Source organism: Podarcis muralis, chromosome 3 (assembly GCF_964188315.1).
Source record: "Podarcis muralis chromosome 3, rPodMur119.hap1.1, whole genome shotgun sequence".
Classification (NCBI taxonomy): domain Eukaryota; kingdom Metazoa; phylum Chordata; class Lepidosauria; order Squamata; family Lacertidae; genus Podarcis; species Podarcis muralis.
The window spans coordinates 1,400,143-1,634,150 of record NC_135657.1 but is presented as its reverse complement, the minus strand read 5'-3'; the positions used below and the strand labels follow the sequence as shown (position 1 = coordinate 1,634,150).

General features: G+C 50.5%; 6 protein-coding genes across 9 annotated transcripts; 3 read left to right on the top strand and 3 right to left on the bottom strand.

Annotated features, from left to right (window-relative positions):
* The first annotated feature begins 238 nt into the window (after positions 1 to 238).
* Positions 239 to 20,474, top strand: ADGRF3 (adhesion G protein-coupled receptor F3). 2 transcript variants are annotated; one of them, XM_077926699.1, is made up of 13 exons: positions 240 to 700; positions 3,575 to 3,793; positions 5,319 to 5,528; positions 7,461 to 7,604; positions 7,727 to 7,923; positions 10,852 to 11,043; positions 12,637 to 13,401; positions 14,122 to 14,748; positions 16,349 to 16,390; positions 16,873 to 16,957; positions 17,070 to 17,117; positions 19,271 to 19,328; positions 19,912 to 20,474. In XM_077926699.1, exons 1-13 carry the CDS (start codon positions 502 to 504, stop codon positions 20,192 to 20,194), a joined length of 3,069 nt encoding a protein of 1,022 aa, XP_077782825.1. In that variant the 5' UTR covers positions 240 to 501; the 3' UTR covers positions 20,195 to 20,474. The 2 variants fall into 2 exon arrangements, with proteins under 2 accessions (XP_077782826.1, XP_077782825.1); XM_077926700.1 differs by lacking the exon at positions 16,873 to 16,957 and having other exon boundaries at positions 239 to 700; positions 19,912 to 19,998.
* Positions 20,475 to 20,828: 354 nt separating this feature from the next.
* Positions 20,829 to 45,872, bottom strand: HADHB (hydroxyacyl-CoA dehydrogenase trifunctional multienzyme complex subunit beta). Its single transcript, XM_077926709.1, is given in 19 exon segments — positions 20,829 to 21,340; positions 21,575 to 21,739; positions 23,113 to 23,187; positions 24,070 to 24,157; positions 26,422 to 26,469; positions 26,591 to 26,670; positions 28,484 to 28,605; positions 31,626 to 31,806; positions 32,244 to 32,431; positions 34,408 to 34,495; positions 38,160 to 38,259; positions 39,097 to 39,141; positions 39,956 to 40,052; positions 41,720 to 41,761; positions 42,298 to 42,372; positions 45,694 to 45,709; positions 45,711 to 45,751; positions 45,754 to 45,818; positions 45,820 to 45,872. Coding segments are annotated over 19 exon segments (1,590 nt in total). The 5' UTR covers positions 45,858 to 45,872; the 3' UTR covers positions 20,829 to 21,304.
* A 33-nt stretch (positions 45,873 to 45,905) lies between these two features.
* On the top strand, positions 45,906 to 82,791 carry HADHA (hydroxyacyl-CoA dehydrogenase trifunctional multienzyme complex subunit alpha). The gene is made up of 20 exons (XM_077926705.1): positions 45,906 to 46,188; positions 52,540 to 52,581; positions 54,404 to 54,474; positions 54,772 to 54,905; positions 56,816 to 56,954; positions 57,708 to 57,827; positions 57,927 to 58,029; positions 58,490 to 58,612; positions 58,723 to 58,841; positions 60,720 to 60,776; positions 64,916 to 65,025; positions 65,164 to 65,298; positions 66,749 to 66,920; positions 69,233 to 69,319; positions 72,087 to 72,227; positions 73,688 to 73,756; positions 75,289 to 75,484; positions 76,862 to 76,976; positions 79,315 to 79,460; positions 82,291 to 82,791. The coding sequence occupies exons 1-20, from the start codon at positions 45,921 to 45,923 to the stop codon at positions 82,434 to 82,436; spliced, it is 2,493 nt and encodes an 830-aa protein (XP_077782831.1). The 5' UTR covers positions 45,906 to 45,920; the 3' UTR covers positions 82,437 to 82,791.
* Positions 82,792 to 84,436: 1,645 nt separating this feature from the next.
* Positions 84,437 to 118,909, bottom strand: GAREM2 (GRB2 associated regulator of MAPK1 subtype 2). Of its 2 annotated transcripts, none has more exons than XM_028725300.2 (6): positions 118,646 to 118,909; positions 108,184 to 108,324; positions 93,673 to 93,803; positions 91,171 to 92,382; positions 89,288 to 89,451; positions 84,437 to 88,090 (listed from the first exon to the last, which is right to left on the bottom strand). In XM_028725300.2, exons 1-6 carry the CDS (start codon positions 118,758 to 118,760, stop codon positions 87,229 to 87,231), a joined length of 2,625 nt encoding a protein of 874 aa, XP_028581133.2. In that variant the 5' UTR covers positions 118,761 to 118,909; the 3' UTR covers positions 84,437 to 87,228. The 2 variants fall into 2 exon arrangements, with proteins under 2 accessions (XP_028581133.2, XP_028581134.2); XM_028725301.2 differs by lacking the exon at positions 118,646 to 118,909 and adding an exon at positions 109,177 to 109,800.
* A 5,619-nt stretch (positions 118,910 to 124,528) lies between these two features.
* On the bottom strand, positions 124,529 to 153,395 carry RAB10 (RAB10, member RAS oncogene family). The gene is made up of 6 exons (XM_028725303.2): positions 152,887 to 153,395; positions 133,288 to 133,348; positions 131,389 to 131,527; positions 129,304 to 129,393; positions 127,882 to 127,983; positions 124,529 to 127,032 (listed from the first exon to the last, which is right to left on the bottom strand). The coding sequence occupies exons 1-6, from the start codon at positions 153,011 to 153,013 to the stop codon at positions 126,949 to 126,951; spliced, it is 603 nt and encodes a 200-aa protein (XP_028581136.1). The 5' UTR covers positions 153,014 to 153,395; the 3' UTR covers positions 124,529 to 126,948.
* Positions 153,396 to 181,270: 27,875 nt separating this feature from the next.
* KIF3C (kinesin family member 3C) lies at positions 181,271 to 225,378 on the top strand. 2 transcript variants are annotated; one of them, XM_028725306.2, is made up of 8 exons: positions 181,271 to 183,246; positions 209,121 to 209,222; positions 210,758 to 210,880; positions 212,653 to 212,771; positions 215,515 to 215,634; positions 216,648 to 216,789; positions 218,491 to 218,666; positions 220,130 to 225,378. In XM_028725306.2, exons 1-8 carry the CDS (start codon positions 181,837 to 181,839, stop codon positions 220,221 to 220,223), a joined length of 2,286 nt encoding a protein of 761 aa, XP_028581139.2. In that variant the 5' UTR covers positions 181,271 to 181,836; the 3' UTR covers positions 220,224 to 225,378. The 2 variants fall into 2 exon arrangements, with proteins under 2 accessions (XP_028581139.2, XP_028581138.2); XM_028725305.2 differs by having other exon boundaries at positions 181,272 to 183,246; positions 216,645 to 216,789.
* The last annotated feature ends 8,630 nt before the right edge of the window (positions 225,379 to 234,008 follow it).

Here is a 234,008-nt window from a genome sequence, read left to right as displayed (position 1 = left end):
CAGAAGGCAGCCCTGTTTAGGGAAGCTTTTAATGTTTAATAGGTTATTGTATTTTAGTGTTCTTTGGAAGCCGCATAGAGTGGCTGGGGAAACCCAGCCAGATGGATGGGGTATAAATAATAAATTGTTGTTGTTGTTGTTGTTGTTGTTGTTGTTGTTGTTGTTGTTGTTGTTGTTAACACACACGGAGCACTGCAACATGGCTCCCTCTCTCTCTAGCATCAGCTAGCAAAGAGAAAGAACAAAGGACAATAGTCCCACTTCACGGAACACAGTAACACAAACATCCTGTCTCCATCACTTCCCAAAACATATGCCGTCATGTGATAGACAACAATCCCATGACTGCAATCACGGAGCAGGAATTCTAACATAATCTTGGCTAAAGCGCCCCCGACAGGTGGCCACCCAGCCTCTGTTTAAAGACCTCCAAGAAAGGAGACTCCACCCTTCTCCTTCTCCTTCTCTCTCCCCCCAGAGTGTGACCCCCGGCAGTGGGAGATGATGGCGTTTGGCTACAGCCGGACTTGCCGCTGTCTCCCCGGCTTCCAGTACAGCGACAGAGACTGCTCTCGCTTCCAGGGGTGTGGGGGTTTCTTCCAGGCTGCGGCCTCCCTGGTCTTCACACCCCCTTGCGACTGCCTCCGCTGGACCTCCGAAGACCCTGGCTACTGCCTGCCGCTGCTGGAGGCGGCCACAGGTACACAAAAGCCCACCTGGTGTGGCATCGGTACACTGCAATGTACACTGGGGCAGCCCTCGGGTCTGGCTTGGAAACTCCACCTGGGGCAGAATGCTGTGGCCAGATTGCTGACAGGGACTTCTGACCGGGAACATAGGACCCCATTGGGGTGTGTGTGTGTGTGTGTGTGTGCATTTATTAGTTTTTTAACATACCATTTTCAACAATAAAATTAAACATACTTTTACATCTTATTCAATTTTTTTACTTCCATCAATCCTGTCTGTGAATTTTCCAATCTAATCTCTTAGTATGCATTTCTTACTTCCCCTATTACATTAAAAACTCATAACCAATATCTCTATCTTTTCCTACTTTGTATATTTCTCCTTACAAAACCTCTTGTAGTCCTACTATCGTAATTTGTTGGTTATAATTGCTCTTCAAATAGTTTGTATATTTCTTCCAATCTTCTGTGAATCTCTGGTCACGCAGGTTTCGAATCCTTCCTGCCATTTTGTCCAATTCTGCATAGTCCATTAATTTCGTCTGCCATTCTTCTTTCATCAGAATTTCTTCTTGTTTCCATTTCTGGGCTAACAATACTCTTGCCGCATTGTTAAAACAGCGGCACCAGCTGCCCACTCACTACCTAGCCAGGTTCATGAAACAGACCCTTTGGTGTCAACGGCCCGGTCCGGTGGAACTCCCTGCCACTGAGAATTCAACAGGCACCTTCTGTGCCAGATTTTAAATGCCTGCTGAGAACCTTTCTATTCCACAGGGCCTCTGTGGACAGTACATCCTTCCACAGTGCTTAACCAATGTCCCTTCTTCACTTTTAAATGGTTTTAACTTGTTTTTTTACTTTTGTATGATCCCACTGCCTGTTTTTTTATCATTGTAAACCACTGTGATATATTTCTGTGATACAGTGGTACATAAACATCTTTATAAATAACTAAATAAGTGCCTCGATTACGGTTAGATTTTTTTCTTTGCTTTCGTTGTTAAGGCTGGTTTTAATGTTATGTTTTGTGTTTATTTGTAAGCGGCTTTGAGTTGTTGCGGCAAAAAAAGGGACTAATAAAACGGATAATTAATAATAATGGTAATTTATACACACACACACATTTTTATTGGTTTTTTTACGTATCATTTCCAACAATCATTTAACATACCGTATTTTTCGTTCTATAAGACGTACCAGACCAGAAGACGCACCTACCGTATTTTTCGTCCCATAGGACGCTCCTTCCCATAGGACGCACCTAGTTTTTTGGGGGGGAAATAAAGGAAAAAAATTTTTCCTTTATTTCCCCCCCAAAAGCAGGTTGGGGAAACCGAACCAGGTCGAGGAACAGCGGGATGGCGGCGCTGCGCCTCCCTGCTGTCCCCCGAGCTTGTGGGGCTGGCCGATGTCTGCCCGGTGCAAGGGGTGTTCTGCTTCAGGGTGTTCTGCGCGCCGGGCGGCAGGCTGCTATCCACAATGTGGGGAGCCATGCGGGGAACTCCTGCAGGGCTCCCCACGCTGCGGATGTATGCCTGGCACGAGGGGCGCTCTGCTTGAGGGCGCCCCGCCCGCCGGGCGGCAGGCTGCTATCCGCAGCGTGGGGAGCCTTGCGGGGAACTCCTGCAAGGCTCCCCATGCTGCGGATGTGTTCCCGAAGCGCCGGACTCTCTGCTTTCAGGGCGCCCGACGCTCCGGGAAGCAGGCTGCTATCCGCAGCGTGGGGAGCCCTGTGGGGAATTCCTGCAGGGCTCCGCACGCTGCGGATGTCTGCCCGGCGCGAGGGGCGCTCTGCTTGAGGGCGCCCGCCCGCCGGGCAGCAGGCTGCTATCTGCAGCGTGGGGAGCCTTGCGGGGAACTCCTGCAGGGCTCCCCACGCTGCGGATGTCTGTCTGTCTGGCGGGCGGGGCGCTCTGCTTGAGGGCGCCCCGCCTGCCAGTCGGCAGGCTTCTATCCGCAGCCTAGACAGCCCTGTGGGGAACTCCTGCAGGGCTGCCTAGGCGGCGGATGTCTTCCTGAAGCCTGGAGAGTGAGAGGGGTCGGTGCGCACCGACCCCTCTCGCTCTCCAAGCTTCAGCGAAAGCCTGCATTCTCCCCATAGGACGCACCCAGATTTCCCCTTCCGTTTTGGAGGGGGAAAAGTGCGTCCTATAGGGCGAAAAATACGGTAGTTTTTGGAGGAGGAAAACAAGAAAAAAAATATTCTGAATCTCAGAAGCCAGAACAGCAAGAGGGATTGATGTGCAGTGAAATCAGCAATCCCTCTTGCTGTTCTGGCTTCTGGGATAGCTGCACAGCCTGCATTCGCTCCATAAGACGCACACACATTTCCCCTTACTTTTTAGGAGGGAAAAAGTGAGTCTTATAGAGCAAAAAATACGGTAACTTCTTATCTTATACAATACAGTATTTTAGACTTCCATCAACCACCTCTGATGCTTTTCCGTTCTTTATCACTTATTCTGCATTTCTTAATTTCTCTGTTACTCTTAATTATCACTAACTAATAGTTCTCTTCATAGTCTTTCTTGCAATACTTCAAATAGTCCTCCTTACAGAACTTCTTGCAGTCGCACTAGCGTAATCTGTTCATTACAGTTGCTTTTCAAATAGTTTGTATATTTATTCCAGTCTTCTAAGAATCTCTGGTCCAATAATAATGGTAATTAAAGGGGAGCGGGAAAGGGACAGAATGCTTCTTTCCCTCTCTTAACCTAACCCCCCCCCGACACCTCTGGGAGGTGGGCTAGGCTGAGAGAGGCAGGGACTGGCCCAGTGTCGCCCAATGGAAGCTCCCTGGCTGAGTGGGAGGATTCGAATTCGGGCCTCTCCTAGTCCGACACTCTAACAGCTGCGCCACACTGACATCCCATCCCTTCTAGTTGCAGACAGCCAGCAGCTGCCTCCGGAAGTGGCCTCTGGCGGGGCTGACCAAGACCTGACCCTCTCCTTCAGCCTGAAGGATGGAGCCACGGAGGTGAAGATCTACCTGCTCAGCTCCCAGGGAGCTAAGGAAATCTTCAATGGGACGCAAGTGACTCTGCTGCAGAACGGCTCTGAGGTGGAGCTGAGGCTCTCCTCCGTCTCCCCGGACTGGGCTGGTGCTGTATCGCTCTCCCCTCTCTCTATGGAAAGAATGATTTCGGTCTAAATATGTGTCTGTGCATGGGCGTAGCCGGGGGGGGCAGGGGGGCAGCTCTCCCCCCCCCAATAATCAATAAAAAATCAATACAGTGGTACAGTGGTACCTCTGGTTGCGAACAGGATCCGTTCCGGAGGCCCGTTCGCAAAATGAAAAGAGCACAACCCGCAGCGGCGCGTCTGCGCACGCGCGGGTAGCGATTTGCCGCTTCTGTGCATGCGCGTGACGTCATTTTGCGCTTCTGTACATGCGCGAGCAGCGAAACCCAGAAGTAACCCTTTCTGGTACTTCGGGGTCACCGCGGGACGTAACCTGAAAGAACGTAACATGAAGCAGATGTAACATGAGGTATGACTGTACCTTGGTTCTCAAACATAATCTGTTCCAGAAGTCCGTTCTAAAACCAAAGTGTTCCAAAACCAAGGCACGCTTTCCCATAGAAAGGAATGCAAAATGGATTAATCCATTCCAGACTTTTAAATACAACCCCTAAAGCAGCGATTTAACATGAATTTTACTGTCTAACGAGACCATTGATCCATAAAATGAAAGCAATAAACAGTGTACTTCAGTCACACAGTCAATCAATTGGTAGCTGAACTGGGTTCCACAATGGCACAAAAACAAAACAAAAGAGCCGCAAAAATGAAAACGCAAAATAAATAGCAAAAACAGACAGACCTCAGCGTAACACTCAAAACGGAAGTGTGGCACTCAAATTGGAAGCGTAACACTCAAAACGGAGCACATTTGGCTTCTGAAAAATGTTTGCAATCTGGAACACTTACTTCTGGGTTTGCAGTGTTTGGGTTCCAAGTTGTTTGAGTACCAAGGCGTTTGAGAACCAAGGTGCCACTGTAACAATAACTGAGGTTCTGCCCCCCGCAACATAAATCCTGGCTACGCGCATGTGCCCGTGGTGGGCGGGCAAGGCTCTGGTGTTGAACTGAAACAGAAGGACTGCATCTTATTTATTGTATTGTATTAAAAAGCATAGAACTTTAGGGTGGGAAGGGACCCTGAGAGTCATCTAGTCCAGCCCCCTGCGATGCAGTTATCTCAAATGATGATGATGATGATGATGATGATTTATTATTTATGTCCCACCCATCTGGCTGGGTTTCCCCAGCCACTCTGGGCAGCTTCCAACAAAATATTAAAACACAGTAGTCCATCAAACATTAAAAGCTTCCCTAAACAGGGCTGCCTTCAGATGTCTTCTAAAAGTCTGGTAGTTGTTGTTCTCTTTGACATCTGCTAAGCCGAGGAGTTGGCGTTCCTATGTATGTGCAGGATCTTACCTGGAGGACCCTGCCCACATGCAGGGGTGGCCCGTGATTCCCAGTTCCACACCAGGAGAGAACTTCCAAGAGCTGCGGTTCCTGCACTGCCTGGGGTTGGACTAGATGCCCTTTGGGGAACCCCCCTTCCAACTCTGCAGGTCTCGGATTCTGGCTCCCAGTTCTGACACGTGTCTCCTACAGGAAAATACATCTGCCGCTACTTGTACGAAAACGCCATGCACGAGCTGACCAGGGAGGTGATCGTTCCCCTCGGGGCGGCGGACCTCATCCAGACACGGTCGCAGCTCTCCATGAACTGCAGCTCCCCTGAGGGCCTGACTCTGCAGTGCTGCGTCCGGAACAGAGGAGGAGAGCTGAGAGCATCCTGGAACCCAGGTGCCCCAGACCCAGGTGGGCGAGGGAGGGGAGGGAGCAGCTGGTGAGGCCCGGCAGCCTGGATGGGCATTCTGCACAGCTGTTTTATTTAAAGTGCATTTTAAATTAAGCTGAATTTTAAATTGCATTTTAACCTGTATTTTAAATTGGTTTTTTTCCCCTCCCTCTTCCCCTCCCCTATTATGTTTTTACTGTGATTTTATTTTATTGGTGTTAGCCGCCCTGAGCCCAGCTCTGGCCGGGGAGGGCGGGGTATAAATAAATAAATAAATAAATAAATAAATAAATAAATAAATTAGTAGTAGTAGTAGTAGTAGTAGTAGTAGTAGTAGTATTTCATAAAATTAATGCACGGCTTGATGGTAAACAAACAACAACAATGAAAACTCAAAGTGGTTTCCAAAAGGATAAGACAAGGAAAAAAATGCAATGCTTTTAAATATACAAAAATTAAAAGACTAAAACAGATTAAGATGCACAACTTTCTCAGCGTCTGGGAAGGCTAGTTGAAACAAAGATCTTTTCAGACCCCTGCTTGAACTCTAGAGGCAGGGACTTCCAAAGTGCAGGTGCTGCCACACTAAACCACCAATTTCTTGCGAGTGGGAAACAGGTCTAAGGTGGTCTGGACAATTCTGCTGATCGCAGGGGGTCTTGTGGGTGCATGTGGGGTGATGCAACCTCGCAAGGAGGGTGTTAAGATAGCAGAGGGGGAGCTCCTGGTAGTTCTTCCCCCCTCAGAAGTCCGTGCATTAATGTGTGTGGCCCAGATGAGGGCCTTCTCGGTGGTGGCCCCCAAATTGTGGAACTCCCTCCCCACAGAGTTGCCAGCCGGGTGCCCAGAAACAGGACCTGAGCGCAGCAGAAACTTTCCCCACTTGGGATTGCCAGCATTTGTTGTTGTTTAGTTGTTTAGTCGTGTCCGCCTCTTGGTGACCCCCTGGACCAGAGCATGCCAGGCCCTCCTGTCTTCCACTGCCTCCCACAGTTTGGTCAAACTCATGTTCGTAGCTTCCAGAACACTGTCCCACCACCTCGTCCTCTGTCGTCCCCTTCTCCTTCTGCCCTCCATCTTTCCCAACATCAGGGTCTTTTCCAGGGAGACTTCTCTTCTCATGAGGTGGCCAAGGTCTTGGAGCCTCAGCTTCAGGATCTGTCCTTCCAGTGAGCACTCAGGGCTGATTTCCTTCAGAATGGAGAGGTTGGATCTTCTTGCAGTCCATGGGACTCTCAAGAGTCTCCTCCAGCACCAGAATTCAAAAGCATCCATTCTTCGGCGATCAGCCTTCTTGATGGTCCAGCTCTCACTTCCATACATCCCTACTGGGAAAACCAGAGCTTTAGCTATACGGACCGTTTTGGCAAGGTGATGTCTCTGCTTTTTAAGATTCTTGGACTTAAGTTCTATCTAAAGATTAAACTACATCAGAGTAACCTACTATCTTTATGTACTGAGGACGCCTGATGAAGCAACTGGCCTGTGGATTTGGAATGCTTATACGTTCCTGTCAGCTGTAGAGAAAGCAAATGGCAGAGATCAGTGGCATAGCGTGGGGGGTGCAGGGGGGGCTGGCTGCACCGGGCGCAACATCTGTTGGGGGGGGCATGCTCGCACTCGCAGCTCTCTGCCCCTACCTGGCTCACTCAGGGTTAGGGGGCACAAATTACTTGCCTTGCCCCGGGTGCTGACAACCCACGCTACGCCACTGGCAGAGATGCAGAGGCCTGTGGGATTTGATCAGAAACTATTGACTGAATCAAACCCAGTCAACGCCATGCTTTCATAGTGGACACAATGGCTTGCTCCATATTTCATAATTCCTCATAGCAATCCCACCTGACCCCCACACTCTGGATATCTGCACCCCTACATCCCCCCACCAGATCTTTCCCTTCCTTCTTCCCACCCTCCCTGCCCTGAGCATCTGACCCCTTCTCTCTCCGCAGTTCGCCTGGGGGGCAACGGAGACCCACTCTGCCACTTCCTCGCCCTGAGTTCCTGCCCCAGCGCTGACACCGCCTACCAGTGCACATTTGAAAGCGACCGCCTGGGAACAGTGCAGACCACAGTGTCTGTGGGCCCGATTCAAGGTAACGGGGAGACGGGGGAACTGGTGGACACAGAGTCTGCGCATTTCTGGCACTCCTTTGAGAGCTGGACGTGTTCCATGAAGGCTATTTCTGCCTGTGCATGTGTGTTTCTTGTGCCACAGCTGGAGATCGCTTCTGCCCCGGTGAGAACTCCACAGGCAGGTGGGATGCCACGAAGGCAGGGCAGGTGGCTGAACTCCTGTGTCCCGAGGGGACCGATGGAAAGATGCTGCGGTCCTGCTCTCCTGGAGGGACCTGGGAAAATGTCCAAGACAACTGCACAAATCATCAACTGCTGTCTGGGTTGCACGAGGCCCAGGTAACGGGTGGATTCTTCTGGGCTTCTCTCTCTCTCTCTATATATATATTGTTGGAGGATGGATGGCGGCTAACAGATTGAGGTTGAATCCTGACAAGACAGAAGCACTGTTTTTGGGGGACAGGGGGCGGGCGGGTGTGGGGGATTCCCTGGTCCTGAATGGGGTAACTGTGCCCCTGAAGTATCAGGTGCGCAGCCTGGGAGTCATTTTGGACTCACAGCTGTCCATGGAGGCGCAGGTCAGTTCTGTGTCCAGGGCAGCTGTTTGCCAGCTCCATCTGGTACGCAGGCTAAGACCCTACCTGTCTTGCCAGAGTGGTGCATGCTCTAGTTATCTCCCGCTTGGACTACTGCAATGCGCTCTACGTGGGTTTACCTTTGAAGGTGACCCGGAAACTGCAATTAATCCAGAATGCAGCAGCTAGACTGGTGACTGGGAGTGGCCGCCGGGACCACATAACACCGGTTCTGAGAGATCTGCATTGGCTCCCAGTACGTTTCCGAGCACAATTCAAAGTGTTGGTGCTGACCTTTAAAGCCCTAAATGGCCTCGGTCCAGTATACCTGAAGTCTCCACCCCCATCGTTCAGCCCGGACACTGAGATCCAGCGCCGAGGGCCTTCTGGCAGTTCCCTCATTGCGAGAAGTAAGGTTACAGGGAACCAGACAGAGGGCCTTCTCGGTAGTGGCGCCCGCCCTGTGGAACGCCCTCCCAGCCGATGTCAAAGCAATAAACAACTATTTTACTTTTAAAAGTCATCTGAAGGCAGCCCTCTTTAGGGAGGTTTTTAATGTTTAATGCTGTACTGTTTTTAATATTCAGTTGGAAGCCACCCAGAGTGGCTGGGGAAACCCAGCCAGATGGGCGGGGTATAAATAATAAACTATTATTATTATTATTATTATTATTATTATTATTATTATTATTATATACACACATACCTATATACAGTCTATATACAGTTTATATACAGTCATACCTTGGGTTACAGCCACTTCAGGTTGTGTTTTTTTGGGTTACGGACACCGAAACCCGGAAGTACCAGAACGGGTTACTTCCGGGTTTTGGCGGTTGCGCATGCGCAGAAGCTTTAAATTGCACTTTGTGCATGTGTAGAAGCGCCGAATTGCAACCCGTGCATACACAGACGTGGGTTGCAAACACTGCGGAGCCCCGTTCGCATCTAGAAGCAAACGTAACCTGTGTCTGCGCGTGCGTGGGTCATGTTTTGGCACTTCTGCGCATGCGCATGATGTCACTTTGAGCATCTGCGCATGCGCAAGCAGCTAATCCCGAATAATTCTCATCCCGAAGCACATTCAACCCGAGGTATGACGGTACTTGATCTTCCTGGTTCCTGATCTTTCCCGTCAGTCTTGCCATCTCTGCATATTCCATAAATTTGGTCTGCCATCATTATGGGCCAAATTCTTGTACCTGTTCCCATGTTAGCTCTGCTATCAATGGGAAACGATATCGATACGAAATGATATCTTTATTGTCATTGTCCCCTACAGAACAATGAAATTGAAAAATCTACATAAGACATTCAAAACCCCCTAAAAACTCTGAAACCCCATTTTAAAATACAATATACTCCTATAGAGACTCCTTATACTGCTTCCCAATGTTGAGCCTAAAGGGTTGGTCTTACTTTTTATGGCAACCGTGAGACAAATAGTTGCTTCCAACTGGGGTGGAAACGCCCCCCCCATGGGAACTTGGACCCAAGATATGTGGCATCTAGCACTTAAATGCTTAACTCAAGAATAACAAAGAAAGACATGTTTCACTCTGTACGGTCTTGATCTCTATCGTTCATCCACCCTAATCTCCTCTCTGTCTCAGTCACAACAGCAACTATGAAGAAATAATTTTAACACTGTAGACTGGAGTACACCCTGTGGACGTAAATTTAATTAACAATATTAAGAATGTGAGCTTAATCTGTAATGTAAAAGATTTCCCAAGTCTGTTCTGATGCCATGTGCATGATTAAATTTTTTATGCTTGATGTTTTAATTATATTTTTTAGATATGCTGCAAGCCGCCCAGAGTGGGCGTTGTGTAAATATTATTATTATTATTATTATTATTATTATTATTATTATTATTATTACTGCATACAAGGCTTTAAACATCTGAATATGCATTTGTCCTGTTTGCCAACAGTTTATGGTTGGTAATTATTTTTTACATTTTTCAGTAGAGCTTGTAATGAAACGAAAAAATAAAACCTCAAAGTGATTAACCAGTGATTAACCTCAAAGTGATTAACGGCTAAGGGAGCTGGACATGTTTAGCCTGGAGAAGAGGAGGTTAAGGGGTGATATGATAGCCATGTTCAAATATATAAAAGGATGTCATATAGAGGAGGGAGAAAGGTTGTTTTCTGCTGCTCCAGAGAAGCGGACACGGAGCAATGGATCCAAACTACAAGAAAGAAGATTCCACCTAAACATTAGGAAGAACTTCCTGACAGTAAGAGCTGTTTGACAGTGGAATTTGCTGCCAAGGAGTGTGGTGGAGTCTCCTTCTTTGGAGGTCTTTAAGCAGAGGCTTGACAACCATATGTCAGGAGTGCTCTGATGGTGCTTCCTGCTTGGCAGGGGGTTGGACTCGATGGCCTTTGTGGTCTATTCCAACTCTATGATTCTATGATTCTATGATTTCCATGTGACAGCCCATCAGATATTTAAAGATGGCTCTAATATCTCCTTTCAGCCTCCTCTTCTCCAGGCAAAACATCCACAACTCCTTCAATAAGGCTCGGTTTGCAGAACCTTTACGTTCTCGACCGCCCATCTCTGCACATGTTCCAGCTTGTATTTTTTTAACAGCCAGTGGGTATTGTGGCATCCAGTGGCAATGAGTTCCATAGGAAGCCACCTTTGGTCTAATATTCTCCCTGCTCTGTTTGTGTGCAGCTGCTCCAGGCAGGGCTGGGCAGCCCCCAAACGGAGGTCCCTTGGATGATAGACTGGCTGAAGGCGGAGACCGAGTCCGGGAACATCCAGGGCAAAAACCCCCGAGACCTCCTGGCTGTGCTCGACACGATGGACATCATCTCGGAGGTGGCGCTGGGAGCCCAGATGCGCCTGGAGAGCAGCGTTGTGGCTGTGAGTAGCAGCACCCTGGGAGGGAAGGACTTTGGGGTGGGATTCCTGCAAAGCACTCGGCAGGGGGCTTATCCTTGGGCTTGATCCGGAAGCTGGAATCAGTGCAGGATGCTGCAGCACAATTGCATCACAACCCCTGTCCTCAGGGATCTGTCTCTCCAGAGAGGTGCATGCTCTGGTTATCTCCCGCTTGGACTGCTGCCATGCGCTCTATGTGGGGCTACCTTTGAAGGTGACCCGGAAACTGCAATTAATCCAGAATGCGGCAGCCAGGCTGGTGACTGGGGGCAGCCGCCGAGGCCACATAACACCGGTTCTGAGATATCTGCATTGGCTCCCAGTACGTTTCCGAGCACAATTCAAAGTGTTGGTGCTGACCTTGAAAACCCTAAACGGCCTCAATATACCTGAAGGAGCATCTCCACCCCCATCGTTCTGTCTGGACACTGAGGTCCATCTCTGAGGGCCTTCTGGCGGTTCCCTCCCTGCGAGAAGCCAAGTTACAGGGAACCAGACAGAGGGCCTTCTCGGTAGTGGCACCCGCCCTGTGGAACACCCTCCCACCAGATGTCAAGGAAATAAACAACAATCCTATTTTTAGAAGACATCTGAAGGCAGCCCTGTTTAGGGAAGTTTTTAATATTTCATGCTGTATTGTTTTTAACACTCGATTGGGAGCCGCCCAGAGTGGCTGGGGAAACTCAGCCAGATGGGTGGGGTATAAATAATAAATTATTATTATATTTTTATATCTGCACTGACTGCTGATTGGCTAATCGGCCAAGTTCGATATGTTACTGTGGGGATATAAAGCCCTTAACTTAGTAGTGCATCTTGACACTCACGTTGTAGCCCCACAGAGGAACTTACGGTCTTCAAATAAAAACATCTTGAAGGTCCCAGGCCACAGAGAGGTTAGGCTGGCCTCAACTAGAGCCAGAGCTTTTTCGGCTGCGGCTCCAACCTGGTGGAACGCCCTGTCGCAAGAGACAAGGGCCCTGCAGGACTTGACATCTTTTCGCAGGGCCTGTAAGACAGAGCTGTTCCACCTGGCCTTTGGTCAGGGCGCAGCCTGACTCCCTCCTTTGGCAATCTCTACAAAGCTTTAGTCTATGGTTGCCATCAATTTGTATTTTAATTAATTTTTAGAATGTATTTATAATGTTGTACTGTTTTAGTGTTGTTAGCCGCCCTGAGCCCGGCTTCGGCTGGGGAGGGCGGGATATAAATAAAATTTATTATTTATTATTATTATTATTATTATTATTATTATTATTATTATTATTAGCCCAGGTTTCTGAAAGCAGTCAGCATGTTGTTGACAAGTTCTGCATAGTTTCTGGCCTTATTGTTGCCAAGAAATAGGGAGGGAGGGAGGCTTTCAGTGAGCACCCAGCCTCACCCCAGGAAAGTCCGCTCACTGATTCCTTGACCACCTCTCACTGCAAGACTTGGCCATCGGCCAGTGATTGTTTAGCTGCGACGCCTGCATTTCTGGGGTTGCACTAGATGACCCTTGTGGGTCCCTTCCAGCGCTTCTACAATTCTAACCGTGACCAAGGTGAATGAGGAAATGCCTCCTTCTGCTTTCAGAATTTGCTGGCTGCTGCCAACACGATTCTCGACGTAGACCCGGGGCCGGAGTGGTCTGTGGTGGAAGCCCTGAGCCCGTCAGCCGCTTCCAGGCTCCTGCAGTCCATCGAGAACCTCGCCAGCCTCCTCCTGCCGCCCTCGGGCAGCCCCTACAACTTGACGCTCCCCAACCTTGAGCTCCAAAGCGCCCAGATGGGCCCTGAGTTTGAGGACTTCAACAAGGGCTTCGACACTGACCCCCCTCTCCGCATCCACATTGAGGAGGAGGAGTTGCTGCGCTGCGGGCAGAACGTCACCGTCACCAGCCTGGTGCTGAAGAAGCTGGGCAGAATCATGCCAGGCAGCCGTGGCGCCAAGGCTAGGCTGGGCAGCTTAGTGATGTCCAACTCCGTCACGGCTTCCAACGGGAGCGTCTCGCAGGTGGAGGTGCAGATGACCTTTGGCCACTGGAACGGCACCGGCGAAGGGCAGGAGGAGGAAGACGAGGAGGAGAGGGTGGCACAGTGTGTGTTCTGGGACCACAGCCTGCATGGCAGGGTTGGCGGCTGGTCAGCTGAGGGGTGCCAGACTTCCGGCGCTGAAACCGCCACCAAGTGCACCTGCCGCCACCTGACTTCCTTCTCCATTCTCATGTCTGCCCATCCTGTGCCAGACAGCTTCGCCCTGACCTTCCTGGGCACCTTCGGGGTCTGCGCCTCAATCCTGGCTCTCATTGCCACCCTCGCCATCTACTACCTCGTCTGGACTTCGGTGGTGAAGAACAAGGTGAGAGACAAACAGGCTGTGCCATTCCGAAATTTGGAGTTGGGGGGAAAGGCAGGGCCGGATTTAGGTTTCATGCGGCCCCAAGCTCCTGAAGGTAATGGGGCCCTTTATATGTCCAGCTGTCCTTTGTCAACAACAAATTGTCACTGATTTTTGTGTTGAATAGATGCTATATGGTCATTTATGGACCTAATAGGTATCTCAAGCCATTTGTGCATGTTGCCTTACAACCAGTCCATGCAGAATGTCGGCACCCTATATATAGAAAGGAGCAAACCAGTGATATTTGAGGGAGCAGGTTAGCAGGCGGGGCCCATGACTTGCATCAGGCATAGGCAACCTTCGGCCCTCCAGATGTTTTGGACTACAATTCCCATCATCCCTGACCGCTGGTCTTGTTAGCTACAAAAATCTAAAAACATATCAAAGATAATCATTATAAACTCTAACAGAATTAAAACAATATAAAAAAACACACCTATTAAAATACAGACAATAAAAAACAGCACAGCACTATTAAAGTTTCCTTCATTGGAGGTTTTTAAACTGAGGTTGGAGGGCCACCTATCAGGGATTCTTCAGCTGTGTGGTTCCCGCGTTGTGGGGTTGGGCTACATGACCTTTGGGGTTCCCTCCCAACTTTACAAACCTGTGATTCTAGGGCCCCCTGAGGCCTGCCTGGCCGCCTCTCACCCTGACCAGCCTTCTCCCGTTCCCCAGGTGGCTTACTTCCGCTACACCACGCTAGTCAACATCGCCCTGTCTCTGCTGATGGGCAGCTTCTGGTTCCTGGGCGCCTCTCGCCTGGCGTCCGACCCCGAGAGCAAGCTGTGCGTGGCGGCCGCCTTCTTCACCCACTTCTGCTACCTGGCCATGTTCTTCTGGATGCTGGTCCAGGCCCTGATGCTCTTCCATCAGCTGGTCTTCGTCTTCCACCAGCTGAGCACCCGCTCCGCCCTGCCCGCCATGGTCTCGCTGGGCTACCTGTGCCCCTTCGCCATCGCCGTGGCCACGGTGGCCGCCTTCCTGCCCCGGGGGGGCTACCTCCACCAGGCCGTCTGCTGGCTCTCCTCCCGCAGCAAAGCCATCTACGCCTTTTCCGTGCCCGTCCTGGCCGTCGTGTCGGCCAACGCGCTCATCCTCTTCGTGGTGCTGCTGAAGCTCATGAGGCCCTCGGTGTCCGAGGGGCCGCAGGGAGAGGAGTGGAAGGCTCTGGTCAGCATCTTCAAGGCCCTGCTCATCCTCACGCCCGCCTTCGGGCTGACGTGGGGACTGGGCGTCATCACCATGACCTCGGAGGCCTCGCAATTCACGCATTACATGTTTACCATCCTCAATTCGCTCCAGGTGGGTGTGGAGCAGGGCCAAGGTAATTGTGTGTGTGTGTGTTTGTGTAACTGGGAGTCAGAGTGCTGCCACACAGGTTGGCTCAGAAGCAAGGTAACTGGGAGGTAAAGGTAAAGGGACCCCTGACCGTTAGGTCCAGTCGCAGCCGATTCTGGGGTTGCGGCGCCCAAACTAACAGAATTAATTTTAATAGGGACAAATGCAAGGTTCTGCGATTAGGCAAGAAGAACCAGATGCACAAATATAGGATGGGGAACACCTGGCTTGACAACAGCACATGTGAAAAGAATCTCGGGGTGTTAGTAGACCACAAGCTGAACACAAGCCAACCATGTGATGCAGCAGCAAAAAAGGAGAATGCTATTCTAGGCTACATCGAGTACAGTGTCCAGATCAAGAGAAGTCATAGTCCCACTCTATTCTATCTTGGTCAGACCCCCACCTAGAATACTGTGTCCAGTTCTGGGTGCCACCATTTCAGAAGGATATTGACAAGCTGGAAGGTGGGCAGAGGAGGGAGACCAAGATGATCAAGTCTCTGGAAACCAAGCCTGATGAGCAGTTGAAGGAGCTGGGTAAATTTGGCCTGGGTAAGATGAGACTGAGATGAGATAGGACAGGGGTAGCCAGTTCCCAAGAGACTGCGATCTACTCACAGAGTTAAAAACTGGTTCACGTCAAAGTTTTTTTAGGAATGAGGAAAGACTTGTTTTTGGGTGGGTGAATCTTCAAATATCCCAGAGGGCAGACTCTGAAGTACCATATTTTTCGCTCCATAAGATGCACTTTTTTCTTCCTTAAAAGTAAGGGGAAATGTCTGTGCATCTTAAAGCAGGTCATGCTTTTTTTTTTAAAAAAAGAGGGAAGTGTGTGTTGAAACAAAGCCGCTAATTGGCAAGCGATCGGGGAGCGAGATAAGAGACACTAGCAATAAAGGAGGCTGCCCGAGAGCGGGGAGGTAAAGACAGCAAACTTGCAAGGAGAGGAGACAGGAAGACTAAAGCAATGAGGAGAGAAATTAGAAGAAAAGGAGGAGCAGAAAACTGCTCCAGCTAAGGAAAAGACACAGAGGCAAACAAGAGGGAAGGGGGTGTTGAAAGGAAGCAGCTGATCGGCAAGTGATGGGGAGGGAGATAAGGGATGCTAGAGATAAAGGAGGCTGCCTGAGAGCGGGGAGGTAAAAGCCCATGGATCCTCAGGATTTTTACATTGGGATCCTCAGGATTTTTACATTTTACATTGGGTCACCCCAAATTCACCATCAGATCACATAGCATGTCCATGGCTACAGCCTGCACCAAAAAAAACACACATCCACTGTTTCGTGGGGCCGCAATGGCGCAAAAACGTAGTTACAAAGCACGGATCCACATGGATCCTCAGGATTTTTGCATTGGGCCACCCCAAACTCACCGTCAAATCACATGTCTGTGGCCACAGCATGAACCACAAAAATCATACATCCACTGTTTCATTCAGAATATTTTTTTTCTTGTTTTCCTCCTCTAAAAACTAGGTGCGTCTTATGGAGCGAAAAGAACAGTATTTTGTTTAAGACCGCTGTAGGGTCTTCACTAAGCAACATTCCTCTCTGTTACAGGGGGTCTTCATTCTGATTTTTGGCTGCCTCATGGACAAGAAGGTAAGCAGCACCCCCTCCCCAAATTGGCAGTGTTTTGTTTTTTCCAACCAGGAGGGTCTCAGAGACCTGGAGTGGGCGGTGATGTGGAGGCTGTTCCAAGCACAAAGGTATGAGGGGCTTTTCACTGCATCGCCCACAGGAGAGAAGGATCTTTGCCAGTCACTGAGACCCACAATGGGGGTGGGAGATGCACTTAGGGGGAAAAGCTTCTTCTACATCAGGCATAGGCAAACTCGGCCCTCCAGATGTTTTGGGACTACAACTCCCATCATCCCTAGCTAACAGGACCAGTGGTCAGGGATGATGGGAATTGTAGTCTCAAAACATCTGGAGGGCCGAGTTTGCCTATGCCTCGTCTACATCTCTGGGGCAGGGGCTGTGACCCACAAGTGGTTTCTTCAGGAAGCTTGCTGGCTTTGAACACCACCCAGTTGATTTTGCTCCTTTTTAAAGAACATTGTGGCTGATCATTCACTCCCCAGGTGAGAACTTACAATCACAAAAAAGGTGATGGAAACTGTCGCTTTGGACCGATGAACCCCCAGGACAGGACATGCAAATGGAGAGGTGAAAGGGATGCTGGTTCATACTGCAAAAACACCCTAGCAGAGGGTGTTCATAGCCAGGACTGTCACATGTTACTCCGATGGCCTCAGGTGTCACTGTCTGTTTCTTGCAGGTGAGGGGAGCGCTTTGCAAGCGTCTGTGCAAGTCACCTGCAGCTCAGGTAAGCAAGGTCCCAGCTGTTCCTCCACTTCCCTGCCTTCGCACCACCGGCTTCGCTGGGAATGAACTGCCACCTCCCCTTTCGCCTGGCGTCCAGGCTTGGAGGCCGTAGATCCTTTGCTGAGGCCCTTTGCTTCGGCCTCCTATTTATCCAGAATCTGCTTACCTGCCCCTTGCAGCCGGCTCCCCCTCTGGAGAAGTCTCAAGAGCTTCTTCTTGCCACAACCCTTTCCTACAGCTTTTCCAGAGGCCCAGCTCCATCAATAACCTTAGCAGCAAAGAAAGCGCTTCTTCACGCAGTTAATAAACTATGGAACTCCCTGCCACAGAAGACAGGGACACCCACCAACTTGGATGGCTTGAAAAGAGGATGAGACAAATTCATGGAGGAGGACAGGGCTATCGATGGCTAATAATAATAATAATAATAATAATAATTTATTTATATCCCGCCCTCCCCGGCCAAAGCCGGGCTCAGAGCGGCTAACAACAATAAAAGTAACACAGCATTCTAAAACCAATTCATTCTAAAATCAATTCAGAATCAAATTATTGGCAACCATTGGGTTGGAGTTCTATGAGGATTACAGAAGGAGAGAGGGGGTCAGACTGTGCCTTGGCCAAAGGCCTGGTGGAACAGCTCCATCTTGCAGGCCCTGCGGAAAGATGTCAAGACCCGCAGGGCCCTAGTCTCTTGGGACAGAGCGTTCCACCACATTGGGGCCACAGCCGAAAAAGCCTGGCTCTAGATCAAGGGAAGTAATAGTGCCACTGTATTCTGCTCTGGTCAGACCTCACCTGGAGTACTGTGTCCAGTTCTGGGCACCACAGTTCAAGAAGGACACTGACAAACTGGAACGTGTCCAGAGGAGGGCAACCAAAATGGTCAAAGGCCTGGAAACGATGCCTTATGAGGAACGGCTAAGGGAGCTGGGCATGTTTAGCCTGGAGAAGAGGAGGTTAAGGGGTGATATGATAGCCATGTTCAAATATATAAAAGGATGTCATATAGAGGAGGGAGAAAGGTTGTTTTCTGCTGCTCCAGAGAAGCGGACACGGAGCAATGGATCCAAACTACAAGAAAGAAGATTCCACCTAAACATTAGGAAGAACTTCCTGACAGTAAGAGCTGTTCGACAGTGGAATTTGCTGCCAAGGAGTGTGGTGGAGTCTCCGTCTTTGGAGGTCTTTAAGCAGAGGCTTGACAACCATATGTCAGGAGTGCTCTGATGGTGTTTCCTGCTTGGCAGGGGGTTGGACTCCATGGCCCTTGTGGTCTATTCCAACTCTAGGATTCTATGGTTGAGGCCAGTCTAATCTCCCTGGGGCTTGGGACCTCCAAGATGTTTTTGTTTGAAGACCGTAGGGTCCTCCGTGGGACATACCAGGAGAGGCAGTCTCGTAGGTACGAGGGTCCTAGGCCGTGAAGGGCTTTAAAGGTTAAAACCAGCACCTTAAACCTGATCCTGTACTCCACCGGGAGCCAGTGCAGCTGGTATAGCACCAGGTGAATGTGATCCTGCAGCAAGGACCCCGTAAGGAGTCTTGCCGCAACATTCTGCACCTGCTGGAGTTTCTGGGTCAGTCTCAAGGGCAGCCCCATGTAGAGCGAGTTACAGTAGTCAAGGTGGAGGTGACCGTCGCGTGGATCACAGTGGCCAGATGGCTCTGCTCTGCCTCCATAATCAGAGGCAGCAATGCTTCTGAAACCCAGTTTCTGGAAGCCACAGGAAGGGAGAGCGATGCTCTTGCGCTCAGATCCCGCTTCCCACGGGCATATGGTCAGCCACCAGGATGCTGGACTAGATGGGCCATTGGCCGGATGTAGCATGCTCTTCCAATACTCTTACAGAACCTCCAACTCCAGAAGCAGTCTATCAGTCTTAGTTTTTTTACGGGAATTTGGCTGGACTAGATGGCCCCATGGCCCGAGCCATCAGGTTCTTCTTAGGTCCTTAGGCTATCCTCCTTGCTGCTGAGTGAAGGGGCTTCTCTCTCCCCGGGGCTTTGGGGGGGTGGGTGAGGGAAGGCAGGGGAGCCAGAGCAGGGTCTCCCCACTGCTTCCTGGGATGCTGCCAGGTGGAATCCAGGGGCAACAGTAAAATGGTAGGGCCGGTTTACTCACCCTCCTGTCTCTCCCAATTGGGTCCACAGACCAAGAGCGAAACGCTGGACTCCAAACTCAGCAACTGAGAGGCTGGAAGTCGCACAGGTGAGCAAGCAAGGGGGTGGGGGTCTCCTCTGGCCAACCAAAACGTTAAGGGTGGCCAATTAGGTCCAGTCATGACCGACTCTGGGGTTGTGGCGCTCATCTTGCTTTACTGGCCGAGGGAGCCGGCGTACAGCTTCCGGGTCATGTGGCCAGCAGGACTAAGCCACTTCTGGCGAACCAGAGCAGTGCAAGGAAACGCCGTTTAGCTTCCCGCCAGAGCAGTACCTATTTATCTACTTGCACTTTGACGTGCTTTTGAACTGCTAGGTTGGCAGGAGCAGGGACCCAGCAACGGGAGCTCACCCCGTCGCAGGGATTTGAACCGCCGACCTTCTGATCGGCAAGCCCTAGGCTCTGTGGTTTAACCCACAGCACCACACATAACTTGCAAATCACAAATCTCAATAGTTGTCATCCCTCAAGTTTGGGGGCCCAGTACAAAGCCCCCTTTTTGTATTGTAAACAAGATGCCTGGCTTTGGGTGTAGGGTGGAAAGTTAGAGAGCAAAGCTGGCTTGGAGGACAGAAGAGGGTAGTGTATTGTGTGTTTTTTGAAATTAAGATAAATTCTTGTCCTCTTCCAGCCCCACAGCTTTGGGCAGTAGAAAATGGCTCTCGGCTTGCCACCCTCCTCCTCCCTGCCCAGTCAAAAACATATTGCAGCTTTTGGAAACCAGCAGCAAAAGTTCCTTTTATGAAATGTGGGAAGCCAATTCTGCCACTCGCTTTCGCCTTCAATCAGGACCATGCCAGCAGCAGGACTTCAGAAGGACAACACAGGATCAGGCCTTTTCTGCAGTTTGTGGAACGCTCTGCCCTGGGAGGCTCGCCTGGCCTCTTCATTATACACCTTCAGGTGCCAGCTGAAAATGTTCTCTTTCAACCAAGCCTTTGGCTGACTAACAACCAATATCTTTTTAAATGTGTTTTGTGCGTGGAGGGGGAGTTATCAGGTTTTTTCCTGTTCTTATTTTTCTTATATATTTTGTATTTTTATCTTGCATTTTTATGTTGTTAACCTGAGATCTATGGACGAAGGCAGTGTATAAGTTTAATAACTTTTAAGAGCAAGCTGGTGTTAAATGCAGGTGCTGTATAGTGGTTAGCGTGTTGGACTTGGGCTGTGAAGCTCATGGGGTGACCTTGGGCTGGTTGTGGGGATTAAATTAGGAGGGAGGAACCTGCCATGTGCGCCACCTTCAGCTCCTTGGATTAAAAATAGGGGGATAGAAATGTAATGAATGAATGAAAAATAAAGGAATAACACTGTAAGCGCTTACAAGAATTAAATGATGGTAGAGAACAGCTGAACCCCTGTGGATGGAATGGTGGGGTATAACAATGGCTGAAGGAAACAGATTTCACCCTGCAGGAGCCAAGAGACCTGAGCTCTGAGGAATCCCCATTGTAATGTTGGTAGTGGGGAGTCTGTTGCAGGCTGCCTGCCCCCTCAAGGACTGTGGAAATAACTGGAGAGAATAAGACACACACTCGCCATCCCCACCTTGTATCTCTCATTTATTAAGGCACAGGTGTGGAGACACAAACGCTCCACCTTTGTTAACAGTCCACTTCCTTTGTGCTGAGCCCTCCCCCCTTGGGAAAAATTAAATATCCCAGTTGACTGCAGTTCAGATCGAAAACCCTATTGAAATACGGCAACAGGCTTAACTTTAAAAACCGAACCATTCATTTCTGGACTTCCTCCTGCTTTCGGAAGTCAGAGCACTCCAAATCTTTAAGGTGTTCTCATGCAAGAATACAAGAGGGAGGTGTCCTGTATTTCAGAAGATAAACTGCAGAAGGCCCCTCTATGGACTAGGCAGAACTTCCAAGGGTCCAACTGCTACTAGAAAATATGTACAAAGGCCATTGGGCGTCCTTTCGAGGAAGGACCAGGGAGGGATTCTGGCATTAGCGCATTGAAGCGGGACGGCTGTGTCACGAAGGGCGAGAGGAAGACAGTCCTGGATGGGGTTACTGTGGGTAACGCTCCACGATCATCGCGTGGCCCTGCAGGCAGAAGAGGAACAGGAAAGGGTTTATTCATTAAGGGACCTGCAGGTGGAGGAACAAACCTCTCCCCTCCCACAGAGAGGCAGGAAGGAGGAAGGGGATGGGATTTCTGGGAAAGGAGGACAGCAAAGGCTGCTATTTCGCAAGACCCTACAAGGGCTAAGATGCCAACAGCAAGGCAGGCAGGTGGCAGTCCCACTGGGAGGGCATGGTGGTGCTCCTTCGGCTTACCTGTCCTCCAGCGGCGCATGCGGCCACTAGGCCGTACTGCCCTCCTTCCTTCTTCAGCCTGTGGGCAGCGGTCATGACCAAGCGGCAGCCGGTGGCCCCAAAGGGGTGTCCCAGGGACAGCGACCCGCCCCAGTTGTTAAACTTCTCCAGAGGGGGAGCGCCAACCTGCAAGCAGAAGGCAAGAGAACGTAGGGCCCTGAGTGCGAGTTACCAAACTCACCACCAATGTGTGGAAGAATCAAGGGGGGTCCTTCCAGGTCAGCCACATCAAGACCGCCAAAGGAGCAAACGGTCCCAGATCTGGCAAGCTGTGGGGGCAGTGAGAAGGGAGAGAAAGCCCTGGCCTTGAAAACTGGGACCCCAAACTGTGGTCCTCAGGCCACCAGTGGCCTGCCAGTTTCATTCAGGTGGTGCACAGGTGAAGCACATGTTCAATTTGAATTCCATAGAATTCACTGTGTAATACAATGAAATAAATAAAAAAGCAAAAAAACTACATTAAAAATCACACAGCTTTGAGCACAGTGCATTTTCAAGTGGTCCTTGGGGAAAGATTTGGGAGCCACTGATCCAGCTCCAATCATCGTCTCCTCAATAATAATATTAATAATAATACCGTATTTTTCGCTCCATAGGACGCACTTTCCCCCCCTCCAAAAATTAAGGGGAAATGTGTGTGCGTCCTATGGAGCGAATGCAGGCTCCTTGGCTTCAGCGATAGCAACGTGAAGCCTCCAAAGTGCAGAGGGAGCGCTCCCTCCACGCTCCGGAGGCTTCGGGTTCCTTTTGCTGAAGCCGGGAGAGCAAAACTCTCCTGGCTTCAGCAGAGAGGGAGAGCTGCGCAGCACCCCTTCAGCCAAGCGGGAGGAGAAATGGAAGGGGCTCCGTTTCTCCTGCCGCTTCGCTGAAGGGGCGCTGAGCAGAGAGGGGGAGATTTTTTTTCCTTATTCTCCCCCTCTAAAACACGGTGTGTCCTATGGTCGGGTGCGTCCTATAGAGTGAAAAATACGGTAATTTATTATTTATACCCCACCCATCTGGCTGAGTTTCCCCAGCCACTCTTCAACAATGTTGCCTCTGCCCTAGGCCCTTTCCATTAAGCAGGCAAGGCAAAAAGGTAAAAGGTAAAGGGACCCCTGACCATTAGGTCCAGTTGTGGCCGATTCTGGGGTTGCGGCGCTCATCTCGCTTTATTGGCCGAGGGAGCCGGCGTACAGCTTCCGGGTCATGTGGCCAGCAGGACTAATCCGCTTCTGGCGAACCAGAGCAGCGCACGGAAACGCCGTTTACCTTCCCGCCGGAGTGGTACCTATTTATCTACTTGCACTTTGAGGTGCTTTCGAACTTCTAGGTTGGCAGGAGCAGGGACCGAGCAACAGGGGCTCACCCCGTCGCGGGGATTCGAACCGCCGACCTTCTGATCAGCAAGCCCTAGGCTCTGGGGTTTAACCCACAGCGCCACCCGCAGGCAAGGCAAAGGGGAGGCTATAAAGAAGGAGGACGCACATTCACAGCAACTGCCAACATCGGCCCCTTACCTTTGACTTCCTGCCCATGTAGTTTTGGGCAAACCAATCCGAATCCATCGCTTTCATATTAGCTAGAATCTGCCCCTAGGAGGGAAAAGGGAGAGGTAGGATGATGCTCTGGGGCAGCAACAGCAGATAGAGTCCTAGAACTGTAGAAGCATTAAAATCGAGATGTGGAAAATATGGATACAAGAAGAAGCAGGACTAAGATGTGAAGATATGCTTCAGAGATACAGACCGTGGGGAGCTCCGGAAAATTAATAATTATAATTTGGACTATAATTTGGTATTTTTTTAGTTTTTTATTTTAGTTGGAGTATTATTATTTTTCCTTTTTTTAAATAATATTTATTACTTTTACCACAATTTAAACACTACAAAAAAACCAAAAAAAAACCCCAATACATTACAATACAAAGACACTACATAACACTAAAACATTAAATTAACAAGACAAAACAAAAACAATTTAAAAACACATCCAACAAACAAATAAAAAGAGAAAAAAAATTCAATATCTTATCTTCCTTTCACATATTTCCACGACCTCCTCACACCTCCCTTTTTGTATTCCACTTCTATTAATTATTTCAGCAATTCCTTTCCATCTTCCCCTGTTTTCTCTCTAATTGGAGTATTATGATTGGACATATTAATTGGATGTTTTTTATTGGAAAATCAATAAAAATGATTTTTTTGAAAAATAGAGTCCTAGAACTGTAAGCTCGAAAGGGACCCCCAAGGGCCATCTAGTCCAGCCCCCTGCAAGGCAGGAATCCCTGTCACGCAATCTCTATTTAAAAGCCTCAAAGGAAGGAGGATCCAACATTGGAGACCACTGATCCATTTCCCACCCTTTGAATCTGGAGACGGCAAGCTTGTTCAGTCTTGTACACAGCAGCCCTTCAGATGTTTGAAGATGGCTATCCTATGGCCTCTCAGCCTCCCCTCTCCAGAAATACTTACTGCAAAGGCCTCGTGGAATTCAAACACATCGATGTCTGCCATTGTTAAGCCGGCCCTTTCCAGGACTTTGGGCGTCGCGTAGGTTGGCCTGGGAGGGGAGCAGAACGGAGAGCGGTGTTCAGAGTGGCTGTGTATGCAAAAAGAGCTGCCTGCCTGGGGAGGAGGCTTGCAGGGGCCAGCCCTGGGGGCCGCTGCCTGTCTCACCAGCACCCAGAGAGCCCTTCTGGGTTGAATTTGCACCCCATCCTCTGCTAAGATGCTCAGGGCTATTTTTAGTTCCTTAAGGCCTACAAGACACAATACAGTCATACCTCGGGTTGAAGTAGCTTCAGGTTGAGCGTTTTTGGGTTGCGCTCCATGGAGACCCGGAAGTAACAGAGCGCGTTACTTCCAGGTTTCGCCACTTGAGCATGCACTCAAAATGATGTCGTGCACATGCGCGGAAGCGGCGAATCGCAATCCACGCAAGCGCAGACGCGGGTTGCGTTCGTTTCAGGATGCGAACAGGGCTCTGGAATGGATCCCGTTCGCATCCAGAGGTACCACTGTACTGAGATGGGGGCGGGTGGGCAGGAGGAATTGTGACACCCCAACCAGAACCACTCCAAAGTGCAATAAGGTTTTATGCAGTTCCTCTGAGCTGCCAGGACTCAGGCTTGCCCCCCTCCCTCAAGGCCTCTGCAGGGCTCAGTTCCAAAATCCAGGCACCCAAACTGGGGTGTGGGTGTTGTTGGCAAACTGGTATTTCTTGCCACTTATCAGCATTCACCTGTTCCAACTTGGCCGCCTTCCCTGAACGACTCTGGGATGAGGCTGATGTCAACCACACGGGTCCCACCCCACAGAGAGAGTAGAAGGGGCTGGGCATGCATGCCCAAGAGTCAAAGAGATGGGTGGCCCCTGCCTTACTTGCCTCGGGCCCCGACTGCTTACAGGACCTGAAAACTGCCCAACCCCAATTGCCCCAGGAATATCGGAACTGCCCACTGAGCGCCAGCGTGGCCTAATGGTTAGAGGAGGCACCCCAAACTCAGCCCTCCAGCTGTTTCAGGACTACAACCCCCATCATTCCTAGCTGACAGGACCTGTGGTCAGGGATGTTGGGAATTGTACAGGTGAAACTCGGAAAATTAGAATATTGTGATGACATGGCTCCCCAAATCAACACAGACTGTGGAAACGTCACACTGGACTTCAAGCATCTGGCATTGTGTGCCTCCCCATTCTTCCTCCAGACTCTGGGTCCTTGGTTTCCAAATGAGATGCAAAAGCTGCTCTCATCAGAAACGAGATTTGGGGAGCCACGCCACGCCGCATTGAGGCAGTAACTGATGCAACAGGAGCCCAAACCAAGTACTGAGTACATATGCATGCTTCTATTTCTCAGAGCTCCAATATTGCTCTATTTGCAGTCCTTGTTTTGCTGATTTCATTTAATTTTCATTCTAATTTTCTGAGATTGTTAATTTGGGGTTTTCATCAGCTGTACGCTATAATATCACAATTATAACAGATAAAGGCTTGACATATCTTGCTTTGCATGTCATGAGTCTATCTCATATATTAGTTTCACCTTTTAAGTTGAAGTACTGAAATAAATGAACTTTTCCACAATATTCTAATTTTCACCTGTAGTCCAAAAACAGCTGGAGGGCTGAGTTTGGGGATGCCTGGGTTAGAGTGTTGGACTAGGACCTGGGAGACTGGGGTTCAAATTCGCACTCAGCCATGGAGATCACCCTGGGTCCAGTCGCTGCCTTCTCTCAGCCTAACCTGCCCCTCAGGGCTGTTGTGGTGCATTAAATGAGGAAGGGGAGAACCATGCACATCACCTTTAGCTCCTTGGAGAAAAAAGTTGGAATATAGGTAAAGGTAAAGGGACCCCTGACCGTTAGGTCCAGTCGTGGCCGACTCTGGGGTTGCGGCACTCATCTCGCTTTACTGGCCGAGGGAGCCGGCGTACAGCTTCCGTGTCATGTGGCTGGCATGACTAAGCCGCTTCTGGCGAACCAGAGCAGTGCACGGAAACACCGTTGACCTTCCCGCCGGAGAGGTACCTATTTATCTACTTGCACTTTGACGTGCTTTCGAACTGCTAGGTTGGGAGGAGCAGGGACTGAGCAACGGGAGCTCACCCCATCACGGGGATTCGAACCGCCGACCTTCTGACCGGCAAGTCCTAGGCTCTGTGGTTTAACCCACAGCGCCACCCGCGTCCCATAAACACAACAAATAAACAAACTAGGAAAGGATATAGCCAGGCGGCTTTGGGAGAGGGCAGAACTGGCTGCGTGTGGCTGGAAAGGCGGCCTCAGGTCTTTCAACGGAGAGGAAGAACCATTTGCAACCTACCCAAGCAGCAGCTGGTCCTTTGGGTCCTGGGAGACGTACACAAAATCCCTGGGGGAGAAAAGCAAATAAGTTGGGGGTTCTTGGAGGGAGGAGACAGAGGAGGGAAAGGCCTGCCACAATTTCAAAAGGGATGGTGTGGAAAAGCAGAAGATGGATGCCCGCGTAGTACCTGAGGTAGGCCTTTGGTTTGTACCCCATCGCTAAAGCCTTCTCTTCGGACATCAGCAGCACCGCCGAGGCCCCGTCAGTCTGGGGGAAAGGAGCCAAGAATATTCCGTCAGCAGAGAGCAGGGACCGCCCCCCCCCCAATCTGCTGTCTCTGTATTCAGCTGCACTACAAATGAATTGTAGAGTTGGAAGGGAGCCCTAAGGGTCATCCAGCCCGACCCCCTGCAATGCAGGAATCACAATCGGGAAAAGGACGTTGCATTTGAGTGAGTTTCAATTTCAGGAATTCAAAAGGAAGGCTTAAAATTCACTGTCATTCTATGACATGTCGAGATCAAAGCCTCCTTCTCAAAGAGGCAGCCAGCCTGCATGTGTGGTGCCAGGGAAGGGGAGAGACAGCTGTTTATGGGGGGGGGGGTATTGATACATAGGGCCTAATGCAGGAGGGGTTGGGGGGGGGGGAAGAAAGCTGAGGTGGTCTTCCTGCTGTTGTTCGGCCATAACTCCCATCCCCCTTGACAGTTGGCCATCCCGGCCGGAGCTGATGAGAGATTATGCTCCGTTCATGTTCAATGCCAAACAACGGGCTGGCAGCAGGCAAGTGAGCGCCAGGCACTGGCAGTCTCTCCTCCCATCCCACTGGCCCCCTGGGGACAGGCCTAAAGAGGGACGCTGTATGTCTGTACAGAGCCAATTGCAGTTTGCTGGCAAACCAGAAGTAAGATCTCTCTTTATCTTTGCAAAGTCAAATTTCTTTACCTCTTTTAGCCCTATCTATATATCTATCTAGGGACGCGGGTGGCGCTGTGGGTAAAAGCCTCAGCGCCTAGGGCTTGCCGATCGAAAGGTTGGCGGTTCGAATCCCCGCGGCAGGGTGCGCTCCCGTTGCTCGGTCCCAGCGCCTGCCAACCTAGCAGTTCGAAAGCACCCCCCGGGTGCAAGTAGATAAATAGGGACCGCTTACTGGCGGGAAGGTAAACGGCGTTTTCGTGTGCTGTGCTGGCTCGCCAGATGCAGCTTTGTCACGCTGGCCACGTGACCCGGAAGTGTCTCCGGACAGCGCTGGCCCTCGGCCTCTTGAGTGAGATGGGCGCACAACCCTAGAGTCTGTCAAGACTGGCCCGTATGGGCAGGGGTAGCTTTTACTTACTATCTATCTATCTATCTATCTATCTATCTATATCTAAAAGGGATGCGGGTGGCACTGTGGTCTAAACCACTGAGCCTAGGGCTTGCCGATCAGAAAGTCGGCGGTTCGAATCCCCACGACGGGGTGAGCTCCCGTTGTCTGGTCCCTGCTCCTGCCAACCTAGCAGTTTGAAATCACATCAAAGTGCAAGTAGATAAATAGGTACCGCTCTGGCGGGAAGGTAAACGGCGTTTCCGTGCGCTGCTCTGGTTTGCCAGAAGTGGCTTAGTCATGCTGGCCACATGACCCGGAAGAAGCTATCTGCGGATAAACGCTGGCTCCCTCAGCCTATAGAGCGAGACGAGCGTGCAACCCCAGAGTCGTCCGTGACTGGACCTAATGGTCAGGGGTACCTCTATCTATCTATCTATCTATCTATCTATCTATCTATCTATCTATCTATCTATCTACTGTAAATAATATAAATACAGATCAGCTAAATGTTGGGCCACAGAGCGCTCTAAGGATGCAAGAAGAGCCTTTAGCTGGATCAGGCCCATGGGGCCCCATCCTGCCCAGCAACCTGTTTGCAGAGGAGCTGACCAGATGCCTGTGGGAAACCTGTGGGCAGGATTCAAACACAAGACCGCTCTTGCCTCCTGATGTTTCTGGGTATTCAGAAGCATCGCTGCCTCCAACTCTGGTCGATGATTCCAGTGATTCTAGCACAGCTGAAAATCCCTTGTTCAAATGATGCTGCCTTACCAGGAAAGAAGAGTTGGCGGCTGTGACTGTCCCGTAGGGCTTGACAAAGGCGGCTTTCAGCCTCCCCATCTGCTCCATCGATGACGGGCGGACTCCGTTGTCCCGCACGACCGTGTCCCTGCCTGGCAGAACCAAGAAGAAGAGGAGTTTGGATTTGATATCCTGCTTTATCACTACCCTAAGGAGTCTCAAAGCGGCTCACATTCTCCTTTTCCCTTCCTCTGTGAGGTGAGTGGGGCTGAGAGACTTCAGAGAAGTGTGACTGGCCCAAGGCCACCCAGCAGCTGCAGGTGGAGGAGCGGAGACGCGAACCCGGTTCACCAGATTACGAGTCTACCGCTCTTAACCACTACACCCCACTGGCTCTCAAGGGTTTTTAGAGCCCTGCAGCGTCCCAAGATTTGGCTAGCTATTTTCAAACCAGTATATAAGCTTCAGGCTTCCTCATTTATGCCCAAGGATTCCCCCACCTCAGCAACCTTTCCCATACCTACAGGCCCTCTCTTCCCTATCCCCACCCCACCCAATTTGCTCCTAGAAGCCCTTCCTTTCGCTAGGAATTTCTGCCTTTTCCTGGGGTCACAGCAGCCAAAGTGCTACACCCAGATTCAGGATCAAAGTCTACCAAATGATAGAAGCCCCCCTCCTGTGACAACCAAGCAGCCAAGCCAATCACTCTCAGAGGTGTCAACCCCGTCACTGAAAACCTCTTAAGGTAAAGGTGAAGGGACCCCTGACCATTAGGTCCAGTTGTGGCCGATTCTGGGGTTGCGGCGCTCATCTCGCTTTATTGGCCGAGGGAGCCAGTGTACAGTTTCCGGGTCATGTGGCCAGCAGGACTAAGCCGCTTCTGGCGAACCAGAGTAGAGCACGGAAACGCCGTTTACCTTCCCGCCAGAGCGGTACCTATTTATCTACTTGCACTTTGACGTGCTTTCGAACTGCTAGGTGGGCAGGAGCAGGGACCGAGCAACAGGCACTCACCCCGTTGCGGGGATTCGAACTGCTGACCTTCTGATCGGCAAGTACTAGGCTCTGTGGTTTAGACCACAGCACCACCCACGTCCCTAGAAAACCTCTTAGATCGCTGCTATATGGACATGTGCCCAGATACAAAGGGTAACGCTTTCTTTTAAAGCAAATAAACCCAAATTTCTTTAAGAAGGTGGCAGGCGTGAGAGGAAAACAGGAAGCTTCTGTCCAGGGATGCGGGTATTTGGCTTGTGACACTGAGAAACAAGCTGATGCCCAAAAGTGTTCGCCAAAGGCTGCAGGCTAGTTTGGGGTCTGCTGAACTGACTTGCTACGACCTTCCCAGGAGAAAGCACCCTGTGGGTTTGCTTATATTACCTCATCAGGTTAAAACGCAAAATTTAAAAAGAACTTTTAAACAAAAAGAAAAAGGGGAATCAAGCTACCCATGTGATAGTAGCTTTTGAACAAATTAATGCTAGGCATTGGTGTGCTGCTTGAGGTTCAGCTGTATCGACTTCAAGGCTGCGATTTTATGTTGCAGCAGCTCACAAGTAGATGAACGAAAGCTGCCCGTTGATTCACATCAGGGAATTGGGTGTACTCTGGTGAGAGCTACTGTGGCCTAGTGGTTAAAGTGTAGGACCAGGGCGAGGGAGAACAGGGTTCAAATCCCAACTCAGCCATAAAGCTCCCTGGATGGCCTTGGAAGCCAGTCCCTGCCTCTCTGCCTAACCTACCTCACAGGGTTGCTGTGGGGATGGAATAGGGAGAACTTTGCATGAGCTTCTGGGAGAAAAAGGTGGGATGCACATGGAATAAATGCGATGCCTCGCTCCATCACAACACCCACCACGTCAAAACGTCTGTGGCTCTTTGAGCAGGTTTGGAGGGGGCACGGCTCTTGCTGTGGTCCTTAAACGTCCCTGCCCAGGGCGAGAGAATGGCAAAAGTGCTGCTTCTTCCCATTTGGGGGCAGCTGAGCAAGGGAGAGATATTTAAGATCCAGGTTTTCGGTTGTTGACGGGAAGACGACACGGACCTAGAGAACCAAGGAAGGCTGGAGAGGAAGGGAGGGAAGTCTCCAGCACAGTGGCTCCCATAGTGGGTGGAATAGCGCCCCAGGGCGGGGGTTTCCTAAGGGACACCAAGAGTCAAGGGGTTGGCAGGGGGCAGGAGGTGTAAATGACTCTCAGACTCTGAAAGGCTGGTATCACTAGATCAAGTTGATCAATTTTGTTGAATTAATCAAACTAAATAGTGTTAAGGGCCTTCTCGGTGGTGGCACCCGCCCTGTGGAACGCCCTCCCACCAGATGTCAAAGAGAAAAATAACTACCAAATTTTTAGAAGACATCTGAAGGCAGTCCTGTTTAGGGAAGCTTTTAATGTTTAACAGGTTATTGTATTTTAGTGTTTTGTTGGAAGCCGCCCAGAGTGGCTGGGGAAACCCAGCCAGATAGGCAGGGTATAAATAATAGATTATTATTATTATTACAGTGGTGCCTCGCAAGACGAAAAGAATCCGTTCCGCGATTCTCTTCGTCTAGCGGTTTTTTCGTCTTGCGAAGCAACCCCATTAGCGGCTAAGCGGATTAGCGCTATTAGCGATTTAGCGCTATTAGCGGCTTAGCGGCTAAGGTGTTAAAAGCCTATTAACGGCTTAGCGGCTTTGAAAAAGGGGGGGGGGAGCAAAAAAAAAAATGGCGAGACTGCAAGACGTTTTCGTCTTGCGAAGCAAGCCCATAGGGAAATTCGTCTTGCGAAGCGCCTCCGCGACGGAAAACCCTTTCGTCTTGCGGGTTTTTCGTCTTGCGAGGCATTTGTCATGCGGGGCACCACTGTATTAGGGTTTCAAATAAATGATGCAATTCATTGTTATTGTTTTGAATTTTATTGTGTTATCTTCCTTAGTGGGCCATGCAAACCACGATTCTTACTAATGTTTTTTATAGGGTAGGGGGCACTGGGGATGGGTCTATGGAACCAAGGGGGCAGTGGCCCCCCAAAGTTTGGGAAACGCTACTCTAGCGCCTGGGTGTGGGTGGAAGGGAACTGGGCTTCCCCCTCCTGCAGCAGATAATTCTTCCCCCCTCCCTGTCCACAAGTTCCCAAGCGACGCCCCACGAATTGCCCAGGGGTTCCTCCCAACAGGACCCCCACCGCGGTACCTGGCACTTTGAAGGACACGAGGTCAGTGAGGAGCCCTTCGTCCTGGGCCTTCTTGGCCAGGCTGTGGGAGCGCAGGGCATACTCGTCCTGCTCCAAGCGCGAGATGGCAAAGGCGGCTGCCAGGCGGTCTGCCGAGTGGCCCATCGTCTCGCTGGTGGAGAACTCGGCCACGGCTGGGAGCTGGTGGGAGCCAGAGAGGGCTTGGTGAAAATCAGGAACTGGTATTCAGAAGCATCACTGCCTCTGGTGGTGGACACTGTCAAAAGCCCTCTCCTCTATGAATGTATAACCCTCTTTTAAAGGCAAGTTGGTGGCCAGCACTGCCCCCTGTAGTTCCATGGTTTAACTATACGTGAATAAAGACTTGGTCTGCCCTGAATTCTCCAACACTCAGCTTCTTTCGCAGCTTCTTGGTTTCCTTGAGTGCTGGGAACTGAACACCAGACTAACGGTTGTTTTAGGAGCTGAAGACGTGAAGAACGGAGGACAGAGACACTCAACTGTCCCACCGTACAACCCACCAGCCAGCCTGATGTCACTTGGTTTGTCCTCTTTTTCTCCTCACTGAACAAGCAAGAGGAGAGAGAAATGGGGTTAGCCTTGTTCATTGTTTTTACCTCTGGAGCAAAGTAATCGGGACGGATCCTGGAGATCAGGGACAGCCTCTGGCCCAAGCTTTTTGCCCTCGTGAGTCCAAGCATCGTCTTCCTCATTTTCCGGCTGTGTCTGATGGGGACGTCAGACATCAGCTCAACGCCACCAGCCACCACCACATCCATCTGGCCAGATGCAATGAGACCGACTCCTGCAGAGATTGGGAGGAAGGAGGCGCCCAGGAGTTAAACTTCCCAGGGAAGAAAAGGCAGCATCGCCTCCTGTGTGAGAAATGCCCTCCCTGCCACTGCCCAGGGGGAGCTCCCACTCGCCCTGGAACGGCCAGGCGCTCCCTTTAAGCTCCTGAGTGTCCTTTGCACCCACATCTTTACCTGCCCTATGTAGTATCAGCAGGGCAGCAGGTGGCCGTGGTTTGGGGGAAATGGCCTCTTTACGCAGAATCCAGCCCAATCCGTCTAGAGCAGCCTTTCTCAACCAGTGGGTCCCCAGATGTTGTTGAACTACAACTCCCATCACCCCTAGCTAGCAAGGCCAGAGCTCAGGGATGATGGGCGTTGTAGTCCAACAACATCTGGGGACCCACCGGTTGAGAAAGGCTGGTCTAGAGCATTTATTTACAGAAAGGTTATCAGTCTTCCAGATTCAGAACACCCGAAGCAATGCATTCGCCAATTCTTACTTGAAATCTTTGCTCAACGCCTACCATTTCCATCCATTTTTACTGAGCGCAGTGTCTATTGCAACTGCGAAAATTTCTAGTTGCTCCCATTGTAGGTGGAGGGGGGTGTTTCTATGGGCTGTTTCGAACCTTCTTCCTTCCATGCTCACCCTCCTTGGTCAACCTGCTCCTTTGTCTTGCTTAGATCTCACCCATTTGCTGCCCTAAGTGGGACAGCAGCAAGAACCTGCCAGACACCCCTTCTGCATAGGACCAGGCACAGTGGTCCCCAAACTTTTTCAGACTGCTGCCCCCTTGGTTCCATAAACTCACTCCAGTGCACCTACCCTACCCTATGAAAAGCATAATTCAGAACTCTGCTCTGCACAACCCTCTGATGAAGATGAAAACACAATAAAATTCATAACATTAACCATCCATTGCACAGTTACTCAAAATCCAATGGAAACTATTTAGTTTAATTGATTCAACAAAAGGGAAGACCCCGATCCAGTGAAACCCGCCATTGCCAACAGCTGGCCATCTTGTGGTGACTCAGAATCGTAAATAATAATAATAATAAATTTTATTTATATCCCGCCCTCCCCAGCCAAAGCTGGGCTCAGGGCGGCTAACAACAATCAAAATAGTCCAACATTCTAAAAACATTCATTATAAAATTAATTAAATCAAATTAAAATCAAATTAATGGCAACCATCAAGCAAAATTCTGTACAGATTGCCAGAGGAGGGGGTCAGGCTGCGCCCTGACCAAAGGCCTGGTGGAACAGCTCTGTCTTGCAGGCCCCTAGTCTCTTGGGACAGAGCGTTCCACCAGATTGGAGCCGCGGCCGAGAAAGCCCTGGCTCTAGTTGAGGCCAGCCTAACCTCTCTGTGGCCCGGGACCTCCAAGATGTTTTTATTTGCAGACCGTAAATTTCTCTGTGGTGTATACCAGGAGAGGCGGTCCCGTAGGCACAAACAAACACAAACACAAATACAAACAAACGTGACCAAAGGAAATAAAATTGAAAGCGTTAAGAACGGTAAATCTTAAACTACGAAGCGAGGAAGCTGTTCTGCTCTGGGCTCCAGCCTGGTCAGTTGTAAATAAGAGATCAAGGCGCTAAGAGGGGTCCACTCCACTGCCCCCCTGCCCCCCGCTTGCCTCTTAACCTCCCCCTAGTTAATCCCACTGGCCCCAGGGGGTGGTACCACCCACCTGGGAACCACTGACCAGGCACATGTCCAGTCATCAATCCACAAGAAGGTGTTCATGTGTTCAAACATTTAACAGTGTTTTTTTAAATAAACAACAGGTGCTTTTTGAAAGAGGCGACTGCTGTTTCTGGACAGAGCAGAGAGCAATGAACTCCCACTTAGGAGACCCAGGGCAATGCCTTGCTTCCTGCTGGAGAAGCATCCTACAGGTTCTTTGCAACTCTACAGCCAATGGCTGCATGCCCCCTTGTTCTTCAACTGTGCCCACCCCCAGGCAACGTTGGTACCTGTTGTCATCGCCTGGTTTGAAGAGATGCATGCCATGGTGACCGTGTGGGCAGGTGTCTTGTCAGAGAAGCCAGCTCCCAGGGCAGCCTACAGAGAGGAACACAATGCAGAAAGCTTAGCAAACAGAGTGCTGAGAAAGAGCTTGTCTTTGCAACACTTCCTGCGGTGGGAAGCGGGCTGAGACTTGTGTATCGGCTGACTTTGCAGAAACCTTGTGAGGGGCAGCTGGGTCTTGCCAAAGGCCACTTGACATATTATGTGGCTGAGCAGGGAGGCGAATCTACTCTTTGGGTCCGTACAGACAACCACTTGCTAGCACAAGAAGCCTGCAGAAACTATGGTTCTTTTGCTATTCAAAAGCAGGGTAGCGGTCAATGAAACCATTTGTCCCCTTAGCACACATTCTGGAGTCTCTGCTTGTTCACTGGAAGCACTCACCTAATTGCGCTTTAAGATTTAAGCATTTCAGAAAAGACTACTATTGTTCTGAGGATGAAGACAAAATATCCGCAAAATGTGACAAGTTATGTACGCTGAGAGCCAGTGGTGCAGGACTAGGACCTGGGAGGTAAAGGTAAAGGGACCCCTGACCATTAGGTCCGGTCGTGGCCGACTCTGGGGTTGCGGCGCTCATCTCGCTTTATTGGCCGAGGGAGCCGGCGTACAGCTTCCGGGTCATGTGGCCAGCAGGACTTAGCCGCTTCTGGCGAACCAGAGCAGCGCATGGAAACGCCATTTGCCTTCCCGCCAGAGCTGTACCTATTGATCTCCTTGCACTTTTTCGAGTGCTTTTGAACTGCTAGGTTGGCAGGAGCAGGGACCGAGCAACGGGAGCTCACCCCGTCGCAGGGATTCAAACCGCCGACCTTCTGATCGGCAAGTCCAAGGCTCTGTGGTTTAACCCACGGCGCCACCCGCGTCCCAGGACCTAGGAGACCAGGGTTCAAATCCTTGCTTGGCCATGAAGGTCACTGGGTGACCCTTTGGAGCCAGACACTGCCTCCCAGCCTAACCTACCTCACATGCTTATTGTGGGGATTGAATGAGGAGGGGGAGAACCATGTTTGCCACTTTGAGCTCCTGGGCGTAAAAGGCAGGGTACAAATGCAATAAAATTAATAAGATAACTTGTAATTGCCACCCTGGGATCCTTCGAGAGGAAGGGCAGGGTATAAAGTGAATAAATAAATCCTATTTTTACTCCATACATTTAAATCAAGCTGACAGAAGGGGAAACTCAACATTTGTCAGGAGGAAAATATTAAGATTGACTGCATCAAGTTGATGGACAATGCGGAATTGGCAAAAATGACCGGAAGAATCAGAAATCAAGAAGACCAAAACTTTAATAAGGAATGGGGAAATTTTATACTTTATCTTAAAAACAATTCTAAACAGTTAAAGCCGTTAGGACTGGAATAACACTTTAATGATGAATTATGGACATAGCGGAGAGGTAAAAGATTTGAATTATTATAAAAGATGCAAGAGGAAATGATTAATAATAGGACCCACAAAGGGGAGGAGGGAAGTCCAAGAGATTCCTTGGAATCTTGTTTTTATGTTGCATGTTGGATATGTGACTGTAAAACTCTGATTTGAAAACCAAATAAACAAATTTACAAAAAAAAACCTGTCTGTCAATTTATAGTTTGTCTATTTGATTGTATGTTTGTTTGTTTGTTTGTCTGTTGGTTTGTTTGCTTTCCTGGCATAAATGTATGTATTTTAAAACAATAAAGATATACACATTGTAGCAAAGAAAAGAAAAGAAAAGAAAAGAAAAGAAAAGATTGACTGCATCACCAATGCTTGCATTTCCCTTGAAAAAGAAGTTGCATAAATGGTTAATATGTCACGGTGCTCAGCCTAATGACAACTAAGACCAGGCTTCATAATCTCTGGATAAAGGATAACTTGGGGACGAGTGCTGGGAAAGGCCCATCTCTACCAGAGAGAGGGAGAGGAAGAGGAAGAGGAAGAGGAAGAGGAGGAAGAAGAAGAAGAAGAAGAAGAAGAAGAAGAAGAAGAAGAAGAAGAAAAAGAAAAAGGAGAGTTTGGATTTGATATCCCGCCTTTCACTCCCCTTAAGGAGTCTCAAAGCGGCTCATATTCTCCTTTTCCTTCCTCCCCCACAACAAACACTCTGTGAGGTGAGTGGGGCTGAGAGACTTCAGAGAAGTGTGACTGGCCCAAGGTCACCCAGCAGCTGCATGTGGAGGAGCGGGGAATCGAACCCGGTTCCCCAGATTACGAGTCCACCGCTCTTAACCGCTACACCACACTGGCTGGCGTAGTGCGAAACTGTTGCTAGCCAGGGTCCGCAGAGCCCTAGGCTAGGTGAGCCAATGGCCTGGCTGAAGATTTCCACGGGGCTGGACCCGATGACCCTTTGGCTCCCTTCCAACACTACAATTCTGTGATGCTACGGGATAAGACAGCCCCCGCCACGTGTCCATGAGACAGGAGGAAAACACCTGAGTCACGGAGGCTTGGATACACATTGCCACAGAATGCTGCTCCTGAGACACAGCCAAGTGGGTGAAAGTTCAGGACAGAGCTGGAAGTTAAAATTAAAAACAAGGGCTGGACTGAGCAGCCTGTGAGATGGGAGCCAGCAGGCTGCGGCAAACGAAGCAGAATCCTGGAGAAGCACTGCCAGGCTGGAGCAGGCAGCTCTACACAGCGTCCGATGGCACTGGGCTTTCCCTGCCAGACAGCCGCACAAACGGTTGCTTGGCCTTAAGAGAGCAGGTGCAGGTACTGCAAGACGTTCTGGCCACGGTCAGAAACCAGGGATCATTTGCATGCAAGACAAAAAGTCACTGGTGGAGGATTGCCAAGGGTTGCTGATAAATAAATACTGACGATTCCCAATGTTTGCAATCTACACGTACGCAGGCGGCGCACTGGTAACATCAAATATTTTGTAAAACGAAAGGGGATCTCAGCTGGCAAGTTCAAAGTCTGCTCTCTTTTAAGGGAGGGGTCGTGGCTCAGTGGCAGAGGGTCTGCCTTGCAAGCAGAAGGTCCCAGCCTCTCCAGGTAAGGTGGGGAGAGACTCTTGCCCGAAACCCCGGAGAGCCACTGCTGCCTGCCCGTGTAGACAATACTGAGGCAGATGGACCAAGGACTTGTTATTAGGCAGCTTCCTGGGTTCCTATCAAAGGGAATGAACAGGTTGACACCCAGGTGCCTCCTAGGTGGGTCATAAGGAAAGGGTTAAAATGTGATTTGATTGGCCAATGAGAGTGCAAGGGGGGAGTAAAAGTTAGAGTGGGAAGTTTTGAAAGGCAGTTGAGGTTTGGGAGTTGGAGAAGGAAGAGGGAGGATTAGGTGTGGTTTGGTAGAGTTGTATTGTGAGAGAGTGAGAGGAATCGTTAGGTGGAGTCAGATAGATAGTTGGAATAATCAGTTTTGGAGTTGTTAGGAACTAAGATTAAGAAACCGACAAGAGAAAAATAAACTGATACCATAAGCTTGTTCCTGCATTTAAAAATAAACTTGATTATTTGTTTATGTTATCAACTGTCTGGACTCCGTGTGTCCCCGTGAGAAACGGGGTGGTGGCAGCAAAGAAAGCAGTCGCAGTGGTGGCACAGGGTCAATAGACTGTCAAATGTCTGGGGGCCCTGTGTGATCGCCACACCCACCATGATTTGCCCATTCATAAAACACACAACTGGTATTCAAGCGACAGAGATGTTCTGCTGTGTAGTTGCCTAGTGCTTCTTTCAATAATCTGACATACCTCTCTAGCCACATTGCTGGTTTTCACCTCCTGGATAACGGTGCCAAACACAATGTAGTCCACAACGTCCTTGGGCACATCAGTCCGGTTCAGCAAGCCTCTGCGGGAAGAAGTCAGAGAGGGGAAAAATCAGTGGCAGGCAGGCCAACCCAAGAGCATTTCCCTCTGGGTGGTTATTTCACATTAGCTGGGAAGCAGCTGGGTTTAGAAGATGAACCTGCTTTAGGGTTGCTATAGGTTTGAATTTTCTGGACATATCCAGCATCTGGTCAGAAATCAGTAAAATGTCTGGGGAAATCCAGATGTATGGCTGCCCATGTTGGCAGTGCCGCTTTCCATAAAAATATCTCAAAAACAGCAATTTGCGATTTTGCCGAAAAAGCTCAACAGCTTTGCACTGTTTGAAATATGGACTGCAAGAAGATCAAACCTATCCATTCTGAAGGAAATCAGCCCTGAGTGCTCACTGGAAGGACAGATCCTGAAGCTGAGGCTCCAAGACTTTGGCCATGAGAAGAGAAGACTCCCTGGAAAAGACCCTGATGTTGGGAAAGATGGAGGGCACAAGGAGAAGGGGACGACAGAGGACGAGATGGTGGGACAGTGTTCTCGAAGCCACCAGCATGAGTTTGACCAAACTGCGTGAGGCGGTGGAAGACAGGAGGGCCTGGCGTGCTCTGATCCATGGGGTCACGAAGAGTCAGACACGACTCAACGACTAAACAACAACAACCTGTTTGCTCAGCAACAACACAGCAGCAGAGATCCAGTTGCTGTGTACACCCAGATCCACAGCTTTCATAGCAGCCATGTTACCCCACTAACCTATTTGTTTTGTCACTCCAAGTAAATCTAGAGTGTAACTCCTGCCATTCAGGGGAAAAAACTATCCAATTGTTGTTGCTGTTGTTGTTTTACCCATTAACTCACTACTTACTTCAGTGCAGCTCTGGCCAAGTCATGCGGCATCAAGTCTGCATACCTGACGATTAGAGAGGAAAGGAAAACATTAAGGTCTGAGCAATGCAAGGATTTTTTATTTTTTTTGCTCAGTGCAGGGTGAACAGATCAATCAAATCTTTATTGCGGTCACAGACCAGCATAAGTAGGGTGGGGTACAATAATTTAAAATCTGCAAAACATTCTGGAAAGCTAAAATTATTAAAACAGAAGGTATATATAAAAGACTGTAAGAATCTAAAAGAAGCTAAAAGATTCTAACAGAAGGGTTAGGAACGTTAAACGGATGTGGAAGAGCATGAAAGGTTTGTATATAAAAGGATATGACTATCAATTTACAAAGCACTCTAATATGGGTGTTAATTAAATCTAGTTTGTGGCACAGGTCATGAACAGAGAAAAATGAGGTGACCAGCAACCTTTTAACGTTGACTTTTAATTGACAAAATAATACAACCAACCAATAACTAATTATAAGCAATTCTACATTGCTACGAGTGCTGTTTTGGATCATAAGGCTGGTCCATGAAAATATACTGAATTACTTAATGAAAGAAAAGACCTCTGCAAAAGTGGACATTGCCTGGTAAATCTTGGCAATGCCGCATAACTTTTCAGCCACTCACTGCTCTATGGATTTAAATGGTACAATGGTATCTGCCTCCTCGAGTCTCTTATTTACATGCCAGGATAGTAAGCGCATCATCTTCAGTTAACTTTAATTTTATTAACCATAAGCTGCACAGGCATTTTCTCCGTCAACACCAGGTTTCCCCTGAGACTTTAGAAGTCCTTTACAAGTCCCCAGACTTTACAAGGAAGGATTTAATACTCACGAGGTTCCTGACTGCAGAAATGGAATGCGAACCCCGTCCACCACCACAATATTCTTCACCCCATTTTTAGCCAAGGTTTTTTTAGTCTTGGGCTGAGCTGTGGAAAGAGAATGATAAATGACTACTGAGTGAGACAATGCAGATCAAGAGCAACATTTCTGTTATTAAAAGGCAAGGAAGAGTGCATGGGTTTTTGAGTGAGAGTCCTTTTTGAGTTTAAGCCAGGAAGGGAACTGTGGGCACTTCAGAGACTGCTGGCTTCTAGTTCCCACCATCCCTGACCACTGGCCGTGCCTGCTGGGGCAGATTGAAGCCCAATCCAACAAGACCTGGAGGCCGACTAGTTCTCCATCCCTGATTTCAGTCAAAACCTGAGTTTAATTCCCCATCACAGTCACCATTCAGTCTGAGAAGCATTCAAGAGTGTGTGTTCAGCTATGCCCAATCTGTTGGCAAAACATACTCCTGAAACAACATACACAAAGTTTCATGAACACTGAAAAGTGCTAATCCTTATAACCTACTCCCAAATGCTGAAAAGTTGAAGGAATTGAGTATAAAGAAAGAAATAACTTTTACAGACAAGGTTGCTAACATAACAATAAATGGCCTATTAGATATTGGGGCAATCTTGGATCCCCAAACAGCAAATGCAATTTAAAGCCAGGCAAACAGGGACACCCAGTTTCCATTGCATAAAGAGGGTCTCACTTCGCAAGGTGATGTTCTGTACCAGAACACCAGCTTTTGTGAATTCCGCACAGGTATGATTTGCAGTGAGCACAAAATGTTCGCAGAAACAAGACAAAGTCTAAAGTGCATCTCTGGTGTAGGTAGTGCATGCCTAACCCAATTCAGTGGAAGAAGACACTAAGTAAAGAGACTTGGAGACCTGGTTGTAAAGAGGACCCAAGGTTATCTTATTGAGAGCCTCGAGACTCTCTTCCCAGGAACCTGCAGTCAGTCTCATTAAACTGTTATTCCAGTTTGACCACTCCCTTACAAGATTCCTGTACATCACTGGGAGTGCCGGCCTGAGATCACAGAGAGTTGCAACTAGATCCCTAACAATTTTGTAATAATGTAAAAGGCAAAACAAGAAACTATTGCTGGAGCTAGAAAGGATTTCTCTCTCAGTTTGTTGCTGTTGTTTTAAGAAGAATCAGCTGAGAGCTGCAATGCACTTACAGTCATACCTCGGGTTACAGCCGCTTCAGGTTGCATTTTTTCGGGTTACAGACCGCCGAAACTCGGAAGTACCAGAACGGGTTACTTCCGGGTTTTGGCAGTCACACGTGCACAAAATCGTGCTTCGCGCATGCGCAGAAACGCTGAATCGCAATCTGTGCATGCGCAGATTCACTGACGCGGGCTGCGAACGCTGCGGGTTGCGAACGTGCATCCCGCACGGATCACGTTCACAGCCTGAGCATCCACTGTACTTGAAATCAACCAGTGGAATTTCTTTCCAGGTTTGACAGGGGATCTGTATAATCCTAAACCTCCAACACACTCCCAAGCTAGTTGCAAGACTACACCAGCCCTGAAGTTGATGTACTTTATTCCCCAGACACTGCCTGCCGTCCGTAGGTGGGAATTAAAATACAAACCCCAGACCAAAGCAGGAAAAGAAGAAAATGTCCCTTCTTCCCACCTTCTGCTCTGGCCAGCATGAGCTGGCAGGCCTTACGAAGGACAATTTCAGCAGCTTCTCCACCCCACCTCCACCTTAGGATTGCTCTACTGGTGATGTTATTGGTTTACCTGCTGTCTGTAACTGGGGCGAACAGCTGAGGGATCTTACAGCTGGAAGAAAAGCAGAACAAAATCCAAGTTAGGAACAAAGCAACAGCACCAGAGATTATCTCAATTGCCAAAGATCAAAGAGACTCTAATGTTTAGGATGAACAGCGGCAGGAATACAGCTGCAGCTTTTCTTTGGACTCTATTTGGATGACAGTGCTTTCAAGTTCAGATCACTTCCAAATATGCAACTGGCCTATTGTGCAATTGATTGTCCTGGTTTACAGACAAAGCAATCTGGCACAGATGTTCAGATGATGAGGCATTAAAACAAAAGGAATCATTTAGGCAGGGCAGCTGGCATCCTAGTTTAGTTATAGTGCAAGTTTTCTATGGCAGATCGTGCCCAAAGCAGCTTGAAATAAACACGAAGTATAAAAACAGAGCGACATATTTAGACACAATTACAAGACGCTGCAAAAGCTTCAAATAAGATAAATGATTCATGCTGTCAATGTTACAATTAGTTACAACCCACTATGACTAATCTTTTAATATTTGTACAAATTTGGTGCCTAACCAGAAGCAGCTGAACTTACCTAATCGAGCAGCCCATGGCGAGATAGCAGGAAGCGTTCTGGCAGAGCAGGTCAGCATGGATGTCATTTTGGAATCTGAAATGGGTGGCGAGGAGGGTTAGACAGCCAGTGATTTATCTTGCTTGGCTTGTTAGCAACATTCATGTTGGTCAGCCAATTCAGCTCACATGCCCGGTCCAGGAAAGTCAAGGTCATCACTCCTCCCCCCACCCCACTTGCTTTCCAAAGCCACTGCCAAGTCTTCGGACAGATCACTGGGCAAGCAGAAACCACAACCTGAGACACAATGATGTGGTTCTTTCTCTACAGTGCAAAGATGCAAAACCGATTAAATGACTGCAGATCCCCCCCCCCCCCCCAGTATTTTATGGAAACTTTTTGCAGCAATGTTGCCCAAGGGGCAAAGTAGCCCTATGTCTTTGGTAAAACCAGAGAGTTTGCAACCCCAGTAAACAGAGTTTTCTACTGTTGTGTCTCTGTCTTTATTTGTTTTGAATCTCTGCCTGAACAGGCACTTAGCATGTTTAAGAAATGACAAGGGATAGCTTTACACATCAGGTTAAGACTGTAAAGAGCCTGTGTTGTTTAACACCATGCTCAAAGCATTCTCTCTCCATTCCAAGACAAGAAATTCAGCTTTATTAAAAGTCAAATACCTCAACAAAAAGTCCTTACAAGTGTTCGGCTCATAACCATGTTGCTCAACCCATTCATTTCCCTAATCTTTCATTCCAGGAACCAACCTCCCCAGCTCCATGTTACAAACAAGTTAGCCTTCGGAGGCAGGGGGCAGGTCAGTTTTTTTGGAGACCAGCATGGCTCCTATTTAGGAAGCATATGCTGTACAGTGGTGCCCCGCAAGACGAAAAACTCGCTAGACGAAAGGGTTTTCCGTTTTTTGAGTCATTCCGCAAGACGAATTTCCCTATGGGCTTGCTTCCCAAGACGAAACGTCTTGCGAGTTTGTTTCCTTTTTCTTAAAGCCGCTAAGCCGCTAATAGCCGCTAAGCCGTTAATAGCTGCTAAGCCGCTAATAGCCGTGCTTCGCAAGATGAAAAAACTGCAAGACGAAGAGACTCACGGAACGGATTAATTTCGTCTTGCGAGGCACCACTGTACTGAAGCATTTAGGGGCCTGTTTTCACTAAGGCGAATATTGGTCCACAATACATCCGATATTAAAAGTTTTACAAAGGAACAAGTTCCTCTCAATGCTGCACCAAGCTCCCTCCTTGCAGGTGGGTCCAAACCCTAAAATTGTTCTGGGATCACACCATCCCTCTGAACCAAATCCCACCCCACACTAGGTAATACCTAAACCTAGACTACCTCCATTAAGGTCTTTGGGAAAAGGCTATAGCTTAGTGGTAGAGCATATTCTTTGAATGTGTAAGGGCCCAGCATAATATTAACAAAATGAACAGCTTCTTCTTGGCCTCCAGCATCTGCCATCAGCACAAAGCCCTCCCTTGCTCTCCATAAGAGCCACAGTATCCACCAAGTTTCAAAACTGGAAAATATACTACCTGTAAAGAAAATATGCAACCAAATAACAACAACCACACACAGCACACCACAAGCCCAGGCAGTTTCATAACATGTGGGGCTGGAGCAGTGTAGAGACTGGACTACAAATTACAAAATCCCTGGTCTGAATTTCACGCCGGCCATGGGGCCGTAGTTAAGTAAGCCACTCCATCTCCCAAGAGTGGAACATGGGGAAAACAACAATTGCTACCTCACAAGGCTGTTGTAAGTATCTCCTTGACATCTGGTGGGAGGGTGTTCCACAGGGAGGGTGCCACTACCGAGAAGGCCCTCTGCCTGGTTCCCTGTAACTTGGCTTCTCGCAGGGAAGGAACCACCAGAAGGCCCTTGGCGCTGGACCTCAGTGTCCGGGGAGAACGATGGGGGTGGAGACGCTCCTTCAGGTATACTGAGGCCAAGGCCATTTAGGGCTTTAAAGGTCAGCACCAACACTTTGAATTGTGCTCAGAAACGTACTGGGAGCCAATGCAGGCCTTTCAGGACTGGTGTAGTGGAAGCTTTTAAAGAACCAGGGCAGGGTTTTGTCAATCAGAATATAAATACAGTGGTACCTCTGGTTACGTACTTAATTCGTTCCAGAGGTCTGTTCTTAACCTGAAACTGTTCTTAACCTGAAGCACCACTTCAGCTAATGGGGCCTCCTGCTGCCGCCCCGCCGCCAGAGCACGATTTCTGTTCTCATCCTGATGCAAAGTTCTTAACCCGAGGTACTATTTCTGGGTTAGCGGAGTCTGTAACCTGAAGCGTCTGTAACCCGAGGTACCACTGTACAGTAGTACCTCGGGTTAAGTACTTAATTCGTTCCGGAGGTCCGTTCTTAACCTGAAACTGTTCTTAACCTGAAGTACCACTTTAGCTAATGGGGCCTCCCACTGCTGCCACGCCGCTGGAGCACAATTTCTGTTCTCATCCTGAAGCAAAGTTCTTAACCCGTGGTACTATTTCTGGATTAGCGGAGTTTGTAACCTGAAGCGTCTGTAACCTGAAGCATATGTAACCCGAGGTATCACTGTACTAAAAAAAAATGGAAGTTAAAGGCTATCAAGGCATGCCTCTGGTATCCCCGGTCAGCAGAGGGCTACTGCCCCCAGGCCTTGCTTGTGGGCTTCCCATGAGGGAACCTGGCCGGCCACTGCAAGAACATGAGGCTGGCCTGGATGGGGCCCCCGGTTTGGCCTGATCCAGCTGCAGGGGCTCTTCTTAGGGCCTCAATTCTGACGCCAGGAGTTTTCGTACTGCTCTGACTGAGCTCACTTCCCTTCCATACAAAACCCCCCACCCCACTTTTTTCAGCCCAACAACACAGGGTGTGTGTGTGTGTGTGTGTCAGTCATGTGACTGTCGCCCCTGGTAATCCCTCGAGAGGCATAAATCCTCCCCGATCCCCTTGATCTCATCCCGCCTTTCATTAATAATAATAATAATAATATTTTTTTATTTATACCCCGCCCTCCCCAGCCAAGACCGGGCTCCATTCCCAAGGAGCTCCAGCTCCGAACACGGCTCTCTCCCCCACCCCCAGCCCTGTGAGGTATCCTGGAGCTGTAGAGTGGGAAGGGGAACCCAGGGGTCATCTAGTCCAACCCCCTGCGGTGCAATGCATGGGGCTGAAGCTAAGGGAGGCGGAGGGCGGCTCAATGTCACCCCCCCCCAGAGAGCGGCCTCGAGGCCTGTTCCCCCTTACCCCCCTCCATCCCACCAAGGCCCTCAATCAATGGCTCTAACCATTAGGTCACACAGCCACCGCCCCACCCACCACCCTCCAACCCCTGTCAGGACTCGAACCCGGCGCCCCACGGAGCTCGGAGAGCGAGGGGGACAACCGGCGGCCCTTCTCCTCCTCCTCACCTGACGCGCCCGGCAGCCTCCTTCGCCCCTCCGACTCTCTCCCTCAGGCGTCGCCACGCCCCTCCGAGCGCGCCTCGGCCAGGAAAGCCCCCTCCGGCCTCCGCCGTCGCCGTTGGGGCTGCCCACGCTCCGCCTGACGCCGCGCGACGCTTCCCCCGGCCCATTCCGCGGAGGGAAAAAACCCGCGAGGAAATGGCGAAGCGCACCTTCGCGGGAGGCAAATATCCATGTGGGGAGGGGGGCCGGGGGCGGCCGCGAGGGGGCGTTTTCCAGCAGGCATCGGCAGGGTCACCCTTGACGTAGTCAAGAAGCGCCGGGGCGTCGCGGGAGGCCCCTCCCCGCCCCCCTGGGCTCCCGTCCTCGCGCCCGCCTCGCTCGCTCTCGCTCGACCTCCGCGCTCGGCCAAGATGGCGGCTGCTGTCCGGGCCATCGGGAGCCTCACGCGCTTCACGCCCGCCCTCAAGTACTGCCGGGCCCGGGGCTGCCACCGCTCAGGTGAGGCGGGGGGGGGGGAGGGAGAAGGGGGCGCCCGGGCCTCGTTTCCGGGGGGGGAGGGGAAGGGGACCCCCCCGGGCCTCGCTCCCCCCGCCGGACCCTCCAGACCCCCTCTCTGTCCCCTGCAGCAGCTGAGAGGAAGGGGGTCCCCTGAAGGTCATCTGCACACCCCCCCCAGCCCTTCCCCCTCCTCTTCCCTTCCAGGGCCATAGCTGCCAACTTTCCCCCTTTTTTAAAGGGAAATTCCCTTATTCCGAATAGGATTCCTCGCAAGAAAAGGGGAAAGTAAAGGTATTGCTAGCACAAGTTAGGAAGGATATTAATAAAGAATATATCCTCTCCTGCCACCCTGAACACCCCCACATTGGGGTCTGTCCCCACTCTAGAATCTTATGATGCTGTCCCAGGGCATAGCTGCCAACCTTCCCCCCTTTTTAAGAGGAATTCCCTTATTCCGAATAGGATTCCTCGCAAGAAAACGGAAAGGTTGACAGCTATGATTGTGGCCTCTTTATTCTTTTAAGAGGGATTCAAGGGAACTTACCAGGAACTGTACAATTCAATCTGAGACAGGCTGAATTGTGTAATAGTGAGAGCCTGCAACCAGCTATCTGCTGTGCGTGTAAAAAGAGGAATGTAAACTCTGCTCAGTAAAGGAACTTGCTAATGCAAGTTAGGAAATATATTAATAAAGAATATATCCTCTCCTGCCACCCTGAACATTCCCACATTGGGGGCATAGCTGCCAACATCCCCCCCTTTTTAAGGGAAATTCCCTTATTCGCAAGAAAAGGGAAAAGTTGACAGCTGTGCCTTCCACCCTCTTCCCTCCACACTCCCCCCCCCCCCCCGGGGCTCTGGCTGGGCTCCTCTCTTCCGCAACCACTTGTCCCCCAAAGGTCTCTCTAGCTGCTCCTTCCTTCTCTTTTCCCCTTGCGCCTTCCCCAATGGAATCCTTATATATATATATATATATTGTTGATTTTCAAAAACATGTGCAGTGTCTCTCTCTCCTCTCCCCCCCCCCCCCCCGTAACATTTTTTACAGATCAGTTTCATTTGTTGAGATATTAGGAAGAAAAGGGGGAAAGAGGTGGGGGTGGGTCGGGTGGTGATGTTTCTATTTTACTTACTATATGTAGGGTTTAGTGTCAGTGTTGCTTGTGCAGGTTCTTTGCTGTTCACTTGTGTTCCTTTGGTGGTGAGAGAGGTTGGGGTTGGCCCAGGGTGTGGTTGTTCATTTGTGGTTGGCTGTGGTGGTCTTTGTTTTCATGTGTGAGTGGGGTGGGTGGGTGTTTCGGATCAGGCTGCCATATTGATTTGTATGCCGTTGGTGGATTTTTGTCGTCGTCTTGTTGGGCTGTGTATGTGATAAAGGGGAGCCACACCGGGGTGAAGGCGTCTTCTTCTATTTGTCCCTGTGTCAGTTTCAGTTTATTGGTTAATTTTTCTAGTAGGGCTGTTTTCCATACTACTTGGTACCATTGGTCCATGCTTACTCCCCCCAATGGAATCCTTGAGCGGTAGAGTTAGAAGGGACCCCCCCCTCAAAGGTCATCTGGTCCACCCACCCACCCACCCACCGCGATGGGTCAGTGCACCTGGCTGCTAGCCAAAAGGTTGCTGGTTCTAGCCCACCAGGATGCTTGCCTTGCAGGGGGTTGGACTAGATGACCCTCGAGGTCCCCTTCTAACTCGGCAATTCTGTGAATGCAGGAATCTCAGATAAAGCATCCCTGACAGATGGCCACCCAACCTCTGCTTTAAAACCTCCAAGGAAAGAGAGTCCTCCGCTTTTCAAGGTAGACCATTCCAATGCCAAAACAGCTCTGATTGTCAGAAGGTTCTTCCTAAGGTTTAGTCGGAATCTCCTTTCTTGCAACTGGAATCTGTGGGTTTGAGTCCTACCCTCCGGAGCAGGAGAAAGCAAGCTTGCTCTCATCTTCCATGGAACAGCCCTTGAGATATTTGGAGATGGCTATTCTATATCTCAGTCTCCTCTTTTGTTTGTTTTATAAAAGTTATACACCACTTGATTGTAAAAAACAAAACTCAGGGTGGTTTACAAAAAGATAAAACAGTAAAATCAAGGACAATATTACATCCCAGCTTTAAAAAATATGAGAGCTAGAATACTAAAACAGATTATGATTTCTTGAACTTTCTAAGCATCTGGATAGGCTTGCCAAAAACAGTACAGTGAGGGTGTCTGCTTGATCTCAATAGGCAGGGAGTTCCAAAGTGCAGGCGCTGCCACACTCAACAATCAAGTTCTTCTAGATGTGGAATGGGTAGTATTTGGTGCATGTAGTGATGCCAATTCTGCTGATTGAAGTGGTTGAGTGGGCACGTGTGAGTTAAAGTGATATTGTAGGTAAACTGGTCCCAAGTCAGTGGTTATCAGATGTCCCCCACTGGAGTCCTCCAGAAAAGCTTCAGTGTTTAAACTGATCAGTAGAAAGTGTTTTCCTACAGCGTTCTTCCTTGGCTGGTGCCTCCTAAGAGTGACTGTTCCAAAAGCAGAGGTGGTGAGCCTGTCAGCTGTGGGCAAAACTGGGCACCCAGATGTGGTGCTGAGCTGAGAGATTGAATCCTCTCAGCTCAGCACTGTGATGTGGTGACTGACTTTGCCAGGCCTTGCATATGTGCATGAGAGTGACATTTGGCCATTGGATGATTGGCCAACCCTTAAGTAGTAGTAATAATAGTTATTTATTATTTATACCCCGCCCATCTGGTTTGTCCTGTGGGTCAAAATCCTTAGCTTCTCCCATTCTAAAGAATTCGGGGACTCAGATGGAACGGGGAGACCCTGAATTCATGCTAGCGCTGCAGGATTATGGGACATGTAGAAGTGCCTCACTGTTGTATCAGACTTGAGTGCATTCTGGTCCAGCATCCTGTTTCTAATAACAGCCAGCCAGATACTTTTGGGAAGCCCATAAGCAGGGTTTGAAGGCTGCAGACCTTCCTGGCTGAATATCCCCATAATCCGAAAGGTTTACCTGGTGTTTCTGCTTAGCTGTCACAGCTAATAGCTGTTGGTAGGTCTTTTACCAATAGCTGTTGGTAGGTCTTTTACCAATGGATTTATGTAATCCCCTTTTAAAGCCATTCAAGATACTCTACTATTCTGGGACCGGCAGAAAGAGGAGTCGTGTAGCTTGGTCAGACAAAGCAGGTATATAATCCAGCTTTCCCTACCCAGCTGTGATCAGCCAGATTCTACTGGAGAAAAGCATGAAGACAACAACTCCCTTCTCTGCCAGTCGAGTAGCTGATACTTGGAACTGCACTTTCTCTCGACAAAAAAGATTAAATTCAGTTACAGCAGAGTGTTTCCCTGACAGACATTCCTCACAGCTCTCTGCTCAAAAAAACAAAGTTCACAAGGAAAGACGTTGAGGACTAGTGTAGCCTTGTGTGTTCTTTTGTGTATCAAGTTGTGAGGATTTTTGGGGGGGGGCTGACATACGGGGTGAACTGTTTCGTTCGCACCCTGCTTGTGAACACCCCCATGGCACTTAAGGTGGGTGCATAGTGTGGCTGGGCCAGAGGGAGCTTTTGGCTTGATTCCCAAAAGTGCATGTCTTAGGATTGCTTATTCTGGGAAAATGAAATAGTATTTGCCTTGCATCAGAAAAACAGCATAGTGGGTGCCTGTCTAGGCTTCCTGGGGAGATCATTTCATCACTGAGGCACCTCCATGTGTCCTTCAAAAGTGGTCTTGATTGTATGTGCAGGGTCAGGTTCCAGGCCTTCATTAACTGCAAATCGAAGGACACTTTCTAATCCTGTTAAATGTGTGCAGTCTCCCAGGTTTCCTCTGTACCCAGGCCTGTATTTTATTTTATTTTATTTTTGTAGTTGGATTAAAAGCCATCTCCTCCTAAAGTGCAACTTAAAAAAACACACAAAAACCCCAGCCTTCTGCAGAGTTTCTTCTAAATGGCAGTACAGTCGTACCTTGCCTCTTGAACGACTTGCAAAATGAATGTTTCGGCTGCCGAATGCCGCAAATCCAGAAATGATTGTTCCGGTTTGCAAATGTTCTTTCGAACCCAAACATCCATCATGGTTTCTGATTGGCTGCAGGAGCTTCCTGCAGCCAATAGGAAGCCACACCTTGGTTGCCGAACTGTTTTGGAAGTTGAACGGACTTCCTGAACGGATTCCGTTCAACTTCCAAGGTACCACTGTACAAGAAATATTTGGTGCTGCATGGGGAAGTTCTCCAAGGTTTGTATTTCTGGGAAAGGGAAGTTTCTGGAAAACAAGATGGGGAGAAGGGTTGATGTAGTCATACTGAATGCTGTGTTGCAACATAACATTTGGCGATTGCCATGAAATGGCCTGCAGTCTGGAGCCTCTTAGTTCATTGTCGGGTTGTGGCAAGCTCAGAAGCTGCTCTGGGCTTGAGTTGAATGGCATTTGCTCGTATGAGATGACTGATCCTCTTTCCTGCTATCTCGCATGTTGATAAGCAGCCAGAGAAGCAGTAAGCATTAGGAACCCTAAAAACAGTATAAGACTTCTTCTGTATTGTGTCACAGAAAAGGTCTGATTTTAAAATATTTGCTTTCAAGGTGGCAAGGGGGGCACTTACCATTATTGGTCCTGCCTAAAGGCTCACCCCCACTGTTGCTTGACCTGTATTTTGACCATATTGTGTCCCGAAAAGTTCCCCAGGGTCCGACAGCTTTTCTCAGTGTTGCCCAGCTCTGCCTTACGGAAATCCGAAATTGCTTGCTGAATTGAAGATCTGTTAACCAAAATCTCTCTTTGGATTTTCTGTGTATCTGAGAAGATCCACTTCAGTGGGCAAGACTGGGTTTTCTCCAGGGACAGAACAAAGAGGGAAGTTTTTGGACCCTGGAGGGATAAATCTGTACAGAAAATATGATTAAATATTATTGAAATTTGGGTCGAGCAAAAGTGTGGATGAGGCCTTTGCTTGGTTTTTGTGATGCTAGCTCGAGCGCCTGGGCAAGAAAGCGACAGGTCTTTCACATCCCAATAAACATTTGTGAGCAATGCATTTTCATCTGCACAGAATATGTGAAACATAACTCTGGCAGATAACTCTGGCATCTTTCTGAGCTGGCTCTGCTCTCAAGATAGCAGGAGTCCTCCAGCCTCCCCCCCCCCCCCCCGAAGAGACTCCCTGGCAATTTCATCAGGTGCCGTGTCCAACCTACAAAGTGCCTGCATTTATGGGCATGGCAGGATGTAGGTGAAAGGTCCTTCCCTTTCCACTCTGGAAATGTGGGGCAAAGGACATGGCGCACCTCCAGCTTTGGGGCTGGGTCACGAGACCGGCTTGCGCAAGGCAGCATATTTGGCCTCTGATGTGGTGGCTCCCCCTCCCTTCAGATGGACTTGGGACCCTCTGGAACGGGCTGCTGTGTCTTGTTAACACAATGGATAGATCAGATCAAGTTTCAGAGTTTCACTTAATAATTAGCAATGCTCAGTCTGCCAGGTGTATCTTGGGAAACCATGCTTGGAAAAGGCACATAGCAAACACTCCGAAACGCCAAACGTGCCATGCTGGTTTGTGTAACTATGTGCAAAGTGATGTTAAGTTTTCAAGTCCTTTAAACCAGGTTGGATAAAAATCCATTGGATTTTTTTGATTTAAATCGGATTATTTATTTATTTATTTAAACCAGATTTTTTAAAAAAATCTTTCTAAATAATAGGTTTCTATTTAAGTTACATTATAGTCCAAGGGCTATTCTTCAGGAAATAAGGGTTTGTTTTAAGTTTTTCATGTGTGCTAAAACTCAGTCTAAGTTTTTTAAAAAAAACAACAACAACAAAACCTTTAACTACATCAGTTAACAAACATGGATACATATGCTATAATGTTACTGTTTTAGTTAAATAAATTGTTTAAATTGTTATTAAGGAAATGATTATATTTCTCCTTCCAATAAAGTACAGCAGAAAAGTTGTCCAGATATAAACAATAATTTCATAATTATCTGTCGATATATTTCTAATAGTATAATCAAATCAGTAATTTCTGATATAACTGTAAAAGCTACTCTGAAAATTTATTATTCCAGAAATGAAACCTTCATCTGGTTGTAAATATTAAGATGATACCAGCAAGAATGAGTCTTTCTGTAAGAAAACGATTTAAATCAAGTCTTACTGACCAGTGATTTAAATTGAGTCTTACTGACTAGTGATTTAAATTGATTTGATGTAAATCAAATCCACCCTGCTTTCAACTGAGCCTCATCACTCAGAAAGAGACTTTGCCTGAAGGCACCAGCAGGGATGGGAAATGTTCTGATTTATTTGCTGGTCCAAAGTAACTCCTGAAATCTCTCTTTGTCTCAGGTTATGCCTGCCGAAACCTCAGCACGTCCTCCCCTCTTAAGTGTAAGTCAGTTCTTGGGTCTGGTGGGGGTTGGTGGCAATGACGGGGGTTCTGCCCTGGTTGAAAGAAATCTGGCAGAGAAGGCGAATTTGCTGGGGGGCGGTGTTTCCACCCTGGTACTAAAAACCAAGAGACCCTAGTGACTTCAGTGTAGTGGGGGGGGGGGACCTTTTTGCCTCCAGGATCAACCTTGCAGGCCTAATTTTTTAAAATCATTTATATTGATTTTCCAATAAAAACAGCCAATCAACATATCCACATCATAATCCATTTAAAAATAATAAACTAAAATTTTAAAAACGACCAAATTGTAGTCCAAATTGCAATTATTAATTTTTCTGGGCGCCCCATAGTCCGGACCTCTGAAGCTATCTCCAAATCTTCATTCCTGCCTCTTCTCATTGTTTTCATATTTTCCGCCTTCTGATCTTAACAGTTTAAAGTACTCCATCCCTGGCTATGCGATTCTCAGTCATGTCAAAAATCCTATGTCCTTTCATCCATTGAATACAACATTGCAGGCCTAATTTGACAGGTGGGTGGGGCCACCCACATGTCCTCACACAACGCTGTTGTGATGTCACATGATTGACAGGTGGGTGCAACCCCCCCCCCTCTCAAAATCCCCTCCATGGCCTTGCAAAGCACCCTTTGGAGCAATCGCCACCTCTCCTATTTCAAACAGCGCTTGGCTCTACTTCTCCATTCAGTGGGTTTGTGCCAGCAGTGGCACACCATGATCTTTCCCTCTTCTGCCTCTCTGGGGAGCTGGGTGGTGGCAGCGGCAGTGAGGTCCAAAGGAGGTGATAACGAGAGAGGCTGGCACCCATGGCATCCAGATGTGCCCATGAGCCTAAAATGGTTGGTGGCCCCTGTCCTAAGTTTTGCTGAAGTCCTGCATGGAGAAATAATAAATACAGAATCATAAAATCTTAGAGTAGGAAGGGACCCCGAGGGTCATCTAGTCCAACCCCCTGCAATACAGGAATCTCAGCTAAAGCATCCAAGACAGATGGCCCTCCAACCTCTGCTTAAAAACCTCCAAGGAAGGAGAGTCCATCACCTCCCAAGGGAGTCCGTTCCACTGCCGAACAGCTCTTACAGTCAGAAAGTATTTCCAAAAGTTTAGTCGGAATCTCCTTTCTTGCAACTTGAAGCCATTGTTTCAAGGAGAAAACAAGCATGCTACATCCTCTATGGAACAGTCCTTGAGATATTTGAAGATGGCTCTCATATCTCCTCTCAGTCTCCTCTTTTCCAGGCTAAACATACCCAGCTCCTTCAACCACTCCTCATAAGGCTTGATCACCTTGGTTGCCCTCTTCTGCACACCTTCCAGCTTGTCAACATCTTAAACTGTGGTGCCCAGAATTGGACACAGTATTCCAACTGTGGTCTGACCAAGGCAGAATAGGGTGGGACTATTCCTTCATTTGACCTGGACACTAGACTTCTGTTGATGCAGCCTAGAATAGCACTAGTTCTTTTTGCTGCTGCATCACCCTGTTGACTCATGCTCAGCTTGACCCCTAGATCAGCCTTACTCAACCTGTGGGTCCCCAGAAGTTGTGGAACTACAACTCCCATCACCCCTACCTAGCAAGGCCAGAACTCAGGGATGATGGGAGTTGTAGTCTAACAACATCTGGGGACCCACAGGTTGAGAACCGCTGCCGCAAATCCTTTTCACATGTACCACTAGTAGGCCAGGTTCCCCCCCCCCCATCCTATATTTGTGCACCTGGTTCTCCCTGCCTAAGTGCAGAATCTGACATTTGCCCCTCTTGAAATGTCCCTATAAATCTCTCTTTTCCCCCGCTCCAGCAAGAAGCCATGTTAACTATGACATCAAAGGAGATGTTGCTGTCGTGCGCTTTAACTCTCCAAATTCCAAGGTAGGTGTTCCTGTCTCTTCCCTGTGGGCTCAAGCGGTTTAAACTGTGCAGAGAGGTTTAAAGGGGTGCCTGGGAGTCATGGAGATAGAAAGGAGGGAGACGGTATGCCAGGCCACATAGAAGGGTGTGCTGCCGGCTGCTTACGAGTACATCTCAAAGCTTCAAGATATTTGGCATGCCACCGCCTTCCCAATGCTGTTCCATGTTGGTGAGGACAAGCAAGGGCCGTTCTCCTTCCAGAGTGGGAGCTTTCCCTTTGCCTGCCTCGGCTTCAGTGTGCCTGTTCATTCCCCCCAGGTCAACACCCTCTCCAGGCAGCTGCAAGACGACTTTTCCGCCGTAATGAACGAAATCTGGGCCAACGAGGCCGTCAGTAGCGCCGTCCTGATCTCGTCGAAACCCGGCTGCTTCATTGCTGGCGCAGACATCAAGTAAGTTCCACCGGGGCGGGAAGAGGGGTCCCATTGGGGGGAGAAATGGGCAAACCGGTCGCGTGCTTCAGGGCAGCCTTTGCCCGCTTGGTGCCCTCCAGATGTGCTGGGCTCCCATCAGCCACAGCCTCCCCTAATGGGAGCTGCGGTCCAGAACATCAGGGGTGCACCAAGCAGGCAAATGCTGCTTTGGGGGATGGCTTCCCAATCTTTTCGGGTCTGTGGGCACATTTGCCAGTGGGGCTGGCTGTTGTGGACACCACACACACACACACACACACACACACACACTGCAACCTGTTCTCTTGGCTTTCAAACCTCATTTTGGTGGAGGGGACTCTGTGGGTGTTGAGTTGTGGAAGTCAGTCGGTAGTTCACCTCAACCTGTGTGATGCATCAGCAGAGTAAGCGGAGGCCCAGCAGAGATTTTCTGTTCCCAGCAGCTTCTTCCAGAGTTCCCGGTTAAGGGGAAAGCTCCTCTCCCACACAGTAACACAGTGTTTATTGCTAACACTGTCACCACCCTAGTTGACACCATCAGCCACAGCCCCTTCCCCTGACTCTCACAGATTCAGAGTCAGACCCCCAACAGCAAACAGGACATGCAAGACAAGACAAGCAACAGGACATAATGAAAGCAATGCCCTAGATGGGAGCCTTCTTGGTAGTGGCGCCTGCCCTGTGAAATGCCTTCCCTTCAGATGTGAAGGAAATAAGCAGCTATCTTCTCTTTAAAAGACATCTGAAGGCAGCCCTGTTTAGGGAAGTTTTTAATATTTCATGCTGTATTGTTTTTAACACTCGATTGGGAGCCGCCCAGAGTGTTTGGGGAAACTCAGCCAGATGGGCGGGGTATAAAGAATACATTATTATATTATTATTATCCCAGCCTGCCACCACTTCAGATTGGAGCGGCTGCTGCCCTCACCGTAGTTGGCTGGGGAAGGGTGCCTGTTTTGCAGAGCCTTGGTTACACAGAGGTCTACTTGGGACCCAGAGCAGTAGCACCCGCCTCTCTTCTTGCTTACTAGCTGGTGACAGGTAGTTCTGAGGTAGCTATCTCTTCACAAGTGAGATATTAGGACCCTGTAGGAACGAAAGCCCGACTCTTGGGGAAATACCTCCAGAAAGGAAGTCCCCTGAGAGGTTGGGCCAGTTCACACTGTTAAAGTTTGTGGGTCGTAAATCCTTTGACCCAAGGAGTCTGCTGCAACGGCACTGCAATAAATTAGATTTATTTCCACTCCGACAAATTTCAGTGGTGCCCACACGCTTCCACTCACGTGCTGCCACTCTTCTCAGTTGTCGGACGTTAGCAGAGTTCACACGCAGCGTAAGAGGGCTTTGTCTGTGCGGTGTCTTCAATAACTCAGCTCGACACCAGTGCTTCTAATCTAACACTCTTTATTTAGAAGCATACAAAAACGGAAAAGAAAAACCTACAGAGTCTAGCTGCATGCTTGCAGCTTTCTGCCTCTAACAAAACGAAACTACCTTGCTCACATTCTCAGACAGACTGCTCTCTGCAGCCCCCAGAGAGCATGGATCATAGGAAAATGCCCGGATCATGTGGGCAGTGTACCCAGTTAATAAGAACGCTTCCTGGAGTGTTAACTCTTAACTGTCCAGAACCACAACACACACAAACACTCCGTCACATGCCCCAGGGTTTGGGCCAGCAGATCTGTGTTGCAGCAGAGAGTCTGATAAAGCGAGGAGACGGTTGCGCCCAGTTGCAGCACACACCCGCTTCCCTAGCAGCAGTCACACAGAGTTGGGCGAAGGAGGAGCCCTGTGTCCCTGGGCAGGCATCTTGAATTGCTTCTCTGCAGAGGTAGGATGACTTTGTAAGGTGGGCAGCGGTGCGCCCCGTTCACAGCCACGAAACTCTCTCTTTCTCCTGCCTGTAGCATGATTGAGGCCTGCCAGTCCAGCCAAGAAATAACTCTACTTTCTCAGGAAGGACAGAAGATGCTGGAGAAGCTGGAGAAATCGCCAAAGCCCATCGTTGCTGCTATCAGCGGGTCCTGCCTTGGGGGAGGACTAGAGGTAGGGAGCAGCCGGGAAAGCCTGTGCTCCGTAATGAAAGGGAGAATGGTGTGCGTGTGCTCTGCATTTGCCATAAGGGAAGGATCCTGGCTCGCCTGCAGACCAGCTGCTCTGTGTGCAAAAGGCCCTGGTCTCAGTCCTCAGCATCTCCAGTGTGGGAGAGCCAGTGTGGTGTAGTGGTTAGGAGCGGTGTTACTCGTAATCTGGTGAACCAGGTTCGCTTCCCGTAGCATCACAGAATTGTAGTGTTGGAAGGGAGCCAAAGGGTCATCGGGTCCAGCCCCATGGAAATCCTCAGCCAGGCCATTGGCTCACCTAGCTTAGGGCTCTGCAGACTCTGGCTAGCAACAGTTTCCCACTACAGCCAGCCAGCGTGGTGTAGTGGATAAGAGTGGTAGACTTGTAATCTGGTGAACTGGGTTCACTTCCCCGCTCCTCCACCTGCAGCTGCAGCTGCTGGGTGACCTTGGGCCAGTCACACTTCTCTGAAGTCTCTCAGCCCCACTCACCTCACAGAGTGTTTGTTGTGGGGGAGGAAGGGAAAGGAGATTGTGAGCCGCTTTGAGACTCCTTCGGGTAGTGATAAAGTGGGATGTCAAATCCAAACTCTTCTTCTTCTTCTCCTCTTCTTCCATGGTGGGCTGGGAATGCCCAGTCCTGTCCGAACCTCTGGAGACCCCTTGACCATTCTAAGCCAGATGAACGCAACCGCCTGACTGTGCGTTCAGGAAGCTCCCTGTGTTCCCTTTCCAGGTTGCCATTGCTTGCCAGTACAGAATAGCAACCAAGGACAAGAAGACTGTCCTGGGAACCCCAGAGGTGTTGCTGGGGCTGCTGCCGGGGGCAGGAGGCACCCAGAGGCTGCCCAAGATGGTAAGTGGGTGAACACCCCACCCCAGAGAGGGAGGGAGTCTGCCTTTCCAGCATCCCTGCTCTCCTGGCATGTAAAACTCATTTCCATCCACGTTTCAGGTGGGGCTCCCTGCTGCCTTTGACATGATGCTGACCGGAAGAAACATCCGCGCTGACAGAGCGAAGAAGATGGGGCTGGTGGACCAGCTGGTGGATCCTCTAGGTTAGCTGGAGGCGCTTCTAGGTGCACATACCTGTCCCGTGGCCTTGCACCTGGCTTGGCGTGGTCTGTGACGTTGCAGGCCCCAAGGCAGGGGCGGGGAACCATCGCTGAGCTGCAACTCCCGTCAGTCGCAGCAAATACAGCCAGTGGCCAGGGATGGTGACGGGACTTGTAGGGCAGCAACACCTGCAGGGACAAAAGCCCCTGAGGCTGGAGGGGGGAAGCATATCCTGCAGCCGCTGCCGCAAGCAATCTCACTGCCACATTCTGTCTCTGGGCCAACCATTGCAGTAATTCAGCCATGTGGTCAAGCTGTCGCAGTCTAGGAACATCTGTGGCTGCCTTAACAGTCGACCAAAGGCTACAGTGGGAGAGCTGGATGCAGGATTCTCCCTTAGGAAGTCTGTCTCCTTTGAATGCACCTTCTCTTCCTGCTAAAACATCACCTCTGCCTTCGCAGGGCCAGGGATTAAGAGCCCCGAGGAGCGAACGCTGGAGTACCTGGAGGAAGTGGCCATCACCTTTGCCCGAGGCCTCGCCAAGAAGACGATTTCTCAGAAAAGGAACAAGGGGCTGATGCAGAGTGAGTGGCCTGGCCTGGCACCGGGGGCAAGCTGCCCTGGCCCTTGGCCTCCCTGGAGTCGGCCCCCTGGGGCGTTTCCTTCCTTGAACCTTCTTTGCGTTGCCTTGCAGAGGTGATGGACTATGCCATGAGCATTGGCTTTGTGCGGCAGCAAGTCTACAAAACGGTGGAGGGCAAAGTGCAGAAGCAAACGAAAGGCCTCTACCCGGCTCCCCTTAAGATCATCAAGGTGAGGGCCATCTGTGCGCATGAGGGAGGGCAGAGGGAGTGTTGGGATACTGCCGGGGAGACGGGGGCATTTGGCAGGCCCCCAGCTGGCTCCAGCCACTGGCTGGCAGCTTGGCGATCTCCGGTTCCCGGAACAGCATCAATCAGCGACACGAGCCTCAGATATGTTTAGAAGCTGTGCACGCTCTTATCAGCAAAGTGAATAAATCCTCACAACGGAAGTGGCGGACAGAGACATGTGTAAGCGTATTTACAGCATTTATTCAGCATAGTTTAGGAACAAAGGAAAAAACATGTCTGCTTCCCTTCGTGTCCAGCAAAACAGCAGGAAGGCAAAAGCGATATACAAACGGGAAGTTCCCAGCAAGCCTGTGCTGGAAGTAAACAGGCGTGTGACACACAACAGTCATGCCTGCTCCTTTTAAGGTGGAACGGAACTATATCCTAACAGTGAGCACACTTGGTTTCTGCCCTGCGTGTGGCGAAACACTGGCATCTCTAGTCCTGCCCGTCTTTAGGTGGGGTTGGACGAGTTGACCTTGGACCCACCCAGCTTGGACGGCCAGTAGCCAGGATGGCTGTGCTCTGCCGGCACAGTTGGCAGGGGGTTGGATTAAGATGATCCTTGGGGTCTCTTCCAACTCAGCAGTTCTATGAGGCAGGATACCAGCGGCTGGTGATTGCAGAGTGCTGTGGCGCCCCCACAGACTCCACCACCCCTGCCTCAGAGTTTCCATTTGTCTAATACTATTCCGTTTGATTCCTGTGGCATTTGAGAAGCCTGGCCGTTTAGGCAGCAGGCCCTCCTGCCAGCTTTCATCGTGATTTTTTATCATGATTCCCACCATCCTGAAGCGCAGGCAGGAAGGGATCAGCGAGGGCTGGGCTGCGGGGTCTGTCTTCATCAGCACCAGCTGAAGGGGGAGGCCTGCCAGCGTATGTGGGTGCCTCGTTGGCACTGGCTGGAAGGGTCTCTGGTGTGTTCCTGTCCCCCCCACCCACCCACTCGCCACCCCACATTCCTTGCACTGCCTTTCGCCGTTCCTTTCCTGCTGTTTGTAATCTTCACTTGTAAACCTTCAAGACCGCCTTACCGCATATGCGCCCACTCAAGCCACTCCTACCCTTTGGAACTCCCTGCCTCTTGATACCAGGCAGACGCCTTCACTGTACTCTTTTCGGTGCCTGCTAAAAACAGACTTGTTTAGACAAGCCTACCAAGATATTTAAGGGATGGCGCGGGTGGCGCTGTGGGTAAAACCTCAGTGCCTAGGACTTGCCGATCATATGGTCAGCGGTTCGAATCCCCGCGGCGGGGTGAGCTCCCGTCCTTCGGTCCCTGCTCCTGCCAGCCTAGCAGTTCGAAAGCACCCCTAAGTGCAAGTAGATAAATAGGTACCACTTTATAGCGGGAAGGTAAACGGCGTTTCCGTGTGCTGCGCTGGTGCTGGCTCGCCAGAGCAGCTTCGTCACACTGGCCACATGACCCGGAAGTGTCTCCGGACAGCGCTGGCCCCCGGCCTCTTAAGTGAGATGGGCGCACAACCCTAGAGTCGGACACGACTGGCCCGTACGGGCAGGGGTACCTTTACCTTTACCGAGATATTTAGAAAACTAATGTGAGTTTTTAATCTTCTTTGAGTCTGTTGTTATTTTATCTTTTTGAAAGTTTTAAGTTGTTGTTCTTACTGATAATTTTGTTGTTGTTTTTTTTTGTGGTTTTCTTTTGTAAGTCGCTTTGAGGCTTGTTTGTTTTGCAGTCAAGCAGCGCATACATTGTAGGAAATAAATAAACGTTAAACCACCCTGGGCGTTTCAAACTGAAGGGCGGTATAGAAATGTTTCAAATAACCCAAGATGTTGTTCCTCTTTACTTTAGGTTGTGAAGACAGGCTTGGAACAAGGAAACGAAGCTGGCTACCTTGCAGAATCCCAGGTAAGCCTTTTATCGCCTGTCACTTTGGACATTGAACTTTGTAGTCTGTGCTTAAAGGGAGATGGGCTGACGGACTCCGTTGAGAGACGTAGTGTTAGGTAAGAAGGTCCCCCCACCCTCGCCAGTGAGCTGTACAAAATAATCACCTCCGAATGCCTCAAACAACTCACCGTATTTTTCGCTCCATAAGACGCACCTAGTTTTTAGACGCACCTAGTTTTAATATTCTTTAAAGGGAGTGCTGAGCAGAGCCTGTATGCATCCCAGGCTCTGCTCAGCGCTCCCTTTCACGAGCCACGTGGAGCGTGTGTGTGGCGCTTGCAGGCTTTTCCCCGAGGAGGGAGAAGGGACTGACGGGCTGCCCTTCTCCCTCCTCGGGGGAAAAGCCCCCAAGAGCCGCACACACGCTCCATGTGGCTCTTTAAAGGGAGCGCTGAGCAGAGCCTCCCACCTGCATTCGCTCCATAAGACGCAAACACATTTCCCCTTACTTTTTAGGAGGGGGAAAGTGCTTCTTATGGAGCGAAAAATACGGTAAACCACAAACGACAAACCTTTGCATGAAGTCCTGATCTGCCTGGCTCAGTTTTCTCGTGTTGGGGTGGGGTGGAGGCTGAGAAAAAGACTTGATTCCCCCCTTAGCAACCCTCCCTTAGGACTTCACCAGGGGGAAGCCCACCTCACGGTTGCAAGAGCTTCTCAGCAAGAGGCATCCCGTTCAAATCACAGCAAAGGCCTTAACTGTCCACATGGTGTCTGATCACAAGATCTGGGTGCTCAGAGGCCCTGTTCAGGTTTCCAGTGAGTCCACAGCGTTGTCTTGGTGCCAAATGTCACACCAAAGTCCCATGTTTTTTGCTGGGGGGCTTGTAGAAGAGGGTGGGGAGGAGGACCAGGCGGCCGGGAGAAGGAGGGGGCTTGGGAAGACTGGGAAGGGCAAGAGCAGGCTGGGCATGCAAGGCCACTGTGATGGGCCAAGGAGGGGCAGGGTTTGTAGGAAAAGGAAAGGAAGGGAGCCCAGGAGTGGTCCTGTGGCCTGGGAGTGGGGGAGATGACGGCAGCATCTAGGGCTGCGGTAGCTAAATAACTCACTTAAGCTCTCATTTGGAGTGACTTAAGGGAAGCATGGGATGCGGGTGGCACTGTGGGTTAAAGCACAGAGCCTAGGACTTGCCGATCAGAAGGTCGGCGGGTCGAATCCCTGCGACGGGGTGAGCTCCCGTTGCTCAGTCCCTGCTCCTGCCAACCTAGCAGTTCGAAAGCACGTCAAAGTGCAAGTAGATAAATAGGTACCGCTCCGGCGGGAAGGTAAACGGCATTTCCGTGCACTGCTCTGGTTCACCAGAAGCGGCTTAGTCATGCTGGCCACAAGACCCGGAAGCTGTACGCCAGCTCCCTTGGCCAATAAAGCGAGATGAGCGCTGCAACCCCAGAGTCGGTCACGACTGGACCTAATGGTCAGGGGTCCCTTTACCTTTTAAGGGAAGCAGCTGCTGCTGGAGGGGAGCAGAGAATTGTTACGTTTCCTTACAGTTTATTTATATGCCACCTTTCAGCCGAAAAAGACACCCCAAACAGCACAAATGCAAATGCAAGCAGACCAATGGAAATGCAATACAATAAAAACAAAACCTTAACACTACAAAAGTCCAGGCGACTACCCACTTATGCGGGGGTTAGGTTCCAGGCTCCCACACACATAAGCAGAATTGTGTAAATTGGGGACGCCTTCTAAACTAAGGTTGCCAGATTTTTTCCAATGAATCCGGAGACACTTTTCAACTTCCTACTGAATAGGTGGATTTTGTCAGGGGACTGATTTGTAAATCTGGGGACTGTTCCCGGGAAAAGGGGACGTCTGGTAACCTTATTCTAAAGCCCCTTCAAACGCCCTCTCTGCCATTCTCTCTGCCATCCGTACCAAAAATACCATATCCCATAATATCTGCAACTAGAGTTGAAGCTGGAGGGATGCGTGGAAAAGCTGCTGGTGCCTGCATTGGCTCTTAGGCAGGGAGGCTGAGCAGCCGAAACAAAGCGCTTCTGTGAATCAGGTCTCTTCGAGGTTTCTTCTGCCCTCACTGACACCCTCTTTGGGCTGGGGGGGGGGGGCTCTTCATGAGAGGGTCTCTCTCCCACTATTTCTGTGCTTGAATTGAATTGTTTAATTATTTCCTGCTGCTGCACATATATTCGGTCAGGTGTGAGTAAAAGTAAAGGGACCCTGACCATTAGGTCCAGTCGTGGCCGACTCTGGGGTTGCAGTGCTCATCTCGCTTTATTGGCCGAGGAACCGGCGTACAGCTTCCGGGTCATGTGGCCAGCAGGACTAAGCCGCTTCTGGTGAACCAGAGCAGCGCACGGAAACGCCGTTTACCTTCCCGCCAGAGCGGTACCTATTTATCTACTTGCACTTTGAGGTGCTTTCGAACTGCTAGGTTGGCAGGAGCAGGGACCGAGCAATGGGAGCTCAGCCCTCCGCGGGGATTCGAACTTCCGACCTTCTGATCGGCAAGTCCTAGGCTCTGTGGTTTAGCCCACAGCGCCACCCGCGTCCCAGGTGTGAGTAGAATGCGCTAATATGCATTCATTTTGCTTCCATAAAGGCAGCAGATTGCTCCCCATGAAAACATTAAGGGGAATGCCAGAACCAGTCTTTTAAACGGCACTTCTTCCTTTGAACAGTCCCAGAGAAGAGGTGGGGCAAAGCTGGTGGAATAGCTTTGCCCCCAATGTCTGGCCCCTGTAGCAAATTGTGTCTGACATCCTCAGTGACCCCTTGGCTTGAATGCAGAAGCCGTTGGCCCTGGTCTCTTCACCCCGCACTTTAGTGAGCAGTTCTCACCACTGCTTATAAGCTCCCGGGCTGAAAAGAATAATAACAGTGGGGATTGGGTCCGCCTCTGCCGGTCCAAGTACAGTTTGCCACGGGCAGACATTGGCTGGGCTGGCCGGCTGGCACCCTCTTACACAGACCCATGCAGACTTTGTAGCCTCCTGTTCTTTGGGGGTCCTAATTTGCGGCTGGCTTCTCTTGACCACTTAACTTATGCTGGACAGACGTTCCTTCTGAGCTGCTGGCCTCCAGATACGGAAAGGTAACGTTATGGGGGAAAGGCACCCTGTGCTTTTTCCAGTCTCCCTTCCCATCCACCTTGTCAGTTCTCCATTTCCTCCGCTGTTGTTCTCGTTCTGGGTGGCTGATGTGGGAGGTTTGCAGTCACCTCTTGCCACTTCCTGGCTTCCCCACTGTTCATCCACTTGTCACTTTACTTTCCCCTGTTTCGTTTGTCTTGGGAGACGCAGGGTTGGACCCAGAAAGCCGCCTTTCTTTATTCGTACACCCTGGCTGCTCAGTTCCCTTTTGCGAGGGACCTCAGGGTGCGAAAGCAGCTTATTATAAACTGTGCGTATTGTGTGCACTTGCAAAGTTTGCTGTATCGATGAAGCCTGTGTTCACATCATAATAATAATTTATTATCTATATCCTGCCCATCTGGCTAGGTTTCCCCAGCCACTCTGGGCGGCCTCCAACAGAACACTAAAATACATTAACCTATTAAACATTAAAAGCTTCCCTAAACAGATGTCTTCTAAAAGTTTGGTAGTTATTTTTCTCTTTGACATCTGGTGGGAGGGCATTCCACAGGGCGGCTGCCACTACTGAGAAGGCCCTTGGCGCTGGACCTCTGTGTCTGGGCAGAACGATGGGGGTGGAGACGCTCCTTCAGGTCTACTGGACCGAGGCCATTTAGGGCTTTCAAGGTCAGCACCAACACTTTGAATTGTGCTCGGAAACGTACTGGGAGCCAGTGTAGGTCTTTCAAGACCGGTGTTACATGGTCTGGAAATCTGTGTTTGCAGATTTCCAGATAGCTCGGGGACATACAGAGAGGCATCTTCTTTTGAGCTCCTGCCCTGGGTCTTTAATGTCAACATCCCACTGGAGACAGGATTGTCCTGCATCCCTGGTCCTTCTCTGAGTCCTTGACTTTCCCAGCCATTGTCGCCCTCCGGCCTCCGCTGTCGCCGATGCCTCGGTGGGCCTGTCCGCTTCTCCCTCGTTGCTTTCCCTGGGGCGTGATGCCTCGGTGGGCAGGCCCTCTGACCGCAGCCTTCTCTTCTCCCTTCCCCTGCAGAATTTCGGGGAGCTCGGAATGACTTCTGAGTCCAAGGCGCTGATCGGGCTGTACCACGGTCAGGTGCAGTGCAAGAAGAACAAGTTTGGGCAGCCAAAGGAACCCGTCCAGTAAGTCCAGCCACAGGTGGGGTAGATCTGTGGCAACCCCATTTGCCTCTGCAGGACGGGGGAGAGACTCAGGTTCAGTGGTTAGTTGCTCTTTATCCCCCCCCCCCAAAAAAAAACACCCCTTCCTTCTCTCCGCAGGAACCTTGCAATCCTGGGGGCAGGCCTGATGGGCGCTGGAATCGCCCAGGTCTCCGTGGACAAGGGGATGAAGACCATTCTGAAGGACACGGCCCTGGAGGGCTTGAGCAGAGGACAGCAGCAGGTCTACAAAGGGTAGGCTCATTGGCAGCCCTGTGGTGCCCGTGGATCCAGGAGGGGTTGAAATCTGAGCTTGAGCAGGGACCTAGAAGTGGTGGGGTGCCCCTGAGCATGTGCAGAATGCATCTCCCTTGTTGCTGAGGACAGTTTAGCAGTTCTCCATGTCTAAAATGTGCCACTGTAGGGAGGAGCAGGGGAGTTCCAGGCTAGGCAAAGCTGTGCATTTCTTGATTTGGGCTTTAAGAACTTGGCCTGTGTGTGGCTCCTTCCTTCCTTCCTTCCTTCCTTCCTTCCTTCCTTCCTTCCTTCTTTCTTTCTTTCCTTCCCTCCCTCCCTCCCTCCCAGATTGGGCCCTCCTTGCTCCCCACAAAAGAGGGGGTGGAGCTGTTTTTTTAAAAAAAAAAAATCTTTATTAATTTAAATTACACACTTATACAAAGAATTTACAATCTCATACTACAAAAAGAAAATTAAAGAAAAAACAATTAAGAAAAGAAGAAAATACAAAAAGAAAGAAAGAAGAAGAAGCAAATTTACGTACATAAAAAAATTAATCTTCCTAATTAATACATAATCAAACACTTAAATAAAAAAGACTTCTAACAAAATGAGTCTTCCAATCATTCCCATTGTACGGTTTATACTGTCATTTTTTCCGCAGAGTTTTATATTCTTTAATATTGTTCCTGTCTACTCCACAAACGGTATTTGTTGTGTTTGCCCCCTGCAAAGGGGCTGGTGGGTCAGCTCCGATGCGTGGAGGGTCCTCTCTTCCACTATTCTGGCTTGAGCTTGCAGAGGTCCCAGTGTGCCCTCACAGAGGTCGTTCGCCCACTGACAAAATATCCTGGCAGCTGCACAGCTAAGAAGTGAAACAAGAGGAGGGACCATTAGGATGCCGCTTAGCGTATTGTTTTTCCTTAACACCAGGAGTTCCTCTCTCAGGCGTGGTCCTGCTTTGGCTTGGCTCCCCCTTCTCTCTCCCTCCTTTCTCTCATCCCCCCACTTGGAGGGGACAGGAGTGTGTGGCGCTACACCCACAAACTGACCCCAAGCAGAAAGACTAAAAGCGAAGCTCAAAATCAGAGCCTGGGGAAATGGAAAAGTCTTTGCCTAGAGTTGTGAACACCTGGAAGGAGGGTGGCACCAGGCCAGCCACCTTCATTATAAGAATTACAGAATTCTGGAATTGGAAGGGAACTCTAAGGGTCATCCAGCCCAACCCCCTGCAATGCGGAGGGGTGGCAGCACATGGCCGGCTCCTTCCCCAGCCAGGCCTTTGCTCAAGGCTCCTGTTCAGGGAAGCTTTTAATGTTTGATGCATTACTGCATTTTGATATTTTGTTGGAAGCCGCTCAGAGTGGCTGGGGAAGCCCAGCCAGATGGGCGGGGTATAGATGATGATATTATTATTATTTATTTATTTATTTATTAATTATTATTCCGCCTCCCTCTCCTTTCCCAGCTTGAACGACAAAGTGAAGAAGAAGAGCCTGACGTCGTTTGAGAGGGACATGATCCTCAGCAACCTGACGGGGCAGCTGGATTACAAGAACTTTGGGACGGCGGACATGGTGATCGAGGCCGTCTTTGAGGACATCAGCATCAAACACAAAGTGGTGAAGGAAGTGGAGGCGGTGAGTAGGAGGCTGGGCTGGGGGGCCACTTGCGTGAGAGGCCCGGGGCATCTCCCAGAGGCTGCAGTTAAGCACTCCTGTGCCCCCACTGCCTCCTCACCCGCAGGGGGCGGCCTCCTTCCTTTGCAGGGGCTGGAGGTGCCCTCAGGGTCCTCCTCTGGTTCACCTGGTCCCTGTGCAGTCAGCATGGTGGGTGCTGGGAATTATGGGCTGCCCCAAAGGCTGGGCAGGTAGCCCGGTGGCGGGGGGGAGAGGTGAGCATGTGACTCCTCGCACCTCCTCCCCTGTAGACCTCTGCTCGTGGGCCACCAAAGTCAGGGACAGCATTTCCCAGCTTTGGGGTGTTTCAGTCGTGCTGGTCTTCCAGCATTTTGCAGTAGAGCCCATGGCTGTGTGAAGGTTCTCAGGGGGTGTATGTGTTATTTATTTCCGGTCTTGATAGACCTACACTGGCTGCCAGGACGTTTCTGAGCACAATTCAAAGTGTTGGTGCTGACCTGGAAAGCCCTAAACGGCCTCGGTCCAGTATACCTGAAGGAGCGTCTCCACCTCCATCGTTCTGCCCAGACACTGAGGTCCAGCTCCGAGGGCCTTCTGGTGGTTCCCTCGCTGCGAGAAGTGAGGCTACAGGGAACCAGGCAGAGGGCCTTCTCGGTGGTGGTGCCCGCCCTGTGGAACACCCTCCCACCAGATGTCAAAGAGAAAAATAATTACCAGACTTTTAGAAGACATCTGAAGGCAGCCCTGTTTAGGGAAGCTTTTAATGTTTAATAGGTTATTGTATTTTAGTGTTTTGTTGGAAGCCGCCCAGAGTGGCTGGGGAAACCCAGCCAGATGGGGTATAAATAATAAATTATTATTATTATTATTATTATTATTATTATTATTATTATTATTACTATTACTATTACTATTATTTCATAAAATTCCTTCACTGCTTGATTGCAAAAAAGAAACTCAAAGCAATTTACATGAACGATTAAGAAAGATTTAAGACTTTCAAAAAGCTAAAGTAGCAGCAGGCTAAAAAGAGATTAGAACTCGCATCAGCTTTCTAAACATCTGGGTGATTTTTAGCAGGCGCTGAAAACTGCACAGTGAAGGCGCCTTACTTGATATCAACAGGCAGGGAGTTCCAAAGTGTAGCCACACAAAATAATTGTGTTATTACAGATGCAGAACAGGTTGTTATGTGACACTCACAGCAGTGCCAGTTCTGCCAGTTGAAGCCGCCAGGTGGGCGCATGTGGTGCAAGATGACCTGTGGAATTATCCCAGAGTGGCATGTTCCTCTCTGAAGAAGAGCGGTTATTGTCAAAACGTTGCTAATGGGTGTGAAACAGGAGGTGACGGCTGGAGGGCTGGGGTTTTCCACAAACAGCTGGGTGATCTGGCCATTAATTCCATGTAAAGACTGCAGTTAGACAGAGAGCGCCAGACCTCTTGGATCCCTGTCCTGCCCCATGGCAACGCCCTCCATGTCCCCAGCTGCAGCCTTCATGGGGACCTGTGGATTCAGTGGCCACCAAAAACCCGCTGCCAACACCAGCAAGGAACTGCAGGTATCCGCTGTGTTTCCCCTACGCAGCGGAGATGGCGTGAATTGGCTGCACGTCCTCACAGAGCCTGTATTGACCTTAAGGCCTCTGCTGGTGGCAATCCAAGCTCTTCAGTTGCAGGGGGATCCTCTGCCCCTGCCTCCCTCTCCAGAACTCTCCAGGTTATATTTTCTGAGAATCCTCCGGAAAAACAATCTCTCAAAGGACCTGCTGATGGCATTTTACCATTGTACTGTTGAGAGTGTATTAACTTACGGTCTGAGTGTGTGGTTTGGGAGCTGCACGGCCAGGGGAAAAACAATGCTGTCCAGGGTTATAAAGACTGCAGAGAGAATAATTGGGTGCACTCTTCCCACCTTGGATCAAATCTACGCTTCCAGGTGCCATAAGAAAGCTGCAGAGATAGCGCAGGATAGTGCGCACCCCAGAAATGATCTCTTTCAGCTTCTGCCTTCTCGAAGAAGGTCCAGGGTTATAAAGACTAGGACTAGCCGCCTGAGAAACAGTTTCTATCCAAATGCGATTTTGGTTTTAAACGCAGTGTAAGGTAGTCTCTATGGGAGTATATTGTATTCAATTATGGAGTATCAGAGTTTTTAGGGGGCTAACCAGGTTGGAATAGCTGGGATAGCAGGCGTGTTGGTTTCTGAATGTCTGATGTATATTTTTTCAATTTCGTTGTTCTGTATGAGACAATGACAATAAAGATTATTGTATCGTACTGTAACCTAACCTGTGTGTTATCTCCCCCAGGTGGTCCCCCCTCACTGCATCTTTGCCAGCAACACATCGGCGCTCCCCATCAATCAGATCGCCTCCGCCAGCAAACGGCCAGAAAAGGTGAGTCCTGGATCTGGCTGCCATCTTCTGTCTTCAGTGAGCCAGTGTGGTGTAGTGGTTAAGAGTGATAGACTCGTAATCTGGGTAACCGGGTTCGCTTCCCTTCTCCACATGCAGCTGGGCTATTTGTGGAGGATAGGAATTCGTGAGAGCCAGTGTGGTGGTAGTGGTTAAGAGCGGTGGACTCGTAATCTGGTGAACTGGGTTTGATTCCCCGCTCCTCCACCTGCAGCTGCTGGGTGACCTTGGGCCAGTCCCACTTCTCTGAAGTCTCTTAGCTCCACTCACCTCACAGAGTGTTTGTTGTGGGGGAGGAAGGGAAAGGAGAATGTTAGCCGCTTTGAGACTCCTTAAAAGGGAGTGAAAGGCGGGATATCAAATCCAAACTCTTCTTCTTCATCCATCCATTCATCATATATCAGAAGTCCTCAAACTTTTTCAGGATGGGGCTGGTCCACTGTCCCTCAGACCTTGTCGGGGGCCAGACTATATTTTGCACACACAAAAAAGAACAAGGGACGATGAGCAGCACGTGAAAGGGCTTCTGTGCTGGTCCCGGGGGGAAGGTTACTGTTATCGTAGTCAAAGTTCAGTCCTGAGTCACTAGCCTGGAAATAGTTCACAAGGTGCGAGGCGAGGTCTGAAGCAGGGAGCCGGGCGGGGACAGGAACACTCGGAGATCAGAAGCAGGAAGCCGGGCGGGGAACAGGAACACTGGAGGAACAGGACTGGATGCTAGCTGAAACAGCTCTCCAATGACGACGTTGCTCCTGCAACCTGGGACTGGGCTGACTGGCCTTTATCTTCTCTGAGGCCAGGGGTGGTCCCGGCCCCCAGGAGCCCCGCCTCTCCTGGCCTTAAGGCGAGCACTCCTCCTGGGAGAAACCAGTTCCCTTCGCCTCTCTGCCCTGAGCCTCTGCAGTTCAGGAGAGGCTGAAGGGTTACTGGCCCCAGGGGGAGACTCACCTGTAGGCACTGAGTCCTCAACCACCTCTGGAGCCAGAATGGATTCACCTGGTGCCTGCTCCTGAGGATCCGGCACAGTTGCAGGCGCCTCAGAATCAAGGCCTTGCCCCGGCTCAGCCGGCCCTGGAGGCGGGGACTCATGTGCCGGCTGGAATTCCTCCGGTTCACTCTCTGAATGGGAATCCCAGGCCATCACAGCTCCAGAGAGGGGCTGCTTTAAATGGCAGCCGCTCGAGAAGGGCGCTCAGCCAACCGCGGCTCCTGTGTCTTACGAGTGGCGGTGGTGGGAAGATGAGCAGTGCGCAAAGGACTCCGGAGAGGGGCTGGCACCAACAAAGCCCAGCCCCCTTCCTTCTCTAGGCAGGGCGGGAAGCCAGGAGGAGGGAGGGAGGAGGCGCCGCTGCCGGGAGAGGGAGGGAGAGAGAAAAAACCCCTGCACTGGCGATGCACACGCTGGCAATTCCTGGATCGTTTGTGGGCCGGATTTAGAAGGCAATTGGGCCTGATCCGGCCCGCGGCTCTTAGTTTGCCGACCCACGCCATACATCACCCATCCATCCATTGCATTTCTATCCCACCTTTTGTCCAAGGAGCTCAGGTGGTGTACTTATGTCTCCTCCCCAATTTATTCTCACGACAACCCTGTGAGGTAGGCTAGGCTGTGAGAGAGTGATCGTCCCAAGGTCACGCCCAGTGAGCCTCATGGCTGAGTAGGAGGATCTGAACCCTGCTCCCTCCCAGCTCCTAGCCCAGCTCTCCAACACGGCCTAGGACCCTCGTACCTATGGAACCATCTCTCCTGGTATGCCCCGCGGAGGACCTTAAGGTCCATAAATAGCAACACCCTTGTGGTCCTGGGCCCTAAGGAAGTCAGATTAGCCTCAACCAGAGCCAGAGCCTTTTCAACACTGGCCCCGGCCTGGTGGAACACTCTGTCTCATGAGACCAGGGCCCTGAAGGATCTGATTTCTTTCCGCAGGGCCTGTAAGACAGAGTTGTTCCGCCTGGCCTTTGGCTTGGAAGCAATTTGATCCCCTCTCCCTTTTTCTCCTCCTGTGATGGAACTCCCATTTGGGGACCTGCCTGCCTTTTTTCTGGCCCACGTAGGACCGGTTTGGATAGTTGGCCTTGGTGAAGATTTGACGTTTTCATCCCCAAAAAAGTTTATGATTTGAGTTCCTACTGAAATGAGGCTGCATTTTAATGTTGTATTTTAATCTTGTTTTTAAGTTGTATTTTAATCAATTGTTTTTATACCTGGCGTTAGCCGCCCTGAGCCTGGTCTTGGCTGGGGAGGGAGGGGTATAAATAAAATTTATTAAAGGCTGATCGCCGAAGAATTGATGCTTTTGAATTATGGTGCTGGAGAAGACTCTTGAGAGTCCCATGGACTGCAAGAAGATCAAACACATCCATTCTGAAGGAAATCAGCCCCGAGTGCTCACTGGAAGGACAGATCGTGAAGCTGAGGCTCCAGTACTTTGGCCACCTCAGGAGAAGAGAAGACTCCCTGGAGAAGACACTGATGCTGGGAAAGATGGAGGGCACAAGGAGAAGGGGGCGACAGAGGACGAGATGGTTGGATAGTGTTTTCGAGGTTACCAGCATGAGTTTGACCAAACTGTGGGAGGTAGTGGAGGACAGAGGTGCCTGGCGTGCTCTGGTCCATGGGGTCACGAAGAGTCGGACACGACTAAACGACTAAACAACAACAACAACAACATTATTATTATTATTATTATTATTACTACACCACACTGGCTTGCATCCCGCCCTGACCTTACCTGTCCTGGTCCTCCAGGTGATTGGGATGCACTACTTTTCCCCCGTCGACAAGATGCAGCTCCTTGAGATCATCACCACAGACAAAACATCCCCGGACACGGCAGCCGCTGCAGTCGCCGTGGGCCTCAAGCAAGGGAAGGTCATCATTGTCGTGAAGGTGAGCTCTGTTTTGGTTTCCAGGGAACAATTTCCAGGTGGGTCAAGAAGGGCAGAGGCTAGACCAGCGATTCCAGAAGGGGGTGGCAGTGTCTCCTTCCAATTCCGAGGGGGCTTGCTAAGAGGCAGGGGGTTGGCAGGGGGAACTTGAGGTGTAAAGGATCTCCAGGCTTTGAAAAGCTGGCATTGCCAGATCTCGTTCGTCCATTTTGTGAAATTACCCGGGAAGGCAGCTCATCTAGGAAAAGGAAGACTCAGACCCTAAACCTCCGCTGCCTTGCAAGAAGAAAAGGCCGCTAGAATACTGGTGGCCAAAAATTGGAAGAGTCAGGAGACTCCTTCAATCTCAGAGTGGCAAATCAAATTTTGCGAATATATTGAACTAGCCAAGATGACAGTATCAATCAGATTGCAATCAAAACAAAAATTAAGAAAGGAATGGAAATGTGTTGAAGAATATATTGTACACCAACCTTCTGATCAGCAAGTCCTAGCCTCTGTGGTTTAACCCACAGCGCCACCCGTGTCCCTATAATCCCCATGTTACACCCCCCCCCCAAACTACACCACTCGTATGTCACGGTTACATCATGAAAGGGGAGGTCTGGTGGCAGGAATCTGAGCATTCTGGACCCTGCCCCATGGTTCCCCTTGCCCTCCACAAAACACCCATCCAGTGGAACAAAAGAGATATTTACATTTCCCTGTTTCCCAGCCAAGTTCATCCCACCCCTTTGTCTTCACCTGGGTTTGTTCTTTCTGGAATGGCTACCTGTCTGGCACTCAGGTGTCAGGATGCCAGGGATTATCCCTCAGGCAGAGGGGCTGTTGAGTAGCTGAGCTCACAGGTCTATAGGAATTTCTGAAGTTTTCCCAGTGAGCCAGTACAGAGATACATTGATCAGTGAATTCTTACATTTGGTATCGTGCAGCAGAGGCCCTTTGAATAGAAAGGAAGAAACTGTGATGAAGTGTTTTGTGAGGACAAATCACAAAAGTCACAAACGTGATTGTGCTGGTTTTGGTAGTGGGCTGCATGTGCGTGATATCTGCTGGAGGGACAACCCCACCCCCACCCTATACATAAATTCCTGGAACAGAGCTGAATAACAAATGTGTTTAAGATAATTCTTTTATTGTTAATATTGATTGCCGCTGTCAATAGCTGACCGTCACTCCCCCCCCCCAAAATGTGTCGGGAGCAGATGGTTCTGCATCCAGCAAGAATAGTGTCCTGCGGGTGGGCAGAGTCTCTGCTGCCCTGCCCTCCTTGGCAGACTTGGCCATCAGCATTGCTCCATCTAGCTCCATCCATCTACACTGACTGACAGCAGCTATCCGGCGTTTTAGGCGGGGCACCTGGGGATTGGGCCTGGCACTTTCTTCTTGCAAGGCAGACCCCCACCCCCACCCCTGAGCTACAACCCTTCCTGGCTTCATCTTCCTGCTTCCCCCCTACAGGACGGCCCCGGCTTCTACACAACCAGGTGTCTTGCGCCCATGTTGGCCGAAATCGTCCGAGTTCTCCAGGTGGGTGTTGGTTGCCAAGGGTGGGATTTCTGGAGCATCCTCCTAGTGGTGCTCTTGGGGAGAATTGGTGGATGGGGGGAACCTCTGCACTTTGAGACGTGCAAGCAGGTGGGATCAGCACAGGGGCTGGGTCAGGGGCTGTTGCGTTTGGTTTCCTCGGCCCATTCCTCTGCCCCCAGCCTTCACTGCCCTGAGAAGCTCTGAATCCAGGCAGAGGAGGAGGACCCTCCCAGAGAGCCCCCACTTGGCCCTGTGGGCCTGCGAGGTGTCTTTGCTGGATGAAGCAGTTAAACGATGCTAGTTAACCTGTGGAACTCACTTCCACAGGAGGCAGGGACGGCCACCAACTTTGTGGTTGAGAGGGAAGGCAAATGAGAGGTGAAACAATAGGAGTTATTTTATTATTATTTATTAGGTTTACATACCGCCCCTCATCACAAGATCTCAGGGTGGTTCACGAGACAAAATTATGCCTGACATGGAGAAAGTGGATGCAGAAAGGTTTATCTTTCGCTCGGCCCAGACACTGAGGTCCAGCTCCGAGGGCCTTCTGGCGGTTCCCTCCCTGCAAGAAGCCAAGTTACAAGGAACCGGGCAGAGGGCCTTCTTGGTAGTGGCGCCTTCCCTGTGGAACGCCCTCCCACCAGATGTCAAAGAGAACAACAACTACCAGACTTTTAGAAGACATCTGAAGGCCGCCCTGTTTAGGGAAGCTTTTAATGTTTAATAGGTTATTGTATTTTAATATTCTGTTCGAAGCTGCCCAGAGTGGCTGGGGAAACCCAGCCAGATGGGCGGGGTATAAATAATACAGTGGTGCCTCGCAAGACGAAAAGAATCCGTTCCGCGATTCTCTTCGTCTTGCGGTTTTTTCGTCTTGCGAAGCAAGCCCATTAGCGGATTAGCGGATTAGCGCTATTAAAGGCTTAGCGGGCTTAGCGGATCAGCTGATTAGCGGCTTAGCGGATCAGCTGATAAGCGGTTTATCGATCAGCTGTTAAGCGGCTTAGCGGATCAGCTGATTAGCGGCTTAGCGATCAGCTGATAAGCGGCTTAGCGATTAGCTGTTAAGCGGCTTGGGAAAGGGGGGGGGGAGGGAAAAAACCCTACAGGAACCCGCAAGACATTTTCGTCTTGTGATGCAAGCCCATAGGAAATTCGTTTTGCGAAGCAACTCCAAAACGGAAAACCCTTTCGTCTAGCAGGTTTTCCGTCTTGCGAGGCATTCGTCTTTCGGGGCGCCACTGTATCTCCCTCTCTCATAAGACTAGACATCACAGACATCCAATGAAGTTGAAGGTTAAGGGCAGGTTTCCCTCTGGGGCGTCTGGTTGGCCACTGTGGCTCCCGGACTAGATGGGTCCCTGGCCTGATCCAGCTGCAAACTCCTCTTTTGTCCCTATGGGGTGGGCCCGTCCTGGCCCTCCTCTCTCCCTTCCCCGGTCGTTCCCCTACCCCTCCGCCACGGAGGTGCCCCCCCCCAAGTGCCCCCTGCGTTCCACCCGCCGCTGACCCACCTCTCTCCCTCGCAGGAAGGCAATGACGCCAAGAAGGTGGACGCCATGTCCACTGGCTTTGGCTTCCCTGTGGGAGCTGCCACGCTGATCGACGAGGTGGGCGTTGACGTGGCCACGCACGTGGCAGAGGACCTGGGCAAGGCCTTTGGCGAGCGCTTCAAAGGGGGCAACGTGGAGCTGATGAAGGCCATGGTGGACAAGGGCTTTCTGGGTGAGTGTCTGAGCCTCTTTCTGGAAACTTGCGTGTCGACAGCAGGCGAGGAACCAACACACCCTCCTTGCTTCCGTTTGGGGAACAAACCTCTTCCGGGCAAACGGGGCAGAGCAAATCCTTGGCGTCTGGATGCCGTGACCACATTGGTCTCGCCCAGTTGCCACACTGGGCAACGATCGAGCAGCTGTTGGGATACTGCCGGGGAGACGGGAGCATCAGGTAGGCTCCCAGCTGGCTCCAGCCAGCAGCCGGTTTCCCTTGGAACAGCATCAATCAGCGACACGAGCCTCAGATATGTTTAGAGACTCATGCATGCTCTGTCAGCAGAGTGCACAAATCTTCCCACAGCAGAAGAGGCGGACAGAGAAATGTGTAAGCTGTATATTACAGCATTTTATTCAGCATAGTTCAGGAACAGAGGAAAACATGTCTGCTTCCCTTCGTCTCCAGCAAAACAGCAGTAACACAAAAGCTATATACAAATGGAAGTTCCCAGCAAGTGCTGGAAGTAAACAGGCAGGTGACACACAACAGTCATGCCTGTTCCCTTTTAAGGTGGAACGGAACTATATCCTAACAGCGGCAAAGGGCCATTAGGGTGTTGACCTGGGACCTGGGAGAGACCCAGGTTCAAATCTCCACTCGGTGGGTGAGTTTGGGAGCTAGTCACTGCCTCTCTCATTTGTTTTGGTTGTATGCCGCTTTCCCACCAAAAAAAATCATGCTCAAAGTGACTTACAGCAAAGAAACAGAGATGGCATTTCAAACACACAATACGAAAGCTTCTGAACTGGCTCCCAGTCTCTGGGTTCAGTCTTTAATTCTGCAAACAAGCCTGGAATCAATGGCTGGGGGAAGAGGTCCCCAGGCTCTCGCCTCCTCCTTCGTCTGCCACACACTTCTTCATTCATTCATTTATTGAATTGGTATACCGCCCCATACCCAGAGGTCTCGAGGCAGTTCACAATAAAAACCACATATATATAACATCAAAAATAAAAATAATCCAATATACCCCCAAAAGCCACCTTTTAAAGGGTATAGGATGTTGATTAACATTTTTGCCTGGTGCCCAAAGGTGTATAATGAAGGCACCAGGTGAACTTCCCTGGGAAGAGCATTCCATAGACGGGGAGCCACTGCAGAGAAGGCCCTGCTCTCGTGTTGCCACCCTCCGAACCCCTCTAGGAGGAGGCACACGAAGAAGGGCCTCACCTCAGAAGATGACGTCAGGGTCCCGGTAGGTTCATAAGGGGAGAGGAAGTCCTTGAGATTTTGCGGTCCTGAGCCGTTTCACTTCTGTCCCTTCCGGAGCAGAGGGGGCCGCCCAACTGCTCCTCACCCCTTTACACCTCTGCGCAACTTTTTTCGCAGGCCGCAAAGCCGGGAAGGGCTTCTACCTTTACCAGGAAGGTGTAAAGAACCGGAACGTCAACACCGGCATGGACGAAATCTTGGAGAGGTTCAAAGTGGCCGCCAAGCCGGAAGTGTAAGTTCAAAGAAAGGAAGGCCTGAGTGAGTGAGGCAGAGACCAGAGGTCCGGAATGAAGGCCCAGGATGCTGGTCTGCCCTAATTACCCAACTGCAAACCAACAGGCGCAGCTGGCTTAATTCTGAGTTGGGGCAGCGGTCTGTCATGGCTAGTTCTGTCCACTCTGGCTGACAGCAGCTCACCAAACTGTCCGGTCAAGAAGGGACCTCTCCCAGTCCCGCCCTGTCCTATCGGAGGTCTTCCAGACATATATATTTAAAGGTAAAGGGACCCCTGACCATTAGGTCCAGTCGTGGCCGACTCTGGGGTTGCAGCGCTCATCTCGCTTTATTGGCCGAGGGAGCCGGCGTACAGCTTCCGGGTCATGTGGCCAGCATGACTAAGTCGCTCCTGGCGAACCAGAGCAGTGCATGGAAACACCGTTTACCTTCCCGCCGGAGTGGTACCTATTTATCTACTTGCACTTTGACGTGCTTTTGGACTGCTAGGTTGGCAGGAGCAGGGACCGAGCAACGGGAGCTCACCCCGTCGCGGGGATTCGAACCGCCGACCTTCTGATCAGCAAGCCCTAGGCTCTGTGGTGTAACCCACATCGCCAGCCACACATATATATTTACTTGGTGCTAAATCACTTGCAGACTTCTTTCTTAGAAGAAAGCAAGATGGTGCAATCGTATCTTCATGTGTGTTTGACATGTGCGATTTCAGCCATACGCAGTTGAAGGCAGACTGGTTGGGACTGTGCATGTTAAATCCAGGCAAGGTTGTGAGCTTGAGAGCTTTCTTCGCACCAGGTCCCCTCGGGGTTACCTGGTGCAAAAAAGAGCTTTTAAGTTGCCTGCTTTACTTAATGGGCAAGGCTTGAGATCCGGGAGTGCTCTCCACCTCACCCACGAGTCAAAAGGGCAGTTCTGAGCATCCAGTTATGCGCTTTTCCTTGCGACTGAACCGCTGCCTGAGATGCGATTGCACTGCACATGGATGTCACCTAAAACCTTAGCTTCCTAAAATGATTATACCTCCCCATAGTTTGCTAACTGGACCCAGGTGCAAAAGTGGGTAGGATTCAGTATGGGGGTTCAGGACTAGAGTGGCACTGCTCCTGCACTGCCGGGGGTTGGGCTAGATGACCCTCAGCGCCCCTCTTCGAAATCCTGGCTGATCCAGCCACTCTCTGCTCCACGACTTCCCCAGTGGCCTTTCCCCTCCGCTGCTCCCTGAGCTGGAGATGCTGTATATATAGAGTGGTCAATGTTAGGGTTGGGTTGGGTTGGTTGGATGGTAGAAAGCTGGTTGTGTTTGGTGTGTGTAAAAGCTGTCGGTCGTGGTTGGAGAAGAAAACTTTTTAATAATAATAATAGTTTATTCTTCATACCCCGCCCATCTGGCTGGGCTTCCCCAGCCACTCTGGGCGGCTTCCAACAAAATATTAAAATACCGTAATACATCAAACATTAAAAGCTTCCCTAAACAGGGCTGCCTTCAGATGTCTTCTAAAAGTTTGGTAGTTGTTTTTCTCTTTGACATCTGATGGGAGGGCGTTCCACAGGGCAGGCGCCACCACCGAGAAGGCCCTCTGCCTGGTTCCCTGTAACTTGGCTTCTTGTAGCGAGGGAACTGGCAGAAGACCCTTGGCGCTGGACCTCAGCGTCCGGGCAGAACGATGGAGGTGGAGATGCTCCTTCAGGTCTACTGGACCAAGGCTGTTAAGGGCTTCGAATGTCAGCACCAACACTTTGAATTGTGCTCGGAAACCTACTGGGAGCCAGTGTAGGTCTTTCCAGTGGGAGCCAGTGTTATGTGGTCCTGGCGGCCGCTCCCAGTCACCAGTCTAGCTGCCGCATTAGTTGTAGTTTCCGGGTCACCTTCAAAGGTAGCCCTACGTAGAGCACATTGCAGTAGTCCAAGTGGGATATAACCAGAGCATGCACCACTCTGGTGAGACAGTCTGTGGGCAGTAGTTATTTTTCTCTTTGACATCTGGTGGGAGAGTGTTCCACAGGGTGGGCACCACCACCAAGAAGGCCCTCTGCCTGGTTCCCTGTAACTTGGCTTCTCGCAGCGAGGGAACCGCCAGAAGGCCCTCAGAGCTGGACCTCAGTGTCCGGGCAGAACGATGGAGGTGGAGACGCAAGAATAAAAGCAGCAATACTCTGCAAGAATACTCTTTCTCAAAGGCTCTTCTGTGCCAACTAAGGTCTGAGGACCAGGCAGAGGAGTAAAGAGGAGGTCAGAACCTTTTCTTTTTCAAACACTGACATCTGCCTCCTGGGGACCTTCTGCCTGGCTTCTCCCCCGACTGACGGCCGTCTCTGCTCTCCCTCTCTCTCTCCAGCTCCTCGGAGGAAGACATTCAGATGCGCCTGGTGTCCAGGTTTGTGAACGAGGCGGTCCTGACCCTTCAAGAGGGCATCCTCAGCAACCCCGTGGAGGGGGACATCGGGGCTGTGTTTGGGCTGGGCTTCCCCCCCTGCCTGGGAGGTAAGAAGGTCCAGGATCGCCTTCGTGCTTCTGCTAAATGTATATCTTCAGTCATAGCTCCCTCTTCCTCAGCTAGGCTGCCTATAATAATAATCATAATCATAATCAGTGGTACCTCAGGTTAAGAACTTAATTCGTTCTGGAGGTCCGTTCTTAACCTGAAACTGTTCTTAACCTGAAGCACCACTTTAGCTGATGGGGCCTCCTGCTGCCGCCGCGCTGCCAGAGCACGATTTCTGTTCTCATCCTGAAGCAAAGTTCTTAACACGAGGTACTATTTCTGGGTTAGCAGAGTCTGTAACCTGAAGCGTATGTAACCCGAGGTACCACTGTAATAATAATAATAATTTATTATTTATACCCCGCCCATCTGGCTGGGCTTCCCCAGCCACTCTGGGCGACTTCCAACAAAATATTAAAATACAGTAATGCATCAAACATTAAAAGCTTCCCTAAACAGGGCTGCCTTCAAATGTCTTCTAAAAGCCTGGTAGTTGCTGTTCTCTTTGACATCTGGTGGGAGGGCGTTCCACAGGGTGGGTGCCACCACCGAGAAGGCCCTCTGCCTGGTTCCCTGTAACTTGGCCTACCATTCAGAGAAAAACTGGCCGGCTTAAGCAGAGCCTGCTGGGTCAGGGCAACAGCCCATTTGGTCCCTCATCCTGATCTCACAGTGGCTGACCAGGTGCCCATTCTGGGACGCCAGCAAGGAGGATTTAAGTGCAAGAATGCAGCTGGGATTAAGAAGCATTGCTGATTCTCACCATGGAGGCAAAACGGCCTTCCTGGCTAGTGGCCATCGATAGCCCTTTCTTCCTCCTTGAATTTGTCTAGCCTTTTAAAGCCATCCAGGTTGGTGGCTACCAGAGCTTCCTGTGGCAGGGAGTTCCATAGGTTAACTCCACTCTGTGAAAATGAGTCATGTCTTTGACCTGGGCCTGAGAGCAGCAGCCTTGGCGCTAACCGGCTTGCCTTATCTCAGCTGCTAGCTTGGGGTCGGCTGCAGAGGTTGCCTTCTGCCAACTCCCAATAATAGTAATAATAATAATAATTTATTTATAGCCCGCCCATCTGGCTGGGTTTCCCCAGCCACTCTGGGCGCGCTCCCAACAGAATATTGTTGTTATTTAGTCATTTAGTCGTGTCCGCCTCTTCGTGACCCCCTGGACCAGAGCACGCCAGGCACTCTGTCTTCCACTGCCTCCCTCAGTTTGGTCAAACTCATGCTGGTAGCTTCGAGAACACTGTCCCACCACCTCGTCCTCCGCTGTCCCCTTCTCCTTCTGCCCTCCATCTTTCCCAACATCAGGGTCTTTTCCAGGGAGTCTTCTCTTCTCATGAGGTGGCCAAAGTCTTGGAGTCTCAGCTTCAGGATCTGTCCTTCCAGTGAGCACTCAGGGCTGATTTCCTTCAGAATGGAGAGGTTGGATCTTCTTGCAGTCCATGGGACTCTCAAGAGTCTCCTCCAGCACCAGAATTCAAAAAACAGAATATTAAAAAGTCGATAAAAGATCAAACATTAAAAGCTTCCCTAAACGGGTCTCCCAAGAAGGACAGCTGCCTGATAAGTCCTTTTTGCTGGCATGAAGGATTTTTGAAGCAGCCATATGGAAATGCCTCGATCCCTGGGGAGGGGGCCAGGCCGGCGGTCTAGTTGCCCCGTGGTTCCAGTGACCAAGATGGGGAGTCTCTCCTGCCCCCCTTCCCCTGTTCTTTTATGGGAGAGGAGGTCTTGCACCTTGTAGCCGTTGGCTCTGCGAGGACACTTGCAGTTCTGGGGAGAGCCCTCTGTGGGTGGTGGGGGTCCCCACTTGCTCAGGAGACCTTGCTTAACCCCCCCCCCAATCTTTCTTTAATAATAATTTATATTAAGTTTTCCATTTTAACAATCCAATCAAATCACATGGAATATTCCAAATTGTACAAATACATATCATAAAGTCCAAATATTTTGCCAAATTATAATTTTTTTGTTGGGGGTTCCCATGCTTCAAGTTCTGTGGGGTCCAATCATCTCATATTTCTACTGCTTTGAGTGTCCACTAGTCCCTTCTTTAAACCTTCTTGTTATTATCCTTCTTTCATAGCCTCTGAGTTGTTTCCACAGGCGAGCTGAAATGAGCAATAATATGCTTCTGTGTGAACTTTGTATGACTCTCCCTTTTTCTTTCTTCTTTTTTTTTTTTTTCAACTGGTAAGTCTTTTATTTGCCGTCTGTCCTCACACGCTTGTATTTATGCCGAATCCACCCAAAAGTCCTTCTCGGGTGGCAGACGCCATCTTTTCTCAGTTCCGATGAAATAGAATCTAGGCGTTTGCTCATTTATTTTCTCAGACAGGTTGCACCAAACATTAGTCTTTCCAGGGGAGTTTTGCCAAATCGAACTTGAAGTACAGATATAATAACAAAGTAAGAGCTTGTCTCCCCCTATGACTATTAACCCCCCCCCCCAATCTTATGCTTTTGCGTAAATAAATCCTGCGTCCAGACAGGCTTCCCTGTGTGGCTCTGCTAGGGAGCTGACCTGGCAGGAGAGCAGAGTAGCAGCGGTCCTGCGTCCGTGTGAGATGAGGGATAAATCAAGTCCAAAGACAGTTCGGTTCTTATCTCTAGAAGCGTTTATTTACAAAGCAGTAAATCCATCAGAAACTTCCGACATGTCTCTGTGCACACACGCAGCCTTCGAGCTGAGCTGCGTCTCTCAGTCAGAAGTGAAAGCAAGTCTGGAAAGTGACACAGACTGTGACGTGCATCAAGCTCCTCCCAGATGCAGGACACCACGGAGTTTTAACCCTGCCAGTTCCAAACTCCACAAATCTTTCACTGCAGGTCCCTTCCGGTACGCAGACTACTACGGGGCCCAGCGGCTGGTAGACCGCATGAGGAAGTACGAGGACGTCTACGGGAGCCAATTCACGCCCTGCCAATTGCTGCTGGACCACGCCAAGGACTCCGGCAAGAAGTTCCACAAGTGAACGTGCCTCTGGCGCCACCGTCCGTCCGACCCCCGGGAAAGGGGGGGGGAGGCAGGAGGCCTGCAGGAGAGTCTCCCGCCTGTAGCTCAGGGGGTTGTGGGTCTTTCACCCTCCAAGTGCCTTAGCCGCGCAGGCACTGTCTCCCCAACCCTGGCTCCGACCCCCTCGTCAGGCCGAAGGTCAGCCTCCGATTAATCCAGGGTCTTCTCTGCCCTGCCTCATCCTGGCTCCCCGCCAAGCCTGCCACCGGCTTCGGGTCTCGGGCCAACGGCAGCTGATTGGGGGCCCAGGACTGGCCTGCGGTCGTGACCCACACCCAAAGAACCCCTAACAATAAAACCCCAGTGTCTTGTTCTGTGGGTGAGCTCTGGTCATTTATTTGGGCCTGAATTTTCACCTCCGAACGGGAGCTGCAGAGAATTCCCATCAGCATATAGGAGAAACTCGAAAAATTAGAATATCATGGATAAGTTCATTTATTTCAGTAATTCAACTTCAAAGGTGAAACTGATACATGAGATCGACTCGTGACATGCAAAGCGAGATATGCTTCGACTTCTCAGAGGCCCAATCTTGCTCGATTTGCAATCCTTCTTTTGCTGATTTCCATGAATATTCTAATTTTCTGAGATTGTTAATTTGGGGTTTTCATAAACTGTACGGCATGATAATCACAACGATAACAAATCAAGGCTTGACATATCTCGCTTTGCATGTCACTAGTCTATCTCATATATTAGTTTCACCTTTCAAGTTGGATTACTGAAATAAGGGAACTTTTCCACGATAATTCTCATTTTTCAAGTTTCACCTGTAGTCCAGAGTGCTTTGATTTGGTGAGCATCCCTGGAATTGGGGGGGGGGGGGGATGACCCAGAGTGTCATCTAGGCCACCCGCCTGCCCTGCAGGAACACCGTCTTCAGTGGGGAGCGCCAGGGGTTCCCCAAGGGGTCTGCCTAACCCTCCCAGGGGGTCCGTGGCCCCATTCACATAAAAAAACCTGTGATGGATATATCAAGATTTTCAAAAGCAGGGGCTTAGCTTTTGAAAAACAGGAAGTCTGGAGTACCTGGGAACCGGGGGGGGGGGGGGTAGACAAAGCTGATCCGAGTGCGAATTGCGCTGTGCTCTTGTGGGGAGGGGGCAGAGGGCTGCCCTTTCTCCCTCGACCCCCCCCCCCTTGCTTGGCTGCAATACGTTGTAATGGCAATGGGGGGGGGCCTATGGCAAGATGGTTGCCGTGGCTCCTTACCCAGCTCAGGGTTCCTCCCCACCTAGGGTCACCACGCTGGCCAGGCAGCTGCGTCCTGTTTTCCCACCGCTATGGGGCCCCAACCACTTCTGCCAGCCTCCAGCTGTCCCTGGTCTCCTGCAGATCTCCAGCTGCCAAGGCTTAAATGGCCATGGGTGAACTCAGAAGTCTTTGCCATCAGGATATGTGTCTGAGGTGCCGCCTCTATCAACGCTCTCCCCCTGCTCTGTTCAGCTTCGCACTGTGGTCTCCCCCCTTGCAGCAGCAGCTCCCCAGGAGGTCTCTGCCCCCCACATCCGATGCAGATCCTGCCAGCGGGGACCAGTGGTGTAGCGTTGATTGCCAGCACCCCAGGACAGGCAGGGGGATCGCACATGTACCAGGGAGGCTCCAGCCTGGCGCCCACTGCCAATGGTGCCAGAGCGATGCCATTCCCACCAGAACAAGGGGGGGTGACGTGCTGAGCCGCCTGCCCACCTTCACGGGGGAGACTGGCCGCCCGACATGGCCCTTCGTGGGTGGAGAGGAGCCACACTGCCACAGCACCTAGTTTGCACCCCCTCACAAATAGCGCAGCCCCCCTGTCACCCCCCACACTATGCCCCTGGCAGGGACTGTACCTGGGCTGCCCCACTGCCAGTCCCATTTCCCCTTACTTCACAACCCCCACCCTCGCAAATATAGCTGGTCCCGCACCCAGTATTCTAAAGCAACCTGATTAAACAATCACATCCCGGGCACGACATGGTTTTTTAAATAAACTGATTTATTTGACCGGCAGTGGCTAAAGTCGAAACGAAGATGAGCGTTCTGCAGGCCTCCAGGCTGGAACCCCGAAGTCGCCGTCCTCTGCTAAAAAGTTATGGGAATAAGTCGCGGCACTCTTGGGGGAGCGATGCCGAGAGTGTCTGCCGGGAGGCAGCAGAGCTGAACCGCAGGGCTGGATTAGTGAAACATACCAGCTCCCAAGAGGGGCTGGGGATGAAAACAACCCAGCTGCCCACAGGTTGTGCTAAAGTGCCGTTAGTGAGCTGCCCCCTTCCCAGGGAGGGGCGTGCTGGACTCTGGCTGCCTCGTGCCAGGAGCAAATAAATTAACGTTAAATAAGCTGGAGTTCTTGCTATTAAATATACCAAGAAAAAAGCACACCAAGAACTCTGGCCAGTATAAGTGTCAGTAGTGGGAGTGGTCCCAACTCGCAAATCAATAGTCACTTGTAACAAAAACTAATCCGTTCAAAAGTACGTATTCTGACAAGGATTACAAACTCGGAGATTACAAACTCAAACTCACAAGGATATGTATAACACAATAATTCGTTACAGAATTAGAGAGAAGAGTTTATGAGTAGAGATAAGTTCATGTTAGTCCATAGATTCGACGTGAAGGTCTTAGTTTCAGTCATTGAGCAGAAGTCAATTATGGATCAGAAACCAGGACAGGGCCCTGTTTCGATGTATTCACCTTCATCAGCTGGAAGCATCAAACATTACATGAAAATACATTCAAATTCTAAATTATCATAAATTATAAAACAGTCGTAAAACAGTATTATACAACATTTGGTTCCTTACCTAATTTTTAAGGGGTCGTGTAAGTTTGAAAAATTCGTATAAATATATCCTGTTATTTTCCACATTTGATTTGCAAGTAGGGACCACTCCCACTACTGAAACTTATCCTGGCCAGAGTTCTTGGTGTGCTTTTTTCTTGGTATAGGAGAAAATAAATTGACACAGACAGCAAATACCCCCAAACCTCTCTGTGGACAAATGAATGAGTTGCTGAGGAATTCTTGAACTGCGTGCATCTGCAGTCGCACTGCCCAAGCGTATGGTTTGTAGCTGAGAATTTGCCACTCACATTTCCTTTAAGGTTCTAGACCTCATGGCAGTGGAGACATGCTTTTTAAAGGGGGGCAGTGTCTGTGTGGTGAAGGCACGAGAGGGGCAGCTTCGGCGTTCCGTGCAATGCAGCCAAATCCACGAGGGCAGTTTTTGCTGAATCCCCCATCAAACGTCAAGCAAAGGCACCTCTTTCAAGACAGAGGAACTTTCTAAACATGCTGCCCTTCCATAGGCAGCAAGATTCCCCCATACATTGCATTCAGGCAGGTAAGTGCTCACCTTGCCAGCTCTCCAAAATGGAATACTCGGAAAAAGCGACCGCCCTCTGAGGTCCTTCTTTGTGTTCCTCCTCTGCTAGAACTGTCCAGAGGGTGGTAACACAAGAACGGGGCCTTTTCTGCAGTGGCTCCCCATCAGGACTGCTCTCCCCAGGGAAGCTCGCCTGGTGCTTTCACTACAGATCTTTAGGTGCCAGGCAAAAACATTAATCTTCTCCCAGGCTGTTAAATCTATGGCCTTTTCAGTTGTGGGAAGGTATTGCTCTTTTTTTTACTATTACGTATTTAGTGTTCTAGGCTGTATACTGCCCTCTGGTCTCTTGCTGACGGGTGGTGTACTATTTTCAAAAATAATAATGACAGGGGCCCCAGACGAACCACAAGAAGCTCCCACCGCTATACCAGCCGGGGTGGAGAGGCTCTGGCTCTGTGGGGCAGCGGATGCTGGAGGGCAGTCCCCTCGCGCTGTAGACCTAAAGCACTGCCTCCCACACCTCCCTGATCAAGACCCCTCACCCAGGGAGGGGGCCAGCACCACAGTCACCGGCTGCCTCAGTTTCCCGCGCGCAGAAAAGCTCCCTGGCCCCCTTCTGCCTCATCTTTCAAACTGGTGGCCCCACAGCAATGAAAGAAGCCCCTAAGCAGATCTAAGAGGGGCCTGTTTGCTGGAATAAAAATGGGGTCCAAATGAAGATGGAGCTCTGGGTGAGAAATGGGGGTCACATCATAACTCTCCTCCCAGCCCACTTTTGGACTGCTTTCTTTTCCTCCGCACTGGACAACCGGACACCACATGCAGGAATGGCCAATGCGCTAGCGCTGGGCCAGGGCAGGCAGAGTCCCCCAAAACACTCGTAGGTCTCCATCAGACCCTTCCTCATCAACAGAAGAACCTGCCGGATCAGGCCGATGGCCCAGCCAGTCCAGCAACCTGTTCTCCCAGTGGCCAGCCAGATGCCCTCATGGGAGCCCCACACTCAGGATTCGAACACAAGCCCTCTCGCCTCCTGCGGCTCCCAGCAACTCAGAAGCATTGCTGCCTCTTAAGCATGGGGCAAGGCAGGGCCCTCCCATCGATTGCCTTCTCCTCCCTGGATTTGTCTAATCCTCTTTGAAAGCCATCCTGCAGCAGTGAGTTCCACCGTTTAACCTCCTGGCTCCTTCCTTCCTTTTCCACTGGGTTTATGCTTCAGGCTCACCCATCCAGCCCTCCCTCCATTCATGCCCTTGCTACTCTCTGCCCACCAGCGCTCTTGGGGGTGGGGGAGACCTGCTCGCAAAGTGCCCCAGCGCCACTGCCCTCTTGCGACAGATCCAGAGGCCTCTCCCCACATTGCCAGGCAAAGCGACTCCCTTCGCCTGCAGGTCCAGCCCCTGCGGACGTCCCAGGCTCCTCCTCCCACCCCAACCGGTTCTAGATCTTGGGGCGCCAGCCCTTGATGAACTGCATGATCTTCTTGACCTGGAGCTTGGTGAGGCGGAAGTCCTCGCTCAGGATCTCCTCGGTCAGCTGCACGAAGATGCTGCCGTCAATGCGCTCCCGCGCAAAGAAGCTCACCACGTCCTCCGAGAGCCCAATAAAACGCAGGCAGCGGGAGACCTCTTCCAGAGACAGGGCGGACAAGTCGGCCGGAGGCTGCCAGGGAGAGCCGTCCCCGCTGAGCCGGGCGGGGGGCACCTCGATGACCCCCGGGGCCAGGTAGAGGTGGGTGGCGGCGCCCAATTCTGCGCCACGGGTGACGGAGGGCGGCAGGGGCGTCCGGAGGGTGACGTGCTCAGGGGGCTCGAAGGCCTGCTTGGCAGGGCGTGGCGGGGGCACGGGGCTGTAGCGGGGCTCGCCCTCCGGGGAGGAGGAGGAGGAAGCAGCGGTGCCCTCGAAGGGGTCAAAGGTCTCGGGGGAAGAGGTCTTCTGCCACTCGAGGGGCTCCAGCCAGTCAGAGGAGGCCGGGTTTGAAAAAGGGTTGAGCGCCCCAAAGGGGGCAAAGCGTTTCTGGGGCGCCTGGGGAGGCTTCAGGCGAGGGCAGCTGCGGTAGCTCTTGAGGGCGCTGGCATCGCTGCCCGCCAGCAGCGGGGTGGGCCTCCCCGTGGCCACGCTCAGGTCGCTGTACGGCCACGGATCCGACCACGAGGAGCCCTGGGCTTGAGACTGGGCCGGGGGGCTGGCCAGCGGGCGGCCGGAGGACTCCCCCGCTTTGCAGTCTCCCCAGGTGCAGGGGTAGCAGTACAAGGAGTAGGAGTCAGGAGATGGAGAACAGCTGCCACTCTGCGGCCTCGACCTGGGAGAGGAGAGGAGAGGGGAGTGCAGAAGTCAGAGGCAGGGCAAACTCACAGACACCAAGCCTCCGGCGCCAGAACCAGGCAGGGGTCAGGGGGTGCCTGGTTTGCACGCACACACACCCACCCCACGATTTTGCACCTAGAGCTCCCCGGCAACCCCCACGCTATGCCACTGTTCTAGATCGCCTTTACCCACTCACTCCAAAAAGTTAGCCAGTCAGGAGTTCCCTTTGCAGAAGCCACAGGAAGCCACAAGACTTGTTTTTCCCCATAATTGCTTGGAACCTGGAAGCAAATGAACTTTCCGACAGTAAGAGCAGTTGGATAGTGGATCCGTCTCCCTCAGGAGGTTGTGGACTCTCCTTCCTTGGAGGTTTTCAAGCAGAGGTTGGAGGGCCATCTGTCAGGGATGCTTTAGCTGAGATTCCTGAATTTTTGGGGATTGGACTAGATGACCTTTGGGGTACCCTTCCAGTGGTACAATTCTAGGAGTCTATGATTCTATGAACAGGCACCCAGAACTGAGACTCTTAAATCATGCTTCCCTCATCAAGTTGTTGCTGTTTTGTCGTTTAGTCGTGTCCGCCTCTTTGTGACCCCCTGGACCAGAGTACGCCAGGCACTCCTGTCTTTCGCCGCCTTCCGCAGTTTGGTCAAACTCATGCTGGTAGCTTCGAGAACACTGTCCCACCATCTCATCCTCTGTCGCCCCCTTCTCCTTGTGCCCTCCATCTTTCCCAGCATCAGGGTCTTTTCCAGGGAGTCTTCTCTTCTCATGAGTCTTGGAGCCTCAGCTTCAGGATCTGTCCTTCCAGTGAGCACTCAGGGCTGATTACTGAGTACTGGCCATGTCAGCTGGTGCTCATCATAGCTGTCAACTTTTCCTTTTTCTTGCAAAGAATCCTATTTGGAATTAGGGAATTTCCCTTTAAAAAAGGGAAACGTTGACAGCTATGGTGCTCAAGGGCATTGTAGTCCAGAACCTCTGGCAGGTGGCTGGTTCAAGGCCTTGTTGGGTTCATAACCAGGCGTTCCTTTGTGCCAAAAACTTACACGAAGGAAGACGGAGAATGAGAGCACTCTGGAGCATGGAGCTCTCGGTGGCTTCAACTGAGAAGCCCCAGCCTCTGGGAGGGAAGGGAGAAGCCCAGGGTCCTCAGCCCGCCCCCCCCCCACCCCCCTGGGAAGCAACTTACCCATCATGAAGTCCAGGCGAGTAGTAGGAGAGGCTGGAGCTGGGAGAAGCAGCTCCCTGGAGCTTCGGGAAACGCAGGGGCACCGGAGGGCTGGAAGCGGCGGGCGCATGGCCACCCCGGGGTGGCACCGGGGGCGCGACAAGAAGGCGGCACTCCTCTCTCACCTGGAAAAAATGGAGAGAGAGAGATTCACCCGTTTTCTGCAGTGGTGATAGATAGCTGGAAGCCAAGACCATAGCGATTGGAAGGGCAGAACACACACCTCTAAATGGGGGCACAGAAAGAGTCCCAATGGGAGGGGCAACTTTAAGAAAGAGGCATGCCCCCAAAGATGAATGCCAGTGGCGGCTGGGTGGGCAGAAAGGGGCATTTGCAGAAGAGGCTTAGCAGATGGAGTCAGTTCTCCTCTATAAGTCTCCACAGAAACACACCCTCTGGCTGGGTTTACTGTCACTGTCGGAGCTCAGTTGGGGGGGGGACTGATTAAATACACTTCCAGCCATTCACCCCTAAAAGCCCCTCTCTGCATTTGCCTTGGGAGGGAAACTCAGGGGTCACCCACCCCTTCGCCCGATCATATCGTGTCCTGATTACCGTATTTTTCACCTAGTTTTTGGAGAAGGAAAACAAGAAAAAAAATATTCTGAATCTCAGAAGCCAGAACACCAAGAGGGATCGCTGCGCAGTGAAAGCAGCGATCCCTCTTGCTGTTCTGGCTTCTGGGATAGCTGTGCAGCCCGCATTCGCTCCATAAGACGCACACACATTTCCCCTTACTTTTTAGGAGGGAAAAAGTGAGTCTTATAGAGCAAAAAATACGGTAATCCCCCCAAATCCAAGAGGATTTCTGGTTGTTCTGCATCTCTGCCTTGCAAAAACCCAATCTTACGCGCTGAACTGAAGTGCAGGTAAGCAAAATCCCTCTCTGGGTTTTCCGCACAACTGGTAAGATCCTGGACCAGTAGCAGCCAGGGGATGGGAGACAGGGAACCGGCCAGACAGGGGAAGGGGCTGGGCCATTTTCACCGCAGGGAGCCAAATTCTGTGCAATCTGTCATTTCATCCTAAAACTTGACTCTCCAGGTATGGAACCTTCTCTAGCCAAAAACCCCAATGCTAGCCATAAGCAAAGCTCGGCAGGACAGCTGGGGGGGGGGGAGAGACTCCAGAGTTGCCCCAACCCAAAATCTTACAGCCTAACACTTTTGAAGGCAGACCTCAAATCGGTCAATCTCAAAAAGGCGCCGCAACTACACGGAGCAGGAGGCCTGATCTTCTGAACTGCTCCCCTTTCTTGGTTTGTTTAGGGTTGCCATACTTTGAAAAGTGAAAATCCAGACACAAACATCGCTAATAATAATAATAATGATATATTGATGTTTTTGAGCTATTTCTAAGAGAGATCAGCAAAAATAACGCTGCCGACAAGAGTTGCCACACGCCTGGATTTTCCCAGACATTTTGCCGAATTCTGCCTGGACACTCCTTCCGAATGCAGTACAGTCATACCTCGGGTTACAGACGCTTCAGTTTGTGCGTTTTCAGGTTGCACACCGCGCCGAGCCCGGAAGTACCAGAACAGGTTACTCCCGAGTTTTGGCGCTCACGCATATGCAAAGACGCTGAAATCGTGCTTTGCTCATGCGCAGAAGCGCCGAATCGCAACCCGCGTGTGCGTAGACGCGGTACTGCAGGTTGCGAACGCTGCAGGTTGCGAACGTGCATCCTGCACAGATCACGTTCGCTACCCGAGTGTCTACTGTATTCCGGATACGTCCCCGCGGGTCGTGAATACCCCCCTGCGCCTGTGTCCCCAAACCGATCCAATCAAGCTCCTCCACATCCCTGCTCCCCCTTTCCCCGCCGCCTGAGGCGTCCCTCACCGCCTCAGACTTGGGTGGGACCGGAGGCGGGGCATCTCCCGCAGGCTCCTCCCCCAGCAGGCCCTGGTGGCACGGCGGCGGCGACCCCAGGGGCGAGGCGAGTCCGGCGAAAGAGATGAGGTCTCTCTGGCCCGGGTTGGCGCTCTCCAGGCCGGCCGGCTTCCCGCTGGGCTCTGCGTAGCTCCCGCGATTTTGGTTGGTCCACAGCTCCTCGTAGGGCAGTTCCGGAGCCCGGAAGGCCGGCTCGGTCCAGTCGGGCGTCGTGTATTCCCGCTCGGCGTCCGGGGCGTCGGGGAAGAGGGCCTCGTGGTGGGCCTGGCGGGAAGGGAGGAGTGTCCTCTGGCTCCTCCCCCCAGAGTCGGGGTCCTGGCGGGCACCCCCGGAGGTGCTGTAGAGGCAGAGTGAGAGGCGCTGGAAGGAGTGTGCCAGTTCGTCGCGGGCATAGCCCTGGAGGCAGAGGCGGACACGCCGGGGACTGGCGCACTCCTCCGCCAGGTCCGCCTTGGCCTCGCGCACCGCCTTGGAGTATTCGTTGGGGTCGAAGCACTCCTGGCAGAGGGCGGCGCTCTCGCGGAGGAGCTTCTCCAGGCAGGCGTCCCCTCCGCCCCACAGCGCCCCCTCGGGGAGGAGGAAGCGGGGCATGTCCGTCAGCAGGAGGAAGTGGAAGGGCGCCACGGCGTCCCTGCGCAGGATGCAGCAGAGGACCACCGTCTTGGAGATGATGCTGAGCAGCTTGTAGCAGTGGCCCTCACGGATGGCGTGGAGGTCGTAGGGGTTGCGCGGGGGCCGCGTGGGCACCGTCACGTTGACGGGCAGCCGCACCTTCTCGATGATGCTGCGGATGGTGTGCTCGCCCTCCTGCATCTGCAGCTCCAGCGGGGAGCGGGTGCTGAAGCGCCCCTTGCACTGGAAGGGCAAACTGAGGCTCTCGTTGGTGCGGTGGTTCATGCAGATCAGGCAGGGCATCTTGCCCTTCAGTGGGCGGCTGCCCCCGCTGCCGCTGGCACCACCGCTGCCCCCGCCGCCAGCCGCAGTGCCACCACCAGCGACGCCTGCCTTGCCCAGCTTCCGCAGCAATGTGTTAAAGCGCGACTTCTCCTTGGCGGCTTTCGCACACAGGATCTCGGCCTGGCCCATGAGCGTCAGCTCGTCCCCGGCGTGCAGAGTGAAGTTGTACACCTCGCTGTCCTCGCTGAACTCCCCCGAGACCACCTGGGAGGAAAAAGAGGGTCAGCCAGGAGATGGAAGAAGGAGGGGCACAAATATAGAATGGGGAAAAACTTTGCTTGCCAGTAAGGTAAAGGGACCCCTGACCATTAGGTCCAGTTGTGGCCGACTCTGGGGTTGCGGCGCTCATCTCGCTTTACTGGCCGAGGGAGCCGGCGTACAGCTTCCGGGTCATGTGGCCAGCAGGACTAAGCTGCTTCTGGTGAACCAGAGCAGCGCACAGAAATGCCGTTCACCTTCCCACCAGAGCGGTACCTATTTATCTACTTGCATTTTGACGTGCTGTCAAACTGCTAGGTGGGCAGGAGCAGGACTGAGCAACAGGAGCTCACCCCGTCGCGGGGATTCGAACCGCTGACCTTCTGATTGGCAAGTCCTAGGCTCTGTGGTTTAGACCACAGAGCCACCCGCGTCCCTTGTTTGCCAGTAGCACATGTGAAAAGGATCTAGGGGTCTTGGTGGACCACAAGCCTAACCAAAATAACCTGATGCTATTCTAGGCTGCCTTAACAAAAGTCTGGTGTCCAGATCAAGGGAAGGAATAGTCCCACTCTATTCTGCCTTGGTCAGACCACACCTGGAATAATGTGCCCAGTTTTGGGCACCAAAATTTAAGAAGGATGTTGAGAAGCCAGAAGGTGGGCCGAGGAGGGAGACCAAGAGGATCAAGGGTCTGGAAACCAAGCCTGATGAGGAACGGTTGAAGGAACTGAGTATGTTTAGCTTGGAAAAGAGGAGATTGAGATGAGATAGGACAACCATCTTCAAATATCTCAAGGGCTGTCATGTGGAAGAGGGAACAAGCTTGTTTTCTCCTGTTCTGGGGGGTAAGACTCGAACCCATGGCTTCAAGAGAGAAGAAGGGAGATTCCGACTAAACATCAGGAAGAACCTTCTGACATTAAGAGCTGTTAGACATTGGGAAGCAGAGGCTGGATGGTCATCTGTCAAGGATCCTGCAGCTGCAATTGCTGCATTGCAGGGGGTTGGACTAGATGACCCTCAGGGGTCCCTTCCACTTTTACAATCCTGTCATCCAGCAGCTCAGGTTTTGCGGCGCTTTCCCCACCTTATTATGGGGCAGGAAGGATCCCCAACATGGCTCAGCTCTTTGCCAGGTGAGCGGAAGGAAGCCAAGCGAAGAGGCAGGATTTCAAGTTGAGATGGGGAGACCTGACTCCCTCTCAATGTGGAAATGGCTGCCCTTCCATCCCTTTTGCACTTGCACCCTGGGCTGAGATCTCCCCACCTGGGTCCCCTGAAAGCGCCACTGACCTTGACGCTGAAGGTGATGGCCTCCATGACGAAGACCCTGTCCGGGAAGATGCTGGCCACCTCTTCCACGCTGTTGAAGTACTGCACAGGCTCCCGGACATCTCTGTCCTGGTCAAGCAGCTTGAATTTCCCTGCAGGGTGCAAAACACACACCGGATCGGTTAAGGGAGACCTGCTGCTCCAGGGGTCAGGTAAGGGGGTCTGCATCTCCCCCGCTTTCCTGAGCCCGGCCAAACCTAGATTTGCCTAGCCCAGATCGCTGCCTCCAACAGTGGTCATCGCCCAAGGGAGGAGACCCCTCAGCCTGACACAACTGTCACCTGGCCCAATTGTTGATAAGAAGTATCCTGCCCTTGAACTTGGAATAATAATAATAATAATTTATTATTTATACCCCGCTCATCTGGCTGGGTTTCTCCAGCCACTCTGGGTGGCTTCCAACTAAACATTAAAAGACAATAATTCATCAGTTATTAAAACTTTCCCTAAACAGGGCTGCCTTCAGATGTCTTCTAAAAGTCTGGTAGTAGTTGTCCTCTTTGACATTTTGCTGGGAGGGCGTTCCACAGGGCGGGCGCCACCACCGAGAAGGCCCTCTCCCTGGTTCCCTGTAACCTCACTTCTCGCAAGGAGGGAACTGCCAGAAGGCCCTCGGCGCTGGACCTCAATGTCCAGGCTGAATGATGGGGGTGGAGACACTCCTTCAGGTATACTGGGCCTTTGAGGCCGTTTAGGGCTTTCAAGGTCAGCACCAACACTTTGAATTGTGCTCGGAAACATGCTGGGAGCCAGTGTAGATCTTTCTGACCAGTGTTATGTGGTCTTGGCGGCCGCTCCCAGTCACCAGTCTGGCTGCCTCATTCTGGATTAGTTGTAGTTTCCGGGTCACCTTCAAAGGTAGCCCCACGTAAAGCTCATTGCAGTAGTCCAAGTGGAAGATAACCAGAGGATGCACCACTCTGGCCAGACAGTCAGAGGACAGGGAGGGCCTCATCCTGCGTACCAGATGGAGCTGGTAGACAGCTGCCCTGGACACAGAATTGACCTGCGCCTCCATGGACAGCTGTGAGTCCAAAATGACCCCCAGGCTGCGCACCTGGTCCTTCAGGGGCACAGTTACCCCATTCAGGACCAGGGAGTCCTCCATACCTGCCCGCCTCCTGTCCCCCCAAAACAGTACTTCTGTCTTGTCAGGATTCAACCTCAATCCATTAGCCGCCATCCATCCTCCAACTGCCTCCAGACACTCACACAGGACCTTCACTGCCTTCACTGGTTCTGATTTGAAAGAGAGGTAGAGCTCAGCTTCATAGAATTGTAGAAGTTCCAAACAGGGCCGTCTTAAGCATAAGTTATTCTGTGCTGGCACCCCACGTTGGGCAGTGCTGGGGGCGTGTGCCAACAGCGGAAAAAGCAGCAAAGGCGCACACAACCGGATGCGTCACGCAGCACCCACAATGTTACACAGCCCTCTAGGTGCAGTGTGCGCAGCTGAAACAATTAGCCGCCATGCAGCTGCAGCAAGAGCCAACAGCCAAGCGGAGAAGAGCAGTGGCTTGGTATGACTTTGGGGGCCAGTGTTGGTGTCCGGGGAAGAGTCGCCCACAGCGCTCCAACAGGCTCGGCTCGGCTGTCAGCGGCTTTTCCCCGGACTCCAACGCTCGGCCCTGGACTCTCAGCCTGGTGCTCCTGAGAGCCAGGCGCCCGGGTGCCATGCACCCCTAGTTCCAATGGTTAAGACGGCCCAGGTTCCAGCCCCCTGCAATGCAGGAATATGCGGCTGTCTCTTCAAACTATTATGGCTGATAACCATTGAGGGAGAGCTCCTTGTCCAATTCTTTGGGGGGGGGGGGTACGTAAGGGGAGCCCGGCTGGGTCAGACCAAAGATCCCTCTATTCAGCATTCCTGATTCCTACAGTGGTTCCCCCACCCCCTAACAAATGCCAGGAGTGTGTTAGCTCCCGGCAACTCCTCTCCAGAGGGCTTATGCCTCTGACTCGGGCAGGCAGCCTACAGCCACTGCTGTCTATCTATTTATTGTTTATTTGTTTCATACATTTTATAAACAAACGTGTGTGTGTGTGTGTGTGTGTGTTTTTTTTTTTTTTTTTAAAGAACCACAAAGCGGTTTACAGAGAGAACAAAACAATAACATGACAGTGGTACCTTGGTTTTCAAATGTAATCCGTTCCGGAAGACCTTTCGAGTTCCAAAACGTTCGGAAACTGAAAACTCAATACGGAAGCCTCAAAATGGAAAACTCAGTAGGGAAGCCGCGGGGCATGTTTAACTTCTGGAAAGTGTTTGAAAACCGAAGCATTTACTTCCGGGTTTACAGCATTCGGAAACCAAAATGTTTGTCAATGGAGACGTTCAAAAACCAAGGTACCGCTGTATCAGTAAAAAATAATAATCATTGAAACGTTCAAAGAATAAAACCATCATACATCCACATTCTGCATGTCTGAGCAGGCTGTTCTAAACAAAAATCTTTTTTTGCAGGCACTGAAATGAGTACAGTGAAGGCCTGATATCAATAGGCAGGGAGTTCCAAAGGACAAGTGCTGCCGCATTCAACGAACAAGATATTGCAAAGGTGGGGAGGGTCTTAGGTGGTACCTGCAGTGCTGCCAGTGCTGCCGATGGGTGCAGCCAAGTGGGCGCATGTGGGGCAAGCGAATTGCGCAACTAAACTGCTTCCACATTGTACTGATAGTTAGCAGCAACTAGACAAACTGATGGTGGAGAAAGGCTACCAAGGGCTACTAGCCCTGATAATTATGAATAATATTTATTGAGTTTATATAACATCCTATAGCCGGAGGTCTCAGGGCAGTTTACAGAAAATATCAAAACATATAATCAGAATAAAAACAACCACCAATAACATGCCCCCCCTAAAGAGCCACATTTTAAAAGGGTACAGGATGGCGAGTGATGGTGGTCATTTCACATGCATTGAAAGTGGGGCCAAGTCCCTCTGCGCATGCTCTGTAGCCCTCTTGGCGCTGAAGGCAATGCTCTTCTGTGGGGTTATCCCCATGGAACGTGGCCACCACATTGCACCTATTTTGCAGGGAGTCAATATAGTGAATTAAATCAGCCCCCTCCTCCTCCCCCAGCGGTAGCAGAGGCAAACTCAGCTGCATTTATCGGAAGGGCTCCCTTCTGCCCACCCCACCCCACCCCACCCCGCCTCCAGAAGGTTCCCTGAAGACAGAGAGAGAGACACGGACATCCCAGAACAGAGAGGAAGCGAGCAAGAGATGTCCCGATCAATGAGTCAATTGCTTTCCAATCAATCAGAGCCGGCAGCTAAGCTTGCTGACATAGGGCTGTGTCCCCCGCATTGGCAAATGGCCTCCGAAAGCTGGAGCGCTTGGCAGCCACAGGGCCTTGAAATCATCTCGCATGGAAATTCTTTAACTCAAAGACATTGAATGAAGCTGGGAGATTCAGGGCACATCAACTAAACTCTTTCTGCACACAGCACATTGTTAAACTGTGGAACTCCCTGCCACAGGAGGCGGTGATGACCACCAACTTGGATGGCTTTAAGAGAGGATTAGACAAATTTGTGGAGGAGGAGAGGGCTCTCAATGGCTTCCAGCCACAAGAGGCTCAGGGCTGGATTTCGGTTTGATGAGGGCCCTAAGATGCTGAAGGTAATGGGGCCCTTTATATGTCCAGCTGTCCTTTGTCAACAACTAATTGCCGCTGTTTTTTGTGTGTTGCATATATACTGCAGATGGTGACAGCAGTCATGAAATTAAAAGACGCCTGCTTCTTGGGAGAAAAGCAATGACAAACCTAGACAGCATCTTAAAAAGCAGAGACATCACCTTGCCAACAAAGGTCCGTATAGTAAAAGCTATGGTTTTCCCAGTAGTGATGTATGGAAGTGAGAGCTGGACCATAAAGAAGGCTGATCGCCAAAGAATTGATGCTTTTGAATTACAGTGCTGGAGGAGACTCTTGAGAGTCCCCTGGACTGCAAGAAGATCCAACCTCTCCATTCTGAAGGAAATCAGCCCTGAGTGCTCACTGGAAGGACAGATCCTGAAGCTGAGGCTCCAAGATTTTGGCCACCTCATGAGAAGAGAAGAGTCCCTGGAAAAGACCCTGATGTTGGGAAAGATGGAGGGCACAAGGAGAAGGGGACGGCAGAGGGGAGATGGTGGGACAGTGTTCTCAAAGCTACCAGCATGAGTTTGACCAAACTGCGGGAGGCAGTTGAAGACAGGAGTGCCTGGCGTGCTCTGGTCCAGGGGGTCACCAAGAGGCGGACACAACTAAACCACTAAGCAACAATATGCTATACGGACCTCATAGGTATCTCAAGCCATTTGCACATGTTGCCATGCAACCAGTCCATGCAGAATGTCAGCACCTTATATATAGAAAGGAGCAAAGCAGTGATATTTTAGTGAGCAGGCGAGCAGGTGGGGCCCATGACTTACATCCTAGGAGCTTACACAACACAAAACACTGATGCTGTAGGTAGGCTTTATTTTATTTGATTTTTTTCTTATATTTTGGAAATGTACACCCAGAAGAGGAGAGAAAAGGACGCTGTATCAGGAGCAAATTGTGCCCCCCTCCCGTGAGATTCTTGCCTCCTCTGGATTCCTAAAAGTGGGACTCCCTAGGAACAAAGCTCTTTGCCTCAAAGATGTGGGAACTGGCTACGGTTTACTCAGCCGTGCAGGGAAACGGGGGAGAAGCCCCCTTCCCTCCCATCCCTCGCTCATGGCCCTAGGTTGCCTCGACTCCCCGATTCCAAGCACCTCGCACCCACTTCCCAGGGCCAAAAGCCTTCTTTACTTTCACTGCCCCCGCCAAAAAAAGATTGCGCCTTAAGGCAGGCAAAGACCCCCTCCCCTCCGCAAACATGTCTGTCTCCAGAGCCCCCCCTCCTGCAACAGCCCACCCCAACTCCAGCAAACAAGGGGGATGATCGAAGACAGGATACACAGATGGGGAAAAGCTGCTATGAGGATGGGGGGGGGGAGGAAGAAGCAGAGTGAGGCAGAAAAGCCACCCACCCCCCATTCTGGAGACAGCTGTGTCCATCTTCTCCCCAAGGAAGCAAAGATGTGGGAACAGGCTGTAGCAAGGACAAGGCAGGGGGGGCGTCGTGGCACCAGCTGGAAGAGGAGCAAAGGCAGGATGTGGGGGGGGAGACTTGTGACTGTTGCAGGAATTTATGTATAGGTTTGAGGGGGTTGCAGTGGTGTAGCGTGGGTTGTCAGCACCTGGGGCAAGGCAAGTAATTTGCGCCCCCTAACCCGTGGATTTGCGCCCCCAACCTGTGGATTTGCGCCCCTAACCCATGGATTTGCCCTAACCCCAGATGTTGCGCTCGGTGCGCCCGGCCCCCCTTGCACCCGCCACGCTACGCCACTGGGGGGTTGCCCCTCCAGCAGATATCCTGCACATGCAGCCCACTGCCCAAATCAGCACAGTCACTTTTGTGACTTGTCCCCACAAAACACTTCATCAGTTTCTTCCTGTCTATTCAAAGGGCCTTTGCTGCACAATACCAAATGTAAGAATCCACTGATAAATGGATCTCTGTACTGGCTCACTGGGAAAACTTCAGAAATTCATACAGACATGTGAGCTCAGCTCCTCAGCAGCCCCTCTGCCTGAGGGATAATCCCTGGCCTCCTGATACCTGAGTGCCAGACAGGTAGCCAGTCCAGAAATAACAGACCCAGATGAAGACAAAAGGGTGGGATGAACTTGGCTGGGAAACAGGGAAATGTAAAGATCTCTTTTGTTACACTTGATGGGTGTTTGGTGGAGGGCAAGGAGAACCATGGGGCAGGGTCCAGGATGCTCAGATTACTGCCACCAGACCTCCCCTTTCATGATGTAACCGTGATGTAGTTGGGGGGGTGTAACATGGGGATTGTTGTTGTCGTTCATTCCCCCCCCCCCAAATATACTGCGGCCCACCACATGGTGTGACGGATACGGGCTGAAAAAGGTTGCTGACCCAGGAGCACTGCAGAGCTATCCATAGCCCTCTTGTCCTCTTTTAAAGTTGGTGCCATCACCGCCTCCTGTGGCAGAGAGTTCCACAGTCTGCACTGCCCTGAATCTTCCAACATTCAGCTTCATGGGAGAGACAGCCATTTGCACACCTCTGAGTCAAAACTGACTCTGTGTGTGTATGTGTGTGTTTCAGACAGAAACCTCTTCTCTCCCCCCCCCCTTTGCCGCCGCACCATCTGCTCCGATTTTATGAATGGGCCAGCCCAGCAGGTTAACACGCTTCCCTGCTCCGCTCCCCTCCCCTCCTGTCCCATTGCCTTCCCCAAGGAGCAGCGATTAGCTGGGGCTCCCATGATTTATTCATCCTTGCGCATCATTACCAGAGATGGGAAGCACTTAGCGGGCTCATTAAGGGCCGGGGATGATCTCAACCCTGCTAATTCCCAACTCCCACTTGGGTCACTCTCCTCCTCCTCCTCAGTTCAGGGCCTTCCAGACCGGCGCCAGCACTTCCACTCCCCACCTCGCTGACCTGCCACACCAGGCACCTCTTTCCAAGCTCTTGCAAGCCCAGGATTAGGCCTGGCGTGTCCTTAATTCTGCAATCAACCGTGGGTATTATTTTTACACCTGCAGGACCAAGGAGAGGGAGCAAGCTTTGAATGCCAACCTACCCAGAGCCCCCCTGCGTGCAATGCTGCCAATATTATTATTATTATTATTATTATTATTATTATTATTATTATTATTATTATATACCTGGCCCATCTGACTGGGTTACGCCAGCCTTTCTGGGGGGCTTCCAACAAAATACGGAGGTGGGAGAGGGACCTGGAATATTTTGTGGCCAAATTTTGGGCCACCCATACCCAACTGGGTACCTCCAGATAGAATTGCAGAGTTGGAAGGGACCCTAAGGGCTGTCTAGACTGTCAATGCAGGACTCACAGGTGTTTTGAGCCAGAACTCAACTGCTAATACAATTCTAGGCTGCGTCCACAGAGATCTAGTGTCCAGATCAAGCAAAGTCATAGTCCCTCTCTATTCTGCCTTGGTCAGTCCTCAACCTGGAATACTGTGTCCAGTTCTGGGCACCACAATTTAGGAAGGATATTGACAAGCTGGAAGGTGTACAGAAGAAGGCAACCAAGAGGATCAAGGGTCTGGAAACTAAGCCATATGAGGAACGGTTGAAGGAGTTGGGTATGTTCAGCCTGGAAAAGAGGAGACTGAGAGGAGATAGGATGTTGTTGTTGTTTAGTCGTTTAGTCATGTCCGCCTCTTCGTGACCCCCTGGACCAGAGCACGCCAGGCACTCCTGTCTTCCACTGCCTCCCGCAGTTTGGTCAAACTCATGTTTGTAGCTTTGAGAACACTGTCCCACCATCTTGTCCTCTGTCGTCCCCTTCTCCTTGTGCCCTCCATCTTCCCCAACATCAGGGTCTTTTCCAGGGAGTCTTCTCTTCTCATGAGGTGGCCAAAGTCTTGGAGCCTCAGCTTCAGGATCCTTCCAGTGAGCACTCAGGGCTGATTTCCTTCAGAATGGAGAGGTTGGATCTTCTTGCAGTCCATGGGACTCTCAAGAGTCTCCTCCAGCACCAAAATTCAAAAGCATCAATTCTTCGGCGATCAGCCTTCTTGGTGGTCCAGCTCTCACTTCCATACACCACTACTGGGAAAACCATGGCTTTAACTATACGGACCTTTGTTGGCAAGGTGATGTCTCTGTTTTTTAAGATGCTGTCTAGGTTTGTCACTGCTTTTCTCCCAAGAAGCAGGCGTCTTTTAATTTCGTGGCTGCTGTCACCATCTGCAGTGATCATGGAGCCCAAGAAGGTAAAATCTCTCACTGCCTCCATTTCTTCCCCTTCTATTTGCCAGGAGGTGATGGGACCAGTGGCCATGATCTTGGGGTTTTTTGATGCTGAGCTTCAGACTATATTTTGCGCTCTCCTCTTTCACCCTCATTAAGAGGTTCTTTAATTCCTCCTCACTTTCTGACATCAGGAGATAGGATAGTCATCTTCAAATATCTCAAGGGCTGTCACACAATCTTATTTTCTCCTGCTCTGGGGGGCAAGACTTGAACCCATGGCTTCAAATTATAAGAAAGGAGATTCAGACTAAAAACATCAGGAAGAACTTTCTGATGGAAAGAGCTGTTCATCAGTGGAATGGTCTCCCTCAGGAGATGGTGGCCTCTCCTTCCTTGGAGGTTTTTAAGCAGAAGTTGGGTGGCCATCTGTCTCAGATGCTTTAGCTGAGATTCCTGCATTTCTGGGGGTTGGACTAGATGACCCCAAGATCCCTTCCAACTCTACAATTCTAAGATTTTATGATATCCCATCAGTTCAGCTGGCGGAGACTTAATGGCTTATCATTGTGATTCCTGAGGCTGCTGACTAAAAGGTAACTGAAATGATGGATCGCGGAGGAGATGTAGCCGGACCAAATTAAAATATATATAACACTCAGTGATCCGTGGCAACCTTGATATTATCAGCACCATGGTCTAAACAACCAAGCTATTCGGGCTGACAAAGTTGAAAGGTACCCCAGCGGTCATCTAGTCCAACCCCCTGCAATGCAGGAAATCTCAACTCATGGTCTCCCATCCAAGCTGAAACCATAACAGACCCTGCTTAGCTTCACAAATGTGCTAGCAGCTTTACTGCTGCGCCATCGTCCTGCAACTGGTGAATCTGGGGAGGAATGGCTGGGGACACCCAGCCAGATGGGCAGGGTATAAATTATTATTGTTATTGTTATCCCTCATATTTACGGGACCGCCTCTCCTGGTCTGCCCCGCAGAGGACCTTAAGGTCCATGAACAACCATAGTTTAGAGGTCCCGGGCCCTAAGGAAGTCATACAATCCTCCACCAGGGCCAGGGCCTTCTCAGTGGTGGCTCCGAACTGGTGGAACGCTCTGTCCCAGGAGACCAGGGCCCTGCAGGATTTAACCTCCTTCTGCAGGGCCTGTAAGACAGAGCTATTCCGCCTGGCTTTCAATTTGAACTTAGCCTGATCTTTTATTCCCCTTCCCTTCCCTCCCCTGTTAGGATATTTCCGTTCCACCTTAAGAGAGAGCAGGCTTGTGAGTCACAGAGTCTGCGTATTTCCTGTTGAGGATGTTTATGTTTGCTGTTTCCTTTCGATTTCAGTCGGTCGGAGTCACTGACTCAGAACGGTCATGTTTTCTCTTTGTTCTGTTCAACGCTAAATAAAATCTGTAAATTATGCTCTTCTTCGGTGCAAGCTTTCTGGCTGTGTTTTCTGCTGATAAAGAACAGTGTGCACAAGCCTAGAATGTGGCAATCTATTTCTAAGGCTTCGTGTCGCTAACTGCTGGATCTGCCTGGCTACGGGAGATCGATGGAAGTCCGGCAGCCGGCTTGGGGCCATGATGGACTATATCTCCCTGGCAGTTTCCCAACAACAAGGTTTCGGGCCCAGATTCACAGCACCTACAGGAGAGTAAAGCTGCAACAGACTGCGTTTGAGAGGTATGTGAAAAGCGAAAGCAGCGAGAGCGGAGGCTTTTCTGTTTACCTCAACAAGGAGCCTTTGAACTCCGGCAAGGCTTAATTGGCCTGGGAGCCGAGCCAAAAGGCATCGTGATTAATGGCTGCCAAGATAAGGAGTCTCTGCAGTTAAAAACGACTCACGGCTAAAGCAGAAAGCTGGAAATGGAGTTTTTCCAAGCTTCTGAGGCAAATGCTGAATGCCTTAAGTTACATGGGCAGAATTATGAAACCTGGGCAAAATGGTGTGAGAGTTTGCTGCGTCAGTTTAGGGTGTGGCATACCGTGAGTGAGGCCCCCCCAGTTCCTCTGACAGAGAGATGGAAAGCCGATGATTCGAAGGCGATTGACGTAATAGTCTTATCCGTATCTCTTGAGGAAATTAAGACGCTGGCTGGCAACACCACTGCACGTGGAATGTGGTATGCTTTGATGAAAGCTCACAACTCAGTCGTCCCAGCCCAGAGTTTGACTGCATCGGAGGTCCAAGCTGTTTCCCAGAATGCGAGTGTATGCAGGGATGCTGAGGGCACCGGTTGCAAGCTGCAGGGGGAGCAGACTGTGATGTCATCCCAGGCAGCATTCCAGCCTCCAGGGGGAGCCAAGGAGTCGGCAGCTGAGAGCTCTGGTTCTCGTGAGAACCAAGGTCATCGCCTTTGCAGAGGCCGGAAAGGCAAAGGTAAACAGGCGTCTGCAGATGGCCAGGAGCGAAGGGAGGGTGAAGAGCCCGCGCCAGGGAAAAACAAAGCTTTGTTAGCTGGCACTGCTTCACCAAAGGCTAAAGGCACGTCTGCTGACCAGAAGCAGGGGGGCAAGCTGCAAAAGCCCACGCCAGTGGAAGACAAGGTTATGTCTGCTGGCACAGCTTCACCAAAGGCTAAAGGCACGTCTGCTGGCCAGGAGCAGCAGGGGGGCAAGCTGCAAAAGCCCAAGCAAGTGGAAAACAAGGGTTTGCTTGCTGTGAAGGCTGCTCCAACAGCCAAAGGCAGCTTTGTTGTTGATTCGGGCTGTACCCGCCACATCTCAAAGGATCGGCACCTCTTTATCTCCTTCAAGCCTCAGGAAGGTGAGATCCACCTGGCTGATGGAAGGACGTTGCAAATTGCAGGAGAAGGGACTGTGAAACTTGCAAGTTTGCATACAACCATCAGTAATGTTCTGTATGTTCCTGGAGCTGCAAGCAATTTGTTGAGCGTCCCGCAGCTTACTGGACGTGGTTTTCAGATTTCCTTCAAGAGGAGCATCTGTGTCATCAGTAAAGGCAAAGAGGACTATTTGCATGCAAAGTTTATGGATGGTTTGTTCCATATAACTTATGATGACACTGCTGTTGTATCTAATGCTGATTCTTGTTGTGTTGCACAAACTAACAAAGTTCTTCATGCAGGTTGCATTCATGAAGCGCATCGAAGGTTTGGTCACCTCTCTTGGAAGGCACTGGCCAAGATGCCAGAGGTGGTTGAGGGTTTGAAAATCAAACCCTGTAAATATCACATGAAATGTGTATCTTGTGCTGAGAACAAGGTGAAGGTTGCTCCAAAAGGCAAAGAGTCTAGCAGGCAGGCTTCCAAGCCCTACCAGCTAGTGCACGCAGACCTGGTTGGGCCACTTACGCCCTCTTTAGGAGGAGCAAGGTTCTTCATGGTTCTAATTGATTCTTTTTCTAGGTACATTCATGTGTTTATGCTCGAGCAGAAATCGCAAGCGTTTCCTAGGTTCAAAGCATTCTGTGCTTGGCTGGAGAATGCTCACGGTAATCGTATTTCCTGTCTTTTTACCGATCGGGGCGGGGAATTCACTTCTCAGCAGTTTGAAGCTTTCCTGACTGAGAAGGGAATCCAGCATGACATGTCAACCCCCAGATCGCCATGGATGAATGGGCTTGCGGAGAGAGCAAATCAGACATTGCTGCAAGGAATGAAAACCTTGTTGCATGATGCCAATCTCCCTGATAAGTTTTGGGGGGAGGCTTTAGGGAATCTGGTTTACTCCGTTAATCGCAGATTGTCATCACCCATTGGTTGTACCCCCTATGAGAAGATGTTTGGCAAGAAACCCAACACCAAACACATGAGAATTTTTGGTTCTGACATGTGGGTACGCACCCCACAAACCAACAAGCTTGGGAAGCGTGGGGCACATGGTTTGTTCATGGGGTACGAAAAAGGTGCATACAGGGTATGGATGACTGACTCTAAATCCATAAAGTTCACAAGGAGTGTTGAGTACAATCCTAAGTGGGGGGAAAATGTGGGAATTTTCCAGAGTTACCCTGAGGATGATGAGGATGATGATGATGATGATGATGATGATCAGAGTTCGGATTCCAGTTCAGTGGGCGGCGCTGCTGCTGATGTCAGTGAGAGTGATGACACAGCAGACTACAAGAGTGCAAAGGCCTCAGTCAGACCATCTGATGCGTCTGACAATGAACTGGAAGAACCACTGTTCACCATTGGTCATTTTTCTCCTAAGAAAGAGGAGATGAGTCCAGAAGACTTGCGTCTAGTACGTAGGTCTGAAAGGGCGACCAAAGGCAGACCTCCTAAGAGATTTGCTGATGAGTTTGCTAAGACTGCAACTGCTGTTCTTAGTAGCTCAGAGAAGGTGTGGGAACCTTCAAGCTTCAAAGAGGTTCAGGAGTTAACCTCTAAAGATGCTGAGCCTTGGCTTAATGCCATGAAGGCTGAAGTTGATTCCTTGAACAGGAACCAAACTTGGGAGCTGGTACCGGTAGTCCCAGGTATGAGACTGGTTGGCAGCAAATGGGTCTTCAAGGCCAAGACAGACCAGAATGGCAAGGTTGTCAGGCACAAAGCCAGATTGGTTGCCAGAGGTTTTTCACAGGTACCAGGACAGGATTACCACGAGACCTACTCACCCACAGTCAAATATGAGAGCATTCGGCTGATGCTCAAGATTGCTGCGGAGGAGAAACTGCATGTTTCCCACCACGACATTAATACAGCTTTTTTGTACGGGATTTTGAACGAGGAGCTGTTTATGCTTCCACCTGACGGGATGCAGATACAGAAGGGAATGGTCTGTAAATTGCGGAAATCCTTGTATGGTCTCAAACAGAGTGCTAGGTGTTGGAACACAAAACTCACTGAAACATTGCTTTCTCTAGGTTTTCACCAGGGCAAAGCTGATCCATGTGTGTTTGTCAAGGAGGAGGGGCAAAACAAACTGTATTGTTTATGTTTTGTTGATGATCTTCTGATGTTTTGGAAGAATCAGGCTTTCTATCAAAGCACCCTAGCTCAACTGAAGGAGCACTTTGACATGAAGGATCTTGGTGAGGTATCCAACTATCTTTCTCTGCAGGTGGAGAAGGACCAAGCAGGTAATTTTCTGGTACACCAAACACAGAAAATTGCTGATGTATTAACCAGGTTGAATTTGGTTGATGCAAACCCAGCAGACACACCGATGGTGACAGGTTACCAGGTAGACAGTACTGCTGAAGCGTTTTCTGACACAACGCTATACAGATGCGTTCTAGGCAAGCTGAATTTCATTGCCAGATGTTCAAGACCTGACATAGCTGTAAGCTGTAATCTGCTTAGCAGACATGCCAACAATCCTACGGTTCAGGATTGGAAAGCTCTGAAGCGCATAGCCCGCTATTTGAAAGGGACTATGCACTACAGGCTGAGGTTCACCAGTCAGAAGACTGGAGGTCTTGAAATCTTTGCAGATGCAAGTTTTGGAAGTGACACCACAGATGGTACGAGCACTTCTGGAGTATGCTACATGTACAACCACTGCCTGTTTGACTGGTTGTGCAAGAAGCAAACAACAGTGAGCCTAAGTTCCTGTGAAGCAGAACTCAATGCTCTGTCTTTTTCACTCATGGATTGTGAATGGTTGATGCAACTGTTTAAGGACATCGGGGTTTCTGTGAAATGTCCTATACAAGTGTACCAAGACAATAGATCGTGTTTGGCTTTGCTGAACTCCGAGAGTTGCAAGCAAAGAACCAAGTACTTGCAGATTAAGCTACATCGTGCAAGAGAGTGTATTCAGAAAGGACTGATTCAGGTGTCCTACATGCCAGGAAATGAAATTCCTGCTGATCTGTTGTCTAAGGTTGTTAACAGAGAACAACATAAGGTTTACACACAGAGGTTGCAATTGGGTGAACCACAGGTACTACAGGTTACACGGAAAGGGGGAGGATGTTAGGATATTTCCGTTCCACCTTAAGAGAGAGCAGGCTTGTGAGTCACAGAGTCTGCGTATTTCCTGTTGAGGATGTTTATGTTTGCTGTTTCCTTTCGATTTCAGTCGGTCGGAGTCACTGACTCAGAACGGTCATGTTTTCTCTTTGTTCTGTTCAACGCTAAATAAAATCTGTAAATTATGCTCTTCTTCGGTGCAAGCTTTCTGGCTGTGTTTTCTGCTGATAAAGAACAGTGTGCACAAGCCTAGAATGTGGCAATCTATTTCTAAGGCTTCGTGTCGCTAACTGCTGGATCTGCCTGGCTACGGGAGATCGATGGAAGTCCGGCAGCCGGCTTGGGGCCATGATGGACTATATCTCCCTGGCAGTTTCCCAACATCCCCCTCCCCATTTTATGAAGATTACCCGCTCTGGGATCCCACAGCTAATTCTCCCCTGGTCTCCTCGCTGGCCCCAAGAGGACTAATTTAGCCAGCTACCCCTGGGGATCATCTAATGTTTATTGGATGGTTCCCCCCCCCCAAGTTGATTTTTGAATTCTGAATTTATTGTTATTCACGTTTTATACTGTATTTTATGCTGTTGGGTTTTTTTTTGTAATATCAAATATGTGTTTTAAATCTGTTGTTAGCCGCCCTGAGCCCAGTTTCCTGAACCGGGAAAGGTGGGGTATAAATAATAATTATTATTTTTTATTTTTATTGTTATTATTTATGAGGCCTGCCCCACATCCAGGGCCCGTGGGGCTTCCTGGCCCCTCCCCATCTGACACAGGCTGTGCCCCCTCCCCTGCCCCGTTACCTGGATACTGGAGGGGGATGTCAATCTTGGGGCCGATGACGTAGTGTCCCTCCTCCAGGCTGTGGGCTGTCACTGTGGTCCACTGGCGGCAGGAGTGGATGAGGAGCACGTCCTGGTCACTGACCCCTTCCACGTACTCTCCTGCGGCAGGAACAGAGGGAGATGTCAGCACAGGGTCCCAGCGATGGTCCACTCCCCAGGGGTCTCCCTGCCCACCGTCCCCCCCCCCCCGGAGGGGAGTCAGTCTACAAATCTCAGGAAGGCAGAGCTGCAAGGGACCACCAAGGGCCATCTAGTCTGACCCCCCTCTGCAATGCAGGAACCGCAGTGGAATCCTTTTGGGATTCTGGAAGCAGCCTTCCCTGCCTGCGTGGGGGCAGGTCTGGTTTACACAAAAGCTGAGGTTCCCACATTGCGGGGGGTTGGATTTGGTGACCCCTGGCGTCCCTTCCAACTCTATGGCTCTGTGAAAATTAAGGGGAGCCTCCATGAACCCTGCAGGGACAGCCACCCTCTCAAAGAAGGCAGCAACTTCCCTCCCCAGTTGGCTAGCCGTGCAGTATTACAACAACGATGATTAATTAATATAATAAATCATAAAGGTAAAGGTAAAGGGACCCCTGACCATTAGGTCCAGCCATGGCCGACTCTGGGGTTGCGGCGCTCATCTCGCTTTATTGGCCGAGGGAGCCGGCGTACAGCTTCCGGATCATGTGGCCAGCATGACTAAGCCGCTTCTGGCGAACCAGAGCAGCGCACGGAAACGCCGTTTACCTTCCCACCGGAGCAGTACCTATTTATCTACTTGCACTTTGACGTGCTTCCGAACTGCTAGGTTGGCAGGAGCAGGGACCGAGCAACGGGAGCTCACCCCTTCGCGGGGATTCGAACCTCCGACCTTCTGATCGGCAAGTCCTAGGCTCTGTAGTTTAACCCACAGCGCCACCCGCGTCCTTCATAATAATAAATCATATTATTACATTAATATCCCACCTTTCTTCCAAGGAGCTGAAGGCGGCTTACATGTTCTCCTTCTCATTTTATCACAACAGCCCTGTGAGGCAGGCTGGGCTGAGAGGCAGGGATTGGCCCAATGTCACCCAAGGAGCTCCATGGCTGAGTGGGGATTCGAACCCTGGTCTCTCTCCTGTTCTGGGACACCGAGCGCTAGGCAACAGAACCCCTCTGCGCAAGATCAGAAAAGCATCTTAAAGGCCATTTTGGGAACCACCGCTCACTTCACCCGATGCCAAACGCTCTTATAGTATTACCAGCTGCAGGTAAAAAGACGTATTGCCAACTCCACGTTCCTTACTAAGCAAGTTTTACAAGCCCATCTCTCTGAAGCCATTAATAGTAGCACATTAAGGATGCAGTTTTGAATTCTGGTGCTGGAGGAGACTCTTGAGAGTCCCATGGACTGCAAGAAGATCAAACCTCTCCATTCTGAAGGAAATCAGTCCTGAGTGCTCACTGGAAGGACAGATCCTGAAGCTGAGGCTCCAAGACTTTGGCCACCTCCTGAGAAGAGAAGACTCCCTGGAAAAGACCCTGATGTTGGGAAAGATGGAGGACACAAGGAGAAGGGGACGACAGAGGACGAGATGGTTGGACAGTGTTCTCGAAGCTACCAGCATGAGTTTGACCCAACTGCGGGAGGCAGTGGAAGACAGGAGGGCCTGGCGTGGTCTGGTCCAGGGGGTCACCAAGAGGCGGACACGACTAAGCAACTAAACAACAACAAGGATGCAATAAGAGGCAAAGTCCCATCCAGTCCAGTGTCCTATTCTCACAGGGGCCAACCAGATGCCCATTATGGGAAACCCACAAGCCGGAGGTTCTCTTCTCCTGGCATTCAGCAATATTGCTGCCTCCATCTGTGGAGACAGAGCCATCCTGGCCAAGAGCCATTGATAGCCCTCTCCTCCTCCATGAATTTGACTGGTCCTCTTTTAAAGCCACCTCCGTTGGTGGCCTTCACTGCCTCCTGTGGCAAGGAGTTCCACAGTTCAACTCTGCACTGAGTGAACACAAAGATTTGATGGACTATGAAAGAACGCAAGGAAAGGAAGTGACTGAAGAACAGATGTAAAGGTGAACTAGAAACCAAGAGACGTGTGGTGAATACGGTGGAAGTCTTTTAGAATATTTTAACTAGGATTTATATATTGTAATGTTTGAAGAATAAATCTGGTATTATTGATTATGAAAAGTATTTTTTTCTTCCCCCCCCCCCTTTTCTTTTATCTTTTGTCTCTTTTATTTTCTAGTCTGCATATTGGAAAATGTGTTTACAGTGTTATGTATTGATTTTTGTTTCTATTTCTTTTTTCTTTTTATCTTCTTGTAATATTTAATAAAAACTAATTTAAAAAATCCTTACATTGCGATTCCTTTGAAAAATGACACATCTTTGATTTAGGGTTTTTAAAACGCTGTATTGCTTTTGTGTAACAAATAAATAAACATATAAAGTCAAAAACAAAAAAACAAAAAATTCTGCACTGCTTGAATAAGTCTTTTCTTTCCTCTGTCCTGAATCCTCCAACAAGGACTTTCACACTACAACAACCAGCCGATAAAAAGACCTAGCGCTTCCCCACCAAGCCAGTTTTGCAAGCCCTGCTCCCCAAACCATTAAGCAAAGCAGACTGATGCCACACAGAAGATCTATTCCACGCCCAAAGTCTGTGGGGCTGCCTGTTTGCAGGACAGCTGCATGGCTGGCTGAAGGGGGCATTTGCAAGGGACTGCCAGCTATTAAAACTCTGAATGCCACAACCCATATGCATGAGGTCCGGGACATTCGCAGGGAAACCAAAATGCTTGTTTGCAAAGCTATTGTACCACCAACTTTACTGTATGCTTGTGAAATGCGGACCACTTATAAACACCATCTCCAACTCCTCAAAAGATTCAGTGTGTCCGAAAAAAATTACATATCACTTGGGCAGACAGGCGAACTAATGCCAGTGTAGAAGAAAAGATCACCAGTGTTGAAGCAAGGATTCTTCAACATCAACTTCGTTGGGCTGGTCATGTTGTTCGGATGCCTGATGATCGTCTTCCAAAGCAACTCCTCTATTCCAAACTTAAAAATGGAAAGCGTAATGCTGGTGGTCAACAAAAGAGGTTTAAAGACTCTCTCAAGGCAAATCTTTAAAAATGTAGTATAAACACTGACAACTGGGAAACACTGGCCTGCGAGCGCTCTAATTGGAGAACAGCCTATTCCAAAGGTGTCGTGGGCTTTGAAGACACTCGAACTCAGGACGCAAGGGAGAAACGTGCTAAGAGGAAGGCAAATCCACACCGTGATCAACTCCCGTCTGGAAACCAATGTCCCCACTGTGGAAGGACGTGTGGCTCCAGAACTGGCCTCCACAGTCACTTACGGACTCATTGTTAAAACCGTGTTTATGAAAGACAATCTTACTCGGCTACGAGGGATCACAGAAGAAGATTAAAACTCCAAATGCCATAACCCACATGCATGCAAATCCACCAGTCTCCCTGTCTGAGGCCAGCATCCCATTAAAGCACAGGGAGAATTTGCAGGGCAGGAGAGGTAGCCAAGCCAGCAGCCTCTCTGGCCTCCCCTCCGGCCCTCCGAATTGCTTTTCCGACTGCGGGGCTCATCCTCCGCCTCCCCCCCCCCCCCAGCCAAGCCCAAGGGAGCAGGCCTCTGGCTCTGCCTGCCAAGAGAGAGGCAGGTTGCCCTGGAAACATTTTGCTCTTTGTTCGTGCTCAATGGCCAGAGCTCCAGCCCAAAGGCCCGCCTGCAACAGCCGCCTTATTGGCACCGAATCCGGGACGGAGGCCTCTTGGAGAGGAGGCAGAGTGGGCAAACATTTCGGAGGTACCCCCCTCCCACCCTCCAAAGGCCACAGCTGAGGAAACAGAGGCACCACCCTCTCTGCAAGAGCCCTGGGAAGGCAAGGCAAGGCCAGCTTCAGCCGAGAACCATAGAATTGCCGAGTTGGAAGGGACATCTGAGGGTCATCCAGTCCAACCCCCTGAAGCAGAAATCGCAGCTAAAGAATTCCTGCTTTTAGTTTTCCATTTCAGGCCCCAAAACATCTTGGGCCAGTTCAAGGGCCGCAAGTGGCGCCCAGTGCCCTTCATTCGGTTGGTCAAATAACCTTTCGAAGGCTCACAAAACTTAAGGGCATCACCACCACCAGTCGACAAACTGTTTTAGAATGTCTGAGACACGGCTAAGTACAGTGGTGCCTCGCAAGACGAAATTAATTCGTTCCACGAGTTTTTTTGTCTTGCGGATTTTTTCGTCTTGCGAAGCACGGTTTCGGAAAAGTTTTGGAAAAGCTTCAAAAATCACCAAAGTCTTCAAGAACCTCAAAAAAGGCTACCACACCGCGTGCTATGAGTTGCTCCTCAAAGTCAAGTCGCAACTGTATTAACGGTTTTAAGAAAAAGGAAACAAACTTGCAAGACGTTTCCGTCTTGCGAAGCAAGCCCATAGGGAAAATCGTCTTGCGAAGCAACTCAAAAAACCAAAAACCCTTTCGTCTTGCGAGTTTTCCGTCTTGCGAAGCAAGCCCATAGGGAAAATCGTCTTGCGAAGCAACTCAAAAAACAAAAAAACCCTTTCGTCTTGCAAGTTTTCCGTCTTGCGAGGCATTCGTCTTGCGAGGTACCACTGTATTGGAAAGGGAATCAGTTACCCACTAGAGGAGAATGGGTGTGTAAGCTTTCAGAATATTTAGAATTAGCCAAATTGACAGATGTAATAAGACAAAAACCAAAAAGTGAAGTGAAAAAGGAAGGGGTGTGCCTAAACGAATACCTTAAAAGCCAAAGTTCGAGGACAGAAATCTGGCTTGAGTCTGGAATAACCTTGCAAAGTGAAAGGATAAGAAAGAGGGATTTATATCTGGATGCTAGGATAGAGATGATAAGGAAAACACGAAGACACAATGAGAGATAAAGGAGGTGCTGTGGGATTGGTGGAAGTCAATGTTTGTTTTTCTTTTCAGTGTTTATATTATTAACTTGTAAGATATGGATTTGTTTATATTATTAACTTGTAAGATATGGATTTGTATGTGTTTTTTTTAATATTGGTTTTTGTGTTTTTCTTATTGTTATTTTTTGATATTTTTTGTGTTGTTGTGTGGAAAATACTAACAAAATTTATAGTAAATTAAAAAATAAATAAAAATAGAATGTTCAAGACACTTCATTTACAACATCCCTGCAGGGTAGGCCAATAATGCCATCTCTGGATCGCAGTGGGGAGACAAGGTTTGAGAGAGACAGAGAATGGTTTGCTAATAACCACTCCCAGTGACCATAAAAAAAGGTAAAGGTACCCCTGCCCATACGGGCCAGTCTTGACAGACTCTAGGGTTGTGCGCTCATCTCACTCTATAGGCCGGGGGCCAGCGCTGTCCGCAGACACTTCCGGGTCACGTGGCCAGCGTGACATCGCTGCTCTGGCTCACCAGAGCCGCACACGGAAACGCCGTTTACCTTCCCGCTAGTAAGCGGTCCCTATTTATCTACTTGCACCCGGGGGTGCTTTCGAACTGCTAGGTTGGCAGGTGCTGGGACCGAGCAGCGGGAGCGCACCCCGCCGTGGGGATTCGAACCGCCAACCTTTCGATCGGCAAGTCCTAGGCGCTGAGGCTTTAACCCACCATAGGGGCACTTTAAGCTGCTGGTGGTGTGGATTCCTTGTGGCTTTCAGATGCTGGCTCCCTTAGCCACAGAATGGCCCATCCGGGAGGGATCTCAGCCCCGCCTCCCTTGAGCCCCTTTGGGCTGGGATGGATGACCCTTTGGCTCCCTTTCAACCCTATATTCCTTGGCAGCAAATTCCACTGTCGAACAGCTCTTACTGGCCCAGTTCTCTAATCTGTCAAGGTCGTTTTGAAGTGTGATCCTGTCCTCTGGGGTGTTAGCCACCCCTCCCAGTTTGGTGTCATCTGCAAATTTGATCAGGATGCCCTTGAGTCCATCATCCAAGTCGTTGATAAAGATGTTGAATAAGACCGGGCCCAAGACAGAACCCTGTGGCACCCCACTAGTCACTCTTCTCCAGGATGAAGAGGAACCATTGATGAGCACCCTTTGGGTTCAGTCAGTCAGCCAGTTACAAATCCACTGAGTGGTAGCATAGTCAAGTCCGCATTTTACCAGCTTCTTTACATGAATATCATGGGGCACCTTGTCAAATGCCTTGCTGAATAATTCTATGATCCCAGGGCTTTCTCTGTGGGAGAAGTAAGGCGGCCAGTCTCTGGGGGTGGGGGCTGGGCCAAGGGGTGCTGGGAGGCCAGCTGTGGCCTCTGTGCTTCCCCAAATGGACCCCCCCCCCCGGCATGCCAGCCACGGTAACCAGGGAAATCCGCTCCGCTCGAAAGCCTTGGCAGCCCTCACACTGAGGAGAGGATCCCTTTGTAGGGCTGCAGAGGGGTGGAAAGAGGCTGTGCAAAGGCAAAGAGAGAGAAACAAACGCACACTGCTGATTTTGAAAGTTTAAAAAGCCAACGCGCCCCACATTCAGAACAACAGAAGTGCAAAACCCTTCGCTGAGCAAAACCAAAGAAAGCGAATTCCCGGAGGCAGCAGCAACCATGGAGACCTGCACACTCAACACCTCCATCGCAGTTCAAATCTGGGCTAGGATCCCACCATGCTAACCTTTAGCTGAGATTCCTGCACTGCAGGGGGTTGGACTAGAGGACCACAGGAGGTCCCTGAGCACCTGGGATGGGCCCATCTAGTCAGGAACCTTCTGCCCAAGAGTGGCTAGCAAGATGCTTGCAGGGAATGAAGGCATTTGGGGGTAGACTGTCTTGGAACCTGGAGGTTCAATTCAGCAACCATTGGTTTGAAAGGGAAATGACATACATTAAGGGTGAGAGGTCTGGTGTTGACTAAGTCAGTGGTCATCCCTCCGTCATGGGGCGGTGAGTTCCACCAGTTAACCCTGTGCTGTGTGAAGTAGTACCGTATTTTACTTGGTCAGTGTGGCTACCAAGTTGAATGGCTTTGAAAGAGGACAGAACAAATTCTTTTCATTATTCTCTGTGTAGATTAGCTTGTCTTTTATTGCATTGTGAAAAGTGTTAATAAAACTTTATATAAAAAAGGAGCAAGTCAGTGACAAGGAAACTGGAAATCCGGCAGCTGGATGGGAGAAAGGAGCTGGAATGAAATTTCCTCTCCTGCCAACCTGGGAAGTTTTAAATTTTTATATACCCGTATTTTTCGCTCTATAACACACACCCGACCATAACACACACATAGGTTTTTAGAGGAGGAAAACAAGAAAAAAAATATTCTAAACGAAACAGTGGATGTATGATTTTTGTGGTTCATGCTGTGGCCACAGACATGTGATCTGACGGTGAGTTTGGGGTAGCCCAATGCAAAAATCCTGAGGATCCACGTGGATCCATGCTTTGTAACCACGTTTTTGCACCACTGCGGCCCCAGGCAACAGTGGGTGCGTGATTTTTTTGGTGCAAGCTGTAGCCATGGACATGCTATGTGATCTGATGGTGAATTTGGGGTGACCCAGTGCAAAAATCCTGAGGATCCATGTGGATCCGTGCTTTGTAACCATGTTTTAAGTGGGGAGGGAAGGAAAAGCACTCGAGGGACAAGGAACACGCGTGGGGTGGGTGGAGAAGGATGCTGTTAATAATGCAGAAAAGGGGTATAAGAGGAGAAGGCTCCTTCCCGCTTTGCTCCTTTAAAGAAGCAGGACTCTCTGTCCCTCTCTCCTCCCCACTCAGCGGCTCTTCTCCTGCTTTGCTGTTTCAAAGCGAGCCACGGAGGAGGGAAAGAAGCGGAACCATGGATCCTCTGCTCACGACTGCAGCAGATCCCCCTGCCACCCGTAGGCATTCGCTCCATAACACGCACAGACATTTCCCCTTACTTTCTAGGAGGAAAAAAGTGAGTGTTATGGTGCAAAAAATACGGTATTTTTTTAGGGGACATGTTAGAAAGGCCCCTACACCAGTAGTCTCAAGCCTCAAACCTTTGTACACAAAAACATTAACCACAGGATCCGCTGGGTGCATTTCTCCACAGCCTTTGCACGTATGTCATGAAAGAGACACCTATCAATCCTACAGATGGAAAGGAAGCCTGAGGACATCTAGCCCACCCTCCTCCTGCCAGCAGTGGCCTTCCTCACCTAAAACCCCTTTCCCAAGGCAAGGAGGGGAAACCACATGAGCTGGGAACAAGCTCCAGCCATAAGCACCCAATATCTGAGGAGCTGCTACATGGAAGATGGGGCAAGCCTGTTTTCTGCTGCTCCAGAGGGGAGGCCCCAATCCAGCGGATTCAAAGGACAAGGAAATTCCAAGTGAACATCAGGAATAACTCTCCGACAGGGAGAGCAGTTCGACCGTGGAGCAGTCTCTCTCTGGAGGTTGTGGACTCTCCTTGCTTGAAGGTTTTCAAGCAGAGGTTGGAGGTTTCAGGGATGCTTGAGCAGAGATTCCTGCATTGCAGGGGGTTGGAATGGATGACCTTTGGGGTCCCTTCCAGCTCCCCAATCCTATGATCCTTGGATACCTGGGGGGAAGCTCCCTTCCGGCAGAGGTCTCAAGCATCAGAAGCTGCCCGTGAATCACTGAGCAGAGCTTCCCCCTTCCGCTCTCCGCGTCACCAAAGCCCTCCGCTGCCACAGACCCAAGTTGATGATCCAAACTAACCCTGGCAAAACTTTTTTGGCGCCACTGTGCAGATGCGGACTATCCTAATTTGTCTAGTCCTTTTCCAAAGCCATCTGGGTTGCTGGGTGTCACTGAATCATAGAATCATAGAGTTGGAAGAGACCACAAGGGCCATCGAGTCCAACCCCCTGCCAAGCAGGAAACACCATCAGAGCACTCCTGACATATGGTTGTCAAGCCTCTGCTTAAAGACCTCCAAAGAAGGAGACTCCACCACACTCCTTGGCAGCAAATTCCACTGTCGAACAGCTCTTACTGTCAGGAAGTTCTTCCTAATGTTTAGGTGGCCTACTGCGGGAGGGAGTTCCAGAGTTTAACTGTGTGCCAATGGATTTAATAAACTCAGCAGAAACCCACAATGCCAGCTTGGCCGGAAAGAAACAAGAGGTTGGGAATTCTGTGGTCGCAAGAGGACCGCAACTGCAGCTGACCAGGCTGGCAAAGAGGAGAGTCCCTCGCCTCTATCTCCCCCCCCCCAAGCAAACAGGCCTGAAGGCTGGACAGAGGCAGAAAGCGACATCTGTCTGTCTCCCCTGATCTTGGGGGCGGAGGGGGACAGGGCCTAATCCTGCTGCGTCCTTTTTCAGCAATCAGACAGCTTGGGAAAGAAAGGGGTTGGGGGGGGAGGTTGTATCGTCTGCTGCTGTTTTCCCATCCTTCCCCCGCTCCTGAAATTCATTCCCTGGCAAAGGGGGGGGGGCAGAAAAGAGACAAGCCGGTTCCCCCACCGCATTAGTATGCAAGACACCACCGACGGCTCAACTCCCCATTCTTCTCACGGTGTACAAAACCCGAAGCCAGCCGGGCAGCCTGCCACGGAAAGCGCCCCCCCCCCCTTCCCTCTGAAGGGCGGACATCTGCGGGCAAATCCTCCCCAGCAATCACAAGGGAGAGAAAGTGGGGCAGCGGGAGGGAGTAGGGTGACTCTAGGGCGTGGGGAGAGAAAGAGAGTTACCAGGAGACACGACAAAACCATTCACACGTTCCCCCCCGCACCGCACCCAACAGACAAAAACGCACCAGTTTCCAAAGTTCCCCATTGGCACAGGGACCCCCCACAAAAGGGTTAGGAAAAAAGCAGATTACAGAAGCCCCCCACCGGCGAGAAAATGCTTCCCCCAAGAGCGCGGCAGAAGGAACTGACAGGTCGCCTTGTCCCAAAGTAAAATATACGCGGGGACGGGACTCTTTGGCGCCTGGCGCAAAACCAAGAAAGAAAACGAGCGAGAGTAAAGATTGTGATCTTCCAGGTAGGACGACGACCTGGGGGAGACCCGGGTTCAAATCCCCACTCGCGGGGTGACCTTACGGACTCTGCCGCTGCCTCTCCGCCTCACCTACCTCGCAGGGTTGTTTTGCTTGCGGGTATTAAATGAGGAGGGGGAGCGCCTTTCACGCCCCCTCCAGCTCCTTGGAGATAAAGGCGAGATGCGAATGCAATACAATAAATGCATAAGCCGCCCGCCGAGAGCGCGCTGCTACGCTGCTGGTCGGTCCGCGCCCGTCGGAGGCGCCCCGAGGTCCAACGTGCGCCTGGCACGGGTCGGGGACCGCGCGTAACGAAGCAGCCTCGCCGGGAGGGAAAGCGAGGCAGGCGCCTCCGAGCACCGGGTTGGGGGCGGCCCCGAGGGGCTACGCAGGAGAAGGTCCCGGACCAGTCCCCGCAATGCTCCTGAGCTGCAGGGGGAACTCCGTCGAAGCGCCCTCCCCGTGCCAAGCGCGCGCAGCCCGCGGAGACGCACCGGGCCCGGGGCGCACAAGAGCCGGGAGGCGGCACTTGGCCACGATGAGGTCCAGCGGCAGCGGCGGCCCGGAGCTCCACGCCAGGCGGCCCAGCGCCGCCGCCAGTCGCTCCATGCTGCCCTCCGCCGCCGCCGCCGAGGCATCGCCTTCCCTCCGCCGGAGACGCGCCCGAGCAGCCGCCGCCTCGTCCGCCCCGTCGGGGAAGCAGCCGGCGAGCTCCTTTCGCGCTCCGGACGCCGCCGCTGCTGCCGCCGCCGGGCTGGCTGCTCCCCGGGATGGGATGGGCCAGGCACGCCCCCGGGAGGGGCCGCTTCGACGCCGCGGCCGCGCGCGCCGCCCGCCCCTGCCCCTGACTCCAGGGGAGACCTCTTTGCGCCTGCAAAGGAGGTGCCCGCCCCGACGCGCGGGAGGACAAGCCCCCTTTCCCAGCCTGGAAGGGCGCTCAGGGACCGCAGCACTAGCAAGTTTCTCTTGGGATGCCCTGCCTGCGTTGCTTACATCATCATCATCATTAAGCAATCAATTAATTCAAATTACTAGTCGTTTTATTTTGCCCAGGGCAGCTCAAAAAGACTTGCAAACAAAAGCCCACAGAGAGGGAAGGGGGCTGTTGGTTTGTGAGAAGGGGTCGTTCTTGTTTTTATTGTGCGTTTTGTGTTTTTCTCTTGTAAACCGCCCTGAGATCAACAGAGGAAGGGCATTATTCAGATTTAATAATAATAATAATAAAAATAAGCCCAAGCCTGGGTGGGAACTACATCAGAAACATCCCACCCACTTCCAAAGGCCCCCCCCCCATTAAAGGCCACAGACCTGGCAAGAGAGGAAGGTGTTTTTGCTTGTCGTTTGCAGCATTTGTATGGAGATTTTTTTTATTGTTCTAGAGTTTGTGGAATTGATTTCCTTTTTCTCAGAGTTGGTGTTTCCCTGTCTGTTTTATGCCATAAGGTGGTCTATGACCAGTGGCGTAGCGTGGGTTGTCAGCACCCGGGGCAAGGCAAGTAATTTGCGCCCCCTAACCCGTGGATTTGCGCCCCCTAACCCGTGGATTTGCCCTAACCCCAGATGTTGCGCCTGGTGCGGCTGGCCCCCCCCTGCACCCACCACGCTGCGCCACTGTCTATGACTGTGCATTTCCCCTTTATTTCTGCTTCCTGTCTTTAACCAATTCCTGATCTGACCTTTATTTATTCTTGCCTTTGTCTCCCCCCTTTTCCTCAAAGGAGTTTGAGTTGGTGGGCCTGGCTCCCCCCCCTTCAATCCCCACCACAACCCTGTGAGGCGGGTCAGGCTGAGAGGCCACCCAGCAGTGGCGTAGCGTGGGGGGTGCAGGGGGGGCCGGCCGCACCGGGCGCAACATCTGGGGTTAGGGCAAATCCACAGGTTAGGTGGCGCAAATCCACGTGTTAGGGGGCGCAAATTACTTGCCTTGCCCCGGGTGCTGACAACCCACGCTACGCCACTGCCACCCAGTGAGCTCCATGATGGCCGAGTGGCCATTCCAGGTCTCTTCCAACCCTGGTCTCTTCCAGGTCATGTCTGATACTCTCCTTGCTACACTGGAACCTTTCCTTTGAGGCAGAGTTCTGTGCCCTTAAGAAGCTTAAATCCTGTGGCTTCTGCCTCTTAAAACCCACATAAAGTTATCTGATTAATATTTGTTCCAGCTTTATTGTATGATCCTTTTTCTCCCCTCTCAGTTTCTTGCTATCAGAAAACAGGCTTCCGTAGTAACCCTGCCCCAGCAGTGGTATTTTGGGGAGCTGGGATAGTCACCCTCTTCTAGACACAGGCCTAGGGAAACATTTTGCAAGACAGCAGGAGCAGCTTTGCAGAACCTGAAGCATCTGAGGAACACCCCTTCCTCTTGAGCCTGCTCCTTCCAACCTCAGTTTTTTACACAGACCACATGGCAGAACGCCTCCCGTGTCAACCAGCGAAGGAGGAAAGGCTGAGGCAGGAACTTACACAGGAGAAAAGTCACATTAACTCTGCTGTTCTTCATTAGATAGGTCTTCTTTCTGTGTATATTTTGACGTGTTCCCCTCCCCTCCGTTATGTCAAGAAAAGCAATTCTCTGTTGGGAGGATGAATTATTGCATTCTTCAAAGCAAAATTGCAACCAAACAGGTTATAAACAAAGATGTGTCACAGAACTGGGTCACCCTAGAGCAGCGCAAGGGTGCCTCTGAGCATGTACGGTGTGCATTAGCCCATCTGCAGACGTGAGTGGTGGGCTGGTGGCATTTCCAGCAGATAGTTGGTGTGTGGCTGGGCAAGCTGTTTTTTTTGGGGGGGGGGGTTGTAATTAATGCTTTTATTGAACAAGGTCTGAGTGGAGAGGTTTGCTGTGCGCAGATGCCATTTGAGGGGAGAAAAAACACAAAAGAAATGCAGTCCATCCTCCCGCCCCATTTACTCCACAAGTCCCATAGGAATGAAAAAGACTCTGCCTTGCAGAGGCATCAAGAACAAGCCCAGCTGCAATCCTATGGGTGCTTACATGGGAGTCAGCCCCCCCCCCCCCCCAGTAAACATGCATATATGCCTTACCTCTACAAACTTGGGGGAGTCACTTGGGGCTCATTAAATGTGGACTATTGAGGTTGTTAAATGCTTAACCAAGTGCCCCCATCTTGTTTTTTTAACCACCACTTTGGCCCTGCAAAGAGGGAGATGTGATCTCCCACATCAAAACCATGCTGGAGGCAAGTAAAATGTAATCTAAGGTGCGTTTTAAGAATGAAATGCACACATTTCTGCCCTCTTCCAGCTAGATTGAGTGATACTGCTGCTCCCATTCATTCCCTCTCTACTCTTTTAGTGTTTGGGGGAGTGAACGCATGTAGTACTTTTAAGGCCACAGTTAGAACTGCAAGCTGTTCACTTTTCAGCAGAAGCCCATGTAAAGCCGAAGTACTTTTGCAAACATTTGCCTTGTGATTAATGGAAGAGGAGCACCCTCTACTGTCGGACTGAGATTCTGCAGAAAGCAAGGACAATTCTTTATCCCTGTAGCGCTGTTCACAGTGGTCAATCCCAGAGTGAAAAAGCCCATGAGGGCCAGACCATTAGAGGGAGCGGAAGGAATCCAGCAGCACAGCCAAGCTGGGAGTCATGGGGCACAAGGCAGCTTGTTTCAGATTGCTACTGCATTTAAGATTGCTGCAATGCGCTCTATGCAGGGCCTCCCTCGTGCTTGATCCAGAAGCTGCAGGTAGTGCAGAGTGTGGCAGCATTGCTGAGAGGCTGTGTCAGCATAGAACACCTGCACTGGCTGCCAATTTGCAACCGAGCCAGGTTCAAAGTGTTGCTGTTAGCATATAAAGCCCGTAACAACTTAGGACCAGTTTACTTATGAGATCCCCTTATCCCAAATGTGCCCACTCGACCGCTTTGATCAGTGGAATGGGCACAACTACAGGCACCACATAATACTCATCCCACATCTGTAAGCTCAGTAGTTTATTGTGGCAGCACCTACACTTTGGAACTCCCTGCCTGTTAAACCTTCATGGTTTAAACCTCTCATTTGAATCGGAACCAGCGAGGGAGGTGAACGTCCTGTGTGAGTGTCTGGAGATGGAGGATAGATGGCAGTTAATGGATTGAGGTTGAATCCTGATTCCTGACAAGACAGAATAACGGTTTTAGGGAGACAAGGAGCCATCAGGTGTGGGGGACTTCCTGGTCCTGAATGGGGCAACTGTGCCCCCAAAGGACCAAGTGTGCAGCCTGGAAGTCATTTTGGACTCACAGCTGTCCATGGAGGCACAGGTCAGTTCTGTGTCCAGGGCAGCTGTCTCCCAGCTCCATGTGGTACGAAGGATGAGACCCTCCCTGCCCACGGACTGTCTCGCCAGAGTGGTGCATGCTCTGGTTATCTCCCGCTTGGACTACTGCCATGTGCTCTATGTGGGGCTACCTTTGAAAGTGATCCGGAAACTACAATTAATCCAGAATGCCTCAAATAGGTCAAAAACCATTTGCTAACCGGAAGTCTCACGCGGAGGTGCCTCTTCCAACCTTTCCACGGAAACATCAGTAGTGCAGGTATGAACAATGTTGTAAATGCTGTTGCACGGAAGGTGACAGGTGTGGACAGGTGTGTGCTGGATGAGAAAATGGGATCAGGCACAACAGGAAGGTAAATGGATTTTATCTTGCTGGTATTCCCAGCAGGGCTGGAACTGTGCCTGGAGAGAGGCTGCAAAATCCTGAAACATTCCAGCTGCTTCCTTTAGAACTAGAGTTACCGATTTTACATTGAAAACCTCACCCCCAGGTACAAATACCCAGTTAATGACATACCTTCACACTGCGAATGGGAGATGTTGGAAATCAGCCCCTAAAACACTTAACAAGATTGAGTGGGTGACAAAAGTAGGCTGCTCAACTTAATTTATCCAAAGCCTACTGGAAGCTTCAAGGAAGCATATAGAGTAGGGAGACCAGTTATAAAGTCAAAAAGTTTGCTGTGTAGGCCAGGGGTTCTCAAAGTGGGGGCAGTGCTTCGGGGGGGGGGCAGGCAAAGGGATTACCTAGGGGGGCTTTCTAAGAGGAAAGCAGGAGGCAGGGGGTGCTGGAGGTGTCAGTGACTCTTGGATTTTGAAAGGCTGCCATCACTGGAAAAGTCTGTCCATTTGGCTGAATTAAACTAAATAGTTTTAACTGAATTTTGAATAAATGTGCAATCCATTGTTGTTGTAGGGGGCACCGAGGATGAGTTTATGAAACCAAAGGAGCAGCTGCCCAAAGTTTGGAAACCACAGATGTAAGCAATATGATTTTGGTTTTTTTAAACATTTTTCTGTATGCAGTGTCAGCGCATAGCTTATTTGCGCATTTCTCAATGAAAGTAGTCCCAGTAGCTGCGTTCCCCAGCCAAGCAGAGGATTTTGGTGCAGCACTGGGACTACTGGGAGGTCCTGTTGTTTGCCAGATGCAGGAGTGCCAGCTGCCATCTCCTGTTCTTGTCCTGCACGGGGGACTCTGAGGCCGATCTGTAAAAGTGACTAAATAGAAGTGGGCCAGGGGAAGAGGGTCCCATAAGCCAGGGAGGCAAGCCGAGCAAGATGCCAGGAACCAGGAGGAGGAGGGCAGAAGATGCTAGCATGGCCTTGATGGAGCCTCACAGGCCAGTGATGGTGCTGGCCTTGTGGTCCCTGTTCCATCAGCAGACCTGCTGCTCCTGCCCATCAAGCCACAAGAGCTTCACCAGCAGAAGGAGGAAGGGGGAACGACCCACCAGCTGCAAGGCAGAGAGAACAAAGAGTCAGTACACTGTAGTGGTTAGTCTTGGACTGGGGCCTGAGAGGACAGGGTTCAAATATCTGCTCAGCCATGAAGCTCGCTGGGCGACCTTGAGCCAGGCAGCTTGCCAGGCTAACCTGCCCCACAGGGTTGTTGTGAGGATTAAACGGGGAGGAAGAGAACTGCGCAGTGCCACTTTGAGGAAAGGCAAGCGATCCAGCCATCTCCCCGCAAAGCCCAGATTCTGGTGGCTCTGTGGATTGGATTCAGCTTCTGGGACAAAGCTCCATGGATGGAGTGCGACCAGGTGTTGCCATCACTAAGGGGAGTGCTTGGCCGCAGAGAAGACACTGCAAAGCACCACCCTCAGAGCAAACTGCTGGGGGGGGCCCTGGAGGGCGCAAGGTTGGGGAAGGGCTGCTTCACCTGGATCGTGGGAAGAAGCTGCAGCCTTCCAAGGCATGGCTGGGCAGTGAGAGGTGCAGAGGTGCCCCTGGCAAAAGGGGCGGCCAAAAGGGGTTCCACACTCCCAGCCAGGAGGGAGGGGGCCCTTCTGCTGTTACAGGAAATACTCTGAAAACATACAAAACCCACATCACATTTGTCAACATGAATAGAAATAGACCAGCTAGAAATATTTCAGTTTATTTAACTTGTTAAGTAGAATATGAATTTTTAGCTAGTAGTACCAGAGAGTGGACTGTTTTGTTTTTTAACTGCTTGGTGCTTAATGAACACAGCTTTTACAAAGGATCTCAAAGAGACTCATACAGGAGGGCCAGGCCCAGGAAGCAAATAAAAAAAGCGCACGTTTTTAAACAAAGGTTATACAAAAAAGGATTTCGATGCAGACTCCACATTCCCTTTTTTCTCTCTCTTGGTAACGTTAGAAAGTGCAGCTCTGAAAAGGTAGCCAGCCATTTTCTATTTACAACACTAATCAGTAACACCATTACGCAAGGAACAAAAAACGGCACTGGTTTTTTGTTTTTTTTGTCCCCTCAAGTCACCCAGTTATTTTGCCTTTGCTTCAACAGCCACTCAGCTGGGAGAGGTTAACAAGCACGGGAAGAGACAGACTGCTCAACACAGGAGAGAAAGCGAGCGAGAGAGAGAGAATGAGAAAGGACAGTTCCTACGCAGGTGACACCAGAGCAAGGCAAGAGTTCCAAACACTTTTCGTGTGTCTGTGAGTGTGTGGTTTTGATTAAAAATTAAAATCAGCATCACCAGCTGATTTAATTAGTAGAGGAAGTTTCCTAAAAACAAGGGCAACAAGTTCATCCTCAAGCCAACCTCTGGAGCACACCTGGGTTGGGGGGAGAGGGGGGCGCAGGAGAGACTGTGCTGCAAGAGCCCCCTCCTGCGGTGGGTTTGCAGGCAGGCTTGGCGGTGGGGAGAAGGCAGTCCCAGTAAGGCACCCCGCTCAGCACGCACCTCAAGAGAAACCAGCTCTCGTCCCGACCCCGGCTCTGCCCGAAGCAAAGGACACCCCCCCCCTCCACGCTCTCAAGGCGGGCGCCCCGTCGACATCTCTGCAGCAGAGCCGGAGTGAGAGGCAAGGCAGCAAACTGGAAATGCAAGTCCTGCCCCCGAGGGGAACCCAAAAGCAGAGCCTGCGCCCGTTTGCTCGTGCAAAAGGGGAAAAAAGGAAGAGAGGAGGTGCTGCGTTTGCTCGCCGTCCTTCCGCACCCGTTGAAAGAATTTACAATTGCCCAGGGTTGTAAACAAGGGATGTTTTTTATTGTGAAGAACTCAAACACAGAAGGAGAGCATCCTAGGGGTGCGACCATTCGACTCACCTGCCCTCTTTCCCCCACCCCCACCCCCACCCGCCTTAAATATGTACTAGGCTACCGAGTCAGCTGCCTGGAGCAGCAAAGAGAACCAATTCTGTGTCGAGGGCTGTGGATTCGTGAACCGCCTGGCAGAGTCATACATAAAGATCAACAACAGCCACATCATCATCATCACCATCCTCCTTAGGAAACTAGTGCATGCAATTAATTCTTCCATTATTACCATAAACCCCAATAACTACGCAGGAGGGAGGGGGGGGGATAGTAGCGGGCCTGACGTTTGCTAGACAAAGGTTAGTAGATACTTCACGTTTTACCTCAGAAAGCTAGAACCCGTGATCAGTGCTTCGAATTAAATTTGGCAAACGTACTGTGTTGCCGTCTCTTAAACACATCACACCATAAAATAAAAAAAATAAAAATAAAACCGGCATGCAAGCAAAAAAGAGAGAGAAAGGAAACAAGGAGGAAATTGGTAGAGAGAAAGAAAATGGCAGCAGGAACTGGTCAGCATTTAAAGCCCCCCCTTTCCCTCCCCAGGGAAGAAGGAGACCCCAAGCAGACTGGAATCTCTTGCTCTAACCCCCTTGTCCTCAATTCACTACATCAATCACAGTAAAGTCATTGCAGGAGAGTTTGATAGTTTAAACGTGGCGGAGTCAAGTGGGGGGGGGGGCGCAACTCTCCTGTCCCGCTTCCGTCAGAGCAGGAAGAGGGGAAGAAGGAAAAAAGGGGGAGGGGGAGAACCAAAGTTCCTTTCCACATAAGGCACAGGACAAAATAATAAAACCCCATTTACATACTCAAGGCGAATGGATTTCTTTTTTGCCGATGCAAATATGGTGACTTAAGCACAGAATTCATTAACAAAACCCCACTGCTGTACAAAATAAACTGTTAATGCTAAGTTTTATTCTTGTACAATTTGCAGACTGGAGCTGAAATGATTTGCTCTAAGTTTTAATGTTAAGACTGGGCTATAATACAACCAGGATGTGACGCCGAGTTGAGCTGGTACATTAAAAGAAAAGAAGAGTCAGACATGATTTTAATACAGTTTCCAGAAAAATTATCGTCAGCGAGTTCTCCCGAAACAGAAGAACAAAGGAAGAGTGGAGCCATGTTAAGATGAGGAACAAAAAAAAAAATTTTTTTTTAAGGTTAAAAATGGGCAAAGTGGTTTATTCCACAGCAAGAAGAAGAAGAGGAGGAGGAGGAGGAAGATGGCGCTTGGCGAGGAGGGAGCACGTTCAGCAGCACTTGCTCTTCCATCCCGTCACGCCACCTCCACTGCTGATATCTACATTTTCACTGTTGGGCTCTTTTACAGGGGTCTGCAACAAAGCGGCAAGACAGGGGTTAAGTCAGAATTGCAATGCTCCTTCAGCCAGTGAACATCAACAGGACAGCGACCAGGGTTCAAATGAAGGTTTCCCAAACTCTTTCAGACTACAACTTCCATCACCCCTAGCTAGCAAGGCCAGTGGTCAGGGATGATAGGAATTGTAGCCCAAAAGCATCTGGAGACCCCAAGTTTAGGGAAACTCTTAATGGGCAACGAGCTTGTTCTCAGGGCACGTTACGTTATGGGCCTAGGAAGGGTCATGGCTCCCTGGCAGAGCGAAGGTCCCAGGTGCAGCCAGCAGCATCTCCAGGTAAGCCCATCAGAGGCCACACCTGAAACCCTGGAGAGCCACTGCTGCCAGTCAGGGCAGACAGTACTGGTCTCAATGGACCAGGAGCCTGACTTGTAATGAAGCAGCTCTTCCTTGCTTTCCTGCTCCTACATGCATGGTATTCAGCCACACACAGATTTCTATAGCGACTCTGGATTGTGCCCCTCCCCTCCCCTCTCCCAGCAACCCCGCAGGCTATTATACCTGGGGAAAGGAATCACAGAATTGGAAGGGACTCTGAGGATCATCTAGTCCTCCCCACTGCAATGCAGGAATATGTAGCTGTCTCTTACGGGGACTGAACTTGCTATCTGGGCACTACCACACTTGAATCCAATGAGCTATCCAGGCTCAAGATATTGCAGCTCTAGGCAAAAGTTGGGGAGGAGGGAAGGGGAAGCACAAATTGGGGGGCCCATTTGTGCCACTGAGCCTCAATGGCTCTCAGTCCAGTTCCCATTGTCCTGTTCAGCTCCCCTCCCGCCCAGCAACCAAGCCCGCAGTTACCTTTCGAAGAATGTCTTCTGCTAACGTGAGGAATGCCTTCTCAATGTTAATATTTGCTTTTGCGCTAGTTTCAAAAAACCTAATACCGTGCTCCCTTGCAATCTAGGAAAAAAGGAGAAACAAACAAACAAACCTGTGAGGATGGCAAATGCTTCACTGCTGCGTATCAGAAATGGGCGGCTGCCTCTGTCCTGCTGCCCAAACACACCCACAGCAGTGAGAAGAGATCCTTCAACCTCAGCAATAAAAAAATTACAAGGCAGGACAGGAATGTTCCCAAAGAGGTTTACATGCAAGAACATAAAACATTTGATACATATGGCATGTCTGCTAGATGCTCAAGTGAGCTCACTGTGGTGAGCAGAGGCCTGTTCCAGCCTGGGTTGCTCTGCCTGCTAAAATTTAGAAAGACACAAAACTAATCCAGCAAAGGAGCTCCGTCTCTGAGCCAATATCGAACCACCGTGAGGATGTGCGGAGAGGACACTCAGGTGGCCCCTAGGAGAACAGGATGCTCAACTTATAAGACTGGGCTAGTTCACTTAAGGTGACTCACAGCCCTAGCCTGTGGGACAAAATGTAGGTCCGCAGGCAACCCATGACCACTTGGGGTAACCCTGAGCTCCCTCCGGAAGCCGGGGATACTATGCTTTGAAGGGGTGGGGAAGAGGAGACAGACAGGAATGTTCACAAAGCTTTTCAAAGACTGGCCTGTGTGTTTGGGCGTAACGAAAGGACAGCTCAGGGTAACAAATGCTAACGGGTTTTGCAACATAAGGTACCGTATTTTTCGCTTCATAAGACGCACCTGACCATAAGATGCACCTAGTTTTTAGAGGGAGAAAGCAAGAAAAAAATATATTCTGCGCAGAGCATGTAAGCGGCTCTCGCTTTTCTTGCTTTAAACCTTCCGTCCCTCCTCCCGCTTCGCTGAGAAGCCAGCAGAGCAAGAGCGACAGCTGCACAGCGCCTCTTGTTCTGCTGGCTTCCCAGCAAAGTGGGATGAGGGACAAAAGGGAGCCCTTACAAGGGAGTGCTGAGCAGAGCCTGGCAGCGGCTCTTGCTGGCTTTTCCGGGAGGTGGCGGAAGGGACAGAGGGCAGCCCGTCAGTCCCTTCTCCCACCTTGCGGAAAAGCCCCCAAGAGCTGCACACACGCTCCGTGCGGCACTTTAAAGGGAGCACTGAGCAGAGCCTCCCACCTGCATTCGCTCCATAAGGCGCACACACATTTCCCCTTACTTTTTAGGAGGGAAGTGCATCTTATGCAGCAAAAAATAGGGTAGGTGGCCTGGGCCTGTGGAAATCTGTGTCCTGAAGGCAGACCACCTGGTGACAGCTGCCCATAGGTGACTCCAAGCCCAGGGGTCTCCTCTTCGGCCCACTCTTTGCCACCTGCAGAGTCCAGCGGAACTGCCACTCACCTGTTCGCCTTTTGCTTTGGGCACCACCCTCTTGTCATCCATGTCACACTTGTTACCTAGCAGCATCCTCTCCACATCTTCGTTGGCATGCTAGAGGGCGGAACCAGAGAAGAGCACCGTAAGTTCTTCTTCCCTGCATTGCTCCTACTCCCTCCAGAAAGCAAGGCTGACCTAGCTACGCCATCGTGAGTGGCCTGTCACACAGAACAGTACCTGGGAGAACCATGCAATCATAAATGATGGGCTGTTGTGTGATTCGGCTTCCATATTAGATTACTGCATGCGCGCTACGTGGGGCTGCCCTTGAGGACGGATCAGAAACTTCAACGGGTCCGAAGCGCAGTGGTCAAAGCGCTGGCTGGGGTCACCTTTAGAACTCATAGCCTGTTCTAAAACAGCTGGCCCAATTCAAGGTGCTACCATTAGTGTCCAAAGCCCCCGAAGGCTTACGCCCCAAATATCTGGGAGACTGTATCCATTCCCACAGACCCTCTTGGGTGTTAAGGTCAAGCAGTTACCGAACCCTCAGAAGCTGGGTTGGCAAAGTGTCTTCTTTGTGGCATCTCCCTCTTCACAGAGATGCATCTGGCACCTTCCCTGGGGAGATTTTGGCGAATGCTGAAGATGCACCCTCTATCCCCTGGCCCTTGACACCTGAGATGGAGGACCCACCCTACTCCTGTGGACGTCATCTGCTTCAAATGGTTGTAACACAGAATAAAAGAATTGCAGAGCTGTAGTCCAACCCCCTGCAATGCAGCAATAATGGACAGTGACCAATCCATTTATTGGTATGAATAGTAATAAGAATAAATGTACTATTTAAGAAGGCCAATGTCTTGAAAATTGGGAGAGAAAACACTGCTATTTTATGTCCGTTTGCTCCATTTAGTGCTTTGTTTCTAAAATAATTTCCCTGCTACCTTTCTGAGGACAGTCTACTCAAGGTGGTTCACTTTATCAAAACAGCATAAAAAAAGAGTTTATTTGTTACAATGCTAGACAGTAGCCCAGAAGTCCATTTCCCTGACCCCCTCGGCCCTACCTCTCAAGCTCATGCTCTGATGTGCCCAATAAATAATAATAATAATAATAATAATAATAATAATAATAATAATAATAAATTAATTAATTTTATTTATACCCCGTCCTCCCCAGCCAAGACCGGGCTCAGGCTGGCTAACACCAGGTATAAAAACGATTGAAATACAACTTAAAAACAAAATTAAGTACAACATTAAGATGCAGCCTCATTTCAGTAGAAACTCAAATCAAAAACTTTTTGGGGATGAAAACGTCAAATCTTCACCAAGGCCAACTATCCAGACTGGTCCTATGTGGGCCAGAAAAAAAGCCAGGGAAGTCCCCAAATAGGAGTTCCATCACAGAAGGGGAAAGGAAAGAGGGGAAGGGGATTACCGTAAATTGATTCCAAGCCAAAGGCCAGGCGGAACAACTCTGTCTTACAGGCCCTGTGGAAAGAAATCAGATCCCGCAGGACCCTGGTCTCGTGAGACAGAGCGTTCCACCAGGCCGGAGCCAGTGTTGAGAAGGCCCTGGCTCTGGTGGAGGCTAATCTGACTTCCTTAGGGCCCGGGACCTCTAGGGTGTTGCTATTTATGGACCTTGAGGCTCTCCGTGGGGCATACTGGGAGAGGCGGTCCCGTAGGTACGAGGGTCCTAGGCCATGAATCCAATGAAGGGGAAGGAGGCCTTCAGGTGCCAACTCCCAGATCTGAATGGGAGGCTGCTTCCAGAGAGGGGGGCCAAGTGAGGCATCAAATCTTGCCTCACTGGGCTGATTCTGCGTATCAGGAAACAAGCCAGCCCTGTCTGTGCTGAGGGAGGGCTGCATGGTACTTCACAGGAGGATTAGACAATTTCATGGAGGCTATCGGAGGCTACTAGGCAGGAGGGTCGTGCTCCACTTTCAGCAGGCTTTCCTTGCATTCTTAACATAAGCACTTTCTGTTGAGGCAAACCTACCCTGCCCTGCTCTCCCGAGGGCGACTTTTTGCCCCCCACACAAACACACAGAGCTCTCGAAATGGGCAGCATTAAGGTCCCCCCCCCCCCACGACTCACCTCATCAATGTTTCTGAGCCATTTGCTGATGTTTTCAAAGCTTTTGGCATTGGTGATGTCATACACTAGCATGATTCCCATGGCACCTCGGTAGTAGGAGGTGGTGATGGTGTGAAACCGTTCCTGCCCTGCTGTGTCCCTGTGGAGAGAAGCAGAGAAACATGCAGCACTGCCAAGCTTCAAGGGGGAAGCACAGAAGGGGGCCACAAAGGGCCTTCAGCACTCGATGCTCTACTGCCCTTGAAGACCCCCGGTGGCTCCCCTTTGGAGAAGCAATATCAGATTCATGATACCCGTTTCGTGATGTTTCAACTGGCAATATATCACAAATCATGATATGTGTTAGGGCTGGGCGATATATTATTCAAAACCGGTTTCAAGTCCATATTGTGATACTGGTTTCATGATTTTTGACCTGGCAATATATGGTGTGTGTGCACACGCTCTGCAAACACCACAATGTGGGGGAAACCGTGAAACCAGCCAATGCCTTGACATAGCTCCATCCTTTATTTCAGACACTGTGATATACAGTCATACCGCTTGTTACGTCCGCTTCAGGTTGCGCGTTTTCAGGTTGCATCCCGCGGCGCCCCGGAAGTACTGGAAAGGGTTACTTCCAGATTTCGCCGCTCACGCATGCACAGATGCACAAAATGACGTCACATGCATGCACAGAAGCGGCGGATCGCGACCCGCGCAGACGCGGGTTGCGTTCCGTTCAGGTTGCGAGCGGGGCTCCGGAACAGATCCTGTTCGCAACCTGAGGTACCACTGTATCAGTATATTGCGATGTTTAGCTGGTGATATATCGGGATCTCGAAAACCAGCCCTAGCCCTCATTACCATTTGAGTCCACACAGGATACAGTGGTGCCCCGCAAGACGAATGCCTCGCAAGACGGAAAACCCGCTAGACGAAAGGGTTTTTTGTTTTTTGAGCTGCTTCGCAAGACGAAGTTCCCTATGGGCTTGCTTCGCAAGACGAAAACGTCTTGCGAGTCTCACCATTTTTTCCCCGCTCCCCCCCCCCTTTTCAAAGCGGCTGTTAATAGCCTTTTAACAGCTTAGCCGCTAAGCCCGCTAAGCCGCTAATAGCGCTAAATCGCTAATAGCGCTAATCCGCTTAGCCGCCAATGGGGTTGCTTCGCAAGACGAAAAAACCGCTAGAAGAAAAGAATTGCGGAACGGGTTCTTTTCGTCTTGTGAGGCACCACTGTACTTCCCCACCGCCCTCTGCCCAATAGACACCTTCACCAGACGGCATGACAATAAAGGCCCCCACTCACCACGGCAGAATCTCATCACCCAACTGTAATGCTTCGTAGGAAACCTGGCAAGCACAGCCATGGGAATTCCTAACGGCAGGTCCGCTGTGCCCACCTGTGCTGGCTTACCTCTGGGGCCGTCTCTCCTCGAGCAACCCAAGGCATTTCTAGGCCAGGTGTGGAGGGAGAACAGAGTGCTTTAACCTCCGTCCTTCAGACCACTGACTCGCCTATGATGACCAGGCAGGTGCTTATGTATAAACCTGACCGTGGACAGGATGCAAGTAGGCTGCATCAAATGTTTATCTGTTTAGGTCAGAGGCAGACTTTGGGGCTGCAGAAGAATTGCCTGCAAATGCCTTAGTTGCAAGATCACTCAGCTTTCCCCCAGTCCTGTTTGCAGGTCTCTCTCTCCCTGCTGTGGCTGATCTCTTCTCATTGTGTTGTCTTCCTCAATTAGTCACAGGGCACATACTGAATGTTATTTATGTTACATACTGTCTGGCTAATCGACCCTTTTCACTGTAGCCATGAGAGTCAGAGAGCACTTCTTGACATTGCCAAAGCATCTCACCCCCCCTTTTTCGCATCAACATAACCCCCCCCCCCACAAATTCTGATGTGCCACTTACCATATCTGCAGTTTGATCTTCTTTCCTTGCAATTCAACTGTTTTGATCTTGAAATCTATCCCTAAAATATAAAAGAAACAACAGAAGTCATGACATGCCCAGAAAAACTATACTGAAAAGTGCAGTTATGGCAAATCCACCATCAAACCCCCCAACCCCCACCATGGGAAATCTTGACACCTTGCTTCTATACCTGCCACAAATCACCAGTCCATATAGCCTACAAATAGCCTTACATTTTAGCCAATCTCCTGGCCATTCCTGCTAACATGGCATTTGGTGCTTCAAGCTACAAAGCGATTTCACTAGTGCCTGTAGTTTATTCCAAGTTATTACTGAAACTGAGTTGTCTTTTTGCAGATTCCTCCAAGTCATTAAGCTGTGCGTAAGTGCAGTTCAATAACACCTATAGCACACGGCAACTTCCGGATTAAAGAGTAGGTGAGGTCTCTTCACCCAGGCTTTTCATAAGGCATATGAGGAGCTGTGGTCTGTATTCTTTGCTGTGCTGTCAAACAGACAGTTAAGGTGCTCTGTTGCAAATGTTAGTTTATGCGACCTGACAGTTACGTATGCATTTTTTATTTATTATGTGACCCACCCTGGGGCTGGGAAAGGACATAAAGGCTCTCCCTCTGTGAATACTTCTGTAAGACGTGAGTTTCTGAACATGTGTAAACAGGGCCACAGGCAGCCCAGGTAACACCAGGGTCCGAAGCTAAGGCCTATGCACCTGAACTGTAGTCCTTCTGAGGAAGAGCAGAAGGCTCTTCTTTTTAGAGTCTTTGGGGTTCTGATTCATGGCTGACTTTTCCTAATTTTCTGATTATGCTGACTTTCTTCTGTATCGTTTGTTGAGAGTTAATCTGAAAGTTTTCACAGCTTCTGCTCTGTTATTATGTTCATTATAGGTGGGCGTATTTAATTTGCTGTAAGCTGCTTTGCAGGTTCAGAACAAAAGGTTGGAAATGAGAAGAGGAAACAAAAAGTTTGTCCTATTTTAGTATTTTCAATTTGAGGTCAATCTCATTCATCCTGGTCCCCTGCCTCTCTGGGATTATCTTAAAGTTTCATCAATATTAACTTTTTAAAAATGGTAAACAAAGGAAGTCACCAATTTCTCATGCAATTCATATTTCCATTTAAGCGCAGCACTGTAATGTTAACTGACAATCTGTCTGCTGTCCAAATAGACTTGCAAAGCACCCACAAAAAGATTTGTGCATATGCTGTTTGAGAACTTCTATAAAAGGGTGGTTTAATAATGATAACAATCAATAATTATATGTGTTCAAAAGGAACGTATATGTTCCGCTCGCAAGGGTGTGGGATGCAGCAGCTACATCCCAGTCAGGTACCAGGATTAAGGGCCTGGCATTCATCAATCAACATGTGGCATCATGAGAGACGAACCTAAATCAGGAGCGCTATAGTTATGCTTGCTTCAGCTCTCCCACAGTACCCTTCTTACAATCCAGAATTACACAAGATTTTGCAAAAGCTTTCTGTTAGAAAAATGCCCACATTGGTCTTAAACCAAAACTTGAACCTTCTCAAAATCTGAGAGCACTACGAGCAAATGTCAAAGCTACACTCAAATGAGCACAGCAGTTACTGGGAAAAGATAAAATATTGTGAAATCTTAATGAACTGAAACATGATCTTGGAGCAGCAGCAGAAGCAACACCAAGGCGAACAAACTTTCATACTATGGAAAACAAGTCCAGGGCCTTCTCAATATGGGAAGTCCAGCATGTGAAGATACCTTTTACATATAATAATAATAATAATTTATTATTTATGCCCCGCCCAAATGTAAGCTTTTAAGTGGAGACAGTTAACATATCCTCTAGGAAATGTTTCACAACTTCAGACATGTTTGCTGAGGTTAATATGAAATACACGTCATGGAAACAATTTTAAGTTGAATTTGAATTAAGTCTATGTTTCCCATTGATTTCATCCGTGATCTTATCTGGAGGGCTTTCACACAGCCAAGTGTTCCGGAGCCCCAAGTGGCTTACAGAGATGAGTCAAGACAGCCCCTGCCTTCAGCCTTGCAACCTAAAGGGTGTGATGACAAAAGGAACAGGGTGCTGGGAAGGCTGGAGGGAAAGGGCAACTGGGGCACGATGTCCACACAGTCCTTGCAATAACCAGAGGAAGCAAAGCAGAGTTCAAGGAGAGGAGGAGCAGGAGTGGAAAAATATTGAGCTGATGCAGCAACTGAGCGTCCCATCTTCCCTCTGCTGCAACTTGATGAAGCAGCTGTTGTTGCAGCCAAGCAACTGCTGGTGGAAGGAGGAACCAGAGGTGGTTGTTTTTTCTTTCTTTCTTGGAGCAAGAAGGGAGTTCCTCCACCTCTATTGCAAGCAACAAACTGAACACTGGAAGTGAAACAGCATCACTGGGACACAGGTAGGATGGACACCTGTCATGGATGCTTGAGTTGAGATTCCTGGATTGTAGGGGGTTGGACTAAAGGACCCTCAGGCTCCCTTCCAGCTCTAAGATTCTATGACCTAAACCAAGGATGTCCAACAGGTCAATCGTGATCTACTGGTAGATCCCCAGGAGGTTTTGGTAGATAACGGTTGATCGCTGGCTCCCTTTCCTTATCAGGGGCAAAAGAGCATCCTGCCCTGCCCAGTGAAGGCGGTGAAGGTCCTGTGTAAGTGCCTGGAGCCGGTTGGAGGATGGATGGCGGCTAACAGATTGAGGTTGAATCCTGACAAGACAGAAGTACTGTTCTAGGGAGGACAGGAGGTGGGCGTGTGTGGAGGACTCCCTGGTCCTGAATGGGGTAACTGTGTCCCTGAAGGAGCAGGTGCACAGCCTGGGAGTCATTCTGGACTCACAGCTGTCCATGGAGGCGCAGGTTAATTCTGTGTCCAGGGCAGCTGTTTACCAGCTTCACCTGGTACGCAGGATGAGGCCCTCCCTGCCTGCAGACTTTCTCACCAGAGTGGTGCATGCTCTGATTATCTCTTGCTTGGACTACTGCAATGCGCTCTATGTAGGGCTACCTTTGAAGGTGACCCAGAAACTACAACTAATCCAGAATGTGGCAGCTAGACTGGTGATTGGGAGCGGACGCCGAGACCACATAACACTGGTCTTGAAAGCCCTACATTGGCTCCCAGTTCGTTTCCAAGCACAACTCACAGTGTTGGTGCTGACCTTTAAAGCCCTAAACGGCCTCGGTCCAGTATATCTGAAGGAGCGTCTCCACCCCCATCATTCTACCCGGACACTGAAGTCCAGCGCCAAGGGCCTTCTGGTGGTTCCCTCGCTGCGAGAAGCCAAGTTACAGGGAACCAGGCAGAGGGCCTTCTCGGTGGTGGCACCTGCCCTGTGGAACGCCCTCCCACCAGATGTCAAAGAGAACAGCAACTACCAGACTTTTAGACGGCATCTGAAGGCAGCCCAGTTTAGGGAAGCTTTTAATGTTTAATAGGTTATTGTATTTTAGTGTTCTGTTGGAAGCCACCCAGAGTGGCTGGGGAAACCCAGCCAGATGGGCAGGGAATAAATAACAAATTATCATCATCATCATCATCATCATCATGCCCCCTCGCCCCACCCTCCATTCTTGCATGATTTATAGAACAGAAGACGGAGTTTTCTCTCTGAGGCTGATTGTTTGTATTTTGGTGAGCAACTTTCCCTGTTTCTCTCCCCAAAAAGCTCAGCATCTTTGGCCTGAACCCATAAAAAACCAAGACTTTCCTCCCTAAAAAAACTCAACAACTTTTCCCTGAACCCCCACCCCAAGCAGTAGATCACTGCCAGTTTTTTATTCTGTCAGCAGATCGCAGTCTCTTAGGAGTTGGAAATCCAGAGCAGGCAGTCACAAGCTGAACTGCCATTCCAATACGCTCACTCACCCCTGCTCCAAACCAAGACCAACTTCGTCTCAAGTCTCAATCAAACTTACAGGGTTTCAGAAAATATGAATCACTACATGACGTTCAGGAGCAGCTCATGCACAATTCAAGGGATTCTGCACTGTGGTTAGGAGAGCAGGAAGTGTGCACATGCACACACTGTGTGTCAATGAGGCAGCCAGGCTAGGAAGTAAGGATGCATAGCAACATTTCTGTGCCGGTCCTTGTGCACAAGAGGGGGCCAGCAGGAGACTCACGGCAACCCTGGCGCTTATAGCACCACAAAAACAAATATTCAGAAGGAATACTAAGGGGGAATTCCCAAGAACAGAGCCTGCTGGTGGCCCACCTGAGAGGTGGTAGAGAAGGCAGGAAGAAAACAGAGGGAAGGAATGGAGTTCCCTGAAAGGGACCATCTGGCTGCTGGAACCCTGAACAGGAGCGACACTCCTTAGTTGCCAGTAATCTCTGCAGAACAACAGCAACTTATTGCTCTTCCTCACAGCATCTCACACCTATAGAATAAAGGACGCCTAACACAAGTTCCTTCCAGTTCCAGCCTTAATGAATGTCTCCAAAGCCTCAAGCACCACCTCACGTGACCCTCATTTCTCTTTCTACAAACACAGTAGCAACAGTGTCACAACCAACCTTCACTAGTTTTGCCAGCAAACATAAAGGTGATTTTTGGGGGGCAGTGGGGAGTGCCCACTTTCCCCAGCCCTATGTCTGCATAAAATCTGGAGACAACTCAGCTAGGGATTGGCATTGCATTCTTTTTGTTTCTGCAGTCTTCTTCACAGCACCTAAGTAAAATTAGATTACTTCTGTCCTCCAACTTGGCGGATTTTTTGTTGTGCCTGCTCTATTGTGTGGAGGGGGAGACTGCAGGGTTGAGCTACCAGAAACTCGAGCACTGGTTCCCAAACGTTTCCCTCCCTCCAGACTTGAAAACTGCAGATGTTTTTGCTGGACAACTTAATTACTTTTCTACACTCTAACCCAGGGGTCGGTAAGGCATACCTTGCCTGGGCCGGTTCACTGCCGCGGAGCCCCCTCCGTGGGCCGGATGGCGCACCCACGATTTCTGGCGTCTGTGCAGACGTGATTTCCAGCACCGTGAAAGAGAGTCCCCGCGCCGGTTTAGCACAGCACTTGGGGACTTGCCGAGCGGGCGGCTCGGCTTGTGGGCCAGTAAAACAACCCTCGTGTGCCACTTGTGGCCCATGGGCCTTAGGCTGCCAACCCCCTGCTCTAACCACTAGGCCAGTGTTTCCCAACCACTGTTCCGCGGCACACTAGTGTGCCGCGAGATGTTGCCTGGTGTGCCGTGGGGAAAATTCGAAAGATTTTTTTTTTTTTTGTAAAAGTCAAATTATGTCCTAATCTATCCCTCAAGCGCCTCTTGTCCGTTATTGTGACGCATGAAGCGTGTTCCCGCCCACTCCCCGCCCTCCCTTGCTTCTCTCTCTGTGGCGCTCTCCGCCGCTTCCTGCGACGACCACGACCAACCGCCACAGTAGTTGTAGCGGTGGCGACGGCGAGCAGGGACTCCCGCTCTCTCTCCGTCGTGTCTCTCTCTCTCTCCCGGGCCCGTCCGTTGAGTCTCCCGCGCGCCTCGGCTACAAGATGAGCATCGAGATCCCGCCGGGTCTGACTGAGCTGCTGCAGGGCTACACGGTGGAGGTGCTGCGGCACCGGCCGCCGGACCTGCTGGCCTTCGCCGCCGAGTACTTCGCCAAGCCGCGCTCTCCTTCCTGCCTCGCTTTGCTGCCTCCTCCCCCCCCACCCCCAAAGCTTGGAGGTTCCCCGGCGCCGACCCGCAGGTTTGACCCCCTTCTCACACCTGTTCGCGCTCCTTGCACGGAATGGGGCGGATGGGGAGGAACGGGGCTCGCCGCTGCCTCCGCTCGCCCTCCCCCCCTCCGCCGGCGGTCCCGCGATTCTTGGCTTTTTGGCGGTTGGCACAGAAGGAAGGCAAGGGGGAGGGGGAAAAATTGAATCTTACACTTTCGTGCGTCCCTCCCGGCGTGACGCTGCGCGCTGACGTCACGGGGCTGTAATGGTGGTGTGCCTCGAGATTTTTTTCATGAAACAAGTGTGCCTTTGCCCAAAAAAGGTTGGGAAACACTGCACTAGGCCACACTGGCTTTGCTGAACAGGTATTTCTACAAGAGCAGAAGGGTCACCTTTATTACTAAGGCCTCACGCACAGCTACTACCTGAAGAAGATAGGCCAGTCACCAGATGCTTTTCAGTACCAAGAAGAAGAAAAAGCTGGAGGAAGCACCTAATGGAATAATGATCCTCTAACTAGCTGGTACTGGGGACAATGCAACCGTCTCAGACGTGACATCTTAGAAAACACTCATCTTCTCTAAATTATGCACAGAGACAGCCACAGATATAGGATAAGTAGGTTTCTGCAGATTTTTCCATCTAGATGCTAGCAAGGGAAGTTATTGAGTGATATCCAACATTAGTGATACTCAGAATAGACCCCAACACAACCAATGGACTTAGGAAGTTAAGCTTGTTGATTTCAACGGGTCTAGTACAAGTATGAGTTAATTGGAGTCATCCAATGTGTATTTAGTTGCATATGCCACACCTAGCATATCTGTTCTGAACCACACCCAAGCCCAGAAGGCTGGCTGAACGCTACTGAAAACCAACTGCTGGGAATTGCCAGTGGGCAGAGTGCTGCTGCGGTACTTATATCCTCCTTGAAGGTTTCCCAGAAGAGGCATCTGGCTGGCCACTGTGAGAACAGGATGCTGGACTAGAAGGGGCACTGGCCTGATCCAGGAGTAAGCTCTTCTTATGCTCTTCCTAGCAGAAAGAGCAGGGCCACTATGCATTCACAAGAAAGATATAGAAGAGAGATTTGCAGGACTGGGTGCAAGGCAACAAGGGATTCCAGTGCTGTCCAACTGACATGTCACCAAATAGCTTCCAATGAAATATGTAAACTAAATATACTTACAACACCACCAGTAGCATGAAAGCTGGCAAGTATTTAGCAGACCTAAAACTCTTCTCCCACCTTCACAGTTTCTCAAGCATGGTTCAAGAGGGAACCGGCTGTTCCTACCTGTAGTTTTAACTCCTTCTTCTGCCTCTGACTCTTAGGACTGAAAAGAAGGCTAGCTGGCAGCCCTGATCCAAGCATTCTGGCCTGGGGGAAAAGCAGAACCGGCCAGCTCTAACCTAAGGCAGAACAATGGTACAGACTAGAGAGAGAGAGACGCAGATCAGCTCCACTGAGATGCCATCTTCGGAACTGTTACGTGGCACCACTGAAACAGCACAAATTATAGCACTGCTCTGGGGCGATGCACAAGTTTATTTGAACACCGCAAACCACGCCTAACAGATACAAGGACGTCTTCTCAGGAAGGCATTTACTCATTCTTTACTCTGAACAGAACAGAACAGAGTCATTCTCATGTCTGGACAGCCAATGTTATGTGCAGTTGCTCCAAACTATGTTGAAGAGGCAGTTTAGGCCAAGTGTGGTAGAAGACAGAATGTGTTCTGCCACGAGACCACTGGCTCAGCGTTTTAGTTCTCCTAAAGGGACTTCAGCAGGTACTCTGGCTTTGAGAAGCTAGACCCTGGGAGCTGTGAAGATTCCAGGCAGGAAAAACAAGAGCCCATGCAAGACTGGTCAGTCTACCCTCATATATGTGTCAGCAAAACCAAAATATGTGCTATTAAAAAGGAAGTGTTCTGAAAGATGAATCATAGACAAAACATGGCCTTCTACCCCAAGAGGGCAAAAATTACTAACCTAAGGCAGGGGTGGCTAACCCAAATCCTGGATCCAGCTCCTTTCCCCAGGGTCCCCAGTCATTTGGGAGTTTTTTAAAAAAGGATCCAAAGAATTTAAAACCCTGCAGCAGCTTTTGATCCGGCTAATTTAAAAGGGGCAATTTGCACACTCATGTACAAACGCTGGACAAGTGGGGAGGCTGATCTAACTTTATTCTACCCACTTCAGTGAATAATGGGCGGGGGGGGGGATCATGGAAATAAAATTGGAATTGTAGAGTGGAAGGGACTCCTAGGGTCATCTAGTCCACCCAGCATCACAACATTCCACAGAGTCACAACATTCCAGAAACAAGCTCTAAAAAACAAGACCTCAACATGAATCCAAACACACTGCGAGCCGCACAGAATATTCACAGCTGAAACAATGCCCCGCTTATCATTCACTTCGGGTCTAACATAGTAAACAGCTCCCATCTAGAATAACTGCAACAAGATTTGCCTCCAGGAGAAGCTGCCTCAATGCCCGATTCAGATGACGCCCAACTTGAAGAACTGATTCAAACTGGAATTCTCCCATCTATGTCCCTTTACAGAATCAGCCAAGAGGAAGATACCTTCCCACGTTGTCTCGGAAGAACTCCACAACAGAAACCTCAATGTTAGCGAATCAATCCAAACGGAGGATAAACATTAAACTATCCTTAAACAATTAAACATGAGAGACTTAACGGATGTGATACCTTTGGCAAGATCTCTTTCTCCTCCCAGGGTCCATCGAAGAAGCATGAGCATTAATCAAAGTAAAATAAAAAAAAGAGTTTCTACATTGATTCTATGCACGCTTACTGTAAAAATAGCTGCTTCCAAGTCCACTGCCACATTCACTACCGCCAGCAATCTAGACTGTTGCTGCCAGAGGTTCAAAGTAACCACTTGCATAAATCTATAAACCCGGTTTCTAAAATCAATAAGAGTTACTTATCACTGGCCATTAAATGCACGCCCAATCAGGGTTGGTACAGGAGAGGCCTCCAGGCTTCCCAGCTTTAGCAAAATCCCTAAGAAGCCACCCCAGCGCTGGGCAATAACCACCCAGAGCCCTCTGACCAAAGCTTCACATTCAAACTCCTGGCACTGTGCTGATGGCACACTTAGGAGCAGCTCTCAGGACACAGGAATAACTGCAGGGGAGGGTGGGAAATTTCTCCAGTGCTCCATTTTTCTGCGACAGTTAAAACTTTCTGGAATTTTTTTTTAAAACAACAACAACCCACAATTTGCTTTAGGGTAGATAAAAATCAATGATGATAATAATAAGAACCCTAATCCTAATCCTAATATTAATAGGATTTTTTAAAATTTAAATCAGATTTTTAAAAATTTAAATCGGGTTGTTAAAATAAAATGCTTTTGGAAGAAAAACCTTTCTAAATATAGTTTTCTATTTAAGTTACATTATAGTTCAAAGTCCATCAGGAAATAAGGATTTGTTTTAAGTTTTTCATGTGTGCTAAAACTCAGTATAAGTTTCTTTTTTAAAATTGTTTAACCACATCAGTTAACAAACATGGATACATATGCTACAATGTTATTGTTTTAGTTAAATAAATTGTTCAAATTGTTATTAAGAAAATTATTATTTTTCTCCTTCCAATAAAGTACGGCAGAAAAGCTGTCCAAATATAAACAGTTAACTTATCAAACCACAATAATTTCATAATCATCTGTCTATGTATTTCTAATAGTATAACCAAATCAGTCATTTTTTATATAACTGTAAAAACTACTCTGAAAGTTTATTATTCCAAAAATGAAACCTTCATCTGGTTGCAAATATGCAGGAATAAGTCTTTCTGTAAAAAAATGATTTAAATCAAGTCTTACTGACTAGTGATTTAAATCGATTTGATTTAAATCCAATCCACCCTGTTTAGGAGTAATTTAAGAAATTGAAGGCTGGGGAGCTGCTGAGATTTTATGAATGTCAACAATGGGAAAGATGTACACTACTTTTAAAAATACGGAAATAAATCAAGATATGGCATAGCGGGATTAAGCACCACACTCTAGAAGAAACAACACGTAGTTCTTCACAAGTGATGCAGTACTTATGGAACTCATTATCCAAAGGGTGAGGTTACCTCTGGCAGAGGCAGTTTTCAAGATCGCAGTTACTTTCCCAGATACAGTGGTACCTCGCAAGACGAATGCCTCGCAAGACGGAAAACTCGCAAGACGAAAGGGTTTTTTGTTTTTTGAGCTGCTTCGCAAGACGATTTTCCCTATGGGCTTGCTTCGCAAGATGGAAACGTCTTGCAAGTTTGTTTCCTTTTTCTTAACACCGTTAATACAGTTGCGACTTGACTTCGAGGAGCAACTCATACAACGCGGTGTGGTAGCCTTTTTTGAGGTTTTTAAAGACTTTGGTGATTTTTGAAGCTTTTCCAAAACTTTCCCGACACCGTGCTTCGCAAGACGAAAAAAATCGCAAGGCGACAAAACTCGCGGAACGAATTAATTTCGTCTTGCGAGGCACCACTGTAGCTGTGAGTAGAGCTTCCATCTTCAGGAGTAGTTTGTCTCCAGCACCTGATAACCAGAAGGGAAGAGGAGGCCACTGTCTCCACCTCCTCAGGGTCCCTTTGTTAGGTGACCACTGCTGGGAACAGACTTCTGGACGAGACAGCCCTTAGATTTCATCCGCAAAGACATTTCTCACATTTTTATGCTCAAACAGCTTAGGCATTTGGTGGTCCAGAACAGCCCATCAATATCTTCCTGAAACTTTGCAGATCCTCCAGCACCTATAGGATTTAACTCACTGTTCTACTGTGCAAATGCAATCATCGCCCCACTTCCAGGCATTCTACTCGCGCACAACCGCACATATGTGCGGCACCGGGAAATAAATAAATAAAATCCTAACAGGAAATGGCAGGAGAGAGTTGGAGAGTCCTCGTGGCTCACAAGGAGACCCTCTCAGGAACCCAAAGAGGATGTCAGTGAGGGTGGAAGAAGCCCCGAAAAGACCTGAGGCACAGCCGGGCTTTGTTTAGGCTGCTCAGCCTCCCCGCCTAACAGCTGATGTACGGGGTAGGGCAGCTGCCGCTTTCCCATATGTCCTCCGGGCTTCAGCCGGGGCCACAGCTTCAACTCTACAGTGGTACCTCGGGTTAAGTACTTAATTTGTTCTGGAGGTCTGTTCTTAACCCGAAACTGTTCTTAACCTGAAGCACCACTTTAGCTAATGGGGCCTTCCTGCTGCTGCCGTGCCGCCGGAGCACGATTTCTGTTCTCATCCTGAAGCAAAGTTCTTAACCTGAAGCACTATTTCTGGGTTAACGGAGTCTGTAACCTGAAGCATATGTAACCTGAGGTACCACTGTAATTGAACAGAGAGTTGTGTGGAGAGAGAGCTGGAGATCAGGAACACATAGGCATTTAGAGGCTTTTAAGAGGGTGTTCCCCACTTTGCGTGATTTCACTTAAGCGTGAAATTAAGCAGGGTGAAGCCTCTATAAACTTTTAATGTGACCGATGCTACTGCCGCAATGTACCGCTTTTTGCAGAAGTCTTAACAAAAAGCACAATTGCAACGAACCGTTCCAGAAAGAGATAAGCTTTGCACAGGGCCCAAAAGCACCACTCGCAGAGAACGGTGCATCGGTTCCCATGGTCAAGAGAGGGAGGGCCCGAGAACATCCAAGCAAAGCAAAAGGCGCCAAGGTCACCTTAGCGTGAAGAGCTAGAAAAGTTAACAGTTTGTCACAAAAACTGTAATGCTATCTGCTCAGCTTGAACACACTTGGCATTGGTCTCATCAGCAGCCAATGAAGTAACACCCTTGCCAAGACTTCTAACTTTGCAAGTAAAGGGATAGGGCTCCCTTCAAAATCACTATTAATTCAGATTACGAAAACTGGAAAAGAGACTCCTTCCTCTCCCAACACAGTCACTAAAGGCTTGTTCTATGCCTCTAGCAACAATTCAGCTTCGATATTTACACTGGGGGCAAAGAGTCCATCAAACTCTCCCAGGTATGACCAATCAATTGGTAGAGCACGCTGAGACTCTTAAATATTGGGGCCGTGGGTTGGAGCCCCACGTTGGGCAAAAGATTCCTGAATTGTGGGGGGTTGGACTAGATCAGTGTTTCCCAAACTTGGGTCTCCAGCTGTTTTGGGACTACAACTTCCATCATCCCTAGCTAGCAGGACCAGTGGTCAGGGATCATGCGAAGCATGTGCCCTTCCACTAAGCCACGGCCCTTCCTATAAAACAGAATAAACCTTGGTGGGGGGTTTCGGGTGAGGGGACGACCAGAGTTTTTACTGCAATGGCTTGGTTGTGACTCTCACTACTCTGGTGGGTTGTGTCCTCAATGGTTATTTTCCCATCAAAACTGTACAACTCTTCCCCCCTTAATTACTAAGAAATCTGGAAAGGACTTAGTCAGGTTTTCTATATTGCCACATCAATGTTCAAGTTTGCAGTGAACGGTAAAATGCTCAAACACATCAAGGTAACTTCTAAATAGTATCTGACCGTCAAATATAGCAACACAAATCTTATTTAGATTTATGCTAACTGTCCCTTTCTTCGTGACAAGAACTTTCAGTTGTTTTAGATTTATAATTTTTATGCCACTTAATAAAAAATATTTAAGGGGCTCTATTGATGAACCCAAAAACCAAATTTAAATGCTGGTTTATTCTGCACTCTAGCAGAGGATGAGAAATCCTGCAATTTGTCATCCAGAGAATAATTTAACATACCATATTGCCCATTAAATTTAACAAGAGGGTTCAATCAGATCTTGTAAGATAAGTAAATGCAAGCACTGAAATGCAAGTTTCACTGTGATCAGAAAGAGATCTTGGCCTCTTCAACAATTCTACCTTTTGTATTCCCATTCTTCCACTCCAAAAGAGCTAACAGCAATTTCTCGGTTTCCACAGTCTCTTTCAACATTTCACAAAATGTATGCTGCAAAGGGCTATCATTCTTTGCGCCATTTTGATGGTTGATCCCAAAATTTCCTTTCAAGACACCAAAGGGAACTCAACTGTCCATGCCTGTATGGATTTGAGATGCAAGAGGTGGCAGTTGGTATTTATTGACGGTTAAACAAGATGAACTCACTGTAAAAAACGAAACAGTGTACTTCAAGGGGTCACGGCCTGCCTGAGTGAAATGTGATTTATACATTTTAAAAGGAATCATAATCTCTGAATATCATCATTCTTGTTCCTGTAAATGATTAGCTATTTTGGGAGGCCAGAGAAAAGTGTCCAGAGTTGTTTTGAACAGAATGAATAGAGGACAAGGACAAGGTTTGAGCAAACCTTTTGCAACTTGGGCACGGAGTTTGAACCACTCTGGTGTCCAGGACCATTCCCCACTTACTGGCTGCTGCAGCAGATCTGGTGCCTTGCTTCACATCCAGCCAGGGAGTAGAGAGAGTGCAAAGGAAAACAGAACAGGGAGAAGGCTGTTCCTGGCAAATTCTGTGTCCTCTACCTCCTACCACACACAGAATTGCTGGAGCTGCCCACAATTTGGGACCAGGATGAAACAGAGCCATACCCATGCAACACGGAGGGCAGTAGCAAGGATGCCTGCGATCACACATTTCCCAATCTGACCTTATCGGTCACACATTTCCCAATCTGACCTTATCGGGGCTTCCCCCCCCCCCCCCAGCTGGAGTACAGTTCCGGCTCCTCTCAGATGAGCGCCATTGTGGGCCAGCATCTCCCCTTGCCCGTTTCTTGCCTTTATGCCCAAAACGGACATTTCAAGTCAAAATGGACGCTGGCCAGTGTGTACAAGTCTACACTTTTCCTTAAACTTTCCAGCCAGGTCTCTACTATTGCACACATGTGTGTTTGTGCCAGGTCCTTCTGAGCTGCCCATGCCATCCGTCCGAATCTAAGGAGGTGGGGCCGCATTTATTTGACCTGCACAAGAACCAGGGGCGACCTCCCCAATCAGCTTGCACCTCCACAGGCAGCAAACGCAGCTGTTGTCAAACTGGCATCTGTTCAGGGCTGACCAGAGTCGCCTGGCGATTTATTGTAACAACTTCGTGGTGAGTTCAAGCACCTATTTTTCTTGGAAAAGAACACTGGACCTTACAGAACAAAGTGTCATATGAGCAAGGAAACCAAGAGAGGAAAAATAAGAATACTGACGGATGTTGAGCTGCAGCTGTTGAGACTTTGGTCTGATTCAGAGAATCTCCCAACGCCTGAAAGATCAGGGAACGAGTCGCAAAAAGTCTCAGGTTGTGCAATCTCACTTCCCACTCTCCCTCCTTTGCATATGAGGAAAGTGAAAGCATCCACCAACCAGTGCCAACTCTTAAGGACTGTGGTTTGCTCCAACCAATTCAGGTTAGCTAAAACAAACCAGGATATTAAACCATGGCCACCTATATTAGGTTTAGGAAACTGTCTGAACTGAGTCGGGAAGAGCACATTCAGATCTGAGCATTTTGGAGGCATCAATCCTTGACTATACAGGATGCCCAAAGCTGAAAAAAAGGACAACAGCATCTTTCTGAAGTTTAAGACCTTAAATGTATCACATCCAACTGCACAGTATCTTTAATTTAGTACCACAAACTCCCACAGATATTCAGTTTGCCTGGTGGTTAACTCTGGAGCACTGCTGCTGTTGAAAGAACTGTTCTTTCCAGCCAGGCGCTCTGGACATTAAGGATATGGCTCCTTCTTGGCTGCACAGCTATCCTATTTCATCACATTCTCTCTCGGGACGGTTTTTATACACACAGGCAGTCTCTCTCAAAGTTGCTGCAACACATTTAATAGGCTCAATATCCATTCTAATATTTTCTCTCTCTCTTTCATTCGTGTGTGTGTGTGTGTGTGTGTGAGAGAGAGAGAGAGAGAGAGAGGGAGAGAAACCTTAGATACAGCTCCATATCATGTGCACTTGCAAAGCCAGTAGGATACCAGCAAGGAGTAGTAAAGTGCAGAAGTCCCAAGTTGTTTAGCCAACCCAGGAGATCTGTGTCACAGGCCAGCTGAAATAATTTTTGAATGGCAAGCTAGTCAAGTGACAGATCTGGTGTGCTTTACCAGCTGTCAACAAGGAGCGCTTGCACCATGTTAAGCACACAGGAAGTTGATATCTACCCCTAAACGTTCCAGGACCATGTGCACGTCCCATGGCAAACGAACCCCAGAAGGGCTCCACGAAAGCATCACCTGCACTTTCGAACAGTCAGCGGCCAATCAAGTTAAACCCATGATAGATGGAGCAGGGTGGGAAGAGAGGATTCTCAGAATCTCTCTCTAACGTTGGTTAACCCAATGCCGCAATTAACACACAAATACATAAGCACAACTTAGAGCATTATTCTGCATGTAGTGCAATAGAGCTTTCCTGGAGAACTTTAAATGTCACATCTTGCCTTTGAAGACAAATGCTCTGCCCTATTCAGGGAAGTTATGATGACTTGGGGATTTTCACACTGGAGGCTATTTATAGTATTCCTAGCTAGGGTACTGAAGTCATCGGCCCTCCCCTCAGCAATTTACTTTTCAAATAGAAGCTGGACCACAACTAAAAATAACAAAGTGTCCTAAATTATTGGCAAGCTGAAAGGTGTGCCATGACACTGCCAAAAGCACTATGCCCTTATTTTTGAAGATCCAACGTTGCCCAGAAGTAGAAATGCGTCTTAATCATTGTGCAAGATCAATAAACTAGAAAGCGTAGGAACTCAGCCATTGCTGAATATGGTAAGCCTGTTCTGAATTTTGCTCAACCTGGGAATGAACAAATCTGTCAAGACTTGTTTAAGAGCCATCACACAAAGCCTGAAGAACCAAAGTATGGGGGGCAGGGAGTGTCCTGGATTTACCTACTGGCAGGTAGACAGCAGCAAGCCGCACAAACTTTTAGCTGAGTAATGTTTGATAATCCAGCTGTGTGTCTTGGAGAAAAGTTGCTACTGTATGTATGGCTACAGAGATAGTGTTCTTCTAGGCTTCGTAATAAGAAGCTTCACTGCAGGCCTTCACCATTTGAATAGCATTCCTTTAATGTTTGTCAGATTGATGGTCCCATCTCTATGAAAAAGATCCAGATTTGTTCATGCCCACACAAACCTGTTAGCCATCTGTAGCCCAAAAAGCAGGCGTGGGGACCTTTGTAAACCAACTTCCATGCTTCAGAATCTCCTTTGTGTGACTATTTGACACAGGCAACCTTGCAAATGACTATTTATAAGCCTGAGCTGACACAAAGCTACAACTAGAAAGACTGAACATAAAAAATTACAGTTCAATTTTAGAACAGTGAAGCCAGATGTCTGCAGAGCAACCGCCAGCTATAAACAGTACCTAAATTAAGCCCACAGAGCAAGAAAAAATGCCAACTACTGTACATCTCATGAAGTGGGCTCTTTCAATACCAGTTCTGCCAGTTTTAAGGTGCCACAGGTCTCTTGCTTCCACTGCAACACTTGTTAAGAACTATTTCCCACACTATTATTTCCAGTGGGGTGTAGGGCTTGAATCCCCACTCTGCCGTGTCACTGGGCAACCTTGGGACATTCACTGCCACTCAGCCTAACCTACCTCTCAATGCTGTTGTGAATACAAAATTGGGAGGAGAACTATGTCTGGCACCTTGAGCCCCTTGGAGTAAGGTGGGATAGAAATGTAATAAAATTATATTTTAAAATGCAAATGTAAAATACATGTTTATCCTAATCAAGGCGCAATAACCTGCAGCTCCCTGTTCAGGCAATTCCATGTCTACATCTGTACAGTGTGCGAAACAGCTCTAGGATGTCTGACCTTCAGAACTCAGATAAAATATTCCACCACCACAGACAAGTGTTTACGGAGTAATCAAATCTTCATAACACACAGGCAACCTGATAAGAGACATCAAATATTAACTATTATTACTCATGCAAGCTGCGTATAATCCTGCACAACTCTGATCAATTAAATCTTAGAGAGGGAGAAACCTCCTCAAGGGAAGTGATCTGGGATTCACAAATGATGACCTTTCCCTGCTGTTTAGTAGTGCAATACATTTAAACCTGGAGTTATGAGTGGACAAGGTCACATAGAATAGTAGCACAAATCCCATCTTTCCAGTTTATGTCAGGAGAACAACTGAAGTGTGTAACTATGCTGCTCAGCAAGTACAGTAGTACCTCGGGTTAAGTACTTAATTCGTTCTGGAGGTCTGTTCTTAACCTGAAGCACCACTTTAGCTAATGGGGCCTCCTGCTGCCGCCACAGCACGATTTCTGTTCTTATCCTGAAGCAAAGTTCTTAACCTGAAGCACTATTTCTGGGTTAGCGGAACCTGAAGCATATGTAACCTGAAGTGTATGTAACCTGAGGTACCACTGTACTTGAACTACTGCGCAAATCCTTATAATCAGAGTTCAATCTATCCTAAACAGCAACTAAGGGTCCAACGATTTGTAGACTGAAGTGTATCAACTTTTGTCTCCAGGAACCATCCAGGACGCAGAAGGAAGAGAAACAGCAAGCGACAGAAACATCCTGGTGGGCAGCCGCTATTTGTGCCTGGCCTCTTCAAATACAGGCTTTTAAAAGGGTGTTGAAATCCTCTCTTCGCTCCTGCCTTTCCTTAAGACAGTTAATGGCTTGTGAAATTCAGAGCAGGTTTTTCATAATAACTGTACACCTATCTGATGCATCTAATGCATGTTTCTTACGTACATTGCTTTGGGAGGGTTTGGCCTTAAAAAGCGGATTAACACTTTGAATAGAAGACAGACAGATTGCCACCTACTGTATTGTAAAACTGACTGCTGTGTTTTAATATAAAATGTTTTTTGTGCAGTTTGTTATGAAAAGCAGTGTATGAAAATACTAAACAAAGATCACATAGCTGTAACTAGCAGGTACCTGGCAGTGTGTTGCTGTGAGGCACTGCTGCCCTGCCCAGGAGCTACCATGAAATCTCTGCTTGTAACTTGAGATCTTGGGGGAAATGAGTTCGCATAATAAGGGAAACTGTTGATCTTCAGAGATTGCAAAATAATTAAATTGAACCAATGTCAGAATAACGTGCAGCAAAAATATCCTATCCGCAGGAAAAAATAGCAAGTATCTTCGTGAGAGGCTGGGCGAGAGAGAAACAAACAGGTTTATTCTATTAGGGCACCTGGGACTTCATTTCCTGAATCAGAATTGCCAACATTATTAACAGTGATTTAGAAATCACCTTCTAAATCACCATCTCAAGGCCACTTACATATAAAACAGTTAAAAATACAAGAACAACAAATCTGGTTAAAACAAGACTAAAACCCTAACAAGGGCAGATAATGTATTGTGACGAGTTCAGCCCATTAAGGATCCCAAATTTCATTCCAAAAGCAAGCCCTTAGAGATTCCAATATAGGCTTCCTCTGCTCCAACACACAAACTTCCTCAAGCCTGGTGAATTCTCAAAAAACAGGTGGGGGCATCTGCATAATTTATATAGGCCAGTGTTAACACTTCCTGTACCAAGTTTTCCATCTACAGTGCATACACACAGCCTGGGCATAGCTCAAAGCAGACAGCAGGATTTATGTTGGCTCAAGCCACACCTATCTACTATAGCAATGTTAAGACATCAAACAAAGCAAAATGCAGGCAGCAGTTGTCTCCAAGATAATGTTTCTTTGGTCTCTGATAAGTCCTCCACGCCCATTCCCAGCCTGACAGTCTCCATCGCCTTAAGAGTACAGCAAACTCAGCACTGGAAAAAAATCCTAAAATATTCCTCACATTTATACTACTCTGTGCTGAAATCAACACCGTCTCTTTGAAAGCGCTTCTAGAATTTCACCCCTCTGAAGATAAGGAATTGACAGTCAATATTCATAGTCAGCTATTCCTCCATTTGAGGCACAATAGCTGGAAGCAGATACAGATAATGGCATAAAATGTGATACGCGGAAGGATAAAAGACTCCATGAGCAAAGAGTAGCCTCAGCACTAGGGGGTGTGGTATGAGTAAGAGCCCTCAGGCGATGCTGAGGTCACTCCAAGAAGTCAGCCTGGTGCTTTGGAAGATGCAGAGGTGGATGGGCAGGTGCCAAAGATGCCAGCGGACAAGAGTGAGGGGAACAAAACAGCGCTGGGCTGCAAAGGAATCAAAGGCTGCTACAAAAGGGGGCAGCTAGCAGTGCAGGTCAACGCATTAGGAGCATTCCTCCAGCCTGCGCCTCCCATTCAGAAAACAAAGCTGGACAAATATAATCCTGCTGTGCAGCTGGAGTGACAGGCGGGGCTGCTATGACCAGGGCAGGGAGCACGCATGGCAAAGCAGACACACTATATGAAGACTACCAGGGCCAAGCAGTAGCAAGCACTCAGATGGAGGGGAGGGGGGTAGATACAGCACAAGGAACAAAAGATGACGCTGGGAGGCTGACAGCTATGGGGCAGGATGGGGCCCTGCAGGCATGGTGGAAGGGGAGCAAGTGGGGAGGTAAGAGGGGGGGAGCCCACCTTTCCAGGATGGAGGGAGGTGGGTGGGTGGGATGCACGGGGAGGAAGACACAGGGAGGGGGCGAGCCCACCTTTCCAGGATGGGGAGGGTGGTCCTGCAGGCATGGTGGAAGGGGAGCAAGTGGGGAGAGCCCACCTTTCCAGGATGGAGGGAGGCGGGTGGGTGGGATGCACGGGGAGGAAGACACAGGGGTGGGGTGGGGTGTAGAGAAGGGGAGTCATCCAGGGGAGCCACGAAGCGGGATCAGGCCCAAAGGGGCCTACCCAGTCCCAGCATCCTGCTCCCCGCAGGCAGATGCAACTGTGCCCGTGGCCAAGGGTCGCCCCTCCGGCGGGGGAGGAGGGGCCCTGACCCCGGAAGCGGCTGCGTCGGCGGGGAGGGGGCTCCCCCTTCCCACCCTCCCCCTCCTCACCGATGGTGGAGATGAAGGTGGTGTTGAAGGCGTCGTCGGAGAAGCGGAAGAGCACGCAGGTCTTGCCCACGCCCGAGTCGCCGATCAGCAGCAGCTTGAAGAGCAGGTCGTAGGTTTTCTTCGCCATGGGGGCCCCCCCGCCGCGCCGCGCGCCCCTCCCTCGCCAGGCTCCGCCTCCAGAGGCCTCCCGCCCGCCCGGACCCCCCTCACGGGCACCGCCGCCCTCGCTCCTCTCTCGGACTCTCCCTCAGGGCCCCGGCGGCGCTCGGGAGGCACAAAATGGCTGCTCAGGCGGCGGCGGCGGCCGGGATGGGCGAGCCTGGGCGGCGGCGGCGCGAGGGCCCTGCGGGTCGGGGCCGGCGGCGGCTTCTCCTCAAGGGGCGGCGGCGGTGGCGGCGGCAGCGCCCGGCTTCATACCCTCCCTCAGAAACGCCCGCGCGCGCGCTCCGGAGGCCGAGAAGAGGAGCAGGCCGCACGCAGCACGCACGCACGCACGGGCCGACTGACTGACTGACGGCCGGGCGGACTGGGCGGAGGCGCCGTGTGCGCAGGCGCGGGCCGGGCGGGAGCGCGCACGCCGCCGGGCCTCTCCCTGCCTTTCTTTGCCTGCCCAGGCGCCGGAGGGGGCGGGGCTGCGCGATGACGCCGACGCCGCAGGATGTCGGAGGGCAAGGCCGGCGCGCGCCCTCTCGCTGGCTCGCCTCAGCCGCCGGAGCTCGGGCGCATGCGCGCTGACCGACCCCCTCCCCTCGGCTCGCCCTGGTGGCTCTTCTAGGCGTGCGCGGGGAGGGAAGGAGTTGCTCACGCACGCACGCACGCACCGTACGTAACGCTGCGCTGGGCGCCTCCAATGGGAGAGCGGCGAAGTGACGCCAGCGGCCACGCGAGCTCGCGGATCTGAGGGAGAAGGGGGGGAGTGGGCGGGGCGTCGGGCGCTCCCTGTTTCCCCCACTTTGTCTCCCGCGCGCATGCGCCCCCGTAAAAAGGCCGGTTTTCGAAAACATGAGGCGAAGAAGCTCCGCCTATGTCCCTCCCGGATTGGCTGAGACTACTCGAACGCGGTTGGCCAGCCGCGGGGATGACGTCAAGAGGAGGGAAGAGGAGTGGGCATGCGCAGAGCGAGACGGAGTTCTCACGCCGCGGGGGGTTTGGCTGCGCTGCGCTCATTATGCAATTAGCATATATGCAAATTAGATATTCAGACTTGTGCTGCTGCAAGACCCCCGCACGCGTGGCGTGAAGCCTGAGCTCAGGCCCATTAAGTAGCAAATTGAAAATCAATTGATTTTTAAAATACTTTTGGTGTGTATCCATTTTATTGCATTTCTGTTTTCATTTTAAGAAACATATTAATAATAAAATTTTATTTATATCCCGCCCTCCCCAGCTGAAGCTGGGCTCAGGGCGGCTAACAACAATAAAAGTAACACAGCATTCTAAAATCAATTCATTCTAAATTCAAAATCAAATTCATGGCAACCATTGGGCTAGAGTGCTATGAGGATTACAGAAGGAGAGAGGGGGTCAGACTGTTAAGTTGTGGGTGAACTATCAGACGACACAGCGATTCTTCAAACAGCTCTTGTTTATTCACAGGCCAGGACAGAACTGAACTGAAGGGTTCAGTCAGCCTGCTTATATAGAGCTCCACTACAACGCAACAGTAACCACTTTCTGTAACTAACCAATCACTGAACGTCATTTTCAATCCCTTATTTGCATAACTATCTACAGTATCCCCCTGCTGGCCCAGGGTGAGAACTTCAGTACATAACACAGACTGTGCCTTGGCCAAAGGCCAGGTGGAACAGCTCTGTCTTGCAGGCACTGCGCAAAGATGTCAAGTCCCGCAGGGCCCTAGTCTCTTGTGGGAGAGCGTTCCACCAGATCGGGGCCACGGCCGAAAAAGCCCTGGCTCTGGTTGAGGCCAGCCTAACCTCCCTGTGGCCCGGGACCTCCAAGATGTTTTTATTTGAAGACCGTAAGGTCCTCCGTGGGACATACCAGGAGAGGCGGTCCCGTAGGTGCGAGGGTCCTAGGCCGTATAGGGCTTCAAAGATTACCGGGAGGGGAGCTCCGCCTTCCTCCCTAGTGCTGATCCTGGCTCAGTATCAAATTCATAGAACTGTAGAGTTGGAAGGGACCCCAAAGAGCATCTAGTCCAGCCCCCCAGGCAGAAATCTCAGCTGAACCACACAGGACAGGTGCTTTAAAAGTTCCAAGGAACCTGGGAGTCCGTTCCACTGTCGAACAGCTCTTACTGTCAGGACGTTCTTCCTGATGTTTAGTCGGAATCTCCTTTCTTGCAACTTGAAGCCATGGGTTCGAGTCCTACCCTCTAAATCAGGTGACGACAAGCTTGTTCACCTAGAATGTGACAGCCCTTGAGATATTTGAAGATGGCTCTCCTATCTCCTCTCAGTATCCTCTTTTCCAGACTAAACATACCCAACTCCTTCAACCGTTCCTCACAAGGCTCGGTTTCCAGACCCTTGATGTTCTTGGTTGCACCTTCCAGTTTGTCAAAATCCTTAAATTGTGGTGCCCAGAATTGGACACAGTATTCCAGGTGTTTTCTGAGAAAGGCAGAATAGAGTGGAACTATTCCTTCCCTTGATTTGGACATGAAATTGATGTTGATGCAGCCGAGAATAGCATTAGCTTTTTTTGCTGCTGCATCACACTGTTGACTCATGTGAAGCTTATGTTCTGCTAAGACCTTTAGATCTTTTTCACATGCACTACCGGCTGGCCAGGTGTCACCGGCTCCCTCAGCCTGAAGCGAGATGAGCACCACATCCCGTGGTCGCCTTTGACTGGACTTAACCGTCCAGGGGTCCTTTACCTTTACCTTACCCCCATCTTATATTTGTGTCATAGGCGCCGACTCCATGGGGCTTGAGGGGGCCCGAGCCCCCTCAAAAATTCGTTTGGGGGGGCTCCGCCCCCCCAATAATCTCCGGCGCCCCTCCAGCAGAGCGCCATCGCCGCCCCTCCCCCAGCCCAAAATGCACAGGGAGGGGCGGGCTGCATGCCTCCTGCCCTCCCTCCCGAGCAAAAGCTCCACCCAATTTCCTTTGGAGCTGATTAATAGGCGCAGCACGCTCTCCCCTATTCGCTCACGAGGAGGCGGCGCCACTTTATTTGCATATTCATGAGCTTATTTATTATTCATGAGCTTTCCCGGGGCCCCCCAATATTTTTTATAAGTCCGCGTCCCTGATTTGTGTAGTTGGTTATTCCTGCCTAAGGGCAAAATCTTACGTTTGTCCCTATTGAAATTCATTTTCTACGTTTGGCCCCTGCTCTCCAATCTGTTAAGGTCATTTTGAAACCTGATTCCATCTTCTGTGTCATCTGCAAATTTGATGAGCATCCCCTCAATCCCCACATCCAAGTACAGTAATTTAGAAAGATGTTGAACAGCAACGGGCCCAGGACAGAACCTTGCAACACACCACTTGTCCTGTTATTCCAGGATGGCGAGGAACCATTAATAAGTATTCTTTGGGTTCGCTCAGTCAGCCAGCTACAAATCTACCTAGTAGTTACTTCATCCAGCCCAGCTTCTCCGCAATCATTTCATGGGGGACTTTGTCAAAAGCCTTACAGAAATCAAGATACAATACGTACACAGCATTCCCCTGATCCACCAACCTTGTAATTCTGATCAAAAATAAAGAAATGAGCATCGTCTGGAATGACTTGCTTTTGAGAAACCTAGGATGTTTCATGAAGGAGTGAGTTCCATAGTCTGAGGCTGCTGGACAACAGCATGGATGGTATACCCACAACATCCATTCTCTCCCTTCCTTGACCGCACACCAGGGACAAAACCTTCATCCAGTTCCTGGTTTGTGCCTCCCGAACCGTCTCCACCTACATACAGAATATGTAACGGGCTTGTAGGAACATGACTCCCTGGTTTGGTTACGTGTCACTTTTTTATATTTTGGAACGCTGAGCTATGAATCAGGAACTCCCTGGTTTGAAACTCGCCCAAAGCTCAGCAATGGCCCACCTACAAATATGTCTGGATTTTTCAGTCTTGAAATGTGGCAACAGATCCTCTCTCCTGCCTTCAGCCCTCCGCCACAACTGAGATTCCTGCATTGCAGGGAATTGAACTAGATCAGCCTTTCTCAACCTGTGGTTCCCCAGATGTTGTTGAACTACAACTCCCATCACCCCCTAGCTAGCAAGGCCAGAGCTCAGGGATGATGGGAGTTGTAGTCCAACAACATCTGGGGCCCCACAGGTTGAGAACCGCTGGACTAGATGATCCTCAGGGTACTTCCCAACGATACAATTCTGTGAACTGCAGGATGGGAGATGCTAGATCCCGTGGACATCCAATGAAGCTGAACGTTGAAGATTCAGAACAGATTAAAGGAAGGACTTCTTCACATTGTTGAACTACGGAACTCCCTGCCACAGGAGGCAGTGATGGTCTCGCCAACTTGGATGGCTTTAAAGGAGGATGAGACAAATTCATGGAGGAGGACAGAGCTATCAATGGCTGCTAGCCACAATGGCTATGCTCTGCCTCCACTGTTTGAGAAGAAATGCTTCTATAATTCTATGATTCTATGAATACCATTCAGTGGAAACCGCAGGAGGGGGAGAGTGTTCCAATCCTATTACCTCCTATAACTCTCCTGGTCTGCCCCGCAGAGGACCTTAAGGTCCATGAACAACCATAGTTTAGAGGTCCCGGGCCCTAAGGAAGTCAGACTATCCTCCACCATGGCCAGGGCCTTCTCAGTGATGGCTCCGACCTGGTGGAACGCTCTGTCCCATGAGACCAGGGCCCTGCAGGATTTAACTTCCTTCCGCAGGGCCTGTAAGACAGAGCTATTCCGCCTGGCTTTCAATTTGAACTTAGCCTGATCTTTTATTCCTCTTCCTTCCCTCCTCCTCCCCTTTTTATGAAGATTACCCGCTCTGGGACCCCACAGCTAATTCTCCCCTGGTCTCCTCGCTGGCCCAAATAGGACTAATTTAGCCAGCTAGCCCTGGTGATCATCTAATGTTTATTGGATGGATTTCCACCCTAAACTGATTTTTGAATTCTGAATTTATTGTTATTCACGTTTTATACTGTATTTTATGCTGTTTTTTGTTGCATCAATTAAGTGTTTTAAATTTGTGGTTAGCCACCCTGAGCCCGGTTTTCTGAACCGGGAAGGGCGGGGTATAAATAAAAAAATATTATTACTATTTATTATTTCAGGATTGTCTGATGTGTTATTGTATTTTTAATATTTTGTTGGAAGCCGCCCAGAGTGGCTGGGGAAACCCAGCCAGGTGGGTGGGGTATAAATAAATTATTATTATTATTAGTCAGGGTCAGCCACTGTAGAACAGGATGCCCCTGGCCTGATCCAGTAGGATCTCCTTATGTTCATATATGCTACATATGATTACAGTGGTGCCCCGCAAGACGAATGCCTCGCAAGACGAAAAACTCGCTAGACGAAAGGGTTTTCCGTTTTTTGAGTCGTTCCGCAAGAAGAATTTCCCTATGGGCTTGCTTCGCAAGACGAAACATCTTGCGAGTTCTTGCGAGTTTGTTTCCTTTTTCTTAAAGCCGCTAAGCCGTTAATAGCCGCTAAGCCGCTAATAGGTGCTAAGCCGCTAATAGGTGCTAAGCCGCTAATAGCCGTGCTTTGCAAGACGAAAAAACCGCAAGACGAAGAGACTCGCGGAACGGATTAATTTCGTCTTGCGAGGCACCACTGTATTGTTGCTTCCAAGAAGACGTGTGCTCTAGCAGTTACACTGCAATGCCCCTCTGGAAGTTTCTTCCTTCTCCCTAAGTCACATTGCAAAATAATTGTTCCAGACCCCCACAGATTTTTGCAAGAGGCCTCATTACCCAAGCCTGGCATTTTGGCCGTCCTGCTGGGATCCCCGTTCTGCCTCTTTTCTGATGCTCTTGGGCAGAACTTTCCCGGGTGCCGGGTGATTTTGGTGCCCAGGAATGTGATGCTGTCGCCCATCTAGCCCAAGTGTTTTTCCAGCTCAGCAGGTTATCTGTGTGTCAGGGAGACGCTCCTGGCTTTTCTCTTGTTTTTGGGTTTTGACACAGACTCTGCGTGAGCAGATCACAGCATTTCCTGCTAAGGGGATTAAAGAGTTTAAAAGTGCACTCTGTCAGCAAAATGGTATTTACGGAGGGAGAATCTACCTTGCAAAAAGCAACACGTTAAAATGTCCCAGGCTGACCTCCGAGTATTTCACGCTTTACAAAAACAACGAGGAATCTTGTGGGCATCTTAAAAGGCTAGGAATCTTCTTGTGGTGCAAGCTTTTGTGGGCTGCAGCCTATTTCATCAGGTTATCCTAAGTTGCATATGTGGTTGGTGAGGGAGGGCTGTACAATGGGGTAGGAAGGAAAGGAAATTGAGAAAAGTACAGAGTGTGATAATTACATGATTAGCAGTGGCCACAGGCACATAAAAAGGCTGGTTGTGTTGATAACACAGACATCGTGGCACTGGCAAGCTCAGGGGTCCTAAAACTTTTTCAGCAGGGGGCCGCTGAACTTTGTGGGGGGCTGGTCTATATTTGGGGGGATAATAATAATAATTTATTATTTATCCCCAGCCCATCTGGCTGGGTTTCCCCAGCCACTCTGGGCAGCTTCCAACAGAATATCAAACCTACTAACCTATTAAACATTAAAAGCTTCCCTAAAGAGGCCTGCCATCAGATGTCTTCTAAAAGTCTGGTAGTTGTTGTTCTCTTTGACATCTGGTGGAAGGGCATTCCACAGGGCAGGTGCCACCACCAAGAAGGCCCTCTGCCTGGTTCCCTGTAACTTGGCTTCTCTCAGTGAGGGAACCGCCAGAAGGCCCTCGGCGCTGGACCTCAGTGTCCGGGCAGAACGATGGGGGTGGAGACGCTCCTTCAGGTCTACTGGGCCTCTGAGGCCGTTTAGGGCTTTGAAGGTCAGCACCAACACTTTGAATTGTGCTCGGAAACATACTGGGAGTCAGTGAAGGTCTCGGGGCCCCTCTCTTAATACTTGATTGAAATTTTCTTTCAAGATCAAATCAATCTTATTTTGATGCTTTCTCTCAGGGCCCCTGAAAGGCGTGGGGCCCTTAGGCCAGTGCTTACTCTGCCTGTTTGGTAACCTGGCACTGCAGAGACCTTCTCCCTGGGATGGAGATGCAGAGCTTCCGAAACATGACCCCAGGTCAGGGCCACGGTCCACGGCATCCGTCCGATGAGGCGCAGTGAGTCGTGGAGCCCATTCAAAAGGCAGAAAAGGGGGGGGGGTTGGGTTGGATGCTGCAACCGGTCAATTATTCAACAGCCTTTTTGTTCCCCTGATGCTAATTTCTGCCCATGCAGAGAGCCGCACTCTGCCAGCTGCTGCATCCCACAGCTGACCTTGAGGCCACCTTCCCAGCTGCCATGGATATACCCAGGAAGTGGGGAATTGGGGGGTGGGTGGGTCGTGGGCACAAGGAGGCCCTTTCTCTCCTGCAGCCCCCATCTTCTCAGCTCCAGACCTTCGAAGCAGAGAAAATGCATCAATCAATGGAAGGAAGGAAGGGAGGCCCGTCCTCAAACCATAGCTCATTCCTCCTTGACCAAGAATTCCAGGCCAGTTCCTCAAAGGACGAGGAAGAGTTGGAAAAGGTTCAGGAAAGGGCAACTGGAGGGCGCTTGTGTTGCTCTTTGTTGTTGCTGATTGTGCTTGCTGTAACGCCAAGATGTCTCAGGTGTTCCAGAACTGCCAAGCTGCTGTGAACCGAATGATTAACCTGGAGCTCTATGCTAGCTAAGGGACACGGTTAAACCACAGCCTAGGGCTTGCCGATCAGAAGGTCGGTGGTTCAAATCCCCGTGACGGGGTGAGCTCCTGTTGCTCGGTCCCTGCTCCTGCCCACCTAGCAGTTCGAAAGCATGTCAAAGTGCAAGTAGATGAATAGGTACCGCTCCGGTGGGAAGGTAAACGACGTTTCCGTGTGCTGCTCTGGTTCGCCAGAAGCGGCTTAGTCATGCTGGCCACATGACCTGGAAGCTGTATGCCAGCTCCCTCGACCAATAAAGCGAGATGAGTGCCGCAACCCCAGAGTTGGTCACGATTGGACCTAATGGTCAGGGGTCCCTTTACGTTTACCTAATCCCCATGTTATCCCCCCCCCCAAACTATATCATTCATACATCACAGTTACATCATGAAAGGGGAGGTCTGGTGGCAGGAATCTGAGCATCCTGGACCCTGCCGCATGGTTCCCCTTGCCCTCCACCAAACACCCATCAAGTGGAACAAAAGAGATCTTTACATTTCCCTGTTTCCTAGCCAAGTTAATCACACCCTTTTGTCGTCTTCTGGGTTTGCTATTTCTGGAATGGCTACCTGTCTGGTACTCAGGTATCAGGATGCCAGGAATTATCCCTCAGGCAGAGGGGCTGCTGAGGAGCTGAGCTCACCTGTCTATAGGAATTTCTGAAGTTTTCCCAGTGAGCCAGTACAGAGATATATTTATCATTTGGTATTGCGCAGCCGAGGCCCTTTGAATAGATAGGAAGAAACTGTGATGAAGTGTTTTGTGGGGACAAATCACAAAAGTCACAAAAGTGACTGTGCTGGTTTTGGTAGTGGGCTGCATGTGCATGATATCTGCTGGAGGGGCAACCCCCCCCCCAGCCTATACATAAATTCCTGCAACAGCTGATTCTGATCTCCATGCTTCCTCCGTCTCATGACTTCCCCTCACACCTTTTCGCCATGTGCCTCCCTTCCCACAGCTCTTTCCCTCCCTCCCTCCTCACTTTCTCCCAGGGAGCAGAAGGAGGACTTGAAAGGGGCCTTTGTGTGTCAGAAAGCAAATACGGTCCCATTGTCCCTTCCTTCCCCTCCACTGCTGCCACCGCTGCACATCCAGTGAGCAGCAGCAGCAGGACAGAATATCAGGAATGGATGAAGCATCACCGGTGCCACTGGTTTATGGCCTCAGGACGGGTCACAGGTTGTTCAGAGCAGGTGTGAACCCCTGGAGGCATCAGCGAGGAAGAGGCGAGTGAGGCAGCAGGCAGGGAGCCGTTCCTGGATTGGGGCTTCAAGCTCTACATAGAAATCTCAGATTAGTCAGCATGTAAAATCAGAATCCGGGATGCGGGTGGTGCTGTGGGTTAAACCACAGAGCCTAGGACTAGGTCAGCGGTTTGAATCCCTGCGACAGGGTGAGCTCCCGTTGCTCGGTCCCTGCTCCTGCCCACATAGCAGTTCGAAAGCACGTCAAAGTGCTAGTAGATAAATAGGTACCACTCTGGTGGGAAGGTAAACGGCGTTTCCATGCGCTGCTCTGGTTCGCCAGAAGCGGCTTAGTCATGCTGGCCACATGACCCGGAAGCTGTAAGCCAGCTCCCTCGGCCAATAAAGCGAGATGAGCGCCACAACCCCAGAGTCGGCCGCAACTGGACCTAATGGTCAGGGGTCCCTTTACCTTTAAAATCAGAATCAGCCTTGGGGGGTGAATGTGGGCCCCCAGGCCTCTCTCTCTCTATGGCTCCTGAGATTCTGCCCAGGCCACACCTCCACCCTAGGCCACGCCTCCCAGCAGCCTTGTTGTTCTGTATGGGACAATGACAATAAAGATTATCGTATCAATTATCGTATCGTATCGTAACCTCAGGTTGAGTGCGCAAAGGTAAAGGTAACATGTGCTGAGACCACTTTTGCCTCTTGCCCTGGCAAGCCAGAAGGTTGCCCGACAGCGAATGTGGCTTCTGCTAAGAACAGCTGTTGGGAGGAAGGGGAATGGGTAGGCAAGGGGGCGTGAGGACCCTTCAGTTCTGGCCTGCGTGGAAAGGAGACCCTCTTCCTGCTTCCCTGAGGGCCCTGGCAGGCCTGTGAAAGGAGCTGGCGGAGGTGCTCAGAGCCCATCCAAGGGCCACATAAGAAGTGCTGCAGGATCAGACCAGTGGCCCACCTAGTCCAGCGTCCTAAGTCTCTCCTGTTTACTCCTGTTTATGACCTCCGGGGTTTTGATGAATGCATTCCTCCTCTTATTCCTATTTTATTTACTCTGGACTACTATGCATGCTCAAGTAGGAAATAGTTTCTTTGTAGTTTTAACTTTAACTTTGTCTCACGTGGGGTTTGTGAAATGTTGGTGGCTGCCACAGCCTCCTGCAGCAGGGAGGCTAGATGATGTTACAGGTAGGTAGCCATGTTGGTCTGCCGTAGTCGGAAACAAAATAAACAAAATGAGCTTTCGTGGTATCTGAAGAAGTGTGCATGCACACGAAAGCTCATACCAATAACAAACTTAGTTGGTCTCTAAGGTGCTACTGGAAGGAAATTTTTAATTTTGTTTAGCCTAGATGATGACATTGTCAGGGGTCTGGGGAGGGTGCCTCACTGCCCCACAGCTGCCCTACGCCTGAGAAGGTGGTGATTCCAGAATTTCTGGCGTAGCCAAATGGGCCCCAAGCGCAGGCCCCACAGCCGAGCCCTGCTTCGGAGTGATTCTGGCTACGTGGATCTCAGCCGGGCTGTAAAAACTGCAGCCGGCGCAAAGGAGGAGTCCCTGCTTGTGCAATGCTGGGTGTGCCCAGGACTGCCTCATCGTGACTCAGATTCCTCAGCAGAAGGCAAGAGCCAGCCAGCCCGGGATTACTTCCTCACCCCAGAGCCGGTTTTAGCCCTTGTTCGAGGTGCTATGGGAGGGAAATCCGGCAGCCCAGTCTCCTGTGCTCTTCTATCCTTGCTGCGTGTTCCCTGCTGACTATAATAGTAATACAGTGGTACCTCGGGTTAAGTACTTAAATTTGTTCCAGAAGTCTGTTCTTAACCTGAAACTGTTCTTAACCTGAAGCACCACTTTAGCTAATGGGACCTCCTGCTGCTGCTGTGCCACCGGAGCACGATTTCTGTTCTCATCCTGAAGCAAAGTTCTTAACCCGAGGTAGTATTTCTGGCTTAGCGGAGTCTGTAACCTGAAGCGTCTGTAACCCGAGGTGCCACTGTAATAATAATAATTTATTACTTATACCCCGCCCTTCTGGCTGAGTTTCCCCAGCCACTCTGGGCGGCTCCCAATTGAGTGTTAAAAACAATACAGCATTAAATATTAAAATCTTCCCTAAACAGGGTTGCCTTCAGGTGTCTTCTAAAGAGAAGATAGCTGCTTATTTGCTTGGCACCTGAAGGGAGGGCGTTCTACAGGGTGGGTGCCACCACCGAGAAGGCCCTCTGCCTAGTTCCCTGTAACCTCACTTCTTGCAATGAAGGAACTGCCAGAAGGCCCTCAGCGCTGGACTACAAAGAAAGGGCTTCACAGCACAGTACTATGCAATCACACACACAGAGAGAGAGAACTCTGACGTTTTCCTGCTTGAAAACACAAAGCCTGTATTCAGCCAGGGACCATTCAGATGGGGCTGTGCCACATTTTTCATGATCCAAGCTGCCAGGTGCTGCTACTGCGCTGCTGCTGCTCCACTTTCTAGCCAGGGAGGGTCTCGGGGGCGGGGGCAGGACTTTCTGGCTTCTTGGCAGAAGGTGAAGAAGAAGAGTTTGTATTTGATATCCCGCTTTATCACTACCCGAAGGAGTCTCAAAGCGGCTAACAGTCTCCTTTCCCTTCCTCCCCCACAACAAACACTCTTGTGAGGTGAGTGGGGCTGAGAGACTTCAGAGAAGTGGGACTGGCCCAAGGTCACCCAGCAGCTGCATGTGGAGGAGCAGGGAACCGAACCCGGTTCACCAGATTACAAGTCCACTGCTCTTAACCACTACACCACACTACACCACCAGGGACTTACTGCCTCTGAACTGTGCTGCTGGCCAATAGAAATGGGAGCCTGAGTTTCAATTTCCCTCTTCCCTCTTTGCTCCTTTGTGCGTTGTGTTTTTCTCAGATTGTAAGCCTGTGGGCAGGGGGAACATCTCACTATGATTTTATGTAAGCCTCCAGGTCTGGGAGATTTCTCTAGCCGAAGAGCAGGGCACAAATGCTCCAAATCGGTGTTTCCCTAAACTTGGATCTCCAGCTGCTTTTGGACCACAACTCCCATCATCCCTAGCTAGCAAGACCAGTGGTCAAGGATAATGGGAATTGTAGTTGGAGACCCAAGTTTAGGGAAACACTGCTCTAAATAACTTAATAACAACAGTAACAAAGCATTTGAGGAGAAGCTCAAAATGCTTTATTCTTTCGTGTGTGTTATTTCTTACTCTGTTAATCCTGTTACAGCTATAGCTGAATAAAATGTTTAAACCATTTGACCTGATCCGATCTACCCCTGCCTGTTCAGAAGTTGGAGAGGCATCAATATATCTCACCAAAAGTTCTGCCCTTCTGGAGACATTCCAAGGCAAGGGGACCCAGACATCCTGGCCACTTAGGTCACTGGGACAATGTAAGAATCTACACTTAGAAGTCACCAGCTGCACAAATATAAAATGAGGGAGGCCTGGCTTGCCCACAGCACATGTGAAAAGAACCTAGGGGTCTTAGTAGAACACAAGCTTAACGTGTCAACGGTGTGAAGCTGCAGCTAAAAAAGCAAATGCTATTCTGGGTTGCATCAACAGAACTATAGTTTCCAGATCCAGGGAAGTAAGAATATTGCTCTATTCTGTCTTGCTCAGATCACACTTGGAATACTGGGTGCAATTCTGGGTGCCACAATTTAAGAAGGATGTTGAGAAGCTGGGAGGTGGGCAGATGAGGGTGACCAAGAGGATGCAGGGTCTGGGAACTAAGCCTTATGAGGAGCGGTTGAAGGATGTATGTTTAGCCTGGAAAAGAAGAGACTGAGAAGAGATATGAGAGCCATCTTCAAATATCTCAAGGGCTGTCACAAAGAAGATGGAGCAAGCTTGTTTTCTCCTGATTTAGAGCGTAGGACCCGAACCAACAGTTTCAAGTTACAAAAAGGGAAATTTCAGCCAAATAACAGAAAGAGCATTCTGGCGGTAAGAACTGCTTGGCAGCGGAACCGACTCCCTCGGAAGGTGGTGGTGAACTCTCCTTCCTTCCCCCAAAAATAAACCCATGGGGTGCCAGGTCGGAGCCCCGCCAAAGAGCGTCCCCACGACTCGGCTCCTTGCTGCCCGGATTCCCGGGCGAGGCGGAGAGGCGGAGACGGCGCTGGGCGGGCACACCATCTCCACCGTCTCCTGCTGCTGCCCGAGCAATCTCCGCAGCGGAACCGGACCTCGGCCGCTGGGCAGGGCTGCTCTGCTGGGCTCTGCGGACGCCCCGACCCTCCTGGATGGAGCCCCGAGGCGGCGGAGGAGCAGGAGGCTCCGCAGCCGGGAGCGCGGCGCTGGCACTGACCCGTCCGGCAGGAGCCGCTGCGGCGGAGACTGCGGGGCCCCGCACTGGCAGCCCCCTGAGCAGCCGGAGCCTTGCCCATAGCTGTCCACGTTTCCCTTTTTTAAAGGGAAATTCCCTTATACCGAATAGGATTCCTCGCAAGAAAGGGGAAAAGTTGACAGCTATGGCCTCGCCCGGCTCCATGAGCAAGGGCTGCGCCCATCCGGCCGTGCTGGTCAGCTTAGACCTGTGCCTCGTGCGGGGCGGGAGACGAGAGAGAAAAAGCCCCCGGGGGTCAGGATCGGTGCCTGAGACCAGCGCATCTCCTTCGACCCCCAGCGCAGACCCGGCTGTCCGTCTCTCGGGGCGCTGGCCTTGGTGCTGAACCCAGGCTGCCCCGCACCCCGACGGCCTTTCTGCTCCCTGCCCTGGCCCTCGGGAGGGCGAGGCTGGGGGGGTGGAGTGGGGGTCTATCTGGCCCCCCTGCTCTGCCCTGCTCGGCTGCCCGCGGACGTGAGCACAGGCTGCGTCGTCGTCGTCGTTGTTTAGTCGTTTAGTCGTGTCCGCCTCTTGGTGACCCCCTGGACCAGAGCAGGCCAGGCCCTCCTGTCTTCCACTGCCTCCCGCAGTTGGGTCAAACTCATGCTGGTAGCTTCGAGAACACTGTCCCACCATCTCATCCTCTGTTGTCCCCTTCTCCTTGTGCCCTCCATCTTTCCCAACATCAGGGTCTTTTCCAGGGAGTCTTCTCTTCTCCTGAGGTGGCCAAAGTCTTGGAGCCTCAGTTTCAGGATCTGTCCTTCCAGTGAACACTCAGGGCTGATTTCCTTCAGAATAGAGAGGTTGGATCTTCTTGCAGTCCATGGGACTCTCAAGAGTCTCCTCCAGCACCAGAATTCAAAAGCATCCATTCTTCCGCGATCCTGACCGCCAATTCCCCGTGGATCGGGGCAGCAGCGCCGCGGCCAAGCCAGGCTCGGGCCCCTCTCGAAGCACCTCGTTCCCGGCCATTAGAGCTCATTAGAGCAAAAGCCTGACTCCAGAGGAGACCGCGGGTGCCAGCTGGTCTCGCTTGGGCGAGAAGTAGCCTCTGCCCACCTCCGCCTCCTCTCGGGCAGCGGCAAAGGTCCCCTGGCAGGGGGCACCTCCTGGTACCCTGCCCTTGACCCACGAGGAGGTGACTCTGGTCCACTCTGACGCCCAAGACCCCCAAACCACCCATCTCCTTCGGTGCACACTTGACCCACGAGAATCCACGGTGACGATCATCTCCAATCTGGTCTGTTTTGCCCGGAATCCGGACAGAAACTGGCGGCTGTTGCTTCACTTCCAGCTGCCCAGTACAAGGGACCGGACTCTTCCTCGTTTGGAGGGGGACACCTTATGACCTCCCCATCCACCCGGGCATTGCACGCTGGCTTTCACACCCCCAGACTCCCCTACTTGGCGGGGTCCGTCTTCCTAATGCATAATAGCTGACTTTGAGCCGAGGCCCCTTTGGAGTTGTAAGTGCAGCCCACCCCATTTCCTGGGCCGTAGCACCATCTTCTGTTGAACGTGGCTCATTGCACCAGCGACAAAGTAAAGGTCAAGGGACCCCTGACCATTAGGTCCAGTCGTGGCCGACTCTGGGGTTGTGGCACTCATCTCGCTTTACTGGCCGAGGAAGCCGGCGTACAGCTTCTGGGTCATGTGGCCAGCACGCCTAAGCCACTTCTGGCGCATGGAAACGCCATTTACCTTCCCGCCAGAGCGGTACCTATTTATCTACTTGCACTTTGATGTGCTTTCGAACTGCTAGGTTGGCAAGAGCAGGGACTGAGCAACAGGAGCTCACCCCGTCACGGGGATTCGAACTGCCGACCTTCTGATTGGCAAGCCCAAGAGGCTCTGTGGTGTAACCCACAGCGCCACCCGCGTCTTTCAGGCATAGTAAAGGTAAAGGTAAAGGGTCCCGTGGCCCAGTCGCGGACGACTCTGCAGTTGCGGCGCTCATCTCGCCTTATTGGCCGAGGGAGCCGGCGTACAGCTTCCGGGTCATGTGGCCAGCATGACTAAGCCACTTCTGGCGAACCAGAGCAGCGCACAGAATCACTGTTTACCTTCCCGCCAGATCAGTACCTATTTATCTACTTGCACTTTGACGTGCTTTCGAACTGCTAGGTTGGCAGGAGCAGGGACCGAGCAATGGGAGCTCACTCCGTCGTGGGGATTCGAACCGCTGACCTTCTGATCGGCAAGTCCTAGGCTCTGTGGTTTAACCCACAGCACCAAGTGACAAAGTAGCCGCTGCCAATCACCAGTTCTTCCAGTTTAGCGCATGGCAGCAGTGAGCACATTCAGCTCTGGCCATAATGCGCAGACAGGTGGCACTGCCAAGCCAGGAGATACAGGGAATGGCACCTTTGGCAACACCTCATAGCCAAGGAAGATTGTCTTCCATGAAAACTGTTTTAACAGTGAGTCTGTAAGTGACTGTGGAGGCCAATTCTGGACCCACATGTCCTTCCGCAGTGGGGAGAGAGGTTTCTGGGCAGGAGCTGATCATGGTGAGGGTTTGCCAAGCGTGCCTTCCTCTTAGCAGGTTTCTCCCTTTGGTCCTGAGTTCGAGTGTCTTCAAAGCCCAGGACACCTTAGATAAAGGCTGTTCTCCAATTTATGTCTGCAGCTACAGCTGCAAGAATGTTATTTGCCCCCAAATAGAAAGAAGATGTTGCAACGAAAGAAGAATGGATGCTGAAACTAATGGACTCTGCAGAAATGGCGAAGCTTACTGGAAGAATAAAAAATCAAGACACTAAACATTTGTAAAGGAATAGAAATGGTTTATTGAATATTTACAAATAAACTGTAAACGGATTAAGACATTGGCAGGATGGATGTAAAAACCTACAGTTTCAAAAATAAATATGAGAACAGATGATTAAAAGAATACCGTAAGTTAAGATAACTTGGAGCATGCAGAGAATTTGAAAATAGAAAATATAAAGATATATAAAAATAGAAAATAGAAAGATAACTTGGAGCATGCAGAGAATTTGAAAATAGATGCAAGGAACCTCAGAAAGAGGGAGAAGGAAGTCGAGGTTCAAAATGTTAGAATTATTGTAGAACTATTGTTGTAATGTATATAAATAAAATTAAAACTAAGATTTTTAAAAGGATCGTGCTTCCTTTATTTTTTGGAGCTGCTCTCAGGAGCCCCTTTAGAAGACCCCCCCTCCCCTTCCCCAGGCCTGGAGGGGAGAAGAGGTGCCTTCTCAGTGAGTCCTTGCAGGGGAACAATGTCAAGAACTGCTGCCTGATCAGGGACCTTTTAGATAAAAACATTTCCATTGATAAATCTATTTAATGTTTGCAAATGCCCCCTGCTTTAAGCACAACTGTACACAAGTAAATGCGATTTCTTTAAGTGGGATTCCTCGGAAGGCGGTGAACTCTCTGTCACTGGAGCTTTTTGGGTGGCCACTGCCGGGGATGCTTTAGCTGAGATTCCAGCATTGGAGGGGGTTGGACTAGATGACCCCTGGGATCCCCCCAACTCTACAATTCTATGATTCTATAAACAGGATGAAACACTAGCATGGCTGCTGTCAGTCTCAGATGAGTCAACTGCCTTAGATAGGTGTACTTAATCCTCTGTCCATTATTTGTTTGTCTCTTTCGCCTTATTTTATATCTGTTTTTCATGTTGTTTTGCAATACAGTGGTACCTCGGGTTAAGTACTTAATTCGTTCTGGAGGTCCGTTCTTAACCTGAAACTGTTCTTAACCTGAAGCACCACTTTAGCTAATGGGGCCTCCCGCTGCCGTGTGATTTCTGTTCTCATCCTGAAGCAAAGTTCTTAACCCAAGGTACTATTTCTGGGTTAGCGGAGTCTGCAACCTGAAGCGTATGTAACCTGAAGCTTATGTAACCCGAGGTACCACTGTACTGAAAACCTCAATGAATATAATAATAATAATAATAGTAATAATAATAAATTTTATTTATACCCCGCCCTCCCCGGCCAGAGCCGGGCTCAGGGTGGCTAACACTGATAAAATCACAGTAAAAACATAATAGGGGGGAAAGAGTGGGGGGGGGGGAAACCAATTTAAAATACAGGTTAAAATGCAGTTTAAAATGCAGCCTCATTTAAAAGTAGCTGATAAATCAAGACCATAAGGGGAGGGAAACATAAGGGAAGCTTTCTTAAGCACATATACAAAAATCTCAGGTTGTTTTGAAGTGAAGTGCCAATTTGCTTAGAGAAGCAGTGGAGGGTGAGGGGGGCGTTTCACCCTCCCCCAAGCTGTTTTCCTGACCCAGATCCCCCATGTAGTTTGAGTTGGAAAAGCAACACAGGAGGGCAGGGTGAGGCCCTCCCTCCCCAGAACCTGCTCTGATCAAACTGGCAGGTGTTCCCCCTGCACCTCAATCCCTCCCACATCAGCTGTAAAGTACTGTGATGGTCTGGGACTTGGGCTCAGACTCGGAACCAGAGGAGTCTCAGTCCGCACTGGACCCTGTGCCTCAGGCATCATCTGACCCGAGTCTGGGGCCTGATTCTGAAGAGCCCCAGTCTGTGCAGGTTCCCCTGCAGCAAACACCAGCTAGGCCGAGGAGTCAGGGGCCTGATCCTGCCCTGGCTCCAGATGTGGGGATGACCTCGTTGCCTCCAGCTGGGCCATCACTTACAGCTGCTCCACTACCGGTTGGGTCAGGGGAGGCTGAGGCGGCCTCTGGGTCTAGTCACCCACCGACGTCTCCCGAGCTGCAGAGACTGAGGTCTGAGAGAAGGAGAGACCTGAGTGCTCGCAGGAGGAGTGCTCGCCTTTGGGCGAAACAGGGAGGTGAGTCACCGGGGGATCAGGACCGGCCATTACCCGACAGGGATAAAAGGCTGTCGGACCCCACCCCAGGTTGCAGGAGCAACATTGCTGTATGCTAGATCCTGCCTGAGATCCTATACTTGTCCTTGCCTGGATTCGTGCCTTGGTCTGTCGGACTGTCTCTCAGCAGAACCTTTGGATTCTGGACCGGACCTGGACTGCGTTTCACGGGTTACCCCCGGGCCCAGCACAAGTACAAAGACAAATTCTGGGAGTTTCCCAAATTCAGGGAACTTCATTTCTTCACACACATCCACACACACTCCCAGTTCTTGTGCAGACAGGATCATCCTTTCTCCCTGCTCTGCATCCTTTGACGAGACTCTTGCGTGTCTGCTGAGCCCAGCCGCTTAAGCAGCCCGTAGATTAACCTTGCCTTTCTTCCCAAAGCCTCGTGATCCTCTTCTCTTTTTCTTTCTCTCCCTAATCTCATCCTCCTTTCTTCCCAGCAGGCTCAATGCTCCGGAGCCTTATCTGCGATTCCGCTCTCTTTCTTTTCGCCCCAGCATCATGCGCTCATGCTCCCTCTCTGGGAAGCAGCCAAAACCTGCCCCTTTCTTTCTGCTGACTCAGCCAAGACTTTAAATCAAGCTCTTCTCATCACGCTCATCGATTTCTGCAGCTTACTGCCTCTGTTTCAAGCCACCCCCATCTCTGGCCTGACTTCTTTTGCCCATCTAATTCCTTTGGTTTCTCTCGCTTTCCTCTTCCAGCAACTATCATGGATGCTTTAGCTGAGATTCCTGCGTTGCATGCAGGGGGTTGGTCTAGATGGCCCCTGAGGGTCCCTTCCAACTCTACAGTTCTACGATTCTAACTGTGTTTTGAGGTTGTACATACCTTCCAACATTTCTCCAATGAAAATAGGGACATCCTATTCCATAATAATTTTACTATTTATACCCCACCCATCTGCCTCTCAGCCACTCTGGGCGGCTTCCAATATATTCATGCGCGCGCGCACACACACACACACACACACACACACAGAGTGGACACTCAGGTTGTGAACATGATCCGTGCGGGATGCACATTCACAACCCACAGAGCTTGCACCCCACAGTGGTGTGCCTGCGCATGGCGGGTTGCGATTCGGCGCTTCTGAGCATGCGCGACCGCCGAAACCCGGAAGTAACCCATTCCAGTACTTCCAGGTTTCGGCGACCCATAACCTGAAAAAACACAACCTGAAGCATTTGTAACCCAAGGTGTGACTGTACAGTGGTACCTCGGGTTACAGATGCTTCAGGTTACAGACTCCGCTAACCCAGAAATAGTACCTCGGGTTAAGAACTTTGCTTCAGGATGAGAACAGAAATCGTGCTGCGGCGGCACAGCAGCAGCAGTGGGAGGCCCCATTACCTAAAGTGGTACTCCAGGTTAAGAACAGTTTCAGGTTAAGAACGGACCTCCAGAACGAATTAAGTTCTTAACCCGAGGTACCGCTGTATATGAACAAAACATTAAACATTTTAAAAAGTCCCTATACAGGGCTGCTTTCGGATGGCTCGGGGGCTGGATAACTCCATAACCTCCAACATTTCCCCTACTATCAAATCAGAAACTGGGACAGCTTCTGTAAATCTGGAACTGTCCCTGGAAAATAGGGGCCCTTGTATAAGTCTGAATCATATAAGTGCTGGAGATGTAAAAAGGGTGAGGGTACGTTTTATCATATGTGGTAGACTTGTAAAAGGGTAAAATAATATTGGGAAATGATATATAATGAATTGGGGGGAAATGTTTAAAAGCACCTTTCCAAAAAACCCCAGAGTCCTTTTTGTTGGGGATAATTCAGATGGAAATTCCCAGGTGTCAAAAAAGACTATTTATGTATGCTATTTATGTATAAAAATTATATATATGGGGACCTTTGGAGGGTCTGTGTTCTGTCTTCCAATGAAAACCACCCCCAGGGTTCTGACTTTCCTTTCTGCACTCCTTCGCTGCAGCTATTTCTAGATCCTTTCTAGATGCAGAATTGCTGAAGCCCACCCCCCCCCGCCATTGCCCCCCCCACAGCCCCCCTCCAGATGTTTGGCCAGGTGTCTGTCCTGGTGCAGGGAGGGGCTGAAGCTGGTGCAGAGAAGCCTGTGCTAAAATTAGGCCGTGTGCAGGGAGGATGCAGGGCCAGCGCATCTGCTAAAAGCGTTTTTGGAAGGAATCCGGGCCTGGCTGGGAGCCACCCGTGGCAGGATGCAGAGAGCAGAGTCAGATAGTGTTGCTTCCGGGCGAGGGGGGGCACGCCAAGGCCCCCGGGTCGGTTTACAAAAGGGCAGGCCGCTTTGCGGCGGAGGGAAGAGAGCCACGGAGGGCAGCTGCCTTCAGAAAACGCGAACCTCCAAAAGCGCTGAAAACCCGGGCTCAGCTGGCCTGTCCTTGTGGGGATGATTCTTCATCAGTTCCACCTCCCGACTCCCCTCCAGCCCTTCCCGCAAGCCTTGATCCTGGCCCCAGTTTCCCAGGTGCGCCAGAAGTCCTGCAGCAGCTGACCAGAGCATCCGTTTTGCTAGCTCAGTATGGCCTGCACCAGCCTTCCCCAGTCTTCCAGATGATGCCAGCTTACACCCTGACTGGCAGCAGCTTCCTGGGGTCTCAGGTCGAGGGTCCCACCCCCGGCCCTTGGAGGTGCCAGGGATTATGCCTCTGAGCTATAGCCCAGCAAGAACTCTAGGAAGCAGGAAAAACGCTTCCTCCATTTTGTGTGTGTAAGGAAATGGCTTGTTGTTTTTGCCCTGGAGTTTTCTTGGCAGGGATACTGGAGTGGCTTGCCGGTTCCTGCTCCAGGTGGATCACGTTTGGTCAAAACTCTCCACTATGACCTGTCCATCTTGGGTGGCCCTGCACGGCAGAGCTCATAGCTTCGCTGAGTTATTCAAGCCCCTTCGCCACGGCAAGGCAGTGATCCATGAAGGGGATGGACTGCAAGAAGATCCAACCTCTCCATTCTGAAGGAAATCAGCCCTGAGTGCTCACTGGAAGGACAGATCCTGAAGCTGAGGCTCCAAGACTTTGGCCACCTCATGAGAAGAGAAGACTCCCTGGAAAAGACCCTGATGTTGGGAAAGATGGAGGGCACAAGGAGAAGGGGATGACAGAGGACAAGATGGTGGGACAGTGTTCTCGAAGGTACCAGCATGAGGTTGACCAAACTGCGGGAGGCAGTGGAAGACAGGAGTGCCTGGCGTGCTCTGGTCCAGGGGGTCACGAAGAGGCAGACACGACTAAACGACTAAACAACAACAAAGTAAATGGCTTCTATGTGGAATCAACAGAATGCCGTTATTATAATCTCAGGGTTGTGGGTTTGAGCCTGATGTTGGGTGAAAGATTCCCAAATTGCAGGGGGTTGGACTAGATGACCTTGTGGTTCTTTCTGACTATGATCCTCTTAAGCCTCACGGCTTCACAAAAACACCGCACACCATTTCAAAACTTCATCTTCGTTATTGACATTTTTGGCTGCCGTGTCGCAGCCTCGGTGGCCCTTCAATCAGTTGGCAGCTAAGCAGGAGAGGTGGAATCTGTTCCCATACCCAGGACCCCCAAATGTCAGGACTGCCGGGGAACCCCCAAGGGAAACCCCAGAGGAAGGCTCAGAGCCAGGGGGTTGGTGGTGGGACATGGAAGAGAGGTCAAAGGGAGAAGATGGGGAGGAGGGGCTGGATGCTGATGTGGCCACAGGGTTTAGTGAGCAAGAAGAGCCGGTGACAGGGAGCAGTTCAGACTCCGAGGCTGAAGCAGAGGGGGGGGGGTCAAGAGGCTGCTGGAGAATCCCAGGAGTCCTTGAACTCCCCCTCCTGGCTGATGGCACATGACTTTTTGCAAACAGCTTTGACGTGTGTGTGTGTGTGTGTGTGTGTGTGTGTGTGTGTGTGTGATTAGATAGATAGATAGATATGATTTATTATTTATACCGCGCCCATCTGGCTGCGGTTTCCCAGCCACTTTGGGCAGCTCCCAACAGAACATTAAAAACACAATAAAACATCAAACATTTAAAAATTCCCTAAACAGGGCTGCCTTCAGATGTCTTCTAAACAGACACTTCAGGTTACAGACTCCGCTAACCCAGAAATAGTACCTCAGGTTAAGAACTTTGCTTCAGGATGAGAACAGAAATTGCGCGGCGGCAGCACAGCGGCAGCAGGAGGCCCCATTAGCTAAAGTGGTGCTTCAGGTTAAGAATAGTTTCAGGTTAAGAATGGACCTCCGGATTAAGTACTTAACCCAAGGTACCACTGTAGTTGTTTATTTACTTGACGTCTGGTGGGAGGACGTTTCATAGGGCGGGCACCACCCCCGAGAAGGCCCTCTGCCTGGTTCCCTGTAACTTGGCCTCTCGCAGTGAGGGAACCGCCAGAAGGCCCTCGGAGCTGGACCTCAGTGTCCGGGCAGAACAATGGCGGTGGAGACGCTCCTTCAGGTATATTGGACCGAGGCCGTTTAGGGCTTTAAAGGTCAGCACCAACACTTTGAACTGTTCTCAGGGCTAGTAGCCACGCATAGCCCTTTCTTCCTCCATGAATTTTTCTAATCCTCTTTTCAAGCCTTGGGGGCATCACTGCCTCCTGTGGCAGGGAGTTCCACAGTCCTGCTTGCCGGTTTCTCACAGGCATCTGGTTGGCCACTGAAAACAGGATGCTGGACCAGATCGGCCACCGGCCTGATTCAGCACAGCTCTTCTCATGTTCTTATGCTCTGCCTTCACCCCGCTACACATACATCAGTTATTTGTTTCCCTTCTCCTAAATTGGTTCCTGGGAGGGTGCATTAATGCTCTGTTTCCTTATGGCACCCAGGCAGCTGGCTTCATGCTGATTCCCCTTCCAGCACATGGCAGGGGTTGGCAGCAGGAGCACGGAATCTGCCATGCCCCTGCCAGGTGATCTGGGGTTGCTCCTTCCTGCCAGCCTGCACTGGACCACCCACTGAGCCTCGCTGATTCCCCCCCCCCCCCGTCCTTCCTCTTTCTAACTCCCACATTTGGCCCCAGTCCCAGAAGGCAGAGTCAACTGAGGACGCGATTCCCCCCACCCTAGCCCTCCTGCTCCCCTGGTGGGCCCCTGGTCATGCCACCGGACTTTGTCCACAGCCCTCTGGGCATCACTGCAGCTCCCATCCAGGGCTTTGCTGTGCCAGCCCCAGTTTACATTGGAGCAAGTTTCAGGAATGCGGTGGTTAGCAAAAGATACCTCCCCCCCTCCACCTCCACTCCCCAAATAATTAATTAGTTGATTAATGGAGGGGATAATCTCCTCTTCTGAGGAAGCACCCAGGGGGGTGAGACTTGGCTGGGTTTAATCCTAACTGCAAAGCTCTTTGCCAAGCACCCCACCCCACCCCCTTGACAGCAGGGCCAGAGGCCAGTCCCGCCCGGGAGAAGACCCCTCCTCACCCAATGCTGGGCTGGTGCTCAGCAAGGTCTGATGCAAAGGCACCCCCCCATGGGCCAGGCAGGGAGAGGAGCAAGGGAATGAAGGGTTCCCCTTGCAGAACGACCACCATAGCTCAGGGGGCAGAACACCTGCTATGCATGCAGAAGGGCCCAGCTTCATTTCCTGGCATTTATTTTATGAAATTTATATACTACCTGATTATATATATAGCTGTCTCCCAGCTCCATCTGGTACACAGGATGAGACCCTCCCTGCCTGCAGACTGTCTCGCCAGAGTGGTGCATGCTCTGGTTATCTCCAGCTTGGACTACTGCAATGCGCTCTGCGTGGGGCTACCTTTGAAGGTGACCCGGAAACTGCAACTAATCCAGAATGTGGCAGCTAGACTGGGGACTGGGAGCGGCTGCCAGGACCACATAACACCGGTCTTGAAAGACCTACACTGGCTCCCAGTACGTTTCTGAGCACAATTCAAAGTGTTGGTGCTGAACTTGAAAGCCCTAAACGGCCTCGGCCCAGTATACCTGAAGGAGCGTCTCCACCCTGGACACTGAGGTCCAGCTTTGATGGCCTTCTGGTGGTTCCCTCATTGCGAGAAGCGAGGTTACAGGGAACCAGGCAGAGGGCCTTCTCGGTGGTGGCGCCCGCCCTGTGGAACACCCTCCCTTCAGATGTGAAGGAAATAAACAACTATCTGACTTTTAGAAGACATCTGAAGGCAGCCCTGTTGAGGGAAATTTTTGAATGTTTGATTCTATTTTAAATACAGTCATACCTCGGGTTACAGACGCTTCAAGGTTGCCTTTTTTTGGGTTACAGACCCACCGAAACCTGGAAGTACCGGAACAGGTTACTTCTGGGTTTCAGCGGTTGCACATGCACAGACACGCTAAATCGCGCTCTGCGCATGCGCAGAAGTGCCGAACTGCAACCTGTGCGTGCGCAGACACAGCGCTGCGGGTTGCAAATGCTGCGGGTTGCGAACGTACCTCCGGCACGGATCATGTTCGCAACCCGAGTGTCCGCTGTATTCTGTATTCTGTATCCAGATGGGCGGGGTATAAATAAATTCTTGTTGTGGTTGCTGTTGTTGGCGCCACATACCCTCCAAGTGCCCCTATTTTCCAGGGACAGTCCCAGAATTACAGAAGCCATCCCAGTTTCTGAGTTGATCCCAGAATGTCCCCCTTTCCCTTTTTTTCTCCCATCTGTGTCTCGGAGAACAAGGGTGGATGAAAAAAGGGAATCTTGTTTGTACTGAAAATAAAACCCCGCACCCAGTGAAGGAAGTGGTGGATCTGGCAGACAAAGACCTCCCTATCATCTTGAAGGAAAAGGTCACCCATCGACTGGCGATGGAAGCGGGAGGGACTGCAGCTTCCCCTCCCTTCCCAATGTGCTGACTTGGTAGCAGGAGGGGGGGCTGGGGGAGGGAGTGGGAACGCAGCCTCTCCCTGGCTTAACTGTGCCTGGCAAAGCTGGCAGGGCCTGGCAGGGGGGTGGGGAGGCGGCCCTGGCACTCCTCTCCTGGGATTCAGGCTTCCACAGGCCGGCTCCATCTCTCGCCCAGTTCTGCCTTTTTCTGGGTGACTGCAAATGCCTCCTTGCGCTCTTGCTGGGGGTTGGCACAGCTCTCGCTTGAAGCTGGGGAAATTAATAATAATACAGGGGACGCTCGTGTTGCGAACGTGATCCGTGCAGGATGCACGTTCGCAACCCACAGCATTCGCAACCCGCAGCGGCGCGTCTGCGCATGAGCAGGTTGCAATTTGGCGCTTCTGCGCAAACTGCGATTTAGCGATTCTGCGCATGCGTAACTGCCAAAACCCGGAAACAACCCATTACGGTACTCCCGGGTTTCAGCGGTCTGTAACCCGAAAAAACGCACCCTGAAGCAGCTGGAAACCAAGGTGTGACTGTAACAACAACAACAACAACAACAACAATTTTTTATTTATACCCCGCCTGTCCCAGTTCAAAAGCTGAGCTCAGGGCGGCTAACAAAAAATTTAAAACACTTAATTATAAAAGCAGCATAAAATACTGTATAAAAACATGAATAACAATAAAATTCAAAATTCAATTTAGGGCAAATAAGCATTAGATAATCCCCAGGGCTAACTGGCTGAATTGGTCCTACTTGGGCCAGCGAGGAGACCAGGGGAGAATTAGCTGTGGGGTCTCAGAGCAGGTGATCTTCATAAAAGGGGAGGGGGAGGGAAGAGAAGAGAAGAGAAGGGAAATTCTCTCTGAAAAGTCAGATTTTTGCTTTCCAGGAACCCAAAGCGGAGAACGTGCCAAACTCCAATTTCCCAGAAGGCTGAGCAGTGCGCCGAGTGTCTCAGGAGAGTTTTTTCTCCAAGGCTAGACCACCGGGCGACCCAGGTGCTCTCCCCTTTGCCCCTCGCCTCTCCTGTCTCTGAACTTTGAATGTATTGTGGGATTATTGCAGTACCATTTTGGGGGGCCGTTTTTAGGCTGATTCTGCCCCCCTCCTGCTTTGGTTGATGTTGTTTGGCATGGGAAGGGCTGTAGCTCAGTGGGCAGGCAATCCACTCTTCATGAAGAAGGGCCTGGGTTCAAGTCCAGCTGGCATCTCCACTGCTGCCAGTCAGTGTGGGCAACACAGAACTAGGTGGACTTGCTGTTTAGTCTTTTAGTCGTGTCCGACTCTTCGTGACCCCCTGGACCAGAGCACGCCAGGCATGCTAGGTGGACCAGCAGTGCCCAATGCTCCTATGTTTGTTTTTATCGGTGATATATACAGCAAATACGTGTGTGTGATATTTATTGTTCAAAGATATACAAAAGTTCATACCCAATGCAAAGTATTTTTTTATAATGCACTGAAATAAAAGAAATGTTTAATCTAAAAGGGAATGGAGTTGGAAAGAAAAAATTAAAAGGGAAAGGAAGGAAGAGTAAAAGGAGAGAGAGAGAGAGAGAGAGAGAGAGAGAGAAGAATAATGAATGTAATAGTACTATAACAGTGGTATATTTTGATGATGACAATGATGGTGTACCATAAACCACCTGAATATTTCTGCTGAAGGATGGTGTGTTTGTGTGTGCTTAAAGGTAAAGGTAAAGGGACCCCTGACCATTAGGTCCAGTCATGGCCGACTCGGGGGTTGCGGCGCTCATCTCGCTTTATTGGCAGAGGGAGCCGGCGTACAGCTTCCGGGTCATGTGGCCAGCAGGACTAAGCCGCTTCTGGCGAACCAGAGCAGTGCATGGAAACGCTGTTTACCTTCCTGCCGGAGCGATACCTATTTATCTACTTGCACTTTGAGGTGCTTTCGAACTGCTAGGTTGGCAGGAGCTGGGACCGAGCAATGGGAGCTCACTCCGTCACGGGGATTCGAACCGCCGACCTTCTGATCGGCAAGTCCTAGGCGCTGTGGTTTAACCCACAGGTAAATAAGAAAAGCTAGTTTTGCAAATGCTCCGCAACCTCCGAGCATCCTTCCCCCACGTTGCCTCTGCTGCTACAGAGAAGGCCTGAGATCTATGTGGAGGAGACCTGCTGTGGAAAATGCAAGGGCAATTCTGATGGCATCTTTCTCTCTCCTTACACTAATTAATGCTCCACCAGTAAACCTCACCTGCCCTTTGAACTTGTGCAGGAGAAATTCATGAGAACACAAGGAGAACCTGGCAGCAGGATCAGACCCAAGGCCCACAGCAGCCATTCGCCTTCCTGGCGGATCACGCCTTGTGAGTGACATTTGCTTGTCCTTTCCTCTGCTGCAAAACCCAGATCAACCTGTTTCCCGCACTCGCCATGCCTTGTGATAAGGCTGCCAGCCTGGGATCAGGGTTCACAACCCCCAACATGCCAGCCAAGGGAGACCCATAAATGATGGTGTCATTTTAAAGGGGCACCCAGAGGAGAGGCCACATGCACAGGCTGTGCCCAAAATATGCCCGGAGACATTCAATCTCTACAACAACCCTGCGAGGCAGACGAAGAACCTAAGCCGAGGTGAGGACTGGCCCCAGGTCACTCCATGGCCAAGGGATGAGATACGAAACCCGGTCTCTTCCAGGTCGTTTCCAAACACAATTCAAAGTGTTGGTGCTGACCTTTAAAGCCCTGAATGGCCTCAAAGGCCCAGTATATCTAAAGGAGCGTCTCCACCCCCATCGTTCTGCCCGGACACTGAGGTCCAGCACCGAGGGCCTTCTGGAGGTTCCCTCATTGCAAGAAGTGAGGTTACAGGGAACCAGGCAGAGGGCCTTCTCGGTAGTGGCACCCGCCCTGTGGAACGCCCTCCATTCAGATGTGAAGGAAATAAGCAGCTATCCTATCCTTAAAAGACATCTGAAGGCAGCCCTGTTGAGGGAAGCTTTTAACATTTAACGCTGTATTGTTTTTAACACTTGATTGGGAGCCACCCAGAGTGGCTGGGGAAACTCAGCCAGATGGGTGGGGTATAAATAATAAATTGTTGTTGTTGTTGTTGTTGTTGTTGTATTATTATTATTATTATTATTCCAGGTCCTAAGAAGAGCACTCTAACCACTACACCTCGCTGCCGGCTCCCCCCCTTCTCATCCCCTGCCTCGAGCAGAGCGCTGCCCCTCCTCGCCCTGCCAGGAGCGGCCTTGGGTACCACCCGCCGCGCATCCCTCTCCGCCGCTGCATCCCTCCGGCGCGCAGCCTGCAACAAAGGCTGGACTCCATCCCCCGGCGTGCTTTGCGAGGCATGGGCGGGGCCAGGCGGGCAGGAGGGGCTGGTGGTGGGCGGGGTCTGGGGACAAGAGGGAGCCCTCCCTCCCCTCCCCCTCCCTCCCTCCCTCCCCCCCCCGCCCCGCTCGGCAGCATCAGCATCTCGCCCCTCCCTCCTCCTGTTTTGCTCCTTCATTCTCTCGCATCCGCGGAGGCAGCAGCTGCTTCTGCTGAGCTGCAATGAATGAGGCTCCCGCCCGGGGAGCCCGGAGCCTTGCCCGGCCGCGACGCCGCCTGGAACCGCCGGTGGGTCACCTCGGGAGGAGGCGCGGGCACTAGGCGGGCAGCCAGGCAGCAAGCGAAGGTAGGAAGCGAAGCCAGCCAGCTAGCCAGCCCCCTCGCTCCAAAACAAGAGGGGAGGGCTGAAGACCTCCCCCCCCCCCCAGCCCTGCCCAGCCTTGCCCAGCGGAGGGATGCGCCAGGATGGGTGGCCCAGGGCGCTCCAGGGCTGCGGCGGGATGCCCAGAGCGGGTCACGCCTAGCCGCATCCATTGTGCCCAGCGAGGGGACCGCTAGCCGCCGCCGCCGCAGCCTCCTGTCAGCAGCGGTGCCAGTGTCGCAGCAGCAGCCCGAGGGAGGAGAAGCCCCCATGCCCAGCCCACCCACCTGACAGCCACAGGTCAAGAGGGAGCCCGCCAGGGGCAAGGGAGGCGCCATGGCCACCCGGCCGCCCAAGAGCAGCGAGGCCCTGAAGGTGGTGGTGCGCTGCCGGCCCATGCACCGGAAGGAGGAGGCGGCAGGCTACGAGCGGATCCTGGACCTGGACGTCAAGCTGGGGCAGGTGACCATCCGGAACCCCAAGGCCTCCCCGGGGGAGCTGGCCAAGACCTTCACCTTCGACGCCGTCTACGACGCCAGCTCCAAGCAGGCCGACCTGTACGACGAGACCGTGCGCCCGCTGATCGACTCGGTGCTGCAGGGCTTCAACGGGACCATCTTTGCCTACGGGCAGACGGGCACGGGCAAGACCTACACCATGCAAGGCGCCTGGGCCGACCCGGAGAAGAGGGGCGTCATCCCCATCTCCTTTGAGCACATCTTCACCCACATCTCCCGCTCGCAGAACCAGCAGTACCTGGTGAGGGCCTCCTACCTGGAGATCTACCAGGAGGAGATCCGGGATCTGCTGGCCAAGGACCAGAGCAAGAAGATGGAGCTGAAGGAGAACCCGGAGACCGGCGTCTACATCAAGGACCTGTCCTCCTTCGTGACCAAGAACGTCAAGGAGATTGAGCACGTCATGAACCTGGGCAACCAGGCGCGCTCGGTGGGCAGCACCAACATGAACGAGTACAGCTCCCGCTCGCACGCCATCTTTGTCATCACGGTGGAGTGCAGCGAGGAGGGGCCCGACGGAGAGGACCACATCCGCGTGGGGAAGCTGAACCTGGTGGATCTGGCCGGGAGTGAGCGCCAGAGCAAGATGGGCACCCAGGGGGAGCGCCCCAAGGAGGCCTCCAAGATCAACCTGTCTCTCTCCGCCCTGGGCAACGTCATCTCGGCCCTGGTGGACGGCAAGAGCACCCACATCCCCTACCGGGACTCCAAGCTCACCCGCCTGCTGCAGGACTCCCTGGGCGGGAACGCCAAGACCATCATGGTGGCCACGCTGGGCCCGGCCTCGCACAGCTACGACGAGAGCCTCTCCACGCTGCGCTTCGCCAACAGGGCCAAGAACATCAAGAACAAGCCGCGGGTCAACGAGGACCCCAAGGACACGCTCCTGCGGGAGTTCCAGGAGGAGATCACCCGGCTGAAGGCCCAGCTGGAGAAGAGGGGGATGCTGAGCAAGAAGAGGAGGAGGAACAGCCGGAGGAAGAAGTCGGCCGGAGGGGAAGGGACCCCCGAGGCGGAGGACGGGGAGGAGGACGGGGGTCTGGAGAAGGACATGAAGAACTACCTGAAGGAGCAGAAGGAGAAGCTGGAGGAGGAGAAGGCAGCCATCCAGGACGACCACAGCCTGGTGAGCGAGGAGAAGCAGAAGCTGCTGCAGGAGAAGGAGAAGATGATCGAGGAGCTGCGGAAGGAGCAGGAGGCCACGCAACTCCTGGCCACAAAGTATAAGGTAAGGCTCGGCCGTTTCTAGGTGGCGCTTTGCGCATGCACGCAGCCACTGCGCAGCCCCCACACCAGCCCTGCAAGGCTGGGCCTTGTGTTCATGGAAACGTAGAATGGTAGAGATGGAAGGGACTCTATGAACCTCCTGCAATGCAGGGATCATAGCTGACAGATCCATGACAGTTACAGATGGGTACCCAGTTACAGATGGGTATTACAGGTGTGTATCTGAAGAAGTGTGCATGCACACGAAAGCTCATACCAAGAACTAACTTAGTTGGTCTTTAAGGTGCTACTGGAAGGAATTTTTTTTGTTTAGATCCATGACAGATGGCCACCCAACCTCTGTTTAAGACCACCATTCGAGGGAGACTGTTCCACTGCTGAACATCTCTTCTTGCCAGAAGGTTCTTCCTCATGTTGAATCTCCTCCATTGTCATTTGAACCCATTGGTTGGGGTCCTTCCTTCCAGAACAGGAGAAAACAAGCTTGCTCTGTCTTCCATATCTGAAGATGGCTCTCATTTCATCCTTCAGTCTCCTCTTTTCCAGGCTAAACATGCCCAGCTCCCTCAAGTGCATCCAGGCCCATTACTCAAGTGAGCAAGCAGGGGGGTGGGACAAAGACTCTGCAAAGGACACCCAGGCTGTCTTCAAGGCCACATGCACGATGGTTGAAGGAAGGCAGCCCTTTGGCAGCCTTGCCCACTTCCCCTCCCAACGCTCTCCCTTCCATCGGAGGTGAAGCCGGTGTTCTGGTTCCCAGTGCTGACTACCAGTGGTCCTGGGGATGTTAACTATCTGAGGAATGGTGGGATCCTGCACCCGGCGGCTCCGGGGGCTGTGCACCTGGGTGTCCGGCTTGCGCTGGCCGCAGTGGCGGCTGGGCCTGCTGCCTCGGTTTCTGCGCCGTCACGTCTGAGATTCCTTTGCAGGGGCTGTCAGAGGCTCCTCCATCTGGCCTCCTCGCAGTGGGAGGGGCTGAGCCGAGGGGGCAACAAAGCCCAGGAGGGGGTCCGGGGCTAATCAGCTCCCGCCACACAACAAAAGCAGCCGCGCAGAAACCGCCACATCCCTCCCCGTGTGGAGGTGACCTCCTGCGCACGCATTGGCCAGCCCGAGGCAGGGAGGGGGCCGGCTATGAGGACCCCCCTGCCCATCCAAGGGGGTCTCCTTTTGTCTCTCCAAGTGGCTGTTGACTGAAGCCGCCGCCGCCTAACTGCCTGTGGCATCTTCTTTTCCCGCAGCCCCTCAATTTTGGCACCTAATACCCCCCTTCCCAGATTGATACCCTGTGCAAATAAATGGGTCTGGGGTGCAGCTGGGGGCTCCTCTCCCCTAGATCTGCCTTTGGCTGCGGACAAGGGCAAATCGTCACTCTGGGTCAGTCACCCCCCCTGCCCCCAGGGGTGGGTGGGAGGGAGGAGCCCCTCGTGGATGAGGGTGTGTCTCCAGGCCTCCCAGCACTGCCCCCCCAGCCCAAGACTTGGCCTCCAGCCCACTCTGGTGACAGATACCTGCCATGGGGTGCTGGCCACCGTGAGACAGGCTCTGTGCTGTCCTCTCTGGGGTGGCGCTGGGGGGCACAAGCCCAAGTTTACAGGGAGGTCCAGGAGAGAAGGCCAGGGTCTCGGCGCCCGGACTCCACTCCCGGAGAGCCCTGCTCTGACCCACTGAAGTAGCCCCCCTCTCTCAGAGAATACAAGGATCCAGTTCTGCAGAAACCCCGCACAATTTCTTCCTTTTTAAATCATTTTTATAGATTTCCCAATAAAAAACATCCAGTTAAATATCCAATCATAATACTTCAATTAAAATAAAAAACTTAAATCAAAAAGATCAAATTATAGTCCAAATTATGTTGATTAATTTCTCGGAGCGCCCCACGGTCTCTGAAGCGTATCTCCACCTCTTAGTCCTCCTTCTCCTGAAACCCAGCACAATTTCGTGCTGATGGCAGCAGAGGCGGGTCCCAGGCTGGCCTTGCTTCCCTGCCCAAAATAAACGCAGCATTTTAAAAGTTGCTAGATCAGGGAGAGCCAGCGGAGACACTTACCCTCAAGGAAGCTCACTGCGTGACCTTGCGCCACCTGCTCTCGCCCAGGCTGGTCTACCTCAGGAGGCCGTTGTGAGGATAAAAGGTGTGCGTTTGTGTGAGAACCTTCCGCCTTCCCTGTGCCTCCTTGGAGGGAGAGCAGCAATAAACAAAAGATGAAAGTAGATCGCATTCTCCTCCAAGAAATCCTATTCCACACTCCCTGCTCTCCCTCTTGTCTTCAGACGCGTGTGTAGGCCAAGGCTTAATTTGATCGTGTGAGCAGGGCTGTCTTTAGCATATGCGCCGTTAGGGTGCAAAGATCCACCCAGCATCCCAAATTTAGTTAATTTCGCGTGCATGGCGCATCTGAGAATGACAAGCGCCGTCGTTGAGTCTGAGAAGCGCCACCGTTGTGAATGACAAGCGTTGTTGCGGCGCATCTTTTGTAAATAAGCGTGCAAAGCCGAAAGTCCTTTAGTGAAACAGTAGGTATACATTTCGGTAATACCTAGGTATATATGTATTTTGTTTTTCTAGCTTGATCAAAATTATTTATTATTTCATAACAGGTAGATAGTTAAGGGGACATGGGTGACGCTGTGGGTTAAACCACAGAGCCCAGGACTTGCTGATCAGAAGGTCAGTGGTTCGAATCCCCGCGACGGGGTGAGCTCCTGTTGCTCGGTCCCTGCTCCTGCCAACCTAGCAGTTCAAAAGCACGTCAAAGTGCAAGTAGATAAATAGGTACCACTCTGGCGGGAAGGTAAATGGTGTTTCCATGCGCTGCTCTGGTTTGCCAGAAGTGGCTTAGTCCTGCTGGCCACATGACCCGGAAGCTGTACGCCGGCTCCCACGGCCAGTAAAGCGAGATGAGCTCCGCAACCCCAGAGTCGGCCATGACTGGAGCTAATGGTCAGAGGTCCCTTTACCTTTACCTTTTAGATAGTTAAGAGGTTAGGCAGCTTCAGCGGCGAGTGCTGGCGCTCCCCAGAATTCGGCGCCCGGGTGTCCCGCACCCCTTGCACTCCCGGGTAAAGACAGCCCTGGATGTGAGAGCCTCGTAACAAAAAAGGTGTCTCTGAGCATGGCCAGAGTGCTTCCCCCTGGACCCCCTTTGTGGATTGTCCACATGAGCTCTGCCTTATTGGGTCCCTGCCAGGTCTGTCCTCCCCTGTCCCCCCACAACTCCCAGGGTGTTGCCTGGGGGGCTCAGCCTGGACCAGAACAGAGCAGGAGCTCAGCCGCACAACCTGCACCCAGGACTCAAAGCATATTCTCAGTCCTGGGGCCCAGGAGGCGGAATCATGCCTCTGAGCATGCGCAAACCACTGGCCCATCTTGGCCGAGTAACCACCACACCTGACCTAGGCACACCTAACCGCGGCTTCGCTCTTCACGCTCCCAGAAGCCCTACAGGATGAGGGTGAGCGCACACTGACTCCCTTGACAACCTCCACCCATTGCCTTAAGCAGGGAGGGTCAGAATCCTGCTTCTCCACCCTCCCCTTTGCAAAAGGGTCTGTTGCATGACAGAAAAAAAATCCCCTTGACTGTGTCCTTTTTGAGGGCTGGAGTAACTTCCCTGAATCTTCGCTGGAGAGGGATTTCATTTGGCTCTTCTCACTGGTGTGGGGACAGTCCTCTCTGCACATGCCCAGAGGCACTGTCTTCTAGGTTCTCTGGGAGTTTTCTTGGCACTGAAAGCTGAGCCGTGGAGATCCTTGAGAGAGAATCCAGGGCCCCTCTGTGGATTTGTGAGGGGAGAAGGCAGTGTGGGGGACGCCTGGTGAGGTAGAGCTCAGAGGACTCAGAGCACGTGCAGAGTGCAAAAACTGGCCCTCGAGTAGGCAAAGGATTAGGCCTCACCCACTGTCAACACATCCGCATATTTCCAGTATGAGTGCAAAGAGTGATATTTAGCCTGGAGAAGAGGAGGCTGAGAGGGGACAACAGAGCCATCTTCACCTGTCTGAAGAGCTGCCCCATGGAAGAGGGAACAGGCTTGTTTTCTCTGCTCCGGAGGGTAGGACTCGAACTCGCGGCTTCAGGTCACAAGAAAGGAGATTCTGGCTGGACATCAGGGAGACCTTTCTGAGGGCAGGGGCTGTCCGACGGTGGAATGGTGATGACCTCTCCTTCCTTGGAGGTCTTCAAAAAGAGGTTGGGCGGCTGCCTGTCAGGAATCCTTTGGTTGTGATTCCTGCATTTCAGGGGGTTGGACTAGATGTCCCTTGGGGGCCCCTTGCAAATCCATTCTTCTGAGAGAGGTGGGGTACGGAGTGGGGCCTTCCTTGCCACCAACATTTCACCTCGCGACATTCCCAGATCTCCTGCCCATCCACCTCCTTCCACTAGGAACCCGTTTGCTGCCATTTCTGGATCCTGGCAGCGGTCGCTCAGTGGTGAGAGACGCGCCCTTTGCACATGCCCAGGGGCGCTCTCTTGCTTGTCGTTTCTGGGCTCGGCCAGGCTCATCTTGCTTGAGCTTCCAGAGGGAGCCTGCTGCATCCGGCTGACCCCTCGCAGCTGCACAGGAAGGGGGGCAGAGCCTGCATGAATGGCCCCCTCTGTCCGGCACCGTCGCTCCCCCCCCCCCCAGTGAACAAGGACAATGCCATTAGCGAGGGGCAGGCGTGGGCCGAGCCTTGGGAATCAAGGGCCCCCTTGTCTTTGGACAGCGACGGAGGCGGCTTTGCGAAGAGAGGGGTGGGAAGGGGGTCACGCAGGGAAACCAGTGGGGCTCCAGCAGCCGTCCAGCTTCCCAGACCCCTATCTGGGCTGTTGGGTGTGTCATCTCCGCCTCCCCCCCCCATCATGGGAGTCCTGGGGAAGCTGCCCTCTCTCAGCCCGCACGGTGTGGGGAGGAGCAGAGCAAGTGCGCTCAGAGCGTCGGACACGAGGGACCCGGGTTCGAATCACTGCTCAGCCATGGAGCTTACTGGGCGTGGCCTTGGTCTAGTCGCCCACTTTCGGCCTTGCCCGCCTCACAGGGTGGTTGTGGGGATTCAGTGAGGAAGGGGAGGACCAGGGGCTTTTTGGAGGAAAACGTGAGAGAGAAACACGGTGAATGAATGAATATTATGGGCTTCTCCTGGCAGGGGGAGATGGGGAGGGCTCATCTGCCCCCACCCTCTGGACAGGAGGGTGAAGCGGCTGCCAGGAGCCCCCCGTGACCAGCTGCAAATATAGTTTAATGACTCATAAAATTGTAGTCAGAGGGGACCCATAGGGTCATCTAGTCCAACCCCCTGCAATGCATGTTTAGGAAGTCCGTGATGCAGTGTCAGAGTCAAGCCAATGCCCCAAGCGTTTCCATGTCAGGAGTGTTACACCCCCCCCCCCCGAAAACATGTGTTTCCTCCTCCAACTTCCTCCCTCCAAATTAATTAATTAATTAATTAATAAATAATAATAATAATAATTTTATTTATACCCCGCCCTCCCTAGCCAGACCAGAGCCGTGCTCAGGACAGCTAACACCAATAAAATAACAGTAAAAACATAATAGGGGAGAAAGGGGGGGACCCAATTTAAAATACAGGTTAAAATGCAATTTAAAATGCAGCCTCATTTTAAAAGTAGCCCATAGATCAAAACCATAAGGGGAGGGAAACATAAGGGTCAGACCGAGTCCAACCAAAGGCCAGGCGGAACAGCTCTGTCTTGCAGGCCCTGCCAAAATAGGTCAAGTCCCGCAGGGCCCTAGTCTCTTGAGGCAGAGCATTCCACCAAGTCGGGGCCAGTGCTGAAAAGGCCCTGGCCCTAGCTGAGACCAGTCTAACCACCTTGCGACTTGGGACCTCCAAAATCTTGTCATTTGTGGACCTTAAGGTCCTCCGCGGGGCAGACCAGGAGAGGCGGTCCCATAGGTACGTGGGTCCTAGGCCATATAGGGCTTTAAAGGTCAAAAGCAGCACCTTAAACCTGACCCTGGACTCCACCGGGAGCCAGTGCAGCTGGTAAAGCACTGGATGAATGTGATCCCGCGGCAAGGACCCCGTAAGGAGCCTCGCCAAGGCATTCTGCACCCGCTGGAGTTTCTGGGTCAGCTTCAAGGGCAGCCCTGCTTAATTAATTGCCCACCCTTCACCCTAAGGTCCTAGGAGAAGCCCCCAGGTCCAGTCCTGGCACAGCCAATCCAGAGGCTCTTTGGGGAGAAAGTGGGGGGGGGGGAATATACATTTCACAAAGAAAACAAAGGTAACAGATCCAGCCCTTGCAGAGGATGGAGCACTGGGTGCCTGACTCAGAGTAGGGTCGCTTCTCTGGAGCTGCTGCCAACCTGGGCAGGGCAGGGAGGGAGGCCAGCAAGCTTCTTCACAGGGAAGTGAGAAGGGGCTCCCTGGCTGGAGGGATGTGAATGGCAGGAGGAGGGGGGTACATGTGAAAAGGATCTAGGAGTCTTGGTTGACCACAAACTTGACATGAGCCAACAGTGTGACGTGGCAGCTAAAAAAGCCAATGCAATTCTGGGCTGCATCAATAGGAGTCTAGCATCTAGATCAAGGGAAGTCATAGTGCCACTGTATTCTGCTCTGGTCAGACCTCCCCTGGAGTACTGTGTCCAGTTCTGGGCACCACAGTTCAAGAAGGACACTGACAAACTGGAACGTGTCCAGAGGAGGGCAACCAAAATGGTCAAAGGCCTGGAAACGATGCCTTATGAGGAACGGCTAAGGGAGCTGGGCATGTTTAGCCTGGAGAAGAGGAGGTTAAGGGTTGATATGATAGCCATGTTCAAATATATCAAAGGATGTCACATAGAGGAGGGAGAAAGGTTGTTTTCTGCTGCTCCAGAGAAGCGGACACGGAGCAATGGATCCAAACTACAAGAAAGAAGATTCCACCTAAACATTAGGAAGAACTTCCTGACAGTAAGAGCTGTTTGACAGTGGAATTTGCTGCCAAGGAGTGTGGTGGAGTCTCCTTCTTTGGAGGTCTTTAAGCAGAGGCTTGACAACCATATGTCAGGAGTGCTCTGATGGTGATTCCTGCTTGGCAGGGGGTTGGACTCGATGGCCCTTGTGGTCTCTTCCAACTCTATGATTCTATGATTCTATGATTCCCTTGCTGCTCGCCTGGGGATGCTTGCTGCTCGCCATAGGTGAGCAGACGAGAAGCCCGCTGCAAGCCTCTGCTGGTGAGCAAAGCGGCCTCTGCAAAAGGCTTCCTTTCGCAGGGGGAATGTTCAGGGGCAAAACGAAACAAGCGCAATGCGTTCTGCTGACCTCCACAGTGTCGAGGATGCTGAAGGGCCAAGTGGTCAGCTGCTTGGAGCGACGAAGGTCCTTGCAGGCTAAAAATCCCCTTAACCCGGGACTGTGTTTTGCCACTGGCGGCTGAGCTCCAGGGTTATAGGCCAGCGGTTCAGAAGTAGGGCAGAGGCTGCAGGGAATGAACCCGGGTCCTTTGAATCATAGCATTGGAAGGGACCCCCAGAGGCATCTAGTCCAACCCCCTGCAGTGCAGAAGTCTCAGCTAAAGCATCCATGACAGACAACTGTCCAATCTCTGGTTAAAAACCTCCCCTCCACACAGAGCAAGTTCTCTACCTGGAATAACAGGAGCTTGTCAGCAAAGAGTTTGAAAAATCAACAAATTCTTTCTCTTTTTCCCCCATCTGTGGCTCAGGTGTTAAGAGACCTTTGTGTTTGTTTTCCATTTGCAGGATTTGTGGCACTGATAACAGTGGTGTGCTTTTTATTTTGAAAAAAGTGTGTGTGTGTGTGTGTGTGTGTGTATTCTTACTACCATGTTACGGAGAAATCATTTCTGAGCAGGGATCTTGAGAAACACCATTGTGAGAGGCGCCTGACCTAATTTTGACAGCGAATGGGGCGAGAGTCGTACTGGTAGGCAGCGTAGCCCGGCTTCCTCCGGGAACGACTCTGTGAGGCTTGGGAGATGTGATTCTTCCTGGCAGAACAGTCTGGTGGAGGAGGCAGCGGCAGCATCCTGATAATGGCAGCGGGAGGGGGGGGACGGGGGGGACAGTGCTGGGCAACAAAGCCCATCTCCTCCTCCTCCCCCTCCATTTCGCTGGCATTCAAACGGAAGGCTGTTGTTGTTGGACAGCTTTCGGCTCTGCTCATATTTTGCTCCCTCCTTCCTGCGAGGAAGCGTGCGCGGAGCGTTGCGGTTGTGGAGGAGCAGGGCGGAAGCGCAGGAGGCTATGGAGGGCATCATCCCAGCCAGGCCTCTGGAGAAGGTCAGCTTCTCTTTGGTGGGAAAGTGGGGCTTGAGAACCTAGAGCTGGTGTCAGGAAGAAGAAGAAGAAGAGATTGGATTTGATATCCCGCTTTATCAGTACCCGAAGGAGTCTCAAAGCGGCTGACACTCTCCTTTCCCTTCCTCCCCAGAGGAGGCAGGGCTGAGCCGGGTTCTCAGGTGGCCGAGGGCGTTCCCTGCCATCAGCAATGCTGGGAAGGAATAAGAACTGCAGAACAAATGGTGCAAGGGATGGCTCAGGGTGCAGAATTCACATTTCCCCTTGCTCTGTTTTGTGTACATGCAAGAGGTACACGCAGCCCCATGCTGGGAGCATCCTGAGAGCCCCATCGGTCAGGCCCACTGAGCCAAGATGCCTGGCCCAGCCAGCTGCTTCATAGAATCATAGAGTTGGAAGAGACCCCTGAGGGTCATCTAGTCCAACCCTGGCAGGAACCCCTGGCAGATGGTCCTCCAACCTCCTCTCTCTCTCTACTGTACCTTCCTCTCTGGCCCCTGGCGGCTGCTCTTAACGCAATTTGCTCTTTGAAAACACATTTGCAGGGCAGGTGTCCATTCCATGGGTCTAAGATACACATCTGGGCTGCATCCAGTGACGGTGTGCAGTGTGGGTAAATGATTGGCAGGGGGGCGGGGCAGGAGGATCCATGGCCCTGCCTTGCAGTTCGTCCAGGCTGTCGGTACCATGCGAGTACAGAGACCACAACATCAACACAGGGAGATCTTGGGGGCTGGAGAGGAGGAAGAGGCATTTGTCAACACGAGAGATCTTTGAGCAGAGCATATCCGGAGGGAAAAGGTGGGAGGAGAACCTGTTGCCCGGCAACCGACTCCGCTGAGCCTCATTGCAGGGAATTCTCTTCTCCAGAGCAAAGATCTGCAAGGCACCTCCTTTGGTGGCATTTAGGCAGGATCCGTTACCATAGCTCCCCATGTTCATCTTCGCCCCACAAAAGGGAGCTGCGGTGGTTGCTCTCTTGGATTAGAATTCCAAAATCACAAGTTGGCAGTCATCTGCACCCCGACACACACACACACGCCAGCTTCCTCCCTTCATGCCCAGAGTGGGCAGGAGACCAGGAGGTCTTCTTTTGTGATGCCACCCTCCGTGCTGGACAGCCTTGCTCCGCCAGCCAGTGGCCCCTGGAAGGCTGATGTCCTGGACTGGCTGGATGCTGAGGAGTGGTGGGAGGGCACCAGTTGGGGAACCCCTAAAGGAAGAAGGCTGAGAGCCAGGGGGTTGGTGGTGGGGTGATATTGCCTGGTCAGAGGGAGCAGACCGGGAGGAGAAGGTGCCGGAAGCAGGAGAGACAACAGGATTCAGTGAGCAGGAAGAGTCTGTAGCAGAGAGCAGTGCAGATTCAGAGGCAGCAGTTAAAGCAAGAGGCCAAGGGGCAGAAATCAGTCAGGCTGGTGAGGAAGCCAGGGGGTCTCCCCCTCCTGCTGCAACAAGCTCTCCTCCCAACTGGTCTCCCAAGGCCAGGAGAGATGAAGCAGGAGGGGCAAAGACAGAGACATGGGCGTAGTCTCAGATTCCTTGGGAAGGACCTGGGGTGGGGGAGGAGAGTGAGGCAGCTGTGGGAAGGCAGGGAACCTCAGTCCCCACTACTGCCCCATAGGGGCAAGATCTCCCGGGATGAGCTGCTGTGCTCTAGGCCTGGCCTCCTGAGTAGACCTTGTTTCCATTAATAAAGAGTTGGCTCCACTTACGCCGTGTGATTATTGCTGACCTGCTCCTGAAGGAGCGTCTTCACCCCCATCGTTCTGCCCAGACACTGAGATCCAGCGCCGAGGGCCTTCTGGTGGTTCCCTCACGGCGAGAAGCAAAGCTACAGAGGGCCTTCTCGGTGGTGGTGCCCGCCCTGTGGAATGCCCTCCCACCAGATGTCAAAGAAATAAACAACTACCTAACATTTAGAAGACATCTGAAGGCAGCCCTGTTTAGGGAAGCTTTTAATGTGTGACACTTTAATGTATTTTTAATCTTTGTTGGAAGCCGCCCAGAGTGGCTGGGGAAACCCAAGTCAGATGGGTGGGGTACAAATAATAAATGATGATGATGATGATGGTGATGAGTGGCCGGCCGGACTGATAGCTGCTTGCATGCAGAGGGTCCTGGGCTCAGCCCCCACGGCGTCTCTGGGTTAAGGCTGGCCACCCCACCCCACCCTGCCCTGTCCAAAACCCTTGAGAGCTTCTACTGACCAGTGTCCTAAGCGCTGCTGAGCCGGGTGGGCCCAGAACGGTCTGACCTGGCCTAAGGCCGCTCCCTGCGTTGCGGTGCCGGTCGCCTGCCCTGCCTGGGTCTGGGGAGGTGATGCCAATCAAAGGAGCTCTTTGGGCAGCCTCAGCTGCGAGGAAATGTCGGCAGCGCTTGTTTGCCTTGCCAGAGTAGCCGAGCTGATGATGAGCTCAGACCCGGGGTCGTTTCTGCCTGAAAGCAAGGAGTGCCCTTTTAAAGGCTGGAAGTAATTTTCCACAATGTTATCAGCATGCTATGAAGAGGAGCTGGCGTAATAGGCAGAGAGCGACCCAAGGGCCTGTAATATCTGGGAAATTAATTCCACGCCGTCTCAGTTACGGCCTTTCGAGGGTGGCTGCTTTGTGAGCATGCAGCCCCTCTCCCATTTTTGCACACGGGCAAACCGCGACAAGCTCATCTGTGTCATAAGTTGCCCAAGGATGCTGCGAAATCTCAAGGAAGGGCTGGCTGGCAGGGGAGTCTGCCAGCGCTGCTTGGAGCTCTCCACCATTCTACCTAATGATCCTACTTTGCTTTAGGGAAGAGAAGTGTCCCCAAACTGCTTTAGGTCCCTCCCTTGGTTCCATAAACTCACCCCCAGTGCCTGCCCCACGGAAAGCATCATTCAGAATAGCATCATGCACCAAGGCAGATGGCAACACTGTAAAATTCAGAACGATGAATTCCACATGGATTCAAAATCCCATTAAAACTATTTAGCTTAGTTAATTCAACATAACTGATGAACTTGATCCCGTGAAACCAGTTTTCCAAAGTCATTTCCCCCGTTGCCTCCTATCACCGCCCCCCCCCCGAGGTAATTCCATCACACAGGCACCCCTAGATATCAGGAAGAACTTTCTGATGGCAAGAGCTGCTTGGTCTATCAGGACAATTAAGCTTGTATAGCTTTCTTCCACTCTGAAGGATGCAAACAGAGAACAAAGTTTCTACAGATTAAGCTTCACCGAGCTAGAGAATGCATCCAGAAAGGAATTGTGAAAGTGTCCTATATGCCAGGGAAAGAAAGACCTGCCGATGCACTAACCAAAGTTGTTAACAGGGAGCAACTCGCTGTGTTGTTGTTGTTTAGTCGTTTAGTCGTGTCTGCCTCTTCGTGACCCCCTGGAGCAGAGCACGCCAGGCCCTCCTGTCTTCCACGGCCTCCCGCAGTTTGGTCAAACTCATGCTGGTAGCTTCGAGAACACTGTCCCACCATCTCATCCTCCGTCGTCCCCTTCTCCTTGTGCCCTCCATCTTTCCCAACATCAGGGTCTTTTCCAGGGAGTCTTCTCTTCTCATGAGGTGGCCAAAGTCTTGGAGCCTCAGCTTCAGGATCTGTCCTTCCAGTGAGCACTCAGGGCTGATTTCCTTCAGAATGGAGAGGTTTGATCTTCTTGCAGTCCGTGGGACTCTCAAGAGTCTCCTCCAGCACCAGAATTCAAAAGAATCCATTCTTCAGCGATCAGCCTTCTTTATGGTCCAGCTCTCACTTCCATACATCACTACTGGGAAAACCATAGATTTAGCTCGCTGTATATGTACATAATATGGGACGTGGGTGGCGCTGTGGGTAAAAACCTCAGCACCTAGAACTTGCCGATCGCATGGTCGGCGGTTCGAATCCCTGCGGCGGGGTGAGCTCCCGTCCTTCGGTCCCAGCTCCTGCCCACCTAGCAGTTCGAAAGCACCCCTAAGTGCAAGTAGATAAATAGGTACCGCTTTATAGCAGAAAGGTAAACGGCGTTTCCGTGTGCTGCTCTGGTGCCGGTTCGCCGGAGCAGCTTCATCACGCTGGCCACGTGACCCCGGAAGTGTCTCCGGACAGCGCTGGCTCCCGGCCTCTAGAGTGAGATGAGCGCACAACCCTAGAGTCTGTCAAGACTGGCCCGTACGGGCAGGGGTACCTTTACCTTTACCTTTACCACTGTACTGACATGAAGCTTGGTTCCATAAACTCACCCCCAGTGCTTGCCCCACGGATAGCATCATTCAGAATAGCATCATGCACCAAGGCAGATGGCAACACCGTAAAATTCAGAACGATGAATTCCACATTGATTCAAAAACTACTTAGTTTAGTTAATTCAACAAAAGTGATGAACTTGATCCTGTGAAACCAGCTTTCCAAAGTCAGTTCCCCCGTTGACTCCTAGCACACACACCCCAGGTAATTCCATCACACACGCACCCCTAGATATCAGGAAGAACTTTCTGATGGCAAGAGCTGCTTGGCAGTGAACCAGGTGACCTCAGAAGGTGGTGGGCTCTCCTTCAGGGGAGGTTTTTAAACAGGTTGGATGGCTGTGATCCCTGCATATTGGGGTTGGACTAGATGACCCTCAGGGTCCCTTCCAACTCTAAAATCCTGTGATTCTATGGGTGGTCTGGCGGAGGATGCTTCTTTCAAGGGTGCTTCCTGCAACATATTCCAGGGAGAGAAGTGGGAATGGAAACAAAGCATGAGATAATGTTTTTAAAAGACAGAAAGGGAGGGGAACCCCAATTTATTGGTCCCCGTTTGATGGATGAAAAGCTTTCTTGTGTAATGGAAGACAGAGATGAGTCCCTGACGGGGGCTGCTCATCATCCCATCCAGATGATCTCCAGACTACCAACCACAAGGCATCATTTAGCATTTAATATTGTCTGAGTCTCTCAATCTGGGAGGGAGGAGGGGAAGGAAGAGAGATGAGAAGATGAGAAATAGTCAGCCCTCTGTTGAACTGAGAAGCCTTTTTTAAAAAGCCCAGGATGCCCTTCCACATCACAGAGAATGCTGAAACATGACCCCTGGATTGCACAAGGGCCATGTGGTCCAGTGGGTGGAGCACACCCTTTGCATGCAGAGAGGTCCCAGGTTCACCCCTCGCACCCCACACGCACCCCACACCCTGCCCCACACCCGTCTCTCTAGGGAGGGCTGGGAAAAGACTCTTGCCGGAAATCCTGGAGAGTGCTTGAAATTCAGGGCAGGGAATAAATCCTGTTCCATTTGCCTTCCTGGCTCCTTGGCAGCTGGCCTTTGGAATTCCCACTTCTCCAGATTTTGTGATGTGGCTCCCGACCAGATAGGACAAAACCAGGCAGAAATGTGTGCAGCGGGGAGGAGCTGCGTAAAATGCGCACGGTGGCGACAATAACTGTAGAAGCACGGGTGGTATTAGCAGGCATTGCTTGCGAAAGCAAAAATGTGTCTGTCAGGGCAGCGGCGTAGCGTGGGTTGTCAGCACCCGGGGCAAGGCAAGTAATTTGCGCCCCCTAACCCGTGGATTTGCGCCCCCTAACCTGTGGATTTGCGCCCCCTAACCCGTGGATTTGCCCTAACCCCAGATGTTGCGCCCGGTGCGGCCGGGCCCCCCTGCACCCCCCACGCTACGCCACTGTGTCAGGGAAAATGGCACACAAAGAGGCATGGCTCTATGTGAGTCTCTTTTTTTGTGAGTCTTTTAAAAACAGTCCAAACCGTTGTAGAATTATGCAGAATTTAAACTTGGGAAAATGAGGAACAGAGAGGAAAAGAAATTGAACCATCCGGTTTGCTTTTTGCTTGTCCTTAAATCTCCTTTTCTGAAGGACTGTTCTTCTCCGACCAATCCAAGAGAACCTTTTATTAAAAAAGAAGAAGGGAAATATAGATATCTCTCCCCGCTGCAGTAAGGCTCTCTGGACCAGCACTCATCCCAAACTTCTCTCTGGGCCTTGATAATCAGAAGCAGCTTCCCTCCCACAACTGCATCACCCAAAGATCGTGTCTGTTCACAGGAAAAGAGACATGCACACGCACTCACACAGAGAGACATCCCAGCTTGTTCCAATTATGACAGCAGCAGTTATGCTTTTGTTCCAAAAGCACAACACGGTCGCTTCATGCAGACTGGCAATGCCTAAACCTCCTGCCACAGTCCTATTGTACTGCCAGGGAGAGAGGGGAAGAGTGTGTGTGTGTCTTTTGTCTTTAGACAAATTCATAGAGGAGAAGGGCTCTCAGTGCCTACTCTGCTCTGCCTCCACCTTCAGAGGCAGTAAACGCTTCTGAATCCCAGTTACTGGAAACCACAGGAGGGGAGTCGCAGTGTTAGAAACCCAAATATATAATTGGATTGCCAAATGGCACCCTGAACTTAGGTTATGGTTGCCAAAATAGAATCGGAACCTCTAAGTGTCCCTATTTTCCAGGCACGTCCCTGATATAGAGAAGCCATCATGGTTTCTGATTTAATGTCCCGCTATTCCTTAGAACCATTACCTCCTGGCAAATAGAAGGGGAAGAAATGGAGGCAATGAGAGATTTTACTTTCTTGGGCTCCATGATCACTGCAGATGGTGACAGCAGCCACGAAATTAAAAGACGCCTGCTCCTTGGGAGAAAAGCAATGGCAAACCTAGACAACATCTTAAAAAGCAGAGACATCACCTTGCCAACAAAGGTCTGTATACTTAAAACTATGGTTTTCCCAGTAGTGATGTATGGAAGTGAGAGCTGGACCATAAAGAAGGCTGATCGCCAAAGAATGGATGCTTTTGAATTCTGGTGCTGGAGGAGACTCTTGAGAGTCCCATGGACTGCAGGAAGATCCAACCTCTCCATTCTGAAGGAAATCAGCCCTGAGTGCTCACTGGAAGGACAGATCCTGAAGCTGAGGGTCCAAGACTTTGGCCACCTCATGAGAAGAGAAGACTCCCTGGAAAAGACCCTGATGTTGGGAAAGATGGAGGGCACAAGGAGAAGGGGACGACAGAGGACGAGATGGTGGGACAGTGTTCTCGAAGCTACCAGCATGAGTTTGACCAAACTGCGGGAGGCAGTGGAAGACAGAAGTGCCTGGCGTGCTCTGGTCCAGGGGGTCACAAAGAGGCGGACACGACTAAACGACTAAACAACAACAACAAATTCCTTAGAACGTCCCTATTTTCATCAGAGAAATGTTGGAGGGTATGGAGTTATCTGACCCCCGAGCCATCTGAAGGCAGCTTTGTATAGGGAAGTTTTTTTAATGTTTCATGTTTTGTTACGTTTTTATATATGTTGAAAGCTGCCCAGAGTGGCTGGGGCAACCCAGTAAGATATGTGGGGTATTAATAGTAAAATTATGGTTATGGGATGAGATGTCCCTATTTTCATCAGGGAAACATTGGAGGGTATGTCGAATGCCTAGGTGCCTTTGTTTTTTATTTTGCATAGGAGTGTTGTTGTTGTTGTTTTCATTTCTATACCGCATTATATTTGAAAGAACAAGTCTCAAGGCAGTTGCGTTCTTTTCAGGTTGCGAACGGGCCTCCGGAGCGGATCCCGTTCTCAACCAAAGGTACCACTGTAAAACAATCCAGAATAAAACATAATCAAGCTTCAAGGAAAATATTTCGGGTCCATCTCTAAGCGACTCTTTGCTTTCTCCATTTGCCAGCCTGGCACCCAGAGATCACCATGCGGTTGCCATCAGACCTCTGCCTGTCACAAAATGCGCCTGGCGCCTGGCTGATTTCTAACATTGGAGAGATGGCATGGTGCTTGAATCCTTGCAGCTGTCCTCTTTGGAGCATCTTGTTGAACAGGATGCTGGACTTGACGGGCCACTGGCCTGATGCTGTTCTTCCCCCTGAGAGCCAGTGTGGTGTAGTGGTTAAGAGCAGTGGACTCGTAATCTGGAGAACCGGGTTCGCGTCTCCGCTCCTCCACATGCAACTGCTGGGTGACCTTGGGCCAGTCACACTTCTCTGAAGTCTCTCAGCCCCACTCACCTCACAGAGTGTTTGTTGTGGGGGAGGAAGGGAAAGGAGAATGTTAGCCGCTTTGAGACTCCTTCGGGTAGTGAAAAAGCGGGATATCAAATCAAAATTCTTCTTCTTCTTCTTCTTCTTCTTCTTCTTCTTCTTCTTCTTCTTCTTCTTCTTCTTCTCTGCCCTTCACAGAGGGAGGAAGGGAAAGGAGATTGTTAGCCGCTTTGAGACTCCTTCGGGTAGTGATAAAGCGGGACAGCAAATCCAAACTCCTCTTCTTCTTTTAATGCATCCTTGTGAAACTGAATAAGGATGTTACGGGACGGTGTGCGTTCGCCTTCCGAGATGGATTTCTTTGGGTCTCCTCCAGAGCAGAGGGCGCATGTGCTGGGTCTGTTAGTGCCAGGCTTCCGCTGTGAGTGTGCCTCTAAGTGCAAATAAGTGTGTAATTGGCAGAGGTGTGTTTACGGCGGCATGTGGTGCCGGCGGTTTCCAGTTTCACTCTTTAATCCATTTAGTTAGCCTGCTCCTGCTGCCGCAGGGGCCTCCCCCCCCCCCCCCCGGAGCCAGATGTCGGTGAAATTGCAACGCAGGCAAGGAGGAGAGGCGGGCAGAAACCCTTTCAGGCCACCCCCCACAACACCCGCCTGCCCTGGGAAGCACCCCTGGGAAGGAGGGAGGCTTCGATGCATAGAATAGCCAGTGGGGGGGAGCGAGAAAGAGTTACAGCCTTGCCAACGGAAGCGCATTGGCTGCTTGTGGTGACCTATATAAGTGTGCTAGATGCAGGATATGTAGAGCAGTAGGCCCCCTGAGCTTGCAGCCAGCGAGCAGCGAAAGGCGCTCAGGAGGCCTCATTGCTTCCTTCCCCCAGAGGCCCCCCACCTGGAGACCCTCCCTTCCATGCTGCTCACAGAGGGTCTTCCATCCATCCATCCATCCATCCATCCATCCATCCATCCATCTCCTCCTTGTGTGTATCTTCATTTAGGTAAAGGTAAAGGTACCCCTGCCCGTACGGGCCAGTCTTGACAGACTCTAGGGTTGTGCGCTCATCTCACTCTAGAGGCTGGGAGCCAGCGCTGTCCGAAGACACTTCCGGGTCACGTGGCCAGCGTGACAAAGCCGCATCTGGCGAGCCAGCGCAGCACACGGAAACGCCATTTACCTTCCCGCTTGTAAGCGGTCCCTATTTATCTACTTGCCCCCGGGGGTGCTTTCGAACTGCTAGGTTGGCAGGCGCTGGGACCGAGCAACGGGAGCGCACCCCGCCGCGGGGATTCGAACCGCCGACCTTTCGATCGGCAAGCCCTAGGCGCTGAGGCTTTTACCCACAGCGCCACCCGCGTATCTTCATTTAGCGAGCCTCTAAAGACAACAAAACATGGATATAGGTAGAGAGGAGGAGAAAACCCCCAAACCAGAAATCTTAGGAGGGAAAATTAAAAGAGAGATAAGAAAAAGGAATAAGGAGGACTTCCAATGGTCCATCGGCCGATATGGTATATAAAGGTTATTCAAAATGTTCAGTCCAGGATCACGTCCAGCGGTTCTTCAATCTGTCAGATGGTGTTTCAAGTGAAACAATTTTTTAAACAAAGCAAGTAAATGCACAGATGAGTAGCACTCCAAACCCTCTCTCCCTCCTGGAATTTATCCCCAGAGACCAGTGGGACTTTTTGTTCCCTCGCTTCCTTGAGTGGCCGTGTCTGGAAGAGTCTGTCTTGCGCAAGCAGCTGTTTCATCCAAGGTGGGCAATTTCCAGAGAAAGCTTATTTTGCTGGTGAGCCGAGTTGGACCGTAGCAGCAATAATCCCACAGATTACAATACGCAGAAATTGGCTTACCTCCAAGGGCTCAGTTTAACGGGATTGTGCATCTGTTGGACGGGAAGTTTGGCCTAATGGATCGGCGAAATCTACCTTGTTGCAATTTAAACTCACTGATGCACATCTTTTGCCCGGGAGAGGGGGTGAACAGCAATTCCCCACTTCCTCATCTTTCTATCATCCTTTTATTTGAAAAGTGTCAGCATATCTGCACACAGACACTCCTTCTCTGAAGGCAAAACATTTTCCCGCTCCCTTGACGCAAGAACTGGCTAGAGTCAGCAGATGAAACAGGGGGCTCCTCTGGACAACATCCTTATTAAGCCTTCATCCTGATGTCTTTATGGAGTGGTTATATGACAATGATAGATAGATAAACTTTATTCGCATTAGCCAACAGCCATAGCAACATAAAACAAGCAATATACAATGGTACCTCGGGTTACATACGCTTCAGGTTACAGACTCCGCTAATCCAGAAATAGTACCTCGGGTACTATTGCTTCAGGATGAGAACAGAAATCGGGCTCCGGCGGCCCGGCTGCAGCAGGAGGCCCCATTAGCTAAAGTGGTGCTTTAGGTTTAGAACAGTTTACGGTTAAGAACGGACCTCCGGAACGAATTAAGTACTTAACCCGAGGTACCACTGTATACAATTTAAAAAGACAACAATGGGTAAAAAGGACAATCAAATGACCAAGGTTATCGTTCATTTAGTGGCCCTTAATCTCATTGCACCCTCGATCAACCTAGCAACCTTTGCTGTTGTCTGATCATTTTGATCTGATAAAAGAAAGACCAATGTGGCCTCAGATGGGCGGCCTGGGATGGTAAGTAAGAGTGGGGTGATGATCTCGTTCCTCAGATCTTTATAAAGGGGACAGGACAGGAGAACAGGAGCCACTCTACCATCTCCACAGGGGCAGAGTCGTTCTCAGTTGGAATCTTTTGGTATCTGCCCTCAAGTACGGCAGAGGGCATCCCATCCCATCTGGCCAGTGTGAAGGCATATCTATATTTTGGGATGGTTAATTTATACAAATATGGTGCCAGGGAATCAAACTGAGAAGGGGGGGGGGGAGGCATACCAAGGACAGAGTTTCTTTATAATGGCCAGATTGTTCTGTTGCTCTAAGTCCTTCAGACGCTGTCCAATTAGCCTTTTTACTTTAATAAAGCCCATTGTGAGAAGCTGATGTGGGTGGAGTCCACAGGAGAGGAATTTTTGGCGCACAATTTTAGACCACGCACTTTTATGAGGGTCTTGTGTCACTAAGGGCAGTAGACCGGGTGGATTATATGACAATGAGCATCCCTCTCCATTTGGTTTGGGGGTGTTATCAGAAAAAATACTGCTCCTTTTCCCTTATGGGGTATTTCGGAGCCCATATAGAGTCCTTAAGTGGGTTCTCTATCAGTAGGAGAAAACAACAGACTCCAACCAGAGTATAGTGAAAAACAAAGCAGCTGGTAAGCCTGATCTTTATTGAACTGTTGCAACAGGGTCCTCACTCCCCACACGCAGGAGGGAGTAGAGGAACCCAGAACATTGGTGTGCAAGCTCTTATATAGACTTTTGAAATTGCCCACCCGGTAGTCCAAGACCACCCCCCGAAACATCATACATACATCACAGAAGGAGGCGGTCTACAGCAGAAATCCTGTCTTCCAGGATACCTGATGATGGTCACTGATTGCCTTACCTGGGCAGCCTGGTCGTTCTTTTGTGATGGTTAATACTTCAGTTCCTGAATCCAGGTCACAGGCTCTCCTTATTCATACACAAATACGCCCTTAAGACAGGAGTTGCAAGCAAAAAGAGAAAGGGAAGGCTTTCTCCACTTCCTCCCTCCTTGCAGAGAAATATATTGAGGTCAGTTTGTGAGAGTCAAAATGGCTCCAGGATTGTTCTCCTGTACTATTTCAGACACATGGTTTATATACTTATGCATGTGTTTGCCATGTACATTTATGAACGTTTATTTTATACTTGGGACCTAAGAATTCTTATAACAGAGGTGTTCTGGTGTCTTCTCGTTACTCGTTTGTTCACCCAACATTTTGCAATGCGTTTCCACCATCATTCCCAAACTGCAAAACATTTGTTTCTTCTTTAAAGTGCTTCATGTTTCTTAACCACAAGAGGATCTCTCTTCTCCTTCTATACCTGTTAAGCTTACTCAGTCTTGAGTGAAGTACTTTCTCCAAAGCTTTTTGAAAGGCTGAGGCCAATTGCACCACCTTCCATCTATTTGCTTGTTGACGCTCTCAAAGAACTCAAACAGGTTCGTGAGACATGGTTTCTTTACCCTTGTGGAAGCCATGCTGCTTCTGCTTTGGCAAGCCTTGTTCTTCGATAGGCTTCATAATTCTACCATTAAGGAAGTCTTCCACCCCGGCTGGGGCCGCTGGGAATTGGAGCCCAACAACCTTCTGGAGAGCTGCAGATTCCCTTCCTTGGAACAAAGGAAGCTGCTTAAACTAAGGGAGCCTCCAGATTGTCTGTATTTTGTGGGAGAGATTCGGGAGCATCCCAGAACTTTAAAGGTAAAGGGACCCCTGACTATTAAGGTCCAGTCGTGGCCGACTCTGGGGTTGCGGCGCTCATCTCGCTTTATTGGCCGAGGGAGCCGGTGTACAGCTGGTCATGTGGCCAGCAGGACTAAGCCGCTTCTGGCGAACCAGAGCAGTGCATGGAAATGCCGTTTACCTTCCCGCTGGAGTGGTACCTATTTATCTACTTGCACTTTGACGTGTTTTTGAACTGCTAGGTTGGCAGGAGCAGCGACCGAGCAACGGGAGCTCATCCCGTCATTGCGGGGATTCGAACCACCGACCTTCTGATCAGCAAGTCCTAGGCTCTGTGGTCTAGACCACAGCGCCACCCGCGTTCCTCCCAGAACCTTACATGCGTGCAGTGGAGTAAGAGCACTCTGTCTGGCAGTAAGAGCCGTTTGGCAACAGAATGGACTCTCCTTCCCTTGAGGGTTTCAAGCAGAGGTCGGATGTCCACCTGCCAGGGCTTCTTCAGCTGCGATTCCTGCATTGCAGGAGGTTGGTCTGCATGACCCTCAGGGCCCCTCGAGCTTTACAACGCTATGATTCTGCGATCCCCACCAAATGGGCTTCTGAGGCAGCCTGGCTCTAAATATAGCCACCCGTGTGGGAAGCAGCCGAGCCCGTTGACAAAGGCCAGAGTGAGGGGACCGAGAAGGGGTGGGTGATGGTGGCCAGGCTTATCCTCTGCCGGGGGGGGGCTTTTGATGGGCATGGGGAGCGCATGTTTGCTTTCCCAAGGCCCCTGAGATGTTATGAGAGTTGACAGGGACCTCCTGTGGGAGAGGAGGGAGGGAGGCGGATGTTTCAAGAGGAAGCTGGTGGGCTGTATCATCCCCCAGGAGCTCGGCAGTCTCTGACAAGGACTCTGCCCGATTGTGCGGGTGAGCTGCGCTGCCTTTTTTTGCTGCTCTTCCTTCATTTGGGGAAAATCCTGGAGTGGAATCTGATGCTCACTAACCATAAGGCGATTATTTCTCAGGATGCCAAAATATTTGGGGCCAGGCTATTCTGGCACATGAAGAATTCATTGTTGTTCTTGTTGTTGTTTGGTCGTTTAGTCGTGTCCGCCTCTTCGTGACCCCCTGGACCAGAGCACGCCAGGCACTCCTGTCTTCCACTGCCTCCCGCAGTTTGGTCAAACTCATGCTGGTAGCTTCGAGAACACTGTCCCACCATCTCGTCCTCTGCCGTCCCCTTCTCCTTGTGCCCTCCATCTTTCCCAACATCAGGGTCTTTTCCAGGGAGTCTTCTCTTCTCCTGAGGTGGCCAAAGTCTTGGAGCCTCAGCTTCAGGATCTGTCCTTCCAGTGAGCACTCAGGGCTGATTTCCTTCAGAATGGAGAGGTTTGATCTTCCTGCAGTCCATGGGACTCTCAAGAGTCTCCTCCAGCACCAGAATTCAAAAGCATCAATTCTTCAGTGATCAGCCTTCTTTGTGGTCCAACTCTCACTTCCATACATCACTACTGGGAAAACCAGAGCTTTAACTATACGGACCTTTGTTGGCAAGGTGATGTCTCTGCTTTTTGAGATGCTGTCTAGGTTTGTCATTGAAGAATTCATTACTATTGCCATTACCTGTTCATTACATCTGTGCCCTGCCTTTTTCTCCAAAGAGCTCAAGGTGGCGTAACATGGCTGCCTCCCTTATGTAACCCCAACAACCACCCTGCGAGGTAGGTTATGCCGAGAGGCATTGACTGGCCCCCCAGGTCACCTCGTGAGCTTCATGGCTGAGTGGGGGACTTGAACCCAAGTCCTAGTCCAACACTCTGTCACTATGCCACGCGGGCAGCTCACCACATGGTTAACACAGCAGGGGGGCAGATTGGCTGGAGGTTCTCAAGTGGGAAGGAGACAGGCATCGCTCGGTTCAAAAGGGCTTCCTGGTGGATTTTGCCAGATCTCAGAAACCCTCAGAAATGCCGCAAGTCGATCCCCTGAGGTGGCTGCAGTGGCCATTTATTTATATTTTTTAATTTTCATTTATTGAATTTATATATTGCCCTATACCTGGGGGTCTCAGGGCGGTTCACAGAATAAAATCAAGATATAAAACCACAAAATACGTAGTGAAAATAAAAAGTACAACCCAATAGCCCCTCTCCTCACAAAAACACATTTTAAAAGGACATAGGATGTCAGTCAAATGAACCAAAGGCCTGGTTAAAAAGGAGCGTTTTTGCCTGGCACCTGAAGGTGTATAAGGAAGGTACCAGGTGGGCTTCCCTGGGTAGAGCATGCCACAGACAGGGAGCCACTGCAGAGAAGGCCCCGCTCTCGTGTTGCCACCCTCCAGACCTCTCAAGGAGGGGGCACGTGAAAGAGGGCCTCAGAAGATGATCTCAGGGTCCGTGTAGGTTCATATGGAAAGAGACGGTCCTTGAGGTATTGTGGTCCTGAGTTCATCTGCAACCTCTTTGGTTTGGCACTTCCTCGCTGGCACTTCTTCCTCCCTGCTCCAAAACATCACACCTGATCTGCTTCCTTGGAGGTTTTTAGGCAGAGAAGAAGAAGAAGAAGAAGAAGAAGAAGAAGAAGAAGAAGAAGAAGAAGAAGAAGAAGAGGAGGAGGAGGAGGAGGAGGAGGAGTTTGGATTTGATATCCCGCCTTTCACTCCCCTTCAGGAGTCTCAAAGCGGCTCACATTCTCCTTTCCCTTCCTTCCCCACAACAGACACTCTGTGAGGTGAGTGGGACTGAGAGACTTCAAAGAAGTGTGACTGGCCCAAGGTCACCCAGCAGCTGCAGGTGGAGGAGCGGAGACGCGAACCCGGTTCCCCAGATTACGAGACTACCGCTCTTAACCACTACACCACACTGGCTCTCATAGCAGAGGTTGGATGGCCACCTTTAGTTGAGATTCCTGCTTTGCAGGGGGTTGGACTAGATGACCCTTAGGGTCCCTTCCAAGTCTACAATGCTATGATTCTGTGATCTTCACAATCAAAGCCGAGTGGCTTTCTTCAGCCCACATCTTCCCTAGTTCTCTGCCCATGGAATCCTGATGTCCCTGAGTTGCCCCAGCTCAGAAGTTGAGTTTTCCTTTGCAAAGAAAACAACTTCTCTGCCCCCCATGAATGGACAGAGAGCGCCAGGGGGCAGGTTCACATGCCCTCATGGCTCCAGCCAGATTCCCCTCCGTGGGTTGTGTGTGTGTGTCCCCCATTGGGGGCTGCTTTCTCCATGCAACCCCACCCCCCAGTCCCTGACTGCCTTGAAAGCCACTTGCCTGCCAGCCTTCCAGGTGGGGGCTTCCGCCGCTGGGGTTTGTGTGGGGAGGGGGCTGCTCTGGGCAAGAAAGGAAGGGTGCCTTGCAAGCTGGGGCTGCAGCTGTCCTGCAGGCGGCGGCGGCAGCTGTGGAGCCCGACAGCTGTGCGGAAGGGAGGGAGGAAGGGAGGAAAGACGGAGAGACGTGGTCCTGGCGTTGGGCCAGCCCAGCGTGGGATGTGTCAGGACCAAGGCCTGGGAACAGGCGCCCAAGGGGGCACAATGCCCACAGCTCCTTCCTCGCCAGAGGTCGGCAGGCCAGCTGGGCATGCCCTGCGCACGGGGGGGCAGTGGCTGGGGGCATTCTTTTTTTTTTTTTGGAATATTTTTTATTAGGAATTTCAACATAATTTATCAAAAACACACCATCCTCATTCCTTCCCCATTTTTTCCCTCCCCAAAAAATAACACCCCCCCCAGACTTCCCTCAGCTCCTCTCTCTGGTTTTTCAGCACATGTTATTCTCTGCATATTATAAAATTGTAAAGATCCTTAATTTATCTATCTATATACAGTGGTGCCCCGCAAGACGAATGCCTCGCAAGACGAAAAACCCGCTAGACAAAAGGGTTTTCCGTTTTTGAGTTGCTTCGCAAGACGATTTTCCCTATGGGCTTGCTTCACAAGACAGAAACGTCTTGCAAGTCTTGCGATTTCCCCCCGCTCCCCCCCCCTTTTCTAAGCCGCTAAGCCGCTAATAGCCTTTTAGCCACTAAGCCGCTAAGCCTTTAATAGCCGCTAAGCTGCTAAACCGCTAATAGCGCTAATCCGCTAAGCCGCTAATAGGGTTGCTTCGCAAGACGAAAAAACCGCTAGACGAAGAGACTCGCGGAACGGATTATTTTCGTCTTGCGAGGCACCACTGTATAACCAATAAAAAGTTTGTGTATGTCTATTCAAAACCTGCCAAGGAGTCCAGTTCGTTTTGTTGTTTCTTTAAGTACTTTGTAAAAGGTTCCCATTCTTCTTTCAAGTCACAGTTGTCCTTGTCACGTAGTTTGTGTGTCAATTCTGCCAATTCCGCCTCGTCCATCAGTTTCTCTTGCCACAGAGCTGGGGGCATTCTTGGACTCTGCCAGCCCTTGGTGACAGCTCTGGAACTCAGTGCGGAGAAAGGCAGCGCCACCAGGTCCTCTCCTCTGGTTCCAGCCCTCTGCCTCCCCACCAACACTCGGCTGGTCCTCATAGGCAGGAAATCCCCACGCTCCTGACGGATGCTGACGGAGGGTCACTGCAAAACCCTCCAGAGATCTTCCCTGGGCAGCTCATTCCGCTGAGAAATCTGCTGACTGAAGTCTTTGCCTTGCTTTTGTTGCATCTTGTATTTTGTGTGTTTCTCATCAGGGGTCACCACACAGGTGCTGTTGCCTTACTTACTGTGCTGTGATCCTAGAATCATAAAATTGTAGAGTTGGAAGGCTTTCAAATCTTGCTTTGCTTTGGTGTCTCAACAGCCTTGTAAGGCTGTTGTTGTTGTTGTTGAGTCGTTTAGTCATGTCCCACTCTTCGTGACTCCATGGATCAGAGCACGCCAGGCCCTCCTGTCTTCCACTGCCTCCCACAGTTTGGTCAAACTCCTGCTGGTAGCTTGGAGAACACTGTCCCACCACCTCGTCCTCCGCCGTCCCCTTCTCCTTGTGCCCTCCATCTTTCCCAACATCAGGGTCTTTTCCAGGGAGTCTTCTCTTCTCATGAGGTGGCCAAAGTCTTGGAGCCTCAGCTTCAGGATCCGTCCTTCCAGTGAGCACTCAGGGCTGATTTCTCTGCGTTCTCTTTTCCCTCTTATGTGCCCAAAAGGAGCCTGGGGCTAGACTGGGAGGCCCCGCAGCTCCACCACACTGGTCCATGAAAGCCATCTGCAAACCACGGCTTCAGGTCCTGTTTGCTTGCTTTTGGTGGTAAACAAACCATAGTTCAGCTACTGTGTGTGCACAGCACTTAATACTAAGCCGTGGCTTGATAAACCATCGTTTTCCTCCTCCTTCCTTTTTTCCAGGCGATGGAGAGCAAGTTGCTGATTGGCGGAAGGAACATCATGGACCACACCAACGAGCAGCAGAAGATGCTGGAACTGAAGAGGCAGGAGATTGCGGAGCAGGTAGAGAGACGGGCAGGGCGGGAGCAGGGCCAGGACCAGTAACAACCCCTCCTGCCTTTCCTCCCCTCTGCTGGCTGATGAATGTGGCCCTCACCAGCCCACTGCAGCCATAGCTGGCGGCCCTTTAACACACACCTGTCCCCTTCCTTCCAGGGCTCTGCAGGAGAGAAGCAGAGCCTAGGTGCTGGGCTCCAGTCCACAAGCCCTTGACGGCGGCCATCTGTGGCCGTTGGGTCTCCAGTTTGCTCCCCTTCTTGTAGGCTGCAAATCTGGTGTCACTCCCCCAGGAGCGTGGCCAGGTGCTCAGGACACCTCGGGCGTAAAGCCGGCATATGCTGATGTCAAGGAGCTGTCGAGTGAGCCCAGGTCATCCACAGGGCAGGAAAGAACGGCAGGCACGATTAGCTTTTTATTAACAGAAAATTCTGTATTTTTCAGGGACGTGGGTGGCGCTGTGGGTTAAACCACTGGGCCTAGAACTTGCCAATCAGAAGGTTAGCGGTTCGAATCCCCGTGACAGGGTGAGCTCCCGTTGCTCAGTCCCTGCTCCTGCCAACCTAGCAGTTCGAAAGCACGTCAAAGTGCAAGTAGATAAATAGGTACCGCTCCAGTGGGAAGGTAAACGGTGTTTCTGTGCGCTGCTCTGGTTCTCCAGGAGCGGCTTAGTCATGCTGGCCACATGACCCGGAAGCTGTCTGCAGACAAACGCTGGCTCCCTTGGCCAATAAAGCGAGATGAGCGCCGCAACCCCAGAGTCGTCTGCGACTGGACCTAATGGTCGGGGTCCCTTTACCTTTACTGCTGCTACTACTACTACTACTAAATTATTATTTATACCCCGCCCTCCCCACCCAGAGGCGGGCTCAGGGCGGCTAACACGGGTAAAATTACAGTAAAAACATAATAGGGGGGAAAGGGGGGGGGGAAAGGGGAGGAACCAATTTAAAATACAGGTTAAAATGCAATTTAAAATGCAACCTCATTTTAAAATTAGCCCGTAGATCAAAACCATAAGGGGAGGGAAACATAAGGGTCAGACTGAGTCCAGACCAAAAGCCAGGCGGAACAGCTCTGTCTTGCAGGCCCTGCGGAAAGATGTCAAGTCCCGCAGGGCCCTGGTCTCTTGGGACAGAGCGTTCCACCAAGTTGGGGCCAGTGCTGAAAAGGCCCTGGCCCTAATTGAGACCAATCTAACCACCTTGTGACTTGGGACCTCCAAAGTCCTTAAGGTCCTCCGTAGGACATACCAGGAGAGGCGGTCCCATAGGTACCAGGGTCCTGAGCTATATAGGGCTTTAAAGGTCAAAACCAGCACCTTAAACCTGACCCTGGACTCCACCGGGAGCCAGTGCAGTTGGTAAAGCACTGGGTGAATGTGAAGTTTGCGGGTGGAAGGTTGTCTTGCGGCACACCCAGCTCCCCCACCCCCAGGCAGCGTGTTTCAGAATGAAAAGGCACGGGTGAGGGTCCGCAGGTGGGGGGTTTCAGCTGAGAAGCCCCTGACCCACACAGGCTTTGCTGGGCTCAACCCACAGAAGCGGCGGGAGCGTGAGATGCAGCAGCAGGTGCTCTTGCGGGACGAGGAGACGATGGAGCTGCGGGGAACGTTCACCTCCTTGCAGCAGGAAGTGGAGATCAAGACCAAGAAGCTGAAGAAGGTGAGCAAGGGGGGGGGAGCGTGGCCAGAGGGGGCGGCGGGAGACGGGGGAAGGTCCCTCCTTCTCCGTAGTTGCAGTCCGAGGCACAGCGCGAGAGCCCAGGTCAAGGCTTCGCTTGCCAGGGATTGGGACCCAAGCCAGATACATTTTTTCAAAAAGTTTTATATTTCTACTTTTCAAATTTATACATTTCATTAGTTTTACACTGAACATTTCAAAATTTGACCTCCTTCCCCCTCTTTCTGCGATTCCTTAAATTTATTTTATAATATCTTCTGCACATCCAAATTAACTTAACTTGCTCATTTAATTATAAATGGATGCTTATAAAACTGCAGGTTGTTGCAATAATCCTGCCAATGTTTTTATCTGTTTGCAATTTATCTGTAAATATTGAATAAACCATTTCCGTTCTTTTATAAAAAGTTTGTTATTCGTTTGTTATTTCTTATTCTTCTGGTAAGTTTTGCCATTTCTGCATATTCCATAAGTTTCAGTATCTTTTCTTCCTTTGCTGGGACTTCTGCTTCTTTCCATTTCGGGGCAAGTGACATTCTTGCTGCTGTAGTAGCATACATAAATAAAATTCTATACAATTTAGGTAGTTCTGTCCCTATAATTCCCAAAAGAAAAGCTTCTGGATATTTTTTGTAATAAAAGTTATTTTGAACATCCTTTTCAATTCATTATATATCATTTCCCAGTAAGCTTTAACCTTGCGACAAGACCACCACATATGATAAAAAGAACCTTCTTTCTCTTTACATTCCCAACACTTATTTGATTTTTACATTTTTGCCTATTTACTCAGTGTTAAATACCATTGATATATCATTTTCATATATTTTTCTCTTAGACCATAACACGCTGTAAATTTTATATCCATATTCCACAATCGTTCCCGTGCTTCCATGTCTATATTATGACCAATATCTATTGTCCAATGTATCACTGAGGATTTTACTTGCTCATTCTTTGTCTCCCATTCCAATAATATCTTATACATTTTAGACAACACTTTTACATTGCATTCCAACAGGTCTCTCCCCAGTTGTGATATTTGTTCCCCAAACCCTCGTATCCTATCTTTCTTAAATACTTCATTCAAATGATGATATTGTAACCATGTTGTGAATTTCCCAGATATTTCCTTAAATTTGATTTGTACTCTGCTCCTTCTTGCTTTAATAAATTTCTATAAGTTGTCCGCTCTTCTGTCAATTTGGCCTTCAGTGCCCGTGGCAGCTTGTGGCATGGTGAAGGGCACATTGAACGGGCCATTGAATGGCAGTGGCACAACGACCGTTACCCTAACTGCCCATGGACTGTATGGAACTTGCCGAACTGACCAGAGAGAAGAGACGGTGGAAGAAGACTGGAAGAAGTTTAAGGAATATTTGAAAAAAAATATGTTAATATTTAAACCCTAGAATAGCTTTGGAAGTGGATATAGGCTGTAGGGTTAGAAGTAGAAGATAGGATTTTTTAAAATAGTATTATTTGTAAGTGACAAAATGTGAAGTATGATTTTAAAAAAAAGATGGTTAGAAATTATGATATATGTAAACCGCTAAAGATGAAGTAAAATGAAAATCAGATAGGTGGGACTTGGGGAAGTCAACTTAATGTTTAGAAAACATTGGGATATGACAAGAATTTGTTCGTATTGTTTGTCTTTTCTGCCTGTGTTTTTTATTTGGGTTATAAAATGAATAACATTTTTTTGGAAAAAAATAAATAAACGAGCGATGCCCTTTTTCTCGCCCCGACAGCTCTATGCAAAACTCCAGGCTGTGAAGGCTGAGATCCAGGACCAACACGACGAATACATCCGCGTGCGGCAAGACCTGGAGGAGGCACAGAACGAGCAGACGAGGGAACTGAAGCTCAAGTGAGTGTCTGGCAGGGCTCAGCCGGCAGCAGCAGCAGGGGAAGCCCAGCCCAGGAGGAGCCCAAGCCAAGGTTGCCCCCACCTCCTCCTGCTGCCCCTGCCTCTCTCAGGGGCTGGCGGTCTGGAGGCCTGAGGGGGTGGGCAAGTGTGCCTCAGGTTGGGGGAGCCAAGCCAGAGCCCGCAACCTTTTAGGAGCAGGAGGGACTCTACAGTGGCACCTTGGTTCTCAAACGCCTTGGTGCTCAAACAACTTGGAACCCAAACACTGCAAACTGGTTTGCCAACTTTTTTTTGGAAGCTGAACATTTGAGTGCTACGCTGAGGTCTGTCGGTTTTTGCTGTTTACTTTGCGTTTTTGTTTTTGCGGCTCTTTTTCATTTTGTTTTTGTGACTGTGTGGAACCCAGTTCAGCTACTGATTTATTGATTGATTGATTGATTGATTGTGTGACTGCAGTACAGTGGTACCTTGGGTTAAGAAGTTAATTCGTTCCAGAGGTCCGTTCTTAACCTGAAACTGTTCTTAACCTGAAGCACCACTTTAGCTAATGGGGCCTCCCGCTGCTGCCATGCCACCGGAGCACAATTTCTGTTCTCATCCTGAAGCAAAGTTCTTAACCTGAAGCACTATTTCTGGGTTAGCAGAGTCTGTAACCTGAAGCGTATGTAACCTGAGGTACCACTGTCCATTGTTGATTGCTTTCATTTTATGGATCAATGGTCTCGTTAGATAGTAAAATTCATGTTAAACTGCTGTTTTAGGCACTGCTTTTAAAAGTCTGGAACAGATCAATCCACTTTGCATTACTTTCTATGGGTAAGTGTGCCTTGGTTTTGGAACGCTTTGGTTTTGGAACGGATTAAGTTTGAGAACCAAGTTACCACTGTATTGGCCCTTAGCGTTACCTGAGCCCCATCCCTAAACTGGACGCTGCAGTATCTTGTTCTGGCCACCTATGGTGGGGGCGCTGGAGGGCAGCAGGTGGTAAACCTGGTGTGAGGAGGAAGGTGAGGGGGTTGATGTGTCATCTCACCTTGCTGGGCCCTGGGATGAGATGTCAAGGGCTCTGAGTAGCAGTGTTGGGATGGAGAGAGGCGGGTGTCCCTGGAGGGGGCAACAGAAAGAGATGGCTCCGGAGGAAGGGGTCTGTAGGGAGGACTTGAGGAAGACAGGGGAGCCAGCAGGATCCCGAGAGAGGGGGATGTTGGTGCTGCTGCTCTTCGAGTGAGGGTGGAAGGTGTTTTGAAGACCAGCTTGACGTCTCAGTGCAAATGGGGACAGACTACTTTAGCACAGCTCCTTGTTGCAGGAATGATTGCTGGGTGTGGAGCACACTTCCGCCCGCGGGCAGCCTCAGCTGTCTGCACACGTGACCTTGGGGTGCGGAGCACACTCCCCCCCCACACAGACAAAGCAACAGCTGTCTGAACATCATGCCCCCTATCTAACCTTTGCTCTCTTAGTGGTCTGTCTGTGACCTATGTCTCCTTCGTCATACATGGTTCAAGGGGAAACTGACGGGGTGGAAACAGGTGCCAAAATAACTTTGTACCACCCCATGATCTCGGGATTGGAAGATGTGTAAAGGTCACAGTCCAAAATGTATCTGACTGGTTTTGCATATTGTGCCAATAAAAGGAGCCTCCACAGAGCTGGCCGGCAGCTTGCTCCTGCACAGCTCGCCTGCTTTACCAACTCCTACCTCATGTCCTTCACTTCACTTGTAAGGGATGTCCTAAAATGTGAGAACACGAAGAGAGCCTGGCAGCTGGATCTGGCCCATGTAGTCCAGCATCCTGTTCTCACAGTGGATCTGGCCCATGTAGTCCAGCATCCTGTTCTCACAGTGGCCAACCAGATTCCTACACTGGTATGACCAGTTCACACCTTTCAGAACAAGTGGTAAAATAAATCCACTGTCGCTCGCTCGCTCACCCACCTGTTTTCATCGGCCCCCAAGCTGTCCCCACCTTCTTTCTCTATCTGTGTGGGAATAAATAAAAATCTGATATCCCCACGTGGGCAGACCCACCACTTCCCTCGGCAGCCTGCCTCCTGCTGACGCTGCCCATTCCATCTTTGCTCAGGTATGTGTTAGGAGCTCGTCCTCTCGAGTAGGACCTTGGCAGAGATACATGCCCGACTGGCATGTTCCCTCCCTCCTGGTCGATCGTTCGGGAGCCTCAAAAGCTTTCTTCTGCCCGAACATCACAGCAACCGATGCCAACAGACACCGGCACACTGAGGGATCTGCAGAGTCTTCGCAGTTTGCGTGACAGACCTCAGCAACTCAGCATTTTGGCTAATCTACTTTATTTGCATATAAACACACGGAGCACTGCAACATGGCTCCCCCTCTCTCTAGCATCAGACAGCAAAGAGAAAAAAGAACAAAGGACAACAGTCCCACTTCACGGAACACAGGAACACAAACATCCTGTCTCTGTCACTTCCCACTCGGTGGAGTCAAAACATATACTGTCATGTGATAGACAAAAATCCCATGACTGCAATCACGGAGCAGGGATTCTAACAGTTCCCACCTTTCAGAACAAGTGATAAAATAAATTCACTGTCGTTCACTTAGTCACCCACCTGTTTTCATCGGCCCCCAAGCGGTCCCCACCTTCTTTTTCCAGCCATGTGGGAATAAATAAAAATCTGAAATCCCCACGTGGGCAGACCCACCGCTTCCCTCGGCAGCCTGCCTCCTGCTGACGCTGCCCCTTCCATCTTTGCTCAGGTATCTGATCATTGAAAACTTCATCCCCCCCGAAGAGAAGAACAAAATAATGAACCGCCTTTACTTTGACTGCGAGGAGGACCAGTGGAAATTCCAGCCCTTGGTGCTCACGCCAGGAAGGTGAGTTTCTGAGCCCTCGACAAGGGCAGAACTGCTCTCTGCCCAAGCAACCCCCCCCCCAAAAAAAAAATCACCTGGGTTCCTCACCTGGAGCCATGAGCAGATACCAAGTTCATCTAGCACAGACAGTAACCCAAATGAGAAGCACCTCTGAGGACAGCCAGGAAATCCCAACCCTAGCTATGATTACTGCGATTATTATATTTATTTATATTCCACCTTTGCCCCAGACTGGGACTCGGGGCGGCTTTCCTCTTCGGGCTCCGGCTCACGAGGAGACCTTCCCAGGGCCAAAGAGGATGCGGGGAGGGTCTCTTCACAAGCCACGCACCACTTCTGGGTTCCCAGCGCCATGCAAGTAGATTGCATGCAAGTGGGGAGTTGCCTGCATTCGCATTTTGTATTTATTTCTGTTGTGAGCTGCCTTGGGATCTTTGGATGAAGGGCGGTATACAAATTTAATAGTAATAATAATAGTTTATCATTTATACCCCGCCCATCTGGCTAGGCTTCCCCAGCCACTCTGGGTGGCTTCCAACAAAATATTAAAATACAGTAACGCATCAAACATTAAAAGCTTCCCTAAACAGGGCTGCCTTCAGGTGTCTTCTGAATGTCAGGTAGTTGTTTTTCTCTTTGACATCTGGTGGGAGAGCGTTCCACAGGCCGGGTGCCACTACTGAGAAGGCCCTCTGCCTGGTTCCCTGTAACTTGGCTTCTCGCAGTGAGGGAACCGCCAGAAGGCCCTTGGCGCTGGACCTCGGTATCCGGGCAGAACGATGGGGGTGGAGACGCTCCTTCAGATATACTGGACCGAGGCCGTTTATTGAACAAATGATAGCAAATTTAACAAATAATAGCAAAATAATTAGATGGGGCAAGGCAGACGGGGAATCCTTTGCCCACCAACTCAGGAACAGGGTGGCAGAGATGTGCCACGCATTAAGTGCTGATGATCCTGAGCCCAACCTGCGCCCATTCTCCATTCTTGGAAACCAATCTCTTTACAGCAGCAGCGGGAGCGGGAGCAACAGCCCCACCACCACCATGGCCACCCAGATGAAGAAGCGGCCGACCTCCGCCGTGGGGTACAAGAGACCCATCAGCCAGTATGCTCGCCTGGCCATGTCGATGGGCTCCCATCCTCGGTACCGGGTGAGCCGAGAGGACCTCAGAGGAGGAGGAGGGAAGGGAGGGAGAAACGGGGTCTGGGGGAGGGAAGGGGACCCTGAGATGACCGAACTTCCTGGTCACAAAGCAAGCACTGCCCAGATGGACCGATGGAAAGTCTCGGGTCCAGAAAGAAACATCTACAAGGCAGCCAACAAGATTTTAAAACCCACAGCACAAAAGTACCGTATTTTTCCGTGTACAAGACTAGGTTTTTCCCCTTAAGAATAATGTCAAAAAGAGGAGATTATCAGAAGAGATCACAAAGAAAAAAGAAAAATATATGAAAATAACAAGATGAGATGTGGGAACAGCAAGATAGGACTGGATAGAATTGTGAACATTATTAGGATAGATTTGTGGACATTAATGCAGCAGCAAGAAGATGATTGGAATCCCCTTCGGAACTTGAAATATGGGTACCCCCAACAAAAAATTTAAAATTCGGCTTTGTAATTCGGAATTTATGTGATGTGATTTGATTTGATTGGTCGGTTAATAAAAATTATTTTTTTAAAAAAAGAATTATGTCAAAAATTAAGGGGCATCTTATACACGGATACATCTCCCCCCCCCCCATTTTCTTAAATCTCAGTCCCCAAAAATAGGGGGCGTCTTATAAATGGGGGCGTCTTATAAACGGAAAAATATGGTAGATAGCGATCAAAGCCAAGATAAGAATACAGTAAGTCTGAACAGTGGTGGCCACACTCGGCCCTTCAGATGTTTTGGGACTACAGTTCCCATCATCCCTGACCACTGGTCCTGTTAGCTAGGGATGATGGGAGTTGTAGTCCCAAAACATCTGGAGGGCCGAGTTTGGCCACCACTGCGTCTTCTCTCCAGTAGCTCCTCCCAGTGATGGAGGACCTCAAAATAGGGGCGGCTCCATATGGGAGGAGTCCGGGACCTAGACCGTTTGGGTCAAAGGCAGCACCCAGTGGAAGCCCCCTTCCTCTCCCTGTGGCCGCCATTTCGATGGCGCAAACTCATCTCAGGGAACTCTGTTCATCTCAGATTTGGAGGAAGGTTCATATAGATTTGTAGGGACACCATCTCCTAGGGCTGTGGCTACAGCAAATAGGCTTTACACAATGGTCTTTGTTGCCACAAAGGACTCACAATCTAGGCTAATTCATGGGGAATTAGCAGAAGGCAAAGGTTATCTGTTTTGCTTTACCTTCAAGATGATTTGGGGAATTCTTTCCTTTCTTTCCTTTCTTTCAGTTTCTTTCAGTTTCTTTCTTTCTTTCTTTCTTTCTTTCCTTCCTTCCTTCCTTCCTTCCTTCCTTCCTTCCTTCCTTCCTTCCTTCCTTCCTTCTTTTTTTAAAAAAAATTATTATTATCTGTCAAATGTGGAAGGGGCCATGATGAGTGAGAAGTATGTTAAATAACTAAGCAAGTATTAGGGAATCCCCTTTCTAAATCCTTGGAGGGGATTTTTTTAGCAGAGGTTGGGTGGCTATCCATCTGGGATGCTTCAGTTGTGAATCCTGCCTTGCAGGGGGGTTGGACTAGATGACCTTGGGGGGTCTCTTCTAATTCTACCATTCTGCAAATCGACGAGAGGACAAATCCCTCTGTATTTTTTGTGGATGTGTTGCATGTGCACCCTTTTCTGCGCCACCTCCTTGGCAAACTGGCCTCTCCTTTCTGAATTCCCTCCCTTCCCTGATTTTATCACAGGCTGAGAATATCATGTTCCTGGAACTGGACGTTTCCCCGCCGGCCGTCTTTGAGTTTGAGATCACACGGGACCCGAGTGAGCACGATCCACGGGCCCTGCACCTGGAGAGGCTCATGCGTCTCGACAGTCTCCTGGAGCGACCGGCAGCGTCGCGAGTGCGGAAGTCGCGGTCTTGGTGAGTGAGCAAGAGAGAGAGAGAGCAGTGATGGAGAAGGTTTTGTGGAGTGCTCATCTGCACAGCTGGGAGCGAATTTGAGGTGGAGACATTTTCCCACCAGGATGTCAGGAGTTCAGCCTACACCCGAGTAGGACTCTGGCAGAATCTGGGGCCACTGGAGAGGTTCCAAAGTATGGCATTAGCCAAGTAAGAAGGTTAGGAATGGGCCGCAGAGGAGGGCCGGTCAAGTAGTGGTCACCCAGGACCGGCATTTGATCTGTTCAGCTACATGCCAGCCAATCAGAAGAGCAGGCTGGGAATCAACCAGGTTCTGGGATGCCCTGCATAAACAACAGAGAACTTTGGGTTGACTTCTGGCCATTTCCCAGATTTGGGGGATGAACAGCTGTGACTGGACATTTTCACGATGTCCTCTCTCTCTCTCTGGCAACGGAGAAGTTAAGGCTGCTGAGTAGGGGTCAGCAAACTAAGGCCCCCAGGCCAGATCAGGCCCACCTGGGTCCTAAATCCAGTCCGCATTGCGAAGCCAGAAACCGCCGTGAAGCCGAGACTCCCGGTGATGGCGATGGGAGGAAGAGGCCAAGCGGGGGTGGCTCTGCCTATCAAACGCTACACCTGGTTTACCTTAGCGGCATTTGATTGGCAGAGACGTCTCTGTGCTGCGCGGAGATAAACCAGGTGTGGCGTTTGATTGGCAGTGCCGCCACTGCTCAGCCACATCCTCCCACCGCCACCGCCCTGGTGCTCCTGTGGGCCAGAGAGCAGAGCGGACGAGCTTGCACTGCCTACTCGCTTCTTGAGAAGTAGCAGCGGCGGCGGCAGCGCCTTCTTTCTCTAGGTAGGGAGGAAGCCTGTTTCGTGCCACCTTTGGCGAATGAGGCAGGCGGCACACTGAGAAGGTGGCTGGGGTGGGGTGGGGAGGAGGACTACTTGCCCCCCTTCGCAGTGTGCATAGGAATTCATTTGGGTATTTAAAAATATATATATACAGTCATACCTCATGTTACATCTGCTTCATGTTATGTTCTTTCGGGTTACGTCCCGTGGCGACTCGAAAGTACCGGAAAGGGTTACTTCCAGGTTTCAAAGCGCAAAATGACATCACGCGCATGCGCAGAAGCGGCGAATTGCAACCCGCGCATGCGCAGATGCCCTGCTGCGGGTTGCGTTCCTTTCATGTTGCGAACAGGCCTCCGGAACAGATCCTGTTCGCAACCAGAGGTACCACTGTATATAGTCTGGCCCTCTACAAGGTCTGAAGGACAGTGGACTGGCTTCTTGCGGAAAAAGTTTTCTGAGCCCTGCTGCTGAGTCTGGAGGGGCTGTTGGTCTGCCCTGGGTTCTTCCACAATGGGAGGGGGAGCTTGCTTGACGGACATGGGGCATTTGGGCCGGCAGGGAAGAAAGAGGGCAACACGGACCCACACTTATCCCCTCCTTCTTGTCTCTCTCTCCTGCAGGTGCCAGGCTCCTCGTTCCCTGCCGTCGTCGACGACGCACGTGTCCCTTGCCTCCAGCTCACAGAACGCTGCCACAGCACTGGCTCACGAGTAACAAGGCCCCGTTGGCCCTCCCTGGCCCTTCCTTTCGCACATGGAGGATGAGGCTCCTTCTCCCGTCACCTGCTGCCTTGGAGGACACGTGGTCCAGGGAGGGGGGTCCCCTGCACTAACTCATCTTTGTCCTTAGCTACTTCTTGTGTGTGTGTGTGTGTGTGTGTGCGTGTGTCTCTGTGCATCCATACGGGAGGATGGTTCCGGGGGGCCCATCCCCCCGCCCTCTCTGGACTGTCGCTCTATTTATTTAACATATTTATTTATGATGTGTCTTTGTACGGATGCTGGGGGCGGGTTCTTCTTTGGAGCCAAGCAGCGTCCTCAGTGCCAGCTGCTCCCCTGGCAATGTTGGGGCAGCCTGGCACCACGCACAACCTTCCTAGAAGGCGGACTCTTGCTTTTTCTTCACCCTGTCGACGTTCTGAGCTCAGTACGGACACCTGTTTGGGGCAGGCGGAGCCCAAACCACTTGCACTCGGCTCCCGGCCCCCTCTGTTCCCTCGGAAGAAGTCGCTGCCTCCTTGCAGTGTCCCCTACGAGGAGTGTTTGGTCGGTGCTGGCAGAGCTCGGAGGCAGGATTCGACCTCCTTGCCAGCCACGGAATCCTCTCTGCTCTCGCACCAAGACCATCGGCTTCGCCTTGCCTTCTGTTCACCCAGCCAAAAAACACACCGAATGGCTCCACGCTGCATAGCGAGAGCCTGAGGACTGATTATGCAAGAAGATCTGTGAGCCGTGATGCTACGAGACCTTCTCACCAGCACCACTGGCTGGGGGGCCCCGCTTGATCCACCAAGTGACTGCAATGGCCCACATGGCGGGGGTGTTGCATATTCCCTCTCCAGGACAGGAATCATCCATATTCTGACTGGGAAGAGACGTCCTGAAGTCAAGAACCAATCATGTGCCTCACATGGGGAGAGAGGCAGAGGGCCCCGCTCCCCTGAGAGAGCAGAGGGAAGGGCGCCTCTTGAGTTTTGCTCGAAATTCATGGCTCTCTCAACGGGGACAGGCAGCTTTGACGCAGTGTCCAGCTGGTGGCAAGGACCTCCTGGGGCCACGTTGAGGTCAGGAGGGGAAGGCAGAGAAATCAAAGAGGAAGGGGAAGGGCAAGGCGGAATAAACACCCCGCCACCACCAAACCCGACCCTCACGCCCCCGGCCTTTTCCTCATGGTCAGTGTCTCTCTGCATAAGTGGCCCTTTGGCTTCTAGTCAGTTAGCTTTGTGGCTGCCCCTAAAATTGGCCTGGGGATTTCTAGAAATAAGCAAAACTCTGGGTTCATCCGCTTTCTCATGGGGAAACCACTCTTTAGTGCTCAATCGGAACCAACGGCAATCTTCTTGTTCCGATTTGAGGCTAAAGAGTGGGTATTTTCCTGGGAAAGGAGAGGGGCAAGAGGGAAATGGCTGAGACTTTGCTTTCTAGGCAAGGAGAGTGTTGATGAGCCTTCTCTCTGGGGGAAAGCCCGCAGGCTGCATTTAGCTAGGGGAGATGGAGAGCGCTTGTTGCCTGGTGTGATAGCTGCCAGCATGCCATTGCCACCAATCCTCGCGCTGCTGCTCCCAAAGACACCCCCAGTTGCCTGGGACTCGGCCACAAGCATGGGCAGCAAACGGAGAAAGGTGTGAGAGCACGAGAGCAAAGGCGATGGGATGGCCAGGAGGTCAGCGGGAAAGGTTTGGTGGGCCACCTTTCTTTGAGAGAGGGGAGTGGCAGAGTTTCGCAGCGCTCTGAATGATCCGCCCTGTGCCTGCTGCAGCTTTTGTAGCAGAAAGACTCTTCCGTTCTCCAAGACCAGAAACCAGAGGAGGAAAAAGGAGGGACTTGGTGAAAAGGCGGCTGTGGCACTGAGCTAGGGGCTGTGGCTCAGTCGGCACAGACACCTGCTCTGGGTGCAAAAGGTCCTGGGTTCAGTCCTTGTCATCTCCAGGAAGGGCTGGGAGAAACCGTGGACAAACAGGGATGCCAGCTGGTGCAGACCAGATTGATCTCGATGAAGCAGTGGTCTGATTGTGTCGACGGCAGCTTCTGATGTTCCTAGCTGGGCGGTCCCACTAGGTCAGCCTGAGAGCACAGCCTGAAGCATTGGGAGGGCGGTCCAGTCTGTTGTGGGACTACAGATCCCTCTCAATCAGCCTGACTCCCCGAGTTTCCTTCTTGCCGCTCTAGTCCTGGCCGAGGATTCTGCAGCTTCCTCATCTCTCGTTTACTCTGGAGCCAGCCCCAAATAATAATAATTATTTATTATTTGTACCTCACCCATCTGGCTGAGTTTCCCCAGCCACTCTGGGCGGCTTCCAACAAAGATTAAAAATACATTAAAATGTCACACATTAAAAGCTTCCCTGAACAGGGCTGCCTTCAGATGTCTTCTAAATGTTAGGTAGTTGTTTATTTCTTTGACATCTGGTGGGAGGGTGCTTCACAGGGCGGGTGCCACCACCGAGAAGGCCCTCTGCCTGGTTCCCTGTAACTTGGCTTCTCGCAATGAGGGAACCGCCAGAAGGCCCTCGGAGCTGGACCTCAGCGTCCGGGCAGAATGATGGGGGTGGAGATGCTCCTTCAGGTAAGTCCCTGCGACGGCTAAAGGGAAGGTAGCAGGACAAATTATTGCCCCCCATATGAGACCCCTCTTGAATGAAGCAGGGATTCGGATCCACGCCTGGTGGTTGCGAGTATGGAATTTGGCTGAGGGTCATTCCAGGGGGCGGAGCAGCAGCAGCAGTTATTCCCAACTCCTGGATGCAGAACAGGGGGGGGGGGCTTGAGTTTGTGGTCTCTGCTTCTGAAAGGCACAAACCGCCAGAAGGTGCGTGGGAAGGGGACTCTGCAAGCTGCTTTTGGGCAAGGGAATAGAAACAGCGTATTTTCTATGCTATGGTTTATTTATATACCGCTTTTTAACCCAAGGCTCCAAAAGCAGTGAACAGCAATATATATTATTAATATAGATAAAATATATACTAAAAGTACAATGTACCCGGAAAACTCTCGATGCAGAAAAGGCTTTCCAGAGGTGGTCCGGCAGGAACCGTCTTGCTATGCAGTTTAACAGTGTGTTATGCCCCTTGGTCCCTGACCGGCTGCCCTGGCTGCTCCCAGCCCATTCTGTGCACTGGCTGCTTGTAGGAGCTGCTGGCCCTCCAGAGATGCTGAGATGCCTTGATTCATAGGGGTCCTGCACATGGCTGGGGAATTAATAGTGCCTAGTAGCAGCAGAGAAAGCTGTGCTATAGGGACTATAGGAGCCGAGGAAGCTGCCGTACACCAGGCCAAACCATTGGTCCATCTGCCTTGATACTGTCTTCATTGATGGGCAATGGCTCTCCAGGGTTTCTGACAGGGGGTCTTTACCTGCCCTCAATGCAGCTGGGGAGTGAACCTGAGACCTTCTGCATCCAAAGCAAGAAGGATTGTCTTTCCTGTTGGGCTGGAAGAAGTTGCTGGGCCAGCCAGAGAGGGTCAGGGAGGCTGAATGCTTACAAAAGAAGACGCATTTCTGTAGTCCAGCAGCTGGAGGAAGGCCCCTCTCACTCCTTCACCTGTCTGAGAGTGGATTTGAATTAACTCTGCACTTCCTTGCCTTTGATTCCCATAAACTCAGAGATCTGTGCATGGCTCTGGAGTCAGGAACAAGCACACCCAGGGGAAGCTGCCTGGTTTACTTCACAGCACAACAGCCACACACACTAAAGGGACAGCAGAGACTTCTGAAGGCCAGCCCCACGTCTAGAGGTGCACCTGAAGGCTCAGCGGAGCTTTTTGTCCTTTGTTTACCGTGGGTTAGAAAAGTGTGCTTTCTGGAGATCGGCCAGAAGAGAGGCGATGCGTCCTTCCCAGTTTCAAAGGCTAAAGACGTTACTTCTCCCTGAGGAATTGTTCTCTACAGCACCACAAAGACGAGAGCAGCCATCGCATTGGGAACTACAATAGAACAGAATTATTTGCATTCAGCCTGGATGGGGAAATGGAGGTCAGTGTGTTGAGGCTGAGCGACGCCTCCTGCGCTACAGATTTTGGCTTTGGGGAGTTGGAGGTGTCACTGGGAAGTTAACCTCACTCACCCCCCCCTACCGGCCGTGGTGCAAACAAGGGGTCCAACAAGCTATACTTTTTACGCCAAAGCCTGCCATTTCCTCCTGCCATGTACTTTGGGAGATCTCTCACACTCTGCGTTTCTCAATCCACCGCTGTGCTGCCAATAACCTCCAACGTCCTTCCTAGCACAAAACTCAAGGACAGCTGTAAAGAAATACTGTTATTTAAGACAGGAGCCAGTTCCCATTGGCGGAGGGGTCTCTGTACAAGGGGCTGTGCCAACCTCAGATGTAGATTTCTGATGTTCTTTGTTCTTTGTATGTTGGCGAGTCTGTATTTACATATGAATGTGTGTGTTGGGGGTGTGTATGTGTTGCGTGGCTGCTTGTGGGTGTCCCGCCCAGGGGAACTGTGGAATTTGCGCTAATGTGGGGGGCTGGAGACTGGGGGAAATTCCAGAGTGGGGTGGAAAGTGGGAGGGACTTGGTTGGTCAGCAAGACAAGGGCCTAGACTGGGACCAAAATCGTCTGTGCCTGTTGCTGTGGTGGTGATTTACTTAGGAATTCAAAAGTCGGTATACGGTGGTGGCCCATGCTTGTTGCTCTATACATATGAATATACAGGACATATTAAGCATAGTTATCTTATACATAATGTACTGGCAGAGGTTGTCGTCCCACACCCCCTCTGGTTCTGGGTGGAGAGCTCTTCAATACCCTTGTGACGTCGCTTTGATTTGGTGTGGGCCTGGACATTGTGGTGGCAGCACCCTTCCAAAAAGCCCAGCCGTGACAATAAAGGAACGAGCATTGTTGAAAAAGGAGACCAGCTTCATTCATTGGCATCACTCCTGACTTTGTTTTTTTTTTGGGGGGGGGGGGGGACACTTGCCCTAAACTATCCCACCGTGGTCAAATCTGACCTCCACAGTAGAGCCCCACATCACAAGCCGGAAAAGGTCCAGGCCAGCAGAGAAAGTAAATGCTCAGGACAAACAGCACCAGAAAAAATGCGGGGCTGGTTGGGGGAGCATGACGAGAAAGCCCCAAAGTCTGCAGTTTATAACGATGAAAATAAAAGTGTGTGAGCTAATTAAAGAGATTTCAGATTGTGTCTGGCTGTTTCTTCGTCAAGGTGGCTGGCTGGTCTTGTGAGTCTTCATCGGGAATCTTCTGCCCCCCCCCGCCCCCCCATTCGCTTCCCAGAACAGGGGCATCACAGTGCTGAGCTCTGATGAACGCGGAGCAAAGATTGGCAGCATGTCTGGAAGACACGGGGGAATTTGCTCTGCCATCAGCCGGGCACGTTATTCCTAAATGTCCAGGAAATAGCGTGCAAAAAGCTGGCAGGCTTCTTGATGGGTGGGGTTTGGCATGACGACATTTGGAGGGCCACAGGGCACCCCCCCCCCCGCTAGAACTCCTCCTCTTGGTCAGGTGTCATGTTTGTTTAGGCATCATGTTATCCTGCCTTTCCTCCAAAGTTCTCAGGTGAAATACATGGCCTGCCCCCTATTTACTCTCACACCAACCTGGTGAAGCAAGTTGGGTTGACAGACGATGTCTGACCCAGGGTCCATGAGTATTGGAGCTGAGTAAAGGTAAAGGGACCCCTGACCGTTAGGTCCAGTCGTGGCCGACTCTGGGTTTGCGGCGCTCATCTTGCTTTATTGGCCAAGGGAGCCGGCGTACAGCTTCCGGGTCATGTGGCCAGCATGACTAAGCCGCTTCTGGCGAACCAGAGCAGCGCACGGAAACACCGTTTACCTTCCCGCCAGAGTGGTACCTATTTATCTACTTGCACTTTGTGCTTTCAAACTGCTAGGTTGGCAGGAGCAAGGACCGAGCAACGGGAGCTCACCCCGTCATGGGGATTCGAACCGCCGACCTTCTGATCGGCAAGTCCTAGGCTCTGTGGTTTAACCCACAGCGCCACCCGCGTCCCACATTGTAGCTGAACAGGGATGCAAAATCAAGTCTTCCTCCTCCATGTCCACCACCCCGAGCTGGATGGATCGGTGGGTCTTACTCAGCACAAGGCAGCTTCCTGCGGCTCAGGACTCCACCTGCGCATCAGCAATGCAGCACAGTCGCCCCATCTAGCTGTGGCAGGGCTGGTCTCCTCGGCAGGGATGACTCACCACCTGCCCCTATTTCTGTAGTGAGATCCAAGTTGGCTGCAACCCCCAAGAGGTTTCTGCTGGGTTTGATTTGCGACCTGGCAGCTGTCATCTTAGAAATGACACACCACTTGTGCCATTACTCAGCCAATGCTCCACTTCTTATTTTTCAAAGAGGGAGGGAGGTGTTAGGTCAGGCCCATCAGATTTGGAAGGCCGAACCTTTTATCTCCGCTGCATGGAGGAGTTTCTTTGCATTCAAAACAAGTTCCGTGTCTTGAGTTCACGGCTGCTGTGCAGAGGGATCTTGGAATTACACGGCCAGCTATTCATCTCCTTTTGCTAGAGTTGTGAGGGCACCTAGTGGCCTTTCTCCTGCATTGCTTCTAGCATGCAAAATGGATGCACAGCTGAATTGCACACTGGGCTCCAAACAAGACTTTGACAGGCTACAGACATTTTGGGCTGCTGCTTGACCACTGTTCCAAAAGCCTACGGTCAAGGTCCCACAATTCCTTCCACCACAGCGATGTCACCCAAATCTTCTGGGTTGATGTGTTTCCTAGATTTCCTGTGATAATGGGAGAAGGGGATGGGGTGTTCCACATGTTAGAATATTTCTGTTCCACCTTAAAAAGGGAACAGGCTGTTGTGTGTCACATGCCTGTTTACTTCCTGCTCACTGGGAGTTTCCGTTTTGTATATAGCTTTTGCTCCGGCTGTTTTCCTGCACACAGAGGCAAGCAGTCATGTTTTTCCTTTGTTCTGATCAACGTTGAATAAAGCTGTAAATATGCTCTCCTGGCTGAATTTTCCGTTGTGGAAACAAAGCAGAAAGGGTGTGCATGAGTCTCGGAATGTGTCTGAGGCTCGTGTCGCTAATTGACTGGTGCTGTTCTACGGGAGACCCTCCGTCTCCCTGGCAGTATCTCAACAACAGGTTATGGGCCCAGATTCACGGCACTACGGTCAGGGTTCCACAATTCCTTCCACCACAGTGATGTCACCCAAATATTCTGGGTTGATGTGTTTCCTAGATTTCCTGTGATAATGGGAGAAGGGGATGGGGTGTTCCACATGCTCCAGGGAACCCCAAAGTGGGCAGGTAAGACATCAGACCCCTAGGAACACCTCCGTGGAGGCTTTGGGTGGATGGCAGTGAAGTGCCAATTCATGACCACCCAGAGAAAGGGCTGTGGAGGGACATGAACCCCTCTCTTCAAGCCTCATGCCCACCCACTGTGTTTTGTCCTGTCCCTACCCCGCAAATGAAATAAAAGTTCCGCTTACTAGAACATACTCTTGATTTATAATGTCTTTCCGTACTGCAGATGTGGCACTTCTCAGATTAAAAAGTATCATTTTTGAAAATGTCTTTAGCAGACTGTCAGTGTTGTTGTTGTCCCATGGACTGCAAGAAGATCAAACCTCTCCATCCTTAAGGAAATCAGCCCTGACTGCTCACTGGAAGGACAGATCCTGAATGAAGCTGAGGCTCCAATACTTTGGCCACCTCATGAGAAGAGAAGACTCCCTGGAAAAGACCCTGATGTTGGGAAAGATGGAGGGCACAAGGAGAAGGGGACGACAGAAGACGAGATGGTGGGACAGTGTTCTCAAAGCTACCACCATGAGTTTGACCAAACTGCGGGAGGCAGTGGAAGACAGGAGGGCCTGGCGTGTTCTGGTCTGTGGGGTCACGAAGAGGCGGACACGACTAAACGACTAAACAACAACAACAATCCTTATGTTCTCTTTGAGTCCTCTTTGGTCAGGTTAACTTGGAGCCAGTGCAGCCTGTGAAATAACTGCAAGCTGGATCAGCACGAAACGAAACAGGATTTCTCTTTATCAAACCTAGAGAAATCCCCAGCGGCCACTTGTCACTTAGCTCACATGGTGTGTGTGTGTGTTTTGCTTGCCTTGGCAGGATTGCACTTTCATGCTCCAGTTACCACCAGGCAGGCAGTTTGCTAAAGGTCATGCAGACAAGGGCTGCAAGGAGAGCGCAGCCTCCTGCCGCAAATGGCAGAAGAGAGCCAGTGGGAACAGCTCCATACAGATTTGCATGCAGGAAATATTGGAATGATTTAATTATCCAGATCAACATCTGTATCACAAGGCATGCTACCTTTTAGCCGGTGCATATTATCAGCAAGCTTTTTCTGCACACACTCGTGTGGGTAGTCTCAGAGGTGATAGCTGAGGCCACGCTCTGTGGCTAGATGGATCATGTGAGGTTAATTTCCACCAGCAATTTCAATGCTACGGAATCATGGCATTCCCATATACAGTCATGTTGTTGTTGTTGTTTAGTCATTTAGTCGTGTCCGCCTCTTCGTGACCCCCTGGACCAGAGCACGCCAGGCACTCCTGTCTTCCACTGCCTCCCGCAGTTTGGTCAAACTCATGCTGGTAGCTTCGAGAACACTGTCCAACCATCTCGTGGTGCTTCAGGTTAAGAACAGTTTCAGGTTAAGTACTTAACCCGAGGTACCACTGTAATGTTTCTTGGAATGTTGTAAATTGGATATGCAGGATCTGAGAGATGACTGGAATAGATATAATGTGTTCCACTTAGCTCAAACAATGGAAAGTTGCTTTAGCATCTATATGTAGTGTTTCTTTAGATTTAACATTGAGAGCGATTTAACAAAAGCTGATGTTCCAGTTATATGGGACTCCATAGAGAGAGGAATTGGCTAATTCAGACAGATGTTGGTGATAATAATAATAATAATAATAATAATAATAATAATAATAATAATATAATGCTGAAAACCTCTCATTGAGGCAGATGATGCAGCCAGGTCCTGGGGAGTCTTTTTTGTGGTTAGAAACAGCTGTTCACATCTATGTTGTTTTTGATAAATCTTTGATATTTACAGACTCTCACACACTCTTAAATAATATTCCTACGAGGTGGGGACTAACAAATGGACAGCTGAATTGGATCCTGTGAGCCCTTGTAGTTGCAAAGAGACATACTACAAGGCTGGAAAGATAACAGTGCTGGTTTTGTTTTTGTTTTTTTGTTTTTTTATAATTATTTTTATTAAGTTTTAACAATGAAAGAAAATTCAAGAAAATATACAAAAACCAAAAAAATACAAAGTAATAAAATACAGTACAAAAAGACGAACATTAGACTCAACAAAAGAAAGAAGAAGAAAAAGGAAGATAAAAACACATATAATGACAAAAAACAAAAATTCCCTCTTTCTTAATTTCTCATCTTCAATTAACTTATTTTCCCGACTTCCTCACGTCTCCCTTTCTTGTATCCCTTTTAGTAGTTAGTTCAGCAAATTCATATCCTATTAATTTATCTGTTATTGATCCAAACTTACATTTTACTTTGTTGCTAGAACCCCTGCGATTCATTTCAATGTCATAAACATTCAAAAATTTTACAATATTTCTGCAAATAAATTTTAAATTTCCTCCAGTCTTCCTCCACCGACTCTTCTCCCTGGTATCGGATTCTGCCAGTCATTTCCACCATCTCCATATAGTCTATTAGTTGCCACTGCCAGTCTTCCATGGTGGGTAAATCTTGTGTCTTCCAGTGTTTTGCGATGAGGATTCTTGCTGCTGCTGTAGCATACATAAAAAAGGTTCTGTCCTTCTTTAACACCGATTGGTCCACTATGCCCAGGAGGAAGGCTTCTGGTTTCTTCAGGAAAGTATATTTAAATACCTTTTTCAGTTCATTATATATCATTTCCCAGAAGGCCTTGATCCTTGGGCACGTCCACCAAAGGTGAAAGAATGTACCTTCAATCTCTTTGCATTTCCAACATTTATTGTCGGGCAAATGATATATTTTTGCAAGCTTGACTGGGGTCATGTATATCATTTTCATAATATTCTCTCTTAAGGCATTACATGCCGTAAATTTAATCCCGGTGGTCCACAACTTCTCCCAGTCAGCAAACATAATATTGTGACCTATGTCTTGTGCCCATTTTATCATTACAGATTTTACCGTTTCTTCCTCAGTATTCCATTTCAACAGCAGGTTGTACATTCTTGAAAGTATCTTAGCATTGGGTTCTAACAGTTCTGTTTCTAACTTTGATTTTTCCACCTGGAAACCAATTTTTTTATCCGAATTATAAACCTCTCTTATTTGAAAATAGCGTAACCAATCTCGCACCTTCCCTTTAAGTTTGTCATAACTCTGCAGTTTCAATTTGTCACCTTCCTGTTCTAAAATTTCCCAGTATTTTGGCCATTTGATTTCCATGTTAAGTTTTCTCAAGGCTTTCGCCTCCATAGGTGATAGCCACCTTGGAGTTTTGCTCTCCAAAAAGTCTTTATACCTTATCCAGACATTAAACAGAGCTTTTCTGACAATATGGTTTTTAAATGCCTTGTGCACTTTTATCTTGCCGTACCATAGATATGCATGCCACCCAAATACATTATCATTCCCTTCAAGATCCAGAACATCTGTATTCTCAAGAAGTAGCCATTCTTTCAGCCAGCAAAAAGCTGCTGCCTCATAATAAAGTTTTAAGTCTGGCAGGGCAAACCCCCCTCTGTCTTTAGCATCAGTAAGAATTTTAAATTTTATTCTGGGCTTTTTGCCCTGCCAGACAAATCTAGATAACAGTGCTGGTTTTGACCTATAAAGTCTTTTAATGGCTCAGGACCACAACACCTCAAGTCCCGCCTCTCCCCATATAAACCGTCCCAATCTCTGCATTCATCCTCGGAGGCCCTTCTTTGAGTGCCTCCTTCATTTGAGGTCCTGAGGGCGGCAACAGGAGAAAGGGCCTTTTCTGCAGTGGCTCCCCATTTCTGGAATGCCCTCCCCAGGGAGGCTTGCCTGGCACCTTCATTATGCACCTTTAGGCACCTGGTAAAAATGTTCCTGTTCAATCAGGCTTTTGGCTGATGGACATCCAATGCCCTTTCAAAATGTGTTGTGGAGGGGGTGGGTTATTGATTTCTTGCTTTGGTTTAATTACAGTGGTACCTTGGTTCTCAAACGCCTTCGTACTCAAACAACTTGGAACCCAAACACTGCAAACCTAGAAGTGTTCTGGTTTCTGGAAGCCGAACATGCTCCGTTTTGAATGTCACACTTCTGTTTTGAGTGTTATGCTGAGGTCTGTCTGTTTTTGCTTTTTATTTTGCGTTTTTCTTTTTGTGGAGGAGCCAGTGTGGTGTAGTGGTTAAGAGCGGTGGACTCGTAATCTGGTGAACCGGGTTCGCTTCCCCGCTCCTCCACATGCAGCTGCTGGGTGACCTTGCGCTAGTCACACTTCACTGAAGTCTCTCAGCCTCACTCACCTGACAGAGGGTTTGTTGTGGGGGAGGAAGGGAAAGGAGAATGTTAGCCGCTTTGAGACTCCTTGTTGTTGTTGTTTAGTTGTGTCCAACTCTTCGTGACCCCATGGACCAGAGCAGGCCAGACACTCCTGTCTTCCAAGACTCCTTAGGGTAGTGATAAAGCGAGATATCAAATCCAAACTCCTCTTCTTGTTGTTTTTGTGACTGTGTGGAACCCAGTTCAGCTACTGATTGTGTGACTGCAGAACACTGTTTATTGCTTTCATTTTATGGATCAACGGTCTCATTAGGCAGTAAAATTCATGTTGAATTGCTGTTTTAGGGGTTGTTTTTAAAAGTCTGGAACGGATTAATCCATTTTGCATTACTTTCTATGGGAAAGCGTGCCTTGGTTTTGGAACAGAAGAAGGGTGGTATATAAATTTAATAAATAAATAATAAACACCCACCACCCAATACTCACTGCCCTTCCTTCCTTCCTATGTTTGAACGCCTGGCTTTTAACTACCGGGATGAGCACTATATCGGTGTCTGGCACTTTGTTCTTGCCATGTTTTTAATTTCTGTGTCCTTTTTAACAGCTGTAAGTCGCTTCCAGACGCTTTGTGTATTTTTAAATTATTATTTCTTGAATTTCTACACCACCTTCACCCGAGGATCACAGGGGGTTTAATGATATAAGAACACAAAAAATCGCCCCATAGTTAGCAGCCACAAATGCTCTATTTACTTGACGGGAGGGTCAGCTCTTGGACCCCCTTTAACAGGCCGCTTTCCCAACTCCCCTCCTGGGCATAGCTGTCAAGCGTCCCTTATTTGGCGGGAAACTCCCTTATCCCAGTGCCGTGTCCTGCTGCTGTCCCTTATTGATGATGTCCCTTAAATTTCCTGGGTTTCAAAGGAAGCAGTTCCTCTCCCTCCCTCCCTCCCGGCCGGCCAGGGAGGAGGGAGGCTCCAACTGTGTTGCTTGGCTGCCCGGCCTGCCCCCCTCTGGCCTCCTCTCACCAGCCTCGGCCCCCGGGAGCGCCTCCCCGCCAGGACTGGAGGGAGCCTCGAGCCCTTCCGCTGCCATTCTCCTCACGGCCGCTGAACTGAGCTTCCCTGCCTGGGGCCTCCCCTCTGCCCGCCGCTCCCGCTAGGCCGTACTGCGGCTGCGCTGCTGAAGGAGCCGGATGAGATGGGCAGCCTGGTATGGCCTATGAATTGCTGATGAGCCTTGAGAGGAGAGCGAGGGCAACCATAGAGAAAGCAGTTCAGAGATAGGAGGAGGCAGGTGTTCCAAGGGCTAACCATAGAGGGGGAACCGCAAGCGCTTCTCCTATAGATTTGTAGTGGTAGACCATAGCTGTCAACTTACATATTTGAACATAAGGGACCAGCAGCCTCAAAAATAAGGGATCAGCAGCCAAAATAAGGGATTTTCCAAGCACAAGTATGTTCAACTTCTGACCCCTCCGAGCCAAAGGCAGAAAGCCCAGCCAGCAGCCAAACGAAGCCTCAAGCGGTGGTTCCCACAGCGCAGCAACCCGGCAAAGGGGATACAGCAAGGAAAACCACCGTCACCTCTCCGCTGGGAAGCGCTGAGCAAAGGCGAGTCCCCAGGCAACGTGGCCAATTTGATCGGCACAAGGCATGCAAGCTCCACCCCCCCAGTCGTTCTTAGGCTCCTTATTGGGTGAGCAACGCAGCCAATCAACACAGTTGGAGCCTTCCTCCTCCCTGGCCGGCAGGGAGGGAGGGAGAGGAGCGGCTTCCTTTGAAACCTGGGAAATTGAAGGGACATCATCAATAAGGGACAGCAGCGGGACACGGCGCTGGGATAAGGGACTTTCCCGCCAAATAAGGGACGGTTGACAGCTATGGTGGTAGACTAGCATAGATGGTCTGATCTGCGGGTTTGCTTTGGGCGCTATTCCCCCCCCCCTTCCTCCCTGATGGAACTGAGAGCTGCAGATGGAGCATGAGAGAAAAGATACAGAACTGCAGCAGCACCTTTGTAGTGTTACCAGAAAAATCCGAGGGCTCCCTTGGACAAAACAAAGACACCAACCAGGATAACTTGGAGCAAAACAGCAGCCTGTAGGCTTGGCCTTTATTGAACTGTTGCAACAGGGTGCTCCCCTCACTTGCAAGAGAGAGGAAAGACAAAGAAAAATAGTGTGCAAGGTCTTATATAAACTTTTGAAATTCCCCTCCTCTAGGTCAAGCCCACCCCCAGAAACATCATGCATACATCACAAAAAGGAGGGGTTGAGGGAGGAGTTGGTGGTAACCTGAGTATCTTGTCACCTGGCTGGTTCCCCCTTTCCCCCTCCCCATGA

Coding starts and splice junctions, on each gene's coding strand:
- ADGRF3 (XM_077926699.1), top strand. CDS start 502: ATGATGGCGTTTGGCTACAGCCGGACTTGCCGCTGTCTCCCCGGCTTC. Junction 3,794..5,318: donor CGTCTCCCCGGACTGGGCTG/GTGCTGTATCGC, acceptor TGTCTCCTACAG/GAAAATACATCTGCCGCTAC. Junction 16,391..16,872: donor GCTGCCTCATGGACAAGAAG/GTAAGCAGCACC, acceptor TTCACTCCCCAG/GTGAGAACTTACAATCACAA.
- HADHA (XM_077926705.1), top strand. CDS start 45,921: ATGTGGGGAGGGGGGCCGGGGGCGGCCGCGAGGGGGCGTTTTCCAGCA. Junction 58,030..58,489: donor CCAGCTGGTGGATCCTCTAG/GTTAGCTGGAGG, acceptor CTGCCTTCGCAG/GGCCAGGGATTAAGAGCCCC. Junction 75,485..76,861: donor GGTGGACAAGGGCTTTCTGG/GTGAGTGTCTGA, acceptor CTTTTTTCGCAG/GCCGCAAAGCCGGGAAGGGC.
- GAREM2 (XM_028725300.2), bottom strand. CDS start 118,760: ATGGAGCGACTGGCGGCGGCGCTGGGCCGCCTGGCGTGGAGCTCCGGG. Junction 92,383..93,672: donor CCATCACCTTCAGCGTCAAG/GTCAGTGGCGCT, acceptor TTTTCCTCCCAG/GTGGTCTCGGGGGAGTTCAG. Junction 89,452..91,170: donor TCCCACCCAAGTCTGAGGCG/GTGAGGGACGCC, acceptor CATTTTTTCCAG/GTGAGAGAGGAGTGCCGCCT.
- RAB10 (XM_028725303.2), bottom strand. CDS start 153,013: ATGGCGAAGAAAACCTACGACCTGCTCTTCAAGCTGCTGCTGATCGGC. Junction 127,984..129,303: donor CCAAAGCAAAAGGCGAACAG/GTGAGTGGCAGT, acceptor CTTTTTTCCTAG/ATTGCAAGGGAGCACGGTAT. Junction 127,033..127,881: donor CAGAAGACATTCTTCGAAAG/GTAACTGCGGGC, acceptor GCTTTGTTGCAG/ACCCCTGTAAAAGAGCCCAA.
- KIF3C (XM_028725305.2), top strand. CDS start 181,837: ATGGCCACCCGGCCGCCCAAGAGCAGCGAGGCCCTGAAGGTGGTGGTG. Junction 183,247..209,120: donor TCCTGGCCACAAAGTATAAG/GTAAGGCTCGGC, acceptor CCTTTTTTCCAG/GCGATGGAGAGCAAGTTGCT. Junction 215,635..216,644: donor TTGGTGCTCACGCCAGGAAG/GTGAGTTTCTGA, acceptor ATCTCTTTACAG/CAGCAGCGGGAGCGGGAGCA.